This window comes from Pogona vitticeps, chromosome 3, assembly GCF_051106095.1.
Source record: "Pogona vitticeps strain Pit_001003342236 chromosome 3, PviZW2.1, whole genome shotgun sequence".
Taxonomy (NCBI): Eukaryota; Metazoa; Chordata; class Lepidosauria; order Squamata; family Agamidae; genus Pogona; species Pogona vitticeps.
The window spans coordinates 259,823,367-260,111,724 of record NC_135785.1 but is presented as its reverse complement, the minus strand read 5'-3'; the positions used below and the strand labels follow the sequence as shown (position 1 = coordinate 260,111,724).

At 44.8% G+C, this 288,358-nt stretch overlaps 7 protein-coding genes and 1 non-coding gene across 11 annotated transcripts in view; 2 read left to right on the top strand and 6 right to left on the bottom strand.

The window, feature by feature from the left end:
• LOC110088559 (mid1-interacting protein 1-like) overlaps positions 1–2,056 on the bottom strand; it is a 3,146-nt gene extending 1,090 nt beyond the window's left edge. The window contains exons 1-2 of the mRNA XM_078390205.1: positions 811–2,056; positions 1–207 (exon numbers count right to left, since the gene is read on the bottom strand). The exon at positions 1–207 is cut by the window's left edge and continues 1,090 nt beyond it. Coding sequence (XP_078246331.1) covers positions 828–1,226 — 399 coding nt within the window. The 5' untranslated portion in view covers positions 1,227–2,056 and the 3' untranslated portion in view covers positions 1–207; positions 811–827. The remainder of the gene's footprint in view (positions 208–810) is intronic.
• An 18,146-nt stretch (positions 2,057–20,202) lies between these two features.
• LOC110088558 (mid1-interacting protein 1A) lies at positions 20,203–20,598 on the top strand. Its single transcript, XM_078390276.1, has one exon. It carries the CDS (start codon positions 20,203–20,205, stop codon positions 20,596–20,598), a length of 396 nt encoding a protein of 131 aa, XP_078246402.1.
• Positions 20,599–34,989: 14,391 nt separating this feature from the next.
• On the bottom strand, positions 34,990–42,441 carry NDUFC2 (NADH:ubiquinone oxidoreductase subunit C2). The gene is made up of 3 exons (XM_020810936.3): positions 42,210–42,441; positions 40,764–40,907; positions 34,990–35,211 (listed from the first exon to the last, which is right to left on the bottom strand). Exons 1-3 carry the CDS (start codon positions 42,355–42,357, stop codon positions 35,162–35,164), a joined length of 342 nt encoding a protein of 113 aa, XP_020666595.2. The 5' UTR covers positions 42,358–42,441; the 3' UTR covers positions 34,990–35,161.
• Positions 42,442–44,889: 2,448 nt separating this feature from the next.
• Positions 44,890–64,021, bottom strand: ALG8 (ALG8 alpha-1,3-glucosyltransferase). 2 transcript variants are annotated; one of them, XM_072993479.2, is made up of 13 exons: positions 63,867–64,021; positions 58,948–59,026; positions 56,904–57,097; positions 56,034–56,143; positions 55,556–55,623; positions 54,466–54,592; positions 53,523–53,626; positions 53,099–53,219; positions 51,323–51,462; positions 49,662–49,801; positions 48,937–49,034; positions 46,865–46,937; positions 44,890–45,548 (listed from the first exon to the last, which is right to left on the bottom strand). In XM_072993479.2, exons 1-13 carry the CDS (start codon positions 63,998–64,000, stop codon positions 45,317–45,319), a joined length of 1,620 nt encoding a protein of 539 aa, XP_072849580.2. In that variant the 5' UTR covers positions 64,001–64,021; the 3' UTR covers positions 44,890–45,316. The 2 variants fall into 2 exon arrangements, with proteins under 2 accessions (XP_072849580.2, XP_078246328.1); XM_078390202.1 differs by lacking the exon at positions 63,867–64,021 and adding an exon at positions 61,228–61,330.
• On the bottom strand, positions 58,174–58,304 carry LOC140706276 (small Cajal body-specific RNA 3). The gene has a single exon (XR_012085916.2).
• Positions 64,022–68,000: 3,979 nt separating the features above from the next.
• KCTD21 (potassium channel tetramerization domain containing 21) lies at positions 68,001–79,816 on the bottom strand. Of its 2 annotated transcripts, XM_020810934.3 has the most exons (3): positions 79,667–79,816; positions 76,806–76,877; positions 68,001–70,268 (listed from the first exon to the last, which is right to left on the bottom strand). In XM_020810934.3, exon 3 carries the CDS (start codon positions 70,234–70,236, stop codon positions 69,454–69,456), a length of 783 nt encoding a protein of 260 aa, XP_020666593.1. In that variant the 5' UTR covers positions 70,237–70,268; positions 76,806–76,877; positions 79,667–79,816; the 3' UTR covers positions 68,001–69,453. The 2 variants fall into 2 exon arrangements, with proteins under 2 accessions (XP_020666593.1, XP_020666594.1); XM_020810935.3 differs by lacking the exon at positions 76,806–76,877 and having other exon boundaries at positions 79,667–79,808.
• A 189-nt stretch (positions 79,817–80,005) lies between these two features.
• Positions 80,006–113,311, top strand: USP35 (ubiquitin specific peptidase 35). Of its 2 annotated transcripts, none has more exons than XM_020810938.3 (11): positions 80,006–80,286; positions 91,685–92,375; positions 95,752–95,887; positions 100,207–100,336; positions 102,127–102,228; positions 103,590–103,748; positions 105,074–105,267; positions 105,665–105,758; positions 107,569–107,675; positions 109,203–110,436; positions 112,713–113,311. In XM_020810938.3, exons 2-11 carry the CDS (start codon positions 91,694–91,696, stop codon positions 112,881–112,883), a joined length of 3,009 nt encoding a protein of 1,002 aa, XP_020666597.3. In that variant the 5' UTR covers positions 80,006–80,286; positions 91,685–91,693; the 3' UTR covers positions 112,884–113,311. The 2 variants fall into 2 exon arrangements, with proteins under 2 accessions (XP_020666597.3, XP_078246327.1); XM_078390201.1 differs by lacking the exon at positions 80,006–80,286 and adding an exon at positions 90,364–90,503.
• A 12,632-nt stretch (positions 113,312–125,943) lies between these two features.
• GAB2 (GRB2 associated binding protein 2) lies at positions 125,944–287,515 on the bottom strand. The gene is made up of 10 exons (XM_072993491.2): positions 287,302–287,515; positions 195,547–195,847; positions 144,618–144,858; positions 139,020–139,600; positions 135,742–135,836; positions 134,873–135,155; positions 132,572–132,662; positions 130,717–130,819; positions 129,002–129,127; positions 125,944–127,747 (listed from the first exon to the last, which is right to left on the bottom strand). Exons 1-10 carry the CDS (start codon positions 287,371–287,373, stop codon positions 127,604–127,606), a joined length of 2,037 nt encoding a protein of 678 aa, XP_072849592.2. The 5' UTR covers positions 287,374–287,515; the 3' UTR covers positions 125,944–127,603.
• Positions 287,516–288,358: the final 843 nt, after the last annotated feature.

Genomic DNA, 288,358 nt, shown 5'->3' with positions numbered 1-288,358 from the left:
CATAGATTGGCTGATGAGTTCGCACATCGCTCCACAAATATCAGTGCTATATAATTATTCAAGTATAGTTCATGCGATGCAACTCTTGTGCAGTAGACACTGACGTGTTTAAGATATCTGGGTGCCAGTTAAAAAGACCCTTCCCAGGTAGAAAATCCAAGTTGCGCACATGTTCAGCTTGTAAAATGCAGCTCGTCGGGTAAAAAACTGGAATTGAAAAAGAGGAAAAGGAAGTTAACCAGTGGGGTTAGGATCAATCACGGATCAAGCTCAACAATTTAAGAAACTCCACTTGAGTGCTCTAATCGAAGCTTCCAAACAATAACTATTCTGAATAAAGACTCTCCATTCTCAAAGCAAGCCCTGCAATATAAGATTTAATGGCAGGAGATACGGCCTCTGAGAACATACAGAGGCTGCAGCCATCACCGTCAATTGACTTGTGGATGAAAACAGGGGGTAATCTCAGTGTAATCTTTTGGATCTCATTGGATCACACTCCCAACAAAATTTGGGGGCATATAACCTCCAAAATCCACAGGAACCTCCTTTAACCCCTAACAGTAGAAGTACAATAATAACAAACAATAATTTTCTCTCCTTTCACTATACACAAAGGCTGCTGTCTTCGGCCACTGCCTCTCTCTGCCTAATAGCAGGGCCGGGCCCGGTGATGCATAATCACTTTTGTCATACCTGTCAGTCTCTCTTGGGGTACTTTTTTGGGGGAGAACTATTAGAGAAGTGTGTAAACAAAGGGTTAAGAGAAGAATGTTTGGCATTTAGAGGTCTAATGAGCACAGAACTCACCTTTGCTGTTCTAGGTTTCACCAGCGGAGAGCCATTTCATTCTGGTTGATCTGCCCCATAATTTCATTGTATTTGGAAGTCACTGCATTGGCTCGCCTGGTCAGTTCTGTGAGGACGTGGCACAAGCTGGACACGTGGTGACGAAAGAGTCCTTCAAGATCATCCTTCTCTTCTTTGACCTCATCTTCTCTGAGGTGGAGACTCTTGTCTTTAAGAAGTCCCAGGCCACCCTCCGCTGTCAACTTGATGGATTTGAGAAGGATGTAATATTCGTACAAGTCTCTATCACTGGAGTCTCTGTCCGTAGAGTTGCCGTTGACATCGTCTCCCTGGTCTTCCATCGACACCCCCAGGAGAAGGCTGGGAAACATCACGGTTTGTTCCATCTTCTGGACCGCGGAGAAGTATCCTTCCATGGTGGCAGATCCGGATGATCCCCTGTCTTTTGCACAAGACCCCTCTCCTTTTGCCACAGCACAAAGCTTGCTTGTGTTTCTGCGTTGCAGAAAAGTAGGCTGCAAGGAAAGCCAGCTTAGCTTTCAGCAGTCATAGTTTCCAGCTTTACTGACCTCAATTTATATAGCAAGATCTGACCCTAACTAGTGGTGAAGGCCAGCTTTAGACATGCCAATCATTACCTTGTTTGAGCAGGTAAGGCTTTGTTCGTGATTAGCAATGTGATTCTATTTACAGTCTGGATTTACTCCCAAAACTCTTTTGCCTAGATCAGCTCCTTGCCCTCCATGAGGGCTTCAGGACCTCACGATGTCTCTCATGTTGACCAATAAGAAGAGAGAGACCTGTTGAGCCACCCGAGTTGGCTGGCGTGGAAGAGAAATCTCCAGATCCTAACACCATGTGGAAAGATGTGTGTCTGGCTGGTGGGAAGCCGGACCAAAAGCTGTAAAGGGTGCCAAGATGGGACTGTTTCATCATCCACCCTCAGTTTGTGCAACTGGTTGTCCCCCACAGTTTTGAGGAGGATTCTGAGTCTGGAAGATGGAATCGTTGGCAGAGTGCTTGTCTAATCACTGGCTCAGACAAAATGACCTTAGTTTGGAAGAGAGAGACGCTTCTAAATATAGCTTTAAAGCCTTGCGGGGACTGGCAAGAAGCCACCTTCTACTAGGCTCAGAGGCCTTGTCTTTTCCTCTAGTGCTCCTCAGACTTTTGAAACCACCAACCGCTCTGTCAGAGAACCGAGTCCCATTCTGAAAGAAACAAAAAACACGTCTCCCTCCTTGACTTTCTCCCCTGGCCTGTGTTCTTTTGCACACAGACCCCTCTCCTTTTTGCCACAGCACAAAACCACCAGCCTATGCTCTTGGACAAAGGTGACTTGGGCCATGTCAACAAAAAGAGGGAAAGGGAGGCAAAGGTTTGGATGAGGCAGGGAAGAAGGATGTGGTCGTTAAGTCGTGTCCGACTCTTCGTGACCCTATGGACCAGAGCACGCCAGGCCCTCCTGTCTTCCACTACCTCCCAGAGTTGGGTCAAATTCATGTCGGTCGCTTCGATGACCCTGTCCATCCATCTCGTCCTCGGTCATCCCCTTCTCCTCTTGCCTTCACACTTTCCCAACATCAGGGTGTTTTCCAGAGAGTCTTCTCTTCTCATGAGATGGCCAAAGTATTGGAGCCTCAGCTTCAGGATCTGTCCTTCCAGTGAGCTACCATTAAATCTTATGGCAGTGAACTGCATATATTAATAATACAGATTCTACTAGATTCTTGTTGTGAAGAGGACAGCAGGGAGGGTGCCGCTGTCGGTGGACAGTCACACTCCATCCCAGGCCTGAAGTATGGACTGAGCTATCCATAGAGACGACAGTACCAAGGTGCCAGGACACTTGGATGGTGAAAAGGGGGACTCAGGAAGGGAGGAAAAGCCCCAGTCACAGGAAACTGGGTCTCACCTCACTGAGATGGTGGCAGGAACTCTGGAGGAGGAGAGACAACTCTTGGAGGAGAAGGAAAAGGAGTGGCTTGTTCCTGGTGAATGGGGGATAGAAAAGTCACAAGGGGAGGCAGAATTGACAGCAGAGAGAACCTGTCAGGGAGCAGATTTGCCTGATCAAAAAAAAAAAAAAAAAAAGGTCAGGAGAGGCAAGTTCTGTCTCAGTTGTGATAGAAGAAGAGGAACTAGAGGAAAGGGCCTGGAGGGATGCTCAGAAAGGCTAGCTGGAGGTGAACTGGGCTGAGAAGTCTCCAGAAGGAGACCCTGAGCAGAGGAAAACATAACCTAAGTTGAGAGAACCGATGGCCACCTGACTCCAATGCTTGCAGAGAAGATACCAAAGGGAACGCCAGCGCTGGGATAAGGAGGAGCGGACTTGGGACTAGCTTTTCCAAGTGCTCTTCATCTTGCCTGTTATTGGGTTAAAATTGTCTGACATATTTATTGATATTACTGTAGTGCTTCTGACATAAGCAAAGGAAGATCACAGCCATATACAGTGGTTCCTCGCTAGACGATGATAATCCGTTCAACTGAAATCGCTCTTTAGCAAAATCATTGTCTAGCGAAAAGCACTTCCCCATTGGAATGCATTGAAACCTGTTTAATGCGTTCCAATGGGAAAGAATCGTCGTTGTCTAGCGAAGATCGGCCATAGGAAAGCCGCTTTGCGAACCGCCCATCAGCTGTTTAAATCGCTGTCTTGTGAAGCTTAGGTCCCGAAAACACCTGTTTGCAAGTGTGGAGGGAGTTGTCAAAATCGTCATCTAGCGAAAATCGGTTTGTGAAGCAGGGACCAAATATTGTCCAGTGAAATTCCCCCATAGAAATCACTGTTTTGCAAATCACTATAGCGATTGCAAAAAGTCAATGTCTAGTGAAAAAACTGTCATGCGGGGTAACTGTCTAGCAAGGCACCACTGTATTTAATATATGAAAAAAAATGGCCAAATATTTTTAGAGCATATAATATTATGAAAATGGTGTTACAACATTCGGAGAACAGTGCTAAAAATAACTATCAGCCACTTCAATATTTATGCTAAATATAAAAGGCAAATTATAATTGCGAAACAACGGCACTGAGCTGGATTGAGTAAGCAGTAATTCTATAACTGGGCATAAGCCATCCTCAGTCTGCCCCTTGCTAACAAACTGAACGATATAATGCATTATTTAAGAAGGAAGCTGCTATTTCTACATAGTGGCACCAGTCCTTGATGCTGATTTATGGAAAGATGTGTTATTTTAACTAATAATACCACGCAATGTGCTTACTATGTAGGGTATGATGGTTTATAACTATTTTATGTTTTTATATTGTATCTTATTAAAATTTTTAATTAAAAATAGCCCAATTATTTTATCATTTTAAATTTGTTTGAACTGTATGTATATTTCATATATATCCATAATTTTAAATTGTGCAACATTCCGATAGGAATAAAGAAAAAGTACCTTTAAAAATAAGTTCTGGGTTTGTTTGTTTGTTAATCAGTTTTCTGGATCCCACTGTGTTATTGCTGACAAGAAAGTACGGAAATGAGTGGGTGAGTGGAATATGGCAAAATTGGCATATGAACTTCAGATATACATTTTCACTATGATATCTCTTTAATTATTTTCTTTTAAAATACACTTTGAAAATATTTTAATAGTAATTGAAAGACTGACTAGAAACCCAGAATGTCTTAATAATTCACATAAAAACAATGGGATTTTATATTTGTATGAGTTAGTGCCCGAAATCCTTTCGCATAGGTATGTGTGTGTAATATAAAGCAGTAGGAAAAATCATAGCATAGCCACAAAGTATTTCCACAGGTGTGTCACACAGCAATCACGACTGGCATAGTATAATCGTCGTTGTCTAGTGAACATCGGCCATAGGAAAGCCATTTTGCGAACCACCGATCAGCTGTTTAAATCGCTGTCTTGCGAAGCTTAGGTCCCGAAAACACCCGTTTTGCGAGCACGGAGGGAGCTGTCAAAATTATTGTCTAGCGAAAATTGGTTTGCGAAGCAGGGACCAAACATTGTCCAGCGAAATTCCCCCATAGGAATCACTGTTTTGCGAATCGCTATAGCGACCACAAAAAGTCAATGTCTAGCGAAAAAAATGTCATGAGAGGTTACTGTCTAGCGAGACGCCACTGTACACTGTCATGCAAACTCTATGGAAATAACAGAATACAGCTCGTGCTTTTTCAAGTAACGCTTTCTAGTTACCACTATACTATTGCTCAGAATAATGGTGGTGGTTTTTAATTTTTTGGAAAAAAAATCAAATTATAGTTATCTGGCAGATGATGATGATGATGATGATGATGATGATGATGATGATGATGATGATGATGATAATAATAATAATAATAATAATAATAATAATAATAATAATAATAATAATAATAATAATAATAATAATAATAATAATAATAATAATAATAATAATGAGTGTGACACTCTCACTTTAAAAATCAAGCTGGAATATATATTTTTAAATGCCATAATAAAATTACATCTAACAATGTTTAGAACAACTATGTACCAAATTGTATTAGGCTCATTATTCTAGAACACCCTGCCTTTATAAAAAGATAGAAGACCAGCATTCAGAACATCTAAAATGATGAAGTTTGCATTCTCTCCCCCACTGCCTCCAACAGCTGGACATCTTGAACTCTTCCTGTACACTAAACAATGCCCATCAGTGCATGGATCTTAATTTCCTATCAATGGCTTTACAATGAGGGCAAATAATTTAAAGCCCACAAACTTGTGTCCATGGTATCAGTGGATCCAGGAACTATTTTTTTGTGCCACTGTGATGCACAAGGGGCAGCGGAAGGATCAGGCAGTTCCAGTGAGTGAGATGTCCCTGGCCAGCTATACTGGTCTCTCTCTATCCTTGCCCAGTCAGACCTGGAGGGAGGTTGAGCAGAGAGGCTGGGGGGGGGGGAGCTGATAGGGGGCTGGAGAAAAGATAAAATAGGGGTTGAAATGGGGGGAACCCCCTCAAGAGAAGGAGCTTAGCATTCTTCTAAAACCTATTTTGTTGTTGTTTAGTTGTTAGGTTGTGTCTGACTCTTCGTGACCCCCATGGACCAAAGCATGCCAGGTCCCTCCTGTCTTCCACTGCCTCCTGAATGTTGGTCACATCTAAAACCTATGGCATACATTAAACCAAGAGGATTTTTGTGCTGCTGAATAACTCACACATTGAAGCTTGGACACAAACCAGTTAATTACACATCCATTTTAGAGAAGGTGTTTGGAGAGGCAAGCATTTTAAATTCAAAGGAAAGGGAAACAGATCAGAAAAGAAGGATTTGCTTTAATAAACCAAGGAAACACAGTGGAAGTTTGACAGAGGAGGTCTTTGTAAAGTCTCCCCCTGGGATTGATGGCTGATCCCATTTAGAGGATGTGGTCTTTAAATCCGAATGGGAATCTTCCGGGGAAAGCCAGCCAAGTTGCTTTCTGCCAAGCAAAATGAGTGAGGTGAATTACTCCTTGAAGGAAACTAAAGAGAGAAAAGGTAAGGCAGCAAATACTGTACTCTTGCAACAACTGTCCGTTGAACTGTAGAGCAGGAGGGGGAAGTGGAGACTTAATCCTGTGTTGCTTCCTTACCAACAGGAAGTCAGCACTTCTAAGGAAAGAAACTGGACACCATTCCACCCGGAATCTGGACACCATTCCACCTGGAATCTGGACACCATTCCACCTGGAATCTGGACACCATTCCACCCGGAATCTGGACACAATTCCACCCGAGATCTGGACACCATTCCACCTGAGATCTGGGCACCATTCCACCATATGTCGGTTGCAGATAAGTCTTCCTCATTGCCACCAGGGTTGCATGAATCCTGAAAGTGTCTTTTCCGGGGTATTAATCTGGCCCAGTGTAGGAATCCCCAAGACTTTTGTCCTGGCCCTTGTGGCTGGTGATAAAGGAGCAGGTTGGGTTGTCTGGGGCTCTCACTTCCTTGGCGAGGGAGGTCCTACTCTTTGGAGAGGTCTTGATTGCCCTGCCCGCTGGAGGCACCAGGCAGGCCACTCCAAGTAGTGCCTGACAAAGATGTTGAGGGGGGAGAGAGAGTATATGTCATCCTTTGGAGGCAGTAATGAGTGCTTAATTTCTGAATTGTATCAGGGATCAGATGGCTTCTTAGCCCAATAACGGCTGCACTCCAACAGGGGCACTAAACCCATAAGAGGAAGCACGCTGATAACCTTAAGAAGTATTGATGAATATTCTTCAAGATTAGGAACATCTGCTCCCTGGCTCTGAAGCTAAAGGTGTTATCCTGGTTTCAGGGAGCAAGCCTACGGGCATTGGTAGGGATCAAGGGCATTCGTGTCCATCTTTCAGGCTGTGTTTTGCAGTGCTGCTCTCTCCTGTCGCTTGGGAAGCTCTCCCAAACCCGACAATCCTCTTGGGATGTGTCCACGTGTGTCATCTGAAGGCCTGGGCAGTCGGTTATGTTCGTACAATCAAGAGCGATCATGATTTGGGGTGGGAGGAGAGCCCCCTTGTCCCTGCTCCTCCTCCTCTGTTGCAGACTTCATGGAGGAAAACCCTGTCTGAATGCAGTGCATTTGACTTGATCTGCTCCAGGTAAGAAGCTCTTTCCGTTCCTGTTAGGTGGGGGGGTGGAAGGGGCACTGAAGCCTTTAGTCTTTTCCAGATGCATCTTAAGATACAAGAAATCAAAGCCAACCAAGCCTTCAAGCAGCTCAAAGAGCAAGCCCTCTTCACCTATGACTGGTTAGTGACATTTTCCAGTGCAATTCTTTCGGGTGGGTCTCTTTCCTTTTCAGTTTTTTTAACAGGTGAATCCAAGAGCACATGATAGCCGATACCAGCTCTTCACGATCAGCCACAGAAGTCAATCTGGTAAGAAAAGTTTTACTGACAATCTATTTCTGCGTGCCTTTATGGAATTATTGGGAACCTACTCATTTCCTGAGACTGCTTTTCACAGATCACTAGCAGAATCTCCCAGAAACTTGAACTGTCTCTTCAGTGGACAAAAAGAACATGTGAACCATCTTTCCTCGCTTCCCACACCAAGGATAAAATGAAAGGTTGCAGGGGTAACTCGAATCCTGGTTTTTCAAGTGGTTGTCTGTGAACTCTCATCACACACAGGTTTCTGTGTCTCCACAGATGACAGTTCGGAAATTTCTAGAGCTGATCATTTTGACAGGAGTCCCTGCAACCTTGTATTGCACATATCCCAATGCGCTTGAGCCTGTTGCCTCAGTTGAAGTCCCTCGCACCAAGGCTGCACGGTTCCCTGCACTGGCGAAATGCACAGAAGGAGAGTGGGTTGAGGGATTCACAGCTGACCACTTGAAGAACTGCAGATACAACAGCAACCCATCATTTTTACAGTGGTGCCTCGCATTACGATGTTAATTCATTCCAGCAAAATCACTGTAGAATGAAAACGTCATAATGTGAAAATAAAAAGGCCCTTGAAATGCATTGAAACCCCTTCAATGCGTTCCAGTGGGCTGGAAACTCACCGTCCAGCGAAGATCCTCCATAGGGCGGCCATTTTTGGTGCCTGTGCAGCAAGGAATCCGTCCCAGAAAACAGCCATTTTATTTACCTGGTGGCCATTTTGAAACTGCCGATCAGCTGTCCGAAAATCGTCGTTTTGCGAAGAATTGGTTCCCAAAGCAGGGAACCAATCATTGCAAAGCGAAAAACCCCTATTCAGATCAGCGTAGCCACTGATGCCAAGATAGACCTGGTTGCATGGGTCTTCATGCCCTGACAAAATAAGGTACAAGCCATTTGATACACCAATGCAATCCAGTCTGCTATCCGGAGGACGGTTTTCTGAGGAAGTCCATGCCTGGTTGAAGCACCACCACCTCTGAAAGGAGAGCCAGGTAAGGAGAGCCGCACAAGACACATCGTTTGGAAGCTCTGTGGGCTCAGATGATAGCTACCAGGAACACCCCTGACAGGTAAGTAGCTGGAGATCACATCATGCTGCGGGCTTGGAAGGGCTTTTTATTAACTGAACCCACATGAAAGCGAGTGGCTATTCCACATTTGGGGGACGTAACAAAGAAGTTTGCAGAGACCTTTCAGAAATGGCTTCACTAACAAGTGGACAAAAAAGGACTCCGTTTGGCCAGGCATCAAGCAATGTACCACGACAGCAACCAGATAGACCTTTATGGATGAGAATGAGAGGACTTCGTCCATGAGTGTGGCGAGGACCTCCAGAATATGACCCACATGCAAGGATGGTGGGGGAGATTCCCTCCTGAAGCACAGAACGCTGGATTGCCTTCCATTTTTGAGCATGGGAACATGGGTGAGAGGCTCCTTTATGGCCTCCAAAGGCTGAGTTTATTTGTTACGAGACTAACTTATGTGCTCCTGTATGAAAGTCCAAGTGGTCTTATTTATTTATTTATTTATTTAATTTATACCCCGCCTATCTGGTCGGTGAGGACCACTCTAGGCGGCTAACAACAATAAAATACAGTAACAATATAAATAAGCAATTCTAATTAGTAAAAACACTACAATACATTACATCTGAAAGATGGTGTAGCAGAGGTTCCAATTTTTCATCTGGCCACCCTCAATCACAATGGAATTAGGTTTGGGATGTTGAAGGAGACATGATGCATCTATGAATCTTACAAAGCTTCTCAATACTCCTCAATGTTGGAGAGACTAAAGAAGATTTGCCCATGGTGGATGATCCAGCAATGTCAAAAAGGGAGGAAATAGTAAGAGTATTGGTGTTGAGGAGTGCTGGTGGATCCGACTGAATGCTGGATCATCAATTGGTGATGGGAGCTCCTTGATGCTGAGTTGGAGGAACCTTGGCCATGCATAGCACCTGCCTGGAGTAAGATCTCCTATCCCCCAATGGAGAGAATGAGAGCACTGGGATCACCAACAATGCTTTCCAACAAGGAAGTAAAGAGAGGGAAGAATCCATGGGGAGTTAAGATTTACTTCTGGCCATGTGAAGAAGATGGGAATGGTACCAGTTTCAAATATTTCAGTCCTAATTCACAAATTCTGTGGTGCCTAGACTTACAAACTTAATCCGTTCCGGAAGATGGGCGTAACTCAAAATGGTTGTAAGTCGAAGCACCATTTCCCATTGAATTGCAATTAATCTGTTCTGGCCGAAGGAAAAAATCACCCCCCACGAAAAAAATCACTGCAAGATCCAAAGGAAATGCGATTAATTCCTTCCAGCTGAAGTGTGTGGGGGGGGGGTAGAAAAGCAAGCAGAGCATGCTAGGCAGATCGGAAATGGGAAAAAAGCAAATCAGAAAGCAAGTGAAGCATGCAAGACAGATCGGAAATGGGGAAAAGCAAAGCAGAAAGCAAGCGAAGAATGCAAGACAGATTGGAAACGGGGGAAAAGCAAAGCATCAACAAACAACTTCCCCAAGACCCATCGGAAATAGGAGGGAGGACCAAAAAAACAGGCTCGAGTGGGCCGCCATGGCAAAGCCGTCTCCCTTCTGTTCAAAGCCAGGCTCGCCCAGGAGCTGGGTGTGTCATGCTTGCGCGACACGCCCACATGCAAACGCGACAACCACCTGTGCGTGCAGGTGTGGGTGGTGATCTGTGTCCGCGGCTCAGTTCCGCAAGGCCCACGGACCAGCTGCGGACCAGGGGTTGAAGATATCTGGAGTATGCCACTGAGGGGGCAGCCCTGGAGCATCAGCGGGGTGTCGGGGCCCGCTTCCTCCTCCCGGCTCCTGGCTGGGCAGGTGGCCACGGGGGTTTGGCTGGCATTCCGGCTCGGTTGCTTATCCTCCGCTGACCCGGGGTTGCTGGGGAGATGACAGCTACATCTTCCTCTTTGCATCGGCAACAGCAGCTCCACCACCCACCGCCTCTGCCTCCGTCTGAAGTCCCCTCCCTGACGGGCCACACCGTCTCCTCCCCACCTCACCTGCATAGGCCGGGTCGATTCCAGCCCCTCCGCCTGCTTGGGGCTGCCCTGCGGTTGCTTGAAGGCTCTGATGGGGCAGCCCAGGAAGAAAGAGGGGCCAGGGGCGGGGTGTTCTTGGTAAAGCCAGAGCCACCCAGACAGCTCAGGGGAGAAAGGCAGAGCATCAAACGCAGGGGTTGAGGCAGAGACGGTTCACTCCCAGCCAAGCCTAGGTTGCTCTCAACTGCAGCCACTGACCTAGTAAGAAGGGCTCCTTTGGCTCTTTAATGTTAGTCGCCCAACCCTCTCACCAATGAAAATCTTCTCGTTCACCACATAACCAGCCAGCCGGTGGGTGTAGAGGTTGAGGCGCATCCTCCTCCCTTTAGGACAAGCGGGAAACGATCCCCCACCAATGCTGGCTGGGAGTGAACCGTCGCTGCCTCCACGCTTGCGTTTGATGCTCCGCCTTTCTCCCCTGAGCTGTCTGGGTGGCTCTGGCTTTACCAAGACCCCTCGCTCTCATCAATGGCCCAGGCAAAGGTGCAGATTTGCCTGCCTCCCCCTCCCCCTCCCCCTCTTTCTTCCTGGGCTGCCCCGTCGGAGCCTTCAAGCAACCGCAGGGCAGCCCCAAGCGGGCGGAGGGGCCGGGATCAACCCGGCCTATGAAGGTAAGGAGGGGAGGAGACGGGGTGGCCCGTCAGGGAGGGGACTTCAGCTGGAGGCAGAGGTGGCGGGTGATGGATCTGCTGCTGCCAACGCAAAGAGGAAGATGCAGCTGCCGTCTTCCCAGCATCCCTGGGTCAGAGGAGGATAAGCAACCGAGCCTTAATGCCAGCCAAGCCCTTGTAGCCGCTCCTGCGATGGGCTGGCCACCCACCCAGCCAGGAGGAGAAAGTAGGTCTCCACGCCCCGTTGGCGCTCCAGGGCTGCCACCACGGCGGCATACTTGACAAAGAGGACACGGAAGCCCTTGTCCCGGAAGGCCTGGCTCAGGCGCTCCACCCATCAGCTCAAGGTCCTCCAGGCACGAGTGGGCCACCATGGCTAAGCCGTCTCCCCTCCGTTCAATACCAGGCTCACCCAGGAGGTGGCCGTGTTATTCTTGTGTGACACACCACGTGCAAGCGCGAAAACCCGCTGTGCGTACAGGGGGTGGGTGGGGTTCCGTGTCCGCGGCCGAGTTCCGGCAGACCCACGGACCGTCACAGGGCTGCGGACTGAGGGTTGATGATACCTGGAGTACGCCACCGAGGTGGCGGCCCTGGAGCATCAGCTGGGCATCGAGACCTACTTCCTCCTCCTGGCCCCAGGCTGGACGGGTGGCCAGCCCATTGCAAGAGTGGCCACGGGGGCTTGTCTGGCGTTCCGGCTTGGTTGCTTATCCTCCTCTGACCAGGGGTTGCTTGGAAGACGGGAGCTGCATCTTCCTCTTTGCATTGGCAGCAGCAGCAGCTCCACCACCCGCCGTCTCTGCCTCCGGCTGAAGTCCCCTCCCTGGCGAGATACCCCGTCTCCTCCCTTCCACACTTGCATAGGCCGGGTCGATCCCAGCCCCTCCGCCTGCTTGGGGCTGTCCTGCAATTACTGGAAGGCTCCAATGGGGCAGCCCAGGAAGAAAAAGGGGGAGGAGGAGGCATGCAAATCTGCAGTTTTGCACCGGGCCATTGATGAGAGCGAGGGGTCTTGGTAAAGCCAGAGCCACCCAGACAGCTCAGGGGAGAAAGGCAGAGCATCAAACGCAGGGGTTGAGGCAGAGACGGTTCACTCCCAGCCAAGCCTAGGTTGCTCTCAACTGCAGCCACTGACCTAGTAAGAAGGGCTCCTTTGGCTCTTTAATGTTAGTCGCCCAACCCTCTCACCAGTGAAAATCTTCTCGTTCACCACATAACCAGCCAGCCGGTGGGTGTAGAGGTTGAGGTAGCAGCGGTTCAGGCACGCCCTCCTCCCCTTAGGACAAGTGGGAAACGATCCCCCACCGATGCTGGCTGGGAGTGAACCGTCTCTGCCTCAACCCCTGCGTTTGATGCTCCATTTTTCTCCCCTGAGCTGGCTGGGTGGCTCTGGCTTTACCAAGACCCCTCGCTCTCATCAATGGCCCAGCTGCAGATCTGCCTGCCTCCCCCTCCCCCTCTTTCTTCCTGGGCTGCCCCGTCGGAGCCTTCAAGCAACCGCAGGGCAGCCCCAAGCGGGCGGAGGGGCCGGGATCGACCCAGCCTATGCAGGGCAGGAGGGGAGGAGATGGGGTGGCCCACCAGGGAGGGGACTTCAGCCGGAGGCAGAGACTGCAGGTAGTGGAGCTGCTGCTGCTGACGCAAAGAGGAAGATGCAGCTGCCGTCTTCCAAGCAACCCTGGGTCAGAGAAAGATAAGCAACCGAGCCGGAACGGCAGCCAAGCCCCCGTGGCCACTCCTGCAGTGGGCTGGCCACCCGCCCAGCCTGGGGCCGGGAGGAGGAAGTAGGTCTCGATGCCCCGCTGATGCTCCAGGACCGCCACCTCCAGGTATCATCAACCCCCAGTCCACGGCCCTGTGACGGTCCGTGGGTCTGCCGGAACTGGGCCGCAGACACGGAACACCACCCACCCCCTGTACGCACAGCGGGTTTTCGCGCTTGCACGTGGTGTGTCACGCAAGAATAACACGGCCACCTCCTGGGCGAGCCTGGTATTGAACGGAGGGGAGACGGCTTAGCCATGGTGGCCCACTCGTGCCTGGAGGACCTTGAGCTGATGGGTGAAGCGCCTGAGACAGGCCTTCCGGGACAAGGGCTTCCTTGTCCTCTTCATCGAGTACGCCGCCGTGGTGGCAGCCCTGGAGCGCCAGCAGGGCGTGGAGACCCACTTCCTCCTCCTGGCTGGTCGGGTGGCCAGCCCATCGCAAGAGCGGCCACGAGGGCTTGGCTGGCATTCCGGCTCGGTTGCTTATCCTCCTCTGACCCAGGGATGCTGGGAAGACGGCAGCTGCATCTTCCTCTTTGCGTCGGCAACAGCAGCTCCACCACCCACCGCCTCTGCCTCCGGCTGAAGTCCCCTCCCTGGCGAGATACGCCGTCTCCTCCAATCCCCACCTGCATAGGCCGGGTCGATCCCAGCCCCTCCGCCCGCTTGGGGCTGTCCTGCAATTACTGGAAGGCTCCAATGGGGCAGCCCAGGAAGAAAAGGGGGGGGGAGGAGGCATGCAAATCTGCAGTTTTGCACCGGGCCATTGATGAGAGCGAAGGGTCTTGGTAAAGCCAGAGCCACCCAGACAGCTCAGGGGAGAAAGGCAGAGCATCAAACGCAGGGGTTGAGGCAGAGACGGTTCACTCCCAGCCAAGCCTAGGTTGCTCTCAACTGCAGCCACTGACCTAGTAAGAAGGGCTCCTTTGGCTCTTTAATGTTAGTCGCCCAACCCTCTCACCAATGAAAATCTTCTCGTTCACCACATAACCAGCCAGCCGGTGGGTGTAGAGGTTGAGGCGCATCCTCCTCCCTTTAGGACAAGCGGGAAACGATCCCCCACCAATGCTGGCTGGGAGTGAACCGTCGCTGCCTCCACGCTTGCGTTTGATGCTCCGCCTTTCTCCCCTGAGCTGTCTGGGTGGCTCTGGCTTTACCAAGACCCCTCGCTCTCATCAATGGCCCAGGCAAAGGTGCAGATTTGCCTGCCTCCCCCTCCCCCTCCCCCTCTTTCTTCCTGGGCTGCCCCGTCGGAGCCTTCAAGCAACCGCAGGGCAGCCCCAAGCGGGCGGAGGGGCCGGGATCAACCCGGCCTATGAAGGTAAGGAGGGGAGGAGACGGGGTGGCCCGTCAGGGAGGGGACTTCAGCTGGAGGCAGAGGTGGCGGGTGATGGATCTGCTGCTGCCAACGCAAAGAGGAAGATGCAGCTGCCGTCTTCCCAGCATCCCTGGGTCAGAGGAGGATAAGCAACCGAGCCTTAATGCCAGCCAAGCCCTTGTAGCCGCTCCTGCGATGGGCTGGCCACCCACCCAGCCAGGAGGAGAAAGTAGGTCTCCACGCCCCGTTGGCGCTCCAGGGCTGCCACCACGGCGGCATACTTGACAAAGAGGACACGGAAGCCCTTGTCCCGGAAGGCCTGGCTCAGGCGCTCCACCCATCAGCTCAAGGTCCTCCAGGCACGAGTGGGCCACCATGGCTAAGCCGTCTCCCCTCCGTTCAATACCAGGCTCACCCAGGAGGTGGCCGTGTTATTCTTGTGTGACACACCACGTGCAAGCGCGAAAACCCGCTGTGCGTACAGGGGGTGGGTGGGGTTCCGTGTCCGCGGCCGAGTTCCGGCAGACCCACGGACCGTCACAGGGCTGCGGACTGAGGGTTGATGATACCTGGAGTACGCCACCGAGGTGGCGGCCCTGGAGCATCAGCTGGGCATCGAGACCTACTTCCTCCTCCTGGCCCCAGGCTGGACGGGTGGCCAGCCCATTGCAAGAGTGGCCACGGGGGCTTGTCTGGCGTTCCGGCTTGGTTGCTTATCCTCCTCTGACCAGGGGTTGCTTGGAAGACGGGAGCTGCATCTTCCTCTTTGCATTGGCAGCAGCAGCAGCTCCACCACCCGCCGTCTCTGCCTCCGGCTGAAGTCCCCTCCCTGGCGAGATACCCCGTCTCCTCCCTTCCACACTTGCATAGGCCGGGTCGATCCCAGCCCCTCCGCCTGCTTGGGGCTGTCCTGCAATTACTGGAAGGCTCCAATGGGGCAGCCCAGGAAGAAAAAGGGGGAGGAGGAGGCATGCAAATCTGCAGTTTTGCACCGGGCCATTGATGAGAGCGAGGGGTCTTGGTAAAGCCAGAGCCACCCAGACAGCTCAGGGGAGAAAGGCAGAGCATCAAACGCAGGGGTTGAGGCAGAGACGGTTCACTCCCAGCCAAGCCTAGGTTGCTCTCAACTGCAGCCACTGACCTAGTAAGAAGGGCTCCTTTGGCTCTTTAATGTTAGTCGCCCAACCCTCTCACCAGTGAAAATCTTCTCGTTCACCACATAACCAGCCAGCCGGTGGGTGTAGAGGTTGAGGTAGCAGCGGTTCAGGCACGCCCTCCTCCCCTTAGGACAAGTGGGAAACGATCCCCCACCGATGCTGGCTGGGAGTGAACCGTCTCTGCCTCAACCCCTGCGTTTGATGCTCCATTTTTCTCCCCTGAGCTGGCTGGGTGGCTCTGGCTTTACCAAGACCCCTCGCTCTCATCAATGGCCCAGCTGCAGATCTGCCTGCCTCCCCCTCCCCCTCTTTCTTCCTGGGCTGCCCCGTCTGAGCCTTCAAGCAACCGCAGGGCAGCCCCAAGCGGGCGGAGGGGCCGGGATCGACCCAGCCTATGCAGGGCAGGAGGGGAGGAGACGGGGTGGCCCACCAGGGAGGGGACTTCAGCCGGAGGCAGAGACTGCAGGTAGTGGAGCTGCTGCTGCTGACGCAAAGAGGAAGATGCAGCTCCCGTCTTCCAAGCAACCCTGGGTCAGAGAAAGATAAGCAACCGAGCCGGAACGGCAGCCAAGCCCCCGTGGCCACTCCTGCAGTGGGCTGGCCACCCGCCCAGCCTGGGGCTGGGAGGAGGAAGTAGGTCTCGATGCCCCGCTGACGCTCCAGGACCGCCACCTCGGTGGCGTACTCCAGGTATCATCAACCCCCAGTCCACGGCCCTGTGACGGTCCGTGGGTCTGCCGGAACTGGGCCGCAGACACGGAACACCACCCACCCCCTGCACGCACAGGGGGTTGTTGCGCTTGCACGTGGGCATGTCGCACAAGCATGAGATGCCCACCTCATGGGCGAGCCTGGTATTGAACAGAGGGGAGACGGCTTAGCCATGGTGGCCCACTCGTGCCTGGAGGACCTTGAGCTGATGGGTGGAGCGCCTGAGCCAGGCCTTCCAGGACAAGGGCTTCCGTGTCCTCTTCATCGAGTATACCGCCAAGGTGGCACCCCTGGAGCGTAAGCGGGGCATGGAGCTGGAGGGAGAACGGATCCGGATTTTCTTAGATGATTTTTCTGTGATTCCTTAGAGTGGTCAAGATGTCTCTTAGGTGGCATAGTACTGTGGGCCTTGGTACCACGGGTCACGGTACTGAGAGATGTCTCAGCCATATGCTTGTATTTAAGATGAGGTGCATCTTTTTCTTTGGAGTGATGGACAGAACGAGCCTGCTGGAAGTGTCTAGACATCTCCGATACCGCACAGCGTTTCGTCTTTTTTGCCTTCGGTACCGTGAAGTTCGGGCGAGACTGGCGTCGTTTACAATCGGTATCACTGAATTCATGATCGGCTGTAGAAGAGGCCACTTCCGACAAGCTAGCACCTGATGATGGAGACCCTAAAGATGACAAATTTGGGGCATCGATACCATAGAAGAGCCGCGGATCATAGAGTTTCTCCATTTGTTTTTGCCAATGTAATTTTTTTTGGAGATCTTGAGGGACGGCCAGTCTTCCTTTAGGCCACGTTTCTTATTGCCTTTGGGGCAAGAATGTCGAGCCCCTTCAGAGGAGACCTTCGGTCTTGATCATTTCGAAGACCGGGAATCTCCTAACGCTGGCTCAGGGTGTTTTGTTTTACTTTTCTTTTTCCTAGGAGGTGACGGGTCCGGTAAAGGAGAAGCCGGTTCATGAACGAACAGTGCATGTGAAGGAGATCTGGGGCTGCCAGGCGCTGAAGAACCCTGAGAGGGGACTTGGATAGGAGATTGAGGGGTGAGAGGAGGCGGAGAGGGGTGGTCTGAGCGTTGGGGGGGAGAGCTCCCTTGGAGGTTCAACATGTCGTGGCGATCGTAGAGACTGGCAAAGGTGGAGACGATGGCTTTTTTGGTTTGGACAAAGCTTTTGGAGCGGGCTTGGAGGTTTGGGAGGACTTGACTTTAGAAGGCTTAGATTTGGGCGCTGAAGAAGGCAGCTCAGGGGTGGCTGAGGGAGACCCTGTTTCCATTTTGGGTGGTTGTAAAGACTTCTCCCAAAGCGCTGTGCGCAAGCAGAGCTCACAAAGCTTCAACCCCTGCTTGGTAAATTTTTCGCAATGGTGACAAGATTGAGGGATATGATTCTCCTAAGCAAAAAAGACAAAAACGATGTCCATCTGTAGAGGGGATCTTCTTCCCACAAGAGGCACAGGTTTTGAAAGTCACTGTAGGTGCCATATAAAAAAAGGCGGGAAACTGTGGGGATAGGGGGAGGGAGGGAAGTCCAAACGAAATAACCCCTCTTTCTTCTTCTTTTTTAAAAAAAATAACAACTGGGGAGACATATGATCAATTTAGACGAGAAGTCTGAATAATCAGAAGGGAAATTCGATTTCTATCATGGAGCTCTAGACAGGAGACCTGCTGCAGCAGTGGAAGAAATGGAACTGAGGTAACTGTTAGGGCAAGGGGACCATGAGGGCTTGAGGGGTGGGGCTAAAATGGTTACTTTAAGCTCTAGAATGTTCCAAGGCCCCTACAGAAGCGCAGATTTAACCCATTAGTGTGTATTCACAGAGGCCACGAAGAAGAACATACTGTTGTTGATGCTGTTGTTTATAGACTTCATTTACTACACTGGTTGGAGGATTATGAGGGATGTAGTCAGAAATGTAACTTCTCCAGCCTCTGGGCTTCGGGTCTGCAGACACATATTATCTGACTAACGTTGACACTGACCGTGAAGATGCGGACAGGTTATTACTGCTCATGGACTTGAATACAGTACTCCAGAGCTCTGAATTTCATTACGGGTAGAAAGCCTTTAATAAAACCCATTAACTGAAAGTGTACATTTTGATACGTACAACCCATTGAAAAGGTATACAGTGGTGCCTCGTACAACGAGTGCACCGTTGAACGATGAATCCGCATTGCGATGCGGATTTCCCCATCGCTAATGCGAGAGCATGCTCGCATTATGATGGGGGAACAGCTGTTCAGCGGTTCCAAAATGGCCGCCGGAACATAAAAAATGGGTGCCGGTACACCCAAGATGGCCACCGGGACTCTCAAAATGGCCACCGGTACAATCAAGATGGCCACCAGAACACAAAAAATGGCCACCGGTACACCCAAGATGGCCGCCGGAACACAAAAAATGGCCACCGGTACACCCAAGATGGCTGCCGGAATAAGGGAAAACATCGGAGAACGGTGAGTTTTGGGCCCATTTGAAATGCATTAAACTTTGTTTAACGAGTTCCAGTGGGTTTTTTGGATCCGTTTTACGATGTTTTCCCATAGCGAGGTTAATCCGTTCCGGATTAACCTCGCTATGCGGAGCACCACTGTATATTGTTAGAATCATGCAGGATGCAATGGCAAGGCACTTGTAGAAGCGCCAGAAGGATGGCTACTGGGTATTAGCAGTTGTGAAAGGTGAGACTGCCAGAGATCTTTCATAGACAGCAACGATAAACTAACGGTCTACGGACCAACGCTGGCTCTATATGGCTTGGAAACCGGGATGAGCACTTCTCCCTAGAGTCAAACACGGCTGGACAAAAATTATCAAGGGGAACCTTACTATTTTTGCTGAGCCTGTTTTGAGATTAGGGATCAGCACTTCGGATGGCTCCTGTAAAGTTCAGAGTAAATGCCGGAATGGATTCACAGTCACCAGTAACAATACCCCTCTTCAGAATCATTGATGCTGAATCCCTTAGTCATCCTACTCTCTTCATGGATGGAGCTGTGTCTGCTGTAGACTCACTCTGCTCTTTACTTCCTATTGTCCTCCAGAGTAGTGGGGGAAAATTTTAATTGTGTGCCTTAGAATTAAGATTGCACTGCCACTCCCGTTTGCTTCTATACATAAAACAGGGCTGCAGTGGGGAGTGGAGCATCTTTACTGCATACTGAAAAATGTCTTGGGCTGGCCCGCCGGTGTCCTATGCTTCGCTCTCTTTTCAAAACCCCAGGCCCTCACAGCAGATTCTGCAATAAAGGGTTTCCAAGGCCTTTAGCCATGCAATAATATCATCATGTCATCAAAATGAACAAGCAATTTAAAAAAAAAAGAGTGAAGATCACTCCATGCCATTTTATCCTATTTTAAATAGACTTTAGGCCCAGGGGTTTTGACATTTTGGGGACAAAGGTGTGTTTTTTTCCCTTCCAAATTTAGGTTTCATCAGGACCAGCCATAACGCAGGGGGTCGTCTGTCGCTGGCCAGTCGGTTGCAACAGATGCCCTGGCCTTGATACATGCGAACAAGGCGGGGGGGAGAGTTCTCGATGAAATTTGGTTTCTATTTTTGGGAATCATTTCAGTCTGTAAATAAAGGTTCCCTTGCTAATCCCAAATGAAAAGAAAGATTGCCTCAGATGCACCGGGGTAAAGGTTGCGATTTCACCAGACAGAGGAGTTGTCTGCTGCTGGCAGAAAAATCCTTCCAACCACGCTCCCCGCGTCTGAGCACGGCTACATAAATTGACACCCGTCAGGCCACGGATCAGAAACCACACAAGAGTGTACTGCTTCACTCGCAGCCTGGTCGGGACCTCAAAGAACCCACCACCTTCACGCCAAGGTAGAGTCTCACCTTTTGCAGAGATGGAAAGTTACTTCTCCGCGGTCCGCAAGATGGAGCAAACCGTGATGTTCCCCAGCCTTCTGCAAGGCGTCTCCTTCGAAGATCGGGAAGGTGGGTTTGGAGCGGATGCCGACGACACTAAAGACTTGTATGAGTATTACACCCAAATGAAGTCCATCAAGCAGATGGTGGAAGGGAGCCTCATCTCTCTGGATGGACGACAGCCGAGCTTATCCACCCGAGGGAAAGAGAGCAAGGCCGAGGAAGACGCCGATCTCGAAGGACTCTTTTATTACCACATATCTGCCTTAAAAGGCGTTCTCCATCAGCTCGCCAGAAGAGCAAACACGGTGACCTCCAGATACAACGAAATCATGCAACAGATCAACCAAAATGACCTTTCATTCAGGTGGTGACAGGCAAACTCTGAACGAGACAGGTAAGTTAACTATCAAAGTAATCTCTTACTAGAAAAAATGTTGTTTATTCCTCTTTATTTCCTTTGGGGACGGGCAAAATCTGGCTTTCCAATAGTTCTTGATTTGTCGTTCCCAACAGCCCCATCTTCCACAGTCAGTGGTGAGGAATGCTGGGAATGGTTCTCAGTCTAAGGACATCTAGAGAACCTCAATTTATCCCTTCCCTGTTTTTCATCATCCTTATTTCTAACCTCTTTGTCTGGGTGGAACCATTTTCAGAAAGAGAAGCAGCTCACGGAATCCTTCCCATTCTGATATTGCAGAAGTAGGACATGTGTGGCCACAATGGTTGAACTATACTTCCCATGATCCTTCACCACCGGCTATGTTGCGCTATGGCTGATGGAGACTGGAGCTTTGGAACAGCTGGAGGGCCCTATGTCCTCTACCCCAGTGGTCCCCAGCCTTGGGCCTCCAGATGTTCTTGGACTTCAACTCCCAGAAATCCTGGCTGGCAGAGGTGGTGGTGAAGGCTTCTGGGAGCTGTAGTCCAAGAAAATCTGGAGGCCCAAGGTTGGGGACCACTGCTCTACCCTGTGATAGAACTGGGGGCTTGCATGGGGCAGGGACCTAAGAAGGTTGGCCTTGAAAACCTGTCCAACTCGGACTTTAACTGGATGTCTGTGGGCACACCCATTTTTTCTGCAAAATCTACCTTGCAGGGGTGTTGTGGGGATGAAAGGGGGATACCCGCAAGGTTGCTGTCCTTAATTCTGCAGATGAAACATGTGATACAGGTGTAATACGTAGTCCAGCCAAGGCAGATATTCCCAGATAGATCAGTAGCATAGAATCATAAAAAAAGTGAAGTTGGAAGGGGCCTACGAGGCCATCCAGTCCAACCCCCTGCTCAAGGCAGGAATCCAAATCAAAGCATATCTGCCAGGGGATGATCCAGGTTTTTCTTGAATGCCTCCAGGGTTGGAGTCCTCACCAACTCCCGAGGCCACTGGTTCCACTGTCGTACTGCTCTAACAGTTAGGGAGTTTTTTTCCGGATACTCAATCAAAATCTGGCTTTCTTTAACTTGAGCCCATTGTTGCAATCCTGCACCCTGGGAAGATTGAGAACATGAATTGGTGACAACCAGAACTACAGCTCACGAATGCTGCGGGCCCCAACAATAAAGCAGAGAACTTCAGTTGGGAACACATTACGGATTCTGATAGCACCTCGCCTTTGTTAAAGGCAAGCGGCAAAAAAAATACGTTATGCCAGTGGGGGCCATTCTGTTCCCTGACAGGCTCTTCTGTTGTGGGGCTCTGTAGCCTTGACCAAACCTCGCTCCAAGAAGACCCTTGCTTTCTGGGACTTTCTAATGAGCCTGATTGGGGCATTCTGGGAATATCTAAGAAATTCATTCATTTAATCAAAATGTTTGTCCCCTGTCTTACCCGTCAAGGCGTCTTACAGCATGCAAAGAAACAGCATTACAATCTCAAAAACAGGAAATTATTACAATTTTTAAAAAAAACAATGAAACACATGTTGGATTAAAACTAGTGAATAAGAACAGTTTAGAGCAGTTCTGAAAACACATTAAAAAAAACAAAAAGAGAAGTATCTTTGCCGAGCCTCATGTATAAATAAATGCTTCGTTGATACATGACTCATACAGGACCACGTAGAAATTTATGTTTTCCCACTATTTTTCACTCACAGGCCAGTTGGATGAATGTCTGGCCCTGGGGCTTTGTTGATCCCCGTCCTGCGGAAAAACCAGTTTGACCAGCCAACGCAGAGATGTCAAACCACCGTCATCTGATCCCTCCTGTATCACAGGAATGTGTCTGCCTTTTCCAATGACTCTGTTTTATTTCTTGTTCTCTTTTATTATTTATACCTGCTGCACCCAAACCCCGAGACACACTATGCTTTTGAGTGTTTGAAATCACTAATAATTTAAGGGGTGAGGAAGCCTTTTGTATCTCTAATTGTATTTTTTATCTGCGGGGATGACCCCAGAAGACAAATAAAGTTGCTTATTTTTTTATTAAAGAAGTTGCTTTCATGGCTTTATGATACATACCGTAATATTTATATGATGTCATTGATGACTGCATACTTGCATGTGGCTGTTTTTATGAGCATCCTCCCGTCTTTTGCAAGACATAATATTTTGCCCTTTTAAAATTAATATCTGGTCTTTGCCACCCCAGCGATAGAGTGCTGTGGCTTTTGCAATGGGATAGAGACTAACAGCAGCTACAACAAAATGTTACAGTACCTCTCACATCCCTATGGAAAAAAAAGGCCTAGACCAGAAGTTTTCAGGGGTTTTAGAATAGACGTTTTCTCGCTTCCCCTCCCGTTCAGTTACACATATTGAAGTCTCAAGCACAGCAAGCATCCTCTGAGCTCACAAATAACTAGGGGAGGTTTGGATGTTCTTTTTCTTTTTTCAGTCCTATATAAATCTGCATGTGTGTGGTGTGGATACAGCTGACAGGAGAAATACAGGTACAGTAACCTTTCACTTTAGAGTGGCCTGATTTGGCTCCACAATTTATTAGGCCTTCAATAATCCAGTTTGTTTGATCATGCAGAACACAGTGGAAATCATAAAACAAACGATAAAAACGTACAAGTATGCATCCAAGTTCTCAAAGCAGTAAGGCGTTTCATGGGTATTGCATCTACCTGGGCTTGGCTTTCTGAGTCTGGAAGCTCACCCAGGTACATTAGGTGTTTATTTAGAGAGATTAACAAATATAAAAAGTTGAACGTTCTCAGAGAGGCACAGGATTAAATGCTCAAACTGATATAACAAATTTCACTCCTTCCATGTGAGCCCTTTAAGGAGGCAGCCCGCTGCTAAAGGTGGTCACAGAACATAATTCAGCTCATGGTCTGTCTTGTGGTTAGTTCTGGACTGGGACCCACGAGACTCGGGTTCAAATCCCACCTAGTCGTGAAATGCCTTCAGGCATGACATTCACCTTGACCCCATCATGTTTTCTAGGCTAACTTACAGGGCTGTTGTAAGGTGGTGTATGCTGTGTCAGTTCATTGCAGGAAAGATGGGAAATACATGTGACGCAATACACAAATAATTGTAAGCCTGCCTCCAAAACTGCCAGATCAGGTATTGTGGAAGGAAGGAAGCCAGGAACCATTTCTAGACCTCGAAAAAGGTTGTTTATAGGGACTAAAATCCCCCCCCCCAGAGGTCTTCTAGCAAGTATGGGCACTGGATTCTGGGATTTGGAGTCCAAAAATATATATTTTCAGGATGTGATAGATATGCACACTAGATAGATAGATAGATAGATAGATAGATAGATAGATAGATAGATAGATAGATAGATAGATAGATAGATAGATAGATAGATAGATAGATAGATAGATAGATAGATAGATAGATAGATAGATAGATAGATAGATAGATAGATGAGTGTGTATTTTAATAAATGTAGATTGTTGTACATGAACAATATATATATAGTATATAGTCTGCAGCAGCATCTCTTCCCATTTCGCAAACTATTTGTGAAAATGACACCACCGATCAGCTGTCTCCCATTGCTTCTTCTCTTTGCTAGCAAGAAAGAATACATTTTTCTGACCTACCTTTAGTCCCAAAGTCCCGTAGCAAGCATGATGTAACATGCTGGAACTGCAGAATTTGGCGGAGGGGGGTAGTTTAAAGAAAAAGGGAAGAATTTTCCAAGCTCAGAACTTCAGGGCACAGTGACACCCTATTTTTATTATTAAGCGATGCCTACAAGCCTTCAAGCTAAGGATCACCTTGGCCAAACCGACACACACAGAAAATAAAAATAAAAAAGGGTGGGATTTGCATCCACTCCTGTTGCTGTACATGATGCAAACCTTAGTACAATTTTAAAAGGGTGCCCAATCTGCACCTTTGGAAAATTGCAGCAGGTCCCCAGTGGGCACGGGGGGGGGGGAAGGGGAACCAAGGTAGTCAAGAAGGCCTCCCAGAATGGGCCCGGATGCAACATTGTTCTTGCCAGGGAGCAGCTCCAGTAGCTCAATTTTTGCAATATGCCAGGCGGGGGAGGACTCCCGGCTGCTGCCCAGAACGAGGAGCTGCCAGTAGCTTTAAAGGCTCCCAGTGCTAACTGGTCAAGGCAATGTTCCAATTTAACACAAGGAATTGCATCACGCTGGGATACTCGTTCCAAGAGGGATGGTGCCTGTTTGCAGCTAGCCTGCAGTAAATACCTTTGCTGCAGAATTATTGCCAACATAGAATCATAGAATCTTTCCTCCCAGGGCTTGGTTTCCAGACCCCTGATCGTCCTGATCGCCCTCCTCTGAACTTGTTCCATTTTGTTTGGCATCCTTCTTAAAGTGGACTGGACACAAGGCTCAAGGTGAGACCTAACCAGTGCTGAATAGAGGACTAGCACCTTGCGGGATTTGGAAACTATACTTCTATTTGTTGTTTACTCGTTCAGTCGTTTCCGACTCTTCGTGGCTCCATGGACCAGAGCATGCCAGGCCCTCCTCTCTTCCGCTGCCTCCTGGAGTTGGGTCAAATTCATGGGGGTAGGTTCAGTGGCCCTGTCCATTCATCTCGTCCTCTGTCGTCCCCTTCTCCTCTTGCCCTCACACTTTCCCAACAATCAGGGTCTTTTCCAGGGAGTCTTCTCTTCTCATGAGATAGCCAAAGTATTGGAGCCTCAGCTTCAGGATGTGTCCTTCCAGTGAGCACTCACGGTTGATTTCCTTCAGAATGGGTACGTTTGTTCTCCTTACAGTCCCGGGGACTCTCAAGAGTCTCCTCCAGCACCACAATTCAAAAGCATCAATTCTTTGGCGGTCCCTGAAAAAGCCCCTGATGTTGGGAGAGTGTGAAGGCGGGAGGAGAAGGAGACAACAGAGGATAAGATGGCTGGACAGTGTAATCGAAGCGACCAACATGAATTTGACCCAACTCCGGGAGGCAGTGGAAGACAGGAGGGCCTGGCGTGCTCTGGTCCATTGGGTCACAAAGAATCATGACTTAACAACAACAAAAGACCAACAGAGGAGAGACATCATGACCTGTCCTTCCTTGTTTTCCTTCCCCACGCTGGTCCCTTTTTTTGTATCTTGTCTCTTAGCCTTGAATACATAATTTTAAACTATAAACAACCTTGAGTGCTTGTGGTAGGAAGATCAGCGGCAACAGAAGGGTTGCTCAAGAGCTTGCAAGAGCTGAGCAGGGCTGTTGAAGACCAGACCTTTTGGAGATCCCTCATTCATAGGGTTACCGGGAGTCAGAGGTGACTTGACCGCAGGTAACCAGCACGATAACTATAAAGGTCATTAACTCCTTTCTGAGCCAATCCGTTGTGGCCGACCTTCCTACCAAAAGCACTCAAGGTTGTTTATAGTTTAAAATGAGGGTTCAAGGCTAAGAGGCCCAATGCAAAAAAAAAAAAAGGGGAACCAGGGGATGGGGAAGGAAAACAAAAAAAGACAGGCTATTATGCCCCCGTACACAATTAAATTACTGTATGTAATCTCCCTACCCAACAAAGTTACACATTGACCAAACAGTAAGGTCCCTGCAGGAGAACAGTCCTGTATGAGGGAGGGAGCAGCTGATCTTGCCAGAAAGGAGGGTTTACTGAACCTTCAGCCAAAATTAGCTTTTTTGCATGGTCCCCATGATGGATGCTCACATGGGAGAATTTTATTCAACACCTCTGCAGAACTTTTGTATGGCAAGTATGTGGCGAGGGTGGGCAGGAAACTCCATGCACAAGCTGGTACCGTTTCCCCAAAAATAAGACCTAACTTGAAAATAAGCCCTAATATGATTTTTCAGGATGCTCGTAATATAAGCCCTACCTCAAAAATAAGACCCCATGAAGTGAAAGCCCACCCTCCACCCTTGTGCAGCCACCAGAAGAAGATGACATGACTGTATTCGAATAAATGTAGATGGTTGTACGGGGAAAAAAATAAAACATCCATTGAAAAGAAGCCCTACTGCGTTTTTTGGAGCAAAAAATAATATAACACCCTGTCTTATTTTCATGAAAACACGGTACAGTATGTGGATATAAACAATAGGAAATCTCCACCGTGGGCAGCAATTCAAGGAAGCCCCTGTTTAGTGTCTTGTGGCGTCTCAGAATGTGGCAGCTTGCATTGCACCCTCATATGATGCCTTTTAGAGATTTTTGACTTGCAGTCAATATCAGTCAACTAAATAGCAGCCGATTGCTTCCCTCTCTACCTCAGATTCTTTTCCCCACCTTTTTTTAAAGTCAGGGTTCAGTTAGTGTTCTCTCAGAGTGTATGAGTTATGGAATCAGAAGTGAAGTGTTCTGTCAGCTGGAGTGTTCTGTCAATGAGTTATGTAACCAGTCAGTTGGTTAATAGTGAAGCAAATCAAGCAGTTAAGTTCAGTAATATAGCAAGTTAACATTTCCACAAAATAGGTTTGTTTTTATATAAGAAGAAGTGTGAGTAAACGGAAACATTTGTTCTTTTTAATTACTAGTCTGAGTGAATGTATCAAAACAAATAAATACCAGTTGAGGTTAACTAATGAATAAAGGGTAGTATACTAAGGGAAACTGCCATTCAATCTGCTCTGCAGGTTCTGGACTGAACCATTTTTTAATGCTGCATAATCAGAAGGAAATTTTATTATTATTAAGTGCAACACTCAGCTTCCTCACACCAACTCTGCCATTTCCTATAACAGGGCAATGGGCAAATGGCACTCAACTGCAGTCTCCGGGCCGTCTTGCCCATTTAAAAAGAAATTATTTGGGCCCAGAAAAGTCCCTTTCTACCTCTGGAACATGGACAGCTCTTTTGCCAAGTTTGGGGGCCATCAGTATCCCTGCTCCCCAGTTTTCCCCCTCTTATTTACTCTTTTAAAGCATTTTCACTAGCAAGCACAGTAGAACTTTTTTTAAAGGGTCTTAGAAAGAAAAACATATGTGTGGGTGGATGGGGTGTGGAAGCCGGAGAGGTCTTCAAGGGTCTAGCAGTGGGTGGATCTGTCCCTCAGACCTTGGGAGGCTGTCCACGTCAGCGCTACATAATTGTTTTCAAAAGCCATGACACAATACAGAAAATGCCTGGATTTACTCATTGTCAAGTCTGTCGAATCCTGGGTCCGAACGGGCCATTTGGTCTCCTTACTTTGCTGTCGCCTTCGGGAGAATGAACTCCTGCCCCCATTGCAGAAGAAAAATTATGCTAGTCCAGTCAGCTTCAGTCGGTGGAATGGAATAGGGTACCATATTGTCTTTTACCTCAGGCAGCAACATGTCTCGGGCCAGCTCTGCTTTCATTCATGCATCATCATCACCATGATGTGTTGTCACGTCAACTCTTAATGGCAACCCTTTTCAAGGTTTTCCAAGGAGAAGGTCCTCAAAAGCGGTTGACTCTTCCCTCCTTCTTCTGGGGGCATCCCGGGATTGTGTAGCTGGCCCAAGGACACCCAAGGCTGGCTGTTCTCTCTGGAGAGGCACAAATGGGGAATCGAACTCCCAACCCTCTGGCTCCGCAGCCAGAGACCTAAACCCTTGAGCCACCCTGCTATTTAGGAAGGTGATGAAGAGGTGACCTTCACCAAGGCTGGCTCCTCTGGCCGATTCTGAGATATGGCAATAAGGAGTTGGATGAATTCTCCCTAGTCTTTAAACCAGCTTTCAGCGGCCTTCAACTGCCCTGTCAGATAATCTCTCATCATCAGTGCTGAAGATTCAACGGCCGTTTGTACAGGGAACTGTCGTCTGTGTGCTTCTGTGCATGCGTATGAGGCTGAGTTGCAATCTTATTGTTTTGTTTTGTTTTATATTTTTATTGGGTGGGGAGTGTTTGGGGATTTTTTATGTTTGTACATGTGGGTCTGGTCTCTGTGTGTCTGTGTGAATTTCGTTCTATGGGTATACTATGTATATACTTACAATGACAATACATTTATTTGATTTGACATTATGAGATCTCAGAGAGCAAGGACAACCTAACACAATTCAAAACGTTTGAAACGCATAGCATTAATTTTTAATGTAAAAAAAAGTAAAACATTTCAGGCATTCAAAACCACTAAAACAATACAGTGACCTCCATTTAAAAACAAACAAACAAACAAACAAACACCCACACCAAGAGATAAAATAATTGTGGCACTGTGTTATTTTCACTTGAGCCCTTCTGGATCAAGTCTCTTTCCTCCGTCATTGTTAATGTAATGTCTGAGGAAGGGGGACTTGATCACATATTAAAACGCAGCAATTAGTCTTTAAGGTGCCACAACATTTCTGTCTTTGTTTTCTTTTGTTTTTGGCCTGATATGCTAGCACAGACTAACACTGTGGCCTCTTCTCAAACTATACTGTAAATATAGGCAGAGATGCTCCCTCAAATATCCAAATCCTGCGTTGTCTCAGATGCATTTTTGGTATCACCAGGCAGGACAAAATTCCAAATAGAGTAGTCCTATAACGAGCTGGAATTGTTAGCATATATACATTACTGAAACAGCGACGTCTACGTTGGCTTGGGCATGTCGTGAGAATGGCTGGATTCCAAAAGATCTCCTGTATGGAGAATTAGTGCAGGGAAACCGCCCCAGAGGAAGACCACGGCTGCGATACGAGGAGATCTATCTGCCAGGGGGATCTGAAGGCCTTAGGAATGGACCTCAACAGATGGGAAACCCTGACATCTAAACGTTCAGACTGGAGGCATGCGGTGCATCACGGCCTCTCCCAATTTGAAGAGACCCTTGTCCAGCAGGCCGAGGCCAAGAGGCAGTCCCGAAAGCAGCAAAATCAGGGAGCTGGACTGGGGACAGATTGCATTTGTCTTCGGTGTGGAAGGGATGGTCACTCTCGAATTGGCCTTCTCAGCCACACTAGACGCTGTTCCAAGTCCTCCATACAGAGCATGCGACCATCGTCTCTCGAGACTGAAGGATGCCTAATCTAATATAAAACGTGTTCAGGGCTTTGGTCCGTTGTGATGGTTTCTTTTATTTCAGGCACCCAAAATGTCTCTGGATTCCACAGATGAAATATACAAAGTGTAGAAGTACTTTCAGTGCCTGAATTGGCTGCAAACCCGTTTCCATGGGTAACCAGACATCCCACTGTTAACCCGCTGCAAACTTTTCAAGGCTTCTCGTCCTACTGAGGTTTCGTCAATAGAACTTGGCTGGGCAATGATCATCCACCAGGCACATGTGAATTCAGCCTCCAGGTCCTTGACAAAGGGTGTCTGGGGCAAGTGGCATGAATCTCTTGCCCAAGTAGAAAATGGCCGTCTCGCCCCGTCTTCAGTTTGGCTAGACGACGATGGTGTAACACGCTATATTGCAATGAAATGCTCGGGGTGAGAAGGCCACTTCTGGGCCCCTCCAATCTCCTATGGTTCCATGGGAAGACTATAGCTGATGACCCAACTTTTTAAAAAGTTGCATTTCATTCTGGGTTGATTTCAGCTCGAGAATACATTAAAAAGTCATGCTATGGATCAGAAAGCAGGCGCTGATGGGGAAACAGACCCTCCAGATTTCTCTGTGATCTCATCTCTGTCTCTGACTCATTCCCAAGTCCTATTTTTTGCTTCTGGAAATGTTCTTTTAAAAATCTTCTCGGTGGAAGTTTCAAGGGCTGGTATCCTCTGGGGATCGCCTCCCCTCCTGAAAGTCCCTAGTGGTTAAAACTGGTTTTAAAATCCTAGTAGATTCCCAGTGTGGATGAGGACTCAGGAGGCCTGGGTTCGAATCCCCGCTCAACCATGGAAACTCCCTGGGGGAGTGGAACGGGTCAAAACACTCCTTAAAAATAGCTCATTTACCTTGAGAGCCCTATTAGGGTCGCTGGAAGTCAGTTCTGACTTGATGGGCACGGAAAGAACATACACGCAAGAAGTCCTACTGCTTGTTTAACCAGCTTCTTAGAAAAGAAGAAACCGTGTTTCATGAGACCCAAGCCCATCTAGGACATCCTTGTGTTCCCGCTCTGGGCAACCAGTTGGGTCATGTTCTTAAGTGGAGGAGCCCTTCCTAATTGGATTCTCCAGGAGCTGTTATTCAGAGGCTCCCAGCTGCTAAATCCTGGAGGAGATATTATTGCCAACATGACAGCCAGGAATGGATTCGCCCACCCAGAGCTGTAATGTAGGATGGGTTACCCGGGATGTTGAAAATTAGGGTGTGATCAAACAGGGAGTGGTCCCCCCATTTGGTCCAGTTTAAGGATGGGTTGGCTCATTCCTTTTCCGAGCGACCCTACAATATACAGGCAATCATGAACCCGTCCATCCCTGATCCATGCCTACCCACACCTTTTTGAGTCCCTGACAGGGGTTCCCTTTTTGTGTGTTTTTGTTTTGTGGAATTGCTCCATTGTGGTTTGGTTCCAGCACGTGGGACTGCTGAGGTCGAATGAAACATGTTAACTTAAACTCTTACTTGGCTTAAGACACCTGACGATGTTGAGGAATTGAAAACATCCTCCCACTTCAGGGCAGAGGGGGGAGAAAGAGGAGGCAAAGCTTTCTTTTAAAGCACTGGTAGGACAGTGTTGTATTGACTGCTCACTTAGAATTTCTTTTTAGAAAAAATAGAAAGCTTCCTCCCACTTCATAGACACGACAGGAGAGGGATCTGTTTGTTTTTATTTCCTTTTAAAGGGAGGAAGGGCTAAATAGGGTTGCTTGAGGTGTGGTGCAGTTTTCTGCCTGGAAAAAAAACCCTTGCATGTGGATGCACAAGGATGGGCTGAAAGGACAGAGCACAATAGTGATCCTGGGCAAGAGCCCATGAGTAGTGGGTTAGGGTTAGGAGCTGAAGATGAAGAAGACAGGGGCCGATTACCTCAGTCCCAGAAAAATCTCCAGCCCTGGTGGCTCTGTGGCCTCGGAGACGTACTATGGATCCCGCTGTGCTCCCCCACCACTCAAAGATGAGGACGCAAAGCGTGAAAGGAAGAGGAGGCTCGCCGAAGAGCAGGAGGATCACCAGCACTTCTGAGCCGACTCTACCAGCACCTCCTGGAAAGGCACCAAGTCCAGCTCCTGGCAGGGGTGGTTTCTTGCAAAGACTGACAGTGAACTGCTGTGAAAAGCACCTGATTCAATTAAGAGCAATCTGGTCCAGCAACCTGGAGCTAATGGGAGTTATTGGTGGGAGGTGCCCCCCCCCCAAGGCCACCGGTTCCATCAGAGGCAGGGGCAGTGGGCCTTGCAACCACCCACCACGGTGCCAAAGTTCCTTTTGCACCCAACCATTGCATGTAGTTTAGGTTAGGGTCCACCTAAGGGTGAGAAACCAGGCAAGCCGTTTTGGGATCAGCAGTAGAGATGGGGATACAAATACAGTGGACCCTTGACTTACAGACAGCTTGACTTACAGACTTATTGAGTTACAGACTTCTCTGGCTGCAAAATTTAGGTTTGACTTGCAGACTGAGATTTGACTTACAGACCAGAAAAAAAACAAAATGGAACAAAAACGGCCTGTTACGGGATTAATGGGTTTTCAATGCACTGTAGGTCAATGGAGACTTGACTTACAGACTTTTTGACTTGAGAACCGCCTTCCAATACGGATTAAGTTCTCAAGACCCCACTGCAGGAAGGGCAGCATCACGAAGTCCATTCCTTCCCCCAGAACCAGCCTGGTCCACTCACCGGGCTCTGCGCAGGGCATGCATCCGTTGGTGGGGACATTGTTCCAATCACAGCAGCAGCCCAATTGGCTCTTCCGGGCCTTCCCACACAACCGACCGCTGAGCCGGGAGGCTAGGCATCTCACCTCCTCGCAGGAGTGGTTGGCTGAGTGGAGAGCGGGGGTAGAGCCGGTCGGGGTGCTTCTACAATTGGCGCGATGTTGCTGCTGATGGAACCTGCACACCATGTGGAGCTCGGCGAATGGACCAGGCTAGTTCTGGAGGGGAAGGAATGGACCTCCGTGGCACCTGTGGTGCCGCGCTTCGTATTTGTAACTCCAGGGATACGAATACAAAGCTCCCGTCTCTAATCACTAGAGAAGACAGACAGGATATAGGTAAAGGTGAAGGTTCCCCTTGACATTTAGTCCAGTCGTGTCCGACTCTAGGGGGCGGCGCTCATCCCTGTTTCCAAGCCATAGAGCCAGTGTTTGTCCGAAGACAGTTTCCGTGGTCACGTGCACAGCGCGACTAGACACGGAACACCGTTACCTTCCCACCGAGGTGGTACCTATTTATCTGCTCACATTTTTACATGCTTTCGAAAGGCTAGGTTGGCAGGAACTGGGACAAGCGATGGGAGCTCACTCCATTGCGTGGATTCGATCTCACGACGGCTGGTCTTCCGACCTTGCAGCACAGAGGCTTCTGCGGTTTAACCCGCAGGGCCACCACATCCCAATAGACAGGATATAAACATTAACTAATAATCAATAAGTGCAAGGTGAAGCAGATCTATTTATGTAAATCATCACACAGAAAGCAGGCAGGATGATGTAAGAGCCCCTCACCTCAAAGGAAGGTAAGGCATGTTCAGTAGCTTTCCAGGTCACACTGAACTGCGCCTTCTGTGCCATCCAGAACAAAGAAGAGAAGTCAGCAAATAAGGGAGGTTTGTTTGAACAGGCAGCTTCACCAAATTTGTGGCCTCTAAAAACAGGTCAACATTTTGGCAGCTACTGCTTTGAGCATTTGAGAAGGTTGCGTTGCTCTCGGAAAGGCGGGGAGGCAGAGGAGAGTCTTTCAGAGCGTAAAAAATAGAAATATTTAATTGTAATTGACAGGAATCCTCCAGTCAACCTGACTGTGGTCATACCAACGGTGTGGGTCTGGGAGTTGTAGGTAAAATGAAAGTAACTTTTCCAGGGTCTTCTTCCAATAAATGGACTGGCTTGATGGAAAGCAAAAAAAGTGTTCTTATAAACTTGAGGCACGTATGTTATCTAAAAGATCTCTCATGTGAAATAATCCCATTTACTGCCTATTGGCCCTATTAGTGCCTCTAGTAGTATCCAGTTTTCTAAACCAGCTAAAGCAGATCTGAAACATTCTCTTTCCAGACAGCAAGAGAATACAAGCAGACACTCTGTGCCATCTAAATCTGAGGAAGCTGTTTTGGTTCTAGACCAGAGTCTGATGTCAGTAATGGAAACGGATAAGGGTGAATAAACTGAAACTTACTGTATTTTTCTGTGTATAAAATGACACTTTTTCCTTAAATAATTTGAGAAAAAAATTGAGGGTCATTTTATACATGGAAGGCAGTTCTTTACCACTGCCTTTTGCGAAGGCATGGGGCTTAGCAAAAAGAGAAGTCGTTGCTCCCTTCTTTTTTGCTAAGCTCCATGCCTTCTCAAAAGGCAAGAAAAAGTAGCAGTCATATTCCTTGCCTTTTGCCAAGGCATGGGGCTTAGCAAAAAGGGAGCCCTTTGATCCCCGGTTTTTCTAATTTGGGGTTAGGGAAGGGAGGTTGTTGTCTTATACTTTGGGTCATCTTATAAATGGAAAAATATGGTAATCCAGACAAGATGGAGGCGCTCCTGGTCAGTTGAAAGGCAGATCAAGGAATAGGGATGCAGAGCCCCAGTGTGCAGCTTCAGGGTGCTCATCTCTGAGCCTGGATGCCCAGTTTTCATTGGTAGCTAGGAGTCCATTTGTGACAGTTTCTTGAGCGATCTAGTCTGGCTACTGTGTTCCATCTTGGATGCATTACTGTAATGCACTACTTAAAAACCTGCCTCTGGATAGTGTCAGGAAACTTCAGTAGATCCATAACATGGCAGCCAGATTGTGGACTGGGGTTGGTTACAGGGCTCACACAATCCCTGTTAAAGCAGATCCACTGGCTGCCAATCCGTTTCCGAGCACAATTCAAAGTCCTGATTCTAACCTATGAAGCCTCAAGCAGCTTGGGTCCAAGCTGTATCCCTTTATGAACCTGCCCCAATGTTAAGATCATCAGAATACGCCTTTCTTTCAGTCCCACGTCCTTCACAGGTGCATCTAATGGGGAGACAGGAGAGGGGCCTTCTCTGTGGCTGCTCCCAGACTCTGGAACTCCCTCCCACTGGAGGCCAGCCTGGTCCCCTCTTTGCTGTCCTTCTGCAAGCAGGCAAAGACCTTTCTCTTCAGGCAAGCCTTCCCTTAATAAATGGCTGCCTGAGTGGGGTTGTTAAATAGCTGTTTGTGCCTTATAGGTTTGAATGTATTTCTGGTATTGCTTTTGTTTACCATTTCTTAAGAGTTGCATTTGTTTGGTCCTTTTTAGTACTGTGCACTTATTGCTTTTAGCTTTAAATATTGCCTTTTAATGATGTAAGCCACCGTGGGTCCTTTTAAAGGAAAAAAAATGGGGTAAAATATTTTAAATAAAATAATAGAAGGAAATAAATACTTATTCATAACTTTAATGATTGAGATTATAGTCCATGTTTGGACACAGCCTTGTGCCCCAACCGCTGACATAATGTGTTCTGTGCAAGTTCCCCACACAAGAGCATGGGTAGGCGAAGAGACGGGTACCTAAACAAGGTAGGATGAGATAGCAGCCTCTTGCCACGTCTTCAGCGAATTGGATGAAACTCCTCCAAGACTTCTGCCATGTATCTCTTCTCTATCAAAAGAAGAAGAAAAGGCTCTTAAGAAAGCCAGCTGATACACAAACATTCACACACAAAAAGTTTTCATAATCCTACACAACACTGATGCCAACTCCAAAGAATCACACAAACAACAGAAAACGGCCCTCAGGTATGCTGAGGCTTTCCAGATACATTTCATGACACCCTTCATATACACCCCTAGCAGCACAAGTCATTCTTTCTGCCAGACAAAAGCTGGGATTTTCATGGCTATATCCGTTTACATAAATCAGAGTGATGAGAGTTTTCTCTGTAAGAGGTTCACTCATTCGCTATTCAAGGAAGGGACCCGTTTCAAATTCAGATTACCTCACAACAATCCAATCCCTTTACCTTGTCATGGATATCTTTTAACGCGGTGCATCCATGCACACCTGAATCCTCTGCACCCCCTTGTGGTATTTTCATGGCCTGGAACAGGCTTCTTAAAAAGCCTACATTACGTCACCTGCCGGTAAGCAAGGTTTGCTTCTAGAAGAGTATCAGGGGAGGGTACCAGACTCAGCCAAAGGAAGAAATGCTGATTGATGGGGCCATGACACTTAACGCAATCATCCTTTCATCTGTTAAGACTGCACATTTTCAGATCTCCAACAGAGCTGCATTTTCTCATAGCCTGAAGGCTATCTGAGAAAACTCCTGATTCAACAAGCAAAGAGGTGACCATCTCTGTTAGGCCATTTTGCCCAAGACACTTACATGACTAGAACACACACAAAAGGTCCGTTCAATCAACACAAAAGGTTTGTCCAATCAATCAGCCAACCAGCCAGCCAACCAACCAACCATCTCTTGATTAAACCAGGTAAAAAGTGTGTTTCATGCCCAATTAATCTCTATTTATGTAACAGATGTGTGCCCAAAATAAGTGCATTTCAGCCCGAGATTTTTGGCTTGGTAGCAACTTCTGGAGTTGATTCTGTTCCTGTAGTTGCTGATGGATATCCTTCTGCTATATATCCCCAGTATCTGTCTCAGTGCTTGAACTAGATGTTACTGTACGTCTCACAGGGCATGGGGCGCTTCTGGAAAATAATGTTTTAGAAACCACATCTACTTCATGCTGAAAATGCAGTTGGCTAAAAGCAAAAATCTGTAAGCCCAACAAGTTTAATGTCGTGGAGAAATTTCTGGCAAAAAGCACAGCAGTTTCTCAAGATGCCAGCTTTGAAACATGGATTACGAAGCTGGCTTTTTGAGGCACTCACAACAGGTAGAACGAAACCACAATCTTTGGCCTGGACCACATTAGAAGGCAGGTTCCAGGAAAAAACAATGCTAAAAGCAACTAAGCTTAATCTCCTGAATGTATGTGAGTATGTTCTGGGTTCATTACTGGCTGTTCCTCTCCTTGCAACAAAAATGATGAGGCAGAATTTTGAATAAATGAATTTTCATTGTTAACACCAACTGAGTCCTTTTGCTTACTTCACTGGAACAACAAATAGATAATTGGGGAGGGGATTCCTCCTATAACCATAACAAAGAATTTTCATCGTCAATGTCTTTTAACAACAAGTTTTTCTCTCTTACTGTTGCTTGGTTACTTCCTTCAAACACTGGTTGCACCCCATACACAGTGTCCCGCAACACGGGTGACGAGCCCACTCTCCTCCTAACGGTTGCTCTGTCACCATCTTCAGGTCTACTGCGTGTGCTGGGCCCTCCGAACTGGGAATCCTGGGATAGACTGAGAGGGGACTCAATCCAGGGATAATCGGGCGGTAACTTGCTTTAGAGGAGGTCCCCTCTCCCGGGTCCTCTACTCTCTCAGCCACTCTCTTTCGCGGCACTGAGAAAACATGTCCTGTTTCTCCTATTCCTTTTGTCCCCTGTTCTGCATACACAATCACTTTCTCGGTTTCGGTAAAAGATTCTCCTACCTTGGTTGTCAAAAATACATCTACTCTCTCCCTGTCCTGTCTTATCTCTTCCTCCTCTCTTCCCTCAGTCTCCAACTGTCCTAACGGCTTTTCCTTCGCGACTTCTCTCCTCGAGACCTTTCTAGTCCTCCCGCGTGACTGTCTCTTCCCTCTTTCTCCTCGCACGTCTCTGTTGCTTGTTCTTTTGTTTCTTTAATTTCTCCTTCCTTTCCTCTTTCTGTGGTTTTACTTTTCTGTCCTAGGCTATATTCGTGAGGGGACGGCTCACTCTGGCTCCTGTCCTCACAATGTATTGACCAACACATTGCTCTTGAGTAGATATGGGAGCTTTGTATTTGAGGTGGGGCCACAGCAACCGAGCTACTGCCGCGATTGGGACAAAGGAGATGATGTCCGCCATGCACACCACGCGCTGTGCGGTAAGTGGTCTGGTGGGGTCTGGGGGTGGGAAGTAATCAGGCCAAATATCTTTGCCGGGGAGGCTTCATATCCATATATAAATACAAAGCCCCTAGCTCTACTCTTGAGTTGCCTGCTGACTCCCTTGAAGGTCATGCCTTTAATCTGAAAACACTGACCTGAAATCTGGCATGTGGTTGTATGGGACACATAATAGCCATAATGGGCCAAAACCCCATTGTGTTCTTACACCAGCATAACTCAGAATAGGCATTTGCTGTTGAGCATCAACTGGTTGCACCGCAGGGAATGTCTATGCTGATTCCTTCATTTGCAGCAATTTACCGCTGAGATTTACCCCCCTGTCTTCTTATCCTAACAGGCATAACAAACGGGATATTGGCCAACATGAAAGGCACAATGGCATGGGATGGGTCTGTTTTAAAATTAGCTTTGGGAACATCCAACGACAGTGGTCTGATGGGAATGACAAAACTGCTCTGTTTTACATAGAACTCGATCCTGGTTGGAACCTCAGATCTTCAACTGAAGCCTTACCGCTTGTCCCACCACCCGGAGCGACCTGGGTGGTGAACCCATGAGGCTGGGCTCTCATTGTATCCGCAGTTCGATTCTGAAACTTCTCGAAAAGGAAAACCAGGCTAGCTCAATCCTTCTCAAGTTTCCCACAGCCAGCCAAAGGAGTTTTATTTGGTCTGTCCTTTGGCAATTAAGATGGTTTTCAGTCTGTTTTTAAACAACATCTGTTCTGGTTCTGTTTTCTAGGGTGATTTTACTGTACTTTTTGGAAACCTGGTAGGCCGAAAAGCAATTCGTGAAATGCTCTTAATAAAAAAATAGATGCCAGCTCCTGGACTTTTTACATTCAACCTCAAAAGAGTTTCTTGACAGCAGCTACTGTGAGTAGAAAATTGCTGAGAGTTTGACTTCTTCACTAAGGAGGAGTAAGGGGCATCGGTGTGTGAGTTGTAATTAAATCCTTGCTGAAAGTTTGACTTCTTCACTAAGGAGGAGTAAGGAGCCATCTGTGTGTGTGGGTCTAATTAAATTCCTGAGCTGATAAGATATAGCTGACTTAGGAAGATGCAGACTCCGTAAAAGTGAGGCTGCGCAGTAGAAATAGAATGTTTTTGTAACCTAATGAAATTGTAGTAAGTTTGTGAGCCGTAACGGACCGCCCGGACGGACAGCCTATATAATGTGTACTCTTCCTTTGTTCCCCAGAGAAACCAACGCCTTGCATGGCTTGGCTTGCTTTCTCTCCGCTTTCTGCAGCAGCGAATAATAAATAGCCTCCACTTTGTAGCCTTCGTGTCTCTGTCCATTTCTGTTGGGGGAATTCATAAGGGTCTTGAATTCCGATTAACACTACTCTTCTCCATTCCTCAGAAAGAAAACTAAGATTTAGTCAGGTATTCTGTGTGAGACCAAAAGCAGGAGGATTCCCTCATGCAGCTTGATTTTAAAACATCTCCCCCAGGCAATTCTGGCATTGAATGTTTTTTGGGATATTTTATGTTCCTATTGGATGGAATTCTATAGTATAGACGATTAACATTAAGGTTAGAGGAATGGTAAAATGTACAGTATCTACAGATCCTGATATTCGCGCGGCTCCCTCGCTGGGTATTTTTAAAAAGCAACTAAAAACACTGATGTTCCGGCAGGCTTTCCCGTCAATCAGCTCTTGACCTCCCCTTCCTCTCCTCTCCCACTCTTTGTCCTATTTTGTTGAAAGTTCTGTTTTTATGTAGTATTGTTTTTATATATATTGCTAGTTGTTTTTTGTAAGCCGCCTAGAGTGGTCTTAACCGACTAGATAGGCGGGATATAAATAAAATAAATAAATAAATAAATAAAATAAATAAATCTACTACGGGTTCCTTTAATCAAAACTTGAAAATATTAAATTAAAAAAAAAATCTATTTTGTATTTACCAGAATGAGCCACTAGAGGGAGCCAGAGAGAATGCTGTGTATTGTTTGTTACTTCCATGTTTTTGGCATCTGCAGAGGCAAGGGGGCCTTGGAAATTGATGCCTCACGGATATTGTGGCCCCACTGCACATCTTTTATTTCCTGAATTTGAAGAGAATCCTAACAACCCTCTTTCTGCCCTGACTGCCAAGGATTAAACAAAACCAAACAAAACTCTGTACAGTACTTATTTATTTTGTCTCAATACACTACACTGTCCGGAACAAAAGCAAAACTGCATTGTCCATTTTTTTTCTTTTTTACTCTAAAAATAAACACAACACAACCAAGCCTGTAAACCAGTGCTTCCCAACCATGCGTCCCCAGATGTTCTTGGAATGCAACTCCCATAAACCCTGGCCAGCACAGCAAGTGGTGAAGGCTTCTGAGACTTGCAGTCCAGGAACATCTGGGTGACCCAAGGTTGGGAACTACTGGCTGAAGAGGGTAAGCGGCTGAAACTTGACTCTGAGGGACGAAAATCTCCCTTCCTGTGGCAACAGAATTAAAGCTATATTTATTAAGACTAAGGCAACAATCATACCCAAAGGAAGACAATAGCACATGCAACATTTTAGTTGCCAATTCTCTGCTCCCTTACCTCCTGAATGGATCGTGTTCCTAACAGATAAAAAGGAATTCAAGATGGGCATGAACCTTGGTTCGTGCCAGATCATATACACGGCACCATAGGTGCCACACTTCCCCTTCCCCTGCCTCCCCAGCCAAAAGTCACCAGTCAGAGAGCACTCCTCTCCTCTTTAGCTGTTCCACCAGCCCCTGTCCTGCCTCCTTGTCTGAGTGGGTGATCAGCCTACTGGAAACTGGTCCAACAGCTGAAAAGGAGGAGGAGGAGAGGAGCATGCGCCAGCTGGTGAGTGGGGGGATCCAGCTGGGGAGGCAGGGGGTCAAAACAGGTGGCATATTTGGTAGACCTTTGGTCCAGATGGGCGGGAGAGAAATCCAATCAATCAATCAATCCATCTATCCATCCATCAATCAATACAAACTGGCAGAAACCTCCGAACCGAGGCTCGTGCCCATCTCTAAAAAGAATTAATTAAACCCAACCTGAAAAATTCTTCCACACATTTCCTTGTTATTTAAGGGGAGGCGGAAAACACCAGTAAAAACCAAAGTCACACCAGGGCCAACCAGATGCCCATGTGCAACCCACAGGGAGGACATGAACAAAGGATCCTTTCCATTGAGCCATTATTTGCAACATATTCACATAAAAGTACCAGGTTCCTGGAAGTCTTCTGGGTGATGCCTTCTGTACTCCATCATATCTCTTTCCTTCTTGGCATAAAACCAGTCGGATCGCTTCCTTAAGTAATAGCCAATGCCAAAGCCCGCCGACGCCCAAAGGATTTGCCGGTGGACCCCTACACAAAACAACAACAAAAGGGTGAAGATCTCTGTGCACTGCGTTTCCAGTGTTCTGCTCTTTTTATTTCTACAAAAAGCTGGGCTTTAGAAGGGATGGACTGAGCGCCGTTGAACGCATCCCTAAACAGTGCCACAGAACACCAAAGCTGTGACGGCTAGCATCACTGCTTAAGGATCATGGATTGGCCTTTTCTCCCGAGTATGCTTCCCCAGAATCAGATTCTAGCTGTCTCATGGGCAAGGTGAAGTAAGTTACCTGCTAGATCACTGAAATGGAAATGTCAGACAGAGAACCTGAACCCTCATTCATGCACAGCATGTGACCACTGGTAACGGCACAGCTAAAAAAAATCTTGTAAATAAATAAAATTTAAAAATAACTGAATTAAGGCCCACAGCATTGGGGGGGCAAGGAAATCAATTTTTGGGGGGCCAACATTCCCAGCAGCCATCCTGAGTAAAGGATTCTGGGAGATGTAGTCCAAGTAACCTTCCTAAGGTCCTGCTGTTCAGCATCTCTATTGTTTTTCTTCCCACTCCTCCATACTGGCTTCCTCTCATCTTCCCCCTAAGACCGCATAACAACCCTAAATGGTATTTAGATTTATGATGATATTGGTTTGGTTATTTCTGATTGTATATTGCAATTTAGATTTTTGTAGAACCATTATGTCTGATTTAAAAAAAAATTTTTTACTGTTGTTTCATTATGTTGTAAACTGCCCTGAGTAGCCTTGCAGCCAGATAGGCGGTTATAGAAATCGAAATAAACCAATCAACCCTATTCCTTTTCCTTTGCTGACTCCCAAACCCATGGCCTACCTAGTCGGGCATTCTCTCCCCAAGCTGGATAATCTTGGGAATTTGGAAGCAAATAACCATTCACCGTTGCCTAGCACTTGCTTGGAAAGAAAATGCCGTTTTCCTAGAGAACCTCCGAATTTTTTATTTTTAAAATCTTTTTTCATTGGCAGCTCTGCAGCCCTATCTACCCCAGTGGGTACTATCAAAGCCTCCTCGCCTTTCTTCCCGCCCCTCACCTTGCCCACAGTTTTCTGGAATACGGCTCATAGAGTCCACCCCCACCCCCACCCGCCTCAAATCTCGAAGGGCTGCCTCTGAGCATGTACAGAGTATTCCGAGCTAACGGCTGTGGGTGGACGCTCGCCGTTGGGCACTGAGCGGGCGAGCAGAAGCCGCAGCCTGGCTACCTGACCTCGCTGGCGCCCCCTCACCCCCCCATACACCCCCACAGACACACAGCCCCAGCGACCCTTCGGGGACCCCCCCCGCCTCACCTGCCCCCAGGAGGGGTCTCTTGCAGAGGGCGTTATAAAGCACGGCGCCAAGCCAGCCTTCCAGGGCCAAGGTCGCCGTGCACCAGTTGACCAACGGCTGAGGCGGCAGCGACCTCACTTCGTCGGGGATCCGGAGGGTGAACACCATGGCGACGGTCGCCCAGCCAGAAAGGGGATCCCTGCCCGCTCTGTTCACCCCCCCCCTCAACACCGGCGGGAGATGGAGACCCGGAACTCCCGGCCAAGGGCAACGAGCGGTCCGTCCCCGAACACCGTCCCCCGCCGAGGGCGCAGGACCCACCGCGCGAAGGTTCCGGGGCTCTTTCCGCCCCGCCGCCGAAGGGAAGGCGGAGGCCGAGAGGGGCGAAGCGAGGCGAGGCGGGCTTGGCCCGGAGGGGGCTTCGTAGGAAGGAAGGAGGGAGGGAGAGAGAGAGAGAGGAAGGAGTCCTGCCGAGAGCCTGGAAGCTGGCGGACAGTGGGTTGGTTGGAAGTGCCTGCAAACCGCCCAGAAGAGTGCTTTGGAACGAATGGAGGGGATAATTCTAAAATGGATGGTCCAAGCCAGTCATGTTGCCCAAACTTCTGGAGAAAAAGCTTTGGCTCCTAAATTGCTGAAAAGGCCACCCTTTTTCTCTTGCTTGAGTACCAGGCAGGAATCGAACCAGCGGTGGGGACACGGAGAGGGCCTTCTCTGCGGCTGCTCCCAGACCACGGAACTCCCTCCCACTGGAGGCCAGGCTGCCCTTCCACAATCAGGCAGAGAGACCTTTCTTTTCATGCAAGCTTTTCCCCGAGTGGCTGGCTGGCTGCCCGACTGGGGTTTCAACACGCGGTTGTGCCTAACTGCTTTGAATGTAGGAGCCATTTTAGTCTGTGCAAGCATTATCAGGCAACATCCAATGGAAAAAAAACCCAAAAGGACAGAAACATGTGACACCTTAAATACTTACTGTACAGTGTACAGTATTTGGTTTTGTTTCTTTGGATGTTGCCTGATATGCTTTGAAGGTGTTCTTAGTGTTGCTTTTGTTTATTGTCTTTTAGTGCGGTATTTGTTTCATTCTTTTTAGTATTTGTACACTTAGTTTTTAGCTTTAAATATGTTTTAATGATGTAAGCTGCCTTGGCTGGTAAAATATTTTAAATAGAGCCTCTTCAACTTTGACTATTTAAAAATATTCTTTAAAAATCTTTTAAATAAATAAAATAAATTTAATAAGTGTAACACTTTTGCAATAGGATCATTTGAGTAGTGAATCCATCACCAGCCCACTTCTCCCGAGCCTTCCACCTGGAGAGGTCAGTTACACTGGATAGGTGCAATGGATGCAAGAGGTAACCACAGGGGAAGAAACATGTATGTCAACACATTTGTTCCCAATCACCTCACTTCTGCCCTGTGAAGCCCATTATGCTTGGTTTCAGAAGCATATGAACAGTGATATTGGCCAAAGCATAAAAAAAGCAAAGTGTGATGCTTATATACCACCTTACAGAACTTGAAGCACTCTCTGGGTAGTTTACAAATTAGTTATGCAGATTACATACTGTCTCTGCCTGCACAAAGCTGGGTTGTCAATTTACCAACCTTGGAAGAACAGAAGGCAGAGCAAACCTTGAGCCACCTACCTGAGATTGAATCCGGGTCGTGAAGAGTTTTGGTTGCAGTACTGTAGTTTAACCACCGCCCCACAAGGCTCCTGACCAGATGACAGCTAGTGATGACACTGTCACAAGACCTAGAAAGATGCTAGTGTACCATCTTGTCAGGCTTCTTGGGATGAACTTCAGTTGCTATAGCCTGGTGATGCAGCCAAGCTGCTTGAACCAGTTCATTATTGTATCACAGGTAAGCTTGCTCATTAACCATGTTGGCCGATATGACTGAGTAGAGGATGGACTGATTGGGTGGGTCCAGAAAGTGGTAAAAATGCCACATTACATCAGGAGGGATGTACTTTAAATGCAGTGGCAATGCACTTTCCCCCGAAAAAGACCTCCATGGACCCAGAGGTCTGTGAAAACAACCACCCTATTGCAAATACTGGAACTGCTAGATTAAATCAAGCCTGGAATCTCTTTAAAAGCAAACGTGACTACAATGAGGCTATCCTACTCTGGGCACATCTGTAAAAAAACAAGACTTACTGAAAAAGATAATATTGGGAAAAGTTGAAGGCAGCAGGAAAAGACAAATTATGAAATGGGAATGGTAAACCACTTCTAAATAGCCTCTACCTGGAAAACTCTGAAAAAGGGGCACCATAAGCCAAAATTGACTTGATAACACATATTCATTATTATTAAGGTGCCGAGCTTTTCAAGAGAGACAGCAACTGTACAGCATGCCTTCCCATCTGGGCTTCAACATTATGTGCATTCAGGCAGAAGAGGAAAACCTCTGTTAGAAATCTCTGGAAGTATTCTGATATTTGATCTGCATTTTCTTTTCTGGGCTAATGGTTCCTGCTAGGTTTTTTTTAACCTTTGCTTCCATGGGAAGCTGAAACAGTTGTTTGCCATCGCATGGCATTTAACAGAATAATACAGGTACGCATAAGCAGTGCAAAAATCACAACAGCCCTTCAAAGACCTGTACACTATAGGCCAACAGGTCTAACAGTCTTACAAACATATAGACAGAAATACATGCCGCTAAAATGATCTCTTAACAAGTCAGTATGTATACAAAAATGAGCAATTTATTTACATCTTTCTTTACGCATGATTGTACTCAAGTTTCTTTTCTTGGGACCCATGGTCTTATAAACCTTATAAGCAAGCCTAGACCCATCCAGTCCAATCAATCGTAGTTGAAGTGACTCAACCAGAAGATTTTAAAAAGCCAGATTCCATTTTTAAAAATCTAATTAGAAGTCATTTGTAAACAGCTCCCCTCTCCAATAGACTTTGTCCTTCCCATACTGGACATTTCCCCAAAATCTTTAAGTGTATGCTCAAACCACTTTGTTGCTTCACAGATTTTAAAAAAAACCCTAGTGAGGAAATTTCTGGAGGAGGCGGCAGCATCCACTAGCATTCAGGGCACAGCCTCCACTTTGTTAATTTTCTGGAAGAGTTCGTGGGGTTTTAGTCCACTGTAAACCTTATTCTTCTTTTCGTTTGACAGCTGGTGGTCCCATGAAGACAGACACATACAGTTTGAGCCAAGCGTACATGATGCCTAGTGCACAATATACAGAGGTGAGCATTAAAGGGAGGAAAGGAAACTTTGGCATCCAGGCTGTGAAAGGAAATATGATTTCACAGAAGATTTCTAGAGGTATCAGCCCAGTGAGGTAGATTGTTTCCAGCCAGTTAAGCAGGGGCCCTTGCTTCCTATTGAGAGAGAGAAAAAAGAATTGTAATGTTAAGGATTTTGTGGCCTATTCGTTTAAAAAGTTGCTGGTTTCTAAAGGCACTCCCATGTTTGGGAAAAGTGGGCAAACATTTTATTGGGATGGCAGCCACTAAATGCAACTGCAGGCCAGGAGCTGCAGTCTAAAATGAAAAGATGATACATAGGCCCCATTCTGCAAATCTAAAGAATCTCAAGAAGAATTGCTGTGGTAGTGAATAAGGGACTGAGAGCCACTTGAAGCCCAAAGGCCTGTCTTTGGAAAAAAAAAAAAGACATTGGAAGCAGACCACAGAAGGATGACATTTCGAAAGAATGAATGCTTTTTAAAAAAAAATGTAACAAGCCATTGTATAAGTTTTAAAACAATTTGGGAGTCTCCAGATTTCTCTAATGACGTGCTAACCATAAAGAGCCAAAGGTTCTAGTTCCAATTTACAGGTGAATTCCCTCAGCTCATGCACAGCGAGGCTGGTAGAGGCCCTAAGCATCTACAATATCAGGGGGAAAGGATGGTGCACACACAGAGACACATTGAAGGATCAAGAAAGATTCTCTCCCCCTGCCCTCTGCATCTACAATTCAGACAGGCGCCTCCATGCCCATCTCTAGCTGTGAACCAGTAACACTTTTTGAGGAATGACATGGTAGGAAGGAATTTTCTTCTTGGCAAGATAAGCTTGGGGTGTGCACGTTTATGTTTGCAGATGACAGACGCAAAAACCAAGACTCATATGGAATTATTTGCTCTAGCATCACCTTTCCATGTTTACTTTTTGCATAGAATCAATCATTAACAGACCATTTTCCTTTGTCTCCTTAACTTGGAATTATTTTAATCTCCAATTGCAATGACAGTATTTTCTGTATTAACGTTGCAGAGTAAAATCCAGTCAACATATGACCTTATACTTAGATGGCAGTCCCGTGCAAATGTAACTTTAAGGCCTGCTGCACGCAGCAGGACTTATTTGTGAGTGAACGGGCACAGAGCTAGGTCATAAGGTTAAAACCATCACCCCACTGAGTTTCAACAGTTTGTGCTGCATCCACCATTTCATTACAGGTGCAATCCTAAAGCACTTAACAGAAAGGAAACCCCACTGAGCACACCGGATCTATTTCTCAGGAAACATGCAGAAGACTGAGTTGCACACATGGAATCCTACTCTGAAGGAGGTCCGACAGAACTCAATGATGCTTCTAAGTAAACAGCCATAGGATGGCACAGTTGATTCTCCTAGCATTCTAGAGAAGAGTGTTCTCTTTTTCGACAGCCAATTTACTCTGTCTTTACCTGAATACGGCCTTCAAAGAGGAGAAGCTGTAGACTGTGAACAGCAGCATGAGCAGTATTTTAACTGGCAGTTCTGAAACAAAAGAAAAGATTTGTTGTAGAAGGGGTAGCCACGTTAGTCCACAAAAGCTCAAATTAAAATATATATATAAAAGTCAGTCTTTAAGGCGTCACCGTGTTTTTGTCTTTTTAAACTTTTTATTTCTATTTCCCTTTTATCTAAGCACCAACTTACAATGTGCATACTGACTAAAGCAACAGTGCTGAAGGGGGGGGGAGCACACAATTCTCTCTTTAATAGCCACCCACATGTCATTTCAAGGCACTTACTGAGAAGACACTTGCTTTCTAAGATTTATATTTTTAAAAAACACCTTTTTAAAAATATAAGTGTTTCCTGATTAATCTGTTTTATTAAAAAGCTTTTTGTCAATTAAAGCTTATCCTAATTTACAGATTTCAATGCATTTCACATAGATTATGTCAGCAATTCTTACAATAACCCTGTAAAGTATGTCCATTTTGTTACCTCTCTATTGGAAAAGAGGGACTACTGTAAGTTTAAGAGAAAGAAGTAAGGGGAGGATGGAGAATTAAGAACTTCCTGATCTATAGCCTGCCCTCTTAGCCACTATGCTACCAGTTTATTGAAAGTATACCAGAAGTACAAATAATCGAAAAGGGCATATTTAACACCAAGGAAGACCAATGCCAATGTTTTTAGAATACAGTTGTGAAAACCCTTTTGTCATTTCAGAGATAGAGAAGCAGAAACCCCATGGAAAGAAATTTCTCCCTTGACGGCATTAGCAAGAAACAACACAAGACGGAAGAACTGCCACAGGATGAGGTGGGATGTCCTCAAATTAGTTATCACTTCAGTTACAAACTCTTACAGCAGTCTTAGCCACACCATTGGGTCCCCCCCCCCGTTACTTTATGGTCTGCCTTACAGTGCTTTGCAAAACAGAGTCACACACCCCATATACAAATCCAAAAACAGAGCTGGCTACTACCTCTACTGAAATATCGAAAGGCAGCAAAATTTCAAGCCAGGTAGGAGCATTCTCCAGGCTGGGCACTGCAGAGCTTAGCACCGGGGGAGTAACAAAAGGATTAGAAAACATCATGGCTAGATGTTGAAGCTGTACACTCTACAGCAGGGGTCTCAAACATGCGGCCCGGGGGCCATTTGCAGCCCGCCAGATGATAGTTTGTGGCCCCCGACTTGCCTGCCCCCCTGAAGCACCCACGTGGCATCTGCTGTCAAAAGTCAAAAAAGCCTCGCTCACTGGCTGTCTCCCAAGACAGCTTGCACACCCCTCCTCCTCCTCCTCCTCCTCCTCAGAGCCCCAGCCGGGCTAAGGGAACTCCTGGCAGCTTCCTCGGGCTCTTGCTCCACTTGGCAGAAAATCCGATGCGGTCCAGCCTCAGCCAGACTCTGCTTCCAGCGGCCCCCAGGTAAATTGAGTTTGAGACCCCTGCTCTACAGTTAAGTAAAGGCAGAGACTGCAAATCTAAAGAACCAGCTTGTGGTGTGATACCAGGCTTCGCTGTATGAGATGCAGAATCAGTGGTCTTTCTCCATGCCCGTAGGTATTTTATACCCCCTGGGGCTTCCTCAGTGAATTCTCTATTGCCTTTAACTGCAGCACATGGCTGCTTTGATTGCATGGAACTCTGTTAATGCTTTCCCTTGAATGAATGCACTTATGGCTCTTTTTTAGATCTCCTTTGGCAAACTGGAAGGTCTCCCAGTAGAGGGGGCAGGACTGATGCACACATCCCTGCTTCCTCTACCGGTTTACAGATTATAATCCTGGACAAGGCTCCAGCTTCAGGACCGTTAGGAGAACAAGATAGGGCAGCCCCTTGCTTGCAGTCCTGTAGCAGGTTCTTAAGTAGGTACTTAAGACAAACCAGGTTATCTTTTTTTTAAAAATGTACCCTGTTTCAAGAGATCAACCACTACAATTATTGCACCAGCGCTAAATTATTACATCGGCTGAAAGGCAGCCAAGTCAGAAAGTATTTTAGGCAAAAGGTTTAAAAGGCAAACCGAGCAAACCTACCTGGTGCTGTGAACAGCAGCGGAAAAAGGGAAAAATGTCCTGTAGTCGCCAGAACCAGATAGAGGTTAGCTTCTCTTGATCTCTCCACAGAGAGTAAGCTAAACAAAACAAAATAAAAAGATCAAGAGGACTTTTTGGAAAACAGCCACTACCACCCGCCTTACAAAAGGGATCATTTTCTTTCAGTCCTTTTTCAACCCTGCCACTCACTGACAATGCTATTTGTTCTGGTCAAGGGCGAGTCCTATGGAGTTCAACGGGCTTTACCCTCAGGTAAGCATATGGAGGAACACAAACCCACCCACCTAGCAGTAATGCCCCCATTATGTTCCTACAGTGGATGAACGAATCAGGCCATCGTGGCTTTAAAGCACCCGGCCTGTGCCTCTCCTCCACTGCAAGATGCTGTTTTACATCCCACTTGCTTCTAAGAGTATCACCAGGGCCACCGGCAGAACGAGGCAGCGGAATTTTGGGAGCAGCAACAGCAGTTCCGCAGGTGTTCTTCCCCCCGCCCGGCAGGTAGACCTGAGGATGCCACATGCAGCCCTTAAGGTGGGATAAAGGACATGGGTCCGGGGTCATGGCCAATGCTGAGGTGAAATTCAGTGGTCATTCTAACTCACGTGTATTCTGGAATGCCCCCCAAAGAGTTCTGCTTGAGAAGGCTGGCTTATCAGCCAATTCTCAAATAGTCTGAGCGCTTCTCACTCTCACTCTCATACCTTAAAGGGAGAATGGCAAGGAGGATTGCTTTCTCATGCACGTGCCAGCCGAACATGAAGGCGCTCAATGCGCAGAGAACCAAGCACCGCAGGAAGCCTCTGGGCCCTTGGGGTTTAAACCAAAGACAGAAAACAGAGGGCTAGAAATGACAGGCAGAAACAAAGCTTCAGTGGGCATTTCAGCATCAAGCACAAAGGTCATCGGGGTAAGGATCTTCTCCATGTTATGCAGGGGGAGCAAGTCATTGGTCACTTCTGGCCCTTATTGATCTCTTCTGCACCATCAGAGAAAGGCTAATTGCTTTCCAGATTTTTGCACAGCTGTGCCATGGAAAGTTTAGCCAGCATGGTTCCCCAACAAGGAACTCTAGGATTAACGTTATGAGAGCATGCCACATAAGCTCCCCAATGTGAATCTTGGTGCTCCATTTGGGCCTCCAACTGGAGGGCTGCACCAAGAATTCCATAAACACCTTCTGATGAGGGACACAATAAGCAAGATCTGGAATGATGCCAATATTTTGCAGGCTGGGGATTTAGTTGTTGTTGTTTACAATACATCAAACTCCGAACCCCTTTCATTCTCCATTGTGCCAGCTCTGTATAGTACTAGGAAAAAGATCACTCAAACTGTCACACAAACACCAATCTGGCATGTGGTGCAATACAGTCAACTCAACCACATTTTTCTGCTGCATCAGTAGGTAAGAGCTAATCAAGAATGGAACTCTGACAAACAAAGCAACAATTTCTGCAATTACAGCATAAGAACTACAAACCCACCAAATGTGTCAACTACAGCAGTGATTTCCCATAGTAAACAATCCATTTACTAGGGAAGAAATCTAAGCATACTCTACAGAGCTCTAAGGCGATTGCAGCCCATCTATTTCTGACAACAAAGGTGTATACTCTCAACTAGTCTGCCATGGATTGATTTGGCAGTTGAGGAGATGTCAGCATTTAATATTCCCTAAATCCTTGAAAACAGTCTGATATACAGCAATTTCATGGAAAAGGTTAATTTGGGAGTGGATGAGTTGCTAACTTTTAACTGTTCTCAGATCTTTAAGTGAAGTCTGAGTTACAGAAATTTAAAACATCTAGGATTAAGTCCAACTGTTAGTTCTAGCTAGAGGAGACCCATTGAACAAATGGGATTTAAGTCAACACTTACATATTTCTCATTGATTTAAGTTGTCTCCTCTAGTTGGTGTTAACTAATGTATTTAGCCCACATCTTCTCAAATTTCTTTAATTCTAGGTCAGGAAAAGCTCCACCTGGTCATTTGCTTTATATTAGACTACAGTTACAGCAGAGGTGGTTCACTAGTGGCCTTTCACAAGTTTGTGGGATACAATCCCCATCGTCCCTCACAGGTCCTATTCAAGTTAAGGTTGATGGGAAATATATTTCAACGGAATGTAAAGAGTCACAAGCTCCTCTCCCCTGCAGCAAAGGATGTCTAGAGCAGGGCCAGCTAAAGACATTATAGACTCGTAAGGCCAGAAAGGACTTCAGAAGTAATAGAGTTAACCTGTTATAAACAAGGTGGTGCTTAAAGGGGAGGGGGCATTTATTTCAGTTGGAGGGCAGTACTGTGCCCACAGTAAATTCAAAACATATCAAAGCTCAGTAGCTAGAAAAAGTTTGGATTTACCAGCATAGAGATGGCAGTACAGGTTAGAGCGGCCAAGGGGGTCACTGAAGGTAGGACGGTGTGCTGAAATTCCTGGACCAGCCCTCCTGTCATGGCAGCTTTGGGAACCTTTGCAGGGCTGAGGAATTCGTATTTCAAGCCTGCAGGCAAAACAACATTTATTTATATGCATAATCACTCTTTCCCTCCTTCTGTCTCTCATGCACAAATATATTTTAGACAAGTTTGCTTGAAACGAAGTCCCCCGATTTGTTTCAATATGACTGATATCCAATTAAAATAATCCTAAAAGTAGCCTCATTGAAGATACTTTGAGACATTTTATTAAAAATACAGTGGCACCTCGACTTACGTCCGTCCCGACATACGACCGTTTTGAGTTGTGACCAGCTCCGGCCGCAAAATTTTGCTTCAACTTGCGGCCTGAGCTTCAAGTTGTGATCAGAAGAGGTAGGGCAAAAAAGGCGGGGAATTCAAATTATAGGGCTAACCGCTGGTCAGCGAAGAGCTTCTTTGTAGCGCTTTTGCCCCAACGGTTAGAGAGTGAGTGAGTCGGAGGAGGCTTGGACTGTCTGGGGCTGCTTTCTGCTTGTGAGTAAGTACATTTACTTTGTTTTGCAGCGTGGGTTTGGGTTGGGGGGTTATGTTTCTGTGCTCTGTGTGTGTTGTTTTTGTGGGTTTTTTCCAACCCCATCACATTCCGATGGGGCTGACTGTGTGTGTGTGGGGTACTTCTTTTAATTTGTTTTTCAGCCCCATCACCTTCCGATGGGGCCAACTTTGGGTTTGTGTGTATGTGTGATTTTTTTCCTGCTGGAATAGATTAATCCCGTTCCAATGCATTCCTATGGGAACTGGTGCTTTGACTTTCAACCATTTCGAGTTACATCCATCTTCCGGGACAGATTGTGGTCGTAAATCGAGGCACCACTGTACTGAAACAGACCTCACTCAGATGTCATCACGCACAGGCAAAACAATGACAAATTGTGTAGCATTAGGTTCCCAAGAGAAATCTTTCAACAGAAGCTAACTGGCATGTACATGGGAGAGGCTACAGAAGTCTTTGAAGCCATTTCTTGGTTTTCACCAAGTTTACAGTAAGTGCTTCAGTAGCACATTTGTAGGTTCTAAAATCTCCATTGTTTTTCACTCTTTCATTTATTTTCCATCCTTCACATCTGAAGGATGGAAAATCCAGGAATACACATTATTATTATAATCCAGGAATACACATACCGAATAAAACATGTTGCTACTAAAGGCACGACAGGAATCTGCTATTTTTTACATTAAAATGAAATGCATGGAAGATAATTGCTGTTTTGTTTTGCTTATTCAGAGCTCAGGCAACCTGACACCACTTCTTTGACCAGTAGCCAAGCTGTCTGGGAATGACAGCAGTTTTAGTTAAAAAACACCTGGAAAGCTGCAGGTAGTTTACTTTGATCAACATAATGCATGTTTTCTCGAAGGTTTTCACGGCTGGGATCCGATGGTTGTTGTAGGTTTTTCGGGCTGTCTGGCCGTGTTCTTGAGGTTTTTCTTCCTAATGTTTCGCCAGTCTCGGTGGCCGGCATCTTCAGAGGACAGAAAGTCCTCTGAAGATGTCGGCCACAGAGACTGGTGAAACATTAGGAAGAAAAACCTCAAGAATATGGACAGACAGCCTGAAAAACCTACATCAGCGATAATGCATGTTGTCTCTTCAAGCAGATTTGGAAACAAAACAGGCAGAAGAACAAATATTGACAGAGATAGGATTAAGTACTGTACCAATAATGGAGACAGCTTTATCTACTGCATTGTAGATTGCCCAAAAGTTAGGAGCCCAGTATGCATGACAAAGGCCTCTCTTGAAAGGGAAAAGACGAGACAAGACCTGTGGAAGCTGCCCCTAAACAGGGTGGAGAGAGAGGAAAAAAACAGCAATGCTGTTAACATTCCCATTGAGGACTTTTCATCTATAAGTAATGCTATTAGATTGATGTCACTGATTGTCTCATGTAATACTTCTGTGTTATTTTATTGTATATATGTTATACTGGAAGCCGCCCAGAGTGGTCGTATAGACCAGATGGGCGGGATATAAATCAAATAAATAAATAATTCTGCTCATGGTGTCCTATTCCAGGGTTTCCAAAGTATAAGGAACTCAAAAGGAAGGAGGTGGCTACTTAAAGAAGACAGGGGCCCTTACCCAAGCAATGAATGGTCCCAATGAAAGTGCAGAAACTAAGCAAACAATTAACCCCAGGGCAGTTAAGCGCAGGAAGCTGAAGCTGCGCCACCGAACGGATCCATCTAGGGGGAAAAAAGAGAAGACTTACAATTAATACAGAAAAGAAATATGGAAGAAATAAGAAATTACTCAGCAACTTGTTTTAACTTTCTTCTAGTTACAGACAAGACACCATGTTGATCTGACCTATCATTCACCACAGGATAAATTATTTTACTATTGCAATGGCCCTGGTGTTCTAGAGCTACAGAGAAAACTGCCAATAATTATGTGTTACATTAAAAACCTTTAGTTATGCAAAACCAAATTAAGCTTCCTACATTAAGGAACAAAAATTAAATTAATATTTGCAGCTTGTTTTCTTCTGGAGATTAAACTTTTCTTTAATATTTGTCTTAGACAAACACTTTTCTCCATTATAACTGCCATCCTAGAACTTCTCAGATTTCTATTAAATCTCTCTCTCTATCACACACACACACAGAGAGAAAAAAGGGGGGGGAGGAGAAGCTTATGACTGCCTACTAAGACTCCATTCCATGCACTGAATAAAATGAGCTTCATGCCACAAAAACATCTGCCAAAATAAGTTAAGTCTTTAACATGTCACAACACTGTTGACACAAGACTACTATGGCTACCCCTTCACCTCCAAAATCGAAAGAGTTGTTTCACTGAGCCCTGATGAGGAAAAAAAAAGAATGGTGTAAAGCAACAATAGTGTATTACACCAATAGCACAGGTGTTTGATAACCTCACCCTCAGCCCAAACTAATTTCATTGGAGGATTTTGAGTCATTACAGCCAGTTAGTCTGAGAACACAGATATATACTTTCCTCCCCAACTATTATTGTCCAAATCCAAACAGGTCCCCAAATTAGGAAATTTACAACAACATGCCTGGATTATTTGCTGTGAAGCAGTAAGATCGGAGCAGGTACATGGCATACGCTGGGGCGACATAGAGGTAGATGTGCTTGAGATGCAAGAGGACGGCAAAGAGAAAAGCGCCTTCTAAGTGCCTTTTCTGAAAAGGATGGGAAAGACATAGGCCAGGTGGTTATTTAAAAGGATCAAGGGTCAAAAGCTGACATAAAACAATGGCGTCCAAGGACTACAAAGGAACATCTAACAGCAGTTCCTATCATACCCATGATGGCTAGATGGGTCACCTTCCAAACAAACCGGCTTTGCAGTTGTGGGGCTTCAGAGCACCACCAGGAAATCCCACATCACTGTAGAAAGGGAAGGAGCAATGGAAAGGCTGGCATGTACCCACCCACCCTTTAATCAGTTAATTCTCACCAAGAGTTTATCAAGGAGGTTTTAAACCAGGAACTAGAGATTTCAGGTCTGGAGTTTGATTCTACCTATTCCATTTCCCTTCCAATTGTAGCAGTGAACTCTCAAAAGAAGAAAACAAAAACCTTTAGAACAAGCATGCTTGTTGCAAAAGGTGTTTTCCCAGGTAGCAAAGCTTAGAGGGGTGGGTTGCATGAAACCTGCATGCTTTCCGCCCCAATTGAAATCTTGTTTTGAATCCTAGCAAGCTTTCCGTTAAGCCGGGCACGCACATGTGCACGGCTACACTTCCCTCCACAGCAGCTCTCTTCCTGCCCCATGCAGCGACCATGTTAGGTTCTGGTTGTGAGGGAATTCAGCACGAGGGATGGAGTTGTACGCGCATGCAGGGGCGAAGATGTGTGCAAGAGAGGTGGAGTCCTACCTAGCAGGGTTGAAAATTAGCGGGTACATTGATCCGGGCCTACGTGGGAACCCTTGTTAGCATTAGCTGCTACTAAGGTTGGCATTAAAAGTTAATGCTTATGCAGTGTTAAAAGTAAGAGGTCTGTTTCTAAGGATCCAGCATATAATCCTGTTGCCGCCTCTTAATTTCTCACTCAAGGTTGAGGATTATCTCTACACTAATGCTCTGCCTATAGTAGATATTGAGCAGTTCTTGTGCCTTCGGAAAATTTTCATATATTACCTGGAATAGACGCGCAATAGAAAGGAGCATGAATCCAAACAGGAACCCATTATACTGAAAGTGAATATCTGAAACCAAGTCAAGGAAGCATTTCTGTTTTCCAAAAATACTCTAAACAAGGACACATTTTAAACTGTGTTCATTTTACACTGCTTCCAAACTACATGACTAGCTAAAAATCTAACCAGTAGCTTTTGGCCTTCTACTCTTCAATTGTTTTAAGTCAATGGTTGCTTTAATATATGTTCAACTGAACTATGATACTTTTAACCCACTCTGTTTTCAGCCGTATCTGTTCTTAATCATGGCTCAAGTCGCTCTACTGGAAGAAAAATAGTATGCACACAACATAAAAACAGCCAGTTGAGTAGATTCAGGTCTCCATGGAAGTGAACAGACAGTTACACTTGCCACCATTATCATATACAGTGAAAACAATCAGATCTGATTTTCTTTGATAACTAAGCCAGAAGGATACGGTCCACAATTAAGAGCCCAAAGTTCCATAACAGAAGAACTGAAAGAACAAAGGGAGGGTTCTCCAGAGGCTCCTTTCCCCCTCGCTTCCAACTGACACATTTACAGCACCTGAAACAAAAGAAAACTTTAAGGAAGATAAAATCTGAGTAATCTCACCCTGTTCACGCAGAGTATGTGGGTTATCCAAACACACAAACCATGCACATGTCCTCTCTCTCCCCAATCAGTATTTAAAAAGCACCCTTATCTGCAAGTGGAAGATGAACTTTTGCCGAGTCAGATTACTGACTCCTACCTAATCCAAGACTGTTTATTCCAATAGGAGGCATTTCACAATCCAGTCCTGATCAATTTTAGGTAGATATGTCTATGGTTAAACATGGGAATTTCACATGCAAAGCACATGCTACGCTCCACGATTAAGAGCCTGAAGTTCCGTAACAGGAAAACTGAAAGAACAAAGATTATCATTACTGATGAATTTTAGTAGATATATTTGCAATTAAACATGGAAACTTCACATGCAAAGTACACATTATACCACTAGGCTATGGCTCTCCAGAATGTCAGCAAGTCAGAGTAAAGTTTAAAAGGTTATCTTGTTGGACTTCAGTAAAATTCCCAGAAATCCTCAGTCAGTATGGTACTGGGAGTTGTAAGTCAAGAAAAATGACTTTTCTAAGCACTAAGTCAGAGGTACACAGGCAATTTCATCTCTACATGCACCTGTTCCTTCAATAGACCTTTACATAATATGTTCATTTCAAAGAATACCCAAGACAGTCAAATTGTTTTCAGATTATCTTAGTTTCCATTCTTTGCCCCACTCCCTAGCAAGATGTATTTAAGTAAGCGTATATGGACATACTCATGAACTGCATAGATGAACAGCACATCTGTAAAGATCACCGAAAACCTCTGGAATAGAACAGTGGCATGGCTGGAATAGTTGAGATTTTGAACCACCAGCATCTCTTTGTCAAAATATCTGGCAACATGTGAAAGTGCATATTCGAACCATGCAAAGAAAGGAGGGTAGTCCAAGGTCCACTCAGAGGTTGCCTAAAAAAGATGGAAGAAGAATCTGTATAAGGCAGGAGTCAAGTAGTGCAAGAACTTATAAAGAACTGGCTGGTGCATATTCTCATGGTGACTCAAATATCCAAGTGAGCCCTTGCCTTTAAACAGGCTTTTGGAAAGTAGAAAGCCCTCCCCCCATTACTAAAATCTCTTATTCTCCTTACATCCCTTTCAGTCTATGAACAATACAAACATAAGCATAAGGACAAAAGGAAATGGGTGAGCATATGTCCTACATCAGGCCAGAAAACTACTCCCATCACCCTTTGTCATCATCATCAGGCTGGCTGAGGGGAACTGGATTTCACCAGCAATCAGAGGGTCACAAATTCTTGTTTTTCACTTGGACAAGAGACTCCCTGAACCTAAGAATTGTGGATTCCACAATCCTGCTATGTAGCAACAGGCCCAGGGTACAGCTCAGTGTAAATCTTGAGCATTCAATTAACTTTCTTGCCCTCACGGCTATGAGAAGCTTGACAGTGTGCAGCAACGGCCTGCTGAAACAAAACATCAGACGGAAATGGAGCAGAGTTTCCAGTTTTGTGAATCAGTGCTTTGCCCCTTTACATGATGGCCAGAAAAAGAAAAATGTGCAATATATCGCTGCATTTGTGTTTTTAAAAATTAGCAGCCTAATTTGAGTAACATTAGTGAAAATTTTTGTCTTAGTTGGTAGAGTACTGTTTAGGATCTAGGAATTCTGGGTTCAAAGCCAACAGTCAGAACAAGAACTGCATTACTTAAATTACATTTACTTAACAAATTATTTATTATGATGCAGAAGAATTGCCTTTATCACTTTCACTTGGTCCATATAATCGATATAATCCCAATGTTCCACCCTAACATCTTTTCGAGTGGACGCCCTGCATTCTCAGAATTCCAGCTATGATGAGAACTGGAAGCTAGCTGATTATAAAAGGAAAAGTTCAAAATACAAGATGTATTGGGGTCCCCAGATTCTTTGCAAAGTGTCATATTCTGCTACTAGGAAAAAAATATCTGAATGTATCATGAAACACATCAAGCAGATGTCAGGGTGGGATTGTTTGTTTAATGTTCAAAGGGGAATGATCTGGATCAGTTAACTGTTCTAAACCAGACAGAGACCTTCGCTTTACTCTAGGAAAGCTGAGAGAGCAGACAGAAGACTATACATCTGTCTGCACTAGATTCAGCTTCCTCAACAAACATCAGACCTCTAAGCAAGCACAAACTCTGGTGGACCAGATACTCATTCAGCAAGCAAGTTATTCAGCAAGTGAATAACAAGATTCAGATCTTTCGCCTAATAGTGCCAAGAAGGTTGTTGCACAATAAAGATGTAGATCACCAGCAACAGAACCAGGAAGGTGCCTATCATGCTCTACTGTGTTCGAATTCAGGCAGGGATATTACAGATGTTGGCACAGATTCATCCCCATTGCTAATTCTAACCCAGAACAAGGCCCCAACCGTTGTTTTATCGAAGCAGTGAAATCGAAAATATGACTTTAAAGTAAACATACACTTTTAGTGACAATTATAAGTGAAACAAGAAAAGGTGGAAAATGAGTCACTAATTATCAAAGAATGTGTTTCTAATTTTAAGAACACTTTTAAACAGGGGTTTGGAGGTCATTTGGTGATTCATCGTACCCAGTCCCTGCACAGCTCTTACAAAGTTCACACAAAGCACCCCTGGGTGGGGCAAGCAGGGAGTCTAGGTTCCACAAAAGGAACATGGTTTAAAAGGCATGCTAGTGCCTAGAACTTCAAATATAACTTTACTTGATTGTTCTAAGAACCGAAAATGCTTCTGTGCAACACAACACGATGCACACACTTACCTCATAATACCACTGAGAGACTGGCAAACTATAGGTGATGGCAAGCCAATTTCTGTGTACTTCAAAATCTGTGGAGTGACTACAAGAAGTGATTTATTAGTATTTCTATATAGAAATTTCACATAACACTGTTATTTGCACTGTATTTTACTGTAAAACAGCAATATATACGAGACTGGAAATAAATACTCTGTTATACACCTAAAAGACCACACAATTTCACAGATGCACTCATATATTAACCTAATTAGATCTATTTATTTATTAAAATTACTTTATCCCACATGTCTCCTTAAAAGTAACCAAGGCGACTTACATTAGTAAAAAAATATTTAAAAGGTAGAAACAGTAAGTATACAAATATCTGAAAAGAATTAAACAAGTATTATATTAAATATGGTAAATAAAATCAATAGTAAAACGAATTTAAAAGCAAAAGAGCACAATAATCCACTTTAAAAACTCCTCCCAGACCACAAAGTCACTAAGGAAAAGCCTGCCTGAAGAGAAAAGTCTTTGCCTGCTTGTGGAAGGACGGCAAAGATGGGGCCAGTTTGGCTTTCCGTGGGAGGGAGTTTCAGAGTCTTAAGGAGCAGCGGCAGAGAAGGACTCCCCCGTCCCGTGTCCCCACCCAAGCACACCTGTGAGGGCAGGTTGCAGGGGAAGGAGTGCCTGAGTGTGGAAGGATGCTCTTTCCATGAACTATAACTGGGATAATGCCATTCAGCTTCCTAATTCAAATAATGGAATCAGATTTAAATAAACATATTTTAGATTAAATAAACACATTTTAGCATTTCAGTCACCACAACACTGACACTGAGCATTCACATTTCCCACTTTAGAAAACTAGGAACTGTGAGGAAAGCACAAAAGAACCAATTCATGCATTATTACACAAACAACTACAGTAAGGGATAGTGACATAGTGGCACTCTACAGGATTGTTAAATGATCTAATGGAAAAGGAAACAGGGTTTGTGTAGTAATGAGATAGAAGAGGCCATTCTGCACCCTGGATGGCCGGGTAAGTGCCACCTGCCAAAATTCCCACTTCTGTATAGCTATGAATGATTTAGAGACCCCTTTTCTCATAACTATGTGCAACTTTGGGTAAATTTCCTTCAACCACATGTTCAGAAGGCTTGCTGCAAAAACAATCATAAAGGTTTACACACAAAAGGAGGTAACTGCTCTAACGTTATGTTCGATTTTGAGAGCAGATTTCTGCCCGTTAGTTTGGCACTTGCCAAATGCAATCGTGCATTGCTGTTATTATTGAAAGGAGAAAAGTGCACTCAGGTCTCTACTTAGTCTCCTGACCACATCTTGCAACTGCAGTACTGGTAAGAGAAGCTAAGTATAGCTTGAAAAGATGCCAGTTTCCTCAGAAATAGCATGCTTGGACAAAACTCCTATCTCCTGCATTATTAAACTTAATGGGTGCTTCTCAGAATTTTCCATACCGTCCCAGAAGCCCAATATACCCCCCTTCTTCCATGCCCTCAGCTGGATCTGGACCAAATTCTTCATGAACTAGCAAGATGAATACCAGAAGCAATCTAATTCAAGACAGACCCAGAAGAGAAAACTACAAAATCTCACCTTCAATCTACAACTAAGACAACAGATGTGCATTATAAATTATCTACAGTACAACCTATTCTTGGCAATACTTCACTCTCTCAAACTCTTGGTGGCAGACTTATATTTGCTTACAGACAACCCCCCCAACCTCACACAACTATTGACATACAACAGACTAGACAACACTACAGAGCTGGGAATTAAACCCTGCTACAAACCCAGATGCCACCTCTGTGACCACATCTACTCTGGCAACCCAGTTACATGGTCCACAATCCCACACACAACATTAGTGGTATGTTTATTTGTTCCTCTGCTAATGTGATCTATGCCATCCTTCACCAACAATGCCCTTCTGCACTCTTTATAGAGCAAAAAGGATTATCTCTGCACAAAAGAAAGAATGGATAAAAAACTGGACATCAGGAATGGCAACACACAAAATACTGTTTCAGAACATTTCCACCTAGCTGGACTCTCTTTGAATTACTTGAAGTACAGTAGCTGTTTTGAGGAGGGGGGAGAACCACTACAAAACGAGACATAAAAGAGAAGCAGCTGAAATAAAGGTGTATATGGATGCTGGAGATCCAATTAAAAGGACTATCAATCAAGACTCCCTAAGTCATTAACAAATACGAAATGCTACATTGACTCACAGTTTGCCATTTCTGTTAACAATGCTATTGTTACCTTGTAGACTAATAATTGGCAGAGATCCTTTGATCTGTATTCCTGCATTAAGGGGTTGGACCTGATGGCTTTATAGGCCCCTTCCAACTTCATGATTCTCTGAAATTATTCATAGTCTAATAGATCGTCGTTTAGTCGTGTCTGACTCTTTGTGACCCCATGGACCAGAGCACGACAGGCCCTCCTATCTTCCACTGCCTCCCGGAGTTGTGTCAAATACATGTTGGTTGCTTCAATGACACTGTCCAGCCATCTCATCCTCTGTCGTCCCCTTCTCCTCTTGCCATCACACTTTCCTAACATCAAGGTCTTTTCCAAGGAGTCTTCTCTTCTCATGAGATGGCCAAAGTACTGGAGCCTCAGCTTCAGGATCTGTCCTTCCAGTGAGCATTCAGGGTTTATTTCCTTCAAAATGGATAGGTTTGTTCTCCTCGCAGTCCAGGGGACTCTCAAGAGTCTCCTCCAGCACCAGAATTCAAAAGCATATTCACAAGCAACAAGCCCCAATTTCCCTTCCAGCACATACCAGTGTAATAGTCTGAAGGTATAATCCTATGCACCTTCAGCCCTGCAGAAGTGTATGAGATTTAAGTCCGGACATAGAGCTATACCATTATTTTATACCAATACTTTTTACTTTAGTCACCTAGAGTGGTCCTGACACGACCAGATAGGCGGGATATAAATAAAATAAATATTTATTCTGGCTCTCTTCCCTTTATTACAGTATTTATTAATCATTCTTTGCCAAAATTTAAAATAATCTTATTAACTGTACTGGTAACATTCAAAATAAAAATTTAATTTTTAGTAGAATCTTCATCTTTATCAGTGTAATCCTTCCAAACCAAGAAAGTTTTAAGTTAGTATATTCCTTTTAATATTTCCTTTTAATTTATTATAATTATGTTCCTTTATAAAATTCTCCTTGATTCACATTCAGTGCATAAACATTTACTAATGTATGATCTTCTTCCCCCATTAATCCCTGTATTATCAAATATCTATCATCACTATCTTTTACTACTTCTTTTACCATAAATTCACAATGTTTAGAAATCAATATCACTACACCTTTGGATTTGGAAGTGCCAAATCCTTTTTCATAAATGTGTATGTTTTGTATTTATTTATTTAATTTAATTTATATCCCACCTATCTAGTCGGTTAAGACCACTCTAGGCGGCTTACAAAAAACAACTAGCAATATATATAAAAACAATACTACTTAAAAACAGAACTTTCAACAAAATAGGACAAAGAGTGGGAGAGGAGAGGAAGGGGAGGTCAAGAGTTGATTGAGGGGAAAGCCTGCCTGAACATCAGTGTTTTTAGTTGCTTTTTAAAAATACCCAGCGAGGGAGCCGCACGAATATCAGGAGGTAGATTATTCCAGAGGCAAGGAGCCACCGCTGAGAAGGCCCGATTTCTTGTCCTTTCCTTCCGGGCCTCCCTCGGCGTTAGGCTCCTCAGCCTCACCTCCTGGCTCGCGCGAGTGACACGGGTAGATCTTGGTGGACGTAGGTGTTCTGCCAAGTATCGAGGCCCTAAATTTCAGTTAATTAACTCCATCCTTTGATAAGTCTTTTGTAGGTAAATAATATCCATCTTGTTCTTCTTCAATAATGTTTCTATTCTCTTCCTCTTTGTTACAGACTCTAGGAGGTATAAAAAATTATTATTTGGCTAATCAGTTGAGGTTCCTTGGGGAAATTATATATAACCCAGAGAGGTTAATTTGGTGGGAAATGGAATCATCAGATTTACAGGTGGACACTGAAAAACATATATTTGGTCCCATTAAGAAATATAAAATAAGCAAAATTAATAACTCATTTTTAAAGACTATGTTAAACATCTGGTACAAATATAGAAAGAATTTATGTCAATTTAACTCTCCACTAGGATTAGTGACTGAAATAGGAATTGGAAATCAAAGTCTGAATTTCAAATGGAAGAATGGTATCATGAAATATGGAACATTGCTATAAATGATAAGTTATCTTGTAACTTAAAGGTTAAGAAAGGAGAAATGTAATAGAATAATTTCTATGATCTTTGGGGCAGATTTCTTGAATATGTGCTAGCAAGAGGAAAAAGGGAAAGCTCCAAATCAAGAATCAGTGCAGTTCTGGAGAAAAGGACAATAAAGGAAGATGATGATAGAGGAAGAAGAGGATTAGTGCACGAGGTCCCGTTTATGTTGTAGTTTAAGAAAAAAATACAAAATCATTTTTAAAAAGAGCTATACCATTATATAGCAATTCATATACTGTATAGGTTTTTCTGGCATGGCCCCTCTATGTTCCACTTTGTTCATCGAGTCCTTCTTTATTATTTAGAGGTTTATATTTTTTTAAAAAAACCCACAGTATAAAGTCTCGACCCTCCCTCCTTCTTTTGAAGCCACGCGAAAAATCCGAGAAATTAAACTCCCAAGGCAAAGAACCAAAATCCAAGAAATACGCGGTATTTGCAGGCGGGGAGTAGTTCAAAATGGGGAACACCACCTCATGGGAACAGCCAGAAATCGGGGGGGGGCTGTCTCTTACCGCCAACAGCCAAATATATAACCCAATTCCCGCCCTGTAGAATCACCGGATGGAGGGGATTAAAAATAACGAGTCTGAATTCCTTACTACGTCGGGATGAGAAGCAACTTGAGGAACGTGACGCCCAAAGCCACAGGTAAGAACCAGCCTCCGCCTCCATGCGCCGCCATGACAGGCCGTTTCCCTTCCAAGAGCCTCACACAAGACCGGCCAGCGCGCATGCGCCCCAGATAGCACGCGCCGCTTTCTCAACGGCTCTTCCATCCCAGAGCGCCTGCGCGGGAAGAGCTACGCGCTTGCGCGGTAAACCCCGGCGTGTTCTGTTTCATTCCTAGCCCCTCCGCTTTACCGGGGCGGGGCTAATCCATGTGGGCAGGTGTGCCATTTTCTCCTTTTGGACTACAACTCCCAGAATTCCGCAGGATGGTGCCTGGGGACCTCTGGGACTTGTAGTCCAAGAAAAAAACCACAACTTTGCGCATCTCAAGTTTGCTGTTGCTGCTGCGGTTTATTTATTTATAGTCCACCTTTCTCCTGATGTTACCTGTGTCCGCTGCTATCTGTATCTGAGAGCAAAGCTGAAGCCAATAGTCATTGGAGCATCTCCTGGCAGCCTGTTGGACTTGGCTACGAGCGGCTCGAAGAGCTTGCAGGTTGTACTCGCTAGGACAGGCTTTGTATGCTGCTAGAGCTCTTCTCTTATCCTCAATGGCTGGCATTAACTCCTCCGAATGGGCTTCGAACCAGTCAGCCATCTTTCTGGTCTTCTTGCCAAAGGTGGACAAGGCGGTGTTGTAGACAGTGTTCTTGAAGTGTTCCCATCGTTCAGGTGCATTTACATTAGCTGGACCTGGAAGGGTTTCCTCGAGTGCTTGGGCAAATTCCTTCACTTTTCTTTGATCGCGAGTCTTGTTGATGTCAATACGTGGTCTTCCTTCCTTTTTCATGTGATACAATTTATTTGTTCGCAGTTTTACTCTACTACACACCAGGGAGTGATCAGTATCGCAATCAGCACTCTGGTAGCTGCGTGTGATTGTAACACTGGGAAGGCTAGAACGTCTAGTGAGGATCAAATCGAGCTGATGCCAATGCTTGGATCTTGGATGTCTCCAGGAAACTCTGTGTTGCAGCTTCGTATTAAAGAATGTGTTGCTGACACAGAGACCATAGTAACAGCAAAATTCCAGTAAGCGTTGGCCATTTTCGTTCATCTTTCCAATGCCAAAACGGCCTAGACAAGTGGGCCAAGAATTGTGATCAGCACCAACTCTAGCATTAAAGTCTCCAAGAATGAACAGTGACTCTCTTTCAGGGACTTTTTGATAGTAGCTGCCAGATCGTCGTAGAATTTGTCTTTCACTTCTGTAGTGGATGACAGTGTTGGTGCATATGCACTAATGAGGGTTACTGGTCCTGCTGATGAGTGGAGCTGCAGAGACAGGATTCTTTCACTCCCCACAGTGGGTGGAACAATGCATCTCAGGAGAGTGTTTATCTCCTGATAAGGGCACCCATGGCCGCTCACAATAGTAAAAAAACAACAACAACAACAACAACTACCAGAATTAAAAGCATAAGTTGAACATTAAAAAACGAGCTATACAGTAATTAAATTACTGTACTACTGAAATAGTCTTTAGTGGGATCATGTAGCCTCTCCTTATTTCAAAGCAACAGACCTATTTTCCAAGTAATTTAGGGGTGCAACCATGAAATGGGAGCCTATTGCCTAGTCTGCTTAAGGGGGTTGGTTGGTGGGGATCACTGTAGTGAATCTTGCAAAATCCTAACAAGAATATGACAACAGATATGGAAAACAACAGCGTTCTCTACACAGAATGGGAACGTCCAATACACGCATTGTAGTCCGAAAGGAAGCACTTGTAGATGCCAGAGATTTCAGTAGTTAACGGACCATCACATTACAATTGTTTCTGAAGCAAGCAAAGGGATGCTCAAGATTTCGCAACAGTGGATTATGGAACAATAAATGACAGATGTTCAATATGCATTCAGGAAAAAGCTACTAAACGCAATTTATATAATTGCACTGAGGCTGACATAAGTAACTAGTTTATGACGTTTTAGTGCCTTAATAATCTGTTCAAGGTGTGAAAAGGCTTGTTGTTTTTTTTAAAAAAAGAGAAGTATATCCCTTGATTTTGCCAACAATTAACTACTACTCTTCTAACTATAATTCACTTCAGAGTAATTTCTCACCCATTAATCCTCTGGGTACACTTCTTGTACTTCTCCGCCTGGACCACAAAGTATTCCATCATTCTTCTCTAGGGCATGGATATGACCTGATTTTCAGAGCCATTGACCAAAATCTTATGCCTACTGAAATACTGTAACACAATTGACATAAAATCGCCTTGGTGAATTGCTGCAATTTAAAGAAGTCAGTGTAAGCATTTGCTGTTACGCACTTGGTTGTATGACTCCGTGCAGCACCGTAAATTCCTCCACTAACTTCTTATTTTGCTGTAATTTAACAATGAAGCTTACAGGAATTGCTATTAGGCCAACATAAAAAGTCAATAGGATTTTGGCCCTCCGTTCCGGCTGTAAGAACTTTTTCCCATTGCAACCCAAATTATGAAGCTTTTTACTTATCTGAAAAATTAGGTGAAGATGTGGTTAGGTAGGAGAGACCAGAGATGTGTTTAAACATAGCTCTACCAGTGCAGCAGGAATAACATCACCACAGCAACACTGCTACTAAGTCAATTTCAGATTGCTGTGTAATGAGACTTCATCTTATTTCACATGAGTCATGAACAACCCAAAATCCAAGCAGGAAGTATCTAATTAGTAGCAATCTGGTGCTGGTGGTGACGTTATTGCTGCTACACCAGCAGAGGTACTGTACAAACAATATTCCATTGTTTTCATCCCATAAAATATTCTTTAAAAGTGTGGAGGGGGAGGTCTTGTGAACTGGCCTATACTTAAAAAGAAATAAGAGCTCTTTAATCTTTTTTGAAATCTTCAAAGACAGAAATAATAAAGCACATATCCGTTTGCTGCACAAATTTTTTTTTAATGACCAGTAAATTAACACATAGGATGCGAAATCCTTACCAGTATAAGAACACTTCCAAGGGCAGAGATACAAAAATATGATGAGAATGTTTCAAAATACCTCAAGTTAAAATAAATGTATGTACTTATATCTGCTGTTGCACCATTTAAGATTTCTGAGGAATGTGCTCCACACATGCGCAGTCTTCAAGGAAAGTCAACAAGCGGAGATGGAGTCGGGCCCAAGCTCTCGTAAATACTGTGCTTCCTACTCTTCAGTTTAAAAGCAACTTTGCACAGCTGTTTGCCACAAAACCCAGAAATGAGGCTTCCATTTTGTTACTGACATGTAGGCAAAGAACTGGCTTCGCTAATGGGAAGAAGCAGAGTAATATCTTTTTTTCTGGAATGTAATTTATGGTGTCTCAAATCTTCCTATTGTGGCTAGCCACTGAGATTCTGGGCTCTGTGGTCCAGAAATGTACTATTTTTCAGACTCTTCAAAGAACACAGATGAGTCACTGTAGTAATAAAGGTAGCATAAAGCAAGCCTTAAAATCCCAATAAAGCAGTGGTTCTCAGCCTTGAGCAACCCAGTTGTTCTTGGACTGCAATTCCCAGAAACCTTCACCACCACTTCTGCTGGCCGGGGTTACTGGGAGTTGCGGTCCAAGAGCGCCTGGGTTACCCAAGGTTGGGAACCACTGCAATAAAGTGAAGGGAACGCCAATCACAATGGTTCACCAAAGGCCTGATCATGCATGTCTTTGCTGCTAGCTTTAGACCTTCAAAGTAGCAGGAGAACGGCAGGATGGACTGTAATATAATTCCACTGGGGCAGAGCTATGACCCTCTTAAACAGCAACAGGCTGGGTGAGATTTTACAAAACAATCTCCGTACAGGTAAGACAGAAAAGCCATCAGTTAATCATTGATCAATTCAAAGGCGTCACCAGTTCACCCACCGCCCATCTAGTTTTGCAGTTCGAAGGTGCATCTAACCCTGATACATGTAACCTGTATACCTTTTAATCACCTTTAGCTAAAGCACCAGCTTTCAAGACAGAGATGACTAGGGCTACCTTATGGCCACGGCGATATCGCTTTCAGATTCACGCGGGCTGTTAGAGGCTTTTTCTCGCCAACTCGTTCTTTTTTAAAGCAATCTCTTTGGCTGTTCTTTTTACTGCCTTTTTTTTTTTTGGTGGTGGTGATTTTATTACTATGCGACACCCCCCCCTTAGCCTATTTGAGGCTTGTGCAAAAGATGGGGAATCAATCCCTAACGGTGCAACAGTATGGATCCCCCCCAACGCTATGCAGGACGCATGGCCACTCAGACGTATCTCCCACTGTTTACCGTACAGCGCAATCCTGGATAAGTGTGCAATGAAGGGTAACCTAAGATTTTAAAAAAAGTAAAACTATTTGTTTAGGGAATTAGGTTCTGATTGGGAAGTGAATATAACTGATTGCACTACAGGTTCCCCCAAATGAGCTGTTATAGAAAGAATCCCCACCCTGTTTCTCTCTGCCTCCTCCTCCTCCATCTGGGAAATTAGTATCTTTGTCAAAGCATCCTGGATGGGCTTAAAGGAATACTCTACATTTCCCTGCCACATCTGGGTAGCAATTTTTGTTGACTGGACAGGCATCTCCCATGAAATTCCTAGCATCGGACTTTGTTCCACCGTCTCCTGTAGTCATAGCACCAAATACAAAGGTGTCATCTTTATTTCCTTTACATCTGCTAAACTGATCGTTCAGGGTTATTTTTTTGGAAAACAGCAGAAACATGGACTGTTATTCTCAGGGATCTGAGCCACGTCATATCCATGTGCCGCAGACTGTATTATGTACATGAGACAGGAATCAGCTTTGATATCGATCATGCCCTGCTCATTTCAGATTTCTCGTTCCTTCAGAAATGTTTAGCAGCGTTTAACTCATGCAAAAAAAGAAGGCATATATCACCATGGATTTTAGCATCATTACCATTGCTTCTGATAGGTTAAATTGCACAAATATCCTTTTCCAAAGGGAAAAGAGAGGTTAAAATAAGTCACCTATCATTAGACAAAAGTAGTACCTCTCCAATCTCTGTCTCTGTGTAAACCATTAAATATTGCTTCTTTCCCCCACTAGGGCAAAGGTAAACCAGCTTCATTCCTGTCTTGACCCCTTACGACGATGTATCCTTCAACATTTCTCCGTCCTGATCCATGTTGCAGTAATTTCAGCCTCTCCTCTGCCAGGCAGAAAGGCATCAAACATGCAAAGGGGGGTGGAAAATGCCCAGAAGATGGGCCTTTCCCCCCAGTGCTGATGTCATTACCAATGCCAACCTGGTCATTCAAAAAGAGACTCATCACTTGCTAACAAGGCCTCTTGGGAAAGGATAATGTTGGTTCCACAAGCCGTACTGTGGAACCCCCCCCCATGTAGCTGAGATACCCATTACCTGCCATTCTAGAGGCTCAATGTAGATTGGTTAGTCCATTAAGTGAACACTAACATCCAGTTAGTAGGCCATCATTCAGATTAGAGCATGACCTGCAAAGTAGGCTCCATGTGAAACTCAAGTCAAGACATCCCTTCAACACATCATTGCTGTTATTCAGAAAGGACCCCCGGAGAACTTGGTTTACTTGTACCGAATGAGCCGGATAATCTTATTATTCATGAAATCTGAAGAATGTGGGTGGGAGGAGTCAACACAAAACCCATCGCTCATGGCAATTTTCAGTACTTCCTCCACAAACACCTGGAAGCTGTTGATTTGCTTCTTGGCTGGAAGGACCCATAACCTCTTTAAGTTCTGCCTCGTGTACTCTTCTTCCGGCAGGCCCTCCACGCTTGCCACCCAATCTAAGGTCACGTGGTAGGGATCCTGCAAGCCGCTGGATATGGAGGAGAGGTTGCCATTGAAACAGTAGTACAGTTTCGAGCCCAGGAGCTTCAGGAACAAACTGGAGGTGCTGAATATGTGAGCGTTGAACACCTCCATATTGGAAGAGGACAAGCTGTAGATCTGAGGGGCTTCCCGGACTGTGAAATGTACTGTCTGAGTCCTCTGGTCTAAGGTGATGTTGAGCATGGCATTCTTTTCTGCTTTGGAGAGCTCTACTTCCTTCTCTTGCAAGGCCTCGATTAGAGGCTGAACTTGGTAAAAATCAGCTTCCCGTCGAAGGAGGCCCATCTCTTGGAAGTCCTCCGGGAGGTCCAGGTGAGAAGTTCTCAGGAAGTTGAGGATATAGCGGAAAACCTTGCCATCTCTGTCAATAAAACAGTTGCCCTGGCCATCCCTCTTGGTTGGCATCTTGCCGCTAAACATGGCGCCCAACATGGAATCTGGAAAACTGGTCAAAGTGGAGAGAGACGTTGTGTACAACTTCCCACCAACATTTAGCGTTATAGGCTCTGACATGATGGGAGAAGGTTGTGATGTCAGAAACAGACCTGGGAGGGAGGAACAATAAGCAACAAAAAGTTAATGTATGAATCACTTTATGCTTTGGAGTAAGAAGAATTTAGTAGACAAACTCTTATATTCCATTTCCAATCTTCAAATGGGAATTAGAATGTTATTTCATTAACTAGTTTTGGTTAACAAACGAAGAATGAGAGAGGTATGGATACAGGCAAAAATCCTGTTGCATTACATACAGAGGTGGGAGGGAGATAACATCTCCGGTAGCCGCAATTTTTAGTAATTAAAGACTTCCTCCTTCCATCCCATAGCTCCTAGTTTCCTTGGGAGTCAGAAAAGCCATGGGAAAGAATTTATTTATGTATTTATTACTTTAATCATATACTACTCCATAGGAAGCTTTAAATTACAGGAAAAAAAACCCCTGCCAGTGTCATCATCATCCATCTGCGTAAGTTATGCAACGGGATTTTAATCATTCTATCTTTGGATTTGTAAAATGGGATGTGTTTTTATGAGCATTTCTAGTTCTGATGGAGGGGAGGCTAGACTAGGCTAGAAAAAGGTTTGTATAGATGATAGAGACTACCTACCCTTAAGGATAAACATAATTTCCAATTACATCTCTTTTTAACTGGTCAACAAACAAACAATTATTTTAAGAGGCACTTGATTTGCCACTGCTTATCCGTTCAGAAAAGCATTTGCTCCTTGAGTTTTTTGAAGTATTTATATTATTTATCTTTTCAAATTGTATCTTTTAGTTCTGTTGGACTAATCAGCTTTAATTGCTCTCAGTTCTCATGATTAGTGCATAAACTCTTTAAGGGCGTGATGCACGTTTTTAGATAAGTAGAATAATAATTACACCTAGTAGAAATAGAATGGAAATGGAATCATATTTTCCTACAATTCCCAAAGCATCCCAACGAGATCAGGCTGGTGTATTCTGGGAACTGTAGACCAAAAAAGCAACTTTCTGCCTCTGATCAAAACACACAAGATCTTTTAACTTCCTGATTCCCTCCTTATGCTCTCTCCTTGTTCTCTTACCTGCAAAGGAGAGGGAAAAAACAAGAGCCAGTGACTTTCTTCTCATGCACAATAAAGGACATTGTGCCTTCTTGCTTTTAAAGGTGTATTTAGTATTGATTTTATTTACCGCTTTAAATATAATACTGGTTTAATTCTAGTTTAATATTTGCATGCGGAACAAAGTAGCAGGATTCCAGCCCATGTGTAGGATCTACATTTTTAAGGCTTTGAATATCTTAGCGGCTAAAATGTAATATTGTCTTTTGAATGATGTAAGCTACCTTGGGTCCTTTTTAAGGAGAAAAGTGGGGTTAAAAAGAAACAAACAAATAAGGGCTTAGTAGAGATGGGCACAAACCTTGGTTTGGGGGTTCGTGCTGGTTCGTTCCTTTCCCCTGCCTCCCTAGCCAATGACCCACTCGCCGGTCGGAACGTGCTCCTCTCCTCCTCCTCTCCAGCTGTTCAACCAGTCCCCGGCAGGAGCCCATGGGGTGGCCTGTCCCGCCTCCTTGTCTGATTGGGTGGCCAGGCAAGGAGGCGGGGCAAAGAAGCCTGTGCTCCTGCCAGAGACTGGTTGAACAGCCAAAGAGGAGGAGAAGGAGAGCATGCGCTGGCCGGTGAGTGGGGGATCCAGCTGGGGAGGCGGGGGAAGGGAATCTGTGACGCCTATAATAATAGGCAAATCATGGGGTCCCGAATCATGGGACACACTGTCAAGTTGGACAAGTCACACCAGTGACTCGACTCAGATTTGTGTGGTTTTTTTTTTTTTTAAAAATGCCTCGGACTTGACTCGCCACTCAGAAGGCAACCACTCCTCCTTTTTTCTGGGGAAAAAAGCTTATTTTTCATAGGGACTTGGGAGTTGAGGCTTGGGAGCAAGGACTCAAACTTGAACTCAGGACTTGGTACCCAAGACTTGCCATCATCCCTGATTATAGGTGCCTGGCTTGATAAGAGCAGCATCCAATGTCAGATCTCCATATGCAAATAAAGCCTCCACGGGCAGAATTTTCAGACCCCCAGAGAGCATAACGCTTGTCAACAGACTCACTGCATATATTCTCCCGCTGAGTACTGAACACTTATATATTTTTTCCAATGGAAAAGCACATGAAGTCAGTGCACAGGCATGCGTACAAACAAGATGTAGGTAGAGTTATTTAGGCTTCAAGAAAATCAATAGTGTTGGCTGCCACTCCGTCTCAGAGTTGACAAATCTCTCTTTTAGAACAGAGTATTCTGGAACTCTGAATGCAAGACAGGAGCTCAAGTCTACCATCAGCAATGCCACAGAGACCGGATAAGATTCCTAGATCCTTTTGAGATAGAAATGTTGAAAGGCCTGCAAAAAGACATTTAAATGATGCAAAAAGAAACTAGAAAGCTCATTTGGAGGCCAAGGCGTTCCAGCCACTATGAAACAGGGTGCTGAAACCCAGCATATTGTGGGAGACTGGAATATGGAGTGAGCAAAGGAAGGCAGAAAACTTTCACCACCACTGAAGAACAGATGTTAGGAGAGAACAATAGGGGGCTGGATAAATTATTTCACCAAACCATTTTTGAGGTTGGTCATCAGAGCGTAAAGACAAGCAGAGGCTGTAAGTCATGTAATAATCTCTCCACTACATCAGGCCAGTGTATATTTAAGTCCTAGTCACCCTAAATTCACTGCCAAATTACAGTCCTTTTTAACGAGTTTTTGTAATGTTTTCCTATTTCTTAATTTGTTTCCCTACTACAATTATAATGATGTCCTATTGAATAATTTTTACATGGCTGTATATATGTTATCTTTCATTCCTGTTCATATTTTAATGATCTGTGAGCCACCTTGACTCCCACTGCTGGGAGAAAGCCAGAACGGAAATGCAATAAATAACTAAACAAATAAATGCGTAACAGACTTTTAGTTTCCTAGCTACTTTCAATTTCCCAATATCATTAATGTCTCAAATGGAAGCGTAACAACTTAAAGATAGTGGGAAATTAAAAACTTCCTTCTTCTGCTCCCCTTGGAGCAGAGGAACGAATCAAAGCGAAAAAAAAAAACACCCACAATTAAGATGTGCTGTACCTTTTAGAAAAAATGAAAAATAAATGGAAGGCTTCTTTCCAGAGGTGGAAGGAGACAGAAGATGGCAAGAAAGGAGATTTTTCTTTCTTTCACAGCTTTACAACTTTCTTGAAGGAGGTGTACCAAATAAGCTTGCCTGCTTACCTTCAGCAACACAACCACATGATGGGCTATTAGATCATTCGCTGCATTTATAAGGCAGGACAGAACAGATTAGTGCCACACTGAATAATTAACCGCACAATATCCAGTAAAATCAGGCTAAAAAGGAAAATACGCTGATAGCCCATTGTAAGAAAACCTCTTAAATTCGGCCACCAGAGTCAAGTTCATTTTTTTTTCCATTTTAGTCTTTGCAACTTGTCCTTTCTGAAAAGTTATAGAGCTATTATTAGTAAAAATTTCTGTGCGCTGCTGCAGATGCAACGAAGGACAGGGTGTTCTTCATTGTGAAGACACAGAAGCTGGCCATCTTTTTAAAAAAGATGCCAGGAGAGAGAAGCTCACATAGAGAACCTTTATCCTATAAACAGGAATCAGTTTAAACCCACAGAAATGTATTTACGGCAGCCAGCAACGCTATCTAGAAACTTTTAAATGGCCTGTTTCTTTATTTTCCGAGAACTGCAAGGTTCTTGAATAGAGACTAGGCATCCTACAGTCTTGAGAGACTATGGTCACGTGCTCTGAATGGAGGTCTTGGAACAGCGTCTAGTATGGCCAAGGAAGCCAATTCGAGAGTGACCATCCCTTCCACACCGAAGACAAATACAATCTGTCCCCTGTCCAGCTCCCTGATTTGGCTGCTTTCGGGACTGCCTCTTTGCCTAGGATGGAGCGCTAAGCAACCTCAACTAGCAAGGTTTATGCTTTGCCCACCCGTGACTATCGTGTTGCCCATAGGCTGACGAGTGGACAGTCGACCATGAGCTCCGGAGCGATTGGAAGGGAGAACGGAGACATCGATGGCAGCGGACACGTGAGTGTTACGTCCAACTGTGTGTATTTATATGTATGTATGTATGTATGTATGTATGTATGTATGTATGTATGTATGTATCTATCTATCTATCTATCTATCTATCTATCTATCTATCTATCTATTTATTTATTTATTTATTTATTTATTTATTTATTTATTTATTTAATATCCCGCCTATCTGGTCGGTTAAGACCACTCTAGGCGGCTAACAGCATAAAAATAAAACAATAAATATATATAAAACAAGTTACATAAAATAGACATTACAAAAAACTGAGAGCAAACAATGGGGAGTAGAGAAAGAGGACATCAGGGATTGAGTGGAGGGAAGGCCTGCCGAAACATCCATGTTTTTAGTTGATTTTTAAAGATACCCAGCGAGGGAGAAATGCGAATCTCAGGAGGTAGGTTGTTCCAGAGGCGAGGAGCCACTGCCGAGAAGGCCCGATTTCTTGTCTTTTCCTTCCGGGCCTCCCTCGGCATTAGGCTCCTCAGCCTCACCTCCTGGCTCGCACGAGTGACTCGGGTAGATCTTGGTGGGAGAAGGCGTTCCGCCAAATATCGAGGCCCTAAACCGTTTAGGGATTTAAACGTGAGCGTCAACACTTTGAAGTCAATGCGGAATCGGCAGCCAATGCAAAGCGGCCAGAGTGGGTGAAATATGTTGGTATTTTTTCACACCCATAAGTAATCTGGCCGCCGCATTCTGCACCACCTGAAGTTTCCGCAGCAGCCTCAAAGTCAGCCCCACGTAGAGCGCATTACAGTCTCTAATGGGGACTCCTGAGTCGCAACTTGCTTTGGACTCCAACTCAAGTTGCTCCAGTGACTCGACTCAGATGCGACTTGGGGGTCTGGAGGCCAGAGGTGAAGTCAACTTGCAACTTCAAACCATTTACTTGGGACTTGACTCGGAACCACTTTTCCGACTACCAAGCACTGAAGGAACAGGCAGGTATCAGTGGGTTGGCTTCTGTATGCAGAATGCAAGGCCATCATTTCTCTCTTCACCTCAGGCAGCAAAATGCTTTGGGACGGGCCTGAGATCTGTAGGTAGAATGGTAGACACTGAATGACTGTTGGGAGACTTTCAGTTGTGTTTCCACCTATGCTGAACCATACATTTGGTAAATTTTTTTATTTACAGTGGTACCTCACTAGACGACCTCACAAAACAACGACGATGAGGTTTTGCCATCGCTACAGCGATTCACAAAACAGTGATTCCAATGGGCAGTTTTCGCTGGATGATGATTTGGTCCTTTTTTTCACAAGACGACGATTTTTACAGCTAATCGTCGGCTTCGCAAAATGGCTTCCCTATGTTTTTGGGTCCGATGCTTTGCAGGACAGCCATTTTAACAGCTGATTGGTGCTTCGCAAAATGGCTGCCCTATGGGCGATCTTCGCAAAACAACTAAGATTTTTCCCCATTGGAATGCATTAAATGGGTTTCAATGCATTCCAATGGGTAAATGGTTTTCGCAAGACGATGATTTCACTAAACAGCAATCTATGGAATGGATTATCATCGCCATGCAAGGCACCACTATAATACCTTCCTATTCGTGCAAAGACTACTTTGGGTGGTTTACAAATTCAAACTTTAAAATCCCATAGACCACATGTCAACAAACAATGAATATTCTAAGAGGACAATAAAGCTGTAGCATGAATTTCCTCCTGCAATTCATCTGTCTCCTTCACTGGCCATTTTAAAAAAGTCATGAAAAACCCTGTTATTCAGGCAGGAGTTTCAAAATATTATACCTGCTGAATCAGTTGAATTTATCAAGCCTTAACATGACCTATTCCACTATTTTAAATGTTTACTTATGTAAATGTATTTTAATGCATCCGGACGGTATTGTTTCTTTGTATTTTATAATTTTTTATCTCCCGTCCCCGTTTAACTGGCATTTTAATTATGCTGCAGTGTGTCCTTGTTGTAAACTGCCCAGAGTGGCCCTCGGCCAGATGGGCGGTATAAAAATGAAACAAACAAACCATAAATCCTGCACCCAGAACGTCCCCACCATGTAGAGAAGGAATGTGAGGTAGCAATAATTTATATGTAGGCAAACACATCTATTTATGGTAAAGGTAAAGGTTCCCCTTGATATTTAGTCCTGTTGTGTACGACTCGAGGGCGCGGTGCTCATCCCCATCTCCAAGCCGGAGAGCCAGCATTTGTCCAAATAGTTTCCGTGGTCACATGGCCAGCGCAACTAGACATGGAATGCCGTGACCTTCCCACCGAGGCGGTCCCTATTTATCGACTCACATTTTTACATGCTTTCGAACGGCTAGGTTGGCAGGAGCTGGGACAAGCGATGGGAGCTCACTCCATCGTGTGGATTCGATCTTACAACGGCTGGTCTTCCGACCTTGCAGCCCAGAGGTTTCTGCGGTTTAACCTGCAGCGCCACCACGTCCCCTATCTATTTATGAGTTATACTTATATCCTACCTTTCCACCAATGACTTCAAAGCAGCATACGTGGCTCTCCTCCTTCCCAACTTTGTCCTCTGATCAACAACCCTGCAAGGTAAATTAAGTTGGGAAAAGTGACAATTCAAAGGTCACCCAGGGCCCCAAATACAGTTATGCTGGTACAGCACAAATGGAGGCGAATCGCCTCAAGTGAAGAACACTCACTATAGACATTACCAATGGCAGCCTATGTTGTATGATTTGGCATGCAACTTCTTAAGTTACGCCATTTGTGTGGCCGTGCAAGAGGATTCTGGCCGCAGTGAGTTTCACGGTTGAGTGAAAACTGAAACCTGTTCTGGCCCTTTGAACCATTTCATTGCACATTTTTGGGAAATGTGCATAATACCTGGCCCATTTTCGTGTGCTCTTCTTCTTTAAATATTGGAATGCTTACTGTTTTTAGTTTTCAAATATAAGTCTTTTAAAGATGCCAGCTACCTTGGGTCCTTTTTAAGAAGAAAGGTGAGGTAAAAGTATTTTGAACAAATAAATAAAAATATGCATTTGGGGGAGGGCGGAGAAGCATTTTCCAATGTATTCTAGATTACAGTGACCTCTCTGTGTAATTATTAATTTGCATTGGACCCTGACTTTTAGGGGCAATTTCCATGGGTTAGAAATGTAAACACTTAAACAGGTCCACTACAATCTGGATTAGATTAGGCTTTCAAAACACAATAGGTTCTCCAAAACCTGACTGTCATATTTTCTCACAAACACAAATAATCACCGTGATTATTTTAATCTACTAAAATATCACATCTCCTGTGTCTTTTATAGATAAGAAATCTAATCTGAAAAAAAAAGAAAACATTTCAGTAGTAATATATGTTTTACCAATTTACGTGCAACGCCCAGAGAAAAACAGCTTCCTTAGGAATCAAGGACTGCCTTTACCTGGTTTCAGAATTTAATACTACCTGTCCAATCTCATTTCTGTTTATACAGAGGAATGGGTCAGGAAATTAAATGGAATTTACTTCTAAATAAAGCAGCACAGTGACCTGCAACCTTTTAAAATGTTATGTTGCCTTTCATTTAAAATTTCATCAAGTATAGGATTCTTTCAGAAACTGGCATGGGGGTTAAGTTCATCAGGGAAGGGCTTTCTCTTGACCTTGCCACCTTCACAGGTGTATTTGGTAGGGGCACAGGAAAAGGCCTTCTCTGTTGCTGCTACTGGACTTTGGAACTCCCTCCCACTGGAGGTCAGCCTGGCCCCATCTTGGCTGTCCTTCTGGAAGCAGAAGAGCTTTCTCTTCAAGCAAGCTTTCCCTCAATAACCGAGTGTTTGTTAGTTTTGTAAATGGACTGTTGTCCTTTACCGCTTTGAATATATTTTATACTTTACTGCTTTGAACCTATTTTGGTGTTGCTTTCATTTTTAGTGAGGAATCTGTGTAATCCTTTCAGTATTATATACCGTATTTTTCCGTGTATAAGACGTCCTCAAGTATAAAACCTCCCCCCACTTTTCTAATCCAAAATTAAGAAATCTAAGTGGGGCTTAGCAAGTGTAGGGGGAAAGGGATCAAAGCACTGCAGGATTGCTTTGATCCCTGCTTTCCCCTCCACTTGTTTATGTTCTCTCCTCAGCTTACTTCCGTGTATAAGATGACCCACAATTTTTAGTCTAAAGATTTTAGAAAAAGTATAGTCTTATACACGGAAAAATACGGTACTCACCACCGCTGGCTTGACATACCGTCTTTTAACGCTGTAAGCCACCTTGGCTCTTTTTTAAAGAAGAAAGGTGGGGCAAAAAAAAAACATTTTAAATAAACAGCTCAAATTTTTGCAAACACCTTGAACTGCAACCAGCTTGCCTTCGGAACAAATTCCAATGCAGATGCACCAGCGAGATAGAAGGATAAAGGAAGCTTTTTTTGCGTTGCAAAATCGGACCATCAGTACATCTCACAGGTCTTTCCTATTACCTTTGACCCTTGGTTTTTTTCCTAGAAAAACTGGAAATGCCAGAGATTAGGCCCTGGACACTCCTCATCCAAAGCCTGCTTGCGAGCAATAAACCCACAGAGGCAGCGTGGTCCAGCAGGTGATCTCTGAACCGGCACCTCCGCTACAGAACCACTTAACGGCCTTGGGAAACTCTCTCCATCCTGATTCCTCATCGCCGGTCGCCAAAACAGAAATCATAAACCCCAGAGGGGTTTATTTCCCTGCCATGCCTAGCCTCCTCCTTCCTCCTCCAAAACAAACAAACCTTGTCATATCCTAGAAACCGGTGAGATAGATTTAAGGTGCAAAGTGGCCACTTGACCTGGGTTTCTCGGTCCCCTTTACTGTGCAATACAGAGAATAAAGAAATAATAAAGAAAAAAAGAGAAACTGTTATTATTTGGGATGTTTAGCACTGAAGGGACATACATTTTGGGGGTTTTTGGGGGGGCGGTTACAGGTGCTAAAGGCTTTGCTCATCTTGGGGAGTACATGACATGAATTATTTTTGGCCGGGGGGGGGGAGGCATTTAATTACTCTGCCTCAGACAGCAAAATGTCTTGGGTCGGCCTCATCCCAGAGGGATATAAGGGGTGGAAGGATCAGAACTTTTCTGTAAAATCCGACCTCTTGGCCAAGGATCTGGGAAGGGGGCCGGCCACCGCCACCTTCCAACAGGAAAGCCCGGACTACAACACCCATGCACGGCCTGTAGCAAGGGGAAGATGGGACCCCATACCCCTGGCCCGAGTCCTTAGCTTCCCTCCCAGTATTGATCCTGCTTGGTATTGATCCATCCTCAGCAGGACTTGGAAACCCATTTTCCACCGGGGGGGTTGCGCACCATGGGTCCCCGAGTCGTGGCATCACCTACCTGCGGCCGTCCCCCTTTGCCAGGCCACCTGAGCCCGAATCCCAGGGAAAAGTGTGGGCAATGGGGAAAGAAGAGCGGGTTAAGAGGGGAGGGGGGAAGAGAGAGAGGGAGGCTGGAACGATGAGCCTCCCGCGAGGCATCCTGGGAACTGTATTTCTCAGCGCCCTACCTTCCAGCCTCCGCGGGCGGAGGGTTGGACTACAACTCCCAGGAGCCTCCGGGGCCGAGTCCCCGGGAGCGATCAGCTGGCCTTAAAGGGGACGCCACCCTAGAATTGCTGCTGGGCTTTTGGAAGCGGAGAAGAAAAAAAAAGCCCCAGAAAAATCAGAAAGCGAAGCGGCAATCGCTGCCCGCAGTCACTGGAGCGCCGGCTGCGGCAAAAGCTCTGGCTGCCCTCGGGGGGCATCGCCCGTCCTTGGCCATCCGATTTGGGTTGGGTCCTTTTTATTTTATTTTTTTTCTCCCCCGGTTGCAGAGCAAAAAAGGAGAAGAGAAGGGGCGTGCTTTTGCAAAATCATCACCCGAGGACAGAGGACGCGGATGAGCGCTGGACCCCGATCATCCTCCTCTCCTGCTTCGTCGTCCTCTTCCCTCCATTGCACCAGGACTGGATCGTGCAAGTAAGTGAATAAAGGGGAGCCTCCGGTCCATCTCTGGGCATCTCTGCTGGCTGGAGAGATCTCCCTATTAAAAGCCAGGGTGGGGTGGCGGGGGCTTTATTTTTTTTGTGCATCATCCGCCTCTGCTTGTTGTCCCTTTAGAGGCAAGCCCGCCGCGGAAGCGAGGTCCGAGAAACGCTGGACTTGCCTAATAGAACCTCCATGGGCAAGGGCAGTGTACCCACTAAATAGGAGATGCTGGGGGAGAGAGAGCGATTGCTTTCGTTATCCGTCTCCCGAGAGGCGTTTGAGAGGCTGGCGAAAGTGTCCCAAATAGAAAGCAGTGGCCCGATCCACCAGGGATGGTCCCAGTCTTTTGAGCCTTCCTCAACCTGGAACCTAGATTGTGATGGACTACAAATCCCATCCTGGCTGTGGGAGATGGGAGCTCTCGCTTGCTTGCTTTCTCTCTCTCTCTCTCTCTCTCTCTCAGCTCTGGGACGGGCACTCTGCTCATGCTTGAGGTTGCTCTTTTTTCCCCTTCCTCCTCTCCTCGCCTTTTTCCAGGCTGAGATCTGAAACCGAAGGATGATGATGCTGGCAGCTGGGATGATTTAGGGCAGTGGTTCTTAACCTTTTTGAAAGAAACGCCCCCTTGAGCCATTGAGGAAGTTATCATCGCCCCCCTCCCCACGGTGATGATATCTTATTTATTTATTTATTTATTTATTTATTTATTTATTTAAGACACTTAAATCCAATGACCCCTGAAAACAAAATTAAATTCCAAGAAAATGAAATGCCCCCAAAAAAGTAACATTTAATGATTTAGTTGCAAGTGAATTTTAAGACGCAAAAAGAAATATAAAAAGGGCATAAAAACAAATGCCCCCCTTTTGCTCCCGCCCCCCCACACCGCCCCTTTTCGTTTTACCGCCCCCCTGAAAAATGAAATCGCCCCCTGGGGGGCATTATCGCCCACGTTAAGAACCACTGATTTAGGGCACCTCCGGTTGTTGTTTCTCCTGGTTGGCTTCTGGGGCTGTCCTGCCCCGTCAATTGCCTGTAGACGGAATAAAATGCACGGCAGGGATGGGTAAATGTTGGTTTCTGCCAGTGTGCAGAGAACGGTGGTTTTCCCCTACACCTCCCACCAGACAAAAGCTGAAGCTGGGGAGGAGAGTTAGTGTCAGATTTAGTGACATTTTATAGAATGGAGAGTGTTTTCTTTCAGGGAGAACGTTGGTAGCAAAGACGCACACTCGAACCCGGGACTTGGCGCCAAAGACTTGCCAGCAACCCTGATTACATGTAGATGCCTGGCTTGAGAAGAGCAGCATGCCCAACCGATCAAGTCCTAAATAACTCGGGTTCAAGCTATCTCAAGGACTGTGTCTCCCGTTCTGACCCTGCCCGGCTTTAAGATCATCAGGGGGAGGTCTTTCTCTCGACCTCACGACCTTCACAGGCGCGCCTGGTGGGGACACGAGAAAAGGGCTTTCTCTTCCTGTCTCCCAGACTGTGGAACTCCCTCCCACTGGAGGCCAGCCTGGCCTCATCTTTGCTGTCCTTTCTCTGCGGGCAAGCTCTCTGTTGGGGACTGCTTGCCTGAGTGAGGTTTTTAAATGGATTTTTGTGGCTTTGAATGTGTTTTTTTGAAAGGCGGAGTATAAATAAATAAATAAATAAATAAATAAATAAATAAATAAATAAATAAATAAATAAATAAATAAATAAAATAAATGAGTGAGTGAGTGAGTGAGTGAGTGAGTGAGTGAGTGAATGAATGAATGAATGAATGAATTTCCTCTTTCCCAGACATCAGAAAGGCTAGCCTACACTCCCCAGAATGCACAGGCAGTGCAGGGGATGCTGGGGGCTGTAGTTAACAAACAACAACATATTCCAGTTCTTTTCCTAACCCCACCCCCACCAAGAAAAGAGTTCTGTCCTGTCCCCTTTCTGTCCTCATGACTATGTATTTTTGCAACAAAAAATTGCAGCAGTAATGGAACCTCCTGAGAACTGCAAGGGTGCCAAGAGAAGCAAGTAAATAGATTTATTGTCCTTTAATTTTTTTTCTTCCCCTCAGAAGGGTAATTGGAACCTATGTCTCCTCAGTGCTAATTTTGAATTAGACTACACTGGCTGCAATGGAGTCACAAGGCACTTTAGACCACACCTTCCAGTCTGGGGGATTCTGTAGTCCAAGGACTGTAATATTTACAAAATCTCATGGTAAAATAAAGATCCCGCAACATTCTTTCCCCCTCCCCCATGCATGCATGCGTGTGTGTGTGTAATTATTATTTGTTGGCTTGATTTATTTATAAACCGCCTTTCTCCCAAAAAGGGAATCCAAAGTGGCTCACAATATTAAAAAGAACAGAATCAAAAACACAATACATCAAATATTAATAAATGAACGATACACTCATTAAAATACAATGGAGTAATTAAAAGCAAGTGGTGCTGGAGGAGGCTCTTGAGAGTCCCCTGGACTGCGAGGAGAACAAACCTATCCATTCTGAAGGAAATCAATCCTGAGTGCTCCCTGGAAGGACAGATCCTGAAGCTGAGGCTCCAAGACTTGGGCCATCTCATGAGAAGAGAAGACTCCCTGGAAAAGACCTTGATGTTAGGAAAGTGTGACGGCAAAAGGAGAAGGGAACGACCGAGGACGAGATGGCTGGACAGCGTCATCGAAGCAACCAAGATGAATTTGACCCAACTCCGGGAGGCCGTGGAAGACAGGAGGGCCTGGCGTGCTCTGGTTCATGGGGTCACGAAGAGTCGGACACAACTAAACGACTAAACAATGACGAAACATTAAAGACCGTTTAGCTTTTTAAAAGGCGTTCAGGGACTGGATCCTGATTGTTAAAAAGCTGGCTGAAAGATGGGTCTTTAGCTGGAGGGTGGGGAAGGAGAAAAGGGAGGGGACCAACGCGATCCCCCAAAGGAGAGCATCATCACAACCTGGGAGCTGCCACCGAGAAGGACTTCTCTCTTGTGCATCCATCAGCCTCACCTGTGCTGGTATTGGGACTGAGAGGAGGCTCTCTCTGGACAACCTTAAATGCTGAGAAGGTTCATAGGGGGAGATGTGGTCCTTACCTGCCTTTAGAAGCAACATCAATTTTCTGGCTACCTTTGAAAAACCAGATGCTGAGAAGCCCAGTTTAACGGATATAGTGGACAAGCAGATAGACCATTGCCTGTATGCCCGAAATTTCGGTCCTGAAATGACCGCTTCACTATCACCCGCTCATACTGCTTTCATCTCGCCCAGGTAATGGATCCAAAGGTTTCAACATTATTTCTCAATCTCCCATGAAAATTATAGCATCTGAGATGAACGGCTGAGAAAAGCAGGGGGCGTCGGGAAAAGATGACGACTTAAATACGAGACCGCTTGCCCTAATAAAGGAAACAACGCTTCCAAAACCTAAACAAGTAAATGAATGACAGGACTGTTTGGAAGTCAGTCATTGACGGGATCATCATGCGTCAGAGGTAGCATGGCAGCACGTAACAACAAGGTGGATTCCAGGGGGGAGAAACCACCAATAAAAGCAAACCACTAGGATACTAAAAATATATTCAGAAGAAAGGACATGGAGTTTGTTTATGACTTTCTTTGCTGTCTTCAATATTTAGATTTGCTTTTGAAATCAAGGGCTCTTAGCCAGTTAACCTGAGTTGGAAATGCAGGCAGGGAGAGGCTAGATAACTGGGAGGGCTTTTGTTGACAAAAGTTACCCCCCTTCGCCAACCCTCCGGACAAATGTTTAGATATATGTAGTGCCCAACAGCTACAGTATAATGGTAAAAACATTGATTTCTTAACCACAGGAGTGGATAACTTTATATCCTGGAGACCGCACCCCCCCAGCCATGAAGAATACAGGGTGGTGTGCTCTGGTGCCCTCTAGCAGTCAACTCTGCTATTGCATCTTGCAAATATTTGCAAAAAACCCCACCACAGATTGTTTTTAAATTTGTAAACCGCCCAGAGTATTTATTTTATTTATTTATTTATTTCTTGTATTTATACCCCGCCTATCTAGTCATTTGGTCTAGATGGGTGGGATAGAAATCAAATAAATAAATAAATAAATAAATAAATAAATAAATAGATAGATAGATAGATAGATAGATAGATAGATAGATAGATAGATAGATAGATAGATAGATAGATAGATAGATAGATAGATAGATAGATAGATAGATAGATAGATAAATAAATAAATAAATAAATACAAAACAATACTTCCCATGTCACTTAGAATTAGCATGAGAAGACATTTAAAAATGCAATAAAATACCTTTAAATGCCCTTTAAGACTCATGTTTGAAAGTAACTAGAGAATACTTTTAATTGTGCCAAGAGGTAATTTGGTAATTACTAGTTACATTTTAATATAAATTTATAACTCGTCCCCAAAGTAACAAGATACAATTAACTACATTGATTTAAACTCATTATTTGTAAGCTCTGCTGTCTCATTTTCCCCCCTATTTTAGAAATGTTGGCTGAAAACCTGTTGCGGAGTTAATACAAATGGTATAACTTTGGGAAGCAGATTGCCTTAACTTAAGAAAACTCCGTAAACATTACCTATTGCAACTGGTTGTGCAACAGATAAGGTCTACAAGGATTTCTTAACTTACAGCAACCTGCCTCTACAAGTTACAGTACAAACGTTTGTATCTCTGTGCAAAAGGATTTCATCCATTGTATTTTCTCATATGAAAATTCAAATGAGCAGGCTGTTTTCCAAAGTGTGATGCCAGGAAATGTCTTGGATTATGAGGAAAGGCTGAAAGAATTGGGCATGTTTAGCTTTGAGAAAAGAAGACTGAGGGGTGATAGGATAATATTTTTCAAATATTTGAAAGGCTATCATCCAGAGGAGGGGCAAGATCTGTTCTCTATCCTCCCAGGCTACAGGACACGCAGCCATGGGCTCAAGTGAAAAAAAGCCAGATTTCGGTTGAATCTCAGGAAAAACTTCCTAACTGTTAGAGCAATACGACGGTGGAACCAGTGACCTCGGGAATTGGTGAGGGCTCCAGTCCTGGAGGCCTTCAAGAGAAAACTTAGTTCATCACTTGGCAGATCTGCTTTGATTCATATTCCTGCACCGAGCAGGGGGTTGGACTGGATGGCCTTGCAGGCCCCTTCCAACTTCACTTTTCTATGATTCTATGATTAATTAATAATTATTTGCTGTCCAGTCCTTTCTGATTTATGTCAATTCTTTCTAGGATTTTCTGGGAATAGAACACTCAGAAGTGTTTTACCATTCCCTTCTTCTAGGGGGTGCTGTGGGCCCATGTACAGTAGCTCGTTCAAAGCCACATTGTCTGATTCTTCTTTCTCCCTGACTGTATTGTCATCCAGAAATAAAGATTTTCAGCAGTAAAAGAGTTCCTCCTTCCGTCATGGGTCTCCCACAGCTTGCAGACAGTGAAACTGAGTCAGAGACTGACATGGGAGTCAGAGACTGAAAAAAAAAATCTTTCCTTGCCTGTGATTTTATCTCACTTTTGCAGGCATACTTTACACCACAGGATTCTGGCCAATATCATATTAAACCCAACACATTTTAAAGAATGAAGACATTTCAAAAGCACAATCAGAGCTCTTTCCTTAGCAATTAGTAAGTTGCTGAATGCCCATCTCAACAGAAAGGGCTTTAGAAGTCATAACCAGCACTTTGAACTGTGTCCAAAAATGGACCAGTTGTATACTATTGAGTTCTCTAGAGAAAGACAGAGCAGCTTCTTTCTTTCAGATATATGGGAACACAGAGTCTTCAAATATAATGAAGTGGCAGTAGAGTCAGGCTAATTATAACATGGCAGTCGTTTTCACTTTTCACTTAATTGCTGCAGGGAATTGCCACTAATTAATGAGTTGCAGCTCATGTTCCTAATTGTGCACCAGGTGAAGCAACTGGAAGTGGGTAGGTTTGCAAATAATTTCTTGGTGGGATGCCATAGAAAGAAAATGTGGTAATGCACCCTGCTTAAAGTAGGACCTTCCATATGGGCAGGAGATCCTCCCCGCGGATGCTGAAAACCACGGATAATAGTGAACTTTATACATAGTCAGGTCTTTGTCTCCCTCTAGTGGCCCGTTTTAGTAACTACATCATGGAAATACATATTTCTGGGTTGCCTTGTAATATTTTTAATACTTTCAGACCATGGCTAAGTGAAACCACAGATACTGATCCTATTGAAACAGGGTCCTACTGTATATAAATTTAAATTTATACAAGTCACTGGTGAGATGGTCAGTCATATGACCAGTCTGAAATGGAGAAAACATGGCATTTCCGTACTTTGGAAACATTACTTTAGGGAAGGAGCATTGGTTACACGTCAGAAAAGTCAGCAGAGGTGGGTTCTGTTGCACAGACGGACAGGTTTGCACATTTACGTTCTCAGCATATGAACACCAGACCTTGGCAAAATCCCCACCCCATCCTTTTTTAAACTGCTGCTCCTGGAATCCCCCAAAAACCATACTAGCAGGGAGGGAGGCTTTGAAAACTATAGGGGGGAGGCTTTGAAAACCCCCATCTTGATAATATATATATTCATAAATTAGTTGCCTATATTATTAGGTTTTAGTAATGTACTGTATTATTTTATTGTATTTTATCATTTTTTGTAAGCCGCCCTGAGTAGACTTTGTCTAGAGGGGCGGGGTATAAATCTAAATAAAGTATAAGTAGCCCCACCAAAGGAACTTTAGAAGGCCCTGGACATCAGAACATTTGATGTCTTCTGGTTTGTGAATCCAGAAGCCTTATACCGAAATCATGGGTGCTGCTTAGCAATAGACAGGATCAAGCTCAGAGACCTTTTGGCCGTCCTGAGGATGTGGGAACACAGTGATGTAGTATTTTGGCTGACACATGAGAGGCGGTTCAGAGCAGGAATGAAGGACAATGAGGTCAGGTTTTTTTTTCTCGTTGGCTTCTATTTACACCACTACGCACCTTTGGGAAGATGAAATGAAGCCTACAAGAGAATCCTTCCCTTCTCGCTCCAGATTCCCCTTTGCAGAAGAGTGAATGCGGAAGCAAGAAAATGCTTGTTTGGCAAGATATATTTTGATTGCATGGAGCTATTCTTAAAAGAAAAGGCCACTTATAAGTTTAATTCTAAAAGGCTCCTCTTAAAAGACTGGACCGGTTTGTTCCAAGGCTGTTGGAAAACAATATTTATTCGTTTTAGGTTATCAAATATCTGAAAGGAAGTCATACAGAGGAGAGGCAAGATCTGTTCTCCATCATCCCGGAGTGCAGGACATGGGCTCAAGCTACAGGAAGACACGTTTAGGACTCAGAAAAATGCTCTCTCTGGCCCTTGAAGCTTACTTATCTGCTAACCCCCAGCCCTATGAGAAAAGACTGAAAGAACTGGGCATGTTTAGCCTGAGAAAAGAACACTGAGGGGAAATAGCAAAATACTTTCCATATACTGTACAGTGGTGCCTCCCAAGACAAATGCCTCGTAGAACAAAAACCCTTGCAATGGGGTTTTGGCAATGGGGGTTGATGACTCGCATGATGAATGTTCCTATGGCCGTGCTTCGCAAGAAGAATGTTTCCCATTTTTTGTTCCTTCCTCATGTTTGCTGATTTTTAAATTTTTTTCTGTGCTGTTTAAAAAGTTAAAGTTTTTTGATTGACATTTTTAAAATCATATGCACAATATGTATGGCTTTAAAGAGCACTTAATAAACCCTTTGTAAACTAAATTTGACTTGGTTCTGACTTTTTTTGCACATAAAAACGCATGAATTAGATTTCAATGCATTCCTATGGGAAAACGCGTTTCGCAAGACGAATTTTTCACAAGACAACATTAATGGCAGAACGAATTAAATACGTCCTGCGAGGCACCACTGTACTTGAAAAGCTGTCATACAGAGGAGGGGCAGGATCTGTTTCATCGAATCATAGACTCATGAAATTGGAAGGGGCCTGTAAGGTCATCAAGTCCAACCCCCTGCTCAATGCGGGAATCCAAATCAAAGGATATTTGCCAAGTGATTGCCTAAATTTCTCACAAACACCTCCAGTGTTGCAGCACTTACCACCTCTCAGGGTAATGAATCTGTTTCTTCTCGATCATTCTAGAGTTCAGGGCACGTCATAAGGGCTCCTGCTACAGGAAGCCTGGTTTAGGCTGAAGATCAGGAAAAACTTCTTAACTGTTAGAGCAGTACAACAATAGAAGCAATGATTTTGGGAGGTGGGGAGCGCTCCAAAGCTGGAGGCGTTCAAGAGCAAATTGGACCGCCATCTGCCAGATCTGCTTTGACTTGGATTCCTGCCTTGAGCAGGGGTTGGACTTGATGGCCTTTGAGGCCCCTTACAACTCAGTTATTCTATGATCAGCAAAGTCTCTCTTTTCTTAATGGGTTGTTATTAAGCCACCCACAATGCCATGGGCTAAACAATCCGTACTCAAATGTTTCAGACAGATAAATTTAGAACAAGGGTGAACAAACTGGAGAGTGTCCTGAACTTTTACCAGAAGAAAAGACCATAGATGGAAATGCATCCAAGGTCAGAGGGCCAAACGAGACGTTAAAGGGATGGTGTCTCCCCTCCAATTAACCCATTTTCTTTCCCACGATTGGGTTTCCTCACAGGCACATGCCTTACCAATCAGCGCCGCAAATCACACTTGCAAAATAAGCCTGTGTTTACCTTCCAGTGGCCAATCACAGAGCAAAGCATGCTAAGTGCAGCATATGTAGGAAAATCCCGTGCTGTGACAAATAGAAGTCTTTAACCATTTGAGGGAGCACAGAAGCCAAAAACATGATAAATCCTGATTCTGAGTGAAAAGCAACATTTAGGGATGAATCAAAATATGATATGCATTTAGAAGCAGAACCGTGCACGGCGAAAGACCTCTCGACACTTAGAGCAGGGTCAGGGAATAGGTAGCTCGCTCTCCAAAGATTGTTGCACTACAATTCCCATCAGGCTCATTCAGGGCTGGAAAAGAAGATCTGGCGATGTAAGGGATGCTGTATTCAAGATGAAGCCTTTCAAAACACTGACGTAATAAATATGTTCTTTCCACTGTCTCGGTTGTACATACTGTTACTTAGGTAGTCATCATAGAAGGTAGATAAGCAAACGCCAAGGTTCTCAGGGAGGGAGAGATAACTAATGGGAAGGGAATTTCAGGGGGAATTATGGGCTCAGTGGTGCTGATTGTCTGCTTTGAAGGGACAAGAGGGGGATGGGAGCTAGCGTCTTAAAGAAGCACCACTCCAAAGCTTCCTTGCAGTGTGCATGGCGAAGAGGAAAATGATGTAATGCATTACATAAGTATTATCCCTTGCTGACGCATGCAGAGCAGGCTGCTCGTAAAGGGGCAGACAACGGGGCCAGGGGTCATTCCTGCCCGGATCCTGTTTTCTGTCTCCACTCTCTCCAACCTGCTGTTCCAGCAAAGACTTCCTTGTTTATAGCAGATAGAGGAGCAGGGAGGACAAGACTGGGGTGGAAACAAGGTGGGAGCAGAAACCGGCTTTCCCTTGTCTTTCAAGACAGAGAAGAATGCAAGGACACAATATTCTTTAGCTGTAAAGTACCTGCAATCTTAGTTTCTAGGTGCTTGTTTGCACAGGGGAAAAGCTTGCTATTGTCACTGTGCACCTGCTGTAAACAAGAAACTCCTTCTGACCTGTTCTAGTGAAATCTAAGTGTTCTCCTTAATCTCTTCTTCTCCCTCCTGTTTTTTGTTCCCGAATGATTTTTCCCCTTTGCTTTTCTCATTGGGTTGCAAAACAGCTTTGCTCCTTGCCCTGGGGCACCGATAATAAGTCATTTTGGCAGGAGACGAGGCTGTGAAATGCTGCATGATGCTGCAGATCCCCGAGCGGGCGGTGCCAGGAGGGCAAAAAGCGCTTGACTTTTCTTGCTGACGAGCCAGACCTGGCTTGGGAATGGAACAGTGTCCTGGGCATGCCTCCAAGGCCTGGGACTTCAGCAGCGTGGCCTGCGCAGCTGGTGTTGGATCGGGTTTGATGCAGTCAGGTCTTAGGGAGTATATGAGCTAGTTGGATCGCTCAGTGCGTCAGGCCTCTGGCTGTGGCGCCAGAGGCTGGGAGTTCAGTTCCCCACTCTGCATCCCGGAGGAGCCAGCCTGGGTAGCCTTGGGCCAGCTGCACAGTCCCAGGGCACCCCAGAATGGTAAGCCACTTCTGAGTGCTATCTACCTAGTAAATCATGAAAAGTTAGAATTGACTTGACAGCACATGATGATGATGATGATGATGATGATGATGATGATGTACTACTACTACTACTACTACTACTACTACTACTACTACTACTACTACTACTAGTAGTAGTAGTAGTAGTAGTAGTAGTAGTAGTAGTAGTAGTAGTAGTAGTAGTAGTAGTAGTAGTATATGGTGCACCTGGTACTCAGGTTCCACTACCAGCAGGGTGGATTTCCCAGTGCTTTTAATTTCCCCGCAGTGACTCTGACATAGCATTGGTTGAGATGATTTGGTATTTACTGGCAGAGTGCAGTGGCCCAGTACGCAGTTTATGACTTTTGGATGTGGAGACTGGCAGTAAGGCAAGAAAGAAGGCGGTTATGAACTCAGAATGGTCCAGGAGGGAAAGATGTCTAAGCTCGATTATAAGGAGAAATGGGGGTAAAAATAGTTTAAATCAATAAATAAAGCAGGAGGATGGAGGAAGGAAGGAAGACTAAGAACTGCAGTCTGCATGCAGATCTTGATGAGACAAAGAGGAAGAATACACTCATGTACACCTGTCTGTCCACCCTGAGTGATTCAGAACATATTCTATATGTTTCAGGGAGCTTTTTTCAGGGGCCTTAGCCTATGGGACTCTGGGAAATCTAAAAATGCCCAGAGCACTTTGCCATCATCCGCCCCTGTGTTTTCCAGCTAATTTCTCAGTCTGTGCAGTTTGCATCTCTTCTTACAATAGAACCCCTCCCTCCTAAACCACTGTATTTAAAAAAATGAGAGCAGGTTGATTATATTCTTGCTAGTCACACCAGTGACTCAAACTTGGACTCAACTCAGGCATTGTTGTTGTTGTTGTTGTTGTTGTTGTTGTTGTTGTTGTTGTTGTTGTTGTTGTTGTTGTTGTTGTTGTTGTTGTTGTTGTTGTTGTTGTTGTTGTTGTTGTTGTTTTCCAAAGACTTGGATTCATCTCAGGACTGACAACCCAGCCACCCCTGCCTTTTTTTCTGGGGGTGGGGGGAAGCTTGTTTTGAAATAGGGACTCAGCATTGAGGCTTGGGACTCTGAACTTGGTACCAAAGAGAGGTCGACATCCCCGGGGAAGGAGAAATCCCATACTGACCTTGTTTCTCTTTGATTCACTTCCAGAAGATCGAGATGGATAGGATCCTAGAGGCCATTGTTATGTCTTCCTACCCTGACCACATGAAACAAGGGTTGGTACGGCGCGTCGTAGAGGCTTCGAAGCAGCCCATGAACAGTGAGCAGTGTTGGTCCATGATGGAGCTGTCCACCAAGCTCTTCCTCGTGGGCGACACCAAGTTCAAGAGGACGGTTGGCAAAGAGGTGCTGGAAACCTTCGGCCTTTACCACAAGGAGGCCTTCGAGGAGTTCTTCAACGCGCGCTTCCTCCTGAGTCTTCTCCAAGAGGGTTACGGGCCTCTCGGGAAAAGGAGCCCCTACGTGTTCGATTACATTCACCTGGGGCTGCCGTTCGTTCTGGACAGCCCGGCGGCCAACGATATCTTCTTCTTGCTGAGGACCGAAGTGCTCCGGAAAGTTTGCGAGAGGCCAGGGCTGAAGCAGTGCGTGAAGATCAGCAAGCTTCTCACCCAGCATCCTCAGTGTATCCCCACAGGCAAACGGCAGGCCCTTTTCTGCCAGCAGCTCATCCGTTGCATCGGGCAGTTCCGCACCACCTCCGGCCGAGAAGAGGCCATTGTGGATTTCCTGGACCAAGTCCTCAAAGTCAGCCTCTTGCTGCAGAAGATATGGAAGATTCAGATGTCCTCCATCCTCCCGGCCTTGAAAGAACTCTTTGCAATAATTTCATCAACAGGTAAGCATAGACGTTCAGAGAGGGGTTAGAACTCACAGGGAAGGGGGGGGGTTGGACTCGGTGGCCTTATAAGCCCCTTCCAACTCAATTATTCTATAATTCTACAACTCTGTGTGATTTCATTATTCATGGAATCCTAGAATAACGAGGTTGGGAGGGGCCTATAAACCTATCGAGTCCAACCGCCTGCTCAGTGCAAGAGTCCAAGTCAAAACAGATCAGACGGATGGCTGTCCATTTTTCACTTGAATTCAATTTTCTGCGGTTGCTAGCAAAATGCTGGGGGGTCATGAATGATGGGGTGTGTGTCCCCCCACAAAAGCTGTTCTAGTCAACACAAGGGACGGGAAGCGCAGAGCTTGGAAAAATTCCTCTCTTTTTTTGGATTACACCTCCCAAAATTGCCCAGTCAGAATGTTTACCTTCGTATTGCTTTCATGCTTGGTCTTGGGAATAGGAAGTAAAGTTCTCTAAGCTCTGAAGGCAAATTTTAATTTCAGGGCAGCACTGGATCCAGTGCATCTCTTTGTTCAGGCAGAAGAAGCTAGACAACCTCACACTAACCTTATAAGGTAGGTAAGTAGCCTATGGAAAACCTGCAGGAAGGATACCAGACACATAAGAGCAGCACACTGCCTCTGCTGTAGAGGTAATATATAGCCATAATGAGTAGTCACTCCTTCCCATTCTCTGGTTCAGAATCTCTCACCATTCAACGCGAGTCGAGGCTTCTTCATCACCCTATTGTGTGATGAAATGCTGGAAATTGGCTTCTATTTATTTATTTTATTTATTATTCGACTTATTACCCCGCCCCTCTAGACAACATCTACTTGGGACGGCTTACATGAATAAGAACAGAACAATATAAACAATATAAAATCATCTAAAACACAATTTTAACACCTATTTCTAAGCAGCATATAACCAAGATGGCATAACTCAAGCAAGAAGGATAGGGATCAGTTAACTGACTGGAGGGAAGGCCTGCCTGAAGAGCCAAGTTTAAAAGCCATTTAAAAACAACCCAGCGAGGGAGCCAGGCGGATTTCAGCTGAAAGGGTGTTCCACAGCTGAGGGGCCACTGCCGAGAAGGCCTGGTTTCTTGTTTTTTCCTTCTGGGCCTCTCTCGGCATTAGGCCCCTCAGCCATCCCTGCTGGCTATATCGGGTGATTCGGGTAGATTCAGGTGGAAGAAGATGATCTGCCAAATATCGAGGTCCCAAACCGTTTAGGGCTTTGTACGTAATTGTTAGCAGTTTGAAATCAATGCGGAAACGGATGGGCAGCCAGTGCAAAGCAGCCAGAGTGGGGGAGATATGCTGATATTTTCTCACCCCACTAAGGAGCCTGGCTGCCGCATTCTGGACCACCTGAGGTTTCCGCAACAATCTCAAAGGCAGCCCCACATAGAGTGCATTACAGTGGTCTAATCTTGAGATTACGAGCGTGTGGACTAGAGTAGTGAGGGCCCCCCATCAAGATATGGATGCAGCTGGGCAATCCGCTATAGATGAAAGTAGGCGGAACGGACCACGGACGCCACCGGGGTTTCCATGGGAAGCGCCAGGTCCAGATGTATCCCCAAGCCGCGGACCTCACTCTTTGCGGTAAGGATCGTCCCCCCAAAAGAAAGGGAGGTCACCCAAACCGCTAATGGAGGGACCACCCACCCTCAAGACCTCCGTCTTGTCCGGGTTTCTAGGTTTGTGTCTGAGCTCAGATGTAATGCATTACAAATAACAAGTTACCTGCCATTAACTTTTTGTAGTAATTTAGGCATCACTAACCTATGGTGTTATTGTAACGCCATGAAGCAGAACATCTCTCCTTCTGGAGCGTAACTAAGTTCTAAAGTTACTTTTGAAGTTCTGCTGCAGCTCTTCTTGGGTGTCTTTTAGATCATAAGCTTGTTGTTTGTGTCATTCAGATTTTTGAAAACTAGCGAACAACAACTATTAAGTGATTTGGTAAGAAAACCAACATTTACTTTTTAAAATAGTAACTTTTCCAGTTTACTACTTTTCTGTATCTTATTATTTGACGGTATCTTACCATTTTTCAAAAGCAATTTTCAGTGTTCTGGTTTGCCAGTATAATGAAGGCAGACGTTTCCTTTTCTCAAACGTATGTAGCATACTAATAAGCAGAGACATCTCAAAAAGCAGAGACATCACCTTGCCAACAAAAGTCCGCAAAGTCAAAGCTATGGTTTTTCCAGTAGCGATGTATGGAAGTGAGAGCTAGACCATAAAGAAGGCTGACTGCCAAAGAATTGATGCTTTTGAATTGTGGTGCTGGAGGAGGCTCTTGAGAGTCCCCTGGACTGCAAGGAGAACAAACCTATCTCCATTCTGAAGGAAATCAACCCCGAGTGCTCACCGGAAGGACAGATCCTGAAGCTGAGGCTCCAAAACGTTGGCCGTCTCATGAGAAGACTCCCTGGAAAAGACCCTGATGTTAGGAAAGTGTGAAGGCAAGAGGAGAAGGGGACGACAGAGGATGAGATGGCTGGACAGTGTCATGGAAGCGACCAACATGAATCTGATCCAAATCCGGGAGGCAGTGGAAGACAGGAGGACCTGGCGTGCTCTGGTCCGTGGGGTCACGAAGAGTTGGACACAACTTAACAACTAAACAACAGCAACAAAAATGTAGCACCTTGCCCTCCCCACACAAGTAAATGTTTAGAGAGGTAATAAAATCTTTAACATAATGTGCATTTATTGATGTATTTAAAGATTCTTAACTCACTTTTCAGGGCACAGTACCCTCTCCAAAATTTTAATGAAGATGCAAGCCACACAACATGTTAATGAGGATAAAGTGCCCCATCAGGTCTGGTCATTAATTAACCTCATCAGTAAGAAACGTAAAGCACAGAAATACCAAACACAGGCTGGAATAGAGGTGCTTTCAATGTTCTCTTGAAGAATGTTAATGATGAGCCATTTGTATTTCCTTTGGAAGGGAATCCTGGAAGTGTAAGGCTAACATGAAGAAGGCCCTCTTCTTATTACCTGCCAGTAGAATAGCTTTGTAGCAGCTCTCTGCAGATCACAAAGCTGTTCCTCTGTGCTCATAGACTGGGTTAATCCTAACCATCAGAAATCAGCTTGAGCAATCAAGGTTCGTCAGTTTATCAAGCAACCTAACAAAATCCTGAAAGCAGCATCTATGTGTTTGTCCATTTGTGTGAATGTGTGTGTGTGTGTGTGTTTATTAATGGATCTCTCCTTCTTGAGGAACCTCCGATAGATAAATGGGGTAATAATATTTTTGTGACTGACTAAACAAGTACAATTGCAAAGGATATAATCTTTATCACTTCTTGTAATACTGGTTTTTACCTGCCTCTCTCTTAATGGTTTTGCAGAAGATCAGGAGCCACCATCGATTGCCTTAGCCAGTGTGGTCCAGCACATTCCACTGGAACTCATGGATGGGATACTAAGGAATCTCACCAATGATGACAGCATAACGGATGTACAGATGATGGTGGCCATTGGCAGGTAGGAGATGCTGAGAGGTCACTGGGTCTGAATTAGGCTTTGATGTGTAACTGTAACCAGGTAGGTGCAAGAATGGAAAATGAAATAAATAAATGTATTGTGTGAATGAGTCTTTCTGCTAAATTCTCAGAATGATGCAAACTGTTCTTTTAAAAGAATCATCTGAAGGTCTGCTCCAAAAAACAGCCATGCTGGGCCTGAGGGGTGATTCTAGTCCAGCTGTCTGTCCGTGCAGCAACGGACTAGTCGCCTGCGGGAAATCCGCCAACAGGAGACGAGTACAACTTTAGCTTCCACTTCACTTTTCTTAGCAATGAAAAAGCCTGAAGTCTCTCTGGAAGCATGCATGATGACATTCAGGATATCGTCTCTTGGGCCCATCGTGAGAAGAGGAGACTTGAATAAGTGTGGGTAAAGTTGAAGGCCGCAGGAAAAGAAGACGACCCAATCCGAGATGGATGGAGGTCATCAAGGAAATCACAGCGTTGAATTTTGTAAGAGTGGAGCAGGACTGTTAATGACAGGACTGGAGGTCATTCATTCATAGGACCATCATTAAGTTCTTGATAGCAACAACAGGAAACAGCCAGCCTACCTAGTACCCACTAGGTGAATCCTTAGATGAGTCCTGGAGCCAGAAAAAATGTTCTGCCTGGCCGCTGGAACATACCTGCTCCTGATTTGATTCTCTGCTTTCTTGCTAGGAATGGGGACTCCAATCGCGGGACAAGCACTGGTGAATCTTCTCAGGCTCGTTTTTTTCAATGACTCAGACTTGAATCACTACTAGGAGCCCACCCACCTTCCCCTTTTTTCTGGGGGGAAAAATCTTGGTTTTTAATCGGGATTCAGACTTAGGGATTGCAATTCGGGACTTGGTACCCAAGTGGACTCAGACTTGCCAACATCTGTTTCTTGCACAGCTGGAAGGCAAAACCCACACATGCACCCCCTTCGAAGCCCGCTTCAGTTTTCTTTTCCTTCTTTTTATCCCCCAGAGAGCTAATGGAAGATGTTAACTGGCAGTGGTTCTAAAATTAAGTCTTGGCTTACCTTCCCCCCCCCCCAGCTACCCCTGGGTTTTAAAATAACAGCCCTCTGAAAGGCGGACGGTTGGAGGAGACATTCAGCAGTCTCCATAAAATGCAATTACGGAAGAGCAGATGGCTTGGAGGAGACTTGGAAAAAAAAACAACAACACATTTGGCCTGCCAAGAAGCTGCCGTCTTACCAGACAGACATCTCGTCTGGCACAAGCTGGGCTGATGCAGAGATTTGTCCAGGCACTGGTTCCCCAGCGACCTCACTGTGTTTCTGGGAAGCCCCTATTTTCCTGCAATCAGACCGAATACGGAAGACAGTGAGTGGAGATAACAGTATACAGTGCTCTCCCCTGAGTAGTGAGATATTTTAGGGCAATTTGTGACCCTCCAGATGTTAGAATCATGGAGTTGGAAGGGACCTCTAAGGCCATCAAGTCCAACCCTCTGCGCAAGGCAGAAATTCAAAGCGGATCTGACAGATGGCTGTCCAATTTTCTCTTTAATGCCTCCAACATTGAAGCCAAAGTCATTGGTTCCATTGTCATACTGCTTGAACAGTTAAGGATTTTTTCCAGATGTTCTGCCTTGATCTGCATTCCTGTTGTGAGACTACAACTCCCAACAGCCCTGACCAACACTTCCTATATTGAGGGACGATGGGAGATGGAGTCCATCTCCATCTAGAATGCATCTGCTCTGCACAGCTGCATTAGTTTGATAGAATTCCTTTTGCTGTAGCTCCGTCCTGTGGCATCCCTGGGCTTTGCCTCTTATGAAGGTAGTTAAAATTGTATTCTCAAAGGCTTTCACAGCCAGGATCCGATGGATGTTGTAGGTGTTTCGGGCTGTTTCGCCGTGTTCTGGAGGTGGAGGTACTTCAAATGGTCCGTTAGAGCAGTGGTCCCCAACCTTGGGCCTCCAGATGTTCTTGGACTTCAACTCCCAGAAATCCTGGCCAGCAGAGGTGGTGGTGAAAGCTTCTGGTAGTTGTAGTGCAAGAACATCGGGAGGCCCAAGGTTGGGGACCACTGCGTTAGAGGGTCTAGCGCTGTAGATTAGGGAAGTAGATTAGCACCCTTGACAAAAGATGGATGAATATCTCATCAAACGACGTAGGATACAGGATTCTGTAGACTGGAGCTATGGTAAGTAAAATGTTATCAAACTGTATAGCGCAGTTACGCTTCTGTAGGGGCACAGGTAGCCAACCTGTGTCCTAGGTGTGTCCTTTTTCTATGAGAATGAACCGGACACGCATGGCTCTCTTTGAACACTTACTTTATTTTCAAATACACCAGGGCAGAAAATGAACGAGGGAAACAGTAAGAAAGACTCTTAACTGAATTATGGGTTTTTTAAATAGTTTAATAGTCTGTAAGCTGCCTTGGGGTGGCCTGGAAGTATTTTAAATCATTAATTAATTAGTTTGTGAATTGCCAGCCTCATTTATTTTATACAGCTGGTTCCAGCCACTGTATGCTTTCGGTTCAAGGGGAGTTTCTCCTATAGAAATGAATGGCGGAAATGGTCGTCTCCACGCACGCTTTCTGGCATTCTTTCAATGGCTGCGTTCATTCACTGATGCTTCAGTTCTGCCTCTCAGTTCTGCTGCTCTCTGGAGGTTTTAATTCTCCACTTCTGGTTTTTACCCATGTTGGCCACCTAGACTGGCAATCAGAGGGAGAAAAGTCTGTTTTTTTTCTTTTTCCAAACCCCCTCTTCTTGGTAGGACTAGCTTTCAGTGGATCATCTGATCCTGGACGGTGTTTCCTGCTGGAAATGTCTGAGCAACAGGTTATAATGCCTGTGGCTCTGTCTTTTGAGTTTCCACGGAGGGGGCTGTGATCTGACTCTCCTTCTTTTTTGAGGGTAGACCTCCAAAACCACAACATTTTTCTTCAGGCAATGTCTAGAAATCCAGGGGCTGCACACAAACACCTCTGGACCTTTGAGGAAAAGAGCCTGCTTCCCTCAGTCCTGCCAAATACCGTTCTCTTTACTTTTTAGCTTAAGGAAATAAAACTCCCATTGCACTCTCTAGTGGCAAGTGTAAAACAACGGTTTGGAAAGTTGTGGGGCATGAGCCTGACCACAATAATGCCAGAGTTATTGCTAAATTTGAAGCAAAAAATACGAAAGTGGTAATAATAAAGATAAAAATGATAGATGACAGTAATGGATGTAAAAACAATATAGGGCATAAAGATAAAGTCAAGATAGCAGTGGAAAAAAATCATGTGGAAGTAAGGAAAAGTGGAAATCCTACAAAGCAACAAAAGGAAATAAAGGAAAGATAAATTCGGGACCCAGGCTTCAGATCAGCCACAGGTTCAGTGAAAAGAGGTCTTACGGCGTTCCTTGTGCTTATTATCTGATTGGATTGCCAGTTCTACTCTTCGTCTGAGACATAAAAACAGGGGTCCAGTGAGGTTAAAGACTTTTTAAAACAGCTTCAGCAGGAGGAAGATAAGATTCAGCTTTCATACTCAGAGAGGACAGAGCATTTGCGATGAAAAGTATGTAGGTGGCCATTGGTCCTGAGAAGGGGCTCCAAGCTTCAGGTGACCTTTTGAATGGTCCTGGTGCACAGTTTTTAAATCTCCGTCCAGCTTGCCTCCGTGACTCAATTTGACTCTTGCTTTCACCTAAAACAGTGGTTCCCACTCTTGGGTCCCCAGATGTTTTTGGACTACAACGTCCAGTGATCCTGGCCGGCGCAGCGAGTGAGGAAGGCTTTTGGGAGTTTTCGTCCAAGATATCTGGGGACCCAAGGTTGGGAACCATTGCAACTCTGTGTATGCCTAATACTAGAGATGGGCACAAACCATTCATCCCAGTTCATCTGCACCCCTTCCCTGCCCCCCTTTGCTCAAACAGCCCATCACCAGGCCCAGTTTGGGTGGTTTTTCCTCACCTCCTCGGCTAATCTCCCAGTCAGGAGCAAGAGCACAGACTTTTCTGCCCCGCCCTTTTGTCTGAGTGGCAGATCAACCAAGGGGGCGGGGCCAAAAAGCCTGAGCTGCTGCCAGAACTGGGAGATCAGTTGAGGAGGTGCAGGAAGCTGGCATGCTTGGCCTGGTGAGGGGAATGATTGAACTGGAGGAGGTGGGGCAGGGGAGGAGCATCACCTGTCCTGCCGCTGATACAAACCGGGACGAACCAGTTTGTGCCCATCTCTACCGAGGATTGCAATTCTTGACACCCACCCTGACCTGCTGCCCATTTTATCAGATTGCTCTAACCGGTCTCCACCCCCTTGATCTTTTCTCTTTGCAGGATGACGGAGTGGGTCGCCTGGCCCCTAGGGAAGAACATAGACAAATGGATCATCGCGTTGCTGAAGGGCTTGGCTGCTGTGAAAAAGTTCAGCATCTTGATTGAAGTCACGCTCTCCAAAATCGAGAGGGTTGGTATTTAGGCCTCTACACAATTGATCACCAGAGCTTAGGAATGTTACTTTTGGGGGACTACATTTCCCAGAATCCCCCAGTCAGCACAGCTGGTACTCAGGATCACTGGGCTGTTACAGGAGCAAAAGCTCAGAGTGTACCTTTTCCCAGCCCTATTGACTACCTGGCGTTATCCTTGGCAGGAAAGCCCTATCCACCCATGGAAATGCTCACTGAAACCCACCAAAGCCATAATTGGGGACCCTTGTAAAACATTTTGATCTTTAGGACTTGTCATTATGAGTTGCATTGCATTTTTAGGATAGGCTGTGAAAGTGCTTGGCTTTACTTTTCTCAGAAGTTCAAAAGTTTGCTCATTACAGGCAAAGAAATTTAGAAGGGCTTGAATGCTCCTTTACTACAGGAAGGGACACGCTTGCTCTGTCAATAGGAGGGTTGGCAGTTTGAATCCACGCGACAGAGGGAGCTCCCGTCGCTTGTCGCAGCTCCTGCCAACCTAGCAGTTTGAAAGTATGTAAAAAAATGTGAGTAGATAAATAGGTACCACCTCGGTGGGAAGGTCACGGCGTTCCATGTCCAAGTCATGCCGGCCCCCTGACCACAGAACGTGTCTACAGACAAACGCCAGTTCGTTGGCCTACAAATGGGGCTGAGCGCCGGACCCTAGAATTGGACAGAACTGGACTTAAATTGTCAAAGGGAACCTTTACCAATTTTTACTGCAGTCAACTATTTACTAGATCTCTCTCTCTTTCTCTGTAGCTGATTTTCTTTGCTCCCAGTTGGTAAGGAAAATTAGATGCCAAAAGAAACAGATATATGGTGATAAATCTGGATTGTGGCTCCTCTCCCCTTGTCAATATGGCTCCATCCCCTTTAATTTTTCTTTGCTGGTTGGAAGGAAACTTTATTTATTTATTTATTTATTTATTTATTTATTTATTTATTTATTTATTTATTTATTTATTTATTTATTTAGTTTTTTAGTTTTTTAGTTTTTTAGTTTTTTAGTTTTTTAGTTTTTTGATTGATTTAATTTAATTTAATTCTTCTTTTCTTCCTCTCCTCCTCCTCCTCCTCTTTTTCTTCTTCTTTCTCCTCTCTTCTTCTTCTTCCTCCTCCTCTTCTTCTATTCCTCCTCTTCTTCTTCTCTTCTTCTTCTCTTCTCTCCTCCTTCCTCTCCTCCTCTTCTTCTTCTACTCCTCCTCTTCTTCTTCTCTTCTCTCCTCCTCCTCCTCTCCTTCTTCTACTCCTCCTCCTCCTCCTCTTCTCTTCTCTCCTCCTCCTCCTTCCTCTCCTCCTCCTCCTCCTCTCCTTCTACTCCTTCTCCTCCTCTTCTCTTCTCTTCTCTTCTCTTCTCTTCTCTTCTCTTCTCTTCTCTTGTCTTCTCTTCTCTTCTCTCCTCCTCCTCCTCCTTCTTCACCTTCATGTCCTGTCAACTGATTTCTGAAGAGAATATTCAGATGTGGTTTCCCATTTCCTTCCTCTAGGGGGTGCCCTGGGATGATGGTGCAGCTTGCCCAAGGCTACTCAGGCTGACCCAGGAGACACAGTGGGGAATCGAATTCCCAACCTCTGGCTTTATAGCCAGATGCCTAAACCATTGATATATTAACTCCAGAGCAGGTGCCACTCAATATCAGTTTGGAAGCCTCTTAATATGCTTTGACTCGCCATTTTTCTGACCTCTTGATCTAGCCTCAGTGGAGACGATGGTCATGTTGCTACTGCCATATTCGTGACAGCGAACCTCTCTTTGTTTTAATCCCCCCTCCTTCTCTTGCAGGTGTTTTCCAAGCTCTTGTACCCTATCCTGAGGGATGGGGCCCTCTCTATTCTCCGTTATATGCTGCTCAGCTTCCAGCACTCCCACGAAGCATTTCACTTGGTAAGGCATCAGGTTTTATTAGTTGCTGCTTTATGTGAACTCCAGGTCTTTTATTGTTTACATACAGAAGCAGGGTTGGATTGGACCGCTGGCTCTTTTGCCTGGGGCTGGCTCGAGGTGGAGTGGACATAAGCTCTTCTGTCCCCATCCCGTCCTGTCACAGATAACCTGGTCAATGTCCTTTGGGAACAGCCAGCACAGCACCCAGAATAAATTCATCCGGAGCAAATTGAACATGGAGTATTTAATTGCATTAGGACCCCCTTATCCATGGAACCAATATCCACTGATTCATTTATTCATGGTCTGAAGGTATTAAACCAACTTAAGACCTGGTTATTCAGACAGGCCTTCCCTCCAGGCACTACTTAATTTATTTTTCTTCCCATCTTGAACTATTGTTATCACTGTATATTGCTGTAAAATTGTTATTATATATTAACTGTTTTTGTCTGTTGTGAGCCGCCCAGAGTAGACAAGGTCTAGAGGGGCGGCATATAAGTGCAACAAACAAACAAACAAACAAACAAATAAAATTTAAAATATTTAAAGAAAAATCCAAGACATATATATTGCTAAATAGGCTTACAAGAACTGGCCACTAGAGGTGTTCCCTTTCTAGTCCCAACTGAACTGAACCTCTATCTGAAAGATCAGTGGTCCTCAACCTTGGGCCTCCAGATGTTCTTGGACTACAACTCCCAGAAGCCTTCACCACAATCTCTACTGGCTAGGATTTCTGGGAGTTGAAGTCCAAGAACATCTGGAGGCCCAAGGTTGGGGACCACTGTGATAGATGACATGAATGCAGCATGTTGAATTGTGTATTATATATTTGAGTATAACTGTGTATCTTTTATTGTCCCTGTCGTATACCTTGAAAACCCTACTAAGATTGCCATGAGTCAGAAAGTCAACCCAATCAGAGTCATACACTATTTTGAATTTTTCCATTCTAAGCCAATAAATGCAAATAAGTAAGTTGCACCTTGGGTCCAAACAGAGGCCAATACTTCCCATCGTTGGGTCGCCACATGTTCTTGCACTGCATCTTCCTGAAATCCTGGACAGGATAGCTGGTGATGAAGGCTTCTGAAAATTACAGTCCAAGAACATCTGGGGACCCAAGGTTGGGAACCACTGAAACAGGCCAATCAATGCTGATTCCTCAGATGTCTCAGAGAAGAGAGGTGGGAATGAGACTCTGATGTATGGCCAGTCCACAAGATGATTGACAGACAGAAGAAAACAAAACTCAGCTGCACTTTACCCTTAAAGCTTTTGTTACAAGTCCATTTTGGACAAGACACATGATTCTGCCTACTTATTTTGAGACTGACTTTGTTTCGTCCTCCTTTAAGCTTCTCCCGCACATTCCGAGAATGGTGGCTGCCCTCAACAAGGAGAACTCGAACTCTGCGGCAAGCTGCCTGGAACAGCTGGCTGAGCTGATCCACTGCATGTTCTTCCGTTTTTCAGGATTTCCAGACCTCTATGAACCAGTTGTAGAAGCAATCAAAGTAACGATTTCCCTTTTCTGATTTGCATGCAACAAAAGTGGGGTGAGGTGGGGAGAATGGTTTAATCTAGAATTTGGATAATTCATCATCAGTTACAAGGCCTAAGATATATCCTGAGTTGAGCTGGGTCTGAATCTAAGGGGCGACTACATTGGCCATTTATTCCACACTTTGCACCAGATTAACCATAGATAAATTCAAGTTAAACCCCTGTGATTACATGATATCAAGTTCATTATGGAATCTTCTCTTTTGAATGGGGAACGATCTTTTTCTCTTAAGCTGGCAGGGATGATATAAATTTGTTCCACTTGGCCGGCATCTCTTTTCTGTGCTTTCTGCTGTGTGTGGTCGCCTGATCTGAAGACAATGGGGCAATCATAGGGGTGTCAGTTCCCAAGTGCTTCTTGTCTTCAAGCTTCTTGCTTTTTTGAAAAAGGGCTTTCAAGGCTTAAATTTTTTTTTAAAATGAAATAATAAGAGCTGGAGAGTTAATGGGAAACAACTAGCCACAGAAGAGACTTCCATGTAATTGTGGCTCGGGCTGTGAGCAGACCTATCTTAGGGTGTGACTGCACATTAAGGAAAATGGATCTGTTATAATCCACAGCTTTTCTGCAAGTGAAATCACTGTAGCTGTCCAGACAACAGTCAGTTTGGAGGAGTCAGCAGGGACAAAGGCAGGGAAGCTACATTTGCACAGAGCTCCTTGACAGCAGAAGCTACCCTGACAAGGTGTTAATTGGCAAGTTGACAAGGTGCTAATTGGCTATTTTCACCTCTTTTTTTAAAAAAATTGTTTTTCCTTAGTGACCTAGCAATACTTTGCTCCAGTGCTGCCTTGAAAGCCCTTTCCCTCATTTGGAAGATAGAGCCGTATGTATTTCACAGCTGTTCTGTGCCCTGTAAAGTCACCTGCCAGCATATATTGTCATGCTGACAGTGGTGCTGCTCTACCGTCTGTACATTCTGACTCCCAGTCCATTCAGCTTTTGTGCATGGACTGATTTGGGATGCTTTCTTTCTTTCAACCACTGCTCGGTGTTTTTCATTCTAGTACCATCTTTTAGGGTTGGAGCAAGGCTTAAATGCGGTATTTACAGTATCTGATGAAACAAGTACATTTTATTAAATTTTATTTTAATATTGCAAGAGGACTTGACTCTTTTTTCAGTACACTCAGTTGCAGTGTTCCAGTTACCTTGAAGTGAGGCATGTGATAATGATGAAACATTATGAAAGGTGGTTAAAAACAATGCCCCAGGTTGGCTACATGGCTACGACAACAGATTGATTCTTTTCTTTGGGTTTCCTTGTTTTTGAAGGCTCTTCCCATTCCAAATGAAGACCGAATCAAACACCTCCTTGGGCAAAATGCTTGGACTTCACAGAAGAACGAACTGGCCAGTTTTTATCCTCGCTTGGCTTCCAAATCGGAGACAGGAAAAATAGGGTTGATTAATTTGGGAAATACGTGCTACATGAACAGCATCATCCAAGCTCTTTTCATGGCCTCTGAGTAAGATCCTTTCCTGCACAAAGAGGCCCATAACCTTGTGGGTTAAAATCTCACAAGCAGTTTGTCCCAAACTTGGTCATAAAAATCAGGGGGTGGAATCATGATTTCTGGCTGGCTGTGGGATTCAGGAAGTTGTGGGCCAAAAATGTGATCTTTTTTCAACGGGTGGTAAAAAATACAGTTAGAGTGAATTAAATAACTATGAGCCCCGAAATCTGTTGCCTGGGGCAGCTGCTAGATCTGGCTCAGGTTTGAAAGGCTGTGGGTGGGTCCATTTGCTGGGACAATGATAGTCACGGCTTGGGAAGCTCCTGTTTAACAGCTTAATGTGATGTTTAATGAAGGGTCATGTTAACAGATGTATTTATTGATTTGTAAAAAAAATTTTTTTCCCAAGCTTCCGGCGTTCGGTGCTGAATTTAACCGAGAACAACTCCCAACCGTTGATGGCGAAGCTTCAGTGGCTGTTTGCCTTTCTAGAGCATAGTCAGGTAATTCCCATGCATTTATGATGAACCATAATCAGTATCTGCTGATTCGCTTATCTACAGTCTGAAAAGATTAAAAGAAAAATCCCAGAAATATTTTTTTCTAAAGATCAAGTTACAAGAACTAGCCACTAGTGGGAGCCAGAGACCATGAAATTCACTATTAAAATAGTGTTTGCTATAAAATATGCTTTTTCAGCATCTTTGAGGGTGCTTGGAACCCAGTCTCCCATGGATATGAAGTCCTGTCGTATAGATTTTTGAATGTTCAAGGCATTTCCATCGACAGGATGGCTTTATTCCAAATGTTTTTGTCCTCCCGTAACTTGGAACACCTCTAAAAATGGCTTACGGAGGAATAAAGAGAAAACAAGCCTCTCTCTAGACTTCCAGTCTGAAAAGGCACAGCACGAAAGGAAACAGGAATGAGGAGGGGAAAAGAAAACAGGAACGTTCAGGCGTTTTCTTTCTGGCTGCTGTGCCTGAAAGGTAGGCCATAATGATCACTGTTCCTAATTTGAGCTAGAATTGAGTAAGGCTTTCTCTAGCTGTCCTGGTAAGACGTGGACTCAGAACTTCGTGGCTCACGCATAGTTTGAGCCGGTCCTCCTCCCTGGTAAGTATCTCTTAATTTTATTCTAGGTAAATCCATGGTTTGGTTTGGTTTCATGAAGGCAACCAAATTGGTTTGCTTCAAAGCAAGGTTAGGAAAGGAAATTGTTCTGTATTTGGGGGGCCGGGGAGAGGTTTGCCCCCCCACCCCACCCCACCCCAATGCTTATTACTACCTATTCACATTGCTTCTATGTCAGTTCCCCCACTTCATGCCCATTTACGAAAGGACCTCAGAGGGGCCTGCTTCCTCTCTCATTTAATGACACATCAACCCTGCCATGTAGGCCAGGCTGAGAAAACGATCCGCACGAGGTCCCCTTGTGATGATGAGCAGAGATTGGAAAGCACGCCTCCCTGAGCCTTGATCAGCTGACTTAAACTTCGACAACCTCATCCTTTCTTCTTGGACAGCCATGATTTCCAGGTAGCACCGCTTGATTGTGCAGGCTGGGAATGATGGGAAATGTAGTCCAACATCTATCAAAGGTACCGGCTAGGGCAGCGATTCCCAACCTTGAGTCACACTGAGGTTCTTGGACTTCAGCTCCCAGAAACCTTTACTCCTCGCTGGGCTGGCTGAGATTTCTGGGGGTTGTAGTCCAAGAACACCTTGGTGATCCAAGGTTGGGAACCACTGAATGCACCATATTGTGGGAAAATTTCTTTTTTTGGAATTGAAAAACCTAGGAGCCATAGTCCAGAAAAGAAACTTTTCTCAGCTCTGAGTTCCACATAATGCTTCAAACGTCCCCCAGTTTCTGTGGCACACTGGCCTTCTCTGCTCAGTTAATCTTCCGTCTGTTTGTAGACATAATTAAAATTTCAACAAGTGTTAGCCCAACAAGGTAAGATTGTACGTCGGACTTCAACACAAGCAGTCTTGCTTGAAAAACTGGGTTAGAGGAAAGGAGTTCACTTTGCTAAAGGAAGTGGAGAAACGGGGTCCTGCTCTTTTTCTTAAAGGTACATTTATTTCTAGAATAACTAGACGACGTCTGCTTAAGCAACATTCAAAACAGCTTACAAAATGTGAATTCAACTACCAGTTTTTTTTTTAAAGATGTAAAGTGAAAAGAGTCAGAGGAGCAGGTTTTTGCCTGGCCTTTGGACGACATGTATACCAAATAATTGTATCTCTTTTCCCCATTTTTCCTCTCGCCCCTTTCGTGCTTCTCCCCTTCTCTTCCTGCTCAACCAGCGCCCGGCCATCTCGCCTGAAAGCTTCCTCTTGGCCTCATGGCCTCCATGGTTCACCCATGGGGCTCAGCAGGACTGCTCCGAATACCTGAAATACCTGCTTGATCGGTAAGGTGGATGCTTTCTGGAGCAGTACAGTTGAGCTTGCATCTTAGTGGAGCAGCTATATTAGCCCGTTGCAGTAAAAATGACAAAGATGTGTGGTGACATCTCAAAGGCTTACGGATTTATCATGGTGTCTACTTTCTTGGACTAAAGTCCACGTCATCAGAGTCATGAGATCGTAGAGTCATAGCATCCTGGAGCTGGATGCGCCTTCAAGGCCATCGATTCCAACTCCTTACTCAATGCAGGACTCCAAATCAAAGTACAGTGGTGCATCGCTTGACGAGGATAATTCGTTCTATTCAAATCGCTGTTAAACGAAATCATCAAGCGAAATTTTAAAAAACCCATTGAAATGCATTGAAAACCGGTTCAATGCATTCCAGTGGGCAAAATACCTGCTCGTTTTGCGAAGATCCTCCACAGGGCGGCCATTTTTGGGTGCCTGTAAAGCACAGTGGGGAGCCATTTTGCACAGCGGGCGGCCATTTTAGAGCTGCCGATCAGCTGTTTTAAAATCATCGTCTAGCGGAAAATCAGTTCCCGAAGCAGGGAACCGATCATAGTTAAGCGAATTTTCCCCATAGGAACTTCATTTTGTGATTGCAATAGCGATCGCAAAAACTTCATCGTAAAGCGGTTTCATCATTTAACAAGGTAATCGTTAAGTGAGGCACCACTGTATATCTAACAGTTGCTTGTCTAAATTTCTCAGATGCCTCCAGCCTTGGAGCGCTCACCACCGCCCGAGGTACAGTGGTGCCCCGCAAGACAATGTTAATCCATTCCATTGAAATCGTTGTTTAGCGAAAACATCATCTTGCGAAAAGTGTTTCCCCATTGGAATGCATTGAAATCCGTTTAATGCATTCCAATGGGGAAATAGTTGTCGTTGTGCTAAGATCGCCCATAGGGAAGCCATTTTGCGAAGCTGACAATCAGCTGTTTAAATTGTCATCTTGTGGAGCATTGGTCCTGAAATAAAACACCGACTTGCGAAGCAAGGACCGAAACATTGTCCAGCGAAAATCACCCATAGGAAACACTGTTTTGCGAAGCGCAATGGCGATCGCAAAAACTTGTTGTCATGCAGATTCGTCGTTTTTCAGGGTAATCGTCTAGCAGGGCAACACTGTAATTTAATAATGTATCATGAGTTTTTCATTTTAAAAGAATCTAACACAGTGGAAGGTAGCCTACAAATGGGCAATACATTAAATGAATGTGTTCTCATTCAAATTAAATAAATAATGTAAAGTACCACAAGATTCTTGACAGGGTATTTTCCCCTCCTAGTAATACAACTTTTGTCTCAAAATAAGGAGGGTTGCGGGGAGGAGGGAATGATCCTTTTCCAGGTGGCATGGTTTCATGTAGAACTAGGAAAAGTTGCGTTTTTGAACTAGAGTTCCCAAACGCCCGCAGTGGTCGAAGACTACTTTTCCAGGCTCTGGTGTTTCGTTCTTGCATTAGAAGGCATCTCAGTGTGTCATGATATTCCTCCCTATATTCTCTCTACCCCACCGAAAGACTTCACGAGGAAGAGAAAACCGGGAGAAGAATTTACCAGAAGCTCAAAGAGTCTACTCTGACGTGTCCAGCTGACGAGCAGCTCTCTGGAGACAAGACTCTTGTTGAACAAATGTTTGGTGGCAAAATTAAGACAAAAATCCGTTGTCTGAAGTGCCTAAAAGTTTCCTCCAGGGAAGAGGCCTTCACCGACCTCTCCTTGGCTTTCCCGCCAGCTGACCAGCATGTGCCTCTAGCCACTGGCAGTGCCTCAGTTTTACCCATTGAAGAAATGGGCCCTCAAAACGTTCAGGCAAGTGTAGAACCACAGACGAGGCTGAGCGAGCCACCCAGGAAATCCGGGATGCCCGTCTCGTCTGGAACGAGTCCAGTGTTGCCCGTGGAAACCTTGAGACCAGAGGGTCAGGAGATGTCTTCCTCTTTGAGATGCGAGCAGGATGCCACGTGCGTGAAGCCTCCAGGAGAATCTGGATTGGCTCCGCAGGGGCCCACCTCAGGTTCTGCACCGTCCCGATCTGTCCCGGATCTGATCAATTATTTCTTATCGCCCGAGACGCTGACCGCGGAGAACCGCTACCACTGTGAGAACTGCGCCTCCCTTCAAGATGCGGAGAAGCTGGCGGAAGTGACGAAGGGGCCTCATTACCTCGTCCTCACTTTGCTGAGGTTCTCCTTCGACCTGAGAATCATGAGGAGGAAGAAGATCCTGGACAACGTCTCGGTCCCGTTGGCGTTGAAGCTTCCCGTCCTGACCTCCGAGGAACCGAGCGGGACTCATCCGGCAAGGACGAGGGACCGTTCTCCGTCGTCCTGCAGGGGATTTGTTTCTGTGATGTACGATCTCTGCAGTGTGGTGGTGCATTCTGGGGTCTCTTCGGAGAGCGGCCATTATTACTGCTATGCCAGGGAGTGTGACGACAACGGAGCTGCAGAAAGCGGTCCGAAGGACGCCTCTTGGAATGCTGCCTCGGAGAAACCGCCGAATGTGGCTGTCCAGTGGTATCTTTTCAACGACACCAGAGTCTCCTTCTCCTCTTTTGAGTCTGTGAGCCACGTGACCTCCTTCTTGCCCAAGGACACCGCTTACTTGTTGTTCTACAGGCAGAGGAGAACTCAGTCCGAAAGCACGGGCTGTGACGCTGCAGCGGAGTCTGGCTGGGTGAACGGGGACTTGCATTCACCGGATAAAAGCCTAATGGAAGCCATTGCAAAGGACAATATCCTCTTCTTGCAGGTAATGTGGGCTGCTTATTATGATTATGATTCTTAAAGTTATGTATTATTCCCCCAAATCCTGTTGGTTGGTTGGTTACATTTACAGTAGGACCCCTGTGTCTGTGGGATCAATATCTGTGGCTTCACTTATCTGCAGTCTGAAAATATTAAAAAATATTGAAAGAAAAGAAAACCCTAGAAATTAATATTTTCCACAGTATATTTATCAGAGTTGGCCACTAGAGGGAACCAGAGACTATGCTGTGCATTCTTGTTGAAAAATACCTAGCATGGTTTCTGCTTCCCTCTGGTAGCCAGTTCTGGTAATACATGATGAAAATACTTTTTCCAGGATTTTTTTTTCTTTTGGCATACTGTGCATAGCATTCACTTTTATTCACGGGTTTCAGCATCCACAGGATGGGGCTTGGAATCCCCCACAGATGTGGGGGTCTTACCATATATACCGCCCATGTAATGGCAAGTCACTACTATGGGCAGTTTGCAAAGAATATCCTAACCCTTCCCACCCCACGCCCACCAAAACACCAATTAATCCCCCCAAAATCCATGGTGGTGATAGCTGTAGAAGTAGTATATATGTGACTTTAAAAATGGCATTAAACAATAGATCAGTAGGTCCCCTGCAAAGGAAGGATACTCTTAAAGGCCTCTTTAAAAAGCACAGATTTAACAAGCTTTCTAAAGGTAAGGAAGGAGGGAGCCTGACATACATCTATAGAATTTTCAAATCCTATCAGTTCCATGTGCTAGTGTAATGCAATTAGCATAGATCTGAATGGTTTCGGACCTTGATACTTGTCGGAACATCTCTCCCAGAAAACAGCTAGCCATTTCACATGCTCCTCACAGTCCACAGTGCGAAAGACGGTCATACCAAGGGAGCCTAGAAAGGCGCTAACCAGGAATTGAGCTTTCTCGGTGGTGGCCCCCACTCTGTGCAATAACCTGCCAATCAAGGTTACCCAGGCTCCTTCCCTCCTGATATTTAGGAAATTACTCAAGAGAGAATTATACAAGGCAGCCTTTAAGAACATATCACCTAAGGCTACTAATTTTTAATTTGAAATTTAGGTTCCTTTTGTATTTCAGCTGTATTCAAGTTGCCTCTTCCACTGTATTGATTAGGTGATATGGGAGTGGCGCTGTAGGAGGTTCGGGTGGTTCATGTTTTTCTCTGTACACTGACTAGAGTAGCGCATATTCCCTAATCAGGCAGTATATAAATTAACAAAACAAGTAAATACAGTAGGACCCCCTTGTACACCGGATCAGGATCAGCTGATTCACTTATCCATGATCTGAAAATATTAAAAGAAAAATCCTAGAAATATATATTTCTGTAGGCAAACTTACCAGAACTGGCCACTAGTGGGATACAGAGACTGTGCAATATACAGTCTTCACTGTTAAAATGGTGTTTGCTATCATCCACATTTTTCAGCCTCTGCAGAGGGGCTTGGAACCAATCTCCTGAAGATATGGGGGTTCTACTGTAAATAAATCTCAGCACAGAACAGCAAATGCTAATAGATAGAAGATGCTAACGTCTTCTATCTAATTCACAGCCTGGATTTACACCAATTGCTTTTTGGCCATTCTATAATTTACCGTATTTGTCTGTGTATAAGACTATACTTTTGTCTAAAATTTTTAGACTAAAAATTGAGGGTTGTCTTATACGCGGAAGTAAGCTTGTGACGTGGTGGCGCTGCGGGCTAAACCGCAGAAGCCTGTGCTGCAGGGTCAGAAGACAAGCAGTCTTAAGATCGAATCCACGTGACGGAGTGAGCGCCCGTCGCTTGTCCCAGCTCCCGCCAACCTAGCGGTTCGAAAGCATGCAACTGCAAGTAGATAAATAGGTACCACCTCGGTGGGAAGGTAACAGCGTTCCGTGTCTAAGTCGCACTGGCCATGTGACCACGGAAAGATTGTCTTCGGACAAACGCTGGCTCTATGGCTTGGAAACGGGGATGAGCACTGCCCCCTAGAGTCGAACACGACTGGACAAAAATTGTCAAGGGAAACCTTTACCTTTAGGCTGAGGCGAGAACAAAAACAAGTGGAGGGGAAAGCAGGAATCAAAGCGATCCTGCAGCACATTGATCCCTTTCCCCCTGCACTTGCTAAGCCCCGCTTGGATTTCTTAATTTTGGATTAGAAAAGTGGGGGTCGTCTTATACATGGGGGCGTTTTATACACGGAAAAATACGGTAGCTCATGATCAAGAGGCCTGCTTGGATTTGATTTTCGTGGATTTTGTACCCCCCACAGGAGCAGGAAAAGGAAGCCAGAAGTCGGAGCGCTTACATTTCTGCTTTGCCCAAATCCCCTCTATGGTGGAAAGACTTCGACAGGGATGATGATGATGATGGCTCCTCGGGGGGTTGCGGACACGATCCTGGCGGGGGAGGCTCAAACTCTTTCCACGGACTAGTCTTTTAGCAGGGATCGCTTTGCTCAAACCCAACAGCTTACACTCTATAACCGTCAAGCGAGTCTCCTCAGAGCTCGGAATAAGAGAACCAGCCCAAGATGGCCAGAAGTGGCTCTGCAAGAAAGAACTGCTGTGGGTTCCTCACCTCTCCTTAATGTTCGGGAATTGTAGTATTCTGGGAGGTGCTCAGCAAGCAGGGGATTTTCGCCTCCCTCAGATTCTGCTCTTCCTCATATCTGAGAACGTATCATTTTGTTCGCCATTGTAGCATAATCACCAACATCTGAAGAGTGGGATATTCTTATGGTGAAATCTCTTGAGGGAGAGTTTCTTCCTCTGTTGATTCAGGGAATCCAATGTTATAAGCTGAGTTTAAGTCGTGACTCAAGGACATTTCCACCAAAGTGAACTGCGTGATGCTTTTTTCCAAACAAAATGTGTGTCTGTGTGTGCGCCGCACCTTCTAAATGTTGTTTGTGGAAGATTTGAGTGCGAAGGGACTGAGGGAAGTGTGAGTTTGGCTGAAAAGGCGGCGTGGCTAGTTATCAAGGCCAGGTTTAGATAGTTACACGCGATGGGTTAATAATTAGGGGGAGGGTTTCTATGGCACTTCACATTTTCTCTGCAACCTACATTTGAACCCATAAGCGAGTTCAAACATGTTTATGAGTGATCTGGCCTTTCTCATCCGATTACTTATAAACCTGTTCAGACCCAGGTTGCAGGGGAAAACATGACATGTCATAGAAATCCTCCCCCATTAACCACCACCACCACCACCTTAGAAGTGCAGAGCTGGCAGGGACCCTATAGATCATAGAGTCCAGCCCCAATCAAGGAGGCATCGTGGGGGGATTGCACCCCCAACCTCTGGCTTCGCGGCCAGAGACCTAAGCCATTGAGCTATCCAGCAATCTGAATTTCCTTGTTTCTGTCTTCCCGCTTTTATCCTTCTCTCCCTTCCCTGTTGCTTCACATGTACACGTAGATACACAAAACACTAAGGTGGCCAGCTGAAATGGAGGAGAGGCTTCTATGCCTTTAATACAAATGCAAGAGTAGGCCATACCTTTATAGACCACTCATGAAACCCTACAATCTGCTAGCTTTCAAAAATGAGGAAACCCCCCCCCATCATGCTTGCCCCAGTGACTTGCTTTTAGGGCAATTAACTTAAAAGAGTCCCAAAAATTCGTGACAGACAGATTTTGCCAGGGATGTACCTTAGATGCAAGTTAGGAAAAGATGCCGGCGGTGCCGGAGTTGTGATTTTAAAATGAATATTAACTGGACATCATCTTCAAACAAAGAAGCTCAGGCACTACGTCTGTCCCGTCCCGCATAACCTTCCTTTTTGAAAGGCCAAGTTTCTTGTTACTAATCATGTGAAACCAGAGCTGTAACCAGAAATACTTGCGGCTGAGGCAAAAGGACTCAATGCTGAGTGTGGATGGCAACAACAACAAGGAGACACAGAACGTGATGCCCAGCCAAAGGAGAACATTTCTGCTTTCTTTTTTTTTAAAGGAAAGCAAAGTATGTTGCTTATATTTCACCCCTTAGTATTTTAAGCACACCCTGGGTGGTTTACAATTTAATTATTTAGATAGATTAAGCATCCTTCAGTCTCGAGAGACTATGGTAACATGTTCTGTATGGAGGACTTTGAACAGCGTCTAGTGTGGCTGAGGAGGCCAATTCGAGAGTGACCATCCCTTCCACACTGGAGACAAATCCAATCTGTCCCCTGTCCAACTCCCTGGTTTTGCTTCCTTTGTGACTGCCTCTTTGCCTCGGCCTGCTGGACAAGGGTCTCTTCAAATTGGGAGAGGCCGTGATGCACCGCCTGCCTCCAGGCTGAACAGTCAGTTGTCAGGGTTTCCCATCTGTTGAGGTCCATTCCTAAGGCCTTCAGATCCCGCTTGCAGTTATCCTTGGATTGCAGCCGTGGTCTCCCTCTGGGGTGATTTCCTTGCACTAATTTAATTATAAAGGCTACACATTACGCCTCACCCCACCCCTGGGCAAGCTGGCTATTCATTTTACCTACCTCGGAAGGATAGAAGGTTGAGTAAACCTTGAGCCAATGACCTGATGCTGAACACGGACAGTGAGCAGAGTTTTGCCTGTAGTTTAACCGCCACGCCACGCACAGAGGTTAAAATTGCAACACTACAACCCAAGTGAAAAAGGCCAAGAGGCATTGCCGTTTATTTTCCTAACACTCACTAACCAGAGACCCTTCTAGATATGATGAGCCCCATCTACTAGGTTGTCCTTGTCGCAGTTCTGTGAGAAAGGGGAGAAATTCAGGCGTTGTTCGCATGAGAGGCTACATTGGCTGAAACCTCTGCTTCTCCGCAACCGTTAAAGGTAGAGGAGCCCCATCTGTATTTTACACGGCCACCTTCATGCACACGTGGGCCCGTGGCTTCCTTATAATTTTATCTTGGAAGCTGTAATGCCGCTCCTTCCTTGGCTTTCCAAACTTCTGGGCTGGTGTGAGTCCTTTTCCCAAGCTTGGTTGTGTCGAAATTGGGGGTATCTGTCAGATCACCCCTTTTTCCAGGAAGGGAAGTCCATTTGCAGCTTCAGCAAAAACCCACATGCATTGCCCCTCAGTGCTTGTGAGATTCCCAGAGATAACCTGTCGATCTGTGTTTTAGACAGAGAATGCTGGACTACAGTTTGTTCCGGCATAGATCTTAAGTTCTCTTACATCAAGATGCTTCTTGGCTGGTCTTCGGATGTTCCTTCGTTAGCCAAAGGGCATTTGAACAGTTAAAATGTGTAGCTTATTTATTTTGATCAGCATCTCCCACCCGGTGGGTGGGCTCTTGATAGTTTTTGCTGAAGAATACCCCGTTTTTAAGACAGACATGGAAGCTTTGTTTTTAGGCACGTATCACATTTATTAACAGCATTTTTTTTTTTAAAAAAGAAGATTATCTAAGTTAAGCATGAGATCGGTTTTACAGGATAAGTATGTCCAAACTGTCTTTTAAAAAAACAGAATAAATTAATAATTTAAGGTATTAGAATCCACGGTGTCTAGAAAAAAAGAGAGAACCCAACAGTGAAATATCATAAGACGAAAACATACTGTACACATTTTTTTAAAAAGAGTCTTTTTCTGTCCTTCTAAAATTTTATTTACTGTTTTACGAAATAAACACCCCAGCTCCTCACCCACTTGTCTACGTAGCCATCAATTTCAGAACATCCACATCGACGTAACAAAACTACTTCATTTCTTTGACAAAGCAACATTAAGATAAAGACACCTGAAATTTTTTTTTAAAAAAAACCTTCTCATGATACCTAATGCAAATATTTAGGAAGTTTTTACTAGAACGTTTCCATTTATACGGTATTCGAACTTGGTATACAGTAGGATGGCACTATCTTTGGGGGATCGGTCACAGGCTCCCTCCCCTCTGTTGAAAAAAGTATCTTAACACGATACATTGCATGGTCTCTGGCTTCCTCCAACGGCCAGTTCTGATGAATACACCATGGAAATACATATAAATACATATTTCTGGTTTTTTTTAAAAAATCAGTACTTTCAGTCAGCGGAAAAGTGAATCAGTGGATAATGATCCCGTAGATAAGGAGTTCCTACTCTACTTCATAGTCAGACCCTGGCTTCTCGATAGCTAAATTTGTTCCTTGTCATTGAAATTTAACGTATCACTAAAGGACATTTATGGGTCGCTCTTTCATTTACCCAAATCGTTGATGAGATCTTTCTTTGGGGTTTCGCTCAGAGCTGTTTGTCCGTGACACCTGCCTTTTAAAGCCCTCGTCCAATTCCAACAGATGCCATGGTTTGCTGGATATAACCTTAGAGAGGAACTAGGTGATTGGAAATATGGAACGTACCACATAGGGGTACCAGGATAGCAATGTGGACTCCTTTCAGCAGAACTTCAGAATTCCTAGTTGTTGGCCAGAACACTTGTGGTAGAACATTTCACTGATCCTGCTTCAAGTAACTATAAGCATGAGGGTTCAGAAAACCCAATTTATCGTGTTCACTTCCACCACTGCCCCGTCAGCTAAAGTAAGCACTGATACCCCACCCTTGTGATCTAACTGATGGCAAGCCGTATCCACAACCTTTTCAGTTGCCTAGCTTGTCTGTGCCTCGTGTTGCTGTCTGATTTTGTGTGGCCTTCAGCCCAGCGTGGACCTTAGGATGGGCACCCCAAGGATGCTAAGGGATGATGCCTGTCCTGGCCCTTCGGGAAGTTGTCTGGCAAAAGTAGAAAAAATCAGATGTGCTGGGGAGTCATATTCCCGGGATGAGGAATCCACTCTGGGTTTGGGTCCAAACTTTACGGAAAATAGCCAACGTATTGAACTCACCTTTCAAATGGTTTCAGCACCCGGGACAGCTCCTGAAACAAATTATGTTTACCAAGCTCTGCTTCCCCCCCCCATATACATTCTATTTGCAATTTGCTGGCCACATTAGGAATCCCTGTGGCATTGGTAAACAGTTGGTATGCTACTGCATGCCACACTGCTGTACTGAGGGGCCCAGTATACGTGTGTCCATAAGGAGATGGTGGCATTATTTCTTATGCACATGTGACAATTCTCATCCTTCAAGACGTTGCGAAGTTTTCCCAATTCAGCATTAAACAGAGTCTATTAGACTTGATAGCTAGCTGATGAAGAAGAGGAGGCGGAGAACAGGCACAGCATGGAGAGCCGGTGAGGTGATGTATTACTTCTCTTTATTAGAGGAAAGGAGGGTAGTAACAGACAGACCTGAGCTTTGCAATTATAAGGTGATAAAACATTATCCCTCCAGAGATGCAGAAGCTTGAAATTGGATCCTGGGTTTATCTCTGAATCACTGAACAAAAGCAAACCAATTTGCAGGCTGTGACACTACTGAAGTGTGGTAGGAAAAAGAAAAGTTAAGCAGGCTTTGCTTTCATATATGAGAATAGGATCTTGTCTCTTTTTGACTGACGGTAAGAAGTAGACGGGCTTTTTCTAAGGGAAGCCGTAGGGCATCAGTTTAGAAGTGGACTGCTAAACGAGTTCCATTGTATGGTGTATTTGCACTATATAAACACAGTATTTTGATATCACTTCATCTGCCACGACGCCCATCCTATGGAACCCTGGAATTTGTAGTCCAGCAAATGTTTGGGGCTTTTCTGTTGTAGCTCGGGAAAGTATGTTGAAACTTGCCAGCAAGGAATTCTAAGTGTGTCGCCAAACTACAAGTCCCAGCATTCCACAGGATGGGAGTCACAGCACTTAAGATGGTCTCAAACCGCTGTAACTTGTGAAGTGTAGATAACAGCTCTCGTCTGTAAGAACATCTCGACTCTCCAGAAGCTTCAAGGCCTTTAGTCAGAGCCTGATGTTTGAAATTGAAATGGCAGGCAGAGAGGTTAAGTTCCTGTGGCAGGCCTTTTGGGATCACGAGGGCTGCTTGTACAGTAGGATCCCTGTATCTGTAGGTTCCACCAGATGTGGAAAAACATAATAGCAAATTCTAATTTAATAGAATGGTCCCAAGTGGCTAGTTCTGTTAACTTCATCTTTAGAAATGCAGTAGGACCCCCATATCCACTGGGGATGGATTCCAAACCCCCTGTAGATACTGAAAACTACGGAAAATAGCAAAATTTTAAAAGAAAAAAATTATTTTCACATGCATTACCAGAACTGGCCACTAGAAGGTGCCAGATACTGTGTTATATTTGTCACTACTGTAACAAGTATTCATAAGCATAGTCTCTGCCTCCATCCAGTGGCCTGTTTTGGTAATACATGTGAAAATAGTTTCTTCTGGATTTTTAAAAATATTTCTAATATTTTCACACCATGGATAAGTGAAACGATGTATACTGATAGGGATCCTACTGTATATCTATATATTTATCCTACTATATATATTTCTGGTTTTTCTTTTAATGTTTTTAATATTTTCACATCCTTGATTAGTGAATCAGCAGATACTGGTTCTGCAGATAAGAGGATCCTTCTGTAATGATTTCAGGCGATGGAATCATGTCGGGAAGTCTTCTCCAAACTTCCAGAGTAAGGTGAGAGAAGGAGCTTTACACAAATAGTTCTTGTTTCTTTTGTTGCTTGGTTGTCTGGAGGACTGTTTCAAACATAAGCTACCTTCTCAGAAAAATATGTTGAAGCGCAAATCTGGGCTAGTATCTTTTTAATTTACCCAGGGGGACCTATATTATCACTGTCAATAAAATGAAAATTCACTGTTTATAGTAAAACAGAATGACAAGGAAAAGTCTAGCTTGAAAACTTTTCCCAAGCAGTTCTCCATGTGGAAAAATATGTGCAGGCTTGTGGGTTTTACTGTTGAGAAACCACAACGTTGCACACTACAAAGGGAAGAACAGACATTGCACATGGCCTGCCATGAGAGCGGAAAATACGCTACCGTTGGGGAGCCGTGATCCAGGAAGATTTTTGGGTCTGGAAAGTCACACCCCAAGCTTCAGTCTTGAAGACCGTTCACAAAATAAAGGACGCTTATCTGCCAACTTCAGAAGATAAACACAAAGCAGAAGATTAAAAGAACCAATTAAAAAATAGACAAAAAGGTGGTGGTTGTGGCACCTTAGAGATTCGTTGTTGTATTTTAATGTGAGCTTTTTTGGACAAGCCCACTTCTCCAGACATAAAGGAGATAACATAAATATTTATAAATGGCATTGCAATACAGAGATAATGGGTGAGTGGGATGGCTGTAAGAGAAATGGGTATTTAATGTTGGGATGGTAGCCTCTTTGACCTACAGGTATATTCCATTGAAGCTGTAAAAGACCTATGAATTGTCATGAACAACAATGGTAGAATAATAGGAAAGTTAATTATACAGAAACTGGCCTTTTAATAGTTGCTTCAGAAGAGATGTTCACACGCAGTCAGCCCTTAAGGACTTCTCTTTTCTAATGACAGATTATGTATAATGTCTGTTTCTGACCGTAGGGTCTCGGTTGCAGCTGTAGCTGCAAAAGGCCAAGTTATGGTTTTTAATGTATGCACTCATTTTGACACAGTGCAGGCTTGTCATATCCCAGGGTTTCTCCTCTTTCTCTCTCGTTTTTAAAGAGGAATGAAAAATGACACATGTTATGGAATGCAGGCAAAATAATGGCTCTGTTAGGTAGATCAGGAGAGGCTCCAGAGGGCCAAAGGCTGTGCACGCCCACAGACACCCCTTTTAACTGGAAAGGACTCCCTCAAAGGGCCCCCAAATTATGTTTATTTTTAAAAGAAGCTTTAAAAAAAGAACCATCAAGAAAGTTCCACCTAGCCCCATCAGTTCTAATGGTCAACATTTTCTATTAAAATGACCTTACCATGAAAAAGAAAAAAGAAATAGAAGGTTCAGAAAAAAAAGGTTTCCATTTTAATTTTGAAGGATGAGGAAGGCTTGGGATGCTAAGGGTAATTGAAGGTTGTATCTGGGCCCCTGGGGAACGCATGCAGCTCACGCACTAACTTTTGATCACCCCTGGCGTTTCTGATAAACCTGATAATCTGCCCACGGCATGCAGTGACACATCATTTATCTGATGACTGCAGCGAAAGCCGATTTGCCTTTGTCATTTCCTCCACACGCCTTCGCTGTTTTATCAATAGATCAAATGCATTGTTTGTCCCAGGGCTTCTTGCATGATATGAGGGTGGAACAACAGAAGGTGGCATCCTTTAAGTTTCCAGAAATGTCTCCAGCCTTTCAGGTGTGGTTTCGTCGGGGTTTGATCCAGCCAAAGAGAGAAGGGTGTTTTTTCATTATGGCTTGAATAGCCGCTGCTGCAATAATCCTCTATTGGTGTCCGATCCGTGTGCCCTGGCTGAAACACACTTTCTTCAAACTTGAGTCCTCACAACACCTCTATGAGGTAGGGAACAGAAGATTCGGCATCTTAAAAATGCAGATGGTGCCAGAAAGACATCGTCTCTGAACATCAGGGTCGAATAATAAAACTCTTAAAAGAGCAGCCTGTCAGAGATTAAGCTCACTGATAGTCACAGTTTTTGGGGACGTCAGGGAGGAAAGAAGAAGGAATAATATCATCATCATTAGAACTGCAGAGCTAGAAGGACCCCTATGGATGATTGAGCCCAAACCCTGTCAAGGAGAAGCAAATTAAACTCCCAACCTCTGGCTTCACAGAGCGAATGCAGGTTAATCATCATGAAAGAGGGAAGCAAATGAGCCCTAAAGAGTGGGAAAGAGTGAGGGGAACTCAGGCATGTGAAATGGATGATGAGAAACTGAAGGGAGGGTCAAAATTTACCCCGTGTCGATCCTCCCTTTGAGCGGTTACCAAATTTTACCAAAAGCATCACTTCCCAACTGCTAGTGCCAGCAGAGGTCGGGGGGGGGGAGGAATAGTGTGGCCAGCTGCCATTTTGGCTGCGGGATTCTGGGGTGTGTAGTAAAAAAAAGTGACTTCAACGCTTGGTACACCAGGTTTACTCTTTAGAGATAGAGAGGCCCGGAAATGCCCATAATTTTGCTTTTAAGCTTGACCTTGGGCCGTAGGTAGACTGCAATGCTTTAGACTCCCTCCTGGAGTCGAAAGGATGTGATTAGGTCCCTCTGTATGTATTGCTTGTACTGTACTAAGAGTTAGCTCGGTTTATGCTGTCCTGGGCCTTCATGTTTTGTCGACATACAAGAGGAAAGTAGCAGGCATCCTTGGGAAAAGGGAGCCGCTCTAAAACTGGGGCAGGGCGATTCCATGCCTGGACTCTTAAGCAGAAGGCCTCGGGCTGTAACATTTTGCCGCATTCCTCTGTGTGTATGTGAAAGAGTTTCTACATGCAAACCTCTCTGCATGCGGAAGACCGCATGTTTTCTCCTAGTCCTCCGCATGAAACATTGGTTTGCTACAGTATTTACAGAGAATTCCTCTTCTCAAATTCATTCGTTTCTGAAACCATACAGGTCACTTAGAGCACACACTATCTCATTTCCTGCTTGTGCACACCAAGTTGTGGTAGGGGTGGGATGTGTGTAAACTGACCCCTTTCCTACAGACCTGTAGGAAAGATAAACGCTTTCCACCAGTTGCTCTTTTGAGGGTTTTCTCCCATTGTCTTCTAACTGGAAAAGAGGTCTCCCCGGTCTTTGATCACAGGAACGAGATTTGTCAGCTACGAACCAGCATTCCATTCCACCCCATTGTTCATAATCACAATTGAGAGGACTCTGAATAAAAACCGTAAGAGCCGAAGAAAGTAAGTAAATGAATGTCAAGATCATATGAAACCTCCGTGGGTAGATAGTAGAGCTGAACATACTAATAGTGGCTTTTGTGTCAGGTTTGCAAACTTCCAAAGGCTACCTGTGTTTAAAAATGGAATAGCGAACAGGCCAGGGTCTGCCTCCGACTCAGCAGAACAAATCTTAAACTCTAAGAAGCTGAATTCAACTGATCCATATTGTGGGATTTTCCATGACGCATCCTGCCACTCTCAAGCAGGATATAAATAAGCTTAATAATAATAAAAAAAGAAACAATGCATTGAAGAATTTCATTCTGTAAAGGTACAACTATTTTAACTGTCGCAGATTCAGTGCAGAGATCAGACCCCCCATGCAGTTATTTTTCACAAGTAAACCCCAATAATCTGACCTCGGAAGCAACGCAAACAAGGGAGCTCAGAGTGTGTTCAGACAGCTATGTAGCTGGTTATTTGGACCGCTTACGGCATGGTCTGGTTCGATCCGTTTTCCGGTGGCCAGATGACATACAGGAGATGGTAAACCAGCCCAATGTGGGTCCGTGTGCCATCCAGACTTTTTTTTTTGTCCAGCAACAGGACTACTATTTTTTTAAGCTGGACTGGAGCAACCAGGACTGAACCGTGTGTGCCAAAAAGGGTCACACTTTAGAGGCGATCGCATCCAGCGAAGAAACATCTTTCCAAGTGCCATCCAATGGGATCCTCTATTGCCATCACAGTTCTAAGCACGGGCGTCCTGGGAGTAAACACTGCCAAACACAACAAGACTTACTTCTGGAAAAACAGTTACAGGACATCTGGATTGCGTTGCTCCTCTACTGGTGCAAGGTCACAAGATACAATGATAAGTCATAGTTGGGGGTTTATGACCTGCTAGAAAAAGCATTTATTAGGGAGAAGAGATTCAAACTGCCTTCCAAGGGCCATGTGGAATTTAAGGTGGACAGGTTGAACAAGCGAAGAAATAGGAGAGTCAACAGCCCTGTCCTGTAACCCAGTGGTCCCCAACCTTGTGTCTCCAGATGTTCTTGGACTTCAACTCCCAGAAATCCTGCCCAGCAGAGGTGGTGGTGAAGGATTCTGGGAGTTGTAGTCCAAGAATAGCTGGAGGCCCAAGGTTGGGGACCACTGCTGTAACCCACCAAGTCTTTACTCAGTAAAAGTAGTAAATAGGCAATGTGATGATTCTTCTGCTTTCCTTGCTCAGAAACAATCTCTAGTGCAATATCTAGAGCTTGGAAATGATTCTGTTTTGCTTGTTTTTGTTTCCTTTTCTTTTTGGACTGCAACAACCAAATAGCTACCCTGGCTGGAGAATGCTGGGAACTATAGTCAAGGAATCCTAGAATCATGAGGTTGGAAGGGTCGTATAAGGCCATCGAGTCAGACCCCCTGTTCAAGGCAGGAATACAAGTCAAAGGATATCTGCCAAGTGGTTGCCTAAATTTCACTTCAATGAGTCCAGCGCTGGAGCACGCACCTCCTCTTGAGCTAATTGGTTCCTTTTTTGTACTGCTCTAACAGTTAGGAAGTTTTTCTTGACATTCAATCGAAATCTGGCTTCTTGTCCCTTGAGCCCATGGTTGCCTGTCCTGTACAGTGGTGCCTCACTAGACAGTTACCCCGCATGACAGTTTTTGCGCTAGACATCGACTTTTTGCAATCGCTATAGCGATTCGCAAAACAGTGATTTCTATGGGGGAATTTTGCTGGACAATGTTTGGTCCCTGCTTCGAAAACTGATTTTCGCTGAACGATGATTTTGACAGCTTCCTCTGCGCTCGCAAAACAGATGTTTTGGGAACCTAAGCTTCGCAAGACAGCGATTTAAATAGCTGATCGGTGGTTCAAAAAGCGGCTTTCCTATGGCCGATCTTCGATAGACAACGATGATTCTTCCCCATTGGAACACATTAAACAGGTTTCAATGCATTCCAATGGGGAAATGCTTTTTGTTAGACAATGATTTCGCTAAACAGCTATTTCAGTGGAATGAATTATCATCATCTAGCAAGGCACCACTGTACTTTGGAATGACTGAGAACAGAGCTTGCTCTGCATCTGGACGGCACAGCCTTCCAAGTATTTGAAAAGTGCTATCACATCTCCCCTCCGTCTTCTTTTCTCACAAGTCTTGCACGCTCAAGCTGTGGCCTTGAGGGTGTAAGACTGGAGCAAGGCTGTTTAAGGACAGGACATCTGGAAGTCACTCATTCATAGGACTGCCATAAGTCAGGAGCAACTTGACGTTCTAGAACAGCAACATAGGACCCAAAGAGGAACCTTTCCAAGCACTGCCAACACCATTAGGTGTCCATCATATTAAATCAAGAGTGGGCAAAGTGTGATTCTCAGCTCCCCTGCTGAGGAGCTGAGAATCACACCGAGGTGTAGCCTCTGCTCTACCGTACTCCCCTCCCTTGGGCTGGTATATAAACAGCACACTTTTTCTGGACATCTCGAGCAACTGTATTTCAGCTTCTAGAACCAAAGGGTTCTTTTAATTTAGAAAAACCACCACCCCTTTTGGAAACTGGAAACGAAATGCAGCAACATCCAGTTCTGTTCTTCTTCTTTCTCTGTCCAACTAGTGGTCCACGCAACCCCTGAAGGATGCTGGAAGCAGGATGGTGGCTCTTAGAGGTGGCCAGTTTTTCTCCACACCAGCATTAAATGCCTTTATAGGGTGGGTGCCTCAGGAAGAGTCTCACAACTCTGCGAGGCACTGAGAGGGAGGCACAAGAACCCCCATCGGGCAGGGGTAGGTAGGCAGGCTGTCTCTTTAAGGTCATCGCTCAAGGGCAAAAGCACTTGTTTGGCATGCATTAAGTTGAAATCTCGAGTTCAGTTCCCCAGTATCTCCAGTTCAATGGTCAAGCAGCCAGGGATAGAAAGGATCTGGGCTGGCAACTCAGGAGTGCCTCTGTCAGTCAAGAGAAGCTATAGGAACCAGTAGCGGGTCTTTGCAGAAGATGGCTCCTTTCGGACGGCTCACCATGCGGTCACCACTTCATGCAAGAAGGCAGGAGGAACTGGAAGCATCTTTAATTTCGGCTGGAGGATTACTTTGGAGTGGCCCAATACTATATTTGAAAGGGACCCCAACTGTATGAAAAGTTCATTAATATTAAAGCAAGATGTTCACTTCTATCATCAAGTCCAGGCCCTTTCGAGGAGGCTCAGTAGGGGAATTGAACTCCCAAACTCCAACTCTACAGCCAGAGACCTAAACCACAAGAGCTATCCACTGTGATGGCTCTTTTGCATTTCCTTCCGTCTCTGTGCTAATATAACTCTCCAGGGAGCTGACATGGCTGTTACAATCGTGCAGTGATTGTGATTTTCATGTGCTGTTCTAAAAAAAATCCCAGCTGTTCCTGATTCAGTGGCTTCTGCTGGGGTGAGATTGCAATTCCCATCATCCACAGCCACAATGGCTATTGGGAGGCTACAGAAGTGACAGCCCAACGCATCTGGAGGGCGATTTCACGCCTCCACGGAGAGACAAACTTCCAAGCCCACCTGACATGCAGCGAATGTGGGAGGCACAGAGCCATGTGCCCACTTGCACATGATAAAGATGCAGTGAGTTCCACAGGCCATTGACTCAAAACTGCTTTCTCAAACTTTTCCTCAAATGTTTGGACTGCCTTTGCTATTATTATTCAGGCACAAATGAGGAGCTTTTAGGATAATCACCGGATCACTTTTGAACCGGGGAAGGGCCATGTTGGTGGCCTCAAGGTTCAATTCCCACACCCTTCCACCAGACCCCACCGCAGACCATATATCCTGCCATTGGCCTTTTGCATTTCAACAGCATTTTCTACTTGTTTTAATTGCTTTTTGTTAACATCTGCACCAACACATGGGGCATTTTTTTTTTACTGAGGTCTGCTGAAACCAATCCATTTGGGGGTTCGGTTCTTAGACCCAGCCTAAGCATTAGAGCAACGTTGGATTCAGTCCCAGCAGGGGAATACTTTAACATTTGCCATGTTTTCTAGTTTTGCCACTTTTCAATTTTGAGAGTTGAGATTAGATTTTGCTTCGGACGCTGAGCTTTTTAGCTTGCTAGCCGCTGGAATGAGAACAACATGAAATGGAATACTGGATGAGCTGGATTCTGAATACAATACGTCAGGGGTCTTTTTTTTATGTTGATAACAATGACTCTCCTAAGGATCAGACAATCACATTTTGTCAACTACTAAGTACAACTGCCCACCAGCTATCCCATACTGCCAAACATCAAAGCACGAATTCAAACATCATAGGATCCCAGATATCAAATCTTCCTTGAATATACAGTCATATGCTAGCATTCAGGACATAACCCTGGAGAAGATCCAATGTTGAAATCTGCAAAGCAGAATCAACAAAAGATTTTTTTTTGGGGGGGGGAGAGAAAATTGATTTCAGTTCAAGTAAACATAGGTAAAGGTAAAGGTTCCCCTTGACAGTTTTTGTCCAGTCGTGTTCGACTCTAGGGGGCGGTGCTCATCCCCGTTTCCAAGCCGTAGAGCCAGCGTTTTGTCCGAAGACAATCTTCCGTGGTCACATGGCCAGTGCGACTTAGACACAGAACACTGTTACCTTCCCACCGAGGTGGTCCCTATTGATCTACTTGCATTTTTACATGCTTTCAAACCGCTACGTTGGTGGGAGCTGGGATAAGCGACGGGCACTCAATCTGTCGCGTGGATTCGATCTTACGACTGCTTGGTCTTCTGACTGTGCAGCACAGAGGCTTCTGCGGTTTAGCCCGCAGGAAGCTATGGCCTTTAGTTTACAAGACCTGAGCAGGATTGTTAATGACAGATCCTCTTTTATGTCATCTTTTTCACAGGGTCTCCATTAAATCAGAAATGGCCTGGCAGCCCATAACAACACCACATATTTATTTCCCCAAACTATGCCAGCCCATAAGGATAGTTTGCCTTCATTTTTAGCCCCACAAGGAGAACTCTAAAGGGAAGTAGGAAGGAAAAAAATCTGCAGCTGATAGGGACTTCACTGAGAATCAAACACACCACCAAGTATTTGGCCTGGCCCCCCCACCCCCAAAAAGGTTAAAGGTAAGTCAAGGTGAGCCTGGGGTCAGAATTCTACCAAACTGGTGGAGTCTGGTACAAAGGGGAGACACACTGTAGAAAAGGAAGGATGATACTCCTGGGATGTATGACTTGGATTCAGCGATGTTGACCGACCAAAAGCATGCAGGGTGTTGTGAATCTCAGTATTGCTCTGTTGGATTTCCCAGATCATCTCTCCAGCAGCTAACCCATAACAGGAAGAACTTCTGGCACCTTCACAGCTGGCACACGGTTGAAATTAAGTTGGCTTCTTGTCCTTGTCCTTGTCGAGCCGGCCTTGTGGAACCCTAGCAGGAAGGGTCACCTTAGTGGGACAGAGTTTCTCTTCCAGAAGGTGCTTTGTCTGTTCTCTTGCACCCTTCTTTCTGTTACGGCTTAGCCGCCTTGGTGGGCTCCGAAGACTGCCGGACGTCGGTCCATTCCTGCATGGTGCTCTGTAAAGCCTGGGTCTTCTCTTTGTCAACTTGGACGTAATCGACTTTCTCATCCGAGGCGACGGACGAGGTGGAGGGCTGCCCGTGAGGGAGAAAGCAATGACTCGGTTGAACATCCGTGTCAAAACACCACATTTGGAGACTTGCTACAAGGCATGGGATTTTTTGGAATTCAAGAAATAACAGCTCCCAGAGGCCTGCAGGAACTCCTCTGGCTAGACAGTGGGTGGCGTTGGCCAAAGACGTCCAGACCTTTTCAGGTTTCTGTAATCACTTTCCGCTGAGAAATAATGGCTTCTCTTGCCCATGAGGAAGATGGAGAAAGTGGCCATGTTTTATTGGAACTGAAAAGCATTATGGGTCTCTGCCTATTATGCTCCATACAGGGTGCCTCTCATGAAACTCTCAAATGCCTTGAAGTTCCCAGAGATGTTAGCTCTGCATAGCCAAGTCCTCCATCTTCATCATGTTTGATAGAAGCCACCATTTAATGGATTTCAGATATCTGAAAGGCCTTTTTTTTTTTTGCTAAATCCCCCCCCCCCGAGTTCTGGCTGTGGGAATTTCTGCAAATTCTGGGAGCTGTAGTTCAAAAATATAAAAATCCCATGTCTACTGACTGTTGAACTGTGCATTTGGGGAAGAAAACAACCTATGAGGGTCACATCCAATTTATGAAACCCCCACCCAAGCCCACCCTGTTGGCAGCAGTTCCCCAGGTTTTCAGAACAGGAATATTCTGAAATTTTGATTCCTTTCCCCCTCTTTTTGCTAAGCCCCGTGGGGCTTAGCACAAAGGGAGAAAACAGGGATCAAAGTAAGTGACCCTGCAGAACTTTGATCCCTTTCCCCCTACACTTGCTAAGCCCCACTTAGATTTCTTAATTTTGGGTTAGAAAAGTGGGGAGGGGGAGTCTTATACATGGGGTATCTTATATACAGAAAATATGGGTATTTCCACAATGCAGTTACTAGAAGTGGTCACTAGACGGAACCAGAGACAATGTTAGATAATGGGTTTGCTGTTATCTGAGTTTTTTGGCATCCACAAGGAGTGGGAGGGCTTGGAACCGATTCCCTATGGATACTGGGGTCCTACTGTAATAACAATAATAATCTTAGAATTGCAGAGCTAAAAGGAACCCCATGGATCATTATGGTCAGCCCCTGTTTTAGGAGGCACAGTAGGGAATTGAACTCCCAACCTCTGGGTCCACAGCTAGATACCCAAACCACTGAGCTATCCAGCAATTGACACAAAGGTGAGGGGCCAGGAAGACCACATTTCACAACAGAGTTGCTTGTGATAGTTTTAGAAGTAGGCTGCAATACCTTCCGGTGTGGACCAGGTGAGTTTGGCTGGAAGTCCAGGGCCAGGTAGTCGACATTTCCTGAGCTTTTTTTGGTGGCTGGGCTGTTTGTGCCACTTGCAATGGGAGAGGCAGAGACTGGGTTTTGCTAAAGGCCAAATGAAACGACAAGAAATACGGATTAATAAAAGCGAAAAGAAACCACACGTTCCGACACGCGCAATTGTGAGCATCGCTCTGCTGGACTCAAAGTGGAGACATCTTTAAGAATTGCCAAGGCACACGGAATTGATCTCAGATACTTGGTTTGGGACTTCCGCACTCTGCCCCATTTGCTGTTGCCCCCCTGGTGCCACATTTCTTCAGATGTAAATTGGAAATAACATTATGACCAGGGATGTCGGCAAGACTTTGGGTTCAAGTCCCAAGTCCCAGTCTTTGGTACCATGTCCTGAATCCCAAGTCCCATGTCCAAGTCCCTATTAAAATAAGTCCCCCCCTCCAAAAGGAGTGAGTGAGCGGGTTCTGCATTGAGAGTTGAGTCCAATGTATTCTCAAAGGCTTTCATGGCCGGGATCTGATGGTTGTTGTGGGTTTTTCGGGCTCTTTGGCCGTGTTCTGAAGGTTGTTCTTCCTGATGTTTCGCCAGTCTCTGTGGATGGCATCTTCAGAGGACTGGAGTCAGGACTCTTATCTGTGCTCTGGTGCAGTTTGTTTGGATAGCTGAGTATTTATAGCTGCAGGATCAGCTTTTGTCCTTTTCAAGAGATGGGTGATTATGGTGATCAGCATGGTTTTTTTTGTTGTGGGTGCATTGTTGTGATAAGGGGGAGAGATTATCTGTCACTGTGATTGATGGGTGTAATTAGCTGGTCTTTTGTGTGCAGTGATCACCAGTCCTTGTGGCCGGGTAGAGTTTGTTGACCTTTTGCAGGTTGGCCAAAGAGCCTGAAAAACCCACAACAACCACCAGTTGAGTCCAAGGTAGATATGGGCATGAACTGATTTGTCCTGGTTCATCCCCGTTCATAAATGGAGCAAAACAGGTGCTGCTGCTCCCCTGCCCTGTATCCCTTTGGCTCAAACAGACACTCATCAGGCCCAGCTTGCTGGGTTTTCTCCCTCCTCCTTGGCTGATCTCCCAGGCATGAGTCCAGACTTCTCTGCCATGCCCTTTTGTCTGAGTGGCAGATCAGCCAAGGGGGCGGGGCAGAGAAGCCTGAGCTCTTGCCCGTGACTGGGAGATCAGTTGAAGATCATGGAGACTAGGGCTGGTGAGTGGCTGATTGAGCCAGAGGAGGTGTGGGAGGGGAGCTGGGATATACCAGTTCATACCCATCTCTAGTTTAAGTCACTGAGGGGAAAAAAACACCACCAACTCCCAGTTGCGTCACTAGTGTGACTGAAGTCCGATTTGACAATCAGCGCCCTGATGCAAGTCCCCATCCCTGATCGTGACCTTCCTTGAATAGTCTAGGTGGCTTGTAGGGCAACTAAAGAATCTCCAAACTACAGCAGAACTCAAAGGTTTTCATCATTTTATCAAAATATATGTAGGGGTGTTTCTCCAGCTTTTTAGGATTCTGCATATTTTAATTCCTCCCAGAATTTTTTTGGGGGGGGCTTTTCCCTTCCAGAAATAGGTGGCAAAACACCCCTATATCCCATCCTCTCGCCATGACTTCTAAATTTCCAGAAACTTTACACGTCAGGAAGAGGGCTTCCGCAGGGACTGACCATGGCCACGTAATTTTCTTCGCTGTCTCCTGAGTCAGTGCTGGTGATGCTCTGGGTCGAGATGGGCCGACAGTAGGGAGAAAAGTTGGAGTTGAACGTCTGGCTGCAACGAGAGTTGACAAGGAAGCAGAGTACCGTTAGCCCCCAGATCCTTTCAGGGTTACAGAGAAGTCGCAGGGCCGGGCCCAGCCATTAGACAGAGTGAGGCAGCTGCTTCCGGGAGTGGTTGCTAAGGATGAGCGCTAGCCATCAGATGCTGGAGGAGACGGTGCCACATGGCCCGGCTGCCCTGGCCACAACATTCTTAGGGGTGCAAAATTGCGAAATTTCAGGGCTGCCATTGGGGAGCCTGGTCACTTGACAAGGGGGTGGGACCAGCAGCACCCCCACCATGGCTGTATTTATGCCTGGCTGATGCATCACTCAGTGCACCACATTTCTGTCTTATCTGTGGTGGAGCATGCCAGAGTCATTCATATCTGGAGCCCTCCTCAACACATGGAGCCGCCCCCCTCAGGCTGACCCTTTGCTCTACCCTAACCCCACCCCACGTGTGCATGGCCCTGGCTGCAGACACCTTGCAGCTGCCTTCAAGCGTCTGTTGCCCGAGGGCGACCCTGCTCCCTGGAGCCGCGGTGGGCCAGCTGAACCCACTACTGGCTAGCCAGTTGGATGTCAGGACTGGGGCCTTGCTGGAAGCCAGCAACTTTAGTGCAGGCAGAATCGGCCCTATCTCTCTGGGGAAAACTGCTGTACAGTTTGCAAGACTGGGCTGGGCTATATAAGAACAGGCCTTTCCCACAGACCTTTGCCATGAAGCTCTCTGGCTGTGCTGTTGTTCCTGCCTTGTCTGGTGGTTCCTGCCTTGCCTCTCCTGCTGCCTTGATACAGTTCCTCCTGGCTTTGACCCCATGGACTGTCTAACCATGATTTGCATCATCCTTCTACCCGGCTGCTGTTTGGACTCAAAACCCCAGTGGGTTGGTCTCTGCTTGGGCTGTGAGGTTGACTCTGCCTTGTTCCTGTAGTCTCACCCTGGACTGGGTCCTGGTGCCTCTTCTACCGAACCCTGACACTGGATGGCCAACGTTGGCCATTGAATGCTGGCGGGAATGGGAATGTCATGGCCCGTACCCCTGCCTGGCTCTTCCTGTTGGTGGCTGAATGGGAGGGGACACGCATAGACACACCGTGGCGCATGGGAGCTGCCATCTAGGGGGCACCATACTCGACTTGCCTTGAGTACTGGCAACCCATGCTATGCCACTGCCTCCTACATTAGACTGCCGTGTGTCCAAAACTAGAAGATCGTGGCTCATTGCCTGCAACAATGTAAGACCAATCCACCAAGTCCAGCCAATGTCTACACATTATAATGTTATCACATCCTTCTTCTATATCTGAAAGATGTCCAGGGCCTGTATTTGCAAAGCTTCATCATCTAAGTAGGCATGGTGAGGACAAATGATTCACAACTCTGTGTACGCCCGTGGGTGCCATGGACTTCAACCAACCAACCAACCAACCAACCAACCAACCAACCAACCAACCAACCAACCAACCAACCAACCAACCAACCAACCAACCAACCAACCAACCAACCAACCAACCAACCAACCAACCAACCAACCAACCAACCAACCAACCAACCAACCAACCAACCAACCAACCAACCAACCAACCAACCAACCAACCAACCAACCAAGACCGTGTGCTTCAATGGCTATGCAGACAATGCCATCTATGACTGACCGTGAACCTTAAGAGGCCCAGAAGGAAAACTGCAACAGAGCAAACTCTTTTCAACGGGGTGGAACACAAAGCACAGAACAGAACAAATCCATCTCAAACTCACCCAGGCCTGGACCAGGATTTTGTGATGGGTGATTTAAATGGAAGCTCATCAATGACTGTGTTGTTCCTCAAATCCAGTGGCGTAGGCTTTGCTGTAACACAAAGATACTGGAGTCAGGGCTGAGCAAATCCAACAGAACCCTGTGGCATCTTACTAACACATTTATTATTACATGAGCAAAGTGGTTAATCATTAATCCTCTACCGACAATTCACCAATTTTTAGACAGTTTAAAATGCTGTTACAGTGGCAATATCGACATGTTGGAGCAATGATTAAAACTTCACATTACACTACTTGGTTACTTTTTGGGGGCAACATGGGAGGGTTTGGCCATTTTTGGTGACTTTGAGTTTTTAAAAAAATCTAAAATAAACTATTAGAAGGGGCTCCAGGTGTCATCCAGGCCAAACTCCTAACAAAGCAGAAATTCTACAATAAATAATCCTTGACATCTAAGCCTCTGTTTAAAAGGAAGTCCACTCTAATTCTGAACAATTCTTACCATCAAGAAGCTCTCATTTCTCATAATTTAAATCTGTTACTTCAAGTCCGACCTTCTGGATCTATATATAGGATCAGCTTGAGCCAACTTCCTGTTGCAGGCTTTGGGGTATTTTTTCAACCTCGCATGCTGCCTTTAGTAGGTTTGGCTGGGAGGGACTTTTCTGGGCTGTGGTGACTGTCAATCTCACCAGCACTAACCAATCATTTTTCCACTGCCTCTAATTTCAAAGAGAGCCCGGCTTCTCTGCAGTGAACTCTTTCCCTCTCTAGAGGCTGCTGAGATCTGTTGCTGAAAGCAGTTATGTTTGTTTTGCTGTTGATCTGTAAGAAGTGTCTCCTATTTAGTGTCTTGTAGTGTTATTGAGATTATAAGTGACAGATGATAAGAGAAGGGGGTGAACTAATCTGGGGAATTTGAAGCTATTCTGTTCTGTGAATCCCTGCACTTCTAGTGCAGGGATTCACAGAGGAATTTAACCAAAAATTCAAAACTGCAACACTTCCATGCGACATTCCTTAAAATATTTGGCCACTTTTGATAATCTTACCAAAAGTTTGACTTTTTAATGTTCTAAAACAAACAACTGGGGCCAAGGGCTCTTTGCTTCACTGTTGCAGACACAATGGTTGTTTCCGAAATCTATGCAAGGGAATACTCATAGATCCTTTGAATGTTTTCAATGGGATAATCTTGGTCTTACACATTTGCAGGAGGGATATTATGGGAGGTGCTATGACTGCTGGATGTTACACTGCCTACAGTGGTGCCTCGCTTAACGAGTGCACCGTTTAACAACGAATCCGCATAGCGATCTGTTTTTTCAGATCGCTAATGCAATCACATTGCGATGTTTTCAATGGCAAAACATCACATTGCGATGATCAGTAAGCATTTCGCTGATCAGCGGTTCCAAAATGGCCGCCGGACACCCAAAATGGCCACCGCAGCCATTTTCGCGTCCTGCCCTTGCTTACTGAGGGTGCGAAAATGGCAGCGCTATGGAGGAACTTCGCTGAACGGTGAGTTTGGGGTCCCATAGGAACGCATTAAACGAAGTTTAATGCATTCCTATGGGGTTTTTTGATCCGTTTAGCGATGTTTTTTGCATAGCGACGATTAATCCGGAACGGATTAATGTTGCTATGCGGGGCACCACTGTATTTCCATAAGAGGATTCTTCCCTTCATAATTAAAGTAACCAGTTTACTTAACTGAAACAATTACTGTATTTTTCCGTGTATGAGACTATACTTTTGTCTAAAATCTTTAGACTAAAAATTGAGGGACGTCTTATACATGAAGGTAAGCTGAGGAGAGAACAAAAACAAGCGGAGGAGAAATCAGGGATCAAAGCGATCCTGCAGCGCTTTGATCCCTTTCCCCCCACCCTTGCTAAGCCCCGCTTAGATTTCTTAATTTTGGATTAGAAAAGTGGGGGCGGTCTTATACATGGGGGCGTCTTATACACAGAAAAATACGGTAATGTTGACAGGTTAAACGGTCGACATGAATGCATTATCTTGAACAGTAACTTCCAAAACCTCTGGGCATAAACTTACAAGGACTATATTGTCCTCAAATATATAAAATTTCTCCAGAATTTCAGGTATAAATACTGCATGCATGGATGGGGAGGATATACAGGATTATACATAGTGAAGTTGAAGAGAAATTAAATTCAAGAAGCACTGAAAGTGAGGATTCCATCATTCACCTGGCCCTTCATGTACTCTTTAAATGATTTTTTTTCTTGGCACACTGAACGAGGAAAAAAGCTGGGCTGGATCCGGTACCTTTTCGATCTGGTTTGAGGTTGCGGTTCACTGGAGGGGGCTGGATTTCGCTCATCCGCCTCTGGGGCTGGGAACTGCTGCTCCCTTTATGAAGTGGGAGAGTCGAAGAGGACATCCCCATCAAATCCAAGTGATGAGGCCCCGGGCTCATGGGGATGTAGAGGTGCTGGGAGCTGTCATTCAACTTCTCTGCATTGAGCAGGATCGAGGAGCCAGGGTTCATGGGAACGTAATTGTCCTCTGAGTCAGCGCTATGAGAGCGAGCCACTGTACTCTTGTTTTGCTGTGAAGTGAGTAGAAAGAAACATTTCAGTAACACGAGAGCCAAAAGAAGGAGGCCACAATCAATGATGAGGTCTAAAATGAATGCAGTGTATATTTCTTATTCTTATAATATTTTCCACCTATCAACTTCACGTTTTGCTACATGTGAGTCCAAAATGAGACATGCAAAGAACGCCATTGTTTCCATTCCAGAGATAAACTTGACGCACCACATGTTTGCCCTTTTAATGTGTTTTCAGAATCACAACTTTTCGAACCACTTGAGGGAGAACTCCTTCTAGAAATGGATTTCTCTGAATATTTGCTTTTACTTTTCCAGTTTCTAGGAAGGTAGATTCTTCAGAACTCTGGCAAGCCAGTTTATGGAGTGGATTAAATTTTAAACAACAATGACAATTTTAATTCATAGGATTTATCGTGAACCAGGAACAGCAGCTGAACACAATCTGCTTGCCCCCATTTTTACTTCAGCAAATTTTAATCATATTTTAATATAGGTGCAATATACTTCAAGCAAGTATGTAAGACATTCAACAAACAGGAGAAACTCAACTTGGGCAACTATTCAAGCACCAATAACTCACCAGATATGAATTAAGCCCAATATTCACAGACTCGGCTGATTGAACTGCGCTGCTACTGCTATGCGGGGGATATTCGTACGTCTCACAGGAAGAAGCTGCAATCAATGGCATTGAAACTGCAGTTAATGAACAATTAAAGGCTCGTCAAGATACACCCCTCAATGGGTGCTGCTAGAATACCCATTGAGGGGTGATGCTCAGCATAGGCTGAAACCCTATTCTAGGTGGATCCGATGCACTCCAGAGCACTCCAATTTGTTACCTAAGCTGAAGGGTCAAAGGACATCTCTCTTCCCATTTGGTATATACACTCTCCAGATGGTCTGGCAATGTGACATTACTTCAACACTGTCGGTGATGAGACACATGGACGTGCACTTTGGATCTTTCAAACTACAAACACCATCATTCTCCTTTATGAGCGTCCCACTTGTCAGACCCACATCTTACAGATTCCTAATTGTGCTCACCTGGATGGAAAGGCCCAGCTAGCTAGGCCTAACTTCCTGTTGATCAGAACATCTTCTCTGAAGGCCCTCTGCTCTGCCTGGGCCATCCAATCCCTTCCAGGCCTTGCTCTTACAAGTAGCCATGCCGAGGAGACCTTGACAAGGTCAGTCCAGCCTTCTCAGTCATGGCCCCATCTTTATGGAATGGGCTCCCATAAGAGATTTTCCAGCCCTCCTCCTTCTTCCCACTCTTTAAGAGGATGCTGAAGACCAAACTTTTTAAGGCCATTCTCTTCCCGTGATAGCTATGGATACAGGTTGCCTGTTCCACCATCATTTGGATTTGGTTTTTAATCTTGACTGGTCTTGTTGATGGCAGTTTATTGTGAGGTGTTCAGCTGGAGAACGTTGATTTTCTTATATCCATCCAACTTCACTAAATTGAGCAGTATAAAATACAGTGGTGCCTCGCATAGCGAGGTTAATCTGTTCCAGATTAACCCTCACTATGTGAAAACATCGCTAAACGGAACATAAAAACCCAATGGGCCCTAAACTTACCGTTCAGCGAAGTTTCCTCCATAGCGGCAGCCATTTTCGCGCCCTCGGTAAGCGAGGGGAGGGCGCAAAAACGCTGTGCGCGGCTATTTCAGGTGTCCGACGGCCATTTTAGAACTGCCTAACAGCTAATCCGAGGGCATCACAAAGCGAAGATCGGTAAGCGAAACGCTTACTGATCATCGCTATGCGAGTTTTGCCCATTAGAACGATCGGTATGCCTCCACATTAGTGATCCCGAAAAGGGGATCGCTATGCGGATTCGTCGTTGTACGGTGCGCTCGTTAAGTGAGGCACCACAGTAACTCTAAATAAATACTTAAATATTTGAAAACGAAACCGCCTTTACAGCTGCTGGTAAGCCTCCTTTTCAAACAGGAAGTTAGGCCTAATCAAGATATGAAGACTGCCAACTGGGCCTCCTCATTTCATGTTTTTCAATACAAAATATCATTGCGTGCCAGCTCTCGGGTACTAAATTATATTGTGGACCAACTCCGAAGTACTAACAAATACTTAAGGGCCAGAATTCTGTGGCCCATTTACCCAAACGGCAGAACTTTTGGTGGCAGACTCCTGTAAATTAAGAGGTCTGAAGAAGTGGACTTGTCCCCAAACGCTCACATTAAATTATAGCAGGTAGCCTTAAAGGTGCCACCATATTTTTGTCGTCTTTCTTTTTTTCATTTTTGTTTTATTTTTGCCTGGCGTACTATAAATTAAGAAATCTCCACAGACATTATGTGTTTTGCGATTCAATGTTCAACAGATCATGGCTATGGAGATGTCTTCACATACAGATATTTGCTGCTGAAAGTTACGCTCTTTGGGGAACTGCATCAGGATTTCGGCCACAACCTCCTACATCAATATGGTCTGTGAATTTATCAAGAAGAAAAGTAACCGACTTGTTCGTATCAATCACCAAATGCAAAATCCTGGAATCCAGTATCAAATCTTGAAATTGAATATCAGGTGTCAAACATCAAAGGCTCATGTCTTCCCCTGCAAATACTTCTATGAGGCACAGCTAACTGGCAAGCCCCATGTCAGATCAAATATATTTGTTCTGTAACCCTACCAAATTTTAATCGATGGGCAATGAAAAGATCGAGTCACTTTCAGGACAGAAAAAGATGCAGTCCAGTTGGAAGAAAGACAGGTACTCTTTGACTTTCTAATGCAATCTTTTTTTACAGTACATGTGAAAATGCACAGAATATGGAAAGACCTACATCTGTGTGCCATATTTTTGCTATGTTACACATAGATGCTCTAGAAAGGGGAATCTCTTTGCTGCAGATGATTGGAACCTGACCACGTGCAAGTTATTTTGTATGTCACAGAACAAAAATTTCTGACTCCCATCTTGATATCCTTTCAGCATGTGCAGTTGATTGTCCTTGTTCAAAATTCACCCAGGAGGATATATGGGGAATAAATATGTTTCAAGCCTATTTTGTCTCCAGGATCTACTGAAACAGCAATTAATGTTTCTATGGAATAATCATGAGATGGGCAGGTTCCTTGCAAACTGTCTTAGTCATCTATTACTTGTCTAGTGTGGGTAGAGATGTGAAGGTTAAAAGGTAAAGGTTCCCCTTGACATTTAGTCCAGTTGTGTCCGACTTTAGGGTGCAGTGCTCATCCCCGTCTCCAAGCCATAGAGCCAGCGTTTGTCCGAAGACGATCTTCCATGGTCACATGGCCAGCGTGACTAGACATGGAACACTGTGACCTTCCCACCGTGGTGGTACCTATTTATCTACTCGCATTTACATGCTTTCGAACTGCTAGGTTGGCAGGAGATGTGTGAAGAATACTTGCTAAACAGCTTATTCTAATAGATTCAGGTTGTCCTGACACAACACTTTTCAGTGAGATTCCGTGCCTCCATTATGAGAGAAGTGCTTCCTCCCCACCTTAATCTTTTTGCAATTTGCACAAAATGTCTTTCTGCAAAGTATATTTTCCCCCTTTTGTAACACGATGCTCAAATGGACTGAATGACTGATCAAAAAGACTGGAACAACCCATCTCATGCTCCCATGCCCTAAGGCAGTAGGACTGTAGGTTTTGGACGAAGTGTGTGTCATTTGCACAAAATTCATTCTTAGTAAAAGCAAAAAATGCAGTCAAGACCAAAAGAAAATGCCTTGTGCTCCATCAAGAAGAAGAAGAAAAAAAAAAACCACCTATGGGTCAGCTTGTGCAACAAGTCAAGGGTTACATTACACTCAAGGGCGGCTCTGCTCGCACTTTGATATTTACCTCGGTGCAATCTGCAATTCTCCACCGCTGGCAGTGTGTTCCTTCTGGGAATGGTACAAGTCACTGGGACCAGGCTTAGACCTTCACTGTCCAGCAGGCGCTGCGGGGGGCTGCCCCACCGGGATTCTGCCTGTCCCGGCTTAGGAGGCCTCGGAGGAGGTGTTGCAGGAGCTTCGCCCGAAGCCACTCCCAGGGCATTGTGGTTCTTGTCTAGGGTGAAGGCTCTTGGGATCTGATAAACCGGCGTGCCAGGGATGTCGTACGAGTCTGTGGAGAGCTCCCCAAAGCCTTTACAAAGGGTATTGTTGGGGGTCTTGAAGGTGTAGACCTCCTCGCTATCCGTTTCAGAGCCTGTAAGGCTCCCTTTGGTATGGGCATAGCATCCAAAATTCCTCGGAAGGTCGTAAGCACCGTCCCCAAGTTCTGAGTTGTGCCGGCTTGGCTTAGGCAAACTGTAGAAGCCGTGAACTTGCCCGCCGGTCCCATTTATACAGCGTCCATTCCCCTGAGAGAGCTTCTGAACTGACGGGTCGCTTCTCATGAAGAAAGAAGACCGGGTGGCTTGAGAGAAACTGGCACTCCTAAAAAAAAACACACACCAAAAAACACATAAGAAATGTGAGGGGAACGTGAGGCAGACGTTAGCACATCCGTTGAACGTGCGGTAACACATGGACAGCTCAACACCACCGATTTTAATGAATTTATCTCTCGTGACAGGTAAGCTGGAAAATGACACTCTTTAAGGGGGACTTTGAGCAAACCCTAAACCCCTATTTAGCCATGGAAGCTCACTGAGCATGCAGAGGAAGCAAGAGAAAGGAGCATGTGGTGCTCATGGAACACTTGTGTGGACTGGGCCGAACCAGCTGGTGCCATCTGTAATCTCAAAGGACTGAAAAACTGCCACATTCAGATTTATTTATCCCTTGCAAGTGATTTTTGTGATTTTACCTCACATAGGGATGCCCTGGACAATGGGAAGGACGTGTGTGTGTGTGTGTGTGTGTGTGTGTGTGTGTGAGAGAGAGAGAGAGAGAGAGAGAGAGAGAGAGAGAGAGAGAGAGACTTAACATCCTTCCCAGCATCAAAAGTGTCACGTCTTTGAAGACCTAACCACCTGAATCTCAGGTCTGTTTGTATCATTCATTCATTCATTCATTCATTCATTCATTCATTCATTCATTCATTCATTCATTCATTTAACTTCTATGCTGCCCACAGTACCCAAAGGTGTGTGTGTGTGTGTGTAAGTTTTCTTCCATCTTCCACTGAAAATTATTGCTGCCTATTGGCTGGTTATATAACTGGCTACGTAGCTCAGTCAGTTGGAGCACCAAGACTCAGGCATTGAATTCCCCACTGTGCCTTGTAGAAGAAGAGCCAGCCCAGCTAGCCTTGGGCAACCTACATCGTCCCAGAGCACCCCCAGTAAAAAGGAATGGCTGGACACATTTGAGAACCGTACATTATACCTAGAAGACCATGGGGTAGGGACTTGACCATGTGTGATTAATTAATTAGCAATCATAATTTGGGTAAGAAAGCAGAAACAGCATGTGCAAAAAAAATTTATTTTTGACTTAAGAAGCCACGTTTCCAATTTCTGGTCAAGACAGCCACCAACTCCACATGGGTCGCTTCTCTCTGGAGACATTTAGCCACCTGTCTTTCTAACACAGAACTCAGGGGGTGAGGAACGGAAGCAGAATAGGACCACCGAGAAACGGAGCAAATATCTTCCCCACACCCAGCCACAGAGTCTGGAGAGACAGACGCCAGGCTGGTCCATCACCTCTACTGAGGGACTGGTTATTTTCTGGTCTTTCTCTCCACACACTTTCCCCAACAAAAGGTTTAAGAACTCACTGCTCCTGTCTCTCTCTTCCCCCTGCTTTTCTTTGGTTTCTGTTTCTGTAAGATTATCACACTGAGAACAAGCCCCATCTTTTACTGGTTCATATTACCGCACTACCAGGAGCCCTAGAAACCTTTTCAATAAAGAGCTAGATAAAAAGGCTTTAAATAATATAAGCATATCTACCGACCTATGTACATCCATCCATCCATAAATATGACAGAGATATCAGCAGAGGTGGTAAAAGTTAATTACACAGGCTTGTTCTTTTCCAAGGTCGCACATATTTGCTCTTCTGTGAGGCACAGTGGGGAATGAAGCTCCCCCCCTTTATGGATAATATGAGCATGTTCAGAGGAGCTCTTAAAATCTTAAAATATAATCCCCACCTTGAAGAAAATTCAGCTCGTTTTCACATCCTATTTGCTCCAGTTTAAGAGATGGCTCGGTCGCCCGTTGATTTGGGCGAGTGTTGGAAATCTGCATGATGTTACCATAGACTCAGACCAGTCACTTCTATTTCAGAATTATTTTTCCTTGCTTACGTGTGTTTGTTTGGTTTATCCCAGTCCTTCCCAAATCTGTTAGACTTGTTCTTTTCTCTCGCAAAAGCCCAGTTCCTATGGGGTTGGGTGCAGCTAGCATTTCTCTGACATCAGCCGTGATGTCAATTGTGGACATGTTCTCCCTAGCAAGAATTCTCCTGGTGTTTAGCAACGTCTTCCTTTCACCTCCTTCATACTGTGCTCTGAAAGCTTTGGCAGGGGACCCAGATGAAATGAACAAAGGTGGTCCATTTTGCAAGGCTACGGGGCGAAATGTTGGGACAGAAGTTTGGAGTGTGGAGTTCCGGATCTTGGGAGTTTGGGTGAAGAGACCACGGCTCCCACCCACACGGATCCAAGCCACACACTTGGTGTGGATAAGCCATATTTCAACAAGAAGCATCATCTCTGCGATTAAAATACAGTAAAAGTTCTCTTCAGTGGCTAGCGTAACTGTTGTGGGTCATATCATCTTCGCTCCTGACTTGCAAACTGGAATATTAAGGTGCAACCTTTTCATTGGGTTGAATGGCAGTTTCTTCTGTAGTTGTAGGCATTCAGATAATTTCAGGAAGACCTCTGGTTGTTTCAGTGGATTGTCCACAGCGGCCCTTGAATCCGATGTAGTTTGATTCACGTTCACAGTCCTAATTCCTTTTATACTACCCTCCTGTCAATCTCCAGCTCTCCTGTTACGGTCTACTCTGTCAAACTTCTGGGAATGTTTAAAGAGTTGTATAGTGTTTGAATTGTGGTGCTGGAGGAGACTCTGGAGAGTCCCCTGGACTGCAAGGAGAACTAACCTATCCATTCTGAAGGAAATCAACCCTGAGTGCTCACTGGAAGGACAGATCCTGAAGCTGAGGCTCCAAATAATTTGGCCATCTCATGAGAAGAGAAGACTCCCTGGAAAAGCCCCTGATGTTGGGAAAATATGAAGGCAAGAGGTGAAGGGGACGACGGAGGACAAGATGGCTGGACGGTATCACCGAAGTGACCAACGTGAATTTGACCCAACTCCGGGAAGCAGTGAAAGACAGGAGGGCCTGGTGTACTCTGGTCCATGGGGTCATGAAGAGTCGGACAGGACTAAACGATTAAACAATAACAAATTGTGTAAGGGGAAAAGGAACCATTTTAAAATATTCCACATACATGTACGACATATGCCATGGAAACGCTGCAGTTTGCTGGATTTTGTTGGGAGTTGTTTCAGTTTTGTATTGCTTTTTATCTTTTTCACCTGTACAGAGGGGATCTAGGGCTAAGCCAATGTAGCAATGCAATGATAAGTCTTTTCTCTTTCCCCTGAGCTCATAGTGTCGCTAACGAAGGGCCCTAGAAAGCCCAAGATTGCTGGTGTCGCCACCCCTTGTGCAAGAATCATTCTGCTTGGAAAAGAAGAAAATGTCGTTGGGGACAAACGTACTGAGAAGATATTGCTGGTGGGTCTGCCCCGGGTAGCATAATACTGCAGCATGACTGCAACTTAGAACTTGTATAAGTCACCTTTTGCACTACGGCACTCCTTTTTGCACTGTAGCTCCCATAATCCCTCAGCCATCTTTTCTAGGGAATGTCTGGGGGTTGCAGTGTAGACGAATAATGTTTCCAAGCTCCAGCACGAACCCAACCCTTGTGGGCTTTGTTTCTTCCTACTGAGAGACTTCCGGAGTTCCTGGAAGGTTAAATATGTCTTGAACTGCATTACGCTTCTCCACCCACAGGTGGCACTGTGTATAACACAATCACAAAATATCTTCTTTTGTTGTTGTTTGTTGTTGTTGTTTAGTTGTTAAATCGAGGACATGGTGGCGCTGCGGGCTAAACCGCAGAAGCGTGTGCTGCAGGGTCAGAAGACCAGCAGTCGTAAGATCGAATCCACCCGATGGAGTGAGCGCCCGTCGCTTGTCCCAGCTCCCGCCAACCTAGTGGTTCAAAAGCATGCAAATGCAAGTAGATAAATAGGGACCACCTCGGTGGGAAGGTAACAGCGTTCCGTGTCTAAGTTGCACTGGCCACGTGACCACGGAAGATTGTCTTCGGACAAAACGCTGGCTCTATGGCTTAGAAACGGGGATGAGCAGCGCCCCCTAGAGTCGAACACGACTGGACAAAATTGTCAAGGGGAACTTTTACTTTACTTTACTAGTCGTTAAATCGTGTCAGACTCTTCGTGACCCCATGGACCAGAGCACGCCAGGCCCTCCTGTCTTCCACTGCCTCCCGGAGTTGGGTCAGATTCATGTTGGTCGCTTTGATGACACTGTCCAACCATCTCATCCTCTGTCGTCCCCTTCTCTTCTTTCCATCATACTTTCGCAACATCAGGGTCTTTTTCAGGGAGTCTTCTTTTCCCATGAGATGGCCAAAGTATTGGAACCTCAGCTTCAGGATCTGTCCTTCCAGTGAGCACTCAGGGTTGATTTCCTTCAAAATGGATAGGTTTGTTCTCTTTGCAGTCCAGGGGACTCTCAAGAGCCTCCTCCAGCACCACAATTCAAAATATCTTCTATTACAAGATAGTTTTTCTATAGGTGGAGTTACCTATACATTGCTGGGTGTTCTTCCACAAGATGGAACCAGCATTGTCTTGCATCAAATGAAAGCAAGTGTGAGTTGCACTGAAGGAGAACATTTAGTACTTTCCTTGGGTCCACCAAAATTAGGACAGAAGAAATTATTCCATGGAACAGAAATAGAGGAAGTTATCCTTATGACACAGGGAGCTATTTTGTGCAACATTCTTGATTCTCCAAGGTGCATCACACATATGTAATTCTTGTAAACCACCTTCAAATGTTTTATTGTTACATAAATGATTGGAGTAAACACACAAGTTTTAGACCTGTTTGCCATTTCACATGATAATCTTACCAAACAGAGGTTTTATTGGATGGATTAAGGAGTTCTAACATAATTCTCTGCAGCTTCACCCCAACTACCCTTTCTCAGGATTGAGAGAAACTGGCAAGGACACGACTGTTGAGCTTGTAAAAGCAGATACAGCTTTTCAGATTTTTGGAGTCAAACTCTCCGAAATCCTAGAGACCCGTGCTGGATGTGCGATTCTGGGCATTGTAGTCTCAAAAAGCAATGTTTTCAAGCTCTGCCGACAAATGGGTAAACGAATACATTTGTAGAATGGCTCTCAGAGATGCTAGTCTTTATCAGACCAAGAGACACTGTTCTTACCTGGTGTTCTCGGATTTTCTGCTCATACACTGGTGTAGGAAGAGATAGTCTTGAGGGGCGCTGGCGGAAAGGGTGGTCCGGGTATGATTAGTAGGCGAATCAAAAGTGAAGAGGGTGGGCTGGCTGGAGTGCGAAGGGGCTGAAGATTTGCGCTCCCGCAGCAGCCGCTGGTTCGAGCCGCTGAGCTCGGCTGGAGATGAACGTGGGCCATGACTTACTGCAGGAATACTCCTTAAAGAATCTGCACAACGGGAAAAAAAAGAGAGTTTATGAAGAGCCGTATGGTCGACACAAAATAAAACACAAATGCAAGAACAGGCAATACCTTTATAGACCAAATAAAAAATAATCACACAATACGCAAGCTTTCGTGGATCAAAGACCACTTCATTGGGCTTGCGGAGAACTTAAAAGTCCAAAAGTTCATGACAAGATGGATTTTGCCAGGAAAGTTACTCTTAGATGGAAAATTCAAAAATTCTTGGCAAAATGGAATTCGCCAAGCACACCTTCCTTAGATGTGCATCAGGAGAGGGACGGGAAACTGTGGTTGATGTTTAAGGGCTACAAGCTGAGGCAGCTGTGGATTGACAGTAACACCCCAGTTCTTCAAACAAAGAGGCACAGGCCATGTGCGTGCATGTGCATGTGTGCGCGTGCACGCACACACACACACACCTCTCACCATTTGGCCATTCTTTGAAATGGACATATTTCCGCTTCGCCAGGGAGGGTGGGGTAACAGAAAACCTGAGACTTCCATCTGGGAATTGTCTGAGTTCACTCTGTTTCCCTCACCATCGTTGCAATTCATGGTGGGAAATTCTGAGAGACACTTTCTGCAGCTCTTGTATTTTGTTGTTGTTTAGTTGTTTAGTTGTGTCCGACTCTTTGTGACCCCATGGACCAGGGCACGCCAGGCCCTCCTGTCTTCCACGGCCTCCCGGAGTTGGGTCAATGTCATGTTGGTCGCTTCGATGACCCTGTCCAGCCATCTCGTCCTCTGTCGTCCCCTTCTCCTCTTGCCTTCACATTGTCCCAACATCAGGGTCTTTTCCAGGGAGTCTTCTCTTCTCATGAGATGGCCAAAGTATTGGAGCCTCAATTGATTTTGTTGAACTCTAGTTCTTGTATAACCAGTACAAAATAAGTTCCCTGGCTCAATAAAATTAGCTACTTACTCCAGGGGCAAATGGTGCTCCTTGGGTGTATTCTAGTCTAGGAAGGTCTTGAAGGTGCCCCTTCAAACATTCCGTGCTCCTTGATTTGGGAGAGCTTGGAAAAGTGACTTGTTTGGGCTGAAGTGCCCAGGACCCCTCAGCCAGCAGGGACATCATGAAAGATCCACAAAGCATCCTTGGCTTGCAATCTGGCCAAATCTCCCGAATCAGTCTTTCCTTCTTTGGCTACCAGAAACGATGCGAGAGCAACTCCTGTTCTCAACTCTCGTTGGGTGTCTCAGCCACCTGTTTCAGCTCCCCTTGATACCTGCTTTCCTGTCCTGCTCGGCAGAACGATGGACTCATTGAGTCGGAAGGGGCCCATCGAGTCCAACCCTCAAGGCGGGAAAACCATCAACCGATCATCATTTGCAAAAAACATCCAAGCTCTAATCTGAGGAACAGCGCACGTGTTTTACTTTCTTGGCACGTACTTTAAAAAATGGACTCTTAGCTCTGGATAACTCCCTTTGTGGTTTCTTCCCATCTGAAGGAGGGAGGAAGCGAGGGATCTAAATTCACAAAAGGAGACCATAACACAGTGTTTGTGAGGCTTTGGCAACTACAGAACCCATCAGCATGATGTGGAATATCTTCCCCTTTTAGGCCTGCCTGGCACCAACGCTGGGCTTTTGGTGAAAGGGGTTGTTCACCTAAGAGTTTGAGACTTTGCCACCATGGCCTTGGTGTTTGTTTGTTTGTTTTGGCCATATTGGACTGTGGGTTCTCTCTTGATTTTGTTGAAATGCATTTTGCTGCTTTAACTTTTAAGAGGCAAGCTTAGAAAAGCATCATTGCCGGCAAATCTCTTGCGGTTGACAAAGCAATGTCACATTCCTGCCGATTAGTAGCCCCCGTCCTGTGCAGGTTTACTCGGAGTTCAGTCCTACTGGGTTCAATAAAACTTAATCCACGAGAAAACCATGGTGGGAGCACAGAAATATGGTAGTGGCAGGGGGTTGCCATTTACTTGGGTTTTATAAAAGGGGGTCACGGCTTGGAAAAAGGTTGAGCAAAACTGCCATAACCAGTAGCCCGTTCTTTATATCCTCTGAGTGAGGTAATTAATCAGCCTCCTACCATGCGCCAAGACATAAAAATTGACTTGTCTCCCATATTTCCTGCACCACTGATCCACCACAGGTTTCTGTTACGATGGGAAGAGGCACATTAATATCTGGAGCCCAGTGGCTGCTTTCTGCCTAAATGCACCATTGATCAATTTAACATTACTTTTAACGCTGTCGGCGAGAGATTAAGGAGAAAAATTCTCTTTGCATAGCTCATTACGTGGATCGATTACACACAGAAGCCTCACATTCAATGTTTTGGAGAAACGAGGGGGGAGGGACCGTTAGCAACACATGACATTTTCATAATTAAGCAGCGGTGTTTTAATAATTATACTTGTATTCTGCAAAGATTTGTTTTAATAATGCCCGATCTTAGTTTTGAACTGTACTCTGTTAAAATAGAAGTTATTATTTATATAAGTAAGACCCCTGTATCCGCTGGATCCGTATCCATTGATTCACTGATTCTGATCCTGGCCAATAATAATATAGGATGTATTTTTCACACCTCTCAACAAAAACTGTAACTGAAATTAATTACTGAATCATTTTTAAAGTAACTTTCACATGTCTGAGACACAAGTTATAAAACTCAATAAAAATGTTTTCTAAAGCTGCAATCTGATATATCACTTACTTGAGAACCTGCTTCATGGAACGTAGGCACACTTACTTCTGGGTAAACACTTATAGGCTAAGTAAGATTTCTGTTTTATATAGGGTTGGGTAAATTTACTTGAAGCGAGAGCTGGACCGTAAAGAAGGCTGACCGCTGAAGAATTGATGCTTTTGAATCGTGGTGCTGGAGGAGACTGCAAGGAGAACAAACCTATCCTTTTTGAAGGAAATCAACCCTGAGTGCTCACTGGAAGGACAGATCCTGAAGCTGAGGCTCCAATACTTTGCCCATCTCATGAGAAGAGAAGACTCCCTGGAAAAGACCCTGATGTTGGGAAAGTATGAAGGCAAGAGGAGAAGGGGACGACAGAGGATGAGATGGTTGGACAGAGTCACCGAAGCGACCAACATGAATTTGACCCAACTCTGGGAGGCAGTGGAAGACAGGAGGGCCTGGCGTGCTCTAGTCCATGGGGCCACGAAGAGTTGTACATGACTTGACGATTAAACAACAACAAATTTACTTGGAGGCAAATATGTTCTACTAGGTAGTTATTTGGTATAACATCAAAGGAATTCAAAGTTAGAGGAGGTGGAATCACTTCTTTAGTTATGCTTCTATCTATACAAGCTTAGATGGCTGGGTCACTCAGTGAGTTAAGGTGGCTGGATAGCTCAGTGGTTTAGGTCTCTGGTGGTGGAGCCAGAGGTTGGGAGATTGATCCCCCCTCACTGGGCCTCCTGGGAGAAAAGCCAGCCTCGGTGGCCTCGGGCAAGATGATCACCATCCCAGGGCCCCCCCAGAAGAAGGGAACGGTAAACCACGTCTGAGTCTTCTCTCCCTGGAAAACTCTAAAAAGGGTCGCCATAAGTCAGAATTCACTTAAATGATGATGATATACCACCTGAACTTCTGGTTTGCTTCTTGGGGCTGAATTAGGCAATACAGTTAACATGTCATTAAAATCAGATTTCCCTGACAAGGAAAAGACTTCCTGTTTATTCTAGCAAGCGTTTACCTCGACCCAGATTTGGCAAATTAGCCCGTTCTTGGTCTATCATCGGACCAAATCAGGGATTTCACAGCCCACCTCTTTTACCAGGTGCTTAGCCCTGATAGACCTTTATGTCCAGATAGCATGCTAAGGAGAGGTAATGTACAACGGTCTCTGTCTGAGATCTGACCCTTCCTTGCAGAAACGTAACAGAATGCTAGAAAGTTGTTTGACTCCAAAGAAGTGGGCCACCTTCCATGAAAGTTTAGGACCAATAAAACCAATAACAAGGTTCTTTTACAATATGGCTTACAACTGGCTTCGAAACGTAGTCACTCAACTATCTGCATTTCCTTAAATGGGTCTGGGAAAAGATCTGATTCTCTTGAATAAAAGAGACACATCCAGAAAAAAACAAAACAAGACTAGACAAAAACAAATGAGTGCAGGAGGAGTACAGAATAAAATCCAAGGAGATTTCAGGAGAGCACCCAATCCGAATTACCGGGTGCTCTACTTACAGCAATTTGTAGCTCTGCTGGTATGCAGGTAATGGAAACAAAGTGCATTGTCAACTTAAAGAAGGGATTCATCCATCAACACTTGTTTCATTTAGTGGAGACCTAAAAAGCCATGCAACGGGCACCTGCAATAAACCCCAACAAAGGCAGAGGGAAGTCCATTCCCCTGAATTTGGTATTGATTTCCAAAGATGTATTCCCTTTATTCTTCCCCCCGTGACCCTGCTTGCACTGCTAAGAGCATTAGTGGTGGGTGTGGACTGAGGACCGACTCATCACTGCGACAGTTTCAAAAAAAATGCAAATATAAGCCATAGAGGTTGAGGGGCAGACAGAGGTCTGGCAGCTGGGAAGCTGATATTTCATTCATTTGGGAAAAACCCAGTAGACAATGGAATGTTCCACTTTATTTGAGGGAACATGAGGACCTTATATCTACTCTGCTTTGACATTCGACTGTATTTTTTACTGGAGTATCTGACTTTCGTATGTATATTTGAATGTTTTATTTATTTGGTTGTTGTGGGTTTTTTGGGCTCTTGTTCTGAAGGTTGTTCTTCGTGACGTTTCGCCAGTCTCTGTGGGCGGCATCTTCAGAGGACAGCAACCTGTGCTCTGGTGTAGTTGGCTAGGGAGTGCAGTATTTATGGCTGTGAGATAGGCTTTTGTCTTTTTCTGTAGATGGGTGATTAGTGTGTCTTGTTGTGGGTGTATTGTTGTGCTAAGGAGAAGAGATTATCTGTCATTGTGGTTGATGGGTGTCATTAGCTGGTCTTTTGTGTGTAGTGATCCCCTGTCCTTGTGGAGTTTGTTGACCTTTTGCACGCTGCATTCTTGAGAGCTGGGAGCCAAGTTTTGTTGAGCTTCACACTTTCCTCTTTTTTGTTGATGTTCTGCTGGTGCTTGTGGATTTCAATGGCTTCCCACCCACAACAACCATTAGATCCCGGCCATGAAAGCCTTCGCAAATAGTTTTATTTATTTATTTATTTATTTATTTATTTATTTATTTATTTATTTATTTATTTATTTATTTATTTATTTATTTATTTATTTATTTATTTATTTATTCATTCATTCATTCATTTATTCATTTATTCATTTATTCACTTACTTACTTACTTACTTATTGACAATATTTGTATCTCACCTTCCTCCTTAAAAAAGGACCCACTGTTTATTCATTTAGAAATATTTAGAAACTTCTACATCATCACATTGCAAAGCCAATAATAAAATACACTGTGTAAAAGAATACGTAAAATCAAGATCACAACATCTACACTATCCATAAAACAGGATGGGGAAACTATATGATGTGGACACCACACGGTTAGACCAGGAAATTTTAAATACAGTGGTGCCCCGCATAGCGAGATTAATCCATTCCGGATTAAACTTCGCTATGGGAAAACATCGTTAAGCGGAACGGGAAAACCCACTGGAACGCATTAAACAAAAGTTTAATGCGTTCCAAACGGGCCCAAAACTCACCATTCTCCGATGTTTTCCCATGTTCCGGTGGCCATTTTGGGTGTCCCGGCGGCCGTTTTTGGTGTTCCGGCGGCCATTTGGGGTGTTCCGGCAGCCATTTTGGGTGTCCGCCGGCCATTTTGGAACCGCCGAACACCTGTTCCCCCGTCGTAATGCGAGCATGCTCTCGCATTAGCGATGGGGAAATCCGCATCGCAATGCGGATTCATCGTTCAACGGTGCACTCGTTATGCGAGGCACCATTGTATTAAACCCAAGCTTTTCTCATCTCCCACAAACTGCAAGTCACCTGACTTCATTTTGTGACTGGTCACTGAGAAGCAGGCACAGGCTCATTTGGGAGTTAGGATGATAAATGAAGCACAGGACTCTGCAGTGAAATCGCTTCTCTGGAGCACTAACAGGCTTTTAGTTGCTAATGATTTGCTGCCTCTAATATATGATGAGACCCTGAATGACTCGGAATGCACTGGCAGAAATATGCGTATTTTCAAGAGGTATCTAAAAAACATGACTGTCAGAACATATCGAACATCAGAGAGAAGATCATTCCACAAGGCTCCAAAAATGTGGAGAGGGTGGTAAGACTGTCTGGTACCAACCAGGAGGGCTCCTGCAGACGACCTAAATAATCAAACCAGTTTCTAAATAACAAGCAGTTTCCAAGCTGGTTAATAAAACTAATAAATAAGAGCAATATTAAGAGCACCAGCAACACAACAGAATACAATAATTCCTTTTTAAAATCCCCTTGGTCAGTCAGTCACTTAAAGGAAAGCTTGCCTGAAGAGAAAGGTCTTTGGCTGCTTGCAGAAAGACAGCCAAGATGGGGCCAGCCGGGCCTCCAGTGGGAGAGAATTCCACAGTCTAGGAGGCACAACAGAGAAGGCCTTTTCCTATGACCCCACCAATTCATTTGTGAAGGTGGTGGGGCATGGGAGGAAGGCCTCCCCGAATGATCTTAATACTTGGCCATGCTCATAAAGGGAAAGTGTTAAGTCTTAAAAGTACGGTAGTTTTATGTTGGTGGCCACACTGACAGTTGAAGACCTAACTTTCCAGGCAGGCTTTTAATAACTACAATGGAGTCCCTGGATCCTAGGTTTGTTTGTTTTTTTTGGCTTTTCTAAACTGGCTTTTGAAGTTTTAAATCTTTTTATTACTTAATGGATTTTTAATTGTAGTTTAAGTTCTCTTTATAGATAGATAGATAGATAGATAGATAGATAGATAGATAGATAGATAGATAGATAGATAGATAGATAGATAGATAGATAGATAGATAGATAGATAGATAGATAGATAGATAGATAGATAGATAGATAGATAGATAGATAGATAGATAGATAGATAAGAACATGGATGGATGAATGGACGGACGGATAGATGGACGGATGGGCGGGCAGGCAGGCAGGCTGGCTGGCTGGTTGGTTGGTTGGTTGGTTGGTTGGTTGGTTGGTTAATCATGGCAGATCAAGATGCGAATCATCCAGATGGTGGGGAAAAAACCAGAAACCAAGAACGCAGAACTCGCAATGCGTTACAGCAACTTACTGCGCCTCCTTTTAAGCAGCTTTTTGGTAAGTGATAGAAAGATGCCAAGCTGCCTCACACAGACTCAGGCCATCCTCTTCTATCTAGCTCACAGCAAGGGATCTTCACATTGACAGGTAAGAGAGGTCTTTTCCAAGCTGTGCGACATTCACAGGGCCTGGCTTGTGCTCTGACAGCTCTGACAGCTGCAGATTTGGACCGAGGTCACCCCAAGCAGTGGAATGAAAACACAGTGGTGTCAAAGGTCCATGTTTCCTACAGGGAGCTTTCTCTTCATTCTTAGCCTACTGCACACCAGTGTAACAGCTGTGGAATAAGCATAAGCCCTATGCTGGTGTTGTCCAGGGTCAAGCCACCTATTAGACAGGGCACATAATTAGCCAAGGAGTTTAAGCACTTATTTACATGCCTCTGTCTGCCAGCAGTGGGACATGGATCCCTCAATCGTCCATCCCCCCCCATGCTTCCCTTCTTACCATTAATTCATGAAGACAACTTCAGAACCCTTTTTTTTTTGGGGGGGGGTAGCTTCAAAAAGCTATTTTTCAGAATATAACTCTCCCAAGCCAGTAGGAGATAAAGCCGAAGAGATGTGGAGAGTTATAGTACAGAAAAATAGCATTTTTGAAGCAGTGGTGTTTTTCCTGCAGGGAATGAAGAAAGATGATGGGTTTTTACAGGGTGGAGTGATTGCTACTACGTAGTAACAACTGTGTTCAGAAAACAGCCAGCCATTTAGTAACTTGTTCCTGCACTGTTGTTGTAACATAGTGGGGGAGTTTAAATAGGGAGTGCGTGGGCCTGTGAACTTGCTGTCAGATGCAAGCATAAAATTTGTGATTTTTTTTCCACCTAAAAAAGGAACTTTCCTCCAGTCTCCTGTACAATTCCAACAGCCTTCATAAAGCGCTTAATGGTCACCTATTTTTAAAAGGACACTGCATCACCTGTTTTTAAAAGGACACTGCATGCTCTTTGCTTATCTCAGTAAAATAATCTGTCTCCCTTTGAAACGGCCACTCTGGTGACAAGGCGGGAATGAAAATAAACCAAAAGAAAAGAAAAATACTTGTTAAAAAATGAGAGATCAAGAACGACAGAAACAAATAGAAAGGATCAACTTTCAAGAAGAGAAGAGTGCCAGATACTTAGCAATTCAAATTACCAAGAAAGCAAGTGCACTATTCAAAGACAATTATATAAAGTTAATTAGAGAGATACAGAATAGCTTGGAGAGATGGCGAAAATTACAGCTTTCGTTGATGGGAAGAATAGCAACCATCAAAATGAATATTTTACCTAAAATTTTATTTTTATTTCAGACATTTCCTGTGATATTAAGACAGTCATTTTTCCAATAACTTTAATAAGATAATCATGAGATTTGTTTGGCGAGGTAAAAAAACCCCAAGAATTAAGATCAAAACAATGCAAGATGCTAAACAAAGAGCAGGTTTTGGTCTCCCAGATTGGGCATTGTATTATAGAGCTTGTGTTTATCTGTCTGGATAAAGGAATGGATAACCTTAGATAATGACAGACTATTCAAATTGGAAGGACATGATCTACAGTTAGGCTGGCATGCTTTTCTACGGTATAAAAAAGATAAAGAGCAGAAAAGTTTCAACTTGCACATGATAAGAAGAGCTTTACTAGGAATTTGGAAAAAGATTATACAGCAGATTTACCAAAAAAACAAAACAAAACAAAAAAAACCACCAGGCTAGGTATCACCTAGGTTGTATCATCTTTACACAAACTAACTTCATAACAGAAGCGAAACTTTTAAGATATCAAGATTTATTTTAAAAGGATTGCGAGTTAAGGTCCAAAGAAGAGTTAGAAACACAAAACATATATCTAAACTGGTGGTCTAGAGAGTACAAATGGAATCTAGGTACTCGAAAGACAAGATAGAGGGCTTCTATGTGGAACAAGTAGCAATGTATGGAAGTGAGAGCTGGACCATAAAGAAGGCTGACCACTGAAGAATTGATGCTTTTGAATTGTGGTGCTGGAGGGGGCTCTTGAGAGTCCCCTGGACTGCAAGGAGATCAAACCTATCCGTTCTGAAGGAAATCAGCCCGGACTGCTCCCTGGAAGGACAGATCCTGGAGCTGAGGCTCCAATCCTTTGGCCATCTCATGAGAAGAGAAGACTCCCTGGAAAAGACCTTGATGTTGGGAAAGTGTGAAGGCAAGAGAAGGAGACGACAGAGGACGAGATGGATGGACAGTGCCACCGAAGTGACCAACATGACTTTGACCCAACTCCTGGAGGCAGTGGAAGACAGGAGGGCCTGGCGTGCTCTGGTCCATGGGGTCACGAAGAGTCGGAGTTGACTTAATGACTAAACAAGAACAACATATGGAACAAACAGTATTTGATAAGCCTTTGTTGGGTTTATCAACAATTAAGAAAATGTATGATTATCTGCTTGAAACAAAAATGCAAGATGAGATTATAAAAGAAGGTATGATTAGGTGGGCACAAAACAAGGGACATAATATTGATATTGATCAATGGTTGCAAATATGGAAAAATAATATAAAGCTCACAAAATTGGTAAATTTTAAGGAGAACACACACACACACACAAACATACATTACAAAAAATGTTGCTTTGTAGTGTTGCACTAACCCCAGAATTGTTTTTACTTAATATTATACCAGATAACATAGATAAGACAAAAAGTTATCTAGTTATATATATAGTCACTGCAGACAGAATTCTTTTTTGAGTTAAGTTTTTTATTTTTCTTAAACTACAACATAAACATAAACATAAAATACATAAACCAAAATACAAATCGACTGTGTTCCCCACCACCCTAGCCGGGACCTCTTGCAGTTCTTCTTCCTCTGTCTTTCTTCTTCTTCTTCTTCTTCTTCTTCTTCTTCTTCTTCTTCTTCTTCTTCTTCTTCTTCTTCTTCTTCTTCTTCTTCTTCTTCTTCTTCTTCTTCTTCTTCTTCTTCTTCTTGTTCTTCTTCCATTATTGTCCTCTGCCTTGATTCTTGATTTGAAGCTTTCCCTTTTCCTCTAATTATTCTTTTTCATCTCTCCTTTCTTAACCTTTAAGTTACAAGTTACTGTAACTTATCATTTATAGCAATGTTCCCTATTTCATGATACAATTCTTCCATTCAAAATTCAGGCTTTGATTTCCAATTCCTAGCTATTCTTAATATCAATATTTGAGAATGTGGATAAGAAGACTAGAGAACTGATTACCAATTTATTAACAGCAGCTAGATTAAAGACAGAATTCTTTATGCTAAGAAACTGGAAGAAATCGGAGATACGGAAGCAAGAGGAGCTCCCGGAGAAGATTTGGGAAGCAGCAGAAATGGATATATTATTGGAAGTGCTGAAAGACTGTTCAATACAAAAGGCAACTGAACAATGGGATTTATTATATCAGTGACTTGAGTCAGTAGATAGAGCTTGATTAACATAGAATTAAACTAAGTGACTGCAAGTAGGAATCTGGAAGGACAATCAAACTGTATTAAAAAAATTATTGCTAAAGAAAAGACAATCCATCATGTTACAAGTAATAAATACAAAGCTTAACATAGTAAACTGTCATCTTCCTTGTTATATAATTTAACTGTTGACCAATTGCTATTCCCCACAATTCTCATATTTACACGATCCCCCGTTTCATCTTAAAGAAATATCGACCAACAATCTAAATGCTTCAAATTGTTTTCCAAACCACGTGTCTCGAGATTTATTTTATTGACATATTTTAATAAAGGTTTTCACCTTTCAGTGAATTGACTGTGCCTTATTTCTCCTCTATATAGCCTAACTTTATTAGTCATTTTTTCCATCAACACTGCATGACATATCTTATTCGTAAATGTTCTCCTTCTCCCTCCCTTTTTCTTTCCCCACATTTCCCTTACCTTCTTTATTCCTTAACCTATCCCCAGCTCAAAAAATAAAAATAATGTTTTTAAAAAAAGAAACGGCCACTCTGCATTTTTAAAAAAATGTTATAAATGTATAGCAAATGACACACATACGTCTCCTAAAATATTTTACTATTAATTCCAACTACAGCTACCGCAATGTAGAAATTCTCTTTACATTGTCAATGTTTTGTGGCACTGCTATCTTCTCAAGTCCAGGCACACAGGCCTAAAGCTGGCTTCCTTGACTATGTACAATAATCTCTTCTACTAGGAGTGTAAAGGCAAAATACCACATTTTTCAGTGTATAAGACTATAATGTTGTCTAAAATCTTTAGACTAAAAATTGAGGGTCATCTTATACACCGAAGTAAGCTGAGGAGAGAACAAAAACAAGTGGAGGGGAAAGCGCTTTGATCCCTTTCCCCCTACACTTGCTAAGCTCCACTTAGATTTCTTAATTTTGGATTAGAAAAGGGGGCGTCTTATACATGGGGGCGTCTTATACACAGAAAAATATGGTAGATAAAAGAGAGAGCTGTTTGGGAAGACACTCTTGACTGACAAACACTGATGCTTTATAAGAACCACGGGGCCAGCTCAGCAATGTGATTAGCAGATCCATCTCTTACAGGACTTTATTACAGACAGCAGGGAGAGGCCAGCATATTTTAATATTTTGTCTTATTAAAAAATAAATCACCAGAACAAGGATATCAAGGAGAAAAGTAATCCTCCCAGAATCAGCCAGATTTGCTTTCTAATAAGCTAGCTTTTCAGACACAAGAATTTGCTTTTGATGTGATACAGTCTAGCAAGACTTATCCCATTTGACTATGTGATAATCATCACCGTCTGGCTCAAGGTTATTCTGATAACTATGGAGTACATTGCACAAGGTGCATTTTACTCCCTTATGATGCCGTGTTGCTGATCCAGAACTTCCACACATTGCAAACTGATCGGTAGTTCCCCACTACTAAACTGACAATCATGGCATTTCAAGGCAAACAGATGAGAAAATGACTTCACCCAATTAACAGTCCACTTTAAGAGATTAACTGCCACTAGGTGGAGTGATTGGACAGAGATGGCTGGGCAGTGTCATCGAAGCGACCAACATGAATCTGACCCAACTCAGTCAGTGGAAGACAGGAGGGCCAGGCGTGCTTTGGTCCATGGGGTCACGAAGAGTCGGACACGATTTAACGACTAAACAGCAACAACAACAAGGTGGAGTGATTGCCATGAGTATACCTGGTGTTTTGAAAAGATTAGCCAAATTCAGGGAAGGTACACCTGTCATCAATCAGTACAGTGGACCCTTGACTTACAGACAGCTTGACTTACAGACTTTTTGAGTCTGCAAAATTTAGGTTTGACTTGCAGCCTGAGAATTGACTTACAGACCAGAAAAAAACCAAAACGGAACAAAAACGGCCTGTTACGGGATTAATCGGTTTTCAATGCACTGTAGGTCAATGGAGACTTGACCTACAGACTTTTTGACTTGAGAACCGCCTTCCAATACGGATTAAGTTCTCAAGTCAAGACCCCACTGCATGTAGTGCATCACAAACTCAAAACAGAACATCCGTGTTCAGGAACACTCTCTCTTAGATATAGCAATAAAATTGGCTAGTTCGATCGCACAAGAATTTCGTGATTGGAAGAGTTGTCTGGCATGGACTACTGTTGAAGATGGTGGACTCTTCTTCACTGACAGTTTTTCAACAGGAATTGGATAGTCTACCTGCCAGTTAGGATTTAGCTGAGGATCCTGTGTTGGCAGTGTGTTGGATCAGATGGCCTTTGGGTTCCCTTCCAACTCTCCCTTTCCAAGATGTTATGCCATCTGCAAGAACTTTTCAGGGGAACAGGACCAGCCATTAGAGGAGACAATACAGTGGTGCCTTGCTTGACAACATTAATCCTTTCCAGCGAAATCACTGTAGAGTGAAATCGTCGTCAAGCAAAATAAAAAAGCCCACTGAAATGCATTGAAAACTGTTCAGTGCATCCCAATGGGCGAAATACCTCCTCATCCAGCGAAGATCCTCCATAGGGCGGCCATTTTATGCTCCCTAATAGCGAAAAATCCACCCTAAAAACAGCGGAAAGCCATTTTGCACAGCAGGCGGCCATTTTGGAAACCCGAGGATCAGCTGTTTTGATTGTCGTAAAGTGAAAAATCGGTTCCTGAAGCAGGGAACTGATCATCGTAACGTGTTTTTCCCCATTAGAACATCATTTTACAATCGCAAAAGCGATCGCAAAAACCTAACCCTCAAGCGGATTCGTCGTTTAATGAGGTAATCGTTAAGCGAGGCACCACTGTAATTGAATCTCAAGTCTCCTTCAGCCAAAGAAATATCACTTTCTCCTATTAGGTTACTAACCCTACCTGGTGACTGTGTCCTACCTTATTAAGGTCAGTTCTTTGTTTGAAGGTGTCTTAAACTGAAGGCGGCCCCTCTAGTTTAAAGAGACACATTATAAGGGGAAAAAAGAAGTGGCAATGAAGTTCCCTATTAAAAGTTAGCATCTGCAGAGCAAACTGACCAGGGACTTCCCGACTGAGGTGAAAACCACTGCATTTCTATTATAGCAACTGTTTCCAAAGAGTCATCTATACAGAGATTTAAATTAGGATTTAAAAACTGTCTTGCAAACCTGTATCTTTTTTGGTCTTCTTTTAATGGTGATAACATTTCCTCTTTATTTGGCCAGAGGTAAAGAATAGTCCCAAGAAGAATCACAGGAGTTTCAACCCTGGAATCCTTACAGAGTCAGGAGCTCTTGGTAGAAGTATCAATCCATCTAATGCACTGTTTTCTAGTTTGGTAGAAAATGTTTGTTCTCACTTACTCCTTTTGTGGATCTTCTCAGATTGCTCCTGCTAACCTTTTTTTAAGGCAGAAACCACCTGGACTGAAGCCAGACCATTCCATAGAGACGTTCTGCCACTCAGCAACGTGTGCACATAAATGGCTTACTTTAATTAGTGACTTAAGAGCTACGTGTTTTAAGTGTGGTTTTGAGTGGTAATCATGTTAGTTCGTGCAAATATATCATTGTAGGTAGGCATCCTTCAGTCTCGAGAGACTATGGTAATGTGCTCTGAATAAGGTCTTGCAATAACGTCTAGTGTGGCTATGAGGCCACTTTGAGTGTCCATCCCTTCCACACTGAAGACAAATACAATCTGTCCCCTGTCCAGCTCTCTGATTTGGCTGGTTTCGGGACTGCCTCTTGGCCTTGGCCTGCTGAACAAGTCCCTCTTCAAATTGGGAGAGGCCATGATGTAATGCCTGCCTCCAGGCTGAATGCTCAGAGGTCAAGGTTTCCCATCTGTCAAGGTCCATTCCTAAGGCCTTCAGATCCTGCTTGCAGATCTCCTTGTATCACAGCTGTGGTCTCCTTCTGGGGCACTTTCCCTGCACTAATTCTCCATACAGGACATCTTTTGGAATCTGACCATCAGCCATTCTCATGACATGCCCAAGCCAACGTAGACGTCGCTGTTTCAGTAATGTATACATGCTAAAAATTCCAGCTTGTTCTAGGACTACTCTGTTTGGAACTTTGTCTTGCCAGGTGATGCCCAAAATACGTCGGAGACGACACATAGGGAACGTGTTCAGCTTCTTCTCCTACCATGCACAAAGGGTCCAGGACTCACTGCAGTACAGGACTGTGCTCAGGACACAGGCTCTTGGTATATCTGCCATCAGCTTCTTATTAAGCCCTACTCTCGTTGTGAGTCTAGCTTGGTTGCGGAAACAATACAAATGCAGGAGCAAGTAGTATCTTCAAACAACCATTAAGAATTAAAAAAACCAAACAAACAAATAGCAAGTTTCAGTGATAAATCATCTTCTTCAAGGTTGTGCATCAAGTTCCTCTGGGTAGTTCCAAACTTATGCGCTGTTTTCAATGTCACAAAACCACATGGCTGATGGCGTGTAGAGGCCAGGTCAGCTTCTTAGATGGAAGCAGCTTCAGCATGCATGTTGGTTTCAAGCTCTTCTTCAGCTATCAACTTGGAATTTATGGTCCATCTCTTAAAACAGAGGACAGTCACAGGCAATCCAGGTTCCTCCTCCTTCTCTCTTATTGAAACTCAAAGAGTTTCTCTTTAGAGAATACAGTTTCTCTTTAGCTTAGTATTCCTTCATGATTTGTCATTCCTTTAGACAGATGACAGTTGGGTCTGTAATTAGGAGCTGGTAAAATTGAGAGCTGAACAACGGTGTCTCAGCTTCCTCAACGTGTCCATGACAACCACAGTTTCAACCTGAGCTGCTTTTTTGATGATGAGGCTGGGGGGATTGGTTTTGAGGCGGTGTATGGCATCATCTCCAGTAGCGATGTATGGAAGTGAGAGCTGGACCATAAAGAAAGCTGACCGACCGAAGAATTGATGCTTTGAATTGTGGTGCTGGAGGAGATTCTTGAGAGTCCCCTGGACTGCAAGGAGAACAAACCTATCCGTTCTGAAGGAAATCAACCCTGAGTGCTCACTGGAAGGACAGATTCTGAAGCGGAGGCTCCAATACTTCAGTCATCTCATGAGAAGAGAAGACTCCTTGGAAAAGACCCTGATGTTGGGACAATGTGAAGGCAAGGGGAGAAGGGGACGACAGAGGACGGGATGGTTGGACAGGGTCACCGAAGCGACCAACATGAATCTGACTCAACTCTGGGAGGCAGTGGAAGACAGGAGGGTCTGGTGTGGTCTGGTCCATGGGGTCATAAAGAGTCGGACATGACTAAACAACAAAATGACATCATCATGCTCTGCCCGGCTGCGACTGTATGGTAAATCATATCCCTTGATGATGATCTCAGCCTGGGCATGGCAGTGAAAGCACTCAATATAGAAGTCCAGTTTTCTGTTCTGACCCTCAGAAAGAGTTCATACAGAGTTCTTTTCTGTGGTTCTGGGAAGAAACTGACTGTGGGGTGGGTATTACATTGTTCCTCCTCAAGCCATGAGACTCTTCCTCCTCATGTTCTGGAGAACGAGGCATAGCTTTTGCGTGTTGTCACCCTGGTTGTCATCAAAGTTGTAGAAACATTCTTTCAGTTGTCGTCCGTGGAAAAAACCCTTCAGATCACCACAGAGCTCTATCATCTGTGTGGGTTTGGCGGACAAACAGCTGCACATTTCTGCTGGTCTCACTGTGTGGCTGGATAGATTTATAAATGTTACTGTGTGACTCGATAGGTTTACGATGTTATTGTCTAAGTCCACAGCATTCTTCTTGTGAGCCAAGAGGCCTTGTAGTGGATTAGACAGCGAGTTTGGTTTTTCCTCAGGGAAAAAAGTTATGCATCAGACTTGTTTTTTCTCATGATGGAGAATAATTATGCAGTTTTTAGTGCAAAGGGCTGGTTCCATATGCATGATTCAAGAACTGCTGTCTTTAAGGTTCGACAATGTTTTGTTTTGTTTTTTGGTCACATTTTAAATGTTATGAAATCCTCATGGTTTTTTCTTTAAAACATGGATGATTCTAGCAAGCCAAAATGTTTATTTTGCTGTCTTTCTCTGTTCCCCCAGACAGTTACCAATGGTCAGTTTGTTGACAGGATCAGAGTAGTTAAGTTGCTTGAAATGTACAGTATATATGGGCCCACAAGACAAACAACAAGGCATTTTGTGTTCTCGAAGGCTTTCACAGCCGGGATCCGATGGTTGTTGTAGGTTTTTTGGGCTGTTTCTTAAGAACACGGCCAAATAGCCCGAAAAACCTACAACAACCAACAAGGCATCTTGTTTGCAAAGAATTTTTGTCCTCAAAGCACTGCACAACCACAGGATTCCTTAACCTAGCCCTGTGATGTGGACTGACATCATCAGTACTTAATGGAGGAGGGCAGAAAATCTCCCAGGGAATGTGTGGGTGGGACACATATCGTTGGGGACCAGAAATTCCCCACTAGGAACTGCCACTGTTCTCAGCTTGTTTAATGGCTCGCACAGACAGTTAAAAGCGACAAGAATTTTTGTTGATTGCTGTTGTTTAGTCATTCAGTCATGTCCAACTCTTTGTGACCCCATGGACCAGAACACGCCAGGCCCTCCTGTCTTCCACGGCCTCCCGAAGTTGGGTCAAAGTCATGTTGGTCGCTTCGGTGACCCTGTCCAGCCATCTCGTCCTCTGTCATCCCCCTTCTCCTCTTGCCTTCACACTTTCCCAACATCAGGGGCTTTTCCAGGGAGTCTTCTCTTCTCGTGAGATGGCCAAAGGACTGGAGCCTCAGCTTCAGGATCTGTCCTTCCAGTGAGCACTCAGGGTTGATTTCCCTCAGAACGGATAGGTTTGTTCTCCTTGCAATCCAGGGGACTCTCAAGCGCCTCCTCCAGCACCACAATTCAAAAGCATCAATTCTTCAGCAGTAAGCCTTCTTTATGGTCCAGCTCTCAGTTCCATAACATCGCTACTGGAAAAACTACACTGTATAGCTTTGACTATGCAGATCTTTGTTGTCAAGGTGATATGTCTGCTTTTTAAGATGCTGTCTAGGTTTGTCATTGCTTTCCTTCCAAGATTTTGTTGATTTCCTCCCAAAATTTTGTTGATTATACACCATTAAACACAATTTTTTTGTGCCAAGCTTATATCCAATGAAAAAAAGTAAGTACAAAGGGTAGAGACTTACAGAAACTTATATGTTCTTATTTTTGGAAATACAATTAATATTGGGAGTGGGGGAATGTAATATACAAAAAACACTACAGTTGTCCTTCCCACCCTTTTTTAAGTTTGTTTGTGCTTGTAGCAGTTATGGAAACCTGTGGTTGCAACTTAAAAAAAGAAAGGGGTGGTGGTAACAATTACCTTTCTGGGGAGAAGTGGGAAGTAGGTAAGGCTTAAGAAATGCAATCTACATATTAATGTGTAGACTGAAAAAGACATGAGGAGGGAAGACATCAAGGTCTGTTGGGCTACTTCCCATGTTGCCTCTCCGTCACGGTTTGGTTATGTCCCCTAGCCTGGTGCATGAAGAAAAAGGCACACAGGAGCAAAAGAAAGAGCCAGAGGAATGAAAGAGAGGGTTAATCAAAGCAGCCAGGCCAATAACAACAGAATGGGCCACTGCAATAATAAATGGGTCTTTCCTTGAGGGCAGGTTTCCATCTGCCCTCAAGGAGACACTCATTAGGCCCATAAGAGAGAAACCTAATTTGGCGGCGGATGAAATTGGCAATTATAGGCCCGTCGCCAATGTTTCTTTCATGAGTGGTGGAGAGGGTGGTGGTCGACCAGCTTCAGGCCCACTTGGATGAGACAGATGCCCTGGATCCGTTTCAGTCGGGCTTCAGGCCGCGCCATGGAACAGAGACGGCATTGGTCGCCCTGAACGATGACTTGTTGAGGGAGGCTGACAGGGGCAAAATGTCTCTGTTGGTCCTCCTCGACATCTCTGCAGCCTTCGATACCGCCGATCACGGTATCCTCCTGGGGAGGCTCTCCGAGTTGGGAATTGGTGGCTTGGCGCTAGCCTGACTCCGTTCCTTCTTGGAGCACCACCCCCAGAGAGTACAGCTTGGGGAGAGTGTTTCAGCCCCGTGGAGTCTCAATTGTGGGGTTCCACAGGGGTCGATTATCTCCCCAATGCTGTTTAACATCTATATGAGGCCGCTGGGTGGGGGTTATCAGGGGGTGTGGAGCGTCGTGTCATCAATATGCTGATGACACCCAGCTCTATATTTCCTTTTCACCAACTGCAGGTGATGCTGTCCTGTCCCTTCGGCGCTGCCTGGAGACCATACTGCAATGGATGCGGGAAAACGCGCTAAGGCTGAACCAGGACAAGACGGAAGTTCTGAGGGTGGGTGGTCCTGTGGTCGGCGGCTTGGGTGACTCTCACGTTTGGGGGGGTGACCCTGGCCGCGAAGAATGGGGTCCGCAGACTGGAGGTACATCTGGACCTGACGCTCACCATGGAAACACAGGTGGCGTCGGTAGTCCGTACCACCTTCTTCCACCTTTGGCAGATAGCCCGGCTGCGGCCCTATCTCGACATGGGGGCGCTCACTACCTTGGTGCATGCGCTCATAATCTCAAGATTAGACCACTGTAACGCGCTCTACATGGGGCTGCCTTTGAGGCTGATGCGGAAACTTCAAGTGGTGCAGAATGCAGCAGCCAGACTCCTCAGTGGAGTGAGAAAATACCAGCACATTTCTCCCACGCTGGCCATGCTGCATTGGCTGCATATTCATTTCCGCATCGACTTTAAAGTTTTAATGCTCACTTATAAGGCCCTAAACGGTTTAGGACCTCGATATTTGGCGGAACGCCTGCTCCCACCAAGATCTACCCGGATCACCCATGTGAGCCAGGAGGTGAGGCTGAGGAGCCTGACATCGAGAGAGGCCCGGAAGGAAAAGACACAAAACCGGGCCTTCTCGGCGGTGGCTCCTCGCCTCTGGAATAATCTCCCTCCTGAGATCCGCGCAGCCCCCACTTTGGGCACCTTTAAAAGTCAACTTAAAACATGGCTATATATTCAGGCCTTCCCTCCAGCTAACACTTGATTTTCTCTTGTTCTCCTTTATTTATTTTAGTTCTATTTTTGTATTATGTATGTTATAATTATGATTTATGTAACTCTTTGTATTATTTTACTGCTTGTATTCACTGGAAGCCGCCTAGAGTGGTATAAATCAAATAAATAAATAAATAATAATAAATTACAGGAGGGAAAAGGGCCAAGTCGGAGCCATTTGGCCTCAAAGTGTTATATATCTTAATTACTCTTAACTGCAACCAATTCTCTGAAGGGCAAAGGTGGGGGGGGGGAGATGGGAGTGCCGCATGTATAAAGTTAGAACTATACATCTCTTTTTGCCTGGTCTTGTCCAACTTCATTTACATTTTTATGCCTTTACAAGAGATCCTTCTTAAAGATGCCAATTCCATCTCTGCTCAAACACAGCAACGGGCAGTCAATTATGATGCATCACCTTTCATGTGGATGAATAGAATTTAGGACTTTTCATATAAATGCAGGTCCCTTTCCTTAACAAATAGGCTGGTTTATCTCATTTTTATCAAGGGTGGTATTAGGAATGGAATAAAGTTTTAAAAAAAAGGTGAACACTGGTGGAATTACTTCTCCATGTGGCTGGGCCAAATGGCATGTGACCCTGAACATGATAGACACACCATTAAGTTGCTGTTCTTTATTTTAAATTGCCAGTAGCAGTACATGGAACAAATGCCAAGCACGTATTCAAACTTCTCACTTTATGCTTACAAAGAAATCCAGATTAGAAAGAATGCACTCATGCGTGCTTCATGTTTTGTGGATTAGGGACTCTAGAAAACTCGGGTTTAACTTTTTAAACCTGCGTGATTGAGTGAGTGATGGGACTTTTATCCCACCTATCTAGCAGCATGGCACTACTCAGGGTGGCTACATAAAACATAAATATAAAAGGAACAACCCCTCACCAGACGGGCCTCTCACCAATGAAAGAAAGAGAGAAAGACCCCAAATGCTCCAGCGATCACAGCAGTCAGGAAACAAATTAAATTCACAGAATCATGAAGCTGGAAGGGTCCTATAAGGCAGCGGTCCCCAAATTTTTTGGGACCGTGGACCGGCACCCCCCCTGTGCTCTCTCGGGCATGCATGCGGTGGGCGAGCGTGCGTGCCCCCACCAGCGCCGGTGTGAGTGCCCCCCACCCCTTCGCGTGTGCGCAAAGCAGCTGTGGGGAGGCGAGTGTGTGTGTGGGAGAGTCTGTCTTGGCACCCCGATCTGGCTCAGGCCACAGACAGGCACCGGGCCGCGGACCGGGGGTTGATGACGTCTGCTATAAGGCCATTGAGTCCAAATCCCTGTTCAGTGCAGCAGTACAAATCAAAGCAGATCTGCCAGGTGGCTGTCTAAATTTCTCTTGAATGCCTCCAGTGTTGGAGGGTTCAAGGTCATTGGTTCTATTGTTGTACTGCTCTAACAGAAAATTTCCATCATTGTACTGCTCGAACAGTCAGGAAGTTTTTCTTGATATTCAACTGAAATCTGGCTTCCTGTAACTTGAGCTCATTGTTGCGTGTCCTGCACTCCGGGCTTTATCGAGAATATTACATAATAAGCAATCAGATGGGGAAGATATCTTGAAAAGCTTCTCTGAAGAAATGCATTTTGATCGGGTTTCTAAATGCTAGGAGGGAAGGGGTCTGGCATACCTCCACTCATTGAACTTTCCATATGGTAGCCGTCATTACCACTGGAAAGACCTAGTAATTGATTTCCAGGCCTCCCAGCCTACAGCATCATAGCTTGGATGGAATGGGTGGCAGAGGTGGACGATCTCGGGGAGAGGTACACCTGGCCTGCTTCCCGCACCTCCCTCCTTCCCTGCAGCGTCTAAGTACACCTTTAGCCCCTGTGGATTGAAGGGAGGCATTGGGCTTAGATGGGCCATACAACAGCTTCCTGGAGAGCAAAGGCATCCTTCGGCTGGACTCCAAAATAAGCCAACGAGCTTTCAAACTTCTAATTGACAATAAAATGAAATAGCCAGCAAGGAAAGGAAAAGGTATTCTCCTTTTCTAATCAAAGTCAAGGATGCTCTCAGCCTGATGATAGAGCATACTGCGAGAAAGCTGGTGATTAAATGCTTCGTTCTGGCAAGGACTTTTCTCTACTTTAATTAGTACCACTGCGACCTATTTATCTTGCACAACACTGGGGGGAAACACTTCTCCGACTCCACTGATCTTTAAGTAAAGGGCAATGAAATATTTCAGTTACAACTAATGTACTTTCTTTCTTTCTTTCTTTCTTTCTTTCTTTCTTTCTTTCTTTCTTTCTTTCTTTCTTTCTTTCTTTCTTTCTTTCTTTCTTTCTTTCTTTCTTTCTTTCTTTCTTTCTTTCTTTCTTTCTTTCTAATGCCATCATTGACAGATTCATTTCCTTAAAACTGTAGCCCTTGTGACAGAAACCAACAACCACCTTAGTCCAACAAGTGTGAGTAGTGCCACAAACAGTATTGCACATTGCTAAAACCCTCGTTAGGATACAAAGCATTTTGCAGTGAAGTCATTTATCATGCAGCTGTGGCATGCAAATGTTTTTTTTTTCTTTGGGGAAACACTGTTCACAACTTTTGTGACTTAGGAAGTCCTGCGTTTAGCAACACCTGGTCACAGCTAGGGACTCTGGGACATGTATTAGGGCTGCACCCAATGGACATGAGGTGCTGGCTGAGACACAGAACCTCAGTATTAATCCATGTAAACAAGTGAAGGTTGGCTTCACTCTACCTTGCGTTAGACCATGGTGCAGAGTTGTTCCGCTAAAATCGTACACTTATACCAGTCAACCAATGTTGTAATGTCTTTGTGTGGAACTACCAAAATGCTGATGAATGGTGCTACAGACTTGCAGAACTGTTCCGAGAAGACTGGAATTTACAGCCTAGAAACATGGGTTTCTGGCCCATGGGGATCTCACTGTCAAAAGCAGGTTGATGCACAAAACTTAATGAGTCAACCCAATGTATATGTCTCTACGGGCAGATCAAAAAATGGAACACAACATTAAATGGAAGTATGATACCACTTGACCGGGCAAAAAGTTGAGAGATTTTACCCTCTGCTCGTAACGATCAAGAACACAAACAGGAGCCCAGTACAGTGGGGTCTTGACTTACGAACGGCTCGCCATACGAACGTTTCAACTTACGAACTTCTCTCATAGGACTATATGGACTCGACTTACGAACTTAGATTCGAGTTACGAACTCTTTTTTCCCCTTTTTTAAAAAGCTAAGTCATCTTAGGTTAAAAGAAAAGAAAGAAAAATATCCCCCTCTAGTGGCAGAAGGCGAAATAGCAGCTTCCCATTAGTTTCTATGGACGAAAAGAGCAGATACGGATTAAATGGTTTTCAATGCATTCCTATGGGAAATGCAAATTCGACTTAAGAACCTTTCGACCTGAGAACTGCCTTCCAATATGGATTAAGTCTCGTAAGTCGAGACCCCACTGTATTTGCCTTGCTGTCTGGTCTACAGAATTAGGAATGGAGTGGGCAGCCGTTTAGGCTACCTCCAGGTAGGTACTTTCTTTGAAGGTTGAATGAAGAGCCATCAAGGTGGAAGTCTAAAATTCAGTGGAGCCTTTGTGTCCAGTTATAACTCCACCCTTGGACTCTGGAAGGGTTGAAGTGTACCCAGTGTGGGTGGCCACCACTCCATCGTCAAAAAAGGAGGGGCCCTCACCAAATAGTACATGGAGAAGAAGAAACATCACAAAGGACAACGTTCTTCACAAAGGAGAGGACATTTCCCTGTTAGATTTGCATATGCTAATTCAAATTAATATATACAAACATATTCATAATTAGACATTAGTGTTACTATAATTTAAGTGGAAATACACTAGTGATCACGATACTTCACAAGATTGTGACTAGGGAACCACTTTGGGGTAAAGAAGAGCTATAAATCAAATAAATAAATATGCCATAGTGTTTAATAACTATAAAAATGCACCATGCCTTGTATTTTCTACAGCCGGCTGAAAAGGAATGCATACAGAAAGGAAACAAACTGTAGTTTCACTGAGGTTTTGTTGAAATATCTGGCTAGGCAACAATCTGATTTCAGATGAACCGTCTAGACAGTGCTTTCAGAATGTCCACTCCTGGGGCTGACCTCACACCTAGGTTTGTACAGAATTGGCATACCACACCGTATCCTTCCTGCCATTCATCAGTATGTGGTTTGCACCTTTTTCTTATCAAATTATGTCCCTTCCTTCAAAGCATTTTACTTAAAAAAAATGAAAGACGGCCAATCAGATACACCTTACCAGTCCAAGCTACTATTTTCCCTGCTCAGCCAGGAAAACTCAGGAGTAGTGGTGGTTTAAGGAGGCTGCTTACACATCACTGAAAATGAGACCAGCATTTCAAATGGAGGACTGCTCTCCCTAAAGGAGGATATATGGCCACCCTAACCCAATGTCAGTTCTCTGTGTGTGGCAACGCTGGCTTTTGTGTAATACCTCTGGATTGGTGAGGCCTAGCATAAATAAAGGTCTGATCTTCCATTTCCTTGTCAAATACAGTAGCTTCTCTCTGCTTTAGCTTTAAACTGTTCCAATTCCTTGTTAAAGGTTAAAGCTGCTTACATCAGATACACCACAAAATTCAGGGTCTTGATTCAGTAACAGCTGCTCACAGCCATGGCAATGCCCAGATGTCTAGCCTATGCAGATTAATTATGTTTTAATCACCCTCCTTCATTCTACTAACCATTGGTTCTATGCCAAATTCTGAAATCCATTTGTTGAATGCTAGAATTCCGTCTCCCTATGCCTCTGGCTTCCGAGATTTTATTGCGTCTAGTATTCAGATGCTTCCAACCTTATATTTGCCACCAATAGGTTGGCTTTGGACTCTGTTTTATTAGGGTCTTATTATATATGTTTTAGCTGTTTGCTTTTAATGTTCTTTAGATCTCCGGATTGTATTGACTTCAATCATGGTTATTATCTGTTTATATATCCATTGTCCGATATCTGTGTAGCACAAGGTGTACATATTAAAAACAGATGATAAAAATAGGTAGAAGGTTCATGAAAATGGAAGCTGAGATTATTTGAATCTGCTTGATACTCAAGTCAAGAGTGTACAGAGATACCATGATGTAAGGATTTCGGTGCCGGAAAGACCTGAGAGGTTTATGTGATTTAAACACGGTCAAAACACTTCATAGTCCATTCCTAATCCTCTATAAACAAAAACCAAAGCAGTCATGCTGGTCCACAAGAAAGTAAAAAAAAAGACTCAGACAGTTTCGTCCAGGATTCTGCTAATTAAAGTGACTATTTAGACAACTACGTTCCTTAGCAACTGCTTCTACGTTTTGCTTCTGAAGAGGGAGAGGAGCCATAGCGATCATGACTAAAAGCCACTGAGAGCGTCATCTTCCATTAATTTGTCTAGTCTTCCTCTAATGCTGGTGTCTTTGTGGCGTCTCTGTATCTTCTGGTAGAAAGTACCGTACCGTAACTATGAAGTCCATGAAGAATAGACGAAGCGTTTTCAAGTCACACCTCCCAGAAGTCTCTCTGAGGAACTGTAGTAATAATAGTAATAATCTTAGAACTGCAGAGTTGGAAGGCACCCTCTGGATTATTGAGTCCACCCCCTGTCAAGGAAGCACAGCGGGGAATCGAACTCCCAACCTTTGGATCTGCAGCTAGAGACCAATACAACTGAGCTACTCCAGGGGGTTGCTGTTCGTGAATTCCGAAAATCTCAAGCCACGTGAAGAAGTACCTCCTTTCTTTGTCCTGCACTCCTCACCTGGCAGGACAAAGTTCCAAACAGAGTAGTCCTAGAATGAGCTGGGATTTTTAGGAGATATACATTACTGAAACAGCGATGTCTATTTTGGCTTGCACATGTCATAAGAATGGCTGATGGTTGGATTGCAAAATATCCCCTTTATGGAGAATTGGTGCAGGGAAATCGCCCCAGCAGGAGACCACAGCTGCGATCCAAGGAGATCTGCAAGCGAGATCTGAAGGCCTTAGGAATGGACCTCAACAGACGGGAAACCTGGACCTCTGAGCGTTCAGCCTGGAGGCAGGTGTTGCATCACGGCATCTCCCAATTTGAAGAGACCCTTGTCCAGCAGGCCGAGGCAAAGAGGCAGTTCTGGACGCAGCAAAATCAGGGAGCTGGACAGAGGACAAATTGTATTTGTTTTCAGGGTGGAAGGGATTGTCACTCTCGCATTGGCCTTCTCAGCCACACTAGACACTGTTCCAAGACCTCCATTCAGAGCACGTTACCATAGTCTCTCAGGACAGAAGGATGCCTACTAGACTCCTAACATCAACAAATGTCAGGATTCTAGTATTAAGAAACAGCTGGGAAATGTCTCCATTTCTATCATGTCACTCTGTAAGTTAGCTAACTGACCGTGGAGGCAGAGGTTGAGAGTTGGATTTCCCACTAAGCCACCGAGGAGAAGAGCCAGCCTGTGTAGCCTTGGGCCAGCTGCACAGTCCCAAGAGCTGGTCCCTGAAGAAGAGAACGGGAAGCCACTTCTGAGTGTTCTCCACCTAGAAAAGGCTCAGTCAGAATTGACCTGATGGCACACAGTTATTGTTATTTCAGTTTTTCAGATCCCAGTGCAGGTAACATGAAGGATCATGATTTTATTGGCCATAGAATAACACACTGGATGGATAAAGAGAAACTCAGCTTTCCTTGCCTCTTCAGGGGAAGTTACTTTCATGGGGTTTTTGCTGGTGAGAATGAAAGTCGTTGTTAAAGAGACAGCATCTCTGGATGCTTTTAAAGGGGAAAAAAAGCAAAGTGTGTTGCTTAAATACCACCCCATAGAGCTGGGCTGTTGACAATTTAATTATGCAGGCTATATGTCCACATCCCCCCCGAATGAACTGGGTACACAATTTATCAACCCCAGAAGAACGGAAGGCTGAGCCAACCTTGAGCCAAATATCTGGGATTCAAACCGCATTGCGAGCAGAATTTAGCCTGCAATACTGCAGTTCAACCACTCCTCTATGACCCTCCTTACAGCTCTGTCTGCAGGAGAGGATCTGATGAGTGTGAAAACATCTGTATTGGTTTGACCTAATGTGGGGAGTTGAGGAGAGAGCCAGAGACAATAATTGGCCCAAGCTGAAAGCAACAAGGCCTGCTGCGAAACATGTTAGCTTGATACTCACTTGAGTTACGAATACAAAGCTTCTCAGTTTCGTGCAAGCGCCTAGCGAGGCTACCAAAAAAGAGGTCGTCCCACCCTCAGCTGGCCACCCTCCACCGTGACACTCCCCATTAATAAAAAGCACTGCCCTGAAATGATTCATTCAATTGGCTGAGCCTGGATCTTGCCAAGTGCCTGGACGCCTCCGTTCTGTGCTACAGATCATAAGCCCATTCTCACGCAGGTTATTTCTGCCTCTCCCCACCCCCCCCACTCCAATTTTTGTTTTAGATAAAATAACATCTAAGATAAATACAGGGCTTGCCAAGAATGCAGTTATCAGATATTAGGTCATCTTCCAAGGTTCTGGGATGGGTGCAGAGCTGACTGCTCGAACATAACACTTTGCACGTTGAAAGTCATGGGCACGAGAGCCGCCGTGAGTTAAGAGCACCCCAGGCTATGCTGAAATTGATGCCGTTGGATTGGGCACAAGGGTAGCTCGCCAAGTTTTAGCAAATCTTCCCGCGGTGATGCGGTAGGACCGTGCTCACCCCCTCCCCTGCAAACACCAAAATAAATAAATAAAAATGCGGATGTGGTCTCTAGTTTCTTCTAGTGGCTAGTTCTGGTAAATACACGGTGTTTTTATTTAATATTTTCAGGCAGTGGATAAGTGAATCTGTGGATGCTGATGCAGCAGATGGGGGGGGTTCCTACTGCACTTCTGCATCACAGATGGGGAACATGTGGATCACCAGATTTGCTGAACTAGAACTCCCATTAGCTTTAAGCAGAACAGAAAATGGTGAAGGATGACAGGAATGGCAGCCACATGATGACAGCCACGCAGGTCCCCATCCAGGTTTTATAACTTTTCCTCTTCCCTGATATCCCAAAGGCTGCACTTACCATTCTTGTCTGCGCAAGGAAAGCTTCGTTCTCCTGCCTAACTCACTCTTGTCTAGCCTAGCAATTTTCGCACTTTGCCAGGCACAGTTCTCCAGCCCCCTAAGGTAACATTTGAGTGGCCCCATAGAACTCCCAAGGACTTATAATCCCCCCCATTCCTACACACCCAGCATCCCCAAAATAAGAAAAAATATGGTAAGACACAGAAAGTTCCCTTCTGCCTTCTGGAGACATGGGGAACAATTTTGCCACGTTTTGCTCCCTCCCCTGCCAAGTTCCTACCCCCAAATTTTTTAAAAAAATTCTTGAAAATATTTTTGACCACTAGAGGGCACTGAGCCACTTTCTTAGTAAAAAAAATATGTAAGAAAAAAAATAATCAGGATGTGTGCAGGCTGCTAATATCAGAGATGGGAGGTAGACCCCAGTCTTCTAGTGACTGACTACCCCTACTTTAGGGGTTAGCACCAAGTACCTCAAAACCCAAAAGAGGAGAATATGTTGTTATGGCCTCTGAAATAAAGTGCAGTGGTGCCCTGCATAACGACTTTAATCCGTTCCAGATTAATCGTCGCTATGCAAAAACATCGCTAAACGGATCAAAAAACCCCATAGGAATGCATTAAACTTTGTTTAATACGTTCCTATGGGGCCCCAAACTCACCATTCAGCAAAGTTCCTCCATAGTGCCACCATTTTTGCGCCCTCGGTAAGTGAGGGCAGGGCGCAAAAATAGTTGTGGCGGCCATTTTGGATGTCCGACGGCCATTTTGGAACTGCCGATCAGCTGTTTTAAAAAAAATCACAATGAGAAGATCGGTAAGCGAAACACTTAACGATCATCGCAATGCGATGTTTTGCCATTGAAAACATTGCAATGCAATCGCATTAGCGATCTGAAAAAACAGATCGCTATGCGGATTCGTCGTTAAATGGTGCGCTCGTTAAGCGAGGCACCACTGTGTTTGTTCTACTCACAGTTTGACCTGGGGGCAGAGAAGGACTGGCTCGGCTCCCATTAGCCCACCCTACCCTTACAAGCCCTGTAGAATGGAACCTTTCTGGAGGTCAAGCCTGTGAGGGTCGGTACGTGAGTCAGACACGGAAACATCAACCTCATCATCTTTGTACCAAAGAAAACCAACTCCGTTCCTGGAGATTTGCTTTCAACTCTCACACTAAATGTCCTACGAACCTTTAAAAAATCTTTCCCCTCTGCTCTTATGGAGTGGTGAACTCCCTGGGAGAAGAAAACATCGCTCTTGGCCACAAATCTCACACGCATATATGGAGGATAGATGAGCCAGAAAAATCAGCAGCGTTTCACAGACATTTCCACTGCTTTGAGGAATCACTAAACTTTGGATTTGATCGCCTGTCCTTCTCTTCCCTCCTTTTGTTCACATGCTCTTATTCAACTGACCTTATAGATACGTCTCCTCTGCCTAACAGCTGTTCTTCAGACAAGCAGAGTGAGGACAGGGCATCCACAAAGAGGAATTCTCCCCACCCCACAGCCTTTCTGCTCCTATAGATTGTGTCCTTCACAGCCGCCGACCAGTTTAAGAGGGACGCAATCTCTTCTCCCCGAAAAGGGGGAGCCACCAAACATCTCAACACAGAGAGCCTCTGAAAGACGGGGTCCCATCAATTTTCACATGCAAAAGTCATGCCTTGAAAGGGTGTGTCACGAACCTTCCCATTCCTGCCTGCTGAGCTGGAAAGAATGTGTGCATTCGAAAGCGTGGGTGTGCACACAAGGGGAAGTTTTGTTTCTCTGTACATGTGGAAACAACAATCCACGACCCATCCCCTCACATCGTGGCCCTTGGAACCAAAACACTGCAGCATGGGGATGCAGGAGCCAACAGGACACCTTGGTTTAAATCCATAAGGATCCCATAAAGCAGTGGTCCCCAACCTTGGGCCTCCAGATGTTCTTGGACTACAACTCCCAGAAGCCTTCACCACCCCCTCTGCTGGTCAGGATTTCTGGGAGTTTAAGTCCAAGAACATCTGGAGGCCGCAGGTTGAGGACCACTGCCATAAAGCCAGAGCCGTCTCTCATTTATGTCTCCAGTAACAGGCCTCAGAGGCATATTGACTTCAACCAGAGCTTAAAACAAATTACTTTTTTTGGACTCCAACTCCCATAATCCCATACTCAAGCCAGACTATGAGTCCCAAAACCTCCCATGCAGGATGGTGAACACACCTAGGCATTCAGTCCAAGAAGCAGCATTTTTGAGATTTGCCTCTCAATGCTGCAGGTTAAACCGCAGAAGCCTTTGTGCTGCAAGGTCAGAAGACCTGCAGTCGTAAGATCGAATCCACGTGGTGGAGTGAGCTCCTGTCGCTTGTCCCAGCTCCTGCCAAACTAGCCGTTCAAAAGCATGTAAAAATGCGAGTGGATAAATAGGTACCACCTCAATGGGAAGGTAAACAGCGTTTTGAATCTAAGTTGCGCTGGCCACATGACCACAGAAACTGTCTTCGGACAAACGCTAGCTCTACAGGTTGAAAACGGAGATGAGCACCGCCCCCTAGAGTCGAACACGACTGGACTAAATGTCAAGGGGAACCTTTACCTTTTTATCTTTTATCTTTAAAATAAATACATAAATACGTAAATCCGGACTCAACTAGCCTGTGCTGAAAAGCACATTGGTAGCGTTTCACTGCCTATTAGGTAAAGCCACATGACTGACTTTTGGTGTGTGGGAGGAAAACCACACCCCTTGAATTCAAGGCACACTCCTCTCAAGCCAAGCGAGAGCCCACATTGATGGTGTTCCTGCAATTAAGCAATGAGTTCCCAAACAGGACCGGGAAGATTCCAGAGATTCTGTTGTTTGTTGTTAGACAGGCATGTTAATTACAAGACGTAATGCAATTAACATCACGTCATGTGTGTGGCTCAGTTTCTGCGCTTGATTTCTCATGGCATGCCACTATGGGCTCTGCCAGAATTTCACAAATATCTGTACTTCACACCCCTCTTTCGGCCGATTCTCTCTCACACTCAAAAAGAAGCTGTTCCTCACCATCGCCCCTTTCAATTACAGATGCCAAGAATCACTTGGTAATTGCTGTTTACAACTTGTTCTGTAATAGTGGTTTTCTGCTATTATTTATTTCCTTCCAGGCGGCTAAGGCTGGGATGTGTTAGCCCGATCTTGGTTTTTGAAGCAGAGTTATTCTTCTAAAGCATGGAGATTTGTCCTCATGTTGTCAAGACAGCTGGCTTCAAAGGCTCCTTGTAGAGAGTGCACCTATCCATCAAATGAATAAATTGCAGCTACAAGCTTTTTACTCCTAGCAGGTTGGTGGAGGGGGAGGCAGCGGCACAAGTCAATGCCGGCATAATAGCTCTCCTCTTCAGGATGTGTCTCCTGCTATAGCTGTTGTGGGCCAACGGCTTCCTATTTCTTAAGTAATATTGGGGGCGGGGGGGGAAACCAGTGCGAAGCTTAGATGGAGATATGAAACTTGAGAGGGGTAGAAAATGATATCACAGGCCCTCTAACTCAGAAAATCATGCAGCTTTGCTTGTGTAAGCGCTGGTTACACCACTCCATTTAGCTTAACAAGGCCTGGCTCCCAGCACTGAAAAATACAGCCTGCAAAAGGTCAACGAACTCTACCCAGCCACTAGGACCAGGGATCATTGCACAAAAAAGACCAGCTAAAGACACCCATCAACCACAGTGGCAGATAATCTCTCCCCCCCTTATCACAACAATACATCCACAACAAAAGCATGCTGATCACCCTATCTCTAAAAAAGGACAAACGCTGTTCCCACAGCTATAAATACTCAACTATGCAACAAACAGCAACAGAGCACGGACAGAGTTCCTTCTCCAGTCCTCTGAAGATGCCGGCCACAGAGACTGGCGAAATGTCAGGAAGAACAACCTTCAGAATACGGCCAATAGAGCCCGAAAAACCCACAACAACCATCAGATCCTGGCCGTGAAAGCCTTCGAAAAATACACAGTACTGTGAATCTTTGTCATGGCGGTGTGCTGCCATTTTGTCCCATTTTTTCAAAGCATGTGAGATATTCAGGGAGTGGTTTACCCTTGCCATCCCCCAGTGAGTTTCCATAGCTGAATGGGGATTTGAGTCTAGATCTCCTGAGACCTAGTCTGACACTCTAACCACTATCTCCCACTGCCTGTGAATCTTTAAAACTTTCATAACCTGTCTAATAATGAATTGTTCGGGGTCTACCGAATTTGTGGTACCTACTGTGGTGGTGTAGTGGACAGAGTGATGAATTTGGACTCACGAGGCCTGGGTTTGAGTACCCATATAGCCATGGAAACTCACTGAGGGAGTGCCGCCATCATCATCATCATCATCATCATCATCATCATCATCATCATCATCATCATCATGTGCCATCATGTGTACGACTCTAGGGCGCGGTACTCATCCCCATTTCCAAGCCGTAGAGCCAGTGTTTTTGTCCGTAGACAGTTTCTGTGGTCACGTGGCCAGCGCAACCAGACACGGAACGCTGTGACCTCCCACCGGGGTGGTCCCTATTTATCGACTCGCATTTTTACATGCTTTCGAACGGCTCGGTTGGCAGGAGCTGGGACAAGCGATGGGAGCTCACTCTGTCACGTGGATTCGATCTTCCGACGGCTGGTCTTCTGACCTTGCAGCACAGAGGCTTCTGCGGTTTAACCCACAGCACCACCACATCCCTGCAGATACCTAAACCACTGCACTATTCAGGCAGCTTTGGCACTGATAAACAGCAAGGCCTGTGGCACCGTGGTTGAACTGCAGTCTTGCAGACAAGCCCCTGCTCACAACTGGAGTTCCATCCCAATAGATTCAAGGTCGACTCAAAGTGTTTCTTTCATAATTATGCTATAAACGGCCCATGGAGTGCTCTAGCATTATGGAGTAGTATACAAGTCAAAACGATTAATAAATATAGTTAGATAAAGCCACCCCTTAAACATCTCAGTTACCTTGAAAACCCTGTCAGGCTCACTTAAGTCAGATGCAATTTGATAGAGGGGACATAGCGCAACCCTGTGGTGTCAGCATATCCCTCACTTGAACGTCACCCAAATGAGTTCCCCCTTTCCCACCCGTCAAAAAAATGCTAGGAGCTGAAGCTGAAGAGCCAATAGACAGAAAAAGCCACCTCTTTGGTCTGTGAAGCAGCTACAGTTGCCTCAAGGCAAGCGGCACCTGGCTCTTGCAAATTCCACATGAAAGAGAAGTTGAGTGGTTGACTAAAAGGTCTTTGAAAGGGGGGGAAAAAGACTGCTCCTTTCATCACTTTTCTTTCAAGAGCAGAACCAGCCATTTCTGGGGGAGGGAAGATTGCACTCTCTGGGGTAGCTTTAAGTAAACTGGTGGAAAGACTTGGAGTGCGAGGGTGGAGGAGAAAAGGCAAAGATCCGATAGGGTCTCCTTTAGTGGAGAAGCAGCCAAGAGCAGTTTGGTTATCATATTCTTCCTCCTCCTTTGCTGAGAAACTACACTGGTTGCATGAAATCATGGCAGGAATGCACAGACCTGTTGGTTCTGAAGGAAACATTGCTTGGGATGAAGTTGTAGAGAAGTACAGAGTTCCTGACCTTTACCTGTTCCACTTACCAGCAAAAACCCTTGTTGTCCTTCATTTTTCCTTTGGGATCAATGGGTGGGAGGATATATTTTGCAATAATATTTGATTCTCCACCATCCCCAGGTTGTTAGAATGACTTCACTGACCCAGCATTCTCCCTGTGCATGCGGGATTACAACTCCAACTCTCAGGCTCACCAGTTTGGGCACGGATCGTGGGTTCTGTAGTCCAAGGGTTACAGAAGGACCCATAAAAGAAAGCTGTTCTGCTGGCATTTAAAAAAATAAATAAATTGGCTCCATCTATTTAATTTTTCAGTTTACTCAGTTTACTGACCTCAGAAGAATGGAAGGTTGAGCCAACCTTGAACCGGCTACCTGAATCCACTGGGATCAAACGCAGGTCATGAGCAGAGTTTTTGACTACAGTCCTGCAATTTAACCACTGCACCATGAGGTGCTATTAACCCAAAGAATGGTGCAGGAAAAATGTGCCTTCCCCCCCCCCCCCATTCCCTACATATCTGCGACCACTATTTCGTTTCACACCGATTTAACTTCAGCCTGGGTTAGCTACTTGTACCTACATGGACAAATGGCCTATCATCTTCTAGCTCCTTTTCTTCTGATCTCTTGTTTGGTGAGAGTGAAAAGACTGCAGGGTTCTTGGTATATCACAAGCAAAACTCGAGTCAGTAGTGTGTTTCAGCAGCAAAAATGGCTAATGCGATCCTCCGCTGTACCAAAAGAAGTATAGGGTGCAGACTGAAGGAAGTCACAATACCACTGTGTTCTGCTTTGGTCAGATCTCAGCTAGAGTGATTGAAATCATGAACGGTTTGGAAGCTAACCCCAGTGAGAAACTCTTCGGGAAGCAGGGGACATTTAGACTGGAAAAAAGATGGTTGGAGAGGTGATAAGATAGCCACAGTCAAATATCTGAAGTGCCATAACAATTGGAAGCTGGCTGGGTAGCTCAATGGTTTAGGTATCTGGCTGAGAGTTTGATTCCCCACAAGTTGAGGGGAATCCCCCAAGTAGAGTCTTGCCCTTTGGCAAGCTGTACACCCCCAGGGGTGCCCCCAGAAGAAGCCTGAATCAATGGGTTTACGTGGCAAGAAATGAGAATCCAACTAAATATTAGAAAGAATTTCCTGATGGTAGGACCTATCTGACAATGTAATGGACTATACAAAAGATGATGGTCTTTTTAAGACATATGGCTGCGGAGCCAGAGGTTGGGAGTTCGAATTCCTCCCTGTGCCTCCTTGACAGGGGCTGGACTTTATGATCCCAAGGGTGCCCCTTCCAGCTTTGCAGTGCTAAGACGACGGCGACAATTCACTGGATGTTTTTAAACAGAAGCTGGCCAGCCATCTGTTGAGGGTGCTTTTAGCTGTTTGATGATGACCATGATGATCCTTGGCATCTTTTCCAACTCCACAATTCGGTGAATCAATGATTTCTTGAGTTTCGTTGAAGAAGGCAAATGCCCAGAGTTGCTTCAGCCACACTAGTAGGTAAGCAATCCCGAAGTCATTGTTAACCTGATGGCGACCCTACTTCTGTCACCGCCCGAGAGACAACATCCTTGCTGACCGACTGGATACACAAGCCGAGGACACCCGGAGGAAAGGAAACGGGAGTGTGCAGTGCACAATGGCAAGGAAACACACGTGTGTGTGTGTGTGTGTGCGTGTGTGTGTGTCTGCTGCAGCTGGTACCATCCTCCGGTCTTTTAAGATGTCATTCTGAGGCAAAGGGTCAGGGAAAGAAATGCCAAAGCTGAACCAATGACTCAGCTTAAACCTGCTGCTCAATTATACAGCTCACCAGTAACAATCCCTTGTTTAAAGGCTGGTTTAAGGAACTTCCCTCTTCGTTGTTAGGCGCTGTCAAGTTGCCTCCAACTCGTGGCGACCCTATGAACGAGTGAACTGCAAAATGTCCAGTCCTCAACAGCCCTGTTCAGATCTTGCAAACAGAAGGCTGTGGCTTCCTTTGTGTAGTCAACCCATTTCATGCTGGGTCTTGCTTTTTTCCTACTGCCTTCAATTTTTCCTAGCATTATTGTCTTTTCCAGAGAACCCTGCCTTCTCATGATGGTCTCAGTTTTGATCTAGGACCTGCTTATTTCTCTCTCTGGTTGTTTATGAAAATCACAAAGCTCTCCTCTAGTGCCACATTTCTAACAAATCATTTTTTCCCCTTTCAGTTTTCTTTATTGTCCAATTTTCACACCCTTACATGATGATTGGGAATACAAAAATTGGATAGTCTTGGTCTCAAGCGACACATCCTTGATTACTTTTCCCAGTTCCTTCATTTCGAACCTTCCAAGCCTCAATCTCTTTTTGATTTCTTGGCTGCATTCCCCATAGGAACTGATGATTGAACCATGGTATACTAAATTTCTAACTTAATTCTAACTATTTAAACTTTATTCATTGTCCACGTTACCAAGTTGTACGGTTCCTGTAGTCATGATTTTCATAGACTCTACAGTCTTGATTTTCATTGAATCATGAAGTTGGGAGGGGCCTACAAGGCCATCAAGTCCAACCCCCTACTCAGTGCAGGAATACAAATCAAAGGATATCTGCCAGATGATTGTCTAAATTTCTCTTGAATGCCTCTGGTATTGGAGCACTCATCACCTCTCAAGGTAATTGGTTCCATTGTTGTACTGCTCTAACAGTTACAAAGTTTTTCCTGATATTCAACTGAAATCTGGCTTCCTGCATGTCCTACACCCTGGGATGATGGAGAACAGACCCTGCCCCTCCTCTATACAACAACCTTTCAAGTATTTGACAAGTTCTATCATATCTCCTCCCCAGTTTTCTTTTCTCAAGGCTAAACATGTCTAATTCTTTCAATCTTTCCCCATAAAGCTTAGTTTCCAGCCCTCTGATTATTCTTGTTGCCCTCCTCTGAACTGATTCCAATTTGTAGCACAGGAAAAACAGAAATTGACCTTATACTGAGAGAGAAGGCTTTCTCAGTTGTAGTGCCCTGGCTGTGGAATACAGTACCCTCCCCTTGGGAGGTCTGGATGGAAAATAACATGACCTTTATTTCAGAACCAAGTTAAAACCTCACTATTCACCCGGGCATTATTCACATTCACCTAGTGAGATCGTGGCATGGCATAGTTTGCTGGTTTTCTCTTAAGCGTGGATTGTTAAACTACAGTGGTGCCTCGTATAACAAGTGCCCCGTTTAATGATGAATTCGCATAGCGATGGCAAAAATGCCATCGCTTTTGCAATCGTATAACGAAGGTGCCTATGGGGAAAAATCGCTTTGCGATGTTTTCCCCATAGGCACCATTTTCCCCCAGCTGAGCTGCGGGAGCCTCCAAAGGAGTGCTCCCGCCACTCAGCTGGGGGAAAATGCCTGCGGTGGCCTTCGAAGGACCCTTCCGAAGGGTCCTTCTGAGGCCACCGCGGGGGGAGGGTGGGGGGATCCGATGCCTGTCAGGCATCCTGGGCTTGGATCCCACCCGCCGCCGGTTACCCAGCCTTGGGTAACCGGCGGCGGGTGGGATACGAGCCCGGGATGCCTGAAAGGCATCCGGATCCCCCCGCTCTCCCACCCTCCCCCCGTGGCTTGGATTGGACCCGCGGGGGCTAGCCCTGCCATGGCTGGACTCCCAAGAGTCCAGCCATGCCCGGGGTAGCCCCCGCAGGTCGGATCCAAGCCGGATCCAAGACGCGGGGGGAAGGTGGGGAGACCCGATGCCTGTCAGGCATCCTGGGCTCGGCAGTGCGGGCGGCAGGGACAGGGTGGAGGGGTCCCGAAGTTTTCCAGGCTTTTGCCTGGAAGGCTTTGGGATCCCCCTGCACCCTGTCCCCTTCGCTGGCAGCCACCCCTCACTGCTTTCCCCAGCCTGGATTGGGCTCCTGGGAGTCCGATCTCGGCTAGGAAAGGCAGCGCGGGGCGGCGGAGACAGGGAGGAGGGGTCCCGAAGGCTTCCAGGCTTTTGCCTGGAAGCCTTCGGGATCCCCCACCCACCCTGTCCCTGCCAGTTTTTAGTCTATTGGAACGCATTAACCAGGTTTAATGCGTTTCAATGGGCTTTTTAATTTCGCTTTACGATGTTTCCGTATAGCGACGTTAATACTGGAACGGATTAACGTCGCTATACGGGGCACCACTGTACTGTAAACTGCTTTTTAGAAGTGTTTTTGAATTACTGCAGTCCCCCAGCCCTGAGATGTATTAATACAGAGGTAGCTTAGAAATGGTTTAGATAAATACCTAGGTCAGGACTAGAGATGGGCCCAAACTAAAAATTAATAATAATCACCAAATTTGTTCCAAAATAGCTAATTTGTTGATTTGTATTTGTATGGATCAGTGCCCTACCCTACAAATACGAATCAATGAATTTTTCACAATTTTTGATTTGTTGTCACCTAGAGACACCAAAATTGCAGAGCTGCGTCTTCTGGCTCTCCTCTACAAGTCATCCATGTTTGGTGAACATTGGGTTTTGGATGTCCGAGTTACACACCCACAAAGAGCCCCCCCTCCCCAAGATCCAGAGACACCAAAATCACAGAGAAGCTTCCCATGACTCTCCATTACAATATTTTCCAGTTTGGTGAAGATTGGGTTTCCCCAAGCCAGCTGCCAAAGGACACATTTCTGGGAGGGCGCACTGTGTGGGTGTATAACTTGGATGTCTGAAACCTAATCTTCAACAAACTTTGATGGATTGTAGAGGAGCGTCATGGGAAGCTTCTCTTTAATTTTGGTGTCTCTAGGTGCCTGGGAGCAACTTTCCAGGGAGGGATTCTTTGTGGGTGTATAACTCAGATATCCAAAACTTAATATTCGCCAGTCTTGCAGATCTCGTAGAGAAGAGTCAGGGGACGTTTCTCTGTGAATTTGGTGCCTCTAGGTGCTTGGGGGGCTATTTTACATGGTTTTGTCAAACATGACTCAACAAATTGATGAATCAACAAATGCAAAAAAAATTGTATTTCATGATTTGTCGACCTTGACGAATCACAAATCAAAACAAATCACCATTTTTCTGATTCGTGCCCATCTCCAGTTGGGGCCACAATTTTGAAAAGTTACTTTTTTTCATCATGGGTGGAAAGTTCTAGACGTTGTCGTCCCAAAAAGTTACTGTTCCAAAATCTGGGTTAGGACACTGATCTATTTAGTTCGGTGTGGTGCCTGCCCAGGTCATAAATATTGATAAACTATTTGCATGTACCAGTGGGAGTGCTGGAGAGACGGGGCCACCAGATATAAGAGTCTCTGCTGGAGGGGGAGTTGAGAAGAGTAGTTTTGGAATTGGGAGGTGGATAGAGAAAAGGTTGGCAGTTGAGAATGGTTGAAGTAGGATGTTTTGTTAAGAGTTAATGACATTGGTTGTGCCTTCATCACAACTAATAATAAACAACTTCGATTTGGTTCTTTCAAAAATGACACATTGCCTGGACCTCTATCATTACTAGTAAACAACTTTGATGCAATCAACTGGTGGCAGCTGAAAGACAGGTCGCTTGTGCCTCTGTTTGGTGAAACAACCAAGAGACAGGTGTGAACATGACATTTGGTGAGTTTTCATTGGCTGTTAGCAGCTTCCCAAGACTGCAGACCTAAAGAGGCTGAGTACCAAACATACGATCTCTCTTTTAAGCATCAGTAGGACTACAGGGGACGTGGTGGTGCTGCAGGGATGTGGTGGCGCTGCAGGCTAAACCGCAGAAGCCTTTGTATGCTGCAGGGTCAGAAGACCAGCAGTTGTAAGATCGAATCCACGCGACGGAGTGAGCTCCCGTCGCTTTGTCCCAGCTCCTTGCCAACCTACCAGTTCGAAAGCATGTAAATGCAAGTAGATAAATAGGTACCACCTCAGTGGGAAGGTAAACAGCTTTCCGGGTCTAAGTCGCGCTGGCCACATGACAACGGAAACTGTCTTCGGACAAAACGCTGGCTCTATGGCTTGGAAACGGGGATGAGCACCGCCCCCTAGAGTCAAACACGACTGACTAAAATGTCAAGGGGAACCTTTACCTAGGACTAAATGGTCATCTCCCTTAGCAGTAAACTGCTGAACATGTCCTACACCTGGCAGAGGGGATCAGGAAGGGTCGCTTGTTCCTTGACCCATCCAGGCTAGTAATACCAACTCAGACCAGAAGCAACGGTTCTGTCATGTTTCACAGAGGATTCTTGCTTAGCTTCTCTGTGAGACCCCTGATGGTTTCCCATTCAAGGACTGGTTACTTTGCAGAAGTAGAAAACACCAGGAGGGTTGAGGGTGGTATTGTGATATGACGGCATGGCTTTCTCAGGGTGACCACCTAGCTTCCAAAGCACGCTTCCCTCGCTTTACCCCACATAGTGTCTCCTGGTTTACCATTCTGTGTTGCTCAGTTGAATCTGTTTTGCAACACTGGTGATGGGTCCAAGGAACCAGAAGAGTATAAACCAGCTGATGGGGCAGGAGCCGGGCTGCGTGGTATATACAGATCTGCCCTCTTGCTGCGTGCTTCCCCTTCAGCATCTGTCCCCCCCCCAAAGGCAGCTGCCCCACTCCTGCCCATCCATATCCCCCAGAGAAGAGGTAAAGAAATGAGGAAGTTGCAGACATGCTTAGTTCCATGGTGGGATCGCTCTGAACTTTGCTTCTAAAGGTCCTTGTGCTGACACACAGCTCTTTGTGTCTGTGTGTCAAAACACTGCATGACTAAGGCGCCCTTTTGGTTCATTCTTTCTCACAAACACACACATCAGCTCTTACTGGGCTTCTGTTCTCCTTCCTTCTTTCAAATTATCTTCTCTATGGAGCCCACACCAGAGGGACACATGACATGACACAGAGGGAAAAAATACATATGTATAAATTATATGTATAGATTTACGGAGGCTAACTGTATCGTGCAGAAAAATAGGAAAGAAGTAACGCAATGCAGACCACTCAGAGCTATGTTACCCGTTATTGGAAGCTAAAAGATATTGGTCCAGAGATGTGGTTTCGATGTAGGCAGGCCTTCATGGCTGAGTAATCATGCTTGCAAATAAAGGCTGCATTGAGAGGCATAACATCCATTACAAAACAAATTTAAATGTACAGCTGTGGAAGGTGTCAAAAGCTGCTGCTGTGATGATCAGCTAACTAGAAAGCAAGGAGGTGCACACAGAAACTAAACTGAATGTGTATTCCTAAAATTGGTGTGGTCATGTGCCTCTTGCCAAAGTTGCATTTTGGGCATCAGCTTCCCGAATCTCCAGCACCCATATGGCTGTGGGGTTTGTTTCCACTCTGACTGATTTGAGAAAAAAGAGTAAAAACACATTGCGTTGGACTGGCATATAAGGTTTAGCTTGGCCACAGTAATTCTTTTAACTGCATCCTTTGTACGTTTGAATTGTTTTTAATGCATTTTCCTCGATGTTAATGATTTTACGGCAAGATGGGTTTGTATGATCTTTTTTTTTTTTTTTAGCTAATCTGGTTTTATTTATTTTTACTCTTTTAAAAAGTTGGCAAGCCACCTTGAATGGTACTTTTCAGTGGAAAAATGGGGTAAAAATGTAATAAATAAATAAATAAAATAAATGCATTAAAGGAGTTGTAGCCGGAACAAGTAACTTTTCCAAGCGCTGGTTCCATGCAGTGACTTCATGGGCTTTTTATACAGGGTGCGATTGGATGGCTGTAAAGGCACACATCCGATCACATAAAAAATGGCCACTTTAAGGAGAGTGATTTATCTTCAAGCAACCCTTCCTTCTGCCAGGGAACTGCTTCATCCTGACCCCCCCCCAAAGTGGAAGACCTACATCTGAACAACAACAACAACAACAACAACAACAACAACAACAACAACAACAACAACAACAACAACAACAACAACAACAAAAGTCCAGCTTGGGCATAAGTCAGGGTTGGCTGGGCTGCATTTTCCTATAAATCATTCAATGGAGAGGAAATAGATAAAAACCAGTCTGCTCCACACATGGTCTAAACTGATCAATTCCTGCTTGTGTTCACACCCATCATCTCTCATCAATGATCAAAGGTAAGAACAGAAGACATTGGGGCCGAATGAGCATCTTTTCAGGCCGCCTCAGATCTGCAGACCAGGTTTCTCACTTCCAATGTACCGTATTTTTCCGTGTACAAGACTATACTTTTGTCTAAAATCTTTAGACTAAAAATTGAGGGTCGTCTTATACAGGGAAGTAAGCTGAGGAGAGAACAAAAATAAGTGGAGGGGAAAGTAGGTATCAAAGCAATCCTGCAGGGCTTTGATTCCTGCTTTCCCCTCCACTTGCTAAGCCCCACTTAGATTTCTTAATTTTGGGTTAGAAAAGGGGGGGGGTTGTCTTATGCATGGAAAATACGGTACTGAGTACTCTCAGTTTACTGAGAGCAACAAGAAGCCCCTAAGGGTGTGGCCAGCGCCACTGTGTGAACAAGCTGTGTGCTTCCGAAACATGCTCCAGAACCCTCTGCAATACGGGGGTTCTACAGCAGATGTTCTGGGCTTCCCGGAGAAACAAACACTTGTGGAAAAATTATCCTCTGAAAGCAAAAAGATCACAAACTCCAGCATTCGGCTGTACCACTTTCAGCTACGACCATCAGCTACCGCCCTTCCCATCGGTTGCCATGCTGGGAAGACCCACTACGAAAACACATTGTTTTTCCCAATCCTTGCCCGAATTCGAAGGCCATTTCTGCTCCAGAAATCTGAACAATGTGCTTGTTTTCTGAGGAGTATTTATTTTAAGCATAGCTCAGATTGGGTTGGGCAGGATTCCTCATCAGATCCAACAAATAAGAGAGACAAGAGGGAATAACAGCCCATGAAGTATGTTTTGGCAGAACAGATAAGAAACTTCAGTTCGCAGCTGAGTGCTGGACGCTTGCCCATTGGCACAGGGGAAAAAAAACACACAACAAAACAGGGACAGCTCGAATCTTATTGGTTGGTATTTCTATAGAAGGGATTATTGACATTTTGGCAAGGATGCGACACATCAAATTAAAACACACACACACACACAGAGAGAGAGAGAGAGAGAGAGAGAGAGAGAAAGAGAGAGAGAGAGAGAGAGAATGCCTATCTGGGACACATCACAATACAGTGGTGCCTCGCAAGACGGGCGCTCCGTTTAACGATGAATCCACATTACAACGAGGTTTTTGCGATTGCAAAAGCAATCACAATACGACATTTTGAATGGGGGGATTTCACTGCACGATGATCGGTTCCCTGTTTCGGGAACCAATTTTCGCTTCCCGACGATCAAAACAGTTGATGGTCGGGTTTTCAAAATGGTCGTCGGGTGCTCAAAATTATTATTATTATTATTATTTATTTGATTTATATCCCGCTCATCTGGTAAATCTATACCACTCTGAGCGGCTAACAGGAACATATATACAATTATAATAAAATAAATTAAAAATCAATTAACAGAAAATGACAAAAATCATAAATAATCGCAAATAATAAATAGATAAAGAAGAGAAAAATAAATTAAGTTAGATTAGGTGCTGGCAGGAGGGAAGGCCTTGACATAGAGCCATGTTTTTAGTTGAGTTTTGAATGTACCCAGCGTAGGGGCCGCGCGAATCTCAGGAGGGAGATTGTTCCAAAGGCGAGGAGCCACCGCCGAGAAGGCCCGGTTTCGTGTCTTCTCCCTCCGGGCCTCCCTCGGCGTCAGGCTCCTCAGCCTCACCTCCTGGGTCGCGCGGGTGGTCCGGGTAGAACTTGGTGGGTGAAGGCGTTCCGCCAAGTATCGAGGTCCCAAACCGTTTAGGGCCTTATAAGTGAGCATTAAAACTTTGAAGTCAATACGGAAACGAATGGGCAGCCAATGCAGTCTAGCCAGGATAGGAGAAATGTGATGGTATTTTCTCCCTCCAGTAAGGAGTCTGGCTGCTGCATTCTGCACCATCTGGAGTTTCCGTATCAGCCTCAAAGGTAGCCCCACGTAGAGCGCGTTGCAGTGATCTAATCTTGAGATTACGAGCGCGTGTACTAAGGTGGTGAGCGCCCCCGTGTCGAGATAGGGCCGCAGCCGGGCAATCCGCCAAAGGTGGAAAAAGGCGGAGCGGACAATCGATGCCACCTGTGTTTCCATGGTGAGCGTCGGGTCCAAATGTATGCCCAAGCTGTGGACCCCACTCACCGGAGCCAGGGTGGCCCCCCCAAACGAGAGAGAGCCAACCAAGCCACCAACCACGGGGGGGCCCACCCTCAGGACTTCCGTCTTGTCCGGGTTCAGCCGCAGGCCATTTTCCTGCATCCATTCCAGTACAGTCGCCAGGCAGCGCTGAAGGGACAGGACGGCATCACCTGCAGTTGGTAAAAAGGAGATGTAGAGCTGGGTATCATCAGCATACTGATGACACAGCGCTCCACACCCCCTGATGACCCCCGCTAGCGGCCTCATATAGATGTTAAATAGCATTGGGGAGATAATCGACCCCTGTGGAACCCCGCTGTGGTTAGGAGCCATTTTCGCTGCATAGGCGCCTGAAAATGGCCGTCCCTATGGAGGATCTTTGCTGGACGGTGAGTTCTTAGCCGACTGGAATGCATTAACCAGATTTTAATGCGTTTCAATGGCTTTTTTTATTTTTGCGAAGCACCACTGTATAACAACATATTTATAAAAGCAACAACAGGATAATTGCTCCTTAGAGGAGACAAACAATCCCTCTCTATGATGGTCATGTTAGGCCATGTCAGACTCCAGATTTAATCTTCTTCTTTCCTTCCCATCCCGGACAATTCACTTATTTCAGAATATGATGAACCAGACCAGCCGTATCAAGAGGTCTTTGCGTTCACTCTGTTCGAGTTCTCCCCCTGGCCCGCTTTGTAGGGATAGTTACTTTTAAACGAAGCAAGGCCAGACCAAAGTTATAGTTAATTTTTTTAAAAAAAGTTATAGTTATACTTTTAAAACTGCAACTAAAGTTTTTGTTTTGTGTTCTTAATGGTCAATGAATGCTCATCTGTTCCTGCATTTGTAAAGTTGCGCTTTTGTCTTTACACGAAAATATTAATTTTCCTGTTTCCTAAAATGAACAAGAATCATAACAAAAGGCATGGGTTAAAAAAAAAAACAAAGGAAGGGAGCAAAATAGTAAAAAAGAGAAAACGATCAATGTTGTGATGGAGATAGTAGGAAGTAATTCCGGATGTATATGGGCAAGCAATACCACAGTGACTTCGGCTGTAGCCAAACTGGCAATCTGAATCAATTTTTGTTCAAACATTTAAAAAACCAGGTTCAGGTTGCATTTAAACCAACGGCAGCATTCACATGCATTGAATGGAAATCAATTTATTTTGGGTGATTTAAACCAGTTTTGGCGTCTGCACTGCTGACATGGGCTCATTTCCACAAAACCGCACTGAACTGAATTGATTTTAGAAGTGAAGTATTTCTAAAAGCTCCTGCTGGTCAGCTGAATTTTTTAAAAAAAACCTCCTTTTATAGCACATATAAATCAATTTCATCCTTGCATTGTGTGAACAATGAACTCTAAATTGATGCTTAAATGCCGTTCTTATTACCGATGGGATCACAGCCTTACTGCATCCCAGTGTACCCAGTAAAAAGAAAACACCCTTCCCACATTTTGATGCAAATACCGAGATAGTCTATTCAAATCTGCACTCAAAAATATGCCACCGTGACCCACAGCAACCTCAGAATGATCAGGGACATCACCCCGGTGTGGACAAGTTCTGAACTATTTATTAGGGAAACGAATGAACAATTTTTTATCTGTAGCTAGAAATGCAAAGGCTCCAATACTTTGGCCATCTCATGAGAAGGGAAGACTTCCTGGAAAAGCCCCTGATGTTGGGAAAGTCTGAATGCAAGAGGAGAAGGGGACGACAGAGGACGAGATGGTTGGACAGGGTCATTGAAGCGACCAACATGATTTTGACCCAACTCCGGGAGACAGTGGAAGACAGGAGGGCCTGGTGTGCTCCGGTCCATGGGGTCACGAAGAGTCGGACATGAATAAATGACCAAACAACAACAAGAAATGCAAATGCCAGCTTCTTAAACAGTGGGAATTGGCTGGCGAAATTTACACGGATGGAATTCAGGACGGGCCTAATTGTTCAGCTAGAATCTGGCCAACATGTGCATCATTGAATCGTCCCGGTCGTTCAAATCATTGAGGTCTTTCAGACACATTTCCTCTTTCTAATGTGCTTGGACGTCTCTAACCGAGACGTCTGACGCCATTACGCATCATGGCTTTTGTTAGACTTGATTAGAAGAAATCTGTTTTGCCAGGCGACCGGTCTCCTGTTCTCCAGCATGAAACAAGTGGAAATCCACATCATAAGCATCTCTGTCTTCTCTTGTACACATCTGCTGCCGAGTTCACTGAACGGGGCGGCCAGAGCCAGCAAAGAGAGCACTTCTGCAGAGTGTTGACTCTTGGAGGTTGTCCACATTAAACAATAGCTCGTATCTGTCAACGGCAAGCCCCGTTCATAGCTTGTAGCTTGTTTTCCACCGTGCACCCGATGACGATAGCCAGACTCCTGACAGCACTTGAATGTTCTGTATTGATCCTGCAGAACCCTAGTGCAGGAAGGGCTGTTTTGCCAACTGTCAAGTCAAGTCTGAATCCTCAGTAGATCAAGAATGAACAAATTGAGACTAACCTGTCCTGACCATATAATGAGAATACAAAACTGGCAGGAAAAGATAATATTGCTGGGGAAAGTGGTGGCGGGAGGCAGTAGAAAAAGAGGAAGACCTACAGTAACATGAGAGGGGTTGATTCAACAAAGGAATCCACAGCTGTTAGAACCTAAGAAGAGCCCTGTGCTGGATCAGGCCAAGCTTCCTGTCTCTCACCGTGGCCCCACCAGATGTCTCCAGAAACGCACGAGACAACTACCTTGTTTCCCCTAAATAAGACCTAACCTGAAAATAAGCCCTAGTAATTTTTCGGGATGCTCATCATATAAGCCCTACCCCCAAAATATGCTCCCAGTTAAGTGAAAACCCACCCTCCACCCTTGTGTAGCAACCAGAAGAAGAGGACATGACTATATTTGAATAAAGATTATTGTACATAAAAAATAAAATAAAACATCCCCTGAAAATAAGCCCTAATGCATTTTTGGAGCAAAACTTAATATAAGACCCTGTCTTATTTTTGGGGAAATATGGTAGATCCCTGTCTCCTGATACCCCTTCCCCTGCATTTGGCATTTGGAGGCTCCTTCTTTCCTTCTAAGCCTGGAGATTATACATCCCCATCATGTTAGTTTGCAAGACCTGAGCATAACTTATTGGAAATGACAATATTGCTGGTGGGGCGTGGGGAGAGTAGAAAGAGAGAACAACTTAAATCAAATACATTTATTGTCATTGTAAGTATATACATCGTATATCCATTCAACGAAATTCACACAGACACCCAGAGACCAGACCCACATGCACATGCATAAAAAAAAATCCCCAAACACTCCCCACCCACTAAAAATCCCCCATTAAGAATACAAAGATCTACACCGCAGGCTAAGTAACACTGGCCAACTATTCACTACTGGTGGTCTTTAAGCTCATTATTAAGTGCAATTATAGCTCTGGGATAAAAACTATTCAGAAAACTTAATATGAGAAGCTGTTGATTTGCAATATCTGAGGAGCGGTTTTAATGATAATTTAGGAGGTCATTAATTCATACCGTCACCATGTATCAGAAGTGACCTGATGACATGTACAGTGGTGCCTCGCACAGCGAGGTTAATCCGTTCCGGATTAACCCTCGCTGTGTGAAAGCATCGCTGTACGGATCAAAAAAAGCCATTGGAACGCATTAAACGCTGTTTAATGCGTTCCAAATGGTCAAAAACTCACCATACAACGATGCTTTTCCGGGTCCGGCAGCCATTTTCGCACCCTCGGTAAGCGAGGGGAGGGCGCGAAAACGCTGCGCACGGCCATTTCGGCCGCAGCGAGACCCTGGATCAGCTGGTCGGCGGGTCCAAAATGGCCGCCGGAACAGCCAAAATGGCCGCGTTTACCGAGGGCGCGAAAACGCTGTGTGCAGCCGTTTCGGCTGTTCCGGCAGCCATTTTGGACCCGCTGCCCAGCTGATCAGCGGGTCGCAAAGTGAAGGTCGGCAAGCGAATCGCTTACCGACCTCCGCTCTGCGATTTTCGCCCTATGCGGGCACCGTTTTGCGATCGCATTTGCGATCGCAAAACCGGCCTCGTAGAGCGGATTCATCGCTCTACGAGGCGCCCGTTGTGCAAGGCACCACTGTAACTTTCTTCGGAGCTTTTCTTAAATTGCCAAGTAATCGTATAGTGACAAGATTGGTGGAATGGAGAATATGACAGGAGACTAGAGATGGGCATGAACCACAGTTCGGTGCTGTCATGTGGTTCGACAGTTCGGGCCCACGGGTGTTATGCTAGAGCAGTCCGTGCCCATCTCTATAGAAGACTATGACAGGGTATGGGCAACAAAACTCTGCTAATATGAAGTACGACCATCCCCAGCCACAAAGCAAAAAACACCGTTTAAACAAGTGCCCTTCTGAAGATGTGTTCTGTATTTTTTAAAAAATATATTTCAAAAATATTTTCAATAATTGCATTATTTTTTAAATGAATATTCGTTTCATGTCTCTGTGTTTGTAAGCAGACATAGAATCCCCTTTCCTGTTCAGTCAGGAACGAACTAAAGCATTAAAAAGTTAGCTCCACGTCAACTACCTGGATCCTGATAGGCAGGGTCAAAAATTCAGATTGTCCCAGAGGTGGAGATGATTCCCTCTTTGAAAACTTATGTGGGGAAGACTGGTCTCAGAAGTTGTGGCAAAATTACTTTTTGCCTTTTCTGGAGGACTGTTACTTCATTACTTTCTTTAAAGTAATCTGTTTTTTTTAAAAAGAAAAACCTATACAGTATTTTCAATCTGTTTCTGTGACCTTCCTCTCTAAATCTCTACCCCCTCACACACAAATGTATAAAATGTTTTATTTTGAGAAACTCTTGCTGGCTATTTATTTACTTGTTTGTTTGTTCCCCACCTTTCTCCATAAAAGGTCACAAGGTGACATACATCATTAAAAAAGATACCTAAAAACAATAAATTATTCACATATTAAACAGTACTACACATCTTCAGTCTTGTAACAAAGTGCTTCTGTTTCCCTTTTCAAAGGCCTCTTTTGAGGATCAACATTTCAGCCCCAGCAGCCTGGATTCTCCCCAAATTCTCTTCCCAGATAAGCAAGACAGATTTTTTCCCAGTTTATATGATCTATTTTAAACCTGGGAATATTTAGGGTCACCTGTTTCTGAAATGGTTAAGGGACACTTTTACTTCGAAAAAATCATAACTCGAAAACCCTTTGCCCAATTTAGCTACAATTGGTGCTGATTTGAAGCACTGTTTAAAAGTTATTTTAAATTATTCTATAAAATTATTCTATAAAATATTGATTTGCTCTGCCAGGCCAAGATCATTGCAGGAATAATTTAAATGTTACGTTTTTTGGACTACAGTTCTCAAAATCCTCCAACCCACAGTGACAGTGGCCACATTGGCTGGGATATTCTGCAAGAGGCACTCGATAAAAATAATATTTCCAACAGGATGAGGGCATGAGTGAATTTTACTACATATAAATCAAATAATTCCTTGGGCTGAGGAAGTGACCAGCTAAGAAGTACTAAGGTGGATGAATGAAGACCAAGGGAATCATAAAGCACATGACATAGAGAAAGTTGAATATTTCAGTCACATAATGAGAAAGTGAAAACCCAGCTTGTCATGGCTGATCATTCAAGGTAAAATAAACACAGGTGGGGAATATGCAGGTACAGCAAAGAAGAATACCTTAACAGCAAACACTTGGAGACTGCCATAGATGCAACCCAGCGTTGTTATTTTGAGCTGCTACATCTAAAGTCAGAATAGTCACGATAATGAAAGAAAAAGAAATCAGATTATAGTGGCGAGACATTTCCTCTTCCTCATTGTCCATGAAGAAGTCTTAAAAATGAACTAAGTTTGTCTATATGGTTGTTGTGAGTTTTTCGGGCTCTTTGGCTGTGTTCTGAAGGTTGTTCTTCCTAAAGTTTCGCCAGTCTCTGTGGCCATGGGCATCTTCAGACGACAGCACTCTGTGCTCTGGTCCTTTCACTGGTCTTGATGACCAGAGCACAGGTTGCTGTCCTCTGAAGATGCCGGCCACAGAGACTGGCGAAACGTTAGGAAGAGCAACCTTCAGAACATGGCCAAAGAGCCCGAAAAACCCACAGCAACCATTAGATCCCGGCCGTGAAAGCCTTTGCGAATACTTTTTCTATATGATCTCAAGCGTGTCTAGAATTGGGACATGTTTAGCCTTGAGAAAAGAAGGCTGAGGGGTGATATGATAGCACTTTTCAAATATTTGAAAGGCTGTCATACAGAGTAGGGGCAGGATCTGTTCTCAATCATCCCAGAGTGGAGGACACGCAAGAATGGGCTCAAATAACAGGAAGCCAGATTTCAGTTGAATCTCAGGGAAAACCTCGTAACTGTTAGAGCAGTACGACAGTGGAACCTGTGACCTCGGGAGTTGGTGAGGGCTCCAACATGGGAGGCATTCAAGAAAAACTATGATCATCACCTGGCAGATCTCCTTTGATTTGTATTCCTGCACTGAGCAAAGGGTTGGACTTGATGGCCTTGTAGGCCCCTTCCAACTTCCAATGATTTTAAATCTATGTACATTCTTTCATTTAGGGCAGCGGTTCCCAACCTTGGGTGACCCAGGCAGTTCTTGGACTACAATTCCCAGAAGCCTTCACCACCAGCTGTGCTGGCTGGGGTTTTTGGGAGTTGCAGTCTAGGAACATCTGGGGGGTGAAGGTTGGGAAGCAGTGCATGCAAGGAAACACTGCAGCACCTAAGCCAGGCAAGCATGAAGGGAATAGTCAGCATAAACTGGGTGATCACCGATTCCCAAAGAAGCATTTCAAATTGAAAGAGTACCGTATTTTTCACTCCATAAGACGCACCTTTCCATAAGACACACCAATTTTTTAGGAGAAGAAAACAGGAAAATATAATCTGTTTTCTTCGCTCCGTAAGATGCACAGACTTTCCACCCCCGTTTTGTGGGGGGAAAGTGTGTCTTATGGTGCGAAAAATACGGTACCTTTCTCTCCCATTCTTACCAATCCCTAACATGTACTTTTCTTCCCTCTCGCAGCTCCACGATAATAATAGTTCTTTTTTAATGCACGAAACTCAGTTGTGTTTTAGGACGTACCTGCGTTCTCTTCGGACTGGTTAAAACCGCAGATCTGGCAAATACTGCGCACCCACTTGTTCATGTCATCCTCCGTTTCGGCAACAAGGTAGAAGGTCCTTTCACTGGTCTTGATGTCAAAGACGTAACTGTCCTGCAGCTCCTTCTTGTTGAAAGTAAGACCGGCGTCTACCTGCTCGCAGAAATTGAGGTTGATGACACGTAGCGGCTTCTTCGAATGGTCATTCTTGTAGTATTCCAGCACGTCTGGGTCTCCGCTCATGCGCCCGCTGCGAAGGACAAACCAGCGTTTCTTCCATGCCTAGAAAAGAAAAAGGAAAGGAAAGAAATAACAACGTGAACTCCAGCAAGGTTCACCTGATAGCTTATAAAATTTACTGGTTTTGGATGACAAGTTCCAGAATTCCCAAACTGCTATGGCCAATGGCAGTGCCAATGTGAGGTCTAACTACAAGGGCACTTCGCTTTGCCAATTTAGGATAGGATACCCAACTGTGAGCTGCCAATGGCCACCAATCATATTTATAAGGGATGATAGAACTTGGCTGCAGTGCCAGAGATTGTGAGTTTAATTCCCTTTGTGCATCCTAGCAGAGCCAGCCTATGAGGCCTTGGGCAAGCTGCACACATTCCCTGGGTGCTTCCCAGAATAAAATAATAATAATGTGCCATCAAGTCAATTTTCAGGGTTTTCCAGGTAGAGAATACTCAGAAGTGGTTTCCTGTTCTCTTCTTCTGGAGACAGTTATAGGACTGTGCAGCTGGCCCAAGGCCACCCAGGCTGGTTCTGCTTGCACAAGGGGAACAGAACTTCAAACTTCTGCCTCTGCTGTCAGAGACCTTACTCACAGATCTATCCAATCAGCAGGGCCTCCACAAGAAGAGAATGGTAAATTACTTCTGAGTGTTGTCTATCGGGGAAACCTCAAAAAAGGATCACTGTAAGTCAGAATTATAGAATTCGTCGTTCAATTCAATTCGTAGTTTAATTCAATTCGTAATTCACAAAATTCGCTTTTCCAAACTGTGGTTTAATCAGGTTGGGAATGGCTTCCAGGCAGAGATCTTTCGCATGATGTGCTCTCTGGTCCTGACCGCATACCTCAGGGAGTTAAGCTGATGTTTCTGCATTCAGAAGCAGGCAACTTCCTCTCTCCATTGTGTGAAGGATCAATATGATTGTACAGAAGTGGCTCACATCAAGAAGGCAACAGTCCAAATACAGCAGGTGCACCAGACAAAGCCTCTCTCCAGAAGAGGCACTGCTTCCATTTCTCAATGCAGCACCCCCCCCCCCCACTATCCTAACACGAGCTTGCCTCAGTCCACATTTGGTAAATTGGCTTACTCTCGTTTGGTCAAAGGATTGTTTTGACAGGTTGGTTGGCACAGATTGTGGGCTTGACACCAAAGCAGCAGTGTGCATGTAAGTTATGGCCCAGATAAAATTACAAATATATAAATAAATGACCATTGGCCTTAATGTATGATCTCACTCTCCTTTACGAACAGTATAAGCCTTAGTGTGTTCAAAACAATGAGTGCGTCATCGGGAGGCCAACCAAAGGGACGTCATTCATCTAAATGGCAATTGAACAGGTCAAAACAACACCCCCAAAACATTTCAGGCGTGAAAGGTTCAAAGTTTCCTTTCAGAGCGAGTCATCTTAAAAAAGAGCAAAGGAGCCCAAGTTATCATTTCAGTTCTCCAGCAAAACATGTTACATCTGTGTTTCTGGTATTCCTAGGATTGTCTACTGGACCTGTAAGATTTCTGCAGAGCAGTCAGGGATGAGAACTGTTTGGGGGTGTTTTAAGGCAGTGGTTCTTAACCTTGGGTTACTCAGGTGTTTTTGAACTGCAACTCCCAGAAACCCCAGCCAGCACAGCTGGTGGTGAAGGCTTCTGGGAGTTGCAGTCCAAAAACACCTGAGTAACCCAAGGTTAAGAACCACTGTTTTAAGGAATACCTCGCCCAGAGGGGACAAACCAGCTGCACAATTCTGGGAGGGTTACAGTCTAAAAAACCTCCAAACTTTTCCCATCTCTGGGAACATCTGCTGGCCGTTGACATTAAAAGGGAAAGAGGCACGGGGCCCCAATTACCGAGAAATTCATCTCGAGAGGAAAAAAAGGGGGGTTGCTGTTGAAATGAATAGGACTTGTACCAAGGGAAGCATAAATTAGAGTGAAAAATAGATTTGCTGCCTCATGCCCCAACGTTTCTTGGATGGGCCTTGAGCGAGCTGAAAGTAACCTTGAATGGGCAATGAACGCAAAAGCTTGATTTACGAGCATTGTCACTGAGCTCTGAGCCAGGATGACAAAGGGTTGAGCAAGGGAGTTTGCCAGAGTTTGATTTGGATAAACATTTATTTAGCCCATGTGTCTCCCACAACTCTTTCCAAGGGGTTCAACACAAAACACGCTGGAGTTTGGTACTAAATGCTGTTTTATCTGAATAAAACAGAGCTGCACCATGTGCAGAAAGTAATAATTTCGTTTATATTCTGCTTTCCTCTCAGTTAAGAGACCAAAGCTGCTTTAAAAGTCAGGGTGGGTGGGGTGGGGGACAAAGACACATACAATGTAATATTAAAAAATGCAGTTCAATATACAGGCTGACCCCGGTTGGAGAAAAGAATACGTATACAACATCAATATTTGAATGGCTGCTCTTGATGTGAAAAATCCTGCCGAACAAATCACAAGAAGTTGTGGACAGGTATATATTGGAACCACAAAACGCAGCATTCACACCAGAATCAAAGAACATGAGAGAAACTGCAGACTAAAACAACTGGAAAAATCAGCAGTAGCTGAACAGGCCCTAAAACAAGCTGGGCATGAAATTCTATTTCAAAATACTGAAGTACTGGACAACACCAGCAATCATTATGTTAGACTGCACAGGGAAGCCATTGAAATCCATAAACACCAGCAGAGCTTCAACAAGAAAGAAAGTCTAAAACTTAACAAGGCCTGGCTCCCAGTACTGAAAAATACAGCCTGCAAAAGGTCAACGAACTCTACCCAGCCACTAGGACCAGGGATCATTGCACAAAAAAGACCAGCTAAAGACACCCATCAATCACAGTGACAGATAAACTCTCCCCCTTATCAGAACAATACATCCACAACAAAAAACACATTGAGCATCATTATCATCCTGAAAAAGGACAAAAGTCGTTCCCACAGCTATAAGTACTCAACTATGCAACAAACAGCAACAGAGCATGGACAGAGTTCCTACTCTAGTCCTCTGAAGATGTCCCCAGAAAAAGTAAATGGTTAGCCACTTCGGCTTGTTCTTTATTTAGAAAACCCTGAAAAGATTTGTAATTAGGTAGATTTAATTCGACGGCATGCAATGATGATGATTCAAAAATACCAGACAAAATATAATCAAAATTATAAAAACATTGACTGGTATTATATAACAGATAGAGATGGGGAGGAATATAAAGCCGGATTGGGTTTTTTCGATGAATATAGGTGATTCCTCAAATATTCGCTGATCCATATTCATTAAAATATAAATCTAGACAAATATGGCTGGATGAATATTTCCACGGTTTTATTCGTCGATCCATTAGTATTCGTATATATTCGTTACCTTTGGGGGGGGGGTCTCTCTGAGCTTGCTGGTGCCAGTTAGACGCTTTGGCGAATCAGGACAGAGATAGTGGATTGGCATGTCCGGCAGCCAATAGCGCTGCCAAAAGGTGCCGAGAGGCTGTATATAAGCTTTTCCCCACCAGGCGTTGCGCACTTCTGTTCATGCTCTCCGGAGTGAGAACAGCTGCTGCTGCTGGCTTGCTGTGACTCTCGTGGTTTGGTTTCACTTTTGTGGCAATATTTTGCAAACATAGATGTTCGTAAGTTGAAATGTTCATAGGTAGGGACGTTCGTAAGTCGAGGCACCACTGTAATACCATTCGTTATGTTATTTGCAAAAGGTCTGTCCTTCTGTGCCCTCTCCTGTAACGAGTATAAGCACCATGGTTCGGATGACTCCCAATTTCATGAGAAGTGAATCCATGCCAATATATGGTCTCTTTTTTGCAGGAGCTATCCAACATGCTGAAACTTTTTTTGGGGAGGGAGATTAAGCTCCATGGATAGTCTATCTCAGCAGTTCCCAACCTTTTTGGGACCACAGACCATCTGAGCCTCTGAGGAATGTGGGCCACTCCCCTGTGCTCGCATGCTCCTGGGTGCATGCGTGAAGCAGTGGGGGAGCACCCATGCACCTGCCAGCACCACCGTGAACACTCCCCCACACTTTCGCACATGTGCAAGAGCGCCTGCACACCCGCACCCCTTCACACGGACATTTGGGTGCATGCGTGAAGGGGCGGGGGAGCGCTCATGCCAGCACTGGGGGGAGGGGAGTGCATGCGGGGGGGGAGGAGGTCTGTCTCTGCGGCCCGGTCCAGCTCAGGCCATGGTTGACATCCTCTCGTCTATCTAGTCTATCGTATAAAGTTCTGATGAAACCCACAGTGGATTTAGCACCCTGTCCTGTCAGTGTTTGTAATGTTTTCTTCCCCAAGTACTGAGTGCATCACATCATGGATATTAAAACAGGGCAGCCGATAGCTGCCACTTTAAATTCTACACAGTACCCCAACAAAAGCATTCCTCCAGGGCATGGTGGAGAAAGACGCCATGTACTGACCTTGGACCTTTCTCGAGCATCTGGGAGAGACCTCGGGGCTGTTCCTGCTGGTCAACAATTTAAAAGTTCCTCCACTTCTTTCCCCCGCAGCAGACAATTTATGAGCCTCAAAATGTTTGGCTGCCCTTAACAATATCACTGTCTCCTGAGCAAGAACATCTGTTTTGTATGTTGGAAAGAGCCCGTTGACTGGTGTTGGAACCACAGGCTGTTTTTCAGATCGTGCCTCTCTCTGCTAAGAAGCGCATGTATTTGTCGAAGACATATAGCCCCTGATGCTGAAAACAGACAGCAGGGACTAGAGCTAGAATTTTAAAAGTGCGAAACAGCGCTGGCCTTTAATCTAGGTTGTCAAGGGAGTGCTGATGTGATCCACACAGCTCTTCGACGCACAGCTGTTACAGCCAAAGTGGTGCATTTTTAAAATTTTGTTATCTCTTTTAACGCATAACTGAAAATACCCGGCAACGGCAAGAATCGTTGGTTGAAATTCACACAGTATGGATGGATTCAAAACCTTATCTCCCTTTTCCACTTCCCAATGTCCCAGGGCTGTTTTATTTAATTTACTTTATGTGGTTATTTACTAACACTATTTGCCTACTGGTGTGCTACTCAAACAATTCACAAAGAGGTTCTAAACAACAGCCAATCAGCAATTAAATAATGGATAACTTGCATACAACAATTTAGCTGGTAGAGACAGCGGGAGGGGGAGGGGGACAATATTTTATTTATTTGATTGATTTGATTTATACCCCGCCCATTTGGTCTAAAAGACCACTCTAGGCGGCTATGCCCATAAAATAAACAAGGAATATCAAAGAAAAGAAAGCACAGAGAAATAATAGCCTCTCTCAAAGGAAGGCAAGGGGGAATGTCATCATGACCTTAAGAGGCAGGAAATTCTGCAGCTCTGGGGATGCCATTGAAAAGGCCCTGCTCCTTCTCAATAGGAAATTTAAGACTCCCAAATCAAGGGTAAGAAATCGCCTGTGCAAATGGCATAAAACCACTAATCTCACCCACCCAACATAGACCGTGGGGAGCCATCCTGGGAGTTACAGTTCAACAAGCACAGTGCTTTGTCTATCCCCACACTAACTAATCTATAAAGAAATGAAGGTCAGGGGAAGAAGGCTACTAGGGGAAAACTGAAAGAAAGCTTTCAATTGTGAACTCTTTGGGGATCGAACCAGGATTCTGGAGTACGTTCAGAGGAGGCCGGCAGGAATGATCAGGGGACTGGAAACCAAGCCCCAGGAGGAAAGACGAAAAGATCTGTGCCTGTTTAGCCTTGAGAAAAGAAGACTGCGGAGGAAGACAGGATAGCACTTTATCCAGAGAAGGGGCAGAATCTATTCTCCGTCATTCTAGAGTGTAGGATAGGTAACCATGGGTTAAAGCTACAGGAAGCCAGATTTAGGCTGAATGGCAGATAAAACGTCCTAAGCATGGAACCCATTAACTCGGGAGGTGATGAGGGCTCCAACCCTGGAGGCATTCAAGAGAAAATTGGATAACCCTTTGTTAGATCTGCTTTGATTTGGATTCCTGCCTTGAACAGGGGGGTTGGACTCAATGGCCTTAGAGGCTCCTTCCAACTCTATTAGTCTATGATTATACCTGCTAACCACCATGATTCTCAGCGTCATTCAGGATATTTCACTGCCTGAAGCAAAGATGGCATGCATGCTCTCTCTTCTACACACACACACACACACACACACACACAGAGAGAGAGAGAGAGAGAGAGGCGGAGGAGTGAACTAGTCTAGCAACCCAATTTCTTTTGGCAACACTAGTGTAGTGTTTCTGAAATTAAAAGACGCGTGCTTCTTAGGAGAAAAGCGATTAGAAACCTAGATGTAATTGTAATGGATCCATTTTGGGTTTGGCCCTATCCACCACCAGAACAGAGCATAAAAATGTTAAACCTTAAAAAGCAGAGATATCACCTTGCCAACAAAAGTCCGCATAGTCAAAGCTAAGGTTTTCCCAGTAGTGATGTATGGAAGTGAGAGCTGGACCATAAAGAAGTCTGACTGCTGAAGAATGGATGCTTTTGAATTGTGGTGCTGGAGGAGACTCTTGAGAGTCCCCTGGACTGCAAGGAGAACAAACCTATCCATTTTGAAGGAAATCAACCCTGAGTGCTCACTGGAAGGACAGATTCTGAAGCTGCGGCTCCAATACTTTGGCCATCTCATGAGAAGAGAAGACTCCCTGGAGAAGACCTTGATGTTGGGAAAGTGTGAAGGCAAGAGGAGAAGGGGACGACAGAGGACGAGATGGTTGGACAGGGTCATCGAAGCGACCAACATGAATTTGACCCAACTCCGGGAGGCAGTGGAGGACAGGAGGGCCTGGCATGCTCTGGTCCATGGGGTCACGAAGAGTCGGACACGACTTAATGACTAGACGACAACAACAACAGTGAAGTGACCTCATGTTCCATCACCTCTGGGGACAGCATGCATCTTTAGTAGATGCAGAAAAGGCCATGTAGTACAAACAACTTTGTTGACCAGTAGAGGGGAATGGGTGGGTGACTAAGAAGAAATTTAGGGAGGAATGGCTATTTTTTTGCTGTTTTTCGTTGTTTGCCCCTCTTTGCCAAATGGTCTAGATGACCCTGCTTCTCACACTGACCAACCAAAGAATTCCATGAGCACAGCATAAAGATAAAAGACTCACCCCGAGTAGACATGGTCTAGAGGGGCGAGGTAAACATCCAATAAATAAATAAAATGAATAAAATGCCATTGGTTTTCTCCCCCCCCCCCCAATTTTTTTTTGAATCCAGAGGCTCGTTGCCTCTGAAAATGAAGATGATGGGCTATCATTAACAAATAGCCAGCAATTTCTCTCATCACTAATAGCCACTCACTTCCCATTCATTTAAATAATCTAATGGTCCTTGTAAAATAATGTCGAACTATTTAACAGCTGAACTGACTTTAACTGTTTCTCAGCCCCCCCCCCAAATTGCTTTTTAATGCACTTATTCAATCTTTCCCACTTTCGCCTTTGCTTGTCCAACGGGGAAGGGCCACAATATGGAAAAGTTACATTTTTGAACACCCAAAATGCCCTGTCTGGCACATTTATTTTATTTATTTATTTATTGAATTTATATGCCGCCCACTCTACCCAGAGGTCTCTGGGCGGCTTACAATAATTAAAATTCAATAAAATAAAATAAAATAAAATGATTAAAATACTTTAATCATTTTAAATATTTTTAAAAAAATATTTTTAAATATTTTAAATATTTTCTACACTGTAAGGAGAAAACTATGACCCAATGTCACCATTTGCCAAGAGAAGGGTGCCTGGGATCTCGAATTAAACTGTCAGGTAGCAGGTGATAGGATATGAAGGACCGTTCTCTGACTGAGACTCTGGAAAACCACAATTGTTCATAATATACTGTATCAGCTCAGCTTCGGGAAAATGCAGGGCCTGCATTCATTCCAAATGCCCTTTACAAGTAATCAGATCCAAACATCTGGCAAGAAGGATGAATGAATTCCTCACTCAACACCTTGCTGGGCAGCAGGTGAAAGGAAAAGAGAGACAACTGGAGAGTAGAGTGAGAGAAGAAAAATTGTAATGGATCCATTTTGGTTTTGGCCCTACCCACCACGAGAATGGGACGTGGTGGCGCTGTGGGCTAAACCGCAGAAGCCTGTGCTGCAGGATCAGAAGACCAAGCAGTCGTAAGATCGAATCCACACAACAGAGTGAGTTCCCGTCGCTTGTCCCAGCTCCCACCAACCTAGCGGTTCGAAAGCATGCAAATGCAAGTAGATCAATAGGGACCACCTCGGTGGGAAGGTAACGGCGTTCCGTCTCTAAGTCGCACTGGCCATGTGACCACGGAAGATTGTCTTCGGACAAAACGCTGGCTCTATGGCTTGGAAACGGGGATGAGCACCGCCCCCTAGAGTCGAACACGACTGGACAAAAATTGTCAAGGGGAACCTTTACCTTTACCTTTACCAAGGGCGTAAAAATGTTAGGTAGACATGGATTTCGGACGACCTCTCCCAGAATCCCCCAGGAAGAAATGCTGCATGAGGATTTCTGGGAGAAGTAGTAAAAAAAAACCATGTGAATCTACACATCTCTAAAGTTAGATCTTTGGGGACAACTCCCAGCATCCACAAGGCAGCTGACTAATGGCCATGTTATCTGGGTGGTTTCTGATACCTGTCTTCCAATAACAATGATAACGCTTATCAGTGCTGCATAAGAACTGAGTAAGTGCAAATTTGAGTGTCCTGACCTACTCTGCCTGAATTTCCCAGGATCTGGTCCTCAGCAGAACCCTTGCTCTCAAGGTGACCCCTTCAGTTATTCTTTTCAGTCACTTTCTGCTACATGAGTGAAGACATGGCCAAGAACAAGTTAAGTCACTCCCCCTAGGACAGGATTCCCAACCTTGGTTCTCCAGATGTTCCTGGACTAAACCTCCCAGAAGCCTTCACCACTAGCTGTGTTGGCTAAGAATTCTGGGAGTTGTAGTCCAAGAACATCTGGAGACCCAAGACTGGGGAACCACCATGTCAAGTGTGAACAGCAACTGGGGTTGTGGCAGGATTCATCGCCTCTAGCCTGAGTAGATTAAGCAGAGATGGGAAATTATATGTCGCAAGTAACAACACTGCCAGTAATGTGTTGATGGGAATGTAATAATGTTATTATTTTAAAAACAGCATTATGAGCGTTAACATCATTAAACTTTTGTGTAGCAGGTGATGTTTACTTATTATTCCTAAAATTTTGCTTTTGGGAGGTCATTTGAAGGCACTTAAGGGGCTCTACTGTATTTTTAAGTGTATTTAATATAATATAAGAAACTTAAACGTAGTGTGTTAGCAACACATGGTTAGCTTCATTGCTCCCCAAGTACAAAATGATGAGGATGAGAAATAATGATTTTTTTTGCAGTTCACATGGGCTGCAGTGGAGCTCCAGAATTCTTTGCTCACATCTTATCCACACATAGATATAAACAAAGTGTTTCCCAGGGTTGCCGGCAAGCGACCCTTTTACGTGTGCTATGGTGTACAGGACTGACGCATTTTCCAATCCAGAGGTCATGCTTTTTTGCCACCTGCAATTTTCAATTAAGATAAAGCCCCGTTTTGTTCTGTGGGACTAAAGCAAAAAAAGAAGAAGGAAGCAATGGAAGAAAGGAGAACTCCACTTAGCTTGTCAAATGACCAGGGAGCTAATTGGGCCCCAAATGATTAATCAGCCGCTTTTCCAAAGCAATACCAAGAGGGAGAGGCATTATCTTCTGAAAACAGGTTTGATGTCTATGGGACACGGCACACAGACGTTCGGAGAAGGTCTTCCAAAAATGGAGCCATCTGTGACACTTATAGGGTTGGTACTTAGAATCAGCTGGTGAGGTGGTGTTATTTATTTATTTCATTTAAATCTATATGTTCATTTAAATCTATACGCTATATGTTCAAGATGCATGGCTCTCGTCTTCCCCACTATAACTGGACAACATTCCTGTGAGGTAGGTCAGCGCCATGGTCACCCCATTAGTTTCATGGATGAGTAATACTTGAAATCAGATCTCCCAAATGGAAGCCCAACATACAGGTCCCGTTATTGAAATCAATCAGTCTTCCAGACATGTTGTTGTTGTTTAGTCTTTAAGTCATGTCCGACTCTTCGTGACCCCATGGACCAGAGCACACCAGGCCCTCCTGTCTTCCACGGCCTCCCGGAGTTGAGTCAAATTCATGTTGGTCGCTCATGATGGGAATTGCAATCCCGCGGCGTCTAGAAAGACCCAAATTGTTCACAGAGTGGGGAACTATCCATATGTATGCGGAAACATTAACAGTAGACAAGGACCACCACCCCACGCTAAACTAAGCGAACTTGCTGGATATGGGAAGATAAGCAGGGTTTGACCTGGTTCATCCTTAGACCACTAGGGAAGAGCACAGACCTCCAGGTACAGCCAGGAACAAATCCCGCCTAGAGATGGGAGCTTCGTATTTGTATACAAATATCAAGCCCACTGGCACACGTGGCTGGCCTGATTAACACCCACCCCCAGAACCCGCCGGACCACTTACCATCGCCATGCATGGCTGGCATCACTCTAGCACCCCAATGGTGGCAGTAGGTCGGCTGTTAACTTTGAGAGCTCCTGCCAATGAGAGCTCGTGCTTGACTCAGCAGAACGCAAAATCCTGTGTTCTGTTCTTCCAGAGGATGTTAAAGACTGTATTTTTCAATGATGCTTTCAAGGACATATTCTCCTGAGCTAGGTCTATATATATATATGAGTCACCTGGTCCCCCCATCCCTTAGGTTGTCATTAGGATTATTCCTGCTTTAATTTTTATTAGTTTGTTAATGTTGGCTGTGATCTGTGGGTTAATTTTCCTTTCATTTTCCTTTATTATAAAGTGCCTGGCAGTGAGGGTGGTATATAAATACCCTAAAGGAAGGAAGGAAGGAAGGAAGGAAGGAAGGAAGGAAGGAAGGAAGGAAGGAAGGAAGGAAGGAAGGAAGGAAGGAGCTGATGATGGAAGGAAGGAAGGAAGGAAGGAAGGAAGGAAGGAAGGAAGGAAGGAAGGAAGGAAGGAAGGAAGGAAGGAAGGAAGGAAGGAAGGAAGGAAGGAAGGAAGGAAGGAGCTGATGATGGAAGGAAGGAAGGAGCTGATGATGGAAGGAAGGAAGGAGCTGATGATGGAAGGAAGGAAGGAAGGAAGGAAGGAAGGAAGGAAGGAGCTGATGATGGAAGGAAGGAAGGAAGGAAGGAAGGAAGGAAGGAAGGAAGGAAGGAAGGAAGGAAGGAAGGAAGGAAGGAAGGAAGGAAGGAAGGAAGGAAGGAAGGAAGGAAGGAAGGAAGGAAGGAAGGAAGGAAGGAAGGAAGGAAGGAAGGAAGGAAGGAGCTGATAATGGAAGGAAGGAAGGAAGGAGACGGATGGCAAATTATGAAAAGTTACTAAAAACTGAACATAGTAGAATGCAAAAATTGACATAATATAAAAATGGTTGTTGTAGTTCTTACAACCAATTACTTTTAAAATAAATGTTAGCAACTAATTAATTTTTAGCAAACTATTTGTAAGCTGCGATCTTGTTGGGCCTTTGGTCTTGTTCAATCAAGACACAGCTGAAGGGCTCTTTGAACACAGCCTGAAGGTCCTGTTCATGCATGTTGTTCCTTTCTCCTGGCCAGAAATGAGGAAAGTTAGTTTTTTTTTGACAATTCCCAGAATTCCAGAGGTGAGCCTTGCTAGGGGAATTCTGGGAAATGTGGCCCCCCCAAAAGTAACCAGTCTAGGCTGAAGGAAGGCCAGCCAAAGACAACGCAGGTAAAGTCTAGGAAACCTGTGGAAATCCCCTTCTCTGGAGGCACCCCTTCTAACACAAAGACGTGCACCTTCTTCAGTGTAAACTGAGTTATTACACTCAAGTCACCTTCAACAAAGAGAACCTCCATGGCCAGACGCAATTTGTCTATGTGATCGCTGGATGCTGACAACAAACAAGAGCAGAGTTGGATCATCCATTGTCTGCCGCTGGTGAGCTTCCAGTAACAGTGAGCTAGCCGCTCTTGGGACTGACGCTGAATTAAGACTGAATTTGGTCTGATCCAGCTTGGTCTGCCCCAGAACGACGTGTTGGGAGTAGCAGAAGGACAAAGCAGAATGGTAGTTTGAATCTAACTACTGTATGTAAAAAATAAGTCAACTCCATGGGAATTTAACCTCCTTCCAAATATGCTTAGGACTGCACCCTCAAAGAGCCGAAGTAAGCTGATCCCAGCTGACGGAGGGAGAAAGATGACTTTCCTCTTTCTTGCAATTTCCCAAAAGCTGCCTTTTGTCTTGTCAGTCCAAGATTTGTAACCTAATTAGTTTTGGACTAAATCTCTTAACGGGGCTGTGCGAGTGCCGAGGAACGGTCCATACTATAGGACGGATCTTAACAAAGGCAGCTGAGCAGCAAATTGCTCAGCAAGACAAAACAACACGTAGGCTGGCTTTCAGATTTCAATTTACTTTGGGAACTAAATACAATTTCCCCTTTGACATTCCTACTAACAGAGGAGCTAAATATAGATACATGCAGTCATTTTTTTTCCTGCACCCATCGCTGGGGGTGAGGAATTACTTGCTCTTCCTCAGGAGAGAAAGAAATACGATAGGGAAAAGCACTGAGGAGTATCCTTTATCGCTCTCCACGTGAAGGTTCAAGATAGGGTCGATTTCTCTCCCGAGAAATATGATGCCCTTGTGAAAATCTGTTTATTTTGATTATTTACACAATACCTCAGTATAGGCAACTATGACTCAGTTCATTATGTGTTAGTCTGGCATTAGCTCATTGCCACCGAGCCTGCGTTTTCCCTCTTTTTTCTTGTCCAGAAAAAGACTTCCTTCAAAACCGTCCTTCCATATACAGATGGAACAAATGGAAGCCTCCAACTTTCATCATGTTTTCTGAGCCCTCACACCATGGCAAAGCTTTATCAGCTGAGCCTTGAAGAGAGATGATTTGTCCTTAAAAACAAGGTGTCAGCGACAATATATTCCCACTCCTCACTCAAGAGGAGGGGTTAGAAAACCAAAGGCAAACTTTGAACTACAGTGGTGTCTCGCTAGACGATGATAATCCATTCCACTGACATCTCTGTTTAGTGAAATCATTGTCTAGCAAAAAGCATTTCCCCATTGGAATGCACTGAAACCCGTTTAATGCGTTCCAATGGGGAAGAATCGTCGTTGTCTAGTGAAGATCGGCCATAGGTAAGCCACTTTGAGAACAGCCGATCAGATGTTGAAATCGCTGTCTTGCGAAGCGTAGGTCCCGAAAACACCTGTTTTGTGAGCGCGTAGAAAGCTGTCAAAATTGTTGTCTAGCGAAAATCAGTTTGTGAAGCAGGGACCAAACACTGTCCAGCGAAATTCCCCCATAGAAATCACTGTTTTGTGAATCACTATAGCAAAAAAACTGTCATGCAGGGTAACTGCCTAGCGAGGCACCACTGTACTTCTTTGGATGCCTTTTGTGTCTTCCCCTTCTCCTCTTGCCTTCACATTTTCCCAGCATCGGGGCCAGAAACCCTAAGTCTTATCCTAGTCCACGTTCTAATCACTTTGCCAAACTGGCTTTAACATTGTAGGTGGCACACAAGTACAGTGGTGCTTCGCATAGCAACGTTAATTGGTGCAGCAAAAATCACTGCAAAGCGATTTCGTTGCTATGCGATTTTAAAAAGCCCATAGGAATGCATTGAAACCCCTTCAATGCGTTCCTATGGGCTTAAAACTGACCTTTAAGTGAAGATCCTCCATACAGCGGTCATTTTCGCTGCCCAGTAAGCAAAGAATCCGTCCCTAAATACAGCGGGTGGCCATTTTTTTACCCGGCAGCCATTTTGGAACCGCTGATCAGCTGGGGGGGGAAATCATCGCTTTGTGATAATCGGTAAGCAAAACAGGGTACTGATCACCACAAAGCGATTTCCCCCCATTTAAAACATCTCAATGTGATCGCAAAAGCGATCGCAAAAAGTTCGTCGGTATGCGATTTCGTCGTTAAACGGGGCGCCCGTTAAGCGAGGCACCACTGTATATTTTCAAATGTGGTGAAACGATTCTCAAAGGACATGCTTCATGCTGTTTATCTCCCTTTCATATAGGCTAGAAGGTGAAGTAAAAGCATCGGCACAAGGTATGAGAAATAATGTTTCTTTTATCATTTTGTGGAAGAAATAGACCAGGCATATAATACAGTGGTACCTCGACTTGCAAACGTCCCTACTTGTGAACGATTCGAGTTACGCACAGCTCCGTTCGCAAAAAGTCACTTCGACCTGCGAAAAGAGCCTCGACTTTCGAACCGAAAAAAAGAAACAAAACTTTCCTGCCCTTTTTTTGACCTCACCTTAGGTCAAAAGAAGAAGAAAATAAAAAAATTAAACCCCTAGTGGTAAGAGTACAGATTAACCGGTTTTGCCTTAGTTCCTATGGGAACGAATGCCTCTACCTACGAACAGTGCCTCAACCTACGAATGAAAACCAGCAGATACGGATTAAATGATTTTCAATGCATTCCAGTGGAAAAGTTTGCCTCGATTTACGAACTTTTCGACCTATGAACTTAATTCCAATATGGATTAGGTTCGTAAGTCGAGGTGCCACTGTAGTTTGTTTTTCTTTGGTCACCAGGAAATGAAACACAGGATTCATTCGGATGCTGACCACACAGGCATGATGTTTTATCACCCTCTAATTGCAAAGCTGATAGCTGACGAGTTTCTGCTCTTATAACCACCAGTTTGCACAGTTTCTCAAACTTTTGGATGTTGGATCTCCTTCTTTGTTTCTTCTTCTACCTTGTGCTCGCATCCCTCGGCCAGCCATTTTTCTTTCATGGGCAGATTTTCCGCACCTGTCTTCATCTTTCTTCTACTACTTCAATATTCCATGTGGCTGACCAGCTAAATGAACGTTGAAGGGCACCTTGTTTCACGAAACACAACGGCCGCTTGCCAGTTTAAATGGCACACATTAATCCCAGTCCCATCCTTGATTAGCCATGCCTAGAGATGTCAGATAGAAAAGATGGCTTTGTTAAGTCGAAAAAAGTACAAGGCGGTCTTTTCCAAGTTTGGGTTTTCAATGCATTTTGCTTCACCGTTACCCAAGTAGTTTTGAACTCATTTATTTCCTTTCTTTCATCATGCAGTTCAAAGCTCTGCAGTTTTCCTACCTCGCTTCTGTTCATCCTGTCTCTGGAAATTAAAAAAAAATCTAATGGCCTTTGGACCAAAGCCGCACACAATGTTGGACTATGAGGTAGCTTCTCAACATATTTTCATCACTTTCTCCCTGTTTTCCTTTTGATCTGTCAAGTGGAGCTGGGGGGAAAATGCAATCTGGAAAGGAAGATTGGCACTAGAGAGTGGAAGAGAGCTACTGAAAATTAGTTTACGAGAGTTACAAGAGTGAAAAAACACCATTACTTACATATGTAGTAAGTGGGCAGAATGAAAGCTGGTAGACTGAAGCCAGATGGAGGCAGATGGGTATGGGTTTTCCCCCTCCCTTTTTTGTTGCTAGTACAGTATGTCTACATTATATAAACTGCCCTGAGTTTCACAAAGTCAAAAAGCAACCTCGGTTCCTGAAAACCTATTAGAACGTTTCTTTTCCCCCCACTGAGAAAGTCAGCGAAACAGGGTCTGTCTGAGCTCTCTGCTCACAGGTAAGGAAAAGAGTTTCAAGGGTTTGTACACAGCTCCAGCCCTAGACACATAAATACAGTAGTGCCTCACTTAACAACATTAATTTGTTCCAGCGAAATCGCTGTAGAGCTAAAACGTTGTATAGCGAAAATTAAAAACCCATTGAAATGCTTTAAAACCTGGTTAATGCATTCCAATGGGCTAAAAACTCACAGTCCAGCGAAGATCCTCCATACAGTGGCCATTTTCGGTGTCTGTATAATGAGGAATCAGTCCCTAAGCACAGCGGGGAGCCATTTTAGCCATTTTGAAAACCCGACAATCAGCTGTTTTGATCATCGTAATGCGAAGAATTGGTTCCCGAAGCAGAGAACCGATCTTCGCAAAGCGAAAAAACCCCATTTAAAACATCGTTTTGCAATCACAATTGCGATTGCAAAAACATCATAATGAAGCGGATTTGTCGTAATGCGGGGTAGTTGTTAAGTGGGGCACGACTGTAAATCAAATAAATAAATATGGCCTTCTTGAGCCTGAGAGAGTTGAGCTGATTCTAAACAGGGTTGTATTCTTCTTAAAGAAACTAGTTCACAGCTTGGGTTCAGAGTTGTGACATTTTGCTTTCTATTTGCTTCCGGTGGTTCGGCAGCTGCAGCTCCGACCTTATGGTTCCCAAAAGGGAATGGGGAAAGGAATGAATCCCAATCAGGTCAATGGGACTTTGCTATGCAATAAAGGAAACAAGTGCAGTAATGGGCTTGAATCAGGATGTGAATTGGCTTTAGCCTGTAGTGAATCAAATGGGATCGTCCTTCCTCTTTTATTTTAGAGCTGTAGAGCTGGAAAGAGAGCCTACGGACTAAAAAGTTCAGCTCTTGTCAAAGAGACCCAGCGGGGAATCGAACTCCCAACCTTATAACATCCAGAATCTTGCAGCCAGCATGGCCAGGGCTTACCCTCACCCTCGCTGAATTAACAACGATCTGACCTCACAACTCTGTGAAACTCTTCAGCTATATCAGAGAGGCAAATATGGAAGCAGGCTACCTGGGTTCCAAAGCTTAGCAAAGTCCCCACGGCCAACCAAAGACATCTCCTTGCTTGAGGCACCTGAGAAAATAGAAACCCTGAGTGCTCACTGGAAGGACAGATCCTGAAGATGAGGCTCCAATCCTTTGGCCATCTCATGAGAAGAGAAGACTCCCTAGAAGAGACCATGATGTTGGGAAATTGTGGGAGCAAGAGGAGAAGGGGATGATAGAAGACGAGATGGTTGGACAGGGTCACCGAAGCGACCAACATGAATTTGACCCAACTCCAGGAGGCAGTGGAGGGCCTGGTCCATGGGGTCACGAAGAGTCGGAAATGACTTAACGACTAAACAACAACAGGGTCAACCCTAACCCAGTTAATTAAAGGCAAACCTGGGGTTGAGCAACATAGGGCATGCCTCCGGAGCTTCCCATGGAGAGCCATTCAATGAGACTCTAAAATCTATTCACTGTAAAGAAGATGGAAAAAGGAGATGGCAATCCACAAGTATACACACTGAAATGCAAACGTTGCCGCATGAACAGTGCCACCGTATTTTTTTAAAATGTTGTTTCTGAAGCCGACTGCGTAGCAATCTCTGTGAAAAACATTATGTCCCCTGTTACTGCAACAGTAGATAAAGGAAAGAGGAGGCGACATGCTGTCACCAGTTTATAATAACATCGAGAGAAAGAAATTCAAAACATATTTTCATAGGTGAGGGCTGGGCACCTTATTTGATCACAACCTGTGGCTGATAAGAGGAATTCTGCCCTAGGTCTGCCAGCAGATAAACATCAAAATCCACCTCGTGAAATGCATCGGAGAAGTGACTTGTTTTGGCCTGTAAGTCCCAGAATCCCTCTACCAACCTGGCCACTGGGTGTTGTGATCTGAAAATCAGTAATTTTGGGGGGGGGCAGACAATAATGCTGGGAAAAGCTAAAGCCAGCAGACATCCGATTACAAGATGCAGGACTCGTGGTGATCCAAGGAATTAACTTCCTCCAGAACATCCTGTCTTCACCTGTCCTGCTCAGCTCTTGCAGACTCAAGCCTGTGGTTTCCTTTAGGGAGTCAATTCATCTTATATTTGGTCCTCCTCTTTTCCTCTTGCCTTCAACCTTTCCCAGCATTATTGTCTTTTTTTCAGAGAATCCTGTCTTCTCATGACGTGCCCCAAACAGGACGGCCTCTGTTTCATTATTTTTCCCTCCAGAGATACTTCAGGCTTGATTTGACCGAGGACCCACATGTTAATCTTTCTAGCCATCCGGGGGGTATCCACAAAGCTCTCCCACAGCGCCACATTTCAAACGAATCCATTGTTTCCCCGACAGCTATCTTTAGCTCAAATGTAACTCAAATCATTTCTATGTCTCAAATTTGAAATTTTTTAATTTAAAAAGCAGAGATGAGTGAAGAAGAAAAGCCAGGAGCCATGTTGAAAAATCTGCACTACACGCGTAGCCACAACGCCGAAATCAGCTGTGCATTTTCAGAATGCAATTTTAAACCCACTTGACCGCACACAGATAGCCATTCAAGAGAGGAGCGCGGCTATGGGAAAAAATGCAAAACTATCCAGGAACAATTCCATATCGTGCCTCAATGTCATTTCAATATCACAGTGCAACTTTTAAAAATATATTATTGATTTATTAAAATATCTTTAAACTCTTCACGCTTATTTATATCCGACTGGTGTGCCAACAGTGTCACAACCATGACATTTCATGCAACTATCGTAAGTCTTCAACATGCTTTGAAAACAAAGAAGGAGCAGAAGCAGGTCAGATCATGCGTTGTCTGAAATTTGACTGACAACCCGTCTCCTGTGCTCCTGTTTAAAAAGAGATGGAGGAGGCAGAGGTGGAGAGCATGGAGACATCTCTAGCAAAGCCACTCTGTCGTTGTAATTTAATGGCAGGTACGCAGGTGTAGGACTCCTGGACCGAGTCCAGGTGAGGAGAGAGTGCAGGAGGAACCCTGCTCTCTCTGCCAAAGCTGTTTCGTTCTCTGACAGCCAGCCCTCTTTACGTAGAGGGAGAACACGGCCCATTAAACATGCTCAGCCCTTAACCTCGGGCATCTGTCAGATTGGCAGGAAAGGAATCGAAGCTTGGGAAAAAAATTCATGCTTCAACAAACAGTCTACAAGAGCCTTGACATTTTAATGAGGATGGCTGAAGATTTTTGACTTGCGGAGGGAAAAGGGGAGTGTGTACTTGAGAGATGCACAGAGGTCTAAAGCCACTCCCTGCAAGGGATCGCTTGCTCTATGGAAGCCTGCCTTACGAACAGACATGTTTCCTCCCCAGACTTGTGGGCATCAACCAGGTTACGCCATTGATTATGCTTGGGGGGGAAAACAAGGGGAGATGATGACCATTACTTTTTTCATGGCGTAACACGAGCAACAACAACGTTCTAAAAATAGCATTTAAAAATAATTCAGCTCTTCAAAAAGCCTCCAGTTTATGAATGTGGGATATTGAGCTCCTGTACCCATGATTCAAAAAGCCAGGAAATGGCCCGGTGTTGCGACACAATGTCATGCCTGCACTGCCAGCAGGAAAAAGGATGCCAAGCTTCCCATAGCCAAGGGCGGCCTAAATGTTGACAACACCCATGGCAGCAGTCAAGAGGGTCTATAGGATCCCCTCTTGTGCTCACTACTGTTGATGCCACCCAGAGCTAAATCTCAGAAGTGGAACTCCTTTTTTTTTCATCCGTTAACCTCTTCTCACCCAAAGACAAAGCAACGGTCAGGGCTGTGCTTCGACAAGTGTGTGTGGTCCACATTCAGCCACCCTCCACTCAGCTACGATGGCTGACACACACACACCCATCTTCCATTTTATGAAAAACTCATTTTTTCTATTTCATATACCTCAACCATGTTTCATGTACCCATTAGTTAGGTTAGGCATCCTTCAGTCTCGAAAGACTATGGTAGCGTGCTCTGTATGGAGGACTTGGAACAGCGTCTAGTGTGGCTGAGGAGGCCAATTCGAGAGTGACAATCCCTTCCACACTGAAGACAAATCCAATCTGTCCCCTGTCCAGCTCCCTGGTTTTGCTGCTTTAGTGACTTCCTCTTTGCCTCGGCCTGCTGGGCAAGGGTCGCTTCAAATTGGGAGAGCCCGCGATGCAGTGCCTGCCTCCAGGCTGAACGCTCAGATGTCAGGGTTTCCATTATACCACCCTAAACATAGCTCCTCGGATCTGATCTTGTCTGATTTTGGAAGCTAAACAGGATTGTGTACTTGGATGGGAGAACCCTTAGGGAACAGCTGAGAGCTCTCTCCAAGTAAGGCTAGGGAAGAATCCCGCATGAAACCTTGAACAGCTCCTGCAAGCCAGAGTTGGCAATATTGGTCTAAATGAGACAATGGTAATTCTCAGAGGCCATTGGTAATGGTGTGGTGAAAAATCCTTGTAAATAAATAAATAAATAAATAAATAAATAAATAAATAAATAAATAAATAAATAAATAAATAAATAAATAAATAAATAAATAAATAAATAAATAAATAAATAAATAAATAAATAAAGTGGTTTCCTTCCCATTTGTTTTCTTATGGACCTAACCCAGCCCCCCAATATATACTCTATTTGTAGAGAGAAGGATTTCTAGCCCATTAGTCATTTTGACTACTCTTTTTTTTTAAAGGGTCGAGGGAGGCAATATTTCCAGTTCTAAATCTGAAAAGCCTTCATAAGCCCAGCAAAAACTCAATAGTTCCTTGCTTAAGGTAAATTTCCAACTCTGCTCTACCTAGGCTTCAAATACAATTCAAATACATTTCCCTCCTGCCGACAACTTGTTTACACAGCAAAAGTAGCCTTCAATCCAAAGTCGTATTTATCTAACAGAGGATTTGTTTGCTTTTCAGACACATTAGTTATTATAGGAGACTTGCAGCATAGTGGGGAAACGGAGGAAAGCCACACAGATGGGTTATTCAGTCATTCGGGTGAAGTGAAGGCAGAAAGAGGCTTTTTGACACAATCAGAAAACACAAAGTTCACTGGCGTTATCTTTTCCACAATGCAACAAGAGCCTGGCATAAAATGGAGAGGAGAGGCTACGATACAACACACACAGAGAGAAATGGGCCTTCTCTGCTCCCAGACTGTGGAACTCCCTCCCACTGGAGGCCAGCCTGGCTCCATCTTTGCTGTCCTTCTGCAAGCACGCAAATACCTTTCTCTTCAAACAGGCTTGGCCCCAGCGACTGGCTGCCTGACTGGGGTTTTGGGATCTGTTGCATTTAACTGTGTTTTTTAGTGTTGATTTTATTTGGTCCTTTTGAGGAGAGAAATCATTGCAGGTACCGCCATACACTTCCTTTAAAAACCCTGCACCATAGAGCAAACCCAAGGACAAATGAAACCCAACAAAGAATCTTGAGGGACCTCAGCGAGCTTTAATTGACATTAAGCTGAATTGTAGCCCATTTCTTCAGATGAAGTCAATGAAGCTTTATGCCCAATAAAACATGTTTGCCTTTGAGATGCCACAACTTTTTGTTGTTGTTTTTGGTTTGTTCCCACATACTGACTAGCCCTTAACAGAGGTATCCTCTGGGAACCGGTATCAAATCTACACATTATGCTGAATATCACATACTGGAATCTTATCTTAATGCCTCCACAAGAACCAAATACCTCTTCTCACATGGCTGGAGACACAGATAGTTCTTTTCGGAACATTGCTTTTAAATCAGTCTTTCCCAGTATCGCGCTATGTCAGATAAGCACTGCCGTTTCATGCGGTCTTATATCAATTCAGCGCTATGTCATTTGCCGAAGAAGAAGAAGAAGAGGAGGGGACCAGGAGGAGGAGACAAGGAAGAGAGAGATGTTAATGACAGAGGAAGGTGAGCAACCTGTGATCCCGGTGTAGCAAACTGAGGTGCAGGTGAATTCTTGTCCTCAGAATGCCCAGAATAATTAAACATTTCATGTGGAAGACAAGAGCAATTTTATTGCCACAGGAAACTTCACATCTCCAAGGTTTTTCAGCTAATATGTTGTTCTCCTCCCGCTTCTTTTCAGTTATTGTACTTTAAACAATCAAGTGGAACAATCTGTTTCTCATTCCGCACCTCAAGTGTGCTTGCTTTTTATACTACATTGCTGTTTTCACAGAGTGTACTAGATTTGTAATCCAAGTGCACTATGCTTCCTCCTGATTTTTAGCTTGCAGTTATGCAAGCTTGAAGACTACTCTTCGGCCTCAAATGGGGCTTTCCACTTGCAGAAGGGTGTCGGCTGATCCTTTCTTGCAGAACTAGCGGCTGGAGAGGCACTGTATGTGGAACATAGGATTTTGCAGGCAATCCATGGCCAAGAAAAGACTGGGCTGTGTGTTTTAGGTTTGCTCTATCTTGATTAATTCACTTTATCTCTTATTCATTTGTCACCCTCTTCATTTGGGAAATCCACAAATCCACATTTCAAATGCTTTTATCTTTTTTATGGTTGTCTTAGCAAAATTCTGTGCCAAACAGTAGAACCGAGAATACATAACACCATAGAATGCATACTACCAAAGCCAGTTTTAAGCTTTTTGCCACAAAGTACACTCTTCGTCTTAAGGAAGATATGGACTTTCAGCAAGAAACATGTCATGCACCTTGACCTGCAGAGATATTGATAACAGCTTGGCTTTCCAAACATTTTTCCTAATGTAACCAATGTGGCTCCATTCATGCACAAGAAGGAGGCACTAGCAGGTTTCAGAGAACACCAAGATTTGGCAGAAGTACAATAAAAAAGGAAAGCATCTCAAAGAGAAAGTATCCATAAACAATGGGGCGTGAGCATGCTTGGTTTCTATCCAGAAAGCTGCACTCAGAAAACGCAAAAGTGCAGGGTGTAGAGAAGAACAAGCTGCTGGAAAAGCGCATGGATGCCGATCGGTTACCGGGCACAATTTTAAGTGCTGAGTTTAACCTATCAAGCCCTGAATGGCCTGGGTCCAAGCTGTCGCAAAGACTATGTCTCCCCTTATGAGCCAGCTCAGGTGTTAGGATCATCAGGAGAGGCCTTTCTCTGCCACCTTCACCGGTGCGTCTGATGGGGACACAGGAGAGGGCCTTCTCTGCCGCTGCTCCCAGACTGTGGAACTCCCTCCCACTGGAGGCCAGGCTGGCCCCTATCTTTACTATCAAGCAGGGAAAAACCTTTCTCTTCAGACTAGCCTTCCTCAGTAAATAGTTACCTGTGTGTGACTTTTTAGATAGGTTGTTATTGAATTACTGCTTTGACTAGGTTTTTAGTACTACTTGTGTTTTCTCCATCTCCCAGAGTGACATTTTTTTAAAATTTTTGTATACTTCTTGATCTTTGCCTCAATATGGCCTGTTAATAATCATTTTTCATAGGTTTAGATAATCGTCTTTTAATGACGTTAACCACTGTTGGATACTCATCGTTTCCAGCTTTAAATATTGTCTTTCACGGCTGTAAGCCGCCTCGGGTCCTTTTCAAGTAGAAAGGGGGCTATACAAATATTTTAAATAAATAGATAATAAGTAAAAAAAACGGGTAGCTGTCATTCTGGGGTCCACATTGCAACACTCTGTGGCACTCCTCTCTTGAATATCTTAAAACTCTGAGCCTTAGCCATTGAGAAGCATATTTGACAAGACGTTCCGTATAAAAACAAAATCTGCATTTGATGTACACACCGTGAATACATTTACAGCTGGTCGTCAGGCGGCCTTGTATGTACCATTTCTGTTTCACCTAAGCCTGATATCTAAAAAGCACAAAACATGCAGCCCTCACTTCGGCTACGGCTGGGTGGATAAATTACTTTTGCGCTTGAGTAGCAAAGAAGCTTCAGGGAACCAGGGAAAATTTATTTATTCTAATAGGGAATACAGAGGGACATAAGCAGCATGAGGAAGGAGAATGGAGGTACACCTGATTTCTTTTTCAGTGAGTACAGTGGTGCCTCGCTTAACGATCACCTCATTAAACAATGAAACTGCTTGACGATGAAGGTTTTGGGATCGCTTTTGCCATCGCAAAACGATGTTTAGATAGGGAAATTTCACTTGACGATGATCGGTTCCCTGCTTTGGGAACCGATTTTTCGCTAGACAATGATTTTTAAACAGCTGATCAGCGGCTCTAGAATGGCCGCCTGCTGTGCAAAATGGCTCCCTGCTGTGTTTTAGGACGGATTCCTCGCTTTACAGGCACCGAAAATGGCCGCCCCTATGGAGGATCTTCACTGGACACTGAGGTATTTAGCCCATTGGAACGCACTGAACTGGTTTCAATGCATTTCAATGGGCTTTTTCGTTTTGCTTGACGAGGATTTCGCTTAACAGCGATTTCAACGGAACGAATTATCCTTGTCAAGCGAGGCACCTCTGTAGTTGGTGGAATTCCCTTGTCATCCTCTCAAATCTCTTCCGACCTAAGGTATGTGGAATATTTAAGGAGTGGTTTTGCCAGTGTTACTCCCCATGAGATTCCATGGCTGACCGGGGGATCAAACTCACATCTCCTGAGTCCTAGTCAATCATTCTACCCACACCACCACACAGAGAGTTGGGAGCAACCTTACACAAACTCGAATCATTGGTCTGCCCAGCTCAGCACTGCCGAGGCTGACCGAGGGCCAAAGTGGAAGAGCTGCTAATTTCAGAATTAGGAAGTGATAAAACCATTTCCCTCCAAAGACCCAATCTTTCACATCCGCTGTGTATCAATTTGCAGACAGAGCCCTTGTTTATCTCCTAATGACCAAGGAAAGCAAGCTAATTTGTAACTTACAAAGACTAATGTTCTAAAAATGCCGGCCAAAGAGACTGGCGAAACGTCAGGAATAACAACCTTCAGAACACGGCCAAGGAGCCCGAAAAACCCACAACAGCCATTAGATTCTGGCCGTGAAAGCCTTCGCGAATACAATGTTCTATTTTATTTCTGTACTACCCATCTGGCAATCTTCAAACAATGGGCTTTCCAGGTTGAAAATCCACAGAGCTTTTCGAAACGCAGCTAGTTAGAATTACTATTGTATCTCGCAAGAATACCCACAAGGACTCTGTTGCACTTAATTAAGTTAAACACAGGTCCGGCTGGTTTGCATCTTTTGTGACCCGAACACAAAACTATCAAATTCAATTATTTTTTTCAAAGCAAAGCAACACGGAAACCGTGGTCCTAGCCCTTATCTTTGGGGAATTTTCTAAGGTTCTTGTTCTCAAACAGTTGCTCATTTTGCATTTGGAAGGCAGAATAAAACTACTCGTGAGTAACGCAGGAGAGGGCCCACGCTAGAGAGCATCTACTTTGTAAAGTGGGAATTTCAGCACAAAGTAGCTGCTCAAAGAAGCAATGACGGCTGGATCCATAAAAATCTTTTAAGGTGCAACTGCCACCATGATGCAGTGCATGGAGTGGTTAACTAGGAACCAGGGAACTTGGGTTGAAATCCCTACTTTGCCATGGAATCTCACTGAGGGTTGGCAGTGCTCAAACCACTCCTTAAAGATCTCACATACCTTGAAACCCTTACGAGGACTGTGATGATTCAGATACAACCTGATGGCATGTAAGGACATCACTTAAAGGTGCCGAGAACATGACTTCTTTCTTTCTTCTTGCACCCAAACACGGTAAATGCCTGGTCAACGTAGTGATTTGTGGTGGTTTGACAAGTCACAATCATATATATCCACATATGACTTAACCAACTGCTCTTCTCCACTCTCTGTGACAACCCGTCCCACTTGGGACTAGCACCATGTCCTTCGTTCTTATATTTCAAAATCCCGTCCCTAGGTCAAAGTTTCAATCGGGGGGGGGGGGGAATTAATCACACAGGATACTTGTGCCTTGTGTATTAGAACAGGGCCTGTTCTGCCTTGAAATCATAGCATGGAATTCTACCTCTCCCAGAATCCTGCAGTGAGGATGCTGGCAGGGGATTTTGGGAGGTGTATTCCAAAGCCAGACTTTCGGTCAAATTTGTTGTTGTTGTTGAGTCGTTAAGTCGTGCCCGACTCTTCCTCACCCCATGGACGAGAGCATGCCAGGCCCTCCTGTCTTCCACTGCCTCCCGGAGTTTGCTATCAAAGTCATGTTGGTTGCTACGATGACACTGTCCAACTGTCTGGTCAAATTACTGTACATGAAATAGATATTTCAATAGCAGCCGCAACTCTTTGGAAAAGGTGCCTGCCGTGTGCTGGTTGTACACCTGGTTGCTTTGACCATTAATGAACACGTAAGTCCACGTGGCCTTCTCTAGTCCTTATATGTGCCTTTCAAGGAGGAAGGTACTGTTCCTGGTGTGTCCGATGGTGGCGCAAGGATTCATAGGAATCTCAAGGGTATATGAGATAGATAGTCTCACTGTTTATTAGCCTCTATAGAGGGAGCCTCTCAAAGAACTACCCCCTCATGCACCTTAGAAACTCTCAATGAGCCCTTGCGCCACTGCTAGACACAACTGAGAAAGGTTCCCCTTGACAATTTTTTGTCCAGTCGTGTTCGACTCTAGGGGGCGGTGCTCATCCCCGTTTCCAAGCCATAGAGCCAGCGTTTGTCTGAAGACAATCTTCCGTGGTCACATGGCCAGTGTGACTTAGACACGGAATGCTGTTACCTTCCCACCGAAGTGGTCCCTATTTATCTACTTGCATTTGCATGCTTTCAAACCGCTAGGTTGGCGGGAGCTGGGACAAGCGATGGGCGCTCACTCCGTCACCTGGATTCGATCTTACGACTGCTTGGTCTTCTGACCCTGCAGCACAGGCTTCTGCGGTTTAGCCCGCAGGGCCACCACGTCCCTAGACACAACTGAGAACCGTCTCCTTTTTCTTGAAAAACCACTAAAATAAAAATGGAAACCCACACAAAGTTGAGAAAAACTTCCCAACAAACTATTGTTTGGGGGCTGAATCTCCCACGATTATGCCTGGGGGGAGGGGTTTCTGGTGAATTCCTGGAAGTTGTAGTCCAGAAGAAGGGGAAGTCCTATGCCTAGAGAGAACCATTTCCAAACTGAGATGTTGCTTTGAAGTGAATGTTTGGTGGTCACCAACCCTACTTGCTAATCCTGGCCTTCCTAAATGCCATACAGATAATGCCAAGACTGATATGGGGGGGGGGGGGGGAATATAACATATTTTCATTTTTTGTGCCTTGTTTTATATTATATATATTTTATAAACACAGAACATGCAGTTCATTTTACATGAATTTCCACTCATCAATCAAATGTTCTGTCTATGTACTAGGCATTAACTAGAGTCAGTCTCTGCAAAGCATGGCTTCAAATTAGCGTTCCTGGACATGGATCTTCCACGGCTCATTTTAATGATGCGCCCTGATCTGGCAGCAAAGTGAAAATTAGAATTTCCGGTGGCAATCTTTCTTAGCCTGCTCATTCCTGCTGCTCTGCGTAGCACAACATCCCACATTAAAGGGACCCTCGGAAGGCATGCAAGTAATCAAATGAAGAAAACAATGCCTGCCATTCTAGAAACCATAAATAAGGAACTTTGGAGTCAGATGATACGTAAATTAGAGGGTGATGATAGCTGCAGAAACCATACCCACAGTGATCCAAAGTTTAAATGAATGAGATGCTTGCTTTAATGGGCACCAACCTACTAGCACCCGTTTTTGTTTGCGTAACTACATTTATTTCACAGCTGGAACACATGAGCAGGAAAATCATTTGACAGAGTTCTTGCTGGGCTACATCATTTCTGATTGCTATGTGTCGAGGAATTATAGAATAATTGACTCTGAAGGGGCCTATAAGACCATTGAGTCCAACCCCCTGCTCAGTGCATGAAAATCAAAGGATAGATGGTGGTCCAATGTTCTCTTGAATGCCTCCAGCGCTGGAATGCTCACCACCTCCGAAGGTAAATGGTTCCATTGTCATACTGCTCCAACAGTTAAGAAGTTTTTGTTGATATTCAGCCTAAATCTGGCTTCCTGTAGCTTGAGCCCATTATTATTTGTCCTGTACTGTAGGATGATCCGAGAACAGATTCTGCTACTCCTCTGCATGACAGTATTTTAAAAGTGCTATCTTATCAGTGGGATGTGGTGGTGCTGTGAGTTAAACCGCAGAAGCCTCTGTGCTGCAGGGTCAGAAGACCAGCAGTCATAAGATCGAATCCACGCGACGGAGTGAGCTCCCGTCACTTGTCCAAGCTCCTGCCAACCTAGCAGTTTGAAAGCATGTAAATGCGAGTAGATAAATAGGTACCACCCTGGTGGGAAGGTAATAGTGTTCCGTGTCTAGTCATGCTAGCCACATGACCACAGAAACAAACGCTGGCTCTATGGCTTGGAAACGGTGATGAGCACCACGCCCTTGAGTCAGACACGACTAGACTAAATGTCAAGGGAAACCTTGACCCTTTACCTATCCTATCAGTCTTCTCACGGCTAAACATGCCCAATTCTTTCATTGTACAAAAGCATCAATTAAAGCAGTGGTTCCCAAGCAACTTGGGTCCCCAGATGTTCTTGGACTACAACTCCCAGAAATCCTGGTCAGCATAGCTAGTTGTGAAGGCTTCTGGGAATTTTATTCCAAAATCATCTGGGGACCCAAAGTTGGGAGCCCCTGCATTAAAGGATTCCATCTTGAATGGCACCTTAACAGGGTGAGGAGGTCTGAGTGTGTCAGGGAAGTTGAAAGCGACACCAATTGGTGAATCGGGTATAAATCGAGACCTTCCTGGGTCAGCCAATGTGAAATGGTCAAAAGCGATGCATGAGATTAAGCCCCCCCCCCCCGTTGAACACTAATTTTCCAAAATTATTTCCAAAATCCTGATGATATTTTCCTTATATCACTTTCCACAATTCATCCCCTTGTGACTATCTGGACTCTCCTATACCACTAATATCTCATGGTATATGTTTCTTCCCACATTTTATCACCGTAGAATCTGTGTCTCATTCCTCCGGTGTGGACTTTTGTATTGTGCTGAACTGTACCACTTGTGTTAGTGTGTTCTGAAGAGATTATTCTTAGGAAGGGTGCTGCCGATCCTCATCTCTATGCCTCTGTGAGGGCCTTTCCTGTTTCCTCCTCATGATATTGTTTATTGCAGCTTTCTCCCGTTTCGTTTTCATGTGAGTTTAGCATTGAATATTAGGAAAAACTCACTAACTGTTAGAGCAGTACGACAGTGGAACCAGGGAGTTGGTGAGTGCTCCAACATTGGAGGCATTCAACAGAAACTTAGATCATCACCTGGCAGGTCTGCTTTGATGGTATTCCTGCATTTGAGCAGGGGGTTGGACTGGATAGCCTTGTAGACCCCTTCCAGCTTCACTTTTCTATGATTCTATAGCGCCTATCAATGGGTGGTGGCTATTAGCACGGCATATTAAAAACTCATTCCCCCTCTTTTCAAACAGGTATGGGGGAAGATGGGTCATTTCTATAAATCCCCATCCACCTTCTTCCACATGTGCATAATTCTGCTCCAAAACCACTATTCTATTTCTCTTATCAATAATCTGGCGCTTCATTTTGTTTATCATCACTAGTGTAGGCATATCTCCCGTGGGCTGAGGAGAAGCAAGATGTAATATAGCACCCTCTAGTTATGCTCTCTGCATAAACATTTTTGGAGAAGCTGCTGTGCATGCACAATTCACACCCAGTGAATACAGGGCAACCCCCATCTGGGGGGGGGGGGAGGAACCAGAGAATCACATAAGCTATGTCTGCATGCAGGTACCTGTGTATCCAAACATGATGGACTTATGGATGGTCCTTAACATCTTATGGCAAACAAGAATCTGCCAGAGCTATTAACAGTGCAATTTCTTATCTTATGGCTCAGCCTATACAGGTTTGTTAATTTGCAAAAAAATTGCAATTTGCATTTTTTTTTTTTACTTTTTTGGATTGTAGCTCTTAGAACTCCTCCAGCCAGTGTGTCCAGTAACATTTTTCTCCCAAACATGAGTTGTCATTAAAAAAACCCTAAAATTTTCCAAGTCCTGGTGAGAACATGCCCTGTGTCGCAAGAACGCCCATTGCCTTAAGCTGAATTGCTACTGGACCCTTGGCCCTATGAAGCCTTCTCAATGTGGAGGAGTGCACGGGGGCATCAACGCCCAACCTCAAGCGCATGTCCATTCACATTATCCTCCTGGCCAAGGGGAGGGGGAAAGCATATTTCCAGCTGTTGCCGCTATTCCCTACCAGGGCCCCCCTTTCCAATCTGCTCGCTAGACGTCGTCTGTCAGTGCAATTAGCGTTAAGTACTGTCTGGAAAAGGTTTTGAGGAAGCATAGGTTAGGAAAGGAGAAGCTGCGGTTCACTTCAAAAGCCCAGAGGGGCTCCCAGCCGGCCCCGATGATGTCAAAGCGATGGTGGGAGATCAAAAGAGATTGTGCAGTGGTAGCAGCTGACTCTCCACACTAGAGCCTTCTCTGAAACAAGACAGCTTGTGACGAGGTTTGCACAGCACTGATACGTTTGGGCAGAGGCTGATCTCCGCAGTTACATATAATCGTACACAACATCCATTTACAGATTCCTTGGTCAGGCAGACAGCCTTGGGGGGGGGGGGTCCTTCCCTGATTAACTATGAATTTAAACTCCCGCCATCCCAGTTTGTGGTGGTTTTACTTTTCTATTCTTGTCCTCCACTCCCCCTACCCCAGAATTTCCATTCTCAGAAACATAGCCCAGTTGCCCCGTACAGAATCAAATTGCTGGTCCATGTAACTTAGTAGTACGATCTCCTCTAAAATTCAGGAGTATCTTAGCAAAGAATGGTTACAACTGCAGCACACTTAACCTGACAATTTGTTCGCGGAAACTGATCAGGGGGAAGCCCGAACCCCCATGCCCCACGATGCACGGTACCCAAATCAAGCAAAACATTTTGCTTGAATGATGTAACACACACAGAGAGAGAGAGACACACAGAGACACACACACAGACACACACACATACACACACACAAGAATCCATAACACCTTTCCCAACACAAAGAAGCAAAAAATATAACCTGCTTCCCTTTCCTAACAGCAATAGTCTGCTTTCGGTGACAGCTGCTTTATTTGCCTTTTGTTAGGGCTGACCCCTTCATGGATTGCTGCCTTGTCGTGGCGAAGGGGCTTGAGTAATTCAGAGAAGCTATGGGCTATGCCGTGCAGGGACACCCAAGACGGACAGGTCACAGTGGAGAGTTCCGACTAAACGCGATCCACCTGGAGCAGGAACTGGCAAGCCACTCCAGTATCTTTGCCAAGAAAACTCCATGAACAGAAACAAAAGGCTAAAATATATGTCGCTGGAAGATGGGACCCTCAGGTCGGAAGGCATCCAACATGCTACTGAGGAAGAGCAGAGGACAAGGACAAGTAGCTCCAGAGCTAATGAAATGGCTGGGAGAAAGCCGAAAGGACGCTCAGCTGCGGACGCGCCTGTAAGTGAAAGTAAAGTCTGATGCTGGAAAGAAAAATGCTGCATAAGAACCTGGAATGTAAGATCTATGAACCTTGGGAAGCTGGAGGTGGTCAAACAGGAGATGGCAAGAATAAACATTGACATCCTGAGCGTCAGTGAACTAAAATGGACGGGAATGGGCGAATTCAATTCAGACGATTATCATACCTACTATTGTGGGCAAGAATCCCACAGAACAGTGGTCCCCAACCTTGGGCCTCCAGATGTTCTTGGACTGCAACTCCCAGAAGCTTTCACCACCACTTCTGCTGGCCAGGATTTCTGGGAGTGGAAGTCCAAGAACATCTGGAGGCCCAAGGTTGTGGACCACTGCCATAGAACAAACGGAGTAGCCCTGATAGTCAACAAAAGAGTGGGAAAAGCTTTACTGGGATACAATCTCAAAAATGATAGAATGATTTCAATACGAATCCAAGGCAGACCTTTCAACATCACAGTAATCCAAGTTTATGCACCAACCACCATTGCTGAGGAGGCTGAAATTGAAGAGGTGCTGCAGGTTAAACCACAGAAGCCTCTGTGCTGTAAGGTTGGAAGACCCGCCGTCGTAAGATCGAATCCATGTGACGGAGGGAGCTCCCATCGCTTGTCCCAGCTCTTGCCAACTGAGCCGTTTGAAAGCATATAAAAAGGCGAGTAGATAAATAGGTACCACCACGGTGTTTCCTGTCTAGTCGCAATGGCCATGTGACCACAGAAACTGTCTTCGGACAAACGCTGGCTCTATGGCTTGAAAACGGGGATGAGCACCGCGCCCTGGAGTCGGACACAACTGGATTAAATGTCAAGGGGAACCTTTACCTTTACCTATGAAGACTTGCAACACATTCTAGAACTGACACCAAAGAAAGATGTTCTTCTCATTATAGGGGAGTGGAATGCTAAAGTAGGGAGCCGAGAGATAAAAGGAACAACAGGTAAGAGTTGAACATGACTTAACAACTAAACAACAACAAAGGGCTGGCCCTGCTCCTCCCCTAAGACTCTGTAGATCCAAGTCAGATACATATAACTGTGAAACAAACTCCAAAAACACCACTTTCAGTGATTACAAGACTGGGTGGGATCTTCCTTGGCATTTTTGGCCCGCCAATAGGAATCTCCCCAGCCTTTTCCTCAAGGGATCAGATTGACACTGGACCTGCTTTGTTGATCAGTTTCATGGCCCCCTCTCTGTGACCCCATTGATCCCATTTCCCTGATCAGCCCCATGAATATTTGACAAGCATTTCAAAACTTCTTCCCCACCTGCATGCATTATTGAACGAAATATCCTTGCTTGTTAATGCATCAAGGGCAAGCAGCAGTTCACTGCATTAGAAAATGACCTTTTTACTGAACCTGCTGCACGCACGCACGCGTGCGCGCGCGCAGCCACACACAGACAGACAAAATTTTCTCTCTCTTTAGCCATTAACACATCACATACAGCAAAGACAATAAGATGTGAGGAAAACTGCCTTCTGAAAACTATCCTCTCACTGTCTTATGCACACAAGCATTCTCTCCTTCATGTGGTATCAATCACAAGTATCTAATTACCTATAATGGGAGGCAATAAATATACCTATGAAGCTACATTTCAAAAGTAATGTGATGAGTACGTGCAAAGTCAGTTTACGGATGATGAATAATATTTTCTATCTACTATTTAAAATTATTTTTAAAGTACATTTCACGCCATTTTTATAGGCATTGTGAAAAGACTTTCCCCACCCCCATCGTCGTCAATAACGTGTCCAGTGAATTGTGGCTGAAATTCTGTTTGTTCCTTTAAGGCAGCCGCTTTCAATGGGAGCGTCATATGTCCCATGAGGGGTCCTGGCACATTTGATGGGAGCCACAAACGGGAACACAGAAAACATTTACAGTGGTGCCTTGCTAGAGGATTATAATCCATTGCACTGAAATAGCTGTTTAGCGAAATCATCATCTAGCGAAAAGTATTTCCCCACTGAAATGCATTGAAACCTGTTTAATGCTTTCCAATGGGGAAGAATTCTCGTTGTCTAGCGAAGATCGGCCATAGGAAAGCCGCTTTGTGAACTGCCGATCAGCTATTTAAATAGCTGTCTTGCGAATTAGGTCCCGAAAACACCCATTTTGCGAGCGCGGAGGGAGCTGTCAAAATCATTGTCTAGTGAAAATTGGTTTGCGAAGCAGGGACCAAACATTGTCCAGCAAAATTCCCCCATAGGAATCACTGTTTTTCGCTATAGTGATCGCAAAAAGTCAATGTCTAGCGAAAAAAACTGTCATGTGGGGTAACTGTCTAGTGAGGCACCACTGTATAAGGTTTGTTCGGCAATTTAGACAATCCTGATCCAACCTATATTTCTTTCACATTGTGTTTATGGCCGTGGCTAGATTCCAGGTGAAGCAGTTTCTCTGAAATTGTGCTTTAGTCCGATTCATACATGCGACACCAAAAGAACCGTGCATTTCCTCTTCCTTTGCTACTCCACTCACAAGCCGGTGCATGCTGGCTGGATCGTCCTCCTGGGGCAACTGTCCAGTCCAGGCTGACGTCCGGGCTTCCCTTCCCTGCCTCCTCCAGCAGCCGACCAATCGATGGTTGTGCACCAAGAATTCCCATCTCACCTCCTCATCTGAGTGGTTGGCTGCCAGAGAAGGCATGGAAGGCAAGTCCAGGCTCCTGCCTGGACTGAACACCCACCCCAGGAGGACCACCCGCCTGGTCAGCACACACAGGCTAGTGAGTGGGGCAGCTGGCCAGAGGCACCGGGGGGGGGAGGGAACACGTGGCACCTGTGGTGCCATGCATACAAATCAGGCCAAAATGCAATGCACTTTGTGCCCATGTCTACCTGTGGCTTAAAAAAGGCTGAGAATGGCTGCTGTAATGCATGCAATGGTTTGTTGCATGAGATTGCTTTTTCTCCTTTCCCCCAAATCCTGGGATTTTCTGCTTCCCCATGAGAGAGACCTCATCCTTTGAATGGGGTTATTCCTCGCTCGGACAACAGCAAGACGAAGATTGTATGAGTGCTACAACGACGGTACACTGTGTTTCGCATTTCATCAACAGGAGACTGCTCTCTTGCAAGTTTAACTTGGCATCACTTTAATGGATGTCATCTATGGACGTTTGCACTAAATTAAATGTTTCTTTTGTGTGCCACAAGACTGTTTGCCTTTGGTCCTACTTCATCATCATGCAAACTGCCATTCACATATACATAATGCTTAGAGTAGACCTTTGGTCTAGATGGGTGGGGTAGAAATCCAATAAAATAAATAAATACAGGTGTGCCCCGCTTAACGATTACCCCGTATAATGACAAATCCGCTTCACTACAATGTTTTTGTGATCACAAAATGATGTTTTAATGGGGTTTTTCCCTTTGCGATGATCGGTTCCCTGCTTCGGGAACTGACTCTTCGCATTATGACAATCAAAACAGCTGATCGTTGAGTTTTCAAAATGGCCACCGGCTGCTCAAAATGGCTCCCCGCTGTGTTTCCTTGCTTTACAGGCAGCGAAAATGGCCGCCCTATGGAGGATCTTTGCTGGACGGTGAGTTATTCAGCCCATTGGGACGCATTGAACGGTTTTCAATGCGTTTCAATTGACTTTTTTATTTCGCTTTACCACGTTTTCGCTCTACAGCGATTTCGCTGGAACGAATTAACGTCGTCAAGAGAGGCACCACTGTAAATGAAAGCCCCGATTAAGGTTCTAACTAGACAGCGCAAAACAATGTCCCTCAGTAATCTGGGACTGGTTGCTTAAGAATGGGTTTTTAAAATGGAGTTAGATTCATTGCATTTATGAGGTTTTTTGGAATTGTTTTTACCTTCCAGTTTTACTCTTATGTTAGTTTAATCCTTTTTTAAAACATTGCAATTATGTATTGGTTTTTAGCTTTCAATACTGCTTGTTTTTAATATTGTAAGCCACCCTCTGCTGGAGGAGGACAAGGTATAAATATTTTAAATACACAAATAAAATAAATACCTTTACAGTTCCATCCTAGGCATGTCTACTGAGAAGTCAATTCCACTGAATTTAGTGCAACTGGTTCCCAGAGAAAAAAGGTTCAGGATTTTGCTCCTCATTATATTTAGAAACCATGAAGCTACACAAATTGGATATATGCGAACGCTAAAAGTGCTTCTATGGTTTGCTTCTTCATGGATCAGAGTGATAAAAGTGATGTGGAGAATGAAAAAGTTTAAAGCTTGGGAATCATTTCAAGTTTTGTTAGAGAGAGAGGGGGGCATATGTCATAAATTCTTTCCTCACTTTTAAACACCTCTCATTGAAAGGTCCACTGTTCTAAACTGTACTGTACACTTTTCTGTATAACCCAGTTTCCTGCTCATAATTTAGCCTCAGTTATAGATCAAAGCGATGTAAAGAAGTGAGAGCTGGATCATAAAGAAGGCTGACCGCCCAAGAATTGATGCTTTTGAATTGTGCTGCTGAAGGAGACTCTTGAGAGTCCCCTGGACTGCAAGCAGAACAAACCTCTCCATTTTGAAGGAAATCAACTCAGAGTTCTCACTGGAAGGACAGATCCTGAAACTGAGGCTCCAATACTTTGGCCATCTCATGAGAAGAGAAGACTCCCTGGACAAGACCCTGATGTTGGGAAAGTGTGAGGGCAAGAGGAGAAGGGGACGACAGAGGACGAGATGGATGGACAGAGTCATCGAAGCGACCAACATGAATTTGACCCAACTCCAGGAGGCAGTGGAAGACAAGGAGGGCCTGGCGTGCTCTGGCCCACGGGGTCACGAAGAGTCGGACACGACTTAACGACTAAACAACAGCAACAAAGTTCTTCTTTGTCTGATCAAGTATGGTTTTACTGATTGCATCCAGTAAAAGTGCTAGCTGATGGTTGACAGCCAGCTGATAGCCCATTAATAGCTCCAGGCTTTCTGTCCATGAAACCTCTTGGCAGTATAGCTGAGCACAGAAGCCTAGCAAGTTGTGTTAATTAGTGATTTTCTTTTTGATGGCTTGGGTGGCTTGGGTGGAAGAGACTCTTGTTTCATTAATAATGTTTGATTTATTAACCTCCTGCCTCTTTTTGTCTGTGGCTAAAAAGCTATGTTTCAATCCTCCTTGCTTTTTGTCCTTTGAAGTGGCCTCTGGAAAGCAGGAACCATTCCCTACCAGCTGGACAGAGTCCGTGCTTGTCTGCTGGAGAAGGAAAAATCTGTCCGCTGTTCATTCTCAGCCCCCGTCATTACCCTAAATCAATCTAACCCCTCTGTGCCTCATTAGGAGGATGCTTCAGATAAAATGGAATGACACCAGGGTATGCATGATCTCCAGCATTTTAGTGGTGCCTCGCTAGACAGTTACCCCGCATGACAGTTTTTTCGCTAGACATTGACTTTTTGTGATTGCTATAGCGATTCGCAAAACAGTGATTCCTATGGGGAAATTTCGCTGGGCAATGTTTGGTCCCTGCTTCGCAAACTGATTTTTGCTAGACGACTATTTGCTTTTTGCTAGACAATGATTTCGCTAGACAGCGATTTCAGTGGAACGGATTATCATCTTCTAGCGAGGCACCACATTCTAGCAAGGCGAGCACATCGGGAAATTGCAACTGGGTTCTCCCAAAGGATTTTTTAAAAGCACTAATAGCAGTTGCAGGAGAGGAAAACTGGGCTGGACTTCACTGTTGTGGGAGGGAGATAACCCTTCTTGCCTATACTATTTGCCTGTCAGAGGATAAAAAACTCAAAAAAATATTCAAAGCTATTACCAGCCCTTGATGATAAAACATACAGAAATCACATGATTCCGACCAACAGAGATGACTTGGTGGGGGAAGAGGCAGTAAGAGGAACTCTAGGCGAGAGTGACCATGTCGTTCTAGAATTCTTGATTTCAAAGGAAATGAAAGAAGAGTGTAGTCACACTCTTGTGCTGGATTTTTTAAAAGGCAATTTTAATAATCTCAGAACAAGGATAAGTAAGGTCCCATGGCAGGAGATTCTAACTAGAAAAGGAGTCCAAGAAGGGTGGGAGCTTCTAAGAAAAGAAATTCTAAAGGCACAAGTACGAACAATTCCAACAAGAAAAAAAGGTGGGAGGTGGCAAAAAAAAAGGCCAGTGTGGCTTCAGAAAAAGCTCAGGGAGGACCTAAAAAACAAAGAAGACATGTACAGGAAATGGAAAGAAAGCCAGGCCACAAAGGATATGTAGCAGACAAGAAGCAAGGAAATGCAAGGATGGCACTAGGAGGGCAAAGGCTGAGAATGAGCTGAGGTTAGCTAGAGACACTAAAAGCAATAAAAAAGGTATGTGAGTTGCAAAAGACAAACCAAAGACATGGTGGCACAGCTCCGCAATGGAGATGGAAAAACGATAACAGAGGACAAAGAAAAGGCAGACGTGCTCTATTCCTGTTTTAGTTCAATCTTTTCCCATAAGACAGACTACGAGCTTCCAAACAAATTGGAAGTACAAGGGGAGGGGAGCAGGACTGAAGCTGGAGACTGATAAACAAATAGTCAAGGAATATCTTACCACCTTGAACGAGTTCAGACCTCCAGGGCCGGATGAACTGCATCCGAGGGTACTGAAGGAACTGGCTGAAGAACTCTCAGAACTGCTATCCATTATTTTCTTGAAATCATGGGAAACAGGTGAGGTGCCAGAAGATTGGACGAGGGCCAATGTCCCTGCCTTCAGAAAGGGCAAAGAAGAGGAACCTGAGAACTCCAGGCCAGTCAGCCTGACATCAATCCCAGGCAAAATTCTGGAACAGATCCTAAAGTGGTCGTTGTGCAGGGATCTAGAAAACAAGGCAGTAATAACTAGAAGCCAAAACGGATTTGTCAAGCATAAATCCTGCCAAATTAATTTGATCTTGTTTTTTGATCAGGTCACCTACCGAATAGACAGAGGGAATGCTATAGATGTAGTATATCTTGACTTCAGCAAAGCTTTTGACCAAGTGCCCCATGATATCCTGATTAGCAAACTAGCTGTGGGCTGGATAGATCAAGTGTCAGGTGGAAACACAGTTGGCTACAGAATCATACTCGGAGGGTGATGATTAATGAGTCCTTCTCCAACAGGGAGTACCCAAAGGCTCAGTCCTGGGCCTGGTGCTTTTCAATATTTTTATTAATGACCTGGTTGAGGGAGTGCAGGGAATCCCTGTCACAATTGCCGATGATACAAAATTGGGCGGAATAGCTAACACCCTAGAAGACAGAAACAGAATTCAAAATGAGCTTGACAGAATGGAGCACTGGGCTGTAAAAAACAGAATGAAATTCAACAGGGATAAGTGCAAAGTACTGCACCTGGGGAAAAGAAACCAGTTGCACAGACGGGGGATACCTGGCTCAGCAAAACTACAAGCGAGAAGGATTATCATAGACCACAAGCTAAACATGAGCCAACAATGTGATGTGGCTACAAAAAAGGCAAATGCTATTTTAGGCTGCATTAATAGAAGTATAGTGTCCAAATCCCACGAGGTGCTAGTCTCCTCTATTCAGCACTGGTTAGGCCTCACCTTGAGTCTTGTGTCCAGTTCTGGACACCACACTTCAAGAAGGATACTAGCAAATTGGAACAAGTTCAGAGGAGGGCGACAAGGATGATGATCAGGGGGCTGGAAACCAAGCCTTATGAGCAAAGGCTGACATAACTGGGCATGTTTAGCCTTGAGAAAAGAAGGCTGAGGGGTGATATGACAGCACTTTTCAAATACTTGAAAGGCTGTCATACAGAGGAGGCGCAGGATCTGTTCTCAATCATCCCAGAGTGCAGGACATGCAACAATGGGCTCAAGTAAAAGAAAGCCAGATTTAAGCTGAATATCAGGAAAAAAAACCCTAACTGTTAGAGCAGTACGAGTGGAACCAGTGACCTCAGGAGTGGGTGAGGGCTCCAACCCTGGAGGCATTCAAGAAAAACCTGGATCATCATCTGGCAGATATGCTTTGATTGTATTCCTGCATTGAGCAGGGGGTTGGACTTGATGGCCTTGTAGGCCCCTTCCAACTTCACTTTTCTATGATTTCTATGACTTATTGTATTTCATTGTTTTTGGTGGTGTTGGGCATTTAGTCAGGACATAGAAGGGAGGGAAAGGTTTAAGTTCCTTCCTCTCTGTAGCACCGTCCTGATCCATACCCATCTATAAATGGTACATAAAAAAGTAATGTAAATCCTATTCCTGTATCACATTTTTCATGGGTGGGGGTGGATTGGCCCACATTCAGCTTCCTTGGCCTTCAGCTTGCTAAGATTTCTGTCCAAAGAGCATATTTGTCATACTTTTATTTAGATGAAGGATTTGTGTTTCTATTGGTTTTGACAAAGAAGAAAATAAGTAGAAAACTGTTCACAGTTCAGTTAACTAACTGTTGTTGAGCTCAAAAGCTGCCTTAATAAAGGGAAAGAGGAATCGGCTGTGTGGTTTCCAAGATTATACAAATGCAAGAGTGGGTAATACCTTTTATTGGACCACTAGAAAATTAAACAAGTAGCAAGCTTTCTCGCATGAAATCCACTTCTTCAGGCTAAGCCCATCTCCTTCCTTCCTAGAAAGTGCATGAAAATTTGCTGCTCAATAAAACAAGTTGTTTATTACCTCTTTTTAAATTATTATAAAGTTCCCCATCTTTGGAAAATCCTATTTCTAATTATATTTCAGTACTGGTGGCTGAATTTAGTGTTTAGCGGCTGCCACTCAGCTGCATATACAATGTCTACGTGATATGGCTGTACAGTATGTACACTGGGGACATAGTTTGTCCCCACAAATAATTGGACCAATCTCAAATTCTGCAATATGTTGGAGGCATTGAGACTGTATATATTTTCCAGAAGACCAGTATTTGCTGTAATGATTGTCAGTGCCACATATTTAATTTCAGTATAAATGGCAGCGATGATTATGACTTGTGAAGTTTTGCGGTATTTACAAGCTAAGCCAGTGTTATTTTCAGCTCAGCAGGCTATTACTAAGCTGTTACGGATTTTAAATGTCAGTATGTAAACTTTTTCTTTCAGAGAGCATTGAGAGGGCAGTGTTAGGTCTGCATCGTTTTGCAAGAGGGCAAGAAATCCTTGCGATGAGCAAACCTGGACTTGAGGGACCCGAATGTAGGAGATGGGTGTAAAAAGAAGCTGATGTGGTGAAGTGGATGTGGGTAAGAACATAAGAATATCAGAACAGCCTGGCTGGATCTGGCCAAGGGCCCCTCTAGTCGATTTTCCTGTATCTCACTGTGGCCCCACTAGATGCCTTTGGGAGCACACGAGACAACGAGAGACCTGTCTCCTGATCCCTCTTCCCCTGCATCTGTCCTTTGGAGGAACCTTCCTTCGAAGCCTGGAGATTGTACATTCCCATCATGGCTTGTCACCTGCAATGGACTTTTCCTCCAGGAATCTCTCCAGTCCCCTTTTTCAAGACTCTAGGCCAGATATCATCACCACATCCTGTGTAGAAGTCTTTACACTACAGAATAGAGTAAAGGAATGAGTTAGGAATCAGGTACAGAGTGCAAAAATGTTACGTTTCATACTATGTACTGCAATGCCCATAATCCCCAGCATGGTAGATGGGGGATTCTGAGTTGTACACCAGTGTCTCTCAAAGCCCAGAAAGACACCCATGTTTGGGCAAGTTTGCTGTGGCTGGAGACGGTTACAGGGAGAATATACAGTCGAATTCTAGACACAATTCAGAGTGCTGGTTTTAACCTCTAAAACAAGCCTTAAATGATTTGGGTCTTGTCTGTTTAAGGGACTGTATCTCCCCATATCCTAAGGGATGTGGCGCTGCGGGTTAAACCGCAGAAGCCTCTGTGCTGCAAGGTCGGAAGACCAGCCGTCGTGAGATCGAATCCACGCAGCGGAGGGAGCTCCCGCCGTTCGTCTCAGCTCCTGCCAACCTAGCCGTTTGAAAGCATGTAAATGCGAGTAGATAAATATGGATCACCTCAGTGGGAAAGTAACAGCGTTCCATGTCTAGTCACACTGGCCATGTGATCACGGAAGCTGTCTAGGGACAAACACTGGCTCTACGGCTTGGAGATGGGGATGAGCACTGTGCCTTAGAGTTGGACACAACTGGACAAATTGTCAAGGGGAATCTTCACCTTAATCTCCCCATATCAGCCTCCTTGGGTTTTAATATCTTCAGGAGGCCTTTTTACACCTTTATCATCTCCAAACAGAAATCCTAGAAGTTGTGGCATGAGTAGGTTGTGGAGTTCTAATATAGCGCGCATTGTATGTAGGTGCTCTTCTGCATTGTTCTGAACTGTTTTGAGCTGTCTGTGCTCAATCAGGTTCTGCTGTCTGTGCTCAGTATGTTTTGATGTAAGGCAGGATCGCAATATTTCCATTAATAAGGAAGTCATTATCGTCTTCTGAATTCCAAGGAAAAAAGGTAGGTTCTAGGAAATAAATTCTCAACAGGGAATCGGTGTAGTTCCAGATGTTAGTGATGGCAGTGCGGGCATCCAGATGATGACATTCAGAAGGAGAGAAGATGAATGCAGGAAGGGTTAAGTGTTGCTTACTTGCTCCATGATCTTCCCTTCTAAATCCAGACCCCACCTGCTTTTATAAATCCCAACACACAAATACATCACAGCGGGAGACCAGTGTTTTCCCTCTGTGTTTGCTATGATGTAGATTCATTTAGGCAGAATATTTCTAGATGTCCATTTTTTCAGATCTTTGGCTTCTGTTTTTGTGAAGTGCTTTAGGGTTTCTCTGGGAGGTGAGGACTCAGAAAGAATTAATATTAGGTCATCCGTACTGTATCTGTCTGCCAGACAAGATTTGTTCATGATGATGTTGCTGGCTCTCTTAATTCCAAGAAACTGGAGTGCTAAAAGTTCTCCTGCCCCAGGAGGTGATTCTGTGCTGTTAAGATTTCACGGCTGCTATATAGCATGACACTAAAATTCAGGATGCTGTGCTGTTTTCAGTGATTTTAAGGTTGTTTGCTAAAACCTTCTTGTGCCAAATCTCTTGTCAGTTCAGCATCCTGAGGATTTCAGCTTTGTAAAAACTCCCATTTCCAAACTGCATAGCTTCATAGGAAACTGTGGAGAAAAAAAAGCCCTTCATTTTCATTCTGTCTTTCTCAGACACCTGGAATATTTTGTGACCTAACTGGAATGTTGATGTATTTTATAGTATAAAAATATCATATGCCCACAGGAGTATTTTGAGGGGGTGTTCCATAATACTTAAAAAAAACCACAAGAGCCAGAAAACATATGTTGACATTGATTAATGCTCCATTTTTTAATGAAATGTATATCCAACAGATACTCTTTGTCTCAAAAACATTGCTCCTGTCATTTCCAATTCAAAACAATACAAAATTTGCTTTGAACCCCTCCCCAATTTGGAAACCAGCATAAAGCCTGGGGGAAAACAGCTGTTTTTATTTATTTGCAAAAAGACCTAGCATAAATGATCTTCTGGGACAGTTTTATACCCTGGTTTTAAAAAAAAAATCTACTGAGGCGAATGTTGCCCATGAAGGACTGTTCTTTCAACCAGCTAGTGGTCAGAATTCTATTATTTAATATTATCAACAGTTGTCTAGATAGCTCAGTGGTTTATGTTGGGAGTTTGATTCTATATTGTGCCTCCTGTGAGTACAGCCTGCCTATGTGGCCAGAAAACTGACTGCCGAAGAATTAATGCTTTTGAATTGTGGTGCTGGAGGAGACTCTGGAGAGTCCCCTAGACCAGTGGTCCCCAACCTTGGGCCTCCAAATGTTCTTGGAGTACAACTCCCAGAAGCCTTCACAACCACCTCTGCTGGCCAGGATTTATGGGAGTTGAAGTCCAAAAACATCTGGAGGCCCAAGGTTGAAGACCACTGCCCTAGACTGCAAGGAGAACAAATCTGTCCATTCTGAAGGAAATCGACCCTGAGTGCTCACTGGAAGGACAGATCCTGAAGCTGAGGCTCCAAGACTTTGGCCATCTCATGAGAAGAGAAGACTTTCTGGGAAAGACCCTGGTGTTGGGGAAGTGTGAAGGCAAGAGGAGAAGGGGATGACAGAGGATGAGATGGCTGGAAAGGATCATCAAAGCGACCAACATGAATTTGACCCAACTCCAGGAGGCAGTGGAAGACAGGAGGGCCTGGCGTGCTCTGGTCCATGGGGTCACGAAGAGTCGGACACGACTTCACGACTAGACAACAACATGTGGCCTTGAGCAAGCTGCACAGTCCCCGAACTGCCCCCAAAGGAAGGGAATGGAAAACCATTTCTACGTATTTTCTACCTGGATAAACCCTGAAAAGAGTCACCCTAGGTCAGAACTGACTTGATGACACACGGTTATTATTATATTAATAACCCCATCAGCGTAAACCTCAGCTGCGAATTGCCACAAGTTAAGAAGCCAATGTAAGCACTGTTGTCAAACGCCTATTACATGGTGTTTAACTCGTAGTGCAGCAAACAGTGAGATCAGGAAGCGTCACTCATTCTCTGTATCTTCCCTGTATCTGTATCGTCTTCTTCAGAAATGAGAGACAACCCCATGCCTTCCCACCCCCGCCCTTTTGTTCTCCTTGACCCTGCCTCCCCCATCTGTTCCTTGTCCGGCAGATGTATCTCCTTCAACTGTGTGGACTCTCTCCCTCTGGCTTGGTTTGATATGGAGGGAACCTGCCCTCATCCCAGCTGCCTAATCCTTGTGCGCGAGGGCCAGACAGCTCGCTAGAGGTGCATGCCTGCAAAACCACCCCCCCCAACCGAATTGCAGAGCTGGAAGAAAAAGGAGTTGAAAAATAAAACCAGTGATGTTAAGGCTGTCCTTATACAAGGCTATGTACAACCACATCTGGAATAATCGTGATTAGTTCTGGACACCGCACCCAAAAAGAATGATATTGTAGAGCTGGGGGGGGGGGAAGTGCAGAACGTGGCAAAATGACAGAGGTCTGCAAAAGCACGGATTGTTGCTTCAGGCTTAATGGCATCAAACCAAAGCTCAGAAAAGTTACTTTTTTGCACGATAGTTCCCAGGATCCGCCAGTCAGCATGGCCCGTACTCTGACAAAGTAACTTTCCTAAGGTCCACGTGAAACGTTCATTCTCTAGGCTCGAGCAAGAATCTCGTCCTCAGAGAAAGTTATCCCCGGACTTGCTTTGCAGCCAAGCTAAATAATTAGCTCATATGTCAGGCTCGCTTGCCTCCTTCAATCGTATCTGGTTGTGCAAGTTTTGGGTTTCTTCTTGCTTATCAGCATGTTTTGCTGGGGCAGCTGATGGCATCGTTCTGGGGGGCAATGAGATTTAGCAATGGGATTTTTTTTTCTGTCCATGGTGTATGTTTTCTTCACCCGGGAAGACACTTTCCCAGCCATTTGGGGGAGTGAGAGCTACCTTCTTATGATTCATGCATTTTCTAGCAAAGTTTGGGAGAACTTTTCAGAAGAGAACCAAAACTTGTTTTGCTTGGTTTTCTTCTCATCTCCTCGGAGCAACCCACAATGCACTGCTCCTTATTAACACATGACATTGTGTGTGTGGGGGGGGGCAACTAGGCAAACACTCCCTCATTCCCTTTAGTGGTCAGTTCTGATACTAAACCTCTAAAGCATTTATTGATGTTACAGTCAGCAAAGGACAGAAAGAACTCCCTCACCACTGCAGCAGTATACCAGCTACCTTACAGTTGTGGCCAGGTATACATTGGAACCACAAAATGAAGCATCCACACCACAATAAAAGAACATGAGAGACACTGCAGACTAAAATAATCAGAATAATCTGGAGTAGCTGAAGATGCCCTAAAACAAGCTGGACATGAAATTCTAGTTCAAAATACAGAAATACTGGACAACACAAGCAATCATTATGTCAGACTGCAACTTCAACAAAAAAGAGGAAAGTTTGAAACACAACAAAATTTGGCTCCCAGCTCTCAAAAATACAGCGTGCAAAAGGTCTACGACCTCTACCCAGCCACAAGGACCGGGGATCACTACACACAAAAGACCAGCTAATGACACCCATCAAGCACAGTGAGAGATAATCTCTCCCCCTTATCACAACAATACACCCACACAAGACACACTAATCACCCATCTCCTGAACAGGACAAAAGCTTAACTCACAGCCATGAATACTCCACTCCCAAGCCAACTACACCAGAGCACAGAGTGCTGTCCTCTGAAGATGCCGGCCACAGAGACTGGAGAAACATTAGGAAGAACAACCTTCAGAACATGGCCAAAGAGCCCGAAAAACCCACAACAACCATTTATTGAAAAATTTGCTCTCAAGTGGTATCTAACCTATGCAAGCCAAATAGGGGTTAAAAAGTAGGTGAATGTGAGTGCCACTGGCTCTTCCCAGGTCAGTGGGTGACCCCTCCTGCATTCCCAGATCAATGGCGTCAACACCAACATGTCCAAAAGCAACAGGGTTTATTAAAACTTGGAAAGGTGGGATCAACAGCTCACCGCAAAGACAACCACAATCCAACCTGGGGGCTTGTCGCCTTCACTAGTCCCAACACCGTCCAGTTCTTTTTCATCTCCCAAGTTAACAGCACTGGGGAATCTCAGTTCTCAGTCCATTTCAGGGATGTGCACCACACCCCTTCAAAGCTTGAGGCTGGCCAAAGCAAAGACCTATACGTTCACAATGGCATGTGGCATATCTGGGGCCTTGCTTTCAAGTGTGTCGTGCTTGCTAGCTGAATATGTCCTTTCCAAAGGCGAGGTAGATGAGCTTTCTGGTGCTGAAGCCTCCAGTGCCGCAACTGAGTTGGGGTCCGCTCAGTTATTCCAGGGGTTTAAGAACCCAGCCTCGGATGTCTCTCACCCTAGGAATGTGAGTGAGGAAGAGGGTGAAGGTGTTTGGCCCCTCACTTTTAGGGACCCATAACTCAACCAGTTCCATAGTCTAGAGATCCTCTTTCACGACACAACCCCATCCCCCAGAGTGCTCTGTTTATTTTCCCTCTCCTTCCTCCAACTGGAAGACCTTATCTAGCTCCTATTGAGCATCACTCCAGGTCCCCCCGGTCTTCCTCTGTGATCAGGTCCTCTGCCTCCTCTATTGTTCCCTCAGACTCCCTCTGTCTCCCATCTCCTCCAGCACCTCCTCTATAACCATTAGCCCCTTCCGCCATCTCCTCCTCTAGAGCAGTGGTTCTCTCACACTTTGGGTCCCTAGAGATTCTTGGACTGTAATTCCCATAAGCCTTCACCCCACGCTGTGCTGGCCAGGAATTTGGGGAGTTGTGGTCCAAGAACCTCTAGGGACCCATCGTTTGAGAACTGTTGCTCTAGACGGCACTTGGCAGTGATAGGACCACGTGCAAATCCCAGATCATCCCTTGTGGTTTTAGCATGGAAGGACCTGGGGTAGTTTTGGGGGCCTCTGCTGTTAAGTCCATAGGTAGTGCCTCCGTTTGATTGCTGCTGAGTTCACTCTGTACAATCTTCCTCAGCAAGGTAGACACACTTCTCCTCTGGAGCCCTGGCCTGGGGCTAAATGGCCTGCTGGATGCATCTCCACTGGCGTCTCCCTCACAGCGAGATATTTAAGAAGCAGCTTTATCATTGCCACTCTCATGTGGGTTTCCATCACATGAGAGTGAGGATTTTAACCTTGTTCTCCAGAGTCCTAGTCTTGTTACACTATTCCCTATGCCACACTGGCTCCCATTTATAAAAAGATAAAAGGCGAAACACAAAGAATCAAAAAGCATGGCATAACGCCTGCCGAAATGTCTCTAAAATGTCCCAAATTGTCCTTAGAAAGCAGCATTTGAAAGGAACAAGGTGTCACTTGTTATGTGTAAATATAGCTTTTTAACTAACAAAACTAATTAGTTACAGGTAACTATTTTTCTTCAGATCAAGTACTTTCCAAGCTCTGGAAAATTCTTTTCACCATCAAAACACTTGAGACTTGGAAATGCTTTTTTGGTCTTAACTCTTATGATGCAGGCTCTGAGGGAATTCTAGAAGTTTCCCTACAAAGATTTTCTAAGCTGTTGAGTGAAATTCGTCGTTCTAAGATTATCATCATCATTCTATATACAGTGGGGTCTTGACTTGAGAACTTAATCCATATTGGAAGGCGGTTCTCAAGTCTAAAAGTCTGTAGGTCAAGTCTCCATTGACCTACAGTGCATTGAAAACCGATTAATCCCGTAACAGGCCGTTTTTGTTCCATTTTGATTTTTTTCTGCTCTGTAAGTCAATTCTCAGGCTGCAAGTCAAACCTAAATTTTGCGGCCAGAGAAGTCTGTAACTCAAAAAGTCTGTAAGTCAAGCCGTCTGTAAGTCAAGGGTCCACTGTATAAGAAGTAACTTGGCCATCATCCCCTGCACAGCATCTGAAGCTTATCTGAGAAAAGTTCTCTCTCTATTTTTTTCTTTCTTCTCCGACTGTTAGGTCTGTGAGGAATGGCATGCCATCAGCCCCAGACATGATTTCAGCGTGTGACATCAATGTGCAAAATGTATTTCAACCTCATCTTTTCCTCACTCTGCCTTTCTCCAAAGCTGATTAGCTTTTTTGGATTGGAAAGAAGTTTTGCCTCAAAACAGCTCCATTCCGTCCCCGTTTTCTTTCCTGGAAGGCTTGGCCACGGGCTCCAAGCTCCCCACACCCTGATCCTAGCCTTTTTGCCACCTCATCAACCTCGTTCCAGAGTGTTTGCGTATTTTTTTTTCTACAGAAAACACTCCAGTAAATGATGTAACCAGGACTTGAAATGTTTCCATCTTGCAGGGTTGCAGAGAGCTGATTACCACACAGTCCCTCGCAAGAGCCATCTGGCGAAATGTTACACTCGCTGGGATGCGGATGGGAAAACCCTGACAATAATGACGGTCTTTCCTCCAGTGATCTATGTCCATATGTGTGAGTGGGAGAGAGAGAGAGAAAGAGGGAGAGAGACTTTAAGCGTGCTGTTTGTGTACAGGCCTGTTGGCTTTCGAAAGCTGACGTCTGCCTACTCAAATCCCAGCCAGAGCGGAGAAAAGTTGTCTTTCAGTCCAGCTGGTGGGGGAAGGTTCAGCTGTCTTCCAAAAAAGTAACGTTTCCAAACTATGCTTGCAAGAATTCTTCTTGTTGTTTAGTCGTTCAGTCGTGTCCGACTCTTCATGACCCCATGGACCAGAGCACGCCAGGCCTTTCTGTCTTCCACTGCCTCCCGGGGTTTGGTCAAATTCATGTTGGTCACTTTGATGACCCTAACCAACCATCTTGTCCTCTGTCGTCCCTGCAGGAATTCTACAGAATCTCAAACAAGGGCCTTTCAGTGCTGTGTCTAAAGAAACCAAGAATTCGAACACTCCCTTCACTGAATTCTAAACTTGTCCTGTATCTCCACGGCATATTCTGCCTCAGTCTGCCTAATGGTAGGGTTGGTATACATGGTAGTTCTGTGTAGGCATCCTTAAGTCTTGAGAGACTATGGTCACATGCTCTGTATGAATGGACTGGGAACAGCGTCTGGTGTGTGGCTGAGAAGGCTAATTCGAGAGTGACAATCCCTTCCACAGTGAAGACAAATACAATCAGTCCCCGTCCGGCCTCCTGATTTTGCTGTTTTTGGGACTGCCTCTTGGCCTCGGCCTGCTGGACAAGGGTCTCTTCAAATTGGGAGAGTCCGTGATGCACTGCCTGCCTCCAGGCTGAACAGCAGGCCATGTATAAAACTAAGAAAGGTGTAGAGATGCACAGAATTTTAAATCTGGAGGTGGCGGTGTGGACTGTACTTTAAGGGTGAGTAGAAGACCCGGCTGTAACTGTGCCGAAAATATCCCAAACCTGCTTCCAGAACAGTTCCTCCTGTTTATTTTTCTTACCTGCCAACCAAACCCTATCCATATTTACTAAAAAGTAACTCTGCTTCTGTTCAGGTCCCCCATAAATGCACGTAGGGATTGCAGACCTGACCTAGAACATGGTGCTCTAAGGATAATTCTGCTTTTTCATGCCCTTCCTAACGGTTGCTAGTCCCAGCATCTCCTGTATGGTCAGTGAGCAAAATGTTGGTTTCCCCCCGCTCCATTTTTCGCAGATTTATCTTAATTAAACCACGAAGAGGCATAGCCTTGTAAATAGCTCTCCTGTGAAGTCAAGATGTCTAGCACAGATTTATTAAGCCACTGTGAAAAACAGTTTTCGTTCTATCATTCTGCTTGAGCAGCTATAAACATGGAACAACAACTACTATTACTTTGCTTTTATTTTTCTCTGCATGGTTCTAACAGGAACCTGTGGTTTTCAATGCTACATTACTGCAGGCCAGAATCCTATTGAGTTTGTTTGCACAGTGTAAATTCAAAAAGCACATAATGTATTTTCAAAGGCTTTCAAAAGCACACAACTGATGCATGCAATCAACCCCAGAGCATGCATTCGGTTGTGTGCTGCTGGGGCATGTGACATGGTACCAGAAAATTGTGCAAATGTTTTTCACACACATTTGCACCGTTTTTCTCAAGCACATGGTACTGCACAATATGATTCCGGCCACTTGTGGCTTGGTCTGGCTGTACTGTTAAACTAGGATATAGCATTAAACATGAACATCTTTGAATACTTGCTTCTCTCATGCACAAACACAATAAAGAACCAAATTCTTTTTGCCTGGGAGATCAGTGAGAGATTTTCCATTACTTTCACTAAGGGTTTTTGCATTTCCAAGAATGATGGAGGAACAGGGTGGAACTTATGCAAAACACATATGTTACGCAAACTGGACAGCCACACTGTGACACTTGCTGCCCACTTCCATGAAATTCTAAAAATGAAAATGAATTTTTTTGTATCCTTTGGGTCAACCAGCCATTCCTTCTGAGCTTGCTCTCTCTCTCTCTCTCTCTCTCTCTCTCTCTCTCTCTCTCTCTCTCTCTCTCTCTCTCTCTCTCTGTGTGTGTGTGTGTGTGTGTGTGTGTGTATTAACAATGGGGACGTTTCTGCACAGTTGTGTGGCTGCTATGTGCTTTCAAGCCAGAACAGACTTCTAGCAACCTTAATACACAGGGTTTTCAAAGGTAAAGGTAAAGGTAAAGGTTCCCCTTGACAATTTTTGTCCAGTCGTGTTCGACTCTAGGGGGCGGTGCTCATCCCCATTTCTAAGCCATAGAGCCAGCGTTTTTGTCCGAAGACAATCTTCCGTGGTCACATGGCCAGTGCGACTTAGACACGGAACGCTGTTACCTTCCCACCGAGGTGGTCCCTATTTATCTACTCGCATTTGCATGCTTTTGAACCGCTAGGTTGGCGGGAGCTGGGACAAGCGGCGGGAGCTCACTCCGTCACGTGGATTCGATCTTACGACTGCTTGGTCTTCTGACCCTGCAGCACAGGCTTCTGCGGTTTAGCCCACAGTGCCAACACGTCCCTTTTAGGGTTTTCAAAGTAAGTGAGATATTTAAAGAGTGGTTTTACCAGTTCCATTCCCCCAGTGAGTTTCCATAGTTGGATAGGGATTTTAACCCAGGCTTCCTGAGTCCTTGTTTGTTTCTCTATCCACTACACCACACTGGGGTATCCCACGTTGTGTGGACCCTGACAAAGACAAAATCCACACTCATTTATGTTGTTTCCATCTTGGAGGAATGAAATCTCCCTGGGGTTAAGAAACCCTCAGCGGTCCGTTTTGACATGACAAAACAGGCTGTCTCATCAAGAAGAGTGGGTACAGCTAAATTTCCTCCACCTTCCCACTCCGTCACCCTCTTTGGGATGACAGTGGAAGCTTCTGGTTCTGTTTAAATGTTATTTGTTTATTTAAAACATTCATATCCTGCCTTCTCTCCAAAGAGCTCAATATTGCAGACAATAAAGATGCAGCCATAAGGTTATCAGTTCAAGCAGTTCTCGCAATTTAACACTGAACAGCAGTGGGAATATTTATTTAAAATATTCCTTAAATACAAACTTGAAACAGTGGTTTACCATAACTGTATAAAGCTTATAAAAAATGGTCTGAGAACGAGGCCCCTCCAAGCGAACCCACTTTCCCCAGATCTGGATATGTCAGCTTCGACTCAAAGTCACAGAAGCTTCCAAACTCTTTCTCAAGAGCCAAGGTGAGTAGTTGACAAGATTGAGGACCCTTCATGTAATGCAGAACTTGGAAAAGTTATCTTTTCCCCCCTCTCCACCACTGGTCTGAACATCTCCAGCCAACAAAGTCGCTGGCTGCTGAACTCACAGCTGCATTTTAGACAGCAACCCCAAAAAGTCGTTTTTCCAACTTCTGACTAAATCATATTAAAGATTATGTTGAGAGGCATCTCCCTACATCCTTTCACAGAAAACGGATTCTGTTTCAGAAAAGAGGCGCAGAGGAGCAAAGAATGGTCTGTTTTTCATTGGATCCCAGCATTTCTTGGTAACGAAGAGCCCCCGGATGGGAATCCCCTTGAGAACAGACTCTAAGCCAACAGGCTGTCAAAGAAGCTTTTTATATTTAAGCAACACTTTCCTCCATCCAAGGATTTGCAAGAATCCTTTTCTTGGATATATATATATTTTAAAAAAACACCATAAAACATGCAACGGACTATATTTGCACCCTTCCTTGTTAATTTTTCTTTTCTCTCTAATCTTCCCACCATGAAAAGGCAACTTGGCAAGTTTTTAATCTTTTTCTCCATAAAAAGAAGAGAGAAAAAAAGCAATACGCTTGCTACTTATTAGAATGAGTGGTAAGAGGCAGGTGCATAATGGGAAACATTTTGGGGAAAGATTGGAGATTTTCCGAACAAAAAAAAAGCAATTTTTCTGAACTCTGCAGAGAACAGTGGCAGAAAAGTTAGCTCTGCTAACTTACAGTCATTCAAATCAATGCAAGGGAAAAAGCCTCCCAAATAGGGTAAAGAGGCAGGAAAGGACTACAGTACTTCTTTACCTGTTCATAACTGATTTGGAATTAGGGTGTGGAGAAATGTGTGTGGCTTTGCTGATGATGACAACAAACTATTTACCGTAGTTTTAATGTTGACAAAGAAGTAATTTAAACAGTCCGTCTTTCTAGCCTTGGACAAACCGCACAGTTCAAGAGTGCCACCAGAAGAAGGGAACAATAAACCATTGCAGTGTATTCATCCCCTAGGGAAACCCTGGAAAAGATTGCCATAAACCCAAATGGACTTGGCAGCACGTAATTAATTATAGCAGGGGATGGTGAAGACCTTTCTCCATCTGTGAACCCAAACGTGATCCTGAATTAAACTGGCATACAGGGGTGGGTGGGCTACAAAGAAATCCGGAAGAAGCTGTTGACTCCAGCATTCCACGCCGTGTAAGTTAATTTATTTCAGGTTTTAGTTCAAACTTTAATGAAGCTGTCCAGTGTGCTGAAACTATGTATTTGTGAGATAGGTTTCAGCGCCTTGGGAAAACATAAGTGATAGCAAGGAGATCAGACTATGACTGAGACTGGTCCTCTTGCTACGATGGAGTCATAAGAAACCACAGAAAAAGCTTAGCACATTTGTGGAACACAAGAAATATTAGGGGGCACCCCTTTCCCCAAGCGCGCCCACCCCAATTAAGAGTGAGTTTGTTCGGTTGTAACCAATAATAGAGTAATAGATGAAAAGGAGAACCGAAGATGGTCTGAAAGATGTTTTGGTTTCTTTTGTAAAACAGAGAAAAGCAAAGAGGGGGAAAAAGGAGATAAAATAACAATTATCTGTTCTATGCAGCAAGACATCAACAAAAACAAGTCAGCTCCCTGCATCATTTGCTCAGTGTGGAAATTACTATATCAAACCTTCCTCCCATACCAGAGTTTGTTTTTCTGTCTGCAGAAACGAGCCTGCAAGCCAGCCGGCCGCTGCAAAAAACGTGCATGAGAAAACCCTCTCTCTGGATACTCTTTTCCAACAAGCCAGTGGAAAAATGCAAAGCAGCAGCAACCCAAACATCCTGATAGGAAGAGGAAACGCTTCCTGCCTGTTCTTTCTGCCTTTGGATAAAACTGTCTCCTATAGAATGGGAATGATATTTCCAGACAGAGGGAACCTCCGTTTGGAGGAAGGAAGGTTCTTTATGCTGTGTACGAAGGGTGCCACGAGTAACCACATGCACTTATAGGCCATTCTTCTTTGGCAGATTTGTAACTCAACCTTGGGCCAGGGTGTGGACTCACCTCCCTCTATTACCATCTCCATGCAAGAATTGGAGGTTGTTCATGACTTTGTGTACCTTGGCTCAACAATCTCTGACACTCTCTCCCTAGATGTTGAGCTGGATAAACGCACTGGCAAAGCAGCTACCATGTTTTCTAGACTCACAAAGAGAGTATGGCTTAATAAGAAGCTGATGGCATATACCAAGATCCAGGTCTATAGAGTCTGTGTCCTGAGCACACTCCTGTCCTGCAGTGAGTCCTGGACCCTTTGTGCACGGTAGGAGAGGAAGCTGAACACCTTCCATATGTGTTGTCTCCGACACATTTTTGGTATCACCTGGCAGGACAAAGTTCCAAATAGAGTAGTCCTAGAATGAGCTGGAATTATTAGCATGTATACATTACTGAAACAGCGCTGTCTATGTTGGCATGGGCATGTCGTGAGAATGGCTGATGGTTGGATTCCAAAAGATCTCCTATATGGAGAATGAGTGCAGGGAAATTGTCCCAGAGGGAGACCACAGCTGTGATACATCTGCAAGCGGGATCTGAAGGCCTTAGGAATGGACCTCAACAGATGGGAAACTTTGATGTCTGAGCGTTTAGCCTGGAGGCAGGCAGTGCATCACGGCCTCTCCCAATTTGAAGAGACCCTTGTCCAGCAGGCCGAGGCAAAGAAGCAGTCCCGAAATGAGCAAAAGAAGGGAGCTGGACAGGGGACAGATTGCATTTGTCTTCAGTGTGGAAGGGATTGTCACTCTTGAATTGGCCTTCTCAGCCACACGAGGTTCCAAGGCCTCCATACAGATCATGATACCATAGTCTCTCGAGACTGAACAAAACTCAACCTCCAACAAAGATGAGCTGAGACAGTTTGCATTCACAGTGACAAGAAACACAATAAATCTTAGAACTGTAGGGCAGGAAGGGACCCTATGGATCATCAGGTCCGGAGGCTCAGTGGGGAATCGAACTTCCAACTTCTACCTAAACCATTGAGCTATGAAGACCTCCCTAACTTCAAAAGCATAAGAGAGGAATATAATGATATTGGGGGCTGGACAAGAGAAGAACCCCAAACTACATATTCCAAAGAGATATATGGGCAAGTTTGACCTGCATCCCCTCCCACACCTGAAATAAACACCTTCCTGCTCTCGTTCCCCAAGTAATTCCCGTTCAAAGGTAGATTTGTTTTATTTTTTGTTTATTTCTAAAATGTATAGGCTGCCCACTTAATGCTAGGCAGAACTCCAGGCTTTTTACATCGATGAGGCAGACAGTGGAATAAAATACAGCCAACAGGTTGGGGAACCATCAAATAGAAACAAAATAAAACCAAGAACTGGACCAACACCCCCCACCCAAACTATACAACTATGCATAAGCTTAAATAACCCTAAACCATAGCAAGTTGGTGGCAAAATTCTAGAAAACCATTTAGCTGAGGATGCCCCTAAAGGCTTTGTGAAACAGCCTGGTTTTTAGCATCCTCTTAAAGGCAGGCAGGGAGGGGGTCAGGAGCAGCTCCACCAGGAACCCATTCCATGGGGATGGTGTCACTACCAAGAAGGCCCAATTTCTTTTGAATGTCTCTTTGGCCGCTTACAGGGTGGCTGTGCAGGCTGGGTAGCTCAGGTTGATGTGCTTGGGGAAAAGAACACTGAGAAGTACAGTGGTGCCTCACTTGACGAGGATAATCTGTTCCAGCAAAATAGCTGTTAAGCGATATCCTCGTCAAGCGAAATAAAAAATCCCATTGAAATGAATTGAAAACCTGTTCAATGCATTCCAATGGGCTGAATACATCGCCGTCCAGCGAAGATCCTCCATAGGGCGGCCATTTTCTGCTCCCTGCCTTGCGAAAAAGCCTTCCTAAACACAGCAGGGAGCCATTCTGTACACCCGGTGGCCATTTTGAAACCCGACTTCAGCATTCTTCGTAATGCGAAGAATTGGTTCCCGAAGCAGGGAACTGATCATCGCAAAGCAAAAAAAAAACCCAAAAACAACAAAAAAAACATTCAAACATCATTTCGTGATCACAAAAGTGATCGCAAAAACTTTATCGTGAAGCAGATTCGTTGTCAAGCGGAGTAAGCGTTAAGCGGGGCACCACTGTAATGAGATCTCAAACCACTGACAGGCTTTATAGGACAGAAGCAAAATCTTTCGATACTGCAGGTAGCGTACAACCAGCATGACTAGTAGTGACTGATATCCTTATCGCTCTGCCTGCCTCTTGATCAATAACAGTCAAAATGGAGCCATTTGCCTGTGTTTTCCTACTACAAATTCCATGGTGGTCTTGTTAGGCACTGTGTAGAGAAATGCTTTCTTTTTATTTTTCCCTCAGTCTCTGAATCACTGGCAAACCCCAGATTCTAGAATTATGATGGCAAGATGATCACTTCTCCCGTTCTCCTTTTCCCACATCATTGCCATGCATAACTTTTCCCATGGCATTACCACATCTAGGACGGAATCTCATTGAAAAATTATGCCAGCGCAACTCAGTCCCTATAAATCTCAGCTGCAATCTTCCACAGCTCATGCATTTGCTTTTGGGTGCAGAGTTACACAGCGGGTTTAAAAAGAGTAAATGCATCCATCCTTATCCTGTGGCTATTCTCAGCTGAGATTTATGCCAAGGGAATCACATGCAACTAATAGGATTCTGACCACTTTGTCTGTCCATCTCATGAGAAGGGAAGACTCCCTGGAAAAGACCCTGATCTTGGGAAAGTGTGAAGGCAAGAGGAGAAGGGGAAGACAGAGGACGAGATGGTTGGACAGGGTCATTGAAGCGACCAACATGGATTTGACCCAACTCCGGGAGGCAGCGGAAGACAGGAGGGCCTGGCGTGCTCTGGTCCATGGGGTCACGAAGAGTCGGACACGGCTTAACAACTAAACAACAACAACCACCCCAAAATGAATGCCATCATCATACCTCCCTCAGGGTTTCCTCAATCGCTTGAACATTTGGGGTACACTTTCTCTACATTTCCCCCCACTTTGTATTGATCTCTCTATTTCTTTTACATAATTTGCTTTATTGCTTTTCAGCCAAGATGATCGGTGAAATATAACAGCTTTCAAAATCCATGTATAATTTATTTCTAAAAACCAAATACATAGATTTGGGTAACCTGCTTTAGTGTACTCGCTTTCAAATCAAGAGTGTGCAATGCACTAATAAGCAGTTAATTGAGAAACATTTCGCATCTGACACCATCACTGTGTTTTACTCGTATTTCCATTGCTTCCCTTCACCCACTACAACAGATTTCTCGCTGGCAAATTATTACAAGCATTATATGTTAAAGTTTTAATGAGGTGAGAGGCTGGGTGCTTTTAGCTATCAGAAGATGATTTTATCTATATATGCTCTTTAGGGTCAGCCATATCCTTCCCCAAGGACTGGCAGGCCACCTCCCAAAACCAATTAGCTAATTGACTACAACCATCCCCTAAGGAATGAGAGAGTCTTCAATGAACTCTACACACGAAAATAAGAAGATTTCTACTTGTTATGCTCCTCCTCCTCATCTCTCTCTCTCTCTCTGTCACACACACCACATGGTAATTTAATTTGGCAAGTCATGCTCATAAATGGAACTGTGCATCTACTGTTCCTCCACTTGTTGAATGGACTTCAGTTCTGCCAGCAATTAAGGGAAAATAAAAAGGAAAGGGGAAATCTTCGTTTCAAGCAAGCGTAGTGGGGTAGAATAAAACTGAAGCAGCAATAATCAACCTGGAAACCATTGAAATGCAAAACACACACAGCATTGGAGGAAAGAGGCCACACCTATACATTTATATGGTTGTAAGGATGACTGTTTCGCCCTGACACCAAACAGATAAGGAACCCAGCCGTGTTGTAAGCTCTGCTTCTTCCTCCACACATCTGAAGGTAATCGTTATGCTCTGAATACAAACTGGAGGGTTCCAGCCAGCAGCTTTAAAAGCCTGTCTTAGTATTAAGGGATATGCCAGTTTTAATTTACCTGTCTAGGCTTGCCAGAAAGGATGCTGGAAACGGTACTTTAGTACAGGCAGTCAAGATGCTGTCAGACCCTCCACAGCACTGCAGCCCCCAGTGATCCCTGCAAAGAAGGAATACGGCTTAAATCCGTTTAAGCCTGCCACGTAGCTAGGAACCGGGTTTTCCCAGGTAGCCTCACCTGTGGATATTTTCGCCACCTCCTCCCAAACTGGCTTATGCTTCCTTGCTTTGCAAGGGTTAAACACATTTAAAAAAAGCAAATCTGCTCCACCACGCTCCTATCCACCACCTCCCATTTCCCTATAGGGAAAAAAAAGAAAGCAAGACAGGAGGTTGCTTGGAAACTAAATTACTTCTCATTCTTAGAAAGCGGCTGCTGAGGTCATGGCCTCCGATTCAGCCAAGGCTTGTGAAGTCAAAACTGCAAGTTATGCCTCTGTCTAGCAAGGAGACAAAGAGGAAGAAAATTCTTGATTGAGGTGGAGCCAGTTCTTGCTTGGATGCACATCCCAAAGCATGTTCTCAATCTACTCAACTGAAAGTATTCGATATCAGTTTCTCCCTTTTAAGTCTCACATGTATTGGACATGGTTGTATTTTAAAATTCTGCCCTCTGCGCAATACTACCCATCCAGTGAGGTGCTCTGGGAATTTTGTTGTTGTTGTTTAGTCATTAAGTCGTGTCCGACTCTTCGTGACCCTATGGACCAGAGCACGCCAGGCCCTCCTGTCTTCCACTGCTTCCTGAGTTGGGTCAAAGTCATGTTGGTCGCTCCGGTGACACTGTCCAACCATCTCGTCCTCTGTAGTCCCCTTCTCTTCTTGTCTTCACACTTTCCCAACATCAGGGACTTTTCCAGGGAGTCTTCTCTTCTCATGAGATGGCCAAACTAGTGGAGCCTCAGCTTCAGGATCCGTCCTTCCAGTGAGTACTCAGGGTTGATTTCCTTCAGAATTGATAGTTCTCCTTGCACTCCAGGGGACTCTCAAGAGCCTCATCCAGCATCACAATTCAAAAATATCCATTCTTCGGCAGTCAGCCTTCTTTATGGTCCAACTCTCGCTTCCATACATCACTACTGGAAAAACCATAGCTTTGATTATGGGGACCTTTGTCGGCAAGGTGATGTCTCTGCTTTTTAAGATGCTGTCTAGGTTTGTCATTGCTTTCCTCCCAAGAAGCAGGGGTCTTTTAATTTTGTGGCTGCTGTCACCATCTGCAGTGATCATGAAGCCCAAGAAAATAAAATCTGTCACTGCCTCCATATCTTCCCCTTCTATTTGCCAGGAGATGATGGGGCCAGGGGCCATGATCTTAGGTTTTTTTGATGCCGAGCTCTGGAATACACTGCTCTAAAAATAACAATTTCCTGCTATGCAGTTAACAAGTATGCAGGACACAGCTTTCTTGGGTGTGGCACCCAATTTTTGTAACTCCCTCTGATGGGACGATCATCTAACAGATGAGTTCATCTATTAAGATTCAAGTTAACTCTGATTTGTATAACCCTTACTTCTGGCTTGTATAACTCCATCCCGAGGCCCATTGCTGGATATACTGAAACACAGCAGAACACTGAAAACTAATATGAATATGTCTTTCTCACCAAGGGGAGCAGAATATAGGTTGAATATTTCAACCACCCACCTAGGATGTAAGCCTGGGAATTCTGAGACATGGCCTCCGAAAAGTAAAAGTATGGAGGCCCATAATTTTTCCATATGGCCTCTCTGATGTATTTTGTAAGTAGACACGGGCTAGGCTTTACAATATATAGGGCAGCCAAGGACAGCATGTTTAGAACATCTTGTTCATATCTCAGCTTTTTCCATATCATCCATCGCTCTGGTTTTCCAGCCACATGTTAGCAGCTGTAACTCAACATTTCCAGACAGGGAGTTGCCAGGCACACACATACATGAAGATAATGGCCCATCCAGGCGTTTTGTGGGACAAAGGAATATAAGATGGACTGGCCAGCTGGTTCAAGGATCTCGTGTTAAGGGAGAAGTATGCTATACAAGGAGCTGCCAATGTCCACCCCTTTCCCCCTCACAAATACTGTTATTCTTATTCTGTAGTCCTTAGATGACTCTTTCTGCAGCAGCACAAAGAGCGATACTGTGGGATTTCCATTTTATCCTTCCACAGACATCAAGCCAGACACCTCTAGAGGGCCTTGTGCTTTCCTAAAATGGTGTTCAAATTATAGATGTTAAGTGAAAAGACTTCAGTTTAGCCACAGATGCACCTTGTAGCACACCTACATGCTGCATGCATGTCTGAACACAGGAAGTCCCCAATTTCAACCATAGGTGTTTCCAGCTGGAAGATTCAAGGATCAGAAGATGGGAAGACCCTGGTCTTAAAACTCTGGTGAACTGCCGTTACTTTGAGTGGAAAGGGGATGGGGAGAGATGTCTTCCAGCCTAGTACAAAACATCTCTCTCTCTCTCTCTCTCTCTCTCTCTCTCTCTCTCTCTCTCTCTCTCTCTCTCTCTCTCTCTCTCTGTGTGTGTGTGTGTGTGTGTGTGTATATGTGTGTGTGTCCTATTTTAGAAGCAGGAAGCAATGATGGGAATGTCAGTAGAAAAGGATTAACCATTTTGTTAACTGCTAGTGAACTCAAAAATTAACTTCAGATACTTGCAAGTAAATAGATTACATGGATCCAAAATTGCCATTTTGGGGTGTAGGTACACAGCAGGGGAAATACTTTTGGATCCACTGTGATCCACAGTTTTTTTTCCAAATCAGGTGAAATTGTTGTAGCCATACAGACAAGAAACGGTTTGCAGGAGTTAGCAGGGGCAGAAGCAAAGAGCTTGTGGCATGCAGCTCTGACAGCAGAAGGTGCGTTGACAAGGCGTTCATTGGCAATTTGATCCTCCCTCTTATGCCCATCGAGCAAACTGATGCAGCTTTCACCCACTTCTTCTCTTTTTCATGCACTGACATTCAGTAGCGCATTATTCTCCAGGGACAGATCTCTCTCTCTCTCTCTCTCTCTCTCTCTCTCTCTCTCTGTGTGTGTGTGTGTGTGTGTGTGTGCCTTACCCACAACTGAAGACAAAATGATTTCTGCTTTAAAAAAGAAAGAAAAATCTCTTGCATCAAAATATTTCTGAAGAGGAACTGGGCCAGTGGGTGGGGAGATTCTCTTCCTCGAGGTCTGCGAGCTGAAAAGAACTGAAAACATGTCCCCATAGATACTGATGGCAGTAAATAAACAACCAGTAAATTACAAGGCAAAAGGTGTCTTGTAATGTGTGAGAGGGGGGGGGAGAGAGGGAGAGGAGAGGAAACAATTCTCAGACTTCATCTATTTTATTACACTTTTGGAAGCCTGCATTCACAGAAAAGCAATAGACTAATACTATAGGCAGACAGACACTTCCATATAATTGCCTGTCCCACCTATGAAACACTCAATCTCCCAATCTCTGTCTTGCAGACACACCGATTCTATAGCATTGCTTCCCAAACCAGTCTGAAGAAATTCCACGGGGAAGATGTGAGACCGTGAGATTTTCATGAACCAAAAACATATTGATCAGCTCAGACCCATCTGCCTGATAGACACTATTATTAGGAATCAAACTTTTTCTGGGATCCTTTGTGGTTATTTTTAATTTGAAATCATTTAAAATCACATTTATGTTTATTTTTAGTTTGAACCTACGTATTGTATGTTTTGTTAAAGGAACAGTGGGGAGCCCTTGGGATTTCTGAGAAATGGAAGACGGGATAGGGGGTCCCATTGCTCTCTATAGCTGTGATTCCGAACCTTGGGTCTCCAGATGTTCTTGGACTGCAACTCCCAGAAATCCTGGTCAGCTCAGCTGGTGGTGAAGGCTTTTGGGACTTTTAGTCCAAGAACATCTGGGGAACCAAAGCTTGAGAAACACTACTCTATGGGAACTTTCCTCTCAAACCCATGACCAACGTGTAAATAATGCTGCCCACTTCCTTCTCTTCTGAATCCACACCGAAACCAACAGCTTGGTTGCTAACAGCAGCTAGTTCCTGAATAGTCCATAGCCTCTGAACAACTGGATCATTTAAAGAGATGTTCTCTGAAGTCTCTCAAATAATAGGCAGAGATTTTAAATCACAGCCTCCATTTTACATCCAGGGTTGCTCTTCTTTCTCTGCCCCTCTTCTGTTGATCTTCCAGAAGAACATAAGAAATGCATCTAGTCCAGTATTCTTATTTAGTGTGGCATGCTCTTTTCTACAAAAGATATGCCTCTATGCGAAGAGCTAACAAAGGCCCTTCATTTAAAGAGCTATCCAGTCTAAGGTCAGAATCAGACATTGGAGATAGGCCATGATTAGAAGAAGGAAACTCTTAACTAATAGAAGCATCTATCACAACATTTAGTTTCTCTAAACTCCAATATTGCTATGGTTTTTCCAGTACCAATGTATAGAAGTGAGAGCTCTACCATAAAGAAGGCTGACCGCCAAAGAATTGATGCTTTTGAATTGTGGTGCTGCAGGAGACTCTGGAGAGTCCCCTGGACTGCAAGGAGATCAAACCTATCTGTTCTGAAGGAAATCAACCCTGAGTGCTCACTGGAAGAACTGATCCTGAAGCTGAGGCTGCAATACTTTGGCCATCTCATGAGAAGAGAAGACTCCCTGGAAAAGACCCTGATGTTGGGAAAGTGTGAAGGCAAGAGGAGAAGGGGATGACAGAGGACGAGAAGGCTGGACAGTGTCACCGAAGCGACCAAGATGAATTTGACCCAACTCTGGGAGGCAGTGGTCTGGTCCATGGGGTCACAAAGAGTCGGACACGACTTAACGACTAAACAATAACAAAACTCCAATATTAAGCTGGAGTTTAGCTTGCTTTCTTTAGTGCTTGGCTTTAAAATTTAAAGCACAGACTTCTTTTGAAGCCTGATTTCACAAATGTGGAAAGCTTGCCTTAATCATTTCTCTTCAACATTAACACATTTTGGGCTCTAATTACAAGCTGTCTCTAATGTCTGTTTCTGGCATAAGTCTGATTTAAAAATAAAGAGCCAGAAGAGGGACATGACAGTGATGAGCACCTGCACAGTAAATATGGTGTCCCCATTCAACTAAGATGGATTTTAATTCTGTTTTGTAATTTTGCATCTGTACATTTTAAAAAAGCATACACCGTTTTAAGCAAATCTGTGCTGGTTTCTTTGTCTCCTTTTTTTTAAAATGATGGATGTTTTCCGCTTTAGTGATGTGTGAGCTCCTTAAATACAGATCCTCATCACCTTGATGCAGGTAAGGGGCGTCTATTTATATGCACTGAATCAATGGAGGAAAACATTATTACTAGAGAGTATTCTGTATTTCAGAGTTTAAAGCTTTCTCTGTTCCCACCCTTAGGGTTCCCTGTGTGCTAGACTAAAGAGGCCAAGGTTTAGAGATATTAACGATCAGAATTCGGGACGCTGAAGTACGGAAACTTTGTAGGACATTTCCCCAATCTTCTCCTCAAGCGGTGTCTTTCCGAGACATGATGCTTCAGGGACTCGTGTAGAAGAAGTACTGCACTTGAAGTACATCCCAGGTGTTGCTCCTCATTGGTTATGTGTTAAAACAAAAGCAAACTTGGGAGCCTTTATAATTGTGCTTGCAACGCACATTTAAAAGTTAGCCCCATAAAACTTTGGAGGTTCTCAAACTGTACTTCCTTTTTCATGCCATTCTAAATGCCACCTAATTTGCCTTTTTCTGAACCCTGCTTCACCTGCTGTGCTGTGTGACTACCTCCCCCCTCCCCAGGAACCCTACACACCTTGAAGCTGTTACAAGCAAACAGCACAGGCAGGAAATGAAAGTCACAACTCTTGCTCTATGGAAACTATTATCAGCCCGGCCAGACGAGAAAAATCGGTCTGAAAATTAGAAAGCAAGCAGGCCATCCTTTTAATTTATTTATTTTATTTATTTTATTTATTCTATTCTATTTACCGTGGTGCCTCGCTAGACAGTTACCCCGCGTGACAGTTTTTTCACTAGACATTGGCTTTTTGCGATCGCTATAGTGATTCGCAAAACAGTTATTCCTATGGGGGAATTTTGCTGGACAATGTTTGGTCCCTGCTTCGCAAACCGATTTTCACTAGACAACAATTTTGACAGCTCCCTCTGCACTTCCAAACAGGTGTTTTCGTGACCTAATCTTCGCAAGACAGCGATTTAAACAGCTGATTGGCGGTTCGCAAAGTGGCTTTCCTATGGCCGATCTTCGCTAGACAACGATTCTTCCCCATTGGAACACATTAAACAGGTTTCAATGCATTCCAATGGGGAAATGCTTTTCGCTAGACAATGATTTTGCTAAACAGCGATTTCAGTGGAACAGATTATCATCGTCTAGCGAGGCACCACTGTATTCTATTCATATCTCGCCTATCTGGTCGTTGCGACCAGATAGGTGGGCTATAAATAAGCGTTTTAAGTTGCCTTCTAATCATTAGGAGGGCTTAACTCCACCAGGGAGTTCCACAAAGTCGGTGCCACTGCAAAGAAGGCTCTGCCTATTGTGGATGACTTATGGGCCTACCTCAGAGTGGCTTCCCAGAGGGGCATGGCCTGGGAGGATCTGGTAGGTTGGGTAGGGTAACGTGGTCCCAAACCATGACGGGCTTTGTACATAAGCATCAAAACCTTACACCTGGTCTGGGGCGCGACAGGTAACTAGTGAAGACGAACCAGAACTTGAGCGATGTAATCAAATTTGCTCACAGCAGCCACCAGTCCAGCAGCCACATGCCGGACCCATTAGTCTCTGGGTCAGCCTCAAGGGAAGTCCCACACAGAGAGCGTTGAAGTAGTCAATCTGGGAGATTTACCAGTGCTTGCATCAACGTCCTGGAGGAACCTTTAGCAAGGTAGGGGCAGAGTTAGGCAATAGATGCACACCACGATTTTCAGTCATCCCCTAAAGTGCAGGGGTTAAGCATTTTTGAGAGATCCCAAGGCTGTTGGGGTTTTTTGCTTGCTTGTTTGTTTTACCTAAAGCTCCCCCCCCTTCAGCCTTTCAGGGCCTCCTGACCTATTTTAGAGGCTTATTTTCCTAACAGAAAAATGATCAGAACTTGTGGGGTTAAAACAGTCCCCAGGCTGAAAAAGCCTAGCTCAAATTAAGCCTGAAGCAAACCTCAAGAAGCACAAATGATGAGACTGAAGCACATACTTTGGCACACTGTGAGAAGACTAAGCAGAGGAGACAGAAACATCAGGAAAAGTTGAAGGCAGGAGGAAAAGAGGAAGACCAAATTTGAGATGGACTGACTCCATCCAGGAGACCACAACTTTGACCTTACAAGAGCACAGAACTTCAAAACTCTGGACAATCTCACCCAACCTCTTAAACGGAAAAGCTATAAAAATGCAGCTTTAATTTAGTCACAATAACGAAACTAACTTCTGGAACTTGTATTTAGGGCATCAGTCCATCTCACATTTGGTCATCCTCTTTTCCTCCTGCCTTCATCTTTTCCCAACATTATTGTCTTCTCCGAAGAATCTTGCCTTCTCATGATATGCCCAAAGTAGTACAGACTCCGTTTCAATATTTTGGCCTCCAGAAATCATTCAGGCTTGATTTGTGTCAGGACCCACTCGTTTGTCTTTCCGTCAGCTTTCTTTACTGCTCTGCCTTCACGCCGCTGCTAGAGACCATATAGAAAGAGAGCGACTGTTGGCTTCCTATGGGCAGCGCGGGGGTGGGGGGTGAGGAAGGCATGCCTTACCAATGACCCAATCATGGCGATGACAGAAAGTTCTTTCTAAATGGAAATCTTCCTGTTACTAAAACTAGAAATCAGCACGCTTCAGCTGAAAGCACATCCTATGTTATAAAGCCTCTGCCAGCAACAAGACACCCGTTTCAATGAAAAATTAGATGCCGTCAGCTCATGACCCGCAACCTCCGGACGCTGTCATTTATACCTCGGGAAATCTAGGGGGCCCCAATTATGTGAGATGAGGGATGTAAATAGCAAGGCGGAAGAAGAATTGAAAGACAAAAGCGACATAAAACATGCAACTGGCGAAAGATGGCGAAATGCAGCAAGGAAAATTAGAAAACATCGTTTTCATGAAAAGCGCACCATCTTCTGACTTCATAATTAGAGATGCTACCAAAGCTCATAAGCACCTGCTTCAGAGTATGAATTAACGGAGCTTGTTAACACTTGGATCTATTACGAATCAAGAATAGTTTTCCCTTGTATCGTCTCCGGCTGAGAAGGCAAAACAAGATTCTGCATATGATATGAGCACTAATTATTCACGCTGCTGCGGAAAACTGGTGCACAGACATTTGATTAAACGAATGCACAAAGTAGTTTTCTTCTAAATTATGAAAATTATTTATTCACCTACTGCAGGTTACCGTATTTTTCGCTCCATAAGACGCACCTTTCCATAAGACACACCAATTTTTTAGGAGAAGAAAACAGGAAAATATAATCTGTTTTCTTTGCTCCATAAGACGCACAGACTTTCCACCCCCATTTTGTGGGAAAAAAGTGCGTCTTATGGTGCAAAAAATACGGTAGCTTATAGATTTGGCACAGTGACGACAAATAAACCAAAACGTAAATGTGGGATACATTATACTATAGGGTTCACCATGACAGTTACTCTCTAGTGCAGTGGTTCCCAACCTTAGGTCCCCGGATCTTCTTGGACTAAAATTCCCAGAAGCCTTTGCCACTAGCTGTGCTGGCCAGGATTTCTGGGAGCTGTAGTCCAAGAACATCGGGAGACCCAAGGCTGGGAACCACTTGACCATTCAAATAATAACTGTGTGCTGTCAATGAGATTCCAAGTTATGGTGATCCTTTCCAGGGTTTTCTGCATACAGAATACACAGAAGTGGTTTACCGTTCCCTTCTCCTGGGGATGCCCTGGGACTCTGCAGCATGCCCAAGACCACACAGGCTGGTTCTTCTCATAGGAGGCAGTGTGGGGAATTGAACTCCCAACCTCTGGTTCTGAAACCAAACACCTAAACCACTGAGCTAGGCAGCCATCTAATAACTGTATGCCATCATATAAATTCTAAGTTATGGCAACCCTTTTTCATGGTTTTCTAGGTAGAGATTACTCAGAAGTGGTTTCCCACTCCCTTCCTCCAGGAGGCGCCCTGGGAACTGTGCAGCTTGCCCAAGGCCACAAAGGCTGAGTCTTCTAGAATACATAGGGAAGAACTCAACTCCCAAACTCTGGGTCCACAGCCAGATAACTAAACCACTGAGCTATCCAGCCATGTGTAATTATTAGGGATAAGGAACTCTGTCCTATTTTGCTTTCTACTTCATTCCTTCAAGTTCCATCCCAAACTGCCTCAACCATTACGATGAAATTGGCCAGCTTTATTTCCAAGAAGGATTTTATAGGTATGAACAGCAGCAGTAATAGAACACTAATAAAACACAGGTCCGTGTTAAAGCTGCATCCTCACTTCAGTTTTTCTGCAGATGTTCAGTCTCTTCTAAATATTCAGTTTGGTAATGTTGCAAGACATGATTTGACGTAAAAATCCAGGGTGACTCGCAGTCCAATCGGGGGAGTGCTACACCCCACATTTCAGGATAGGATTCTCTCCTCCTGTCCCCATCACAGGCCACATGCATGAAAGGGCATGAGTCTTATGAAACTAGGTACAGATACCATGGAAACCCATCAGCACTATATGATGTCACTTCTGGAACACGTGACATGAACATGTGACATGGATTTTGGTACAACCAGACTGTCACTGTCTCCCCAGGCATTTCACAGTGCAAACCGCAGCATCCACAGAGGCAGAAAATAGCCATTCATAAAAGACCATAAGATCATCTGTCGTAAGCAGAGCACTAACATAATTAAGGTCACCTCTCCCTTCAGTTAAAAGAAAAGTCCTGGTAAGCAGAAACCATCACTTTAACACCTCGTGTAACAAATCTTTCTAATGCCAGGATGTTTACACTAAGCAGCCCTTTGGAAATTTATGAGCAGTCTTAATAACACAATTGTCATGATCTCCATTTCATTTTGTTCTGCTCAACTCCCATAATGGTAATCAGTCATGCATGTAAGCCTGTGGCTTGAACATTATTTGTTCGTTTGTTTGTTCGTTCATAGGCTGCCTTTCTCCAGGTGAATGGACCCCAGGTGGCTCACAACGGCAAAAGATGATGATGATGAAGAAGAAAACTAAAACCACAATAATTTACTTTTTAAAAAGCAAATAAACCATACTACAATTCACACTTATTGAAAAAAAAAACAGCTTTTGCTTTGGGTGAGAAGGGGTTAAAGGATGAAAAAGGAAATCCACTTCTGCGATGTGTCACTTTGTGAATGGTCCTAAGAAGAAGAGGTTGTAGAGTCTGACCATCTTGACTGCTGCCCTTGGTGTCAGCATTCAGGCCCAGCCTTGCTATGCAAAGCTCGGCATCCTTTCCCCTGCTTGCAACGCGGGCATGATATTGTGCAGCAATGTTGGGTCATATACTGGATTTAAAAAAAAAAAATCATGGGTACAGAAGCACAATATCCTGCGTTCATAAACCAGAGAATTTCTGAAGAACTGGGTAGTAATTAAAAGTGATTCTGTTCTATGGCCTCTGAAGAAGCGGGCTATGGTTACCAACGTTCATGGCAAAGAAAAATCATTCATTTTAAAGGTGCCACAGAACTCTTTGCTGATTATCGGACATGGGGGTGTGGTTTTTTGCGGTGAAGAGGGCAGCTGTGGCAGGCGCAGCAGTACAAACGCCCGGCCCGGTGTCCTTTGAGCTAACATCAGACCTCTTGGCTCGGCCACACAGAGAGAACGGGGGGGGGGGGGAGACATGTGGTTTGATTCAAACCAGATTACCAAAATTGCATTAAACATCCTTGTGGACATGCTTAATTGGGATTGAGTAGCCTTATTCTTGCTCGGTACCAAGCCCCTAACTGCTCTGAGCAGGATTTAGAGAAAGCAAATAGATTAAATCACTCTTAATCCAAATTGCTTTATTCAACCCACCTCCCTCTTGCGGATCTGGCATGCCAGCCCACGCTCCGCTGTGCCGTTCCACCGTTCTCTCATTATCCAAATTGATTCCTTCCTCTGCAAGGCCCATTTCCTAAAGGCCAAAATAATTTTTAAAAAAAAAAAAATAATGAAAATAACCTACAACCCCATCGACAACAGCTGTCCTGTTTACATCACCCACCAAGATTGTGAGACAAAACAGAAGCACCGAAGAGGAACAGGGACGAAAGAGTTTTCAAGAAGAAAGCACAGCCGAAGGCATCAGTCCCTTCCAGCTCCTGGAAAGTGTTATTTCTAGTCAAGGACAAAATACTGAGATTTCTTTCATGGCTGCCAAGAGGAGAATATCATGAACATGATATTCAATCGATAAAAACGAATTAAAATTCTTTTAAAAAAGATTCACACCTTTGCACACTGTGTGGTTATGTGCCCTTGCCTACACAACTATAGGGAAACACACACAACAGTTATCGGAGGCCTTCAAAACATTATCTGGATGAGGACCCTTTTCTATGTTAATTTATACATCAAGAAGCCAGGTCGGAGAGAAAGAGCAGGAAACCATTTTCAACCTGAAGGCCAAATTTCATTTATGGGAAATGTTGATTTTCATGTGGATTTTCTTATGGCGGAAGCCTTCTGAATAACACTCAGCCATTTCTTTCCACTCCCCAGATGCTGGAAAACATATGGTGCGTCTTCCCTTCCAAGTTATTTTCATATTCACAGCTAAAATATCAACAAGCCTGGAAAGCAAATCCTCTAGTACTGTGGTTCTTAACTGTGGGTTACTCTGGTGTTTTTGAACTGCAACTCCCAGAAACCCGAGCCAGTACAGCTGGTGGTGAAGGCTTCTGGGAGTTGTAGTCCAAAAACACCTGAGTGACCCAAGGTTAAGAACCACTGCTCTAGTAAAGCCCTCTACCGATTGTACGAATCCCCAAGACAAAGTGAGGTAGCCGGTAGCCCTGTGGATATTGCTGGAATGCAACTCCCATCTCTTCTCACCATCAGCTAGGATGGACGTGAGTTTTAATCCACCTGGAGAACAGCATAATTCACACCCTACTATAAAGTCTGGGGAGAATTGCACTGCTCCAAGAAGCACGAAGTTCAGAGAGGAACTGGAAAGAATAAACTGCTGCCCTCTGTATCAGAGATTCTGGGCCACGAGGACATCCATAGTGTAGATCCTGTACAGTACTTCGTTGTTCATCCATCCCCACCCTACAACCAGAGTCTTGTGTCCAGTTCTGGATACCACAGTTTAAGAAGGATGCCAACAAACTGGATCAAGTTCAGAAGAAGGCAAGAAGGATGGATGAGGAGGATGGAAACCAAGCCCTAGGAGGAACGTCAGAAAGAAATCGGCATGTTTAGTATTGAGAAAAGAAGGCAGAGGGGAGATAGGATAGTACTTTTCAAATACTGGGAAGGTAGTCAAACAGAGGGAGGAGCAGGATCTGTTTCTGATCATGCCAAGAGTGCACGACACATTGCCATGGGCTCAAGCGACAGGAAGCCAGATTTAGCCTATCAAGAAACACTTCTTAACCGTTAGAGCAGTACGATAATGGAGCCAATTAACTTGGGAGGTGGTGAGCCCTCCAACACTGGAGGCATTCAAAAGAAAACCGGACAAGCCTCTGTCAGATCTGCTTGGATTTGGTTTCCTGCCTTGAGCAGGGCAGGGTGTTGGACTCAATGACCTTATAGACCCCTTCCAACTCAATGATTCTATGATTCTATGTAAACATTCTAAAATAAATTGTGTTCGGCTGCATACCGTCTTGCTGTCCTCCAGCTGTTACATTCGACCCGCCTGTGTGCGCTTTTAAAAGAATAGTGAGGAGGAATAAATCTGGAGGAAGTTACTTTTGGTGACGGCAAGCTCTAGAATCCGTCTGCCAGCATTATCAGAGAAGCACCCAGCACCTAACTTTGACAAAAGCACACTGGTATTATTAAGCTGACCTATTCTGGAATAAGGAAATTACATTTTCTCCGACGGTTCTCACAGAAATGTAGAAATGGGGGTTTCTCTTTGGGGCCTTTGTTTCTCCGTGATGCCCTCTCACGCATCCAGCAGAGGAAGAGAGATGTAGAAAGAATAGATACGAGACTGAAAAGCCAGCCGCCTGCCATGAAAAAGGCAGTAATTTAGGTCAGGCTGGCAGGCAATCAATGGGCCCCTGCTAAGATGATGAGAAGCTCTGTGTTATGTAAAACACAAGCCTGTGAAGAAAACTAAAATACACATTCAACAAGTGGCCGGAATGAATTCCCTACTTGCCAATATTATCTTTTGCTCTGTGTGTTCCTTTGTTCACAGGCACCAAATTCTGTATTCGACATAATCGTCACCATTCAAATTTTTACACAAATGGACCACTAGAAAGTTAAGTAAGTAGCAAGGTACCCCTTCCTCAGGTTCTAAGCACACATGGATAGTGCAGAAAAATTGCAGTCAAAAGTCTAGAAGTTGACAGTACAAGTTTGTGAAAGACAACCCAGGCCTTCTTGAGGCTGGGCTTAGCCTGAGGAAGTGGATTTCATGCAAGAAAGCTTGCTACTTATTTAATTTTCTAGAGGTCCAATAAAAAGTGTTGCCCGCTCTTGCATTTTTGTAATCTTAGAGGCCACACAACTTCGTCCTTGTTCCATCATATATTTATTTGTGTTGATCTGACATGAGACTTAAACCATGAGGAATATAAGCCAATTCGTCACTGGGGTGTTCGGAAATGAAACTCTCATGAAATATATAAACATTCTTTCTTGACCGAAAGTTTTGCCAGTCAGAGTAGGCAGTATTGAGCTATATGGATCAATTTTCTGACTTAATGCAAGGCAGGTTCCTCATTTCTCTCTATATACATATTTACAACCACTAATGTCATTATTATTCCTAGCAGAATGGCTGCTATTTAGTTCAATACCGCTTTGTGGGCTGCAACAGAACCCCCAAAGACTGCAGATTAATAACATAATTAAAAAATAATAATCCTGTATGCATTTTATTGATTTGCCTAAGATTCTCTTGAGTGCAGAACAGATTATCTTTTCACGTTTGCTCTGAATTTCTAGGAGAAACACTGCTAAAAAGCCAGTGGGAAGAAGGATGTCACGTGTTGGGAAAAGAAAATATATTCGGTACATCGTTATGAAGCATTCAAGGTTTCAGAGCTATTACCGAGGGTCCCTTGAGTCTCCTATTTTTAAAGCTGCCTTCAAGAAAAGATTATCGCTTGCCTTGCAGTGAAGACAGTACAATTCTTTGCTTCCTTCTTCCGATCTTGTTTCCATGTATCAAGCATTTTTGCTAGCTTGTGTCCCTGGTAAGATTCACCATGCGCTTTGGGAGGTTTCCCCCTCCACCCCATACAGCCACAGACTTGGCATTCTACAAGGGCCTGGCAGTGGTGGTGGGAAGTACACTCTTTCCACTGATTGAACACCGAATAATGGGTTCAAGCTATAAGAAGATAGGTTGAAGATTGGGAAAATCTTCTTAACTGTTAGAGAAGTGCAACAATGGAACCGATGACCTTGGAAGGTGGGGAGCGCTCCAACGCTGGAAGCATTCAAAAGAAAACTGGGCCACCAGATCTGCTTTGATTTGGATTCCTGCCTTGAGCAGGGGGTTGGACACGATGGCCTTACAAGCCGCTTCAAACTCAATTATTCTATGAACAGACACTCCCACCAAAACTTAACACTGTAAATCTTCACTTTGATTCTTTACACTGGTTGAGAACAAAACATTGCCAAAGTCTTCTTCCTGCTTTCATGTTAAATCATATCCGAGAGTCCAGGGGACTCTCAAGAGCATCAATTCTCCCTGCTAGAAGATACCAAAATATGTCTGCATTTCCCTGAACCCTCCATGGGCACTTCTTCCAAAAAATAAAAATAAAAAAATATCATGGAAGTGGCTGTAAAAAAATGCTTTTATTTTGCACAGAAAACCAACTGCCTTACAGAAAATACAAATTTTGCATATGCCATGTGTAGGCTTTCCCCGCCCCAGGAAACACTATCTTTCCCTCAATTTTTAAATAACTTTAATTTATTTATTGGTAGTGCTGCTGTTGAAAGGGGAAAAAGTACTGGTCTTTTTACTCTTCTAGTAGAGTGAAAAGCTGCACAGCAGTTGAGTGGGTTTTTTTCCCCCAACAGAGAATGGATTATGGGAGGTTTCCCAAGTTTGGAAATTCAGAGTTAAGACACCCTTTTCCGTGGAAAATGAGAAAACCAGTAAATTATTCATTATGCCCGTATTACCACTGGCCCTAACGAGCACAGTAAAGGATGAAGAATGCAGCAAACAGAAACCAAACAACATCTGGAGAGAGTGCTTTGTCCACCTTTGGGGAATTTGAATCAGGACTGGGGAATTAGCTGATCCTATGGAGGTTGGTGAATGTTGGTTCCCACTGCTCAGGCTAGCTAAAAGTGTTAGGAACTGCCATTCAACAACTTATTTTCCCCTTCCTGGCCTAGAGAAAATAACAATAATCTTGGAACTCCAGAGCCAGAAAGGACCCTATGAATCATCACGTCTAGCTCCTGTCAAGGTGGCCCAGGAGGGAATCGAACTCCCAGCCAGAGGCCGAAAGCACTGAGCTATTCAGCAGTTAATTCACCTGGTCCATAGAGTAACCAATGACACGACAGGTCTACATCACACATGACGTTTGTAGAATGGTCATGGAAGGTTCTTCGCCGGAAGCATGTGCGTAGATGCAGCCTGGGATGACCCGATGGTCTATCCAAAGGTCAAGGCGTGGAGTCAGATTTTCCCTGTGACAGTGGGTTCCAAACTTCATCTCTTCCCCCTTTTTGATTTCTGAGGAACTCTCAGACCTCCTGCCCTCTCCTTTCACCTTCTCTGAGCCCCCTTTTAGGAACACAGAAATAAAAAGCTTATAACTAGAAATTAAAAAGAACGCCCACCCAAACATAATAAAAATGATTTAAAATTTTAAAAATATGCAAACATTGTTTTGAGGAATCCTCATTGTTAGGATTATACAAATTTATTATTCAGATTAATTCTACATTATGATACAAATTGATTTAAGCTGGTCATCACTTTCCTTTAGGAAAACCTTAATTGTTGGGATCCCCTATGGAATTTTTCCAACTCCTCGTTCCCCGGCTATTGGAAATTAGATGAGTTCTTCTCTCTTAATTATTATGGCCCCCATATCTTGCAGGGCTTCTGGCGAGAAGAAAGTCTCACCAATACAGTGATGCAAGATCACACTGATTGTGCAACTGCTCTTGTGTAAAAGGAGGATGGGTTTTTATTCCTAGAAGCCACATGAATTGTTCAGAGGCTATAACCCCTCAATCTGAGCAAATTCCACATTACTACATTACCAGGACCTTCCATACAGTAAAAGCTCAGTTACCAATCTTTCTTGCTCCATAACAACCACCCTGTGATTCGAGGTGCTGGATAGTCCTGTGGTTTAGGAGAGCCAAAGGTTGGGAGTTCGATTCCCCACTGTGCCTCCTTGACAGAGGCTGGACAATAATCCATAGTGTTCCTTCCAGCTTTGCAGTCGAAGACGACGACGATGATTAAATGTATATGAACGTGAGCATTCATCCTTCACCCAACCAGCTAAAGAAATGATATACATGCTTTGTTTTTAAACAGCATCATTGGGGCTTTTAGACAGCTTGCGGCATGTACAGTTGCTAGCCAATCAGTGCCTTCAGGAGGAAACGGGGTGAAATCGTATCACATACATTCATCTAAAAATGAGCACCTCTACTCTGACAAAAAGGAAAACAGAAAAAAGACAGATGTGCAAAAAAAAAAAAGAGGCACACATCTATGTAAATATGCAAGGCTGGTTTGAGGAAGCCATGGGGCAAAGCACACGTTCTGTCTTGGCAAGCTCTGGAGGTTCGCCACTCTCTGTCGTTTTAACTTCCCATAATGCACCAGGCTCAGCATAGTGTCAGTTTAAGGCCACGGGCAAACAAAAACAGTATCCTCGGGCCCAGAGGAGACCACAATCTCAATGTCCCAAAATGCAGAGGCACAATGCTAAGTTGGGAGTTGCAGGACCAACTGTGGGGAGTTAAAATGGTGACTTTGAGTAACCTACGGCTCATCTCCTAGACAGGCATCAGCGAACCAGGGGCTCCCGACAGGGTGCCAAATCCTGTCAGCTGCCCAAAGAAGCTATGTTTTGAGCCTGCGTAAAGGCCAGGTACCACCCACTGCTGGATTTTCTCCCTGTGGGCTGCACTGTACCTTGAAGAAGTATTTTTAAAAGCAGAATAAAAGAGGACTATCCCACAATGTTGAGCTTTCCGAGGCAAAAAAACAAAACGGCGCCTTTCCCATTTGCCTGCACAAAAAAACAGCTGGAGTGGCCACTGAATATTTTTTTCAGCACTGTTAGCAGAACAGCATCCTCTATCACATCTGAAGGCAGGGAGCTTAGCACCAGTTCTCTCCTGTAGATCAGTAGTCCCCAACCTTGGGCCTCCAGATGTTCTTGGACTATAATTCCCAGAAGCCTTCACCACCACTTCTGCTGGCCAGGATTTTTGGGAGTTAAAGTCCAAGAACATCTGGAGGCCCAAGGTTGGGGGCCACTGCTCTAGATGCCGCTACACAGCATCAGCCACTTCAGCCAACCCGCCCCACTCTCTCTAATGGTAGAGCCGGCCTGAGGAAAACAATGCTTATTTAAAGAGTAGGAGAACTGTCGTTACCAAACTTGATGATACCGTATTGGTCTTCACCCTATGACCTAGCTGGGAGCTACCCAAGTTACTGGCCGGGAAACTGTAGTTTAAGAATAGTAACTTGGTCAAATGCCAATCAGCAGAAATGGCAGCAAATACAGTGGTGCCTTGCATTACGACGTTAATTTGTTCCAGCAAAATTGCTGTAGAATGAAAACGTCGCAATGCGAAAATAAAAAGCCCATTGAAACGCACTGAAACCCCTTCAATGCATTCCAATGGGCTGGAAACTCACCATCCAGTAAAGATCCTCCATAGGGCGGCCATTTTCGTTGGCTGTCTTGTGAGGAATCTGTCCCTAAACACAGCAGGGATCCATTTAATTTACCCAGCAGCCATTCTGAAACCGCCGATCAGCTGGAGCAAAATCGTCCCTGAAGCAGGGAACCAATCATCGCAAAGCGAAAAAACCCATTCAGACCATCGTTTTGCGATCGCAATTGCGATCGCAAAAAGAGCGTCATAATGCAGTTTCGTCATAATGCGGACAATCGTAAAGCGAGGCACCACTGTACCTCCTGTGAAATAAGATGATTTAAAGCAACCTGCGTGTGACAGCCATACTTCTTTATCTATTTAAAATATTTTACCCCACCTTTCTCCTTAAAAAGGACCCAAGGAGGCTCAGAACCACACAAATGTTTATGAAGGAACACACAGCTGACACGACTGAAGCCTACCAACACATCTGGAACTATTCTTTTAGATTGCACAGCTCCATGTAGCTCCATCCATCCCTCTCTCTCCATGTCCTGCTTCTGCTCACGGAAAATCATGTTCATTTTTAGCTCTGTATTCATTACTCATGGTAGGTCATACTCAGTGCCAAAAATAAAAGGATTTACCTTTCTTTCAAGGCCTCCTGCCCTATCGTTTAAGGACACGTTAAGTGCATAGAACGAGGAAGTCTCGCTTTTCTACAAGCCACTATGGAAGAGGCCAACTGGCAGCTACATTTAGAAACAGCATTTATCTCTTCAACATCCAGTTTCACCTGAAAAACTCCACAACCGTTTCTATTCATAGCCCATCAAATGTCACAGCTACGAAGAGGTTTACCAGATTAAACAAGTAACAAGTGACCAACGTTCATATCGTCAGCAGTAAAACAGACCCGCATAAAAAAAATTGTGGGGAAAATTTTTTACTACAACTTAGAATTCCCCAGTCAGAATGGCCAATTGCCCACACTGGCTCAGTACATTCTGGGAACACCAATTCCAAACTTTAGCTCCTTCAAGCTGGGTGTAAGAATTTTCTTAGCATAGTGGGGTTGGCTAGTAAGATGAGATTATGGCTCCAAATAGGGGGAGGAAAGCGATGACAAACCTAGACAGCATCTTAAAAAGCAGAGACCTCCCATTGCCAACAAAGGTCCGCATAGTCAAATCTATGGTTTTTCCAGTAGTGATGTATGGAAGTGAGAGCTGGACCATAAGGAAGGCTGACCACTGAAAAATTGATGCTTTTGAATTGTGGTGTTGGAAGAGGCTCTTGAGAGTCCCCTGGACTGCAAAGAGAAGAAACCTATCCATTCTGAAGGAAATCAACCCTGAGTGCTCACTGGAAAGACAGATCCTGAAGCTGAGGCTCCAATCCTTTGGCCATCTCATGAGAAGAGGAGACTCCCTGGAAAAGACCCTGATGTTGGGAAAGGGTGAGGGCAAGAGGAGAAGGGAACGACAGAGGACAAGATGGCTGGACAGTGTCATCGAAGCAACCAACATGAATTTGACCCAACTCTGGGAGGCAGTGGAAGACAGGAGTCCTCTGGTCCATGGGGTCACGAAGAGTCGGACACGACTAAACGACTAAACAACAACAACGGCTCTAAATTAGAAGGAACCACTCAGGATGCCCATGGCAAAAAGGAATGCAACAAAAAACTTGCATTTGTTGTGCGAAGAAATCCACTCAGGATAAAACAGGATAATACCAAGACTTGTGTATAGATGCAACTGGCTTCTGTGGGTGCAGGTGTACTACTGAAGGGTAATACAGTATTTCATTGCAAACAGAATAAAAGAGGTGGAAAGGTTGACATTGCCAAGGTATGTAAACCCAACTATGAACTCTGTCCCACCTTACTTTTTTATTTGTTTACAGCTTTTGATCTTTCTACTTCTAGATAGTCCCTCCTTTGATCTGATGTCTCTGCCACAGCTGGAGAAGATCTGAGAATGAACAGTGGTTCTCAATCCTGTGGTTTTAAATGTACAGAATGACCGTTCCCAGAGTCCTAGACTACAAGGCATGCTAGCTGTGGGCAATTTATGTGTGTCACTACAGGAACTATTTCACCTCTCAGAGTTTGCAAGTTATCTTGTGCTTTTTTTTCTTTTTGTTGCTGGAAAATAAAGCCCTTGAAGCCCCATTTCTTAAACCTAAAAGCCTGTCTGAATCACGTCTCTTCAACAGTAATCACTTTTAGCTGACACAACAGTTTATTTCATAGAATCATACAAGTTGGAAGGGGCCTACAAGGTCATCAAGTCCAACCCCCTGCTCAAGGCAGGAATACAAATCAAAGCAGATCTGCCAGGGGATTATCCAAGTTTTTCTTGAATGCCTCCAGGGTTGGAACACTCACCAGCTCCCGAGGCCACTGGTTCCACTGTCGTGCTGCTCTAACAGTTGGGAAGTTTCTCCTGAGATTCAACCAAAATCTGGCTTCCTTTAACTTGAGCCCGTTGTTGCGTGTCCTGCACTCTGGGATGATCAAGAACAGATCTTGCCCCTCCTCTGTAGGACAGCCTTTCAAATATTTGAAAAGTGCTATCCTGTCACCCCTCCGTCTTCTTTTCTCAAGGCTAAACATGCCCCAATTCTTTCAGCCTTTCCTCATAAGGCTTGGTTTCCAGCCTCCTGGTCATCATCTTTCTCGCCCTCCCCTGAACTTGCTCCTATTTGTCAGCATCCTTCTTGAAGTGTGGTGTCCAGAACTGGACACAAGACTCAAAGTGAGGCCTAACCAGTGCAGAATAGAATTTATAACATCTATTTCTGGACTCAGTCCAACATGTCACCTTTTTGGGCTTTGGGCTCATAGAGTTACAAGGGGCTCACTCACAAATGTGGTCCCAAACCATTTAGAGCAGTGGTCTCCAACCTTGGGCCTCCAGATGTTCTTGGACTGCAACTCCCAGAAGCCTTCACCACCACCTCTACTGGCCAGGATTTCTGGGAGTTGAAGTCCAAGAACATCTGGAGGCCCAAGGTTGGGGACCACTGATTTAGAGCATTCGGGTCCTCTGAATGGGAAAGAGAAGCAAACAGGTAGCACAACTGATGCAATACTGGAAAAATCCATGCCAAACGCATAGTTCCCATAGCATCCAAGCAGCTGCCTTCTGTATCAGCTGAAGTTTCTGAACCATCTTCAAACCTCACAGAGAACATGCTGCAGTGGTCCAGTGCATAAGTCACACAGGAAAGATCCAGCATCCTTAGATAAGGTCATACCTGGCATATCCACTGAGGCAGATAAGGGGCGCCCCCAGTTCCCACTTCCAGCCATCAATGCCACCTGTGATTCCACAGATGAATGGCATCAAGTTTGAGGGCACTTCAAAGCTGTCAATCCAGCCTTTCAATTTCTCCATCCAACACTACCACCACCTTGTATCTGGTTCGCCCTCACTGGTCTCCGGGCCCCGGCTCAAAAGCAAAAGTTGAAGTACTAATTTTTGGCCAGATGTCCCAGAAAGATGATTGTATCGAATGCCACTAAGAACAGACAGGACCGCATGTCCTCTGTCGACTCTCCAGTGCGTCATACACCAGGGCAGCTAAAGCTGTCGCTTCGGTCCTATATTTAGGCTCAAAAACCTCACTCTGGAACAGACCCAAGTCAACCGCATCACTGCACGCTGCCTGGAGTCACAGGAATTCATCTGAGGGTAAAAGTGTGTTACTGTGCTTGGTGTAAAGGGTAAACCAGGCGGCTCTCTGTATGTACGCAAACTTGATGATATCATGCAGATGTTGGATTCTTTTCAAACCGTTTCAGAATCGCTCTCTTCCTTGTTCCCTTTCCAGAAAGAAAGAAAAAATCCCCATAGTGTTAGATAAAATACCTCGATGTGTCATTTTTCCATGTGAGTTCCAACAGATCTTTTATGCTGCAAAAAAACAACCTTTAAATACCTTTTCCGTGAAGGAAGGAGGCTGGAATCTGTTCCTGAACATTTGTCTTTTCAACACGATTGACATTTGTCTATCTTCCTCCTTTTCTCCCTCTCAAAAGCTATTCTGAGCAGCCGATTTGGCAACTTTTTAAACATTATGCTCACACACAAACAAACAAACAAACAAAACCCCTTGGATCTATGGAGAAGCGTGAATTACGAATTTTATAGCTGATTATGTCTCCACTCTCTGGCTGTCTCTCTCTCTTTTTTCTCTGCTGCCTTCTTGGCGTCTCTGGTGCACATCCTATCTCATTTGACTTTTCAATGGGAAGAGCGCAGGATGACACCCAAATGAAGGGGCTCATTGTTTCATAGCTCCAGAGACTGGGATGTGACATCAGGATGCTGAGGAGCAAGACAAGCTGTTGCATTCCATCACATCCACTTCTGCAGAGTTGCATGTTTATTTATTTATTTTATTTTATTAGATTTATATCCCACCCATCCATGAGTGAGAACACATACATGTTCTCACTCAGTATCTGTTGGATATGGCTGTAAAGAATGCACAGACCAGAATTTGGGGAAAGTGGATGGGACCAATGTAAGGTAGTCGACAGATTGACAGACTAGGACTCAGGGAGCTGAATTCAAATCCCCATAAAGGTTTCCTTTATGGAGGGAATCCATCTCATATTCGGTCTTCCTCTCTTCCTTCTGCCATCAACTCATCCTGGCATCACTACCATTTTTTTACTACGATTCCCAGCATCCGCCAGCCAACATGACTGTGCTGGAGTTAGACTGTAAAAAAGTAATTTTTCCAAGCTCTAATATCATGTGAACGATCCTGCATTTGAGCTGAGCTCCTGGAAAGGAGGTCCATTTCCCTTGCCTCTTAGGGTCTTTGAACGAACAGAAAATCCACGTAAGAAAAATAGACTGGTTTTGTAACAGTCGGTACTTTTGTAGCACAATCCCAATAACATCAGAAAGTGTCGCCCCAGTTCTGTCCAGAACTGTAGAGCAGTGTGCTACGCATCTTTGTTGTTGCTGTTGTTGTTTAGTCGTTTAGTCGTGTCCGACTCTTCGTGACCCCATTGACCAGAGCACGCCAGGCCCTCCTGTCTTCCACTGCCTCCCAGCAATACTTTCTGGTGCAATTGCATATGCCCTTTCCACCATCTGATCGTACCCTGAGATGTTTAAGGAGTGGTTTTATTACTTCCACTTCCCTAGTGAGTTGCCCTGGCTGAGTCAGGATTCAAACCCAGGTCTCCTAGGTCCTACTCCATTATTCTACCCACTACACCACATTGCGAATCTGCTTGAGATCTAAGGAAGGAATAATAACAACAATACATGCATATACTATTTCTATGAGCATTTTCAAAACAAACACAGCAATGTTCAAGACATCACATGCCTTTTCCAGCTCCAAACCTTATAACAGCATCGTAAGGCAGGTCAGAATTAATTTTCAGGACATCGCCAGGCTGAGGCCGAGGAAGATTGACTTCCCCAAGGTTGCCTCAGGAATTCACGGATTTGGCAAAATTCTAACTGCGGATTTCCCCATTCTGTAGCTTGCAGCTGAATTCCACCCAGCTTTGCAGTTAGAAACTTATAAAATGTTCTCTCTCCAGAGATGCATTCTTCAAAGCCACCATCGTTCATGCAACTAACATGTACATGGAGTCAATTATCTACCTTCCGATGACCAACCACCCAATAAAAACAGATTAATTTGTAATTTCCAGAACTGTGAGGATAATGAGACACCCTTTCGTTCATATAGCAGCTCTGATTCTAAGTGCAAAGCTAACATCTGACTTCGTTCAGCTGTCAGTCTTTGAGCTTGTAAACTACAGCAGAATCTGCTTACAGTTCCAAGAACTGACTATATGAGTGCACAATTATATCTCTGTTTACATACACAAACACACACACAACTGTTACCTCCCTAGCTTATCTGATGTGAATTGCTGTCATCTCCATCAGACCTTACCAATTTGTTAAAGTGTGTGGGAGAGAGAGAAAAGTATAGCTACACATTTTAAGCTTTACAGACAAGACTTCATAGTTGATTTTGACGGTCCTCTGAAGAAAAGTCTAATCCACATTCAAAACAAAACAAAAACCCAGATTGCAACTATATATGCCCCCCCCCCAGTAAAATAACACGAACTCAAACATTCAGTGTCCTCTATTTGGGCAGCAAAATTAAGAGACTTTCTCCCCCAATAAACCGGTCCATTTTTGGCAAAATATATACACAAAAGTCATCGGCTCTGCGTTTTTTGCAAACAACTTGATCTTGAAAAGTTGGCAGGTAATCATTTGTAGCATTCAAGGCTTGCAAATCAAATGTTTCCTCCATTAAATGTATTATTATTATTATTTAAAAACACCAGGCATAGTCAATCAAAATTATAAAAACAATGCCTGGCATTATATAACAGAACAAGTTTTAACCATCAGAGTGGTACCATCTGCATATCGGAGGTTGTTGATATTTCTTCCGGCAATCTTAATTCCAGTTTGGGATTCATCCAGTCCTGCCTTTCGCATGATGTGTTCTGCATATAAGTTTTTAATTCTACCTAGGAGCTAAAGCAGACACTTCAGGGACAATAAGGTTAGAAAAATCTAGAGGGAATGTAGATTATTAATGTTATCTTCACTTCCACACTACCCAGAAGATAACACATCCCATCTGAATTTGGAAGTTAAGCAAGGCTGGTCCTGGTCAGTATTGAGTTGGGAGACCACCAGGGAATTCCAATAATTCTCCAGGCAAAGATAGCTAAAAATCCTGTTTTAAACCCAAGAGAACTGCTGCCAATCAATGCTGGCAATATAAGCCTGGAGAGACCAAGGCAGGTTCATAGGTTGCCATCTTTCCTCTAATATGAGGGGCATTATGCTCTGAACATCAGCTGCTATGGAATGCAAGAAGGAGGATAGATTGACTTCCAGGTTTCTCAGAGGCATCTGGCTGGCCACCAGAGTGAATAAAGCTCAATAACTGAATTTTAATAATCCAATTTTCTTTTTTCTTTTTTTTTTTAAAAAAAATCTATTTTCATTTAAATTGGATTTTTAAAAAATGTTTATTGTGAAAATCCTTTTTGTGAACAGAAAGCCCTAAGTGCAGATAGCTTTAATTTCAAGTGTTCTGATAGAACTAAAAATCGTATCTGATTCCACCCCCACCCCTCGAAAATCTATCTCTGTTTTTAAAAGGTATCGTTTCGGGAATCTGAAACCTGCCTCTCTCAGTTGTAAAAACAATGCATTACATTTATAATAAGCAAGAGTATGCTGGGGAAATCAATGATTAAATGTACTCTTTTAGAGCAGTTGTTTACGCTGGGATTTAAATTATGATTTAAAGCAATCTGCAGGCTTCCTGCTGTCCATTGTGAGAAACAGGCGGCTGGACCGACTTTCGGTGAGACCCACCACAGATCTTTTTATGTTCTTATTTCAACAATCAGCAGGAGGATTCTAACTAGGACGGGGCAACTGGAGCTGTGCCCCAGGGCACCAAAACTTAGAAGGTTCCGCGGTTAATGTCATCTTGTGAAAAATTCATCTTGTGAAACAGGTTTTCCCATAGGAATGCATTGAAATCTAATTAATGTGTTCCTATAGGCAAAGCACGGCCATAGGAACATTTGTCTTGTGAGTCAACAACCCCATTGCTAAAACCATTCGTCTTGCGAGTTTTTTGTCCTGCGAGGCATTTGTCTTGCGAGGCACCACTGTATTTGAAAGGTTGTCACACAGAGGAGGGGCAGGATCTGTTCTAGATCAGTGGTTCTCAACCTTGGGTCCCCAGATGTTATTGGACTGCAACTCCCAGAAGTCTTCACCCCAAGCTGTGCTTTCCAGGATTTCTGGGAGTTGTAGTCCAAGAACATCTGGAGACCCAAGGTTGAGAACCACTGTTCTAGATCATCCCAGAGTGCAGGACACGCGACCACGGGCTCAAGCTACAGGAAGCCCGATTCAGCCAGGAAAAAACTTCTTAACCGTTAGAGCAGTATGACAATGGAAAGAATGATCTTGGAAGGCGGTGAATGCTCCAACACGGGAGGGGGTTGGACTCGATAGTCTTCAAGGCCTCTTCCAATGCCATGATTCTGATTTTCCCCCTTTTCTTTCATTTGGAAGCATAACATTGTCCTTTATTTTGAGGGGGTCAACACGTTCTATTAATTTTTGTGTGGGAGATGTTCACCTAGTAGGTGGGAGTTGGTGCCACTTGTCCTCCACCCGTTAAGACTGACAAAGAAATGAAGGACAGCTCGGATCAGCAGGCCCACTGCTGCAACTTTGCAAGACCTGAACCGGCTAAACATGGCCCTCAGCTAAACCGTTCTCCAGTTCCCTCCACGTGCTCTGTCAAGTCCTCTTATTTACGAAGCCTCTGCTATGGAGAACAGCCATACTTTCAGTATCCCATAAAAGACTCTGCGGTCTACCCAGAACAAGTCCAAAGATTATCGTGTTTATTTCCACATTTGCAACAACAGTTATAAAAGTAGCTGCCTGGTTCTCTCTTTATGACTTCCAGTTAGCGTTTGATCTCTCCTTCTCACCTCCTGAAGTAGAAAAAAATAGCACTTTGAAAGCTCTTGGTCTCTTCAAAGCGTTCAATGGGTATTAAGTAATTAAAGCTAATGACAAAGGCATTCCAAAAAGTGAAGCAAAGAAAAAAAAAACACTGGAAAGGAACTGCTTCTCTAGGGTTGCAGGAGGCCAATCCGTCAGAGTACGGATGTTTTATTTTATTTTTTTTATAGAGAAGAGATGATGATGAAAAGAAAGCATCAAGAGCACAGGAGTGAAATGATGAAAGGCTAATTAATTTGCTCCGTTTGATGGGTGTGGAAGCCAATTATATCTGCAGCTCAGATCAGGAAAAGCTATGGTTTGGATTAAAAACTACAAGAATACCCCAGGAGGCATTCAAGAAAAACTTATATAATAATCTGGCAGATATGCTTTGACGGTATTCCTGCCTTGAGCACGGGGTTGGACTTGATGGCCTTGTAGGCCCCTTCCAACTTCACTTTTCTATGATGCTATGACACCATGGGGAATTCTGCGGTTGTAATTTTAAAAAGAAGTAATTTAACGGTGGGCCTGACAACCTGGTGAGAGACTGGGAAAACAGTTTACACGAGGTAAGTGGCAGATACCATAAAGAAGGCTGACCCCCAAAGAATTGATGCTTTTGAATTGTGGTGTTGGAGGAGACTCTCGAGAGTCCCCTGGACTGCAAGGAGAACAAACCTATCAATTCTGAAGGAAGTCAACCCTGAGTGCTCACTGGAAGAACAGATCCTGAAGCTGAGGCTCCAGTACTTTGGCCATCTCATGAGAAGATGAGACTCCCTGGAAAAGACCCTGATGTTGGGAAAGTGTGAAGGCAAGAGGAGAAGGGGACGACAGAGGACGAGATGGCTGGACAGTGTTATCGAAGCTACCAACATGAATGTGACCCAACTCCGGGAGGCAGTGGAAGACAGAAGGGCCTGGCGTGCTCTGGTCCATGGGGTCACGAAGAGCCGGACATGACTTAACAACTAAACAACAACAAGTGGCAGATACAAGAAGGGTGAGCAACTGTGACACTTCGGAGGCTTCTGATCTACAGCTCCCACATAATTCCTGGTGAAACATAATGCATCCAAAAATATCTGGAGAGCCAAACCGCCCACTCACAAACACAAGACCTCCACTGCTTCCTCTTGCACCAGAACAGCAGATGTCTAGGGTTAGAACCCACATTTCCTAAGGAATGTCTGATTCCAGTCCAATAAAAATCCACCTGATAGTAGATAAGAATCTATAGAACTGATACAGGCAACTCCACAGTTTGAGAAAGGGGGAGAGAGGGAGAGAGAGGCTATGGCTTATTACGGGATATTTTGTTTTTATATTTCAAATACAGTCCTGCCCTCTTCTTCTGGTGGCTGCACAAGGGTGGAGGGGGGCTTTCACTTCACTGGGGCTTATTTTTGAGGTTAGGGCTTATGTGATGAGCATCCTGAAAAATCCTACTAGGGCTTATTTTCAGGTTAGGTCTTGTTTTTGGGGAAGCAGGGTCATGGGCTACCACTACGTAGGGTGGCATATAAATTGCATAAATAAATAAATAACACAGCACGTCTACCACAAGTGGGAATGACTTGCAAAATGCATTTGTTCACGTCCATTTAGCACCACGCTTGCAGCTAAGCTCCTGGGTGTAACACATTTAACTGCAGTTGCCGAATGTGTAACTACGGCAAATACACCACCCACCGTCTTCCAGACCTGCACAAAAGATGTAATATGTTTTTGTAGTAGAGAGCACTACGAACCCGGGGGGAAGAAAGCTGTTTTAATTCATTCCAAATTAATGTATTCCAGATTTTGATGCATTTGCTGTGAAATATCTGTAAGTCACTGATTCTCAACCTTTGACATTCTGGACATGGGAGGACCACCGACTCCTAAAAGCTCCAGCTAACATGGCCAAAAGTCAGCGATTCTGAGGGTTGAACCCAAAACATCTGGATGGCCAAATGCTGAGAACCACTAAACCACAGTCCATGTGTGTGTTGTGTTGATTTCAACTGATGGGACATTTTTAAGGAGTGGTTTTACTAGAGTGTGTCCATGACCAAGCAGGGATTCGAATTCAGATCTCCTGAATTCCTTTCTGACATTCTTTATCTGGTACACCACATTGGCTGTACAGGTCATGCATATTATGACATATTCAAACGAAGTAACTAATTAAAAGTAACATAGCTGCCTCTGACTAAATACTTTGAGGAAGAAAAATATTAAAACTGCTAGCTACAATGTTACTTCTAAATGAAACAAGTAAAACATTAAGTTACTTAGAGGTAACAAATGACACATAATTACTTTCAAATGTTTCCTTTAAAAGGCATTTTAAGTCATTTTAGAAACATTTGAAAATACATTCCTAGATTTATATCATTCTTTGGTCAGTCCTAGGTGGTAAGTGATGTATGGAAGTGGTGATGCATGGAAGTGAGAGCTGGACCATAAAGAAGGCTGGCCGCCGAAGAATTGATGGTTTTGAATTGTGGTGCTGGAGGAGGCTCTTGAGAGTCCCCTGGACTGCAAGGAGAACAAACCTATCCATTCTGGAGGAAATCAACCCTGAGCGCTCACTGGAAGGACAGATCCTGAAGCTGAGGCTCCAATACGTTGGCCATCTCATGAGAAGAGAAGACTCCCTGGAAAAGACCTTGATGTTGGAATAGTTTGAAGGCAAGAGGAGAAGGGGACAAGATGATTGGAGAGTGTCACCGAAGTGACCAACATGACTTTGACCAAACTCCAGGCGGCAGTGGAAGGCAGGAGGGCCTGGCGTGCGCTGGTCCATGGGGTCACAAAGAGTCGAACAGAACTTAATGACTAAACAACAACAGGTGGTAAGGGTTGAGTTTTATTTTTACCCATATTTCCAATGTGCAATATTAAAACTGGTCACTAGATGGCAACACTGAACATTTCTCTCTTTTTTTACAAGTTGGTAAAAACAACACCATTTATTTTTAATGGTACATGACAAATTATCAATCGTTTATACAATCAGAGCAAACAATAACAACCACAGCAACCTACCGGCCAAGAAACAATAAGTAATGCAACAACATTCAAGAAATGTACAAGTTCCTTTTAAATATAATGCCCCAACCAATTTGCCTCTATAACCATGTAGGATCAGACTCTTAAATTACAAGGCCCAAATATAATGTGTAAAATTAGGAGCTATCAGGTCTTAATATGGGTTGTATGACAATCACAAGTGCCTGCTTTATAATCAACCACAGAAAATTACCCGTGGAGTTTCGGCCAGAACAGGGAGGCGTTACTAGATTCAGCAAGAAACGAAGCTAAAAAAACCTCAGGGTATGTTAGTTTCCCACACCTGAGCAAGGAACATTTTGTCATTTCAGAACATTTTCTACCTGATGTCAGTTTGAAGATGAGTGTTCCAGTTCTTTTAAAAAGCTCAACACCCTTACTAATAAAGATAATTGGTTCTGTAGAAATTACCCTGCTACTTTGCTTGTCATACCCATTCTGACGGCTGGAATAGTTATAGGGATTTAATGTCCATTATGCATTAGTCATTGGTTTCCCAGCATTGTATTTAAGGAATAAAAACACGGTGAGTGGGCAGGAATGGCTTTTCCATGGTCACCGTAAGCTGCCTGATGTCTTCCACCTAGTGTGGAAATAATGTGGCCCTCTAACATCATTTTAGCAGCCTCTGGGCCTTTCATAAATGCTAAGAAAAAGAACACCCCCCACCCCCACAAAACAAAAAACTGACTGGAATATGGCCAGCCGTCCACCTTGATGAATGGGTAACAGAACAGCCATAAATTCGTTTATTTCATTCATCGCCTGACTTGGTGCAATTTTACCATCGGCAGTGGAGTCCTTGCCAGCCAGGAGTCAGAGTTTGCAAATTGCTGATTCATACTAACTTATTTCAGCTGCCATTCCATAGAAGATTGTCTGGGTGTAAGTCTCACACAACTGAAGAGGCGCTTATGTCTGTGTAGGATCACACTCTTCAATTCTAAGTCTGGGGGGGGGGAGAGATGAAGCCGTGCTGATGCATAAGAGTGAAGAAAAATCTGAGCTCCCAAATCAACAGGTGGGACACTGTGATTCCATAAATTATGAAGGTTTTCACAAGGATGGGGGAACTCCGGTCATAGGACTCGCTGTCAGGTTGGACTTTAGTTGCACTGGTTAAGTCATTTCAGACCCCCCCAATAACCCAGACTCTGATGACAACCATGCAGCCCTTTTCCTGGGGGGGAAAAGCTTGTTTTTAATAGGGTCGTGGACCCCGGACTTGGTACCAAAGTTGAGAACTCAGGCCTTGGGATTTTAATCTCAAAGACTTCCCAACATCCCTGACTTGTACAGGTCTGCAGAATTTTTTTTTCATCAGACTAGATGATTAAAAAAATGAGGGAGGAAACAAGTTAATGGCGAGGTTTTTCAAGCAAAGGTTCCAAGTCAGAAAGTGTGACTTGATGGGTCAGACGGTCATGCAGGGACCCCATGGCATCTGGCAAAATTCACTAAGGAGCGTATAAGACAGAGGTGGGATCTCCTTCTCTGTGAGAACAATGGCAACAGCAAAATAAATCTGCACGAGCAGACGCATGCTGTCACCATGAATTGAGACATATCTTAGGTCACATGCGGGGAATCCCTTAATCTTTTTTACAGTTCAAAAAAGAGACTGGGTTGAGATGGGCCACCAGGTCAGTTTTAACACTGCACACAAAATCATGCGAGGGGCAAAAACCCTATGGATGAGACGCGAAAGTAGCACCCTGCACAATCTCCAGCTGCAGCTGTGTGAGGCAGGTCTTATCCCATGGAAAGCAACCAGGCTTCTGCTTGCACACTGGGGTAGCCAATATGCCCGTGCATAAAGAACAGGGCACAGACGGTCACATGAATGGTAACAACAAAGGGATTTCAACCAAAATATTTATGGATCCGTGCGATTTCCAAGAGAACGTTTGGACCACACAGGATCCCTTCCTCAAGTGAGGCAGCTGTGCTCCCCCACATCTGGCAAACATTCAATGATGCCTGAACCACCCACCTGAGCACACAGACAGGCAGAAATAAGAGGCATGGTTAACTTTGTAATTTCTACTACGATATGGACCACCGTACACTGTTTCTCTTGTGAAACATGGTAGGACTTTAGATTTTGAAAAAGTTGTGGGGGGAGGGAAGGAGAGAATTATTCCAGAAAAATATGTAACTCAAGATCCTGCAGAAACCAGAGATTATTCCACCTCTTGAGGAATACCTAGACAACAAACTAAATTTCACTTGGTGACTTTTACATTTGTTGTTTGTTTGCTTGACAGCCATTTGATGGGATTATGATATAGACCAAATACTAAGAAACAACCATGCGGAAGCTTCTCTGACGTGTCTTTCCCTAATTTGGCAGCCTCCGGATGCTGTACTACCAATCCATAATCCTCCCAATGCAAGAGTAGTTGGTTAGTGGATTATGGGACCCACAGATTGACCCATCTGAAAGGCAACAGGTCAGGGAAGAATATTCGAAACAGAAAAAGGAGAGAACGGAATAAAAGAGGTATCAACCCCGAGTGCTCACTGGAAGGACAGATCCTGAAGCTGAGGCTCCAATACTTTGGCTATCTCACGAGAAGAGAAGACTCCTTGGAAAAGACCCTGATGTTGGGAAAGTGTGAAGGCAAGAGGAGAAGGGGACGACAACGGACGAGATGGTCGGACAGGGTCATTGAAGCTACCAACGTGAATTTGACCCAACTCCGGGAGGCAGTGAAAGACAAGGGGGCCTGGCGTGCTCTGGTCCATGGGGTCACGAAGAGTCGGACATGATTTAACACCCAAACAACAAAAGCCCAGATGCACCCACCCACCCCTAACCCTCACCCACCAAGTTTAACCAGAAGGGCAGTGAAGCACCAGAGCCAAAAAATGATCATAACGGCTCTGCAAGATAGGTCAGGGCTTCTGGAAGCCGCCATGAGTCCACTGGTCTGCTTGGAACCGAAAACTGGAGTCAGACAAGCTACGCTTAGCAGGCCAGGCAGGTAGCCAAGGATGGGCGGCTTAATATTTTGGGGCTGAAACTTCCAGGGTGTCAAGAGGCAAGGGTGCTTTTAGAGCACATGTGTCTTTGGACGATAGCTCCCATCCTTCCCCAGTACTGTACAGATTTGCCCTTTCGAACTTCCAACTCCCAGAGTTGAGCGTTTCTGGGCTGCCAGGCTGCAGAATTCCCCAGGCACCACCGGGAGGTTGCGGTCCAAACAACCCCACCCAGTTCAGCTGCCCATCGCGACGGGTGTCCGATCCACCGGAATCGCAACGGCGGAGCAGCATTCGCCCACAGGGTGTCTTACCGGCCACGGCCGCTAGAGGGGAGGGAGGAGGCGGCGGCGAGCGGCAGACAAGAGAGCGCGCGAGCGATTGCTCGGACCCGGATAACAAAACGCACCCCGGCCAAGGCGCGCCGGGGAGCCTCCCAGGCTCGCTCGCTGGCGCTCCTCCCAGGCCAACTTCAGCGATGCCCAACGCCGCTCCGCCCCGCGTCTCCACCCTGCTGGCAGCCTCGAACTCACTCCGGAGTCACTCCGGAGCCGTGGCGAAGCGCAAGTCACGGTTCCCTTGGCGCCCAACCCAAACGGGACCTCCCCCGGGAACGGCTATGTGAGGCTGAGCCTCCGCGGCCCCCCCCCCGCGCACCTGTCCGCCCTCCCCAAGCCGCGGGATCCGAATTCAGAGACGGAGGGGGGTCTCGAATCGGACCAGTGGGACTGAGGGGGTTAGAGCCGCCCAGAAGGATTCCGAGGGGTGAAGCTTTGCCTCGTCCACACCCACCCTCTTAAAATCCGGATTGAAAACGCGATCGCACCGATCCGGTGAAGGCTGGCGCAGCCCAGCACCCGGAGATTTTATTGATCGCCGCACCTGTTCCCTTCCTCCCGTCCCCACCACCCCTCCCTCGCTTGCAACCCCCACCTCTGTGACACCGGATCCGCACCATGCGCCAAAAAAGGCCCCGTCGTGGAGAAAAGAAGGTTTTATTATTATTTTTTGAAAGTGCATCCAAACCAGGCTTCGGTCTTTGGGGCAGCCAGGAAACAGCCCGGGTGGCTATTGCAAAGAGGGGTGTGTGTGTGTTTGTGCGTGCGGAGAGCGAGCGAGACGGATCGATCCACTCGCTTTGGGAGGAGAAACAGCCGCCCAGCGCGCGCCCGGCCGGGCTTGCTCTCCCCGGCGTTCCCTCCCTCCCTCCCCTAGTCAATCATTATCACCGCTAGGTAACCTTCAACTAAGGACAGGCTGGCGGAGGGTGTGTGTGTGCGTTGTGTGTGTTGGGGGGAGTAAGAGAGCAAAGGGAGTGCAAGGGGGGGAGAAAAAGAGAGACAGAGAGAGAGAGAGAGAGAGAGAGAGAGGAGGAGACGAGCCCAAGCTCTCCGGGAGACTCCGCAGGGCGCACACAAAATGCACACGCAGGGAGACGGGGCGAGCGGGCGCATCCCCGGGCTTCGCGCCCTCCTAGACCACAAAACCCATCCGCCTCTCTTCTCTCCCCCCCCAAAGCCCCCCCCCACTTTTCACGCGCGCCCCCCCTCCGACTTACGTATCTCCTCAACTTCTTCTCCGGGGGCGATTTCCGCAGCCAGCCCGAGCACACCACTTCGCCGCCGCTCATCCTGGCAGGCGCCCGGCCGGCCCGCTCACTCTCCCGGCGGAGCAGTCCCGGATCGGTGCCCTCCGCCGCCCGAGGAGCCCCAGCAGCATCCGATCACTGGCGGGGGGCTGGGCGGCTCTGGAAGGGGGCAGGTCGCGCTCGCCTCGTCCTAGCCTTCCTCCTCCTCCTCCTCTTCCTCCTCCTCCGCCGCCGGGTCGATCCCTCAATTGCCATTCACCAGGGGCCGCCAGCCGGGAGCGGCGAGCCCTCGCCTCCGTCTCCCCCGCCAGCGCCCGGCCATCCTCGGCCGCCCGCTGCCGCCTCCATCCAGCCGGAGGACAGGCGCTCCTCTGTCTGCTGGCGGCTCAGCAACCGGCTGGCGGCGATCTTCCGGCTTAAATTGGGGGGTGGGAGGGAGAGAAGAGGCCTTTCCGCCCCCCTCCCCGGCTCCCTTTCCCCTCCGGAGAGGAGAGGGATCGCAGCCGCCTCTCCGGTGCGCTCCGGCTTCCCAGCCTCTCGCCAGCTCCGCCGAAAGCAGGAAACTCTGGCTCGCTCGTTCCCTCGGCCCTCCCACCACGCCTACCTCGGCGATCTGCAAAGCGCAGACATTGTGAAAGACGCGCACCAGCCGGGCTTCTGCGGGGAGGAACCGCCTGGGCGATCCTGGCTGTGACGCTGCCCCCCCCCCCCTGCGAGGCTGCTTTCTGGTCCAAACATCCTTGTTATTATCACTGCACTGGAGAGCAGGGTTGGTGTTGTGCGGGCGAAACCAAACCAAGGGGTCTGCCAGGCCATTCTAAAAAAGGGGATAGCCCTCCTCCAAATAAATTAGGAAACAAACTGGACTTTGGGTCAGCACCAGATTTGGCACAGGGGTAGCAGCTAATCTGGTCTTGCTCTGTGCCCAATTTGGGGAAGTTTGAGCAGGGGTGTTTTGAGTTATGATTTCTTTTAAAGTAAAACTTTCATCCTCCCATGCAGAAACGAGTGACCCTAAATCTCCCCA

Bases quoted from the DNA above. Each gene is read 5' to 3' on its own strand.
- LOC110088558 (XM_078390276.1), top strand. From the start codon at position 20,203: ATGGAAAGTTACTTCTCCGCGGTCCGCAAGATGGAGCAAACCGTGATG.
- NDUFC2 (XM_020810936.3), bottom strand. From the start codon at position 42,357: ATGGTGTTCACCCTCCGGATCCCCGACGAAGTGAGGTCGCTGCCGCCT. The intron at 40,908-42,209 runs GTGAGGCGGGGG...TGTTTTGTGTAG, and splicing joins GAGACCCCTCCTGGGGGCAG to GGGTCCACCGGCAAATCCTT. The intron at 35,212-40,763 runs GTACTTTTATGT...TTCTTTTGATAG, and splicing joins AGAAGACTTCCAGGAACCTG to AGAAGAGATACATGGCAGAA.
- ALG8 (XM_072993479.2), bottom strand. From the start codon at position 64,000: ATGCGCGCTGGCCGGTCTTGTGTGAGGCTCTTGGAAGGGAAACGGCCT. The intron at 59,027-63,866 runs GTAAGGAATTCA...CACTTCTTGTAG, and splicing joins TTGCTTCTCATCCCGACGTA to TCACTCCACAGATTTTGAAG. The intron at 45,549-46,864 runs GTAAAGACAGAG...CTCTCTCAATAG, and splicing joins TCTTTGAAGGCCGTATTCAG to GAAGCAAGGGCCCCTGCTTA.
- KCTD21 (XM_020810934.3), bottom strand. From the start codon at position 70,236: ATGTCAGAGCCTATAACGCTAAATGTTGGTGGGAAGTTGTACACAACG.
- USP35 (XM_078390201.1), top strand. The intron at 95,888-100,206 runs GTAGGAGATGCT...TTCTCTTTGCAG, and splicing joins ATGATGGTGGCCATTGGCAG to GATGACGGAGTGGGTCGCCT. The intron at 107,676-109,202 runs GTAAGGTGGATG...CCCCACCGAAAG, and splicing joins CTGAAATACCTGCTTGATCG to ACTTCACGAGGAAGAGAAAA.
- GAB2 (XM_072993491.2), bottom strand. From the start codon at position 287,373: ATGAGCGGCGGCGAAGTGGTGTGCTCGGGCTGGCTGCGGAAATCGCCC. The intron at 135,837-139,019 runs GTAAATATCAAA...CATTGATTGCAG, and splicing joins GAATTGCAGATTGCACCGAG to CTTCTTCCTGTGAGACGTAC. The intron at 129,128-130,716 runs GTCAGTCCCTGC...TTTGGCCTTTAG, and splicing joins AAGAAAATTACGTGGCCATG to CAAAACCCAGTCTCTGCCTC.